This window comes from Physella acuta, unplaced genomic scaffold (assembly GCF_028476545.2).
Source record: "Physella acuta isolate Inbredline_101_S28 unplaced genomic scaffold, ASM2847654v3 ptg001063l, whole genome shotgun sequence".
Classification (NCBI taxonomy): Eukaryota; Metazoa; Mollusca; class Gastropoda; family Physidae; genus Physella; species Physella acuta.
In genome coordinates, this window is record NW_026732580.1 from 267,612 (window position 1) to 550,453 (window position 282,842).

At 39.7% G+C, this 282,842-nt stretch overlaps 11 protein-coding genes across 18 annotated transcripts in view; 5 read left to right on the top strand and 6 right to left on the bottom strand.

Annotated features, from left to right (window-relative positions):
* Nucleotides 1-17,575, top strand: part of LOC131955320 (U5 small nuclear ribonucleoprotein 200 kDa helicase) — a 22,072-nt gene extending 4,497 nt beyond the window's left edge. Inside the window, exons 2-47 of the mRNA XM_059319410.1 lie at nucleotides 1,938-2,101; nucleotides 2,232-2,403; nucleotides 2,484-2,673; nucleotides 2,832-2,896; nucleotides 3,061-3,159; nucleotides 3,337-3,486; nucleotides 3,608-3,707; nucleotides 3,962-4,179; nucleotides 4,269-4,386; nucleotides 4,618-4,673; nucleotides 5,936-6,073; nucleotides 6,181-6,336; nucleotides 6,529-6,699; nucleotides 6,838-6,896; nucleotides 6,983-7,241; nucleotides 7,476-7,625; nucleotides 7,754-7,815; nucleotides 8,024-8,204; nucleotides 8,401-8,505; nucleotides 8,590-8,692; nucleotides 8,810-8,988; nucleotides 9,098-9,250; nucleotides 9,380-9,460; nucleotides 9,742-9,932; nucleotides 10,037-10,187; nucleotides 10,311-10,451; nucleotides 10,779-10,849; nucleotides 10,966-11,066; nucleotides 11,215-11,388; nucleotides 11,507-11,667; nucleotides 11,781-11,879; nucleotides 12,059-12,187; nucleotides 12,321-12,512; nucleotides 12,603-12,860; nucleotides 12,973-13,175; nucleotides 13,272-13,345; nucleotides 13,428-13,504; nucleotides 13,616-13,763; nucleotides 13,937-14,013; nucleotides 14,138-14,225; nucleotides 14,934-15,055; nucleotides 15,189-15,332; nucleotides 15,575-15,751; nucleotides 15,925-16,085; nucleotides 16,287-16,368; nucleotides 16,640-17,575. Of these exons, the coding sequence (XP_059175393.1) occupies nucleotides 1,938-2,101; nucleotides 2,232-2,403; nucleotides 2,484-2,673; nucleotides 2,832-2,896; nucleotides 3,061-3,159; nucleotides 3,337-3,486; nucleotides 3,608-3,707; nucleotides 3,962-4,179; nucleotides 4,269-4,386; nucleotides 4,618-4,673; nucleotides 5,936-6,073; nucleotides 6,181-6,336; nucleotides 6,529-6,699; nucleotides 6,838-6,896; nucleotides 6,983-7,241; nucleotides 7,476-7,625; nucleotides 7,754-7,815; nucleotides 8,024-8,204; nucleotides 8,401-8,505; nucleotides 8,590-8,692; nucleotides 8,810-8,988; nucleotides 9,098-9,250; nucleotides 9,380-9,460; nucleotides 9,742-9,932; nucleotides 10,037-10,187; nucleotides 10,311-10,451; nucleotides 10,779-10,849; nucleotides 10,966-11,066; nucleotides 11,215-11,388; nucleotides 11,507-11,667; nucleotides 11,781-11,879; nucleotides 12,059-12,187; nucleotides 12,321-12,512; nucleotides 12,603-12,860; nucleotides 12,973-13,175; nucleotides 13,272-13,345; nucleotides 13,428-13,504; nucleotides 13,616-13,763; nucleotides 13,937-14,013; nucleotides 14,138-14,225; nucleotides 14,934-15,055; nucleotides 15,189-15,332; nucleotides 15,575-15,751; nucleotides 15,925-16,085; nucleotides 16,287-16,368; nucleotides 16,640-16,876 (6,387 nt within the window). The 3' untranslated portion in view covers nucleotides 16,877-17,575. The remainder of the gene's footprint in view (nucleotides 1-1,937; nucleotides 2,102-2,231; nucleotides 2,404-2,483; nucleotides 2,674-2,831; nucleotides 2,897-3,060; nucleotides 3,160-3,336; nucleotides 3,487-3,607; nucleotides 3,708-3,961; nucleotides 4,180-4,268; nucleotides 4,387-4,617; nucleotides 4,674-5,935; nucleotides 6,074-6,180; nucleotides 6,337-6,528; nucleotides 6,700-6,837; nucleotides 6,897-6,982; nucleotides 7,242-7,475; nucleotides 7,626-7,753; nucleotides 7,816-8,023; nucleotides 8,205-8,400; nucleotides 8,506-8,589; nucleotides 8,693-8,809; nucleotides 8,989-9,097; nucleotides 9,251-9,379; nucleotides 9,461-9,741; nucleotides 9,933-10,036; nucleotides 10,188-10,310; nucleotides 10,452-10,778; nucleotides 10,850-10,965; nucleotides 11,067-11,214; nucleotides 11,389-11,506; nucleotides 11,668-11,780; nucleotides 11,880-12,058; nucleotides 12,188-12,320; nucleotides 12,513-12,602; nucleotides 12,861-12,972; nucleotides 13,176-13,271; nucleotides 13,346-13,427; nucleotides 13,505-13,615; nucleotides 13,764-13,936; nucleotides 14,014-14,137; nucleotides 14,226-14,933; nucleotides 15,056-15,188; nucleotides 15,333-15,574; nucleotides 15,752-15,924; nucleotides 16,086-16,286; nucleotides 16,369-16,639) is intronic.
* A 1,574-nt stretch (nucleotides 17,576-19,149) lies between these two features.
* On the top strand, nucleotides 19,150-26,235 carry LOC131955338 (replication protein A 14 kDa subunit-like). Its single transcript, XM_059319442.1, has 4 exons — nucleotides 19,150-19,268; nucleotides 25,546-25,620; nucleotides 25,821-25,929; nucleotides 26,034-26,235. Exons 1-4 carry the CDS (start codon nucleotides 19,173-19,175, stop codon nucleotides 26,114-26,116), a joined length of 363 nt encoding a protein of 120 aa, XP_059175425.1. The 5' UTR covers nucleotides 19,150-19,172; the 3' UTR covers nucleotides 26,117-26,235.
* Nucleotides 26,236-27,630: 1,395 nt separating this feature from the next.
* LOC131955337 (GATOR complex protein MIOS-A) lies at nucleotides 27,631-38,943 on the bottom strand. Of its 6 annotated transcripts, none has more exons than XM_059319440.1 (27): nucleotides 38,908-38,943; nucleotides 35,520-35,660; nucleotides 35,230-35,300; nucleotides 34,917-34,996; nucleotides 34,555-34,598; nucleotides 34,002-34,060; nucleotides 33,594-33,732; nucleotides 33,263-33,364; nucleotides 33,079-33,173; nucleotides 32,880-32,921; nucleotides 32,693-32,748; nucleotides 32,475-32,593; nucleotides 32,051-32,169; nucleotides 31,737-31,868; nucleotides 31,362-31,437; nucleotides 30,890-31,079; nucleotides 30,707-30,778; nucleotides 30,505-30,614; nucleotides 30,152-30,327; nucleotides 29,987-30,052; nucleotides 29,569-29,641; nucleotides 29,309-29,435; nucleotides 29,106-29,147; nucleotides 28,835-29,000; nucleotides 28,649-28,742; nucleotides 28,384-28,480; nucleotides 27,631-27,925 (listed from the first exon to the last, which is right to left on the bottom strand). In XM_059319440.1, the coding sequence occupies exons 2-27, from the start codon at nucleotides 35,644-35,646 to the stop codon at nucleotides 27,811-27,813; spliced, it is 2,589 nt and encodes an 862-aa protein (XP_059175423.1). In that variant the 5' UTR covers nucleotides 35,647-35,660; nucleotides 38,908-38,943; the 3' UTR covers nucleotides 27,631-27,810. The 6 variants fall into 6 exon arrangements, with proteins under 6 accessions (XP_059175423.1, XP_059175421.1, XP_059175420.1 ...); XM_059319438.1 differs by lacking the exon at nucleotides 38,908-38,943 and adding an exon at nucleotides 36,652-36,731; XM_059319437.1 differs by lacking the exon at nucleotides 38,908-38,943 and adding an exon at nucleotides 36,655-36,708.
* Nucleotides 38,944-40,899: 1,956 nt separating this feature from the next.
* On the top strand, nucleotides 40,900-45,628 carry LOC131955309 (baculoviral IAP repeat-containing protein 3). Its single transcript, XM_059319390.1, has 7 exons — nucleotides 40,900-41,943; nucleotides 42,892-43,052; nucleotides 43,227-43,269; nucleotides 43,461-43,658; nucleotides 44,386-44,675; nucleotides 45,095-45,251; nucleotides 45,390-45,628. Exons 1-7 carry the CDS (start codon nucleotides 41,019-41,021, stop codon nucleotides 45,626-45,628), a joined length of 2,013 nt encoding a protein of 670 aa, XP_059175373.1. The 5' UTR covers nucleotides 40,900-41,018.
* A 13,208-nt stretch (nucleotides 45,629-58,836) lies between these two features.
* LOC131955353 (SAP domain-containing ribonucleoprotein) lies at nucleotides 58,837-68,863 on the bottom strand. 2 transcript variants are annotated; one of them, XM_059319469.1, is made up of 10 exons: nucleotides 67,347-67,398; nucleotides 62,392-62,491; nucleotides 62,245-62,297; nucleotides 61,672-61,784; nucleotides 61,499-61,580; nucleotides 61,320-61,390; nucleotides 60,183-60,240; nucleotides 59,931-60,002; nucleotides 59,648-59,776; nucleotides 58,837-59,186 (listed from the first exon to the last, which is right to left on the bottom strand). In XM_059319469.1, the coding sequence occupies exons 1-10, from the start codon at nucleotides 67,380-67,382 to the stop codon at nucleotides 59,142-59,144; spliced, it is 759 nt and encodes a 252-aa protein (XP_059175452.1). In that variant the 5' UTR covers nucleotides 67,383-67,398; the 3' UTR covers nucleotides 58,837-59,141. The 2 variants fall into 2 exon arrangements, with proteins under 2 accessions (XP_059175452.1, XP_059175451.1); XM_059319468.1 differs by lacking the exon at nucleotides 67,347-67,398 and adding an exon at nucleotides 68,643-68,863 and having other exon boundaries at nucleotides 58,838-59,186.
* A 112-nt stretch (nucleotides 68,864-68,975) lies between these two features.
* On the top strand, nucleotides 68,976-184,764 carry LOC131955354 (phosphatidylinositide phosphatase SAC2). Its single transcript, XM_059319471.1, has 19 exons — nucleotides 68,976-69,216; nucleotides 72,233-72,313; nucleotides 72,837-72,979; nucleotides 73,072-73,197; nucleotides 73,340-73,384; nucleotides 73,839-74,018; nucleotides 74,396-74,588; nucleotides 74,946-75,013; nucleotides 75,448-75,559; nucleotides 149,041-149,233; nucleotides 151,196-151,273; nucleotides 152,612-152,732; nucleotides 165,194-165,322; nucleotides 171,921-171,991; nucleotides 172,290-172,523; nucleotides 173,730-173,875; nucleotides 181,903-182,058; nucleotides 183,028-183,118; nucleotides 183,232-184,764. Exons 1-19 carry the CDS (start codon nucleotides 69,120-69,122, stop codon nucleotides 184,313-184,315), a joined length of 3,348 nt encoding a protein of 1,115 aa, XP_059175454.1. The 5' UTR covers nucleotides 68,976-69,119; the 3' UTR covers nucleotides 184,316-184,764.
* Nucleotides 127,548-136,464, bottom strand: LOC131955355 (carbonic anhydrase 14-like). The gene is made up of 11 exons (XM_059319472.1): nucleotides 136,216-136,464; nucleotides 131,968-132,015; nucleotides 130,239-130,412; nucleotides 129,973-130,118; nucleotides 129,667-129,762; nucleotides 129,499-129,565; nucleotides 129,213-129,376; nucleotides 128,870-128,995; nucleotides 128,641-128,747; nucleotides 128,441-128,510; nucleotides 127,548-128,306 (listed from the first exon to the last, which is right to left on the bottom strand). Exons 1-11 carry the CDS (start codon nucleotides 136,268-136,270, stop codon nucleotides 128,076-128,078), a joined length of 1,284 nt encoding a protein of 427 aa, XP_059175455.1. The 5' UTR covers nucleotides 136,271-136,464; the 3' UTR covers nucleotides 127,548-128,075.
* A 5,626-nt stretch (nucleotides 184,765-190,390) lies between the features above and the next one.
* Nucleotides 190,391-218,022, bottom strand: LOC131955359 (ADAMTS-like protein 1). Of its 2 annotated transcripts, XM_059319478.1 has the most exons (10): nucleotides 217,875-218,022; nucleotides 205,082-205,350; nucleotides 204,305-204,380; nucleotides 201,470-201,524; nucleotides 198,893-199,074; nucleotides 195,653-195,901; nucleotides 195,177-195,412; nucleotides 194,391-194,769; nucleotides 193,757-193,901; nucleotides 190,391-190,911 (listed from the first exon to the last, which is right to left on the bottom strand). In XM_059319478.1, the coding sequence occupies exons 3-10, from the start codon at nucleotides 204,344-204,346 to the stop codon at nucleotides 190,796-190,798; spliced, it is 1,404 nt and encodes a 467-aa protein (XP_059175461.1). In that variant the 5' UTR covers nucleotides 204,347-204,380; nucleotides 205,082-205,350; nucleotides 217,875-218,022; the 3' UTR covers nucleotides 190,391-190,795. The 2 variants fall into 2 exon arrangements, with proteins under 2 accessions (XP_059175461.1, XP_059175462.1); XM_059319479.1 differs by lacking the exon at nucleotides 205,082-205,350.
* A 16,765-nt stretch (nucleotides 218,023-234,787) lies between these two features.
* LOC131955310 (uncharacterized) lies at nucleotides 234,788-235,505 on the bottom strand. The gene is made up of 3 exons (XM_059319391.1): nucleotides 235,500-235,505; nucleotides 235,262-235,350; nucleotides 234,788-235,220 (listed from the first exon to the last, which is right to left on the bottom strand). The coding sequence occupies exons 1-3, from the start codon at nucleotides 235,503-235,505 to the stop codon at nucleotides 234,788-234,790; spliced, it is 528 nt and encodes a 175-aa protein (XP_059175374.1).
* A 10,676-nt stretch (nucleotides 235,506-246,181) lies between these two features.
* Nucleotides 246,182-246,831, bottom strand: LOC131955311 (cornifin-A-like). The gene is made up of 2 exons (XM_059319392.1): nucleotides 246,729-246,831; nucleotides 246,182-246,519 (listed from the first exon to the last, which is right to left on the bottom strand). Exons 1-2 carry the CDS (start codon nucleotides 246,829-246,831, stop codon nucleotides 246,182-246,184), a joined length of 441 nt encoding a protein of 146 aa, XP_059175375.1.
* A 20,131-nt stretch (nucleotides 246,832-266,962) lies between these two features.
* Nucleotides 266,963-269,907, top strand: LOC131955303 (tRNA-uridine aminocarboxypropyltransferase 2-like). Its single transcript, XM_059319374.1, has 6 exons — nucleotides 266,963-267,163; nucleotides 268,305-268,395; nucleotides 268,504-268,598; nucleotides 268,731-268,914; nucleotides 269,075-269,203; nucleotides 269,329-269,907. The coding sequence occupies exons 1-6, from the start codon at nucleotides 267,054-267,056 to the stop codon at nucleotides 269,503-269,505; spliced, it is 786 nt and encodes a 261-aa protein (XP_059175357.1). The 5' UTR covers nucleotides 266,963-267,053; the 3' UTR covers nucleotides 269,506-269,907.
* Nucleotides 269,908-282,842: the final 12,935 nt, after the last annotated feature.

The following is a 282,842-nucleotide window of genomic DNA, read 5'->3' on the forward strand; positions in this document are numbered from 1 at the left end:
ACACCTATAGTAAACCATATTACTATAATAATTAAAGCATTTTCTCGGGAAGAGTTATCTCATTTTTTTCATAGCTATAAATTTTATTATTTTTGGCATCTTAAAAAAATTACGTACTGAAGCACAAAATTACTCACACAAAATGTTATAGGCTAATACAAGATTATTTATTTAACTGGGCTAAAAAAAAAAACAGCAAAAATATACGATCGTAAGGAGGAAAGACTGATAGCGAGGAAGCAAAACTGACAAAAATTCTTTTTTGGACAGGAGAGTATTTCTATGCTTTGTTTTCATTCTGTCTCAAATAGAAACTAAATTAAGTGTCTCGAACCAGAAAAAAGTCTCCTAAGGGTGTTCTGACTGGTAAAGTTACTTGAGACATTTACAATAGTAAATACATTTTACTAGATTTTTAGATCTACCTTTTACTTTTGTAATAAGCTACTTGTGACCTCCATAACAATTGGAGGTTTGGTTTTAATTTACTTTAATATAACAATAAAGGCCTAAAGTAAAAAATTTTAATTGACCACAAATCTTTATAGGCTGAAAAAACTAAACAGGTTTGGTCTTTTTTGTGGACATCACAGTCTAGAAAAAGTCTGGAAAATTGCTAGTTTTTTTTGGCTGGATTTTTTTTTACAAGTCTGGAATCTATTTTTAGAAACAAGACTTCTATTAAGTCCATATTTTTTTACTAACAAAAAGTTTATTCTTTAGTGAATTTACTCCAGTTTTTTCCCCTGCATGAACATCTCCCAGGTCTATGCTGTGTTATGACATTTTATTCTGGATCACAGATTACTACTGGAGATTTGGGGAGGAGATTGTTAGACCTCAGTCTTTTTTTTTTATTGTTCATGAATGACTGCGTGCATATATTACGAGTATTTAAAATTGATATTCAATGAAAGAATGATCGCCCATAGAAATGTTGACCTTGTGATTTTACCAGCTATTTTTCATTAAGTTTCTCTGAGGTTGTAGGCTGGCAGTCGTTATAAAAAAATATGAGGGAACAATGTGAGTGATAGTCTAGGAATAATGTATCCCTCTTTATTTTTAATTCGCCTTCCATCAAACTGTTTTTGAAATCTTTACAAATCCTGAGGATTAAGGCTAGACTAACCCACCTCTCCTTTTAACTAAGGTCACTGATGTCTAAACTTGTGTGAGCTCACCGTGACCCAAGTATATATTTGGTACTGCTTGGCTAGTAGGAAGTCACAGTTCGTGCTATGACCTATTAGACAGGCTTACTGATGTCTAGACTACTGTGACCTCACAGTGACTCCTCCACCATGTCTTGTGGGGGGGGGGGGGGGGGGGGTACTGGCAATTTTTAATTGCAATCATAGGTTTCTCAGCTATAAGAATAAATAATAAAACAGTTACAGCCTGCAGAAAGTTTTTTTGTTCCAATTTTGTTCTTTTTATTCTTTTTTTTTTATTATATCTAATTGAGGACTATTATTTTAGTAATAGTTAAATTGAAAACACAATAAAATTAGATAATGAACATATTACAAAAGCTCAGTGTTGGAAACAAAATAATTTCATCATGCTAATCAATTATTTTAATAATTTTAATTTGTGGGGAGTGTGAGTATCCAACCTTAGAAAAGTTTTTCTGTCAATTTGGCTAGAGAAAGTTCAATATAAACATTACCTCAATTACCTAAAATAAAGCCATTATCTATAATTATAATGAGAGTACATATGTTGCATAATTTTATAAATGAGTTGCTTAAACATCTGTATAAAGTCAAGAATTTTTTTTTTAAAAGTCTGGAATTTCATTTTTAAAAAGTACGTAGAGCATCACCCGTATTAGCATTATTTTTCTCTATAGTGGCCTCTTTCTCTTGGAAGTATCCACTTGCCTAGTGATGAGTTTGTTTAATTGTTAAGCTTGATTTTTGTCTTTTTTTTAGAACTCCAATCTTGTCTTGAGTGTAGACAGAACTTTAATTGACAGAAGAGCCAGGGATGAAGCAACTGGTGAAGTTATGTCCCTTGTTGGGAAACTCACTGGGACACGCATGGGTGACAAAGCACTAAAAAGCAAACCTCCAATGATGGAAGAGCGTAAAATAAAGTAACATACTTATTGGATAAATATAAACCACCTGTACCCTATGTATAGACGTGTTTCATTTAAGCTTAGAAATGGAAATAAGTGGGCTTATGTTTATTCTACAGTTAAAAATAATTGTTCTTTTTTTTAGACGACGAAAAAGAGATGAAGCTCAACATGACATGGTTAAAATGAAAGGAACCACTTTATTGTCTGAGGGTATTGATGAAATGGTTGGCATTCTGTATAGACCAAAAACAACAGAGACACGACAGACTTATGAAGTATTGCTAAATTTTATCCAGGCTGCCTTGGGAGATCAGGTAAGTATTTTTATAAATCCATAGAGTAAAAACTTCACTTTTTTTACATGTCCACAAGTAACTGTTGAAATTTGGTTTAGCCCAGAGATGTGCTTTGTGGAGCTGCTGATGAGGTTCTTATAGTTCTGAAAAATGAGAGGATGAAAGACAAAGACAAAAAGAAAGAAGTTGAAAGCCTTTTAGGTGACCTGGCTGATGAAAGATTTGCTTTACTTGTTAACCTTGGCAAAAAAATTACAGACTGGAGTCAAGAAGAGAAAACACAAACAAGTAGGGGTTGTTTTTTTTTAAGCAAGTTGGTCATTTTCAGTGTGGAAGCTGAATATTTTTGTCCAAAAATGGGTACTATAACAAGAAGTTTTATTTGTAAAGAAGTTATTTTTAATGTTAACATTTATATTATGTGAATATTATTTAATGAATTGTAGGTGAAACTATAGACTTTGATGAGACCTATGGTGTAAATGTACAGTTTGAAGAGTCAGATGATGATGTAAGTAACTGGTATATTTGACCTTCATTGTTGCTACTTGTATACATAAGTACTTTAATAAAACACACATAAGATAGTCCCAATAATTGCAAAAATGTCCTTTTTGATATACTTTACAGTTTATGCGTGACTTCAGTAAGTAAGATGATTTTTTTAAAATTTAGGACACTGCTGATGTTTATGGAGAAGTACAGGAAGAAGGTGAAGCAGATGATGACAATGAAGGAGAAGAGGCAACTTTTGATGCTACGCTACATGCAAATGTAAATTTATGGCCTAATATGTAGAGCCATTTAATAAATAGGAATAAATGTGTTAGATATCACAAAACTTAAATTTGGTCATGTTGTATCTGTTGTTTTAATAATGTGTTCCAGAGTAGAATTTACCTTTTGTTCACATTTTAATAGTTTTTTTTTTTTTTATTTGAAAATAAATAGCTGTCAGAAGAAGACAAAAACAAGAAGGATAGAGGATTACATCCACGTGAAATTGATGCGTTCTGGATCCAGAGAAAAATCAGCAAATTTTATCCAGATGACCCCAACATGGCTCAAAGTAAAGCTAATGAAGTTCTTGAGATTTTGAAGGTAGGTATTGTTGTAATGTCATATGCTAGTAGAAAATAGGGAGGGTTTCAATTTCTATAGAAATGAAGTCTATCTGCTCCTGCTTTGTAAATTTGTTATAATTTGTTTTTAAATCACACAGGCTGCTGGAGATGACAGAGAAGCTGAAACCAAACTAGTTTTACTTTTGGATGTTTCTCATTTTGAGTTCATTAAAATCTTACGGCAACATCGACAAATGAGTAGGTTTTTATATTTTTTCAAAATTCAGTTACTGATTCTTAGAATTAGGAAATAAATTAGTCTAGGCTGCAAGGTATCTTAAAATTATTACATTAAGGTAGTACAAATTGTGGCTCACTATAAGTATAGGATTAGACAGTTTGCGTATGGACATGTCTGTGAACATAGTTCCATTATTATTATCTTTGATTTTTTTGTTAGATCAAAGTATTTGGTAGGATTTATAAAAACTAAATGTTTGCTTTTGTTACAGTTTTATATTGCACCCTCTTGGCTCAAGCACAGACAGCCTCAGAGAAAAAGAAAATTGAACAAAAAATGTCTTCTGATCAAGAGTTATCACTTATTTTAAAATCTCTGAAAGCCACTGATCAAGATGATATTGTTAGTGAGGAAAGAGCTAGAAGACAGCAAGCAAGACAGTCAAGAGTTGCAGCTGACATTGAAGCTATTGATGTTGATGATGAAGAGGTTTATATCTTTTATTTATTTGCAGCTAACTTTGTTAATTTGCTTAATTAGAAAAACACATTTGACTTTTCATTATGTTTGTTATTTAGGAGGTTGGACCAGTACAAACTCTATACTTGGATGATTTAGTGTTTACTCAAGGCAGTCATTTGATGGCCAACAAAAGGTGTCAGTTGCCAGATGGGTCTTATAGGAAACAAAGAAAAGGTGAAAAATGTTACTATATGTATACTTTTGCCAGTTAGCTGAAAATATAAGTGTCAGACCTATAGTAATGAAAATTATGTTGCCATTTTCAGAGACCTGTTTTTTTTTAAAAAAAAAACATTAAAAATTGTTGAAAGAGCAAGTTTAATAATTTCTCTAAGTAATTAAATATTTATAACTAATTTACCTGCTTTTGCTTTGTCTGAGTGTATTTTAATATTTTATGTGCAGGTTATGAAGAGGTTCATGTACCAGCATTAAAGCCAAAGCCTTTTGATAATGAGGAGGTAAAATTTCATTCATACATTTAAGATTAAGACAAATGTATGGACACAATGTACAGGGCTGCCTACTTGTACGGTTTTGCCCGTAACTTTACGATTTTGACACCCAGGTTACGGAATTACGATTATGCTGCAAAATTACGGTTTTGATTTCAGTAGAGATCAAAATCGACTTTAGTGTAAAAAAAAAATTCTGGTGGTAACTTAACTTTATGTTCCCGGTCTGAGTTTTATATTTTAATTTAGCTAGTTATATTTCAGTGTGTTATCCGGTTCTAAGGTTCTCAGCCTCTTCCGTAACAATCCTCCCTCCCCCTTCCCTTCCCGCTCTTGTCATGGCTGGCGGCAGTCGTGTTTATATTGTGAACTATTGACCCCGCGAGTGTAATGTGTTACCTTATGAGCCGGTGTTGTCCGTAGAGAAAAAAAAAGGGCGTGGCCTAAATCATTGAAAGTCTGGTCGCGCAGTCTGGCGAGACATATTTGCTGAGGCGGTATTACGGCTAAATGCCTAAATAGCGAGATATCGAGGCATTTTGTTTGAGATGTGCGAGAAGACAAGATTTTACTAAACAACGAGATCTAGGCTCACCTAGATCAATTACGGATCATATTTTTAAAATTGTTCTTTTCTTCTAGATATTACATTGATAAAATGTAGATTAAAAAAAAATATTCAAGAAATATGCTAATTCTAAACATCGTCACCCGTCGGCCGCTTACGTTTTCTTGTTCGCGGGAGAAAAAATCCTGACACACACACAGTCGAGGGGTCACTGAGTTCACATTGGTTTAGATATCCGTAGTGTTGGCCTATTTCATACGTCATACTACTCATTGCAAGAACAATTCCTATGTGAAATTTTCCATTGTCGCCTTACATTCTGAATTTAACGGCGTTTTTTTTTTTAAAACTAATTATTAGTCCATAAAATAAAAAGTAGCACGAGTCGCCGACTGTCATCATTACGCTGATGAGCTTTACGATCATATAATATGGGTCTTATTTACATTGTATTTAAAAAATGTGTAAAAATACGGAAAGTTACGGAAAGTTACAGAAAACCTATGCTCTTGTTACGGGGAAAATTTTTTTGGGGTAGGCAGCCCTGAATGTACCAAACTCCACAAGTTATCAGTTAATCTCTTAACAGATTTAACTAATGTTCTATTGACAGTTATTTATACAAATTTCTTTTAGCTGATATTTAAGAATTATCTTTATTGCTATGTTCCTATTGATGAATTTTTCAATGTTCATGTAGAACCTGGTGCCTGTTGACCGATTGCCCAAGTATGCCCAGGCAGCATTTGAAGGGTTTAAAAGCTTAAATAGAATCCAAAGTCGTCTACATCGTGCTGCTCTAGAGAGTGATCAAAACCTTCTACTGTGTGCCCCAACAGTGAGTTATCGTGTTCATATCTTTAGTTTAAATAGTTTGGTAGCACCACGGATTGTTACTGGTAATTTTTTAAAAATCTTACCACTTTATGTTAATGTCCCCCACAGGGAGCAGGTAAAACTAATGTTGCATTGCTCACAATAATGAGAGAGGTTGGAAAACATGTAAATGCTGATGGTACTATTAATGCTGATGATTTTAAAATCATCTACATTGCACCAATGAAATCCTTGGCCCAGGAAATGGTTGGCAACTTTACTGAGGTATTTGAAAACAAAAATTCTCATCTTATTTTAGCTAACTGAAATGTATTAGCAAGTAATAATTCCTTGTTTAATAATATTAATCATAATAAATTATAATAATAATTTTTTTGAGAAAAAAAATTTACTCTCTGCTATGTTTAACAACTCTGGTAAAATGTTTAAAATGATCTAAAACATCTATCATTGTAGAGATTATCCTCATACAACCTGAAAGTTCAGGAGTTAACAGGAGACCACCAGCTTACTAGAGAACAGATAGCTGCCACTCAGGTCATTGTCTGTACCCCAGAAAAGTGGGATATCATCACCAGGAAAGGAGGAGAAAAAACATACACACAATTTGTTAAACTTGTTATCTTTGTAAGTCATGGCTTATAACATTTTAGTTAGCACATTTTCAAATCAACTTTTACCTCTTTTGTTAGTGCTTATGAAGTACTTCAAAAGCAGTCTTTTTTCTTGTTGTTTATATTTTAAATTTGTATTATGGTTTAACAGGATGAAATTCATCTCCTTCATGATGACAGAGGTCCAGTTTTAGAATCCTTAGTTGCAAGGTAAGAGTTTGTTATGGTTAGTGACAGTTTAAAAACTGACTTTTAAAAACTGTTTACATTGATTAATGATGTGTAACCTTTGACAGAACCATCCGTACTATTGAAACAACTCAAGAAGACATAAGATTGATTGGACTCAGTGCCACACTTCCCAACTATGAGGATGTTGCTGCTTTTTTGCGTGTTGATCCACGAGAAGGACTCTTCTTCTTTGATAACAGTTTCCGTCCAGTCCCTCTAGAACAACAGTTTATTGGCATCACTGAAAAGAAAGCAATAAAAAGATTTCAATTAATGAATGATATTGTGTATGAGAAGGTCATAGAGCATGCCGGCAAGAATCAGGTAAATTATTTTGTTCACTTGCAGCATTAGACTGGTTAATACCTTACATATAGCCTTTATTATTCTGTTTATTTAGTTGGTCATGCCCCCTATAACAGTAAACTATTTTTACCAAGCTAAAACTTTATTCTTCAATTCTTTTTTCAAAAATTTGTTTTTATTTTTGTCTTTCCTTCGAAAAAATTTCGAAAGGCAAGATCATCATTGATTAAATTTTATTTATGATATACGTAGGTCTTAATATTTGTGCACTCAAGAAAAGAGACAGGAAAGACAGCCAGAACAATAAGAGATATGTGTCTTGAAAAGGACACGCTAGGACTTTTCATGAAGGAAGGATCTGCCTCTACTGTTGTGCTTAGGCAAGAAGCTGAGCAGGTTAAGGTACATGAAAATCTTTACAGCACTTATTTTCCACTAACCTTTCCAATGTTTAAAATTGTACTTTAAGTAAGAACTCATTTTTTAAATTAGTATTTTTTTTTTATATATGTACTTTTTTTTTCTTTTAGAGCTCAGAGCTAAAAGACTTACTGCCTTATGGCTTTGCTATTCACCATGCAGGAATGAACAAGTATGTAAATTATTTCAGATTACACCGATTGCCACATTGAACTAGGCATAATTATGAATTTTAATATTTAAACAACTAAAAGCTGCATTTCTGTTAGACTTATTAATATTTAGCTCTTGTAAATGTAATCTATATATATTTTAAGAAAATAATAATTAGATATACATGTATTTGTAAAGGTCTGTTTAAACTTTATAAAATGTTACAGAGTTGATCGTAAGCTGGTAGAGGATTTGTTTAGTGATCGACATATTCAGGTTCTTATTTCCACCTCAACCTTAGCCTGGGGTGTGAATTTACCTGCTCATACTGTTATTATCAAAGGAACTCAAATCTACAGTCCTGAAAAGGGCAGATGGGTGGAGCTAAGTGCTTTGGATGTGCTACAGGTAAGGATTTTTACACTTTCAAAGTTGGCATTGTTTTATATGCAGATTTAATAAGGTTTGTGTTGTTTTTTTTTAACTTAAAATAAATTGCTCTAAATTTATGTTCCTGGGACAGTGTTTTCGTTGTTTTCTTTTTCAATTATTCTAATTATAAGTATTGACTGCTGTCATTTTAAAACTTGCTAAAACATTTCAGATGCTTGGTAGAGCAGGACGTCCACAGTATGATACAAAAGGTGAAGGAATTATGATCACAAACCACAGTGAACTTCAGTACTATTTGTCATTGATGAACCAACAGGTAACATGAATTCAAATAAACTAATACTTTATATTTATTCCCCCCTGGTACCACAATTTTTATGGTTATTATAAAATTTTACAGCTACCTATAGAGAGCCAGTTTATTGGGAAAATGGCTGACAACTTAAATGCTGAAGTTGTTCTTGGAACTATCCATAACATCAAAGAAGCTGTGGATTGGTTAGGTGAGAAATAAATCTTAACTTGCTTAATATCTGAATACCTGTTATGAAGTTATTCCTACTTTTTTGTATATAAAATAAATGCTCTTGAAATAAAATAAAAACATTAAAAAATTTCAGGATACACCTATCTTTACATTCGAATGTTGCGCAATCCAACTCTTTATGGAATATCTCATGATGCTCTAAAAGAAGATCCACTGTTGCAGCAAAGAAGAAAGGATCTTGTTCACACAGCTGCTTGTGTGTTAGACAAAAATGGCTTGCTGAAATATGATCGCAAATCAGGAAACCTTCAGGTAATATCTAATATTAGATAAAAATCAAGTATTATTTAGTCTATATTATTTTTATAATTAGCCATTTTTACACATTCTAGTTTGAAGATGTTGTTCTTTAAATCTTAAGGTAACTGAACTAGGGCGGATTGCTAGTCATTACTACATCACTAATGAGAGTATGGCAACTTACAACCAACTGTTGAAACCAACACTTAGTGAAATAGAATTGTTTAGAGTGTTTTCCCTTTCTGCTGAGTTCAAATATCTCACAGTTAGAGAGGTAAGATTAATTATTTACACTAGTTATTCATTAGTAATTTTAATAATTAATTGTTTACTTTATTATAATCTGATCTAAACCTAAAGAGTTTTATCTTCATATTCTTTTCAATTTAATATTTTTGTTCAGGAGGAAAAACTTGAACTTATGAAGCTTTTGGAAAGAGTACCTATTCCAATTAAGGAGAGCATTGAAGAACCAAGTGCTAAGGTTTGTTATCACTATCTTTTTTTAAAAATAGCATTGAATATAAATTAAGAAAAAAAATATTTGAAATTGCTTGAAGACTTATCTGGTGATAAATAATTTTTAAATAGTTACCCAGATTTGATTTGTGGCATTTGATCAAAGTTAACCAGCTTTGTACTAAATGTGTCTTGCAAATTATATGTCCACAAAGAACTTAATCATTTCTTCTAACCATCATCCTGACAGGACCATTTATTTTTTAACCATGAAATAGTTCAACTTGTCTTTTATTTAATTTTCAGGTGAATGTTTTGCTGCAAGCCTATATTTCACAGCTAAAGTTGGAAGGATTTGCTTTGATGGTTGACATGGTGTTCATCACACAGTCAGCTGGGCGTTTGATGAGGGCTCTGTTTGAAATCTGTTTGCACCATGGTTGGGCACAGCTAGTGGACAAAGCTCTTGCTCTTTGTAAAATGGTGGATAAAAGAATGTTAGTGCTTTACATTTTCTTTCTTTAGTTTGTAAATTTGTCTATACTAATTATATTTTCTATGTAATATCTTGAAACATTTATATATTTTTATGAATTTTTAGGTGGCAGTCAATGACTCCATTGAGACAGTTTAGAAAAATTCCTGAACAAGTAATCAAGAAAATTGAGAAGAAGAATTTTCCTTTTGAAAGACTTTATGACTTGAACCATAATGAAATAGGAGAACTGCTAAGGCTGCCTAAAATGGGAAAAGTAAGATATTTTTTGTAACTTTGTGTTCTGACATTTCTTAATTAATAATCTATGCCACAACAGTGAATTTTACAAAATAAAAATGCTATAATTTTTAAAAATATCTGTTATTCTTGTATTTAGCCAATTCACAAGTACATCCGCCAGTTTCCTCGCCTGGAACTCTCAGTACACATTCAGCCAATCACAAGGTCAACACTGAAAGTTGAATTAACCATAACACCAGATTTTCAGTGGGAGGAAAAATTACATGGACATTCTGAGGTTTGGATCTATTTTTACGTATCATTAAATATTTTCATTTAATTATTAAAACTCATGATGCGTACTTATGATGAATAAAGCTAACCAATAACTTTGCTAGGAATATGCAAGTTGTAGCAGGAAAGTTAAATGGTTATATTAGGTATATTCGATTATAAATCTCTCAATTCAGAGAGAAAAGTTGTAATCGATTCGACATAAGTTTCAATTTAAAAATATTCATGTTATGAATTGTTTGGTTACATTTATAACTTAACTTGTCTAATCATTTTAGTTTGAAAAGAAATTTGTTCAATTAAGATTGTATCTTCATATTAATTTTTGCAGGCATTTTGGATTCTTGTTGAAGATGTTGATAGTGAGGCTATATTGCATCATGAGTACTTCCTTTTGAAAAGGTAGGTTTTGATAGTTGCTTGTTGCAATTTTAGAAAATATTCCATTCACCATTTTATTTTTGAAAATGTTACGCGTTGACAAGGTTGTTTAAAATTATTTTTTTTTGTGTTCATAGCAAATTTGCAACTGATGAACATGTTGTCAAGTTTTTTGTGCCAGTATTTGAGCCTTTACCTCCACAGTACTTCATTAGAGTGGTATCTGACAGGTGGATAGGTAATGTTCATTATGCTCATTTTTGTCTCTTCATTAATTATTTTGGTATTAAATGTAAAAAAACTATTAAATTTACAAGGTTTTAAAGATTCTAATATCAAATATTACAAGTTAATTTCACTAAATCTGTAAACACTTGCTGTTTTAGGTGCAGAAACACAGCTTCCAGTATCCTTCCGTCACTTGATTCTCCCTGAGCGATACCCACCACCTACAGAACTGTTGGACTTGCAGCCACTGCCAATTACTGCTTTGAGAAACCCAAAGTTTGAAATGCTGTACAGCAAAAAGTTTCCAATCTTCAATCCTATTCAAACTCAAGGTATATTTTCAGTAAACTAATTTTTGTTTTTAAAACTAAAGCAAAAACTATATTTTAACATCTTATTTAGTTTGTTCATTACATAACAAATACAGTTGTATTTACATTTATTTGGCAGTGTTCAATGCCATCTACAACAGTGACGACAATGTGTTTGTTGGAGCCCCAACTGGTAGTGGTAAAACAATTTGTTGTGAATTTGCTGTCCTGCGAATGTTCTCTCAGAACCCTGAAGGAAGATGTGTTTATGTTGCACCATTGGATGCCTTGGCACAACAGGTTAATTTTTATTATGTTTGGGTTGTGATTTATTTTTCCTCTTCTGGGTACTAATTGTTTTGTTCCACAAGCTTAGAAGCCTTAACTGTTATAGTTGAAATTTTATTTTGTAGATATATGTTGATTGGCATAACAAATTTGCTGGCAGTCTTGGGAAAAAAGTTGTACTTCTTACAGGAGAAACTGGTACTGATTTGAAACTTCTTGCCAAGGTATTTTAAAATTTATTTTAGCTTTGTTAGTATGTTTAAGATTTAATACAAAAGTATTAAATTAATTTTGTAAGCATTTATATTAGTATTTTAACTTGTACATTAGAACTCGTCTTATTATTACCACAGAAAAGTTAACTGTTTATTAGTTCTATAAATGGTGATGTTTTGTCCTTCAGGGCAATATTGTGATCTCTACACCAGACAAATGGGATGTCTTGTCCAGAAGGTGGAAGCAGAGAAAGAATGTACAAAATGTGAATCTCTTTATCGTGGATGAGTTGCACCTCATTGGAGGAACAATGGGAGTAAGGATGGTTTTTTTATTACAAATTAAAGCATTTAATATTGTAATCATTTTTTTTAAATATATGATTTGAAAAATAATTCACATTAAGTTATTTGAGATATCTGAAGCTATGTTTGATTTCTGTTCTGTAGCTGGTTCTGGAAGTGATCTGTTCTCGTATGAGATACATATCCTCACAGCTGGAACGCAACATCAGAATTGTTGCCCTTAGCTCATCACTTTCTAATGCTAAAGACATTGCTCAGTGGCTTGGATGTCCTACGTCAGCCTTCTTCAACTTCCACCCCAATGTGAGACCTGTGCCTCTAGAACTTCACATTCAGGTACTCCTAAAATCTCATGTTATTGTATACTCTAAAGATTGTCTTTTATGTTTTTTAAACCAAATTTACAATAACATCTCTCTATTTCAGGGTTTCAATGTTTCTCACAATGCTTCCCGTATCATTGCCATGGCAAAACCTTCCTATCAAGCCATAGTTAGACATTCAGCCAAGAAACCAGTTATCATCTTTGTGCCCTCACGCAAGCAAACCAAACTGACTGCTATTGATATTTTAACCTGTGCAGCTGCTGAAATGCAAGTTGGCATTGATGAAAAGACTCGCAGCAGATTCCTTCATGTCCAAGAAGAAGATCTTGCTCCATTCCTAGAAAAAATTTCAGACCTGGTATGTGAAAATATAAGTCATTTTTTAAATTTGTAAATATGTTTTAAACTAATTTTTTCTTTAGACAGTTTTTTTCTGATTGTATTAAATTATTATTATTTTTTGTGTGTAGACTTTGAAAGAGACACTTGCAAATGGAGTAGGATATCTTCATGAAGGATTGTCTGAAACTGAGAGAAAAATTGTAGAGCAGTTGTTTAATTCTGGAGCTGTTCAAGTCTTAGTTGTTGCCAGAGGTCTAGCCTGGGGAATAAATGTATCAGCCCACCTTGTTATTGTAATGGACACTCAGTATTATGATGGAAAAATGCACTCGTAAGTAAAAGCTTTATTTCATCCATCTGGATATTTTAACCCAAAATTTAAAGCTTTTATTGACTGACTTACTAAGTATGTTCCTTATTCTTCAAGTTATGAGGATTATCCAGTAACAGATGTACTCCAGATGATGGGAAAGGCTAACAGGCCTCTAATTGATAAAGAAGGTAATTATTATACTTGAGAAAAGTTGACTATAAAGCTACTATGGTCTAGAGGGTTTTTTTAAATGTTAATTTATCCACACAGGCAAGGCTGTCATCATGTGTCAGAGCTCAAAGAAAGAATTTTTCAAGAAATTCTTGTATGAACCACTGCCAGTGGAGGTAAGGACAAATAATTTATGTTTACCATCATAAGGAGCTTGGTTTAACTGCATCTTAGATCTAAAATAGGACAGATAAGCAATTAGTAATGATGATTTACATTTTTTTTAGAGCCACCTTGATCATTGTCTTCATGACCACTTCAATGCTGAAATAGTAACAAAAACTATAGAAAATAAACAAGATGCTGTTGACTACTTGACCTGGACCTTCTTGTACAGACGTATGACACAGAACCCCAACTACTACAATTTACAAGGTTTGGCTTTATCATTTATGATTTATTTTCAGATATCAGTTTAAAAGTAGGAAATAAATCTAGGTTAAAATTATAAAGGGTTGTAAAGGTACTTTAGAGTTTATAAGCTAATTATCCCTGGGCATTCACCCAGTAACTCCTTTGTCATTTATAAATGTAACTTTTACTCCTAGGTGTGTCACATCGTCATTTATCTGACCATTTGTCAGAAATTGTTGAAAACACAATCAACAACTTAGAGCAGTCAAAGGTAAAAAAAAAATTGTCCAGGTTTTTGCAGTTTTAAATTAGTTATGCATATTTTGTTAAAACTTTTTAAAAACATTTTAAATGTTTTTTCAAATTAATTAACACATTTAATTTTGTGTTACAAGTGCATCAATGTGGAAGATGATTTTGATGTGTACCCTCTGAACTTGGGCATGATTGCTGCCTACTATTACATAAACTATACTACTATTGGTAAGCCATTTTATCTTTTAGTGAGCGTCTATTAAATGTTTTGTTATTTCAGATGAGCTTCTATTAAATGTTTTGTTATTCAGATGTTATGTCAAATATTTGAAAAAGAAAATAATTGGAAAGAATAACTTTTCTTAAACCTTGCAGCCTCAGGTGTTAACTTTTTCCATTTCTCTCCCTTTGTGCTGTATTACACACAATATCATTATTTAAATCTATTCCCTGGTAAATTGTTTTTAAACACAAAAACAAAGAATTCGGCAGAATGTTTATTTGAAAGAGAAATGGTAAAATGTACAGATTTTTACATTTTTTTGTGTATTAGTATTTTTGACAACATTAGTCTGTCACACCAGCTGAGACAGGTGAATGTAATAAAATATTTGTCATTGTTAATTAAGGCCGTAGCACATTTACTTTATCAATTTAGTACATCTTTATTCAATTCTACAATTACCTACATGTCATCAGTTGTTCTAAGGAAAAACACTATACAATTTTAACCCTATGAAATTTGTGTACATTTTAAATTAATCTTTGAAACTGTGGGAGTTGAGAGCAAAAAGTAGGTCAACATTGTTAGGGTTATATTGCTTTTGTCTTAAACTAATACATAATTTGGTTTGCTAAAAACTACTAAGATTTGTAGTTGCACCTAGCTAAAGTATTATACTTGTCAGATATGAAATGACATGTTCATTTTAACAGAACTGTTCAGTATGTCTCTTAACAACAAGACAAAGATCAAAGGTTTAATTGAAATTGTTGCCAATGCTGATGAATATGCAAACTTACCAATCAGACATGGAGAAGCTGCTATTTTAAAACAGGTGGGTACTAACATATTCAAAAATTAATTAGTTTTTAAAAAAATATAAAAAGGAGTGATTTTGATAAATGTTTATATTAGCCTTTGTTCTAGATTCTACTTTGTATTTTCACATTTTCCTTTTATTTGAATAGCTTGGGAGTCGTCTGCCAAACAAAGTTACCAATGCCAAGTTTAATGATCCTCATGTCAAGACTAATTTGCTCCTTCAAGCACATCTCTCTCGCATGCAGCTCTCAGCAGAACTCCAAAGTGACACAGAGGATATTCTAAATAAAGTGTGTGACTTGATCATTTTTTTAATTAAATTATTTCACTGATATTGTTTACATCATTTTCCACTGATATTATTTACATCCTTTTAGCTTATTCACTCAGTAAATCATAATATAATTTATTGGAGTTGAAATGTATTTTTTAAATAGGTGGTACTGTAAGCTTTAATATTTTAAAATGTAATAATTTTCGCTTACAACTAGTTTTTCATGTTTCTGGAATCTAATGTATTTCACTGTTTCAGGCTATTCGACTTATCCAAGCATGTGTGGATGTTCTCAGCAGCAATGGATGGTTAAGCCCTGCTTTGGCAGCTATGGAGTTGGCCCAGATGGTGACCCAAGCCATGTGGTCTAAAGATTCATCCCTCAAGCAGCTTCCTCATTTTACAGCAGACATTATCAAAAGATGTCAAGAAAAAGTAAGAAATATTTTCTAAATATTGAGTATACTCATAGATTAAGTACAAATTATATATGCTTCTTTCTCGTAGTAAAAGATAGAATTATAAATCAGAATATGTTTAGTTAACTCATTTCATAGATGTATGTCTAATATGAAGACACTCTTGTTTACTAATATTTTAATCAACAGAATTTGGAGTCTATCTTTGATATTATGGAGATGGAGGACAAAGACAGAAGTGACCTTTTACAGTTGACTGAATCTGAAATGGCTGATGTTGCCCGTTTCTGCAACAGATATCCAAATATTGAGTTAACTTATGAAGTTCTTGAAAAAGAAAATATTAGAAGGTAAGTTAGAAAATGATGCTTTAAAATTTAGCATCAACTATTTTTTATCTATTTGATAAAAGTTTTTTATTTCAATATAATTATTTATTAATTTGTAATATTTGTATTGAATGTAGTTTATTATAAAAATAATTGTGATGCCATTTTGAAAATTCCCTAACAGTTATCTGTAATTTGGTTATGTTATTTATGATATTCCAGTGGTTCAAACATAAATGTGACTGTAACTTTGGAACGAGAAGATGAGATCACAGGACCAGTTATTGCTCCCTTTTTCCCCCAAGTAAGCTCAACAACAATTTTTACTCTGTTTTTAATGAAAATGGCTTTTCTGTGGAAAAATAAAAATCTTTTTTTTTTTATAACGATTAATATGATAATTTACATTGTATTTCATAAAAATATATACCATATTCTATGTCTCTGGAAAATGTGCAATGACTGTAGAGTTTACAAAGGAAATTATTTTAATATACGATGAAATATATGTACAAAAACTCAAAGCATATTTTTTAAAGAAAATTGTAATCTCAAAATCATTTTTTTCCTTATAGAAACGTGAGGAAGGCTGGTGGGTTGTTATTGGTGACCCAAAGAACAACTCTCTTCTCTCTATTAAGAGATTAACTCTCCAGCAGAAGGCCAAAGTCAAGTTAGATTTCATGGCACCAGCTCATGGGCGCTATAATTATGTCATCTTCTTTATGAGTGACGCCTATATGGGCTGTGACCAAGAGTATAAGTTCAGTGTGGATGTGAAGGAGGGAGAGAGTGACAGTGAAAGTGATTAGTCGGCTTGTTAACTTGGAATCCATTCCTCACATCAAGATTATACCTGTAAACAACTTGTTTTTACATATATTTTTTTTGTCAATTTCAAGCTGTATAGTGTTGAGTTACTTAAACAGCCCATGTATTATTAGTTACAGTATGTTGGTAAAATATTTTTTTGTCCATTTCTGATGATACAATTGCATATTTTATTTTTGATCAAAAATATGTTGGTTGTAAGCTAGATTTTAAAAAATGTATTTAATTTTTGTTTGGTAAATTGAATTAGTATAAATAGTTTTTATTTTTACTGTAGAAACTTTGTTTCTAGTTTTTAAAGTGTACATATTTGTACATAATTTGTTAAATGTTAAACTGAATATTATGCTTATAGGCTTATTTGTCATCATATCAGCCCTTAAAAGGAAAACTTAGCTATTAAGATTTTGGTTCTTGTCATTGTTTTATCCTGTCAGAAAAATGTCCAATTCATTTCAGAACTTAAATGTTTGTCATTAATTAAGTATTTACAGTGCAAAATAGCTCAGGTTTTAGTCATATGGTAAGCAGATGAGAATCTTGACAAAGGACACTTCATTCTTCTAGTGTTATATTTTCATACATTTTTCTCATGTTCACCATTTTATATGGATTTTTTAAACAAAAATTATTAAATGATTATTTTGTTTCAAAACTGAATAAAACAATACAACACTTAATCCTTGACTTTGTTCATGTTTTTATGTCTATGTAACAAAGCTGTGAGTAAATCTCAAAACAGTCAATTCTAAATCATGACATTGATTGTGGAATTAATTGGTAAGGTGGTCAGTTATTGTTTATAGAAGTCAGTATTGGGACAAGAAATGTCAAAATGGTTTTCATGTTGGGGTATTTTTTTGGATGGCTGAGTGTGATAGTCATCTTTACAGTTACCAGAAGGAAACAATTTAAAGCATGACTAGGATATGCTTCGTTATATACTTAATCTGCATGCATTACTGAACCATCCAAGTTAAGAAAATTATATTTTAGGTATATATAATATTATATAATACACTATACATACACTAAAAGCACAGGGTATTATTGTTAACTCCCTTAACTTAATTTGGTTTATAGGGCATAGATATATGGGTTTCCAGAAAGATGCGCAACGGAAAAAAGCGCACACCAAAAAAAAAATCAACCAAATAGAAAAATGCGCACACAGATAAATACCGAAGGAGAAAAATGCGCAAAGAGAAATTTGCATAAACAGAGAAATGCTGGAACAGAAATTTGCGCAAATTGAAAGATGCGCACACAGAAAAGTGCGCACGCCGAAAAATGCACAAAGAGAAATTTTAGCACAAAGACCTATATGGACTAAATGACACATTTATACATGATTGTTAGGGTTGCTGTAAGAGGGTCGTGTATGACCTGACGCGATCTACTACCATTTAAAGAATACCACTACCATAAGCATTCACATCACAATGATACAGGCGATAATTGCTTAACACAATACCTATGATTTTCTTGTTCAATATTTATTTAACTACTATTCTCGTTTAAATAAACCAACCTACCTTCCTAAGTAGGTGGATTGTTGGGTGGCTAGGTAGGTGCGTCATGATGAAATAATATTAAATACATCATTGTTATGATACTTGGTGATATTATCAGTGACGGCGCCAGGTTATTTAGGCAAAACTTATTAACCCCCCCCCCCCCGTAATTTTTTTTCAGCCCCCCATATTATATATATTATGTACTTTTTACTAATCCAGATTGCCCCTCTATGGATAGCGCCCTAGGCGACCGCCTAGTTCGCCTTATAGGTAGCGCCAGCCCTGGATACTAAAAAGAGTTAGATAGATAATTGTAGGCCCGTATATCCACGAGATGTTCGTTAAATAGTATTTAGCATTTTATTTTAGTTTGTATGTAAACTACTCCTTATATAACACAGATCTATGTTGAATTAAAGTATGTTTCTTGAACAGTCACGTTTGTCCTTAGGCCTCGGGTAGTCAGTCTCTGGGGTTTGGCGGGGGGCAATTCTCACAGGCCCGACTCAAATGGATTACTATAGTCTATAGACTATCGGATTTAAGAAGGGTTTGCTAAATGCGCTTAGGAAACTGGTGGGATTCGGTACCTCGAAAAAGGTTAAGATTAAGAACCACTATGCTTGAAGGAAATTATGAACATGCTGTTAGAGAATTAACATGTACCATATATTTTTGGATTTAAAAACTTCAATTTCTTACTAATAACTATTTTCGGCACAAAGGGAGATCACTTTCAATATTTTCCCGCGCTAAAAAAATGTCTCTCAACGAGTTTATGAAGCCAAGAATAAATGGATCATTATTACACAATTATATTGGGAAACAAGTTTGCTTGGTTGGTCTTCCAAAAAATGTACGTATGAAAGAATCATATTAACTTGATGGATGGTATCATCGATGAATTCAATGTGGCTCATTAAAAAATAATTCGTTTGAAAATCTCCTCTCATGATTCCCATCTCTGAATCATTGATTCTAGGTTTAATTATGGATTTTTTAAAATAAAATATTCTGTTATTTCAAATACACCATTAAGTTCCTTACCCCTTAAGAGAACATTTGACACCACATTTAAATATCTAGCTTAATCGGTTGACGAGAAAAGAGAATTTAAAATTTTTCCGAGAATGGAAAATGAAAGTCAGAACATCGTTTTTGCTCCTCGACCGGCATAACATGACGTCGTGGACTTGTGTGCACGAGCTTTTAATTCCCGCCATGGTAATTGCGTCAGCTTAGGTTATTTACTCACCGGAAAATAACAAAAAGCAACTGGTTGATAATAAAACTAGATCTAGTTATTTTATTATTTATTAAATTCTACTCTACATGTTATTCATACCATTTTTTGAAGTAATGAACACCTGCATAAATCAAATGACCATAATAAATATTTTTATTTCAAATTCTAATTTTAAATAATAAATATGCATAAAATAATATGATAGTAATAGTTAAGAGTTAAGATAGTTTATAAATACAAATACATTTTACACTCAATCACATTATATTGAGTCAACAGTGTGGCAGCTGAGTTTCATACATGAGTATTAGTGTCTTTTTTTTTTAACATTACTTTTTTTTTTCATCTTGAAAACATGACGTATGTGATTTTTTGTTTTAAATAAAATCTCCAAACATCGTCACTCGCGTGATTGCTTGCTTATGTTTACTATCCTGTGGATGAAAAATCCCACCACGGTCGCGGGGTCACCGTGACCTATAGTACACGTCATAGAATGAACACGCGCACACGAGATGGTCGGTGTCTTCACTTCTCTCTCTTCCCCCCCCCCCCCCCCTTCTTCAAGCTAATTGAATAACAGACCTATTTCCCTTCTGGTCATTTTTTTTTTTAAAGCTCGGTCATTTTTTTTAAAGTTCGCATATAAGCCAGCTGTATAAAAAAATATTTTTAACTAGATCTAGATCTACATCGAGCTTAAAAAAATAAATAAATAAACGCTTAAAATGCCCGTAAACAGATTATTTAGCGCCAAAAAAAAAAGGGCCGCTGAACGAGCATTTTTTAAAATACGCAGCAATGAAAAAGGCTAACGGCCACTTAATTAAGTCTAAAAATCGCCCGTAATTAGGCCTAGCGCTGAAAAAGGCCACTGAACGAGCATCACTGATTATATAAACGAATAGGCCACGCGGCGTTGACGAGGTTAACCACCGGTCACGAATGCAGCAACGGTCGGCCCACAGTGAAGAAAAAATCAATATACTAATAAAATTACTAATACAATAATAATGTCCATAATTTTACTTTTTCCGCACATGCTACAATTGAATAATATTTAATAATAATTAAAATACTAGACTTAACAGTTCATTCCGTAAAAAACAAAAACTAGTTGTTTCAGTCTGGCAACTAGCGTAGCAATGACGTCATGATACTAAAAATAGCGGATAGAAATGTCAGCGTGGGTACCTCATTTTGGAATTAGATTTTGGAAAGTAGAATCGATAATACTGTAAATATACATGGTAATTATCTCAATTATATATTAATTTAGTGTTATCAGAGCCGTTTTCCCCGTTATTGGGTCGTTTTTGGCCGCGGTTCAGTTTTTACGGAGAGTGCTCCACTAGAAATCCTCTCATTATTTACAAACACAATTCTCGCGATTTTTTCTGGCATTCTAAGGCATATTATCCATTTTATTAGCATTTTGTGTTAAAATAATGATGAGAATTGGCGAGATAAACAGTTCTTTAATTTGTCGTGGATAGGACCCCTAAAATAAACGTAGAAACCGTCAGAAAACGACGCGTGACGTTTCAGGGTCAGAGGTCAATCCAGCCATCTAAGTGACGAACCGGCCTAATTGATTCAATTCATTTTTTAAATTTTTGTCATCTCAAGACAAAAAATAAAAAAAAAGATTTAAAAATCGGGTCACAGTTTTAGATCTAGATTTAGTAGTACAGTAACAGTTACAGTACTATTGACACTAGCTAGTTGCTAGTACTAAGTACAATCTAGTGTCTATCTCGAATATAGATCTTGTCTAGAGTAGATTTCCTAACGCGGTCACACATAGCAAAAAAATCCGAACTCCCGATTTTCATCGGGCGCTATTTTGTACCCGTTTCACACAGAAACAAACTGAAAGTACCGTGTTATTCCGCTGCCATTCTACTCTAATATTTATAAGTCATTTTGTATTCCTACGCATAGTATTTGAGATATTCATGTTTTAGTGACGTGCCTGCTTGCGATCTTTTTTTCCCCTTTTTTTTCTTGCCGGCGGTCACATTTTCCTGTTGTGTAACAAGCATAGTTTTTTACGTTTTGATCCAATTTTAATAGCTAAAATAAATAATTTACACCTATAAACGTGTTGTTGATTGTATTATTAATTAATAGACTGCAAAACCAAATAAAAAACACTTTAATTAAATTTATTAACAACACATCACGGATTTTAATAATCATAACAAAGGGACGTAACAATTACTAACAAGACAAAACCTAACATTTGCTTAGATATGCTTGTAGGCCTATATGGAGACACAAACTAGTTCTAGAAGAAGTAGATGATCGAAATAATTTAAAACCACAGAATAATGTATAAACTATACAGATTCTAGACTTAGCTTAAAATATAGAGCATCTAGATCTAGGCTAGTCTAGCTCAAGTCATTGGTTACGCAGCGAGGAAAACGACCCGAATCGTCAGCCCAGCTGCGGTCACCCCCATTTGACCTCTCAGGTTGCTTTAGTAGCCTTAGCTATAGTATTTACAGTGTCCCACACATATGTAGAAGCTATTTATAGTTAACCTAATTATAAACAGCTTTGATTGGTTTGTTTTATTCGTCTCAACACGGACCTAGTGTTTTTAATCCGGGGGAACTGGGGATCACCGGCTGACGTCATACCTCAACTTAAAAATTTAAAAACTTGTCTTCCAGAAGGAGAAAACAAAAGAATTTGACCTGGATATATTTAGAAATGGACATGCTTACAGCAGATACCGGTAGTTTCGTATAAAGCATCCAAACAATTATTATACGAAGCGAAAAACGGGAATGTGATCGCAATATGGCTTTGACCGTGTGAGGAAATCTACTCTAGTTGAGTTGCTATCTATATATATAATTCTCTTCTGGGAGACGCTAGAAAACAAGCTGTAAACGCGCTCCCTACCATCCCCACCCCTACATGGACTTAGTGAGCTGTGGTTCACGCTATGTTTACCTTCGTGGAGTCGGGTTTAGTGACGGTTATTAGGGGAAGATAATTTAGTTTGAAACGATTTTAAACGTTGGGGGGGGGGGGGGGGGGGGTATGGTCCTTAACAAGCTACTTAAAGTGTTTTAAAGAAATATTTTCAGTGTCAGCGTTGGTACTGTCGAATTCACAAATTATGAATTACTGAAAAGTAGAAAAAACAACTAAATAGCGGCGTATGTTATGCCGCGGGCCGTCTAGTTAAAACTAAAACACATTAAATTTGTTCCATAATTTATTAATTGTAATATAATAAACTTGCTTATATGTCAAATTACTTGTATTTCAAAGTTGGTTTCTCCTTTGAAATGCCTTTGATTGAACTATTACTAAATTACTGTACAATTTTTTTGTCACTTTTGCTTAATTTTTGTCACTGTTTTAAGTGTTTTTCTCAGACATGCTTATCTGGTTCTTCTAATCTCAATTGTTTCTCACATTTCTAAGCAAAATATCATTTACTTGACAGCTTGTATTTTTAAAATATTGTATCAGGGTTCGTACTGCTTTATGAAAATGAAATTCCAGACTTTTTCCAGACATTTTTCAGACTTTTTTGGAAAAATTCCAGACTTTAGACAGATAATGTGTTAGCGAATAATTTTTTTAAATGATGCACTATTTGTACTGTCATTATAATTACTTATACTAAATTGACATTTATTTTAGGCAATTGAGCTATATTCATAGTGAACTTTCTCTAGCCGAATTGACAGAAAATCACTTTTCTAAGTTTGCCTACTCCACCCTACCTAAAATTTTAACAATTAAAATAATTGATTAAAATGATGCAACTATTTTGTTTCCAACATTAGACTTATGTAATCTGTTCCTGATCTAATTGCTTATGTTTTCAATTAAACTATCATTAAAATGGTATTGCATAATAGTGAGAGTTAATAACTTTAAAGAATAATAATGTAATGTATTAATTTAGGTCTGCTCTTGTTAAGTAGCCTATAGGCTACTTGTAAAAAAAAAATGTGGAGCAAAAAAACAAAAAAAATACACACATCATTCACTGTTTGTGCTTATAGTAATAGCTGAGAAACGGGTCTACAATAACAAAAATTGCCGGTATCCTCCCCCCCCCCCCCCCCCCACAGTCATGGTGAAGCGGTCACTGTGAGGTCATAGTGGTCTAGACTTCAGTATAACATGAACTGTGCTGTGACTTATACCCCCTCCCCCACCCTACTTACCAAGCAGTACCAACTACCAACTTGGGGTCACGGTGAGTTCACACAAGTGACCGATGTTGCAAGGAGGGGCGGGGTAGTCTAACTTTAATCGTCAGCATTTGCAAAGATATCAAAAATAGTTTAATAGAAGGTGAATTAAAATTAAAGGGGTCATCCATTTATGACGTACACATGGAGGGGGGAAGGGGTCGGAAGATGTTGTGATTACATTCTAAAACAAACATAAAACGTGTATCTTGCGAGTAGAAAGTAAAATTAAGACGACTGTGCTGGTGTTTTAAAAACCATCGCAGCGTGTAAATAAAACACGGTATTTATATCTGCCCCAACATTATTGCAAGAACGTGTCGTCACACTTTATAAAACCCTCCTCCCGACTTTCCGGAGTGTGACGTCATTTATGGACGACTCCTAAATAAAAATAGTACCTCTTTGTTAAGCTGAAGCAAACAGAAATACAGGTATGAACCCAAGGAGGCCTTGCGACTTATTAATCTTATAAATGTTAATATTAATCCAAAGTAAGTGAACGCGTGTGGACAGAGGGGGGGGGGGAGTAGTGGGGAAAGGGGAAAGGGGGTGGGTCTAAAATCGGAAAAATTGTTGGAGGTCATAAACGGATGACGCCTTACAGACTGATACATTATATCTAAACTACCACTCACACATCTCCCCCATAACTTTTGTTAACGATGAAAAAATAGCGGGTAAAATCGAGAGCCTAACAATCATGACGGCGATCATTCTTTCATTAAATGACAATTGTACGTACTTGTAACACATTCACACGGTTAGTCGTGCCACAAAATATTACTTCCCTCCCTTCCCCTCTTCTCCCAATGACGTAGTAACTGAGCATCCGTCTTTTTTCTGCAAACCAGCGGAAAAACGTCACAGCACAGTGTAAACCCGCGCGATAGCGCTGGGAAAAAAATTGGAGTAAATTCACTTTAAAAAAAACATTTTTTTTAAGTTGGAAAATATGGACTACGAAGTTTTGTTGCTAAAACTAGATTCCAGACTTTTTCCAGACTTTTAAAAAATCCTGCCCAAAAACTAGCGATTTTCCAGACTTTTTTAAGTCTTAAATTCACTTTTCTAAATTCAAGACTTTTTCCAGACTTTCCAGACTGCGTACGAACCCTGTTGTATGTTGTTAAGACACTCATCTTGTTTTTTTGTGTAACACTCTTTATTTGACTGGGCTTGGGACTGGTAAGATATTTCTGAAGCTTTATCCAGGTGAAAAAAAATATTTAAGATTTGTGTCTATTTATCTTTTAAAAACAGTCATTGCATTAAAATATTTAACTTGTGTGAGTAAAGTATTAGTAGTATTACTGGTGCGACAACCTGCTTGTTAAATGGAGAAAAATCCTTCTACAGCAGGCATAACATGAGCATAATCACAGTCCCAGTCTTTAGTACCCCTGCACATAGTCAACTAGGAAGTTCATTTACAAATTAGAATACTTTTGTTTAGTCAGTGTACCTATTGATTATAAATTTCTTTATTTCTGTTACAAACACATGGCATATTTCTTTACTTGGTCCAGGCATTAGACAGCTGCCTGGTACTCTTGGTCTCCCTAACCACTTTTTTTCTGTTGTTATCAAATGTTCCAGTATAAAAAATTATATAAATTTACAAAAGTGATAATTATTTAATGTTTTTGTTTGTTAAGGTAGAGAATTCTGGTAACTTCTTCACCCTAACCACTTGTGACAATCAAGATGTTAGAATTCAAATGCAAGCACCAGTGAGTAAGAATATTTGGGTTTCTCGGTTTCCATTAAGTTGACCTAGAGTTAAGAAATGCTTTCAGTGTGGGCATACTTTAGAAGATTTTAAATAGTTTTTTAATTTTAAAAGTGTATCCCTTTTCAGTAATAGTTCAAGCATGTGCTCCTTTTTTTTTTCTTTAAAATCCCTCATCTCAATTGAAAGTTTTTACTTTAGATTAACCAAAGGATTTCCTCTGTAACTGAAGTTCATGGTACAGTCACTGCTCGGAACAGTCTACAGTGTGATAATATTGTTGTTTTTCCTGAAGGATCTGAAAACTTTGGTTGGTGAATTTTAAAAATATATATTTTATAAACTGATTCATTTGATTTTAACATAGTTTCTTAATTTGTCTTCACACATTTTTCCTCCTCTCTAAATTTATAGATATGTCATTATACCAGAGTAGCATAGAATGTATGCTGAGATGCCCCAGCCTGTACAAGCAAGGTGGCAACACTGAAGACTAGTTTCTTCAACAGATCTACATTATATATTGTGTAATATAGTAAAAAAAAAGTGTGTGATTATACATTTATGTGAACTTTCGAAGCATTAAACTTGAGTGTGAAGGCTCTCACAAAATTTATATTTTAGACTTGAAAGTGCAATTGTTTGTTTGTATTTTAAATTTAATATGGCATTGGTAGCATCATAATTATCCAATATTTTAGGAAATGTGACAATAATATTTTAAGTTTTTAATAACAATATTTTCATACAAAAGTTAATGTATTCCTCAATTAAAAACAAACAAAAAACATAGTAATTAAATATATAATTACCCATTTTACACCATTTAATAAACTACCTAATAAGAGAAGCTCATTTTTTCTCCCTCTAAATGTCTTTTCTTAAAAGTGTACATAAACAATGGTTAGAAACAAAAATAAATTTATAAATACTTGTTCATACATGAATTTCATAAACAATAAAATCTGTATCAAAATTGTAATCATGCAAAATAACCATTAACTATGGTATTGACATTTGTATTAAGGTTCTTTAAAATATGATCACATAAATTATATTGAACAAACAAATTTATTTTAAAAACAATCCCTGAATACAGTCACGCTCCGTTTTATTAAGAAGCGTTTACAAATATCTTTACAGTATCAAATTTTTCTAAACACATCTGGTAGAAATTATTAGATTTGTTAAGGTAAACTAATAATGCTATTTGTATCCTAGGTAATGAATATAGTAGTTTCCCTTTCAAATCTGACGGTCTATTGGGCAAGTGAAGTAGAGTTCACTTGTTTCTGTCACCTCAGCATTTGAAGAGATATGTGGTCGGCACTATGCCCAGCTGCCTTTACTTTCCCTAACGTGAGTGAGGTACCCATCAGAGTTGGGTAGAGTCAGGGACGGTCTACTGACTTGAACCCGGATTCGAACTTGAGACTTACGGGCTAGCAGTAATGAATATAAAACTATTAAAACACTAGAAAATGTACCAAACAATAATTTTCTAGAGACTACTAATTAACAGTATAGTGCTGAAAAAGTTTCTGGATTATATTTAATTTATTAAAAAAAAACCCCTGATATTCTAGTCAATTCAATAATTAGGTACTCAATACAAAATGAAAGACAATTTTTAACAGTTAAATTTAAATGCACATAAAACCTGCAAAAATATATTGGTATAGAATGTAAGTCCTCTAAATTTGTGCTATTAATTGCCAAGGATAATGTCTCAAGTAAATAACTGAAGGCAAATATTATCCTTCACAATTATCAAACTCATCTTACAGCATATATATCAACAACCTTTCATCAATTTATAAATTAACTACTCAAAAAAACAGTTATCAAATCCAATTTTAAAAATGTATTAATGATTGCTTTTGTAATGTGATTTATTTTTCATTAACAGTTTAAGTTCTAGTATAATTTACAGCATGAACAGTATCAGGATTCTGATAGCCTTAATAACAATGGCATAAAAAATGTTTGAAGTGTAGTTTTAAAATTAAAAAAAACAAAACAGTCAAACATTTTGAATGTACAGAAGGCAGCTGGATTAAAAAAAATTAATCCATGGTTTGTATTGAGATGACCTACTCAATGAAAAATTGAGACAAAAAGAAAATCTTGTACATTAGCATTTAAATTATAAATGTAAAATGCATGTAGATGAAAAAATTTGGACTAGTCTTTACGATGCTGACACATCGTTACCATTATCATTGACATGAGGCAGTTGGAGTTTGACTTTATCTTGTGCAATGCATTTACATGTACATCCTGTCACAGGGCACTCACTGTGTTCACTGCAGAAAGAAAAGTTTACGCAGGTTTTATTTAGTTTCATAAATAGTTAAGCTGACTGAAATGCATCATGTTACATTGAATTTATTATTTGAAATGTGTTGACAGTCCCATGATAATTGTACAGGCATCCTTTTAGGTTACTTTGTATGGCAGATGAGTAGACTAGATGCATTAAGACTCACAAATAATAAATGCTCTTCTCAGGAATACTAACTGCTATAAATAAAGCATCCAACAAAAAATACACAGAAATTTCTGAACCATTTATAATGATACATTTATTTAGAAATACCTGAATCAATGAACAAAATATTTATTTAGAAATATCTGAATCAATGAACAAAATATTTATTTAGGAATACCTGAATCAATAAATAAAATATTTATTTAGAAATACCTGAATCAATGAATAAAATATTTATTTAGAAATACCTGAATCAATGAATAAAATTAATACCTGAACCACTGGATAAGATGAGCAGCATGACCGCCATGTCTGCAGGTCTGGCACCAGGTAAACCATTCCTGAATTGGTGTTAACTTTGCTCCACTACCTGCATAAAACATTACACAAGGTGAACACAAATATTTTTAAAAATTTTTTTAATTGATTACATAAGTTGAACATCAAACAGCAAATATTTTTTTTACAAAGAAAAAGATGATAACTATAATTTTCACACCACTTGAGCCAGTAGGAAGACAAGTTAGATACCACCAACCTGTAGCTATTCCTGTACCTGATGAAGTTCCCATATGTGTTAAACAAATAGCACAACGTGGCAAAGCTTTTCTGCAACTAGGACAGCATGTTATCTAAAGAAATGAGGTATTTGAAATTATGGTTAAAATACTGCTAACACAAATTTGAACAAAATTTTAACAATATTCATCTAAAAAGTTAATACCTTTGGTCTAATCTGGGCACCCCGATTAAATACAGTTTGAACCATGGATCGGGCACGAGTCATGATTGTATTGGAAATAGATTTGCCGCAGAAATTACAACTGATATTAACTGAAGGTGGAACACGATCTTGGTAGAAGGTCTGACGTACATTATCAAATATACATCTGAAACAAGAGTTACTAATATACAGTTGAATAACTGAGTGCAAGCTATTTGAAAATAAATTGTGCCATACATTTAATACATTCTTTTAAAATAATTTTCCATACCTTTGGTGCCAGAATCTCCATCTGTCTAACAGATCACGGTATCTGAAATTTTTTTAAATAATTATTTTACAGAGAATAAAAAAAAATTAGTGGATTTCATCACAGAAAATTAATAAACTTTAGTTTAAGAAGAAAGCTGTTATAAATGTCTAAGAATACTTTTAAGTACTACATATTTTTAAAAATTTAAAAAGACATCTTACACATCAATCCATTCAGAAATTCTTTGCTCCTTACACATGGAAAATACAGCAGCTATGGCCGCTGTCTGAATATCAGATGTCAGGTCTAGATAATTTCCAAGCAGGTCAACACCCTTGCTGTACATACCTTCAATAAATAAGCTATTAACAGTAACCACATGAATTTAATTCCAGAGAAATCATCAGAATAGAATTTATGTTTTACAAGAATATAGATGAATCTATAAAGTACTAGACATCTCCCAGGTGTGATTACTTACCTGTAAGTAATATGCCATCCAAGTCACCAGCTTTGATGAGTTCCTCACTTAGTTTACACAAATATGTCTTCAACTAAACAAATAAAACCTCTTCTTAGGTTCACAAAAATTTTTAATATCTCTACTCTAACAATACTATTTGGATTATTTTAATTCAGGGTAAAATATGGACTTGATAGAGAGATGCATATTTATGGTAATTCATTTTTAAAGCCTGAAAAGGAAGCAAATCAATTAAAATATCAATTTTCAATTATTATTTTTTGGTCACTATTATTTTATTGTGCAAAAATTACATCATTAAAAATATTTTTATAATCAAATTCCTACATCTTAGGTTAAGTGCATATTTAGAAATTCAGATTCAGTAACAGAATAGAGAAAACAATACAGAAGTTAAGGCCCTACATGACCGTACCTTAGCATCTGGCAAGTATATCAAGGCAAAAGCAACTCTGTCCTCTACTGCCATATCTTCTTCATCCTGTTAGAATAGCAATATAAGAACAAGCTCAAATATTCACTGCATATAGATATGCAATCTCTTGCGTAGTTTGTAAACAAATAGAGTTGAAATTTTTACCAGAACATCATCATAGTTGTCTTCATCACAGGCAAGAAAAGCAAATATAGCTCGTAGGTAAGGATTTTTTAACTGATATCTCAACGTTCCACACGTTCGTCTCCATAAGGCATTTTTGTCTTCAGTAAATCCTGATAAGGCCATAGCCACAGCCTTGAGATTGGGTGATCCCTCACCTATGATTTACAGTTTGGTTAACAGCATTATTTTAAATGTTACAAAAATTGCATAAAAAAGATAAATTTAAAATGTATAATATACAAACTTTAAAAATGTTAATTAAAGTATGTAATCCACTAAAGATGGACTCAATTGTATTACAAGTAAAGGATCTTCTGTAACCAGTATTTTACCTTGCTCTGTGCTTGCTGTGTAAATGCTGAGTATTTCAAGAGCTTTTTTAATATGTAGATAGAACAAAGCTATTGCTGAAGCTCTTTCTGGAGAGCCAGATTTAACAAGCCTGCAGGGAAAAATTGTTTGGAATTATAAACACATTGTGTGAACGTAAACACTCAAATGTTTGGTCTGAAGCAGAAAAAATGTTTTACTTACTTTTCAATAAAAGCATCAAATCCTTCTTTCAAATAATCAGGTGTCCAGCCGCAAAGTTGCAGTGCCATTGTTCTGCAAATTTTAATATATAAACACATAGATGCCTGTCGGTATTCACTACTGAAGATATGTAATATTTTTCAAAAGAGAACTATGTAAGTAAATATAATATAATCTGTTTACCTTTCATTGCTACGGTAATGAGTGCGTTTTGAGTATTTTATGTTCTCTGATGCTTTCCAGTTAGTTGCTACAGGTTCACTATTTAAATTTACATCATCTCCTTCTATGTGAAGAAGGGAGATTACTCCAGTAGCATATGGAATCCGATGTTTACTAGATGCTGTTTGTGATGCTATCAGGACCCTAATATCTAAAGAAAACTGTTAAAGATTTTCTTCAAAGGGTATTTGTACTTTACAATATAAAAAACAATACAATAATATCATTATATTATGATGTAATCTGTAATCATATAAATTAATTTGTGGTAATTTTAAAAGTATACTTAACAAAAAAAAAATAATTTATTAATTACATCTACACCATCAAATGGCTGGGACTAAATTAATCAGCATACACAGCCACCCTAGTTTTTCATCATCATTAACACAGAAAACCTGGCAACAAAAAAAAAATGCACATCTAAGGATACTGAATATCCATCTCCACAAACCATGAAGTTGGGGTTCATCTTCAACAGCCTTCATGTTAACAGCAATATCTTGAGCCTGAAACAAAAATGTGAAAGAATTTTTTTTAAAAAGTGCTCTTAAAAAGAAAATTATAATGATAATTTCCTATACTAATGTTTTCTCACCTATACTTTGACAGTTATAATGCAACCAGCGAATGCTATTAATTTTAAATTAATATTCTAATATTTAGAATATTACAAGGTGAATGACTTTACATGTTTAGTGATTTGTAATGCATAAAAATAAGTAACAACATTATTTGTTGTTTTAATATAATAAAAACTGTTTGAGCATTGATGTAAAAAGAAAACATTAAGAAAATATAATTTCACCTCAAGACCATAGTTCTGGCTTATTCTTTTTCTCATAACAGTGGATATGTCTTTATTTAAGTCAGTCTCTTCCAAACATCTGATGATATCTTTGCTGACTGGCATAGTTAACTGTAAGTTGGATGACCATTCCTATACAGAAAATCATGTTTGAAAATTAGTTGAAAAAATTTGTTTTTGGAAATTTTAATATCTCCTGATGAGCCTGAAGCTATAAAAAATTTTCATTTTTTTTTCATAGAATCATTCAAATAATTAAAAGTAGAAACACTCATATTTTACTAAAGCTAATTTAAAAAAGAAACTTAGTTTACCATAGGAATTCGATCGTAAATTGTCATGTCCCTTACACTACCATTAGGCAAAACAGACAAAAGCCTATTTTCTTGTCGAGGATGCCAACTAAATGACGCCAGGTGAGACTTATTGAATGCTGTTGACAGGAGTTTTTAATCTATATTTTTATATGTAAATAACATGCAGCGAAACAAATAATTACTTGTGTAACCTCACAATACTTGCAATCAACAATTCACACCCAACAATTAAACAGAACATTTTAATAATCATCTGATAGAGCAAGATTTAAAGCAGCTTCACCTTTTACAAGAGTTCAAATATTGAAAGTTGCACAATTTTGTTTATACCACATTTCAAAAAGAAATATAGTTGTACTAAAAATTTCCTAAACTGCCAAGGGTAAATAAAAAGTGTAGCTACATATTCAGATATACTTACGTTGAATATTCCTTTCAATAGATGATTGTTCAATTTCTTCTGAACTAAATAAAGAGTGCCTGATGTCATGAAGTTTAACATGGGAGCTCTCTTTGGTGAGCACAGATAGAATTCCCTGTCTGAATGGCAAACATTTTAAAGTATGATTTAAAAGAATATGAAACTAATGAGAAAAACATATAGAACTACCATTTTTACAGATTGTAAAAAGTACTTACTTAGTAGGACACCAGCTAATCTTAACAACATTTTTATTTTCTGTGATAATGTTTATCTGCATTTTAGTCAAGTTTTGTGAATGTGAATTCGGAACAATAAGTAATCAATTTAACTTCACTATCATACAGTCAAAAATTTTTTTAGAACAACTTTAAATTCATTTCAGCCAATAAGAACAAAGGATACAGGTCTGTCAAAACTGCGAGTATCCCAAATGGCAACTTGATTCTAGATAAAATATTAAATGCTTAAATTTCAAGATTATGCTTATGATGATAATTTAATTTACCCTATCAAACCTAATAAACAAAAATTGCTTTTTTGAATAATACATGATTTTTAAAAAATAGCAGTAAAGTATTGAGTAAATTCTTGACTAACTTACTTCACAATAAGATGCAAGTCGATAGGGTTCCATTGGGTCAATGCAAATACCAGATACACAGATATGTTGTGCATCTTGATGGGGTCTTGTTGTGTCTTTAATAAGATAAGATAGATGAATTAAAAATAAAAAATAACAATGCTTTAATAGTAGATAACTTTTCTCATAAAATAAAACAACTTACCCCTGAGATCATATACTCGCAAATGCTTATTAGCCATTCCAACCACAAAACACTTTGGGTCATTTGTAAACCAAGAAAATGATGAACTTGATTCCCCTGATCCTAATTTTATAAATATTTCAAATCAATATAGTTCTTGTTTTTAATATTAGTAATTCTTAGAACTAGTTAATCAAATTTAGAAAACTTTGGAGTTAGATAAACCACATTTTCTTTGTTAAGTGTTTTTATACACTAGACTTTTGATTATATCATGTAATAGACAATAAATAAATCAATTTAAAAAATCTTTCAGCAATAAACAACAGACAGAAAATTCTATTCAACACACCTAGCTCTAAAGCAGGTTTTGTAACAGGTCCTTCACTAGCACTGTGCCTCGTCCTCTCTCCTAAGTCAATACTTGAACTGTTTACATCCCAGATCAACACACATGGTTCATTTCGGCTTCTCTCTAGCCCTTGAGCTAACTAGAAGACAATTTTAAACTTTGTAACAATTGTTGATTTTTAATCCCAAAATTTGTAGTAGCTTGATGTTAATTTTAATTACAAGAATTGATGATCTAACATGATTATGAATTGTTGTCAACTTGTATTATAATTTCCCAGCTTTTTACCCAAATAGTGAACATACTGCATAGTCAGTCATCAAATGTTTCCCAAGCACTAATATAATTATAACAGGTAATAGGTAAGAAAAAGGTATATAACATAATGTATATTTTAGAAAAACTTACCAGGTGAGTTTCACTTGGGTTCCAGGCTAAATAGTTACACTGGCGATTGTATCTTATATCTGTGAATAGCCGAAGATGTTTAGAAAAATTGGCAAGAGATGATATGTAAAGGAATATTTATTAACATATGGTAAGTTAAATTTAACCAACAGAGGTTATAAAAATAATTTACATTAGATGTCAGAGGAAATATAAAGTAACTTAATAATTTACCACAACATAAAAGCTTAGACCTAGTACAGTTTCAATATGGCTGTTCAAGCAAAAGAATAATGCTGAAACTTTATAAAATACTAAACCGATCTTCAGCAGTCTACATTACAATAAATTACATCAACCAGCCAAATAATAATTTATGTCAAATATTTTTTAGATCTAGTAAAACAAAATTTCGAAGGCAAAATTTTTTAAACAACTAAGGACCTTCTCTGGTTATGCTAACAATGTGTACCAGGTTGGAACACATTTAATTCAAGAATTATAATTTTTATTTTGGACATCATTCAGACCCTAGGGTTTTATATATATTGATGTGTATATTAAAAATACTTACTGAATTCTTTTCCTACAAGGTCATCATTGCTTTGTTGGCCAATACTGAAAATAAAATTTTAACTCAGCATTGAATATAAAATGTCTGCATACAGCTCTTGTTTCTATTTACTATTTTCATGCATTTGAAAAGACTGCAGTATCTTTTAGTACCCCATGTTTTAAAAAATAAGACTACATGCTAAATTTACAGAGGCTAATATTATACCACCAATTTGACTAATGTGGTTATGAACTTTTATTTTAAAAAAAAAAACAACACCACATAAATGCTTTAAATCTTTTACAGTAAAATGAACAAATTAAAAATAGCACTTGCACCTAATAGAATGTCATCACCACACATTAAAAAAAGATCTGTACCTAACCATACTTATACGACCATTTGTTTGAGCAACAGCGAAAACATTTTTGGACTCTACTCGGGGGCACCATGCAACACACTGGGGAGAAAACAAATTGTTAAACTTCAGCACTCAAGAAATAATATTGTATTATCCTAATTGATTAACTCTAAGTTTCAATTTAAAACCAATTTATTATTTACACAAGAATTCAAATTTAGAGTGTTAAGTTTAATTTTTTTTTTAACTATGTTAGCTAAATTTTATAGTTAGCAATATCTATTTAATTTGTATAAAAACAGAAAAGCATTTATAAAAAAAATGACACATACTTTCATAAACTGTAGATCTGAACTTGTAGCTAACAGTACAATTTGTGAAATTTTTGGACTTAATTTGTTATCTGAAAAAAAAAAGAGGAGAATTCTAGATGAGTTTTAATGAATGCAGTTATTGCAATACTATGTATTTATTTTATCGTAACTTACAACTTACATGGCTTAATACTTTAAAAGGCCTTATTACATCCTCTTTTTATATTATTTCTAGTTCTATAAGGGTAGGTTATGCTGAGCATATTATTATTTTAAAGAACACAAAAAAAAACAACTACTTCACAAACCTGGATTAATAGTTTCATATATGCCATCTCTTTCCTTTGCTTGATACAAGTTAATAGCAGTTCCAAATGTAATAAATATGTCATCATCAAATGGTGACCATTGAAGATCAAGCTTTAGGCCACTCATTATTTCTTAATGTGCTGGTGTTAATTAAAAAAACAACTTATTACAATGTATTATATAGATAATGCCCATCATTTATAAGGCAATAACAACAATACAAATAATTTACATTAATTAAAATAGTAAACAAAGCATCATGTTCCCCAGCAGGTAGGGTATTCTATTAATTACCTAAATATAATTTAAAGAACTTTAACCTTTTGTTGAGTACTTTAATAGCATTGCAAGTGATATGTTAAAATAATTTTATATAGGGGCCTAGATCTAGGCCTATTACTTTAATCATGGTTAGCTTCTTCTTCATTCATAATTTTAGTGTTAGAAGGGATCCCCTCCAACACAATTAATGTCAACTGGTTATAACTCTGATTTCAGCCTGTTTTACTTTTTGGATTTGCTTTCATAGCCTTTGTCCTATCAAGAACAAACTAAAAGGCAGCAGTTGTTTGATTTTGGAGTTGTCTCTCATAGAAGTAGAGTGGCTGTCCCCAGCTAACAAACTTCATCTGCCCGAGGGATGAACTTGAGACTTTTCGACCACACCAACCTCTGGTTAGCATGTGTACATTTATTTGTCAAAGTTCATAAAAGTTAGGCCCTAAATCAGTAAATCATCATGTTGGAATTAGGATGCTGTAAAAAAAAAAATTTAGGCCCTGCTTCTATGCTGAACATTACAAGTACAACAGATCATTATTTAACATTTATTAGATCTAGGTCTAAATATTATTATTAAATAATTATTAATTAATTAAATGATTGGGCCCCTAGCCCTAATATTTACTAATATTTATTATTTTAATATTTTTTTAATATTCCAATTCCATGTTGTTGTTTTTTTTTATGAAGTTCACTACTTTAATAATTTGCTTTTTTAACGTCTTGCTAAGTTAAAGCAATAACGTGTATCAATTAACGTACTATGCTCCGACTATAAAAGAGAAGCAGTAATTGTTTTATCGTCTCTTTTAACTCATAACTAACTACTTAACTAATAACTAATGTTACTACTAGACAGAGATCTAGTCTCAGTGTTCCCTTGTACTCTTCATTTAAGGAGGCGCGTAATCCATATTTTACTACAGGAGAGCTCTTCGCCTGACAGTAAAAAATAAAAAAAAAATGTAATGAATAGGCCAAGGCCAGATAATAGAAAATTGGGTGCACCGTCAAAACGGCCCGGGACAAATCGGTCCCGTCACAATGGCCATGTTAATATGACCCCGTCAAATCGACCCCCGACAAAATGACCCAGTCAAAATAGCTCCGTCAAAAAGGCCCCGACTTATTGGCTCCCGTCAAATAGGCTCCCGTCATTTTGAAACACGACATATAGGCTCCCGACAAATGGGTTCCCGACATATAGGCTCCCGACAAATAAACTCCTGCCATATTGGCTCCCGACAAATAGGCTTAGGACATATAGCCTCCGACAAATAGGCTCCCGACATATTGGCTCCCTACATAAGGGCTCACGACAAAATGGGCTCACGACAAATGGGCTCCAGACAAATGAATCGTATGACCACTACTGGCATAAAAGAAACAGTTTTGTCCTACCTCCACTACCACTATAACCTCTTTTAAATGCCTGAATGAAATCGTTTTTCGTGAACAAACATCATTTCACAAACAAATCGAGCTCTTAACAGCTAAATTAAACAAATGTTAAAATTTTGATAATGTTTAATTTACTACAGTAAAGATCCGTTGCTTAAAAGCGAGCACAGAAACGTAATTGTATGATATACATGATGTTTACATAATAACGGCATTTTGTTTTGATAACCTACTTGCATACTTCAGGTAGGAATGTACAGCGTGGATCCCTCTCCTCACACATTGAGTTGGAACAGCCTATAACCGACTCATTTATGGAAGTCCTTGACAGATGACCCTTAAATTCAAACATACTATTTCTTATAATAGATAAACTATTATAAAAATAAGGCCTGCAAGATATGCATACGTTGTATTACTTAAGAGTGTTGGATAAGCTCACTCTAAAGAATGTTGATGAAGGTGTCCCACTGGCAGGTGTCATATTCAATGAGACCGTTTTGCCGGGAGACTTATAGTCCTTTTGTCGGGAGCCAAATTGAGTCGTAATGACTGGAACTGTTTTGTAAAGAAACTTCTAGGGTTGAGTACGATCATCCTCCCGAGGCTTGTGTTCGGCGAACAGCGCGGGGCCGGAGTTAGTATCAGTAGGCCATCTCAATTAGATCTAGCCTAGTATGATGCCATTCAGTGATGTTGCTAGGTCGGGTGTCACCCGGTGCGGTACACAGCGGTGAACGTTGGTGTCACCCCTTCCACTTTTTTTTGGATAGGTCTAAACTTTGCACGGATAATAGTAACGATGTTTATCTATAGTCGGTTATTAATACAGCTGGGTGTTATATTGTTTTCTCTACTCTTAGCAAGTTTACGAAATGGTGTCACACACCCCCCTCCCTCATCACCTTGTCGAGATTCGTCAATTTTGCTCTTAAAAACAATTTAACTGTAATTAATCATTCATTTAAATGGAATAACTTCGCCATCGCTACGCCTCTGATGCCATTAACACTGTTTATTTATTATATACAGTTAGGCTGGATCAATACCGTACCATTGCACAGAAATTTAGTTCGTAACTTTTTGCCGCCTCTTATTTAGTGAAAATCGCATACTTCCTTATTTTTCGGCATTAAAAATGATCTCGCCGATGTTCATGGTTTTTTTCTTATTATTTGGTACATAGATATGATGATATAATCAAAACTTTCTGACAATAATAATATCAGTATTACCTAAAGATATCAACCGTTTGAAAGATTGTATAATAATAAAACAAGTTAATAAAAAGTCTAGTGACAATTTAAGCGCAATTTCCTTAATTAATTTTTTGTGACCGAACGAAAGGATATTTTTGAAAACTTTCTTCGGCAATGTTGTTCTAAATTATGGCAGGAATCGATTGGTAAATGTTTCAAGTCGCTAAGTGGTCTGGTTGCCGAGATATGGGCCAAAACTGCATTTTTTCGAGGTTTTTTGGCTTTTCCGGGAAATCCAGGAAGGAATTCCGGGATTTTTTTGGCCCACAATCATCCTCGGAACTTGCTTAACATATTTGCTTTGAAACTAGTCCTCGATATTGCTTCGTTGAGGAGGAGATACGACTTAAAGCTGCGGACACACATCCATCCATCACCAGAAATGACGAGTTAATAATCGCAATTGTCCAGTATGGAAATTGCGCTAAAAATGTCTCTCACTTACGTATAAAAAGTTCTCTCAAAGCCACACCAAAAAAAAAACACATTTAAATTTTATTAATTCTAAATTGGAAGAAAGGTAGTCAATAACCTACTTAGGTAGGTATACGAGTATAAGTAGATACAGATGTTAACGAGGTAAAGCAAGAGCCGCCTTCACACAGCCAAAGAACACCTAGATTTCCACTGAGTTCTCCTTGTCCACCAAATCCCACCAATAAGGTACGCCCTTAACTCCAACGTAAAATTAGTGTTGTTGAATGGGGCGGAGACTTGGAGGACGACCAAGACGACCTAAATGAAGTCCAGAATTTTATGAACGGCTGCCTCTGACAAATACTCAGGATCCGCTAGCCCGATATCATCACCAACGTTCATTTATGGGAAATGACAAGGCTAGGCCTAATTGCCGCCGAAGAAGAAATTATAATAGGAGAAAAAAAAAGAGTTGGATAGAGTCACACACTGCCAACCACTCAATGTTTTTTTCCTCCAGGGGGGGGGGGGGGTTAAAATTTTCGGGGGAGGGGGGATCAAATTTCCGGGGGAGGGCACTGGTAAAAGTATATATTTTCTATATAAATTCTATTTCGTTTCGGCGGGGGGGGGGGGGGTAGACGTTGCCTAGAAGAAACTCTGCAACCAATATCGTGCCGGGCGACGGGACATTGAGGCTGAAGTCGCAAAGATGGACTTCACCTGGAGTCAGGTTAAGAAAATGGGACAGGATAGAGGACTCTGGAGATCTTTGGTTGGCGGCCCATTCCCTAGCAAGGGTGACGGCCAGTGATGTGATGAATATTTTAATTGAGATGCCTGTATAAGAATTTAAAACTAACATTTAATACTTCGGATTAAAAATGTACTTTCTTACACTTTCTTACTTAATACCCCTTCCTTTGTCACACATCGCCACAAAGGTCGATTCCCAACCTCCTCACAGAGGCGTAACTTGGTGCCCTAGGCGCCGACCCTAGGGAGCGCTAAACGGGAGAGCAAAAAATAATTAAAAGCTCATTTTGAACTGCACTATTGAGTTATACACATTTGAAGTTAAGAAAATAGACTGCAACATTGCTCTACGGACTTATTTAACTTGTTTCTACATTAACCGTGTGACACAAACAAAAACTTTACAAATTGGAGAAGGGGAAGCTTTTTCTTCAACTTGAATAACTATGTAAATGGAGGGGGGGGGGGGGTAAATTGATAGTTAGCCCTAGTCGCGTGAGCACTATATATGTCGCCTTCATTTATTTTAAAGAGCGCTTACATTAAGGAGACGGTGGGTGATCAAATTACACTCAGGGTTTTCATACAAAATACGCTAGGGCGTACATAATTTAGAAAGACGTGCTCAGAATGGTATGCCCGCTGGGGGGGGGGATGCCTATAATAAACACTGCAATCAAGTAGGTGAAATAGAATGCTGTGGTGTTTTTGTGATTTGGAAAGGATTCAACAGTTGTGTTAGGGTTGGGGGAATTTTGTGTTCTTCTATCAACTTCTTTGGGAATATGTTCCACTACCCCCCCCCCCCCCCCCCCGTAACCAGCACCCGCCACCTACGGTTAAATAATTGCACTGCAAAATTACGTGTACGTTTTTCAGAGCAACCTCAGCTCCCAGTAAATGTGTATTTTACATAAAATTATACTCAATTTTATCAAAGCTTTATAGAGACGGAACACCCCCACCGCATTCAACATTTCAGCATTATTTAATAAAATAAATCACCGCATCCAGGCGAGTTAGATTTCTATATTAAGTTTTAAGTACTATAAACGGTTAAAATAACTAAATATGAAAGTACAGGCTTTTAAAATGAAAACGAAGAAAATCATCAGTGCTATAAGACTATAAATCGCCAAAACAAACAAGTAAAACAACAACAAAATAAATAACGTTTGGTCTTTACAGTAGTAACATAGGCTCACAAAAAGGTTCATTCGTCAAGGGACGTCACTGTTTCATCCCCTAGTAAACAAATGGCCGAGGTAGTAGTTTCCGATAGGTACATGATATAAACAAGCGCGATTTTTTAGGCTGCTTCATTATTTTTCAAGTGTTTAATAAAAGTGTAATTTTATTGCAATTTACACAATTCTTACTGCAATGGATCCGTGTGCTAAGCAATTGATGACATCGATTTCTGAACGTTTACAGTCTTTTAAACGATCGCCCCTTCCCGCTACGAATAGAAATAATTTTTCTATTACAAATTCACCATTGAAATTAGCTGAAGCCGGGTTTGTACGCCCAAATAAAAAAAACCTAGATCAGTCGGATGAGGTTGAATGCAGTTTTTGTGGAATAAAATATGATGATTGGGATGGAGAGTCTCCTTTAGCTGTACATCGAACACTGAATCCAAAATGTCCCTTTTTAAACACTCCACCAGCTACTTCAGCTCCATTATTTTTTCAGAGGCAAAATGCTTTTACAGAGAGCAGCAATCACGAAAATGATTTAGAAAAGATCAGGAGAAAATTATTTCCTGATTCCGAAACATCTTCTACAAGCTTATTGAGTATCTGTAATATTCCTGACATTCAGCACCCCTTTCTTCCTAAGCAGGGCGGCTATTTAAAATTATTTGAAAGTCACAGGCTTCTAACTTTTAATAGCCCAATGGCTGCAGAAGCTGCTGCATATGCGGAAGCAGGATTTATTTATGATGCTTCATCTAAGCATGCTATTTGCGTGTTTTGTGATGTTCACATGGATATGCAACTAGAAAATGTTGCTTATTTGGAGTCAATTCACCAGGAAAAATCTCCACTTTGCCCTTTCGTTCGCTTGTTTGATGTTGGAAATATTTCTTCAGATGCTGAAAGAAAAATAAGAGAAAAAGTTCGAGCACGTCATCTAAATGAGTCTAACAACACAAAGTTAAGTGATGTTAAGATGAAATGTGTAATCAAGCACCCTGAATTTGAGGGTGAAGATGCTCGTCTCGGAACCTTTAAGTCATGGCCAAAATTATTGGCTTTAGTATTTCCAGCAATCATCATGGCAAAGGCTGGTTTTTACTATTCAGGTAAATAAATGAATTTAAAAAAATAATACATTATCAGATAGATTTATTTGAAAAAAATAATTTTTAACACCCTGTTTTTTTACTTATTAAATTCTTTTGGCCTATTAAAAAACTTTATAAACTAAAATGTAAACATCACCAATAGTAAAGGAGATTTTTGTGATATAGAATTTTTTTTGGAAATTAGTACAATAAAGCACTTTAATTTTGTGTGCATAATATATAGCAAAATATTGATGGATGATATTTTTAATCACTTAAAGATCTTTTGTAATCTTTTTAAGTGGTCGCCAATAAACAATGTCTCACTTTTAAGGGGGGGGGGGGGATGGCATTTGGACTTAGTGATGATTTATGACGAGTGGGAGGGCGGGTCAGAAAATATAATGATACATTTTTTTCTTTTAAAAATAATGTTTGAAACAAAGAATTTTAGCTGTTATTTTGCACTTTTACAGACTTTTTAAAAATTGTAATAAACACTGCCATACTCAATGTTGACCAAGCCCAATGAATATTTTAGAAAGAAATCTATGTTTCAAAAATAAAAACTGCAATTTTTTAGGGGGGGGGGGTATTGGCTGAGGTATGACATCATTTTAAGTAGGGGATCAGATCATCAATATGAATATGCACATGTAACAAAATCTATTAGTTAAAACAAAAAGTTGTTCTAAATTAGCATCAAGTTCATCCTTTATTTTATTTGTGACTTAAGTTTTGTTTTAAGATATTTTCATTTATACTTATTTTAAAATAAAATAGTTTTAGACCCTTTTATTTATTTAAAATCTTAATATTTAAATCTACGCAGTTCAAATTTTTGTAATATTTGCTACATTTTCATGATAATATTACTTAATGTGTTGGGGGTCTTTTTTATTGTAAATTTATTAAATTATAACATAAATTATTTTTTGCTTTGATTGCATACAAATTTAATTTCAGGTTTTATGGACAAAGTGAAATGCTATGCTTGTGGGGTTGGTTTGTTCAACTGGTCAGAAACTGCATCTCCAGATACACAGCATGCTAAAGTATCTCCACAGTGTGTTTTTTTGTTGCAAACCAAAGGGAAAGAATTCATTAGTCAAGCACAAGATGAAGATGTAAGGGAAAAATACAATATAAATTATCAAAATAAAACTCAACAAACTCAGCTAACTGAATATTTATAAATCTTTTAAGTATATTAACTTATGGATTCAGTATTAACTATATGATTAAATTAACAGAAAAGTTAAATTAATTTTAAAAATTAATTTATCTAAATTACTTTTCAGTTGACTGTAGAAGCAGACTTTGAAGAAGCCATTCAATCTCATGGTAAATTTCTCCACAATTTTCTTAACTATTGTCTTAAGGTTTTTTTTAATTCTTTAGGTTAACACTATTTAAAAAATGCTTTATTATATTAATTTATTTGATTAAAAAATATAAAATCTTACAATTTTAAAAATGATTTTTACTGTTTTAAAATACATGCACATGATTCTTTTTCCCTCGCATATTCTCAGAGCAAGTTGCAGCATTATCATCAAGTTTGTCACCCTCATCTACTTCAACAGCAGCAGTGCCATCAGAAACATCGTCATCATCCTCTTCACCCTCGGGATCTCCTGTCCTTGACCTGGAAGCTATCAATGCTGCCATGGCACGTCAGTACACAATAGAGCAAATATCTCATGCCGTCATCAAATTCTTTTACCTTTCTAGTGAGTTAATTGGCTAGAGAGTCACTACACAATAGAGCAAATATCTCATGTCATCATCAAATTCTTTTACTTTTATAGAAAGTTAATTGGCTAGAGTCACTACACAATAGAGCAAATATCTCATGTCATCATCAAATTCTTTTACCTTTCTAGTGAGTTAATTGGCTAGAGAGTCACTACACAATAGAGCAAATATCTCATGTCATCATCAAATTCTTTTACTTTTATAGGAAGTTAATTGGCTAGATACAAGCAATATCTGATGTCAATTTACTTTTTTTACTTGAGTTAGACTGATGAGAGAGGTCTTTATGGAACTTAATTTTGAGCTCCTTTATGCTCTAAATAGAAATATAATCTGTCTGTTGTAGATAGTCAAATTTGAAGTTTAAAGTTTAACTCAGACCTTTATTAAATAAATCAACTTTTGATGTGAATAACTTAATCCTGGTTGTAAACCCATAATTTAAACATCCAAGAGGTAATAAATCAAATAGATCAGTTTTTTATTCAATGCTATCATAATGATTTAGTCCATTACTATGAAAAAGCTCTAACATACATTTTCAACATTTATATCCAGTTTCTCATGTAATGATTTCTTTATCATAGACAACCTAATTTATAGACTTACTAATTAAAACGTTTAAAATAACATGCAAGTTGATATTTGTAAGATCAATCTTTGGGAAGAAAAACTTACACTCCTGTGTTGCTATGTTTTCAGATGGTAGGTATCCCAACACATCCTTATTAACTGGAATTCTGGAGGCAGCAGATGAGCTTTATCTTCGACTGTGTGAGAAAAGCCAAGAGATTCAAGAAAGCAAGGTTAAAGAGGCAGCATATCAACAGGAAATTCAAGCTACCAAGACGCAGCTTTTTGCAAAAGACCAGGAAATCCAAGCCACAAAATCAGAGCTTCAAAGAACTACATTTGAGTTAGAGTGGCGAGACCTGGAAGTACGAACAGAGCTGGAGCAGCGCTTTGTTGGTCAGATTCAGCAGCAGAGTGAGGTTAGAAAATGAGATCACTATTCTGTTCACACTAGGTTTTGTCACAATAAACAATAAAAATGTTAGGAAAACATAAAAAAAACTTAAACGATTATGAAGCAAAATGACTTCAGTTTTTTGTTAGTAATACTATTACAAAATTGAATAAGCACCACACATTCTTCAGTAGAATGTTTTTTTTTTTTTTGGCTCTTGGAGGTTTTTGTTTTACTCTTTTGTTTTCTGATTACTTGTAATGTCTAGAACTTAATATGGTAACTGTAGTTGAATTACATTATATACAATAAAAAATTACTAGTATACATGGTAAAAGTAACACATCCTATTATAGCCTTCAATGTCTAATGAAGATTAATGAGTTTTTTCATCTTGTTTTTAAAATATACAGCTGTATCTGATTGTGTTTCTCAATGTCTCAGATCATTGAACACAAAGATCAAATGATTGTGCAGAAAAACCAGGAGCTAGAACAGATTAGCATCCAGCTGGAGATGAAGAACAAGGAAGTGGAAGATCTTCAAAGACACAATAAATCCTTAATGGCAGTTTTAGAAAGACGAGGAGTTTCTGGCAGTGGTAAGCAATATTTTCTTGATTTCTGACCTTTGAGACTATTTGACTGATACATTTCTGTTATTTTATTTTGATAATTAATTTTCCACCATATTTTGTGTTGCAAGTGCTTATGTTTTTTCTTTTTAAAAATGTATACAGATGATGATGAAGAATCAACGTCATCATCTGATGTTGAACACACGTCAGAATCAGACTCCTCTCCTGAAGAGTTTCCAGTTGCCAACTGCAAAGTGTGCCTAATAAAGCAATCACAGATTGTGTTCCTTCCATGCAAGCATCTTTGCTGCTGTGACTCCTGCGCTTCAAGACTGCATGGACAGAACTGTCCCATTTGCAGGGAACGCAATTTGGGGTTTGAAAAAGTTTACGTTATTTAATTTTACCAATCTTACAATATTTTATGATGTTATACAAAAAAATGAAAATTTTAATTTAATGCTGATGAGATTTTTTATTATGAACTTAAATATGATCATATCTGTCGTTAAAAACTACACATTTCATAAATCTACATCCCGACTTAGGCAAATTTATTTATCTTGGCAATATGTATATAAATTTGTATCAGTTTTATGTATTTTGGAAGGAGTTAGCAGAATGGGAGCGTTCAAGTTTTAAACTACACATAACTGTCACTCTATCAGTTAGCTGTCTTCTTTATGGCAGCTCCTCTTTATTATTGAAGTATAATATTGTTTTCAAAAGTGTGAATGATATATAGTGGGTTTGGTTGGGGAGGTCAGGATTGAAAATTATTTCTAGTTTTAAGAAGGATACTTAAACACACAATTTTGCAACACCAGGTTTAATTTTAGCACTACAAGAAAGATTCTCAAAAACATTGAAAACAATTTAGACCTTGATTAAGTTTCTTGTTATTTTATGGTTATGTTAAAAAGAATGATGTCTCAACAGATTTTAAAATGTTTATTATACTGCAATTTACATTGTTTTTTTTAAAAACATTTATATTGATTATTCAGATAATTGTTTCATGTTTATGTCTTCTTAAGTCATAGAATTAGGACATTTGGATCAAACTTTCCCCATTCATTTTATGTCTCTCATTTTGTCATGTTACTTCTGATTGATTGGATTCTTTCATTAACTCATTAATTAAGATGTCTTAGCTTTATTCAATTAAAACTCTTAAAACTCTTTTCTTCCACTTAAAAACACTAAAGTACATTCTAAACAGTTTAGCACACTGTTAAAAACACATACAACAATTCTTAATTTATGATAATTTTCATGTGTAGAATAATTAGTCTCTCTTCTTTCATATAAAAGGGTATGAAAAAACCAGTCATTGAAACATTCAGACCAGGACTAAAGGGGGGTAACTAAAACTAGATTGTTGTGGGTGGTTTCCAACCTAAAATTATTCATGTAGATGTAGGTAGATAAAGTAAAGGTCGCAGTGATCCAGTTTTGAGAAAGGCTGAATCAAGAAATGGGTCGTGTGGGTAACTTATATTCTGTAGTTTCAAATAAGCTCGTATAACTAACTAGAAGCTAAAAGAAGGACCTTTAGTCAAACTTTTGAACTTCAAAAAATTCATCATTCTATAGTATTCACTCACCATTTTCAAATAGCTAATACTTAGACTAAGTAAGTGTTTTTATCTTGAAAGATTGTCTGTCTGACCAAATATTCTTTTCTAGAAAATTAGCGTTGAAATAAACAAGTATTTTTGCGGATAGTAGAAGGTAATTATTTCACTTCTGTATAGTAAGTTGAAAGTTTCCCATTGTTGGTTGTTCACTTTCACTCATTTGTTTGCCATATCCTCTGACTGTATGGGCCCGGTGAAGGAAGTTCAGCTAGTTTTCATTCCAGCCAATTTGCCTCAGTTAGGCCTTGTCTACTTGTTTGATGGAGATTTTGGTGGATCTAACTGACTGGTGTTAATTAGCTATTTTGTTCAAGACCTGCTGGTACTGTTGAGTAGATGTTAGCCAGTAAAATTTAGGGCGAAGTTGTTTTTTTAGTTTGAGAAATTTGATTTGCATAAAGAAACTCCATGCAGTGGAATGCTGCCACTGATCTAAACAAACATTTATTTCTACACAGTTCTCAGTTAAGTATGTTGTAATGGTGAGAATATTTTTTATACACAGCTCTCAATAATTTCTAATGGTCATAATCTCCTTTGTCCAACTACACACATTTGATATAAGCAGCTGAATTTACATGCAATGAAAGGAATAATTTGGTGATTCATAAGACTATTTAATGTCATTACATATCAAGATATATTTTATTTCTCTTAAACAGTTTGCGAGGCTAAATCTTAAAAGTTAGCAATTTAATCTTTCTAGTTTATTAAGAGGTTATCAGTTTTATCATTCATTCATTGTGTATAATATAGATAGCATACCTGTATTTCAACATCAGCCCTATTTTCATTGATACAATACCACTGTCTTTCTAATGACATATCTACTGGAGAATCAATTTTGGGTAATGCAAGCCCAATCTGAACACAGCAACAGTATAGAGATGTTTTTTATGCTGGTCCCTACTTGAGCAAGGGCTGGTGGTGCTATGACTAATTCTATTTTTTTTTCAGAGCAGCACTATGTTCACAAGATTGAATTGTACATTTATGACTAATGTTTATAAAGTGTTCATTATGTTAATATACCACTCTATGCGGTTCATTTGTCAGTGTCTTTCATTACCATCTCCCTCCTATTCTGTGTGTAAATTCTCATCAACCTTCTTGTCCAATCGATCTTTCTCTACAGCCCATTGTTTAGATTTTGGGTGAGTAAATTCTCCTCAACCTTCTTGTCAAATAGATCTTTCTCTACAGCCCATTGTTTACATTTTAGGTGAGTAAATTCTCCTCAACCTTCTTGTCAAATAGATCTTTCTCTACAGCCCATTGTTTACATTTTAGGTGAGTAAATTCTCCTCAACCTTCTTGTCAAATAGATCTTTCTCTACAGCCCATTGTTTACATTTTGGGTGAGTAAATTCTCCTCAACCTTCTTGTCAAATAGATCTTTCTCTACAGCCCATTGTTTACATTTTGGGTGAGTAAATTCTCCTCAACCTTCTTGTCAAATAGATCTTTCTCTACAGCCCATTGTTTACATTTTGGGTGAGTAAATTCTCATCAACCTTCTTGTCAAATAGATCTTTCTCTACAGCCCATTGTTTACATTTTGGGTGAGTAAATTCTCCTCTACCTTCTTGTCAAATAGATCTTTCTCTACAGCCCATTGTTTTACATTTTGGGTGAGTAAATTCTCCTCAACCTTCTTGTCAAATAGATCTTTCTCTACAGCCCATTGTTTATATTTTGGGTGAGTAAATTCTCCTCAACCTTCTTGTCAAATAGATCTTTCTCTACAGCCCATTGTTTACATTTTGGGTGAGTACTCTCCTCAACCTTCTTGTCAAACAGATCTTTCTCTACAGCCCATTGTTTACATTTTAGGTGAGTAAATTCTCCTCTACCTTCATGTCAAATAGATCTTTCTCTACAGACCAGTGTCAAACACTTGCAATCTTTTGCTGCCTTCCATTGTCTACATTTGCTGAAATGTCTTCTCTTTCTGGTGGTCCCTTTTGGCATTATTATCTATTTTGGCCAATTGGGGGGGGGGGGGGGGGGGGAGGTCCACGTTGACATAGGTGGGCCTGTTTCACCAGCTATTGTCACGGTTATCAATAATCTATGTTGAGATCACACAAAACAAAAGCAGCTTTAATAAGTGAAGAACTTAAAATCATTCATGCATGTCTTCTGCCATAGAAAACATCTTTTCTACTTTTTTAGCCTGTCTACTCCTGAAAGGCCAGGTGACGCTACAGTCAGCTTGTCAGTTTCAACATTCCTAAGACAGTCTGGAGGAACATTGTCTTCTACCATTTGTAATGTCAAATAGTTTGTCACCTCATAGCTTTGTGTACAAATAAAGTGAATTATTTCCCTTTAAGTATCACAAAGAAGGAAAAGTGTGTGTACAGATGAAAGTGAATAGTTGATCGTTTCCCTTTAAGTGTCAAATCAAATGAAATGTGTGTCTACCATTTCTAGAGCATTCCATTCAGCAACAACTTCAACATTGTCTACTTTCTTGCCTTAAATCTACTTTCTTATAGTAGTCCTGTTTCATTTACTAGTCCAAGTTTTTAAAATAAATTATTCTTCCCTATAACAAAAATTTAAAATATGATTCATAGTATTTAAATTTTATTATTTGAACTTTATTTTATAATTGTTTATTTATTTTACTACATCCCATACTAAATAATTAGACTGATGAAATACATTATACTAGAGCCAATCGTAATTACTTCAGGACATAAATAACAGTTTAACTACCTATTAATTAAATTTAATTGTTTTGCTTTGTTTATATTTAAAGTATGCAATTCATATAATTGATCTGTATCCATAAATATCTATTATAGCAATTATTTTTCATACAAAAAATAGTGAATGCAGCATACATTGAAGACTTGCAACTTTATTCTCACTAAAATATTTTTTTCTCCAGGTAAATGAATGGGAAACGGGGGATTAAGAATTTAATGTAACATAGAAAATAAAAGTTATGAAGAAAAACAGTTTAAGTTAGAATTAAGCTTTAAGTGATGTATAAAGACGGGTGAGGGAGGGAGGGAGGGAGGGAGGGTAGGGCAATCTTGGATGACCCCTGACCCAGTATATTGCCGTAATATTGAAGAGGAATACATTTGTGTAGAGTTTTCAAAATTTGCAAGCATGTACATTTGACAACCTGGCAGCATTTTTACTTTTATAATTTTTTTCACTGATTCCCTTAGCCAGCTTTTGTATTGGTTATGTTAGTTCACATTTCTGTTTAAGACGGAGAGCCAAATGTTGTCTATGGTGACATTTACAGTTTTACGTAATGACCAGCTTTAGCATGATTTAGTATGTGAGAATGAGAGAAGATGTTTTGTAGTTTATAAAATGGGCTGTGTTCATTTTTTAAAATCCTCAACTGGGTTCTTAGAGTGGCGAGACCTGGAAGTACACACTAGGAGTTGGGGCAACAGTTTGTCATTCTTGTTTCATCTCCTTTACTGTAATTTTTTTTAACCAAGATCAGTATAAAAGAAGTGAGTGAAGATTGAGAGGTCCACATTTTTCTAGTCCAGTGTGTTCTAAAAATAACTTAGTTATATCATTGATACAGCCAACTTTATAGGAGGGTGTGGGGTGGATGAATAAGAAGTTGATTTAAATGTCAAGAAATAGTTTTTGCCAAGTTTATAATCCTGCGTTAATTTGTCTGCTGTTTGGTATTCGAGTTTTGAGCATTTAGCAACAGTGTGATGTGTTGGTTTAGCTCAATAAATCCATTGATAGAACTACCTAATGAATTACCCCAGTGAACATTAGTGAATTCCTGTTATAGTTGCCAGTGGCTACAGTAAATCTGCTGTGATATTTCTCAACACTGTCAGCTGACAAACAGTGTTGTCCATTTCTAGATGTCTGTCCGTTTATGGCTAAAACCACACTGTCTTCTTTTTATTTGTGCTTCACCAAGATACTTCAATGTGTCATGATTGAGGGGTGTCCTTTAAAAAAGTTCTTTGATATAAAGCTAGCACTAGGTATGGATGGTCCACATTCCATTTATTCCTAGCTCTTGTTTTTTGCACTAAAAATAAGTGTATTGGTTTACTATAGTCTCATGAATCTTAAAAATTAACATCTTTCCTACAGACTGGCTTTTTGAATATTTAGTTTTAGTGAAAAGAGTAATTCATAAACTCATAAACTTTGATCTATTTTCTAAAATGAGGTATTTCTCCACATCTTATTTCTCCATATTTGAATTGTAGATTACATATTGCTATATTCTATTCCAAGTACCCAAATTAAGCACTTTCTTAATGTTTGTTGAACATCAATGTAACAAGGCATTCTAAATAGTTTATCATTATGAAATAACAAAACAGAAATGTTGTGAAAAATAATTAAATTTCTAATTAAACAGGAGTGAAACAAGGCACATTGAATAGTTTATCACTATAAAATAACAAAACAGAAATGTTGCGCAGAATTAAAATTGTTATGAACAGCAACCAAGTACAGCACAGTGAATAGTTTATAAAAATATTGAAGCAGAAATATTGCATAAATCAATTGTCTGTTTACTCAATATAATTTTAAACTCCAGTCCTTATAGCTTCAGCCAAGATACAATCTAGAAGTATACAGTTTAAAAAGTCTTTATCCCCTTGTATAACCAAAACCATCCTCAGTAGTGTTGTCTCCCTGTCCTACACATTATCCTGCAGCATTTTTCACCAGTTTTAGTGTACATGTGGTATCAGATTAGTCAGTTTTTTCTTCTATGGGACAGTGTTTCAGTCTATCTGCACCTCTCATACTTTAACCCAAGGCCACTCGCCTTTTTTATGCCAGTAGTAGCAAGTCTCACTCCGTAACAATAGGGCTTGTAAGTAGGTCACCAACTTCTTATATACTAGCCAGCTAGCTTTTTTCAAACCAATTGTGAATATGTTTATTAAATCGGTAAAAAAAGAAATAAAAGTTACTTACGCTATTGTTAAGGTATTTAAAATTGTAAAAACTGATGATCTTTGAGAATGCACCTGACCCTGGCTAACGAGATTTAAAATTTTAAGTAAGAGAAGCAAAGAGACTTACAAGCCCTATTCTTTCCATATGGTTGTTGGCACATTGCTGTTGAGGTAAGAACTAGTAAATCTCACTCCGTAACATTTCTCTCCATATGGTTGTTGGCACATTGCTATTGAGGTAAGAACTAGCAAGTCTCACTCTGTAACATTTCTTTCTCTCCGTATGGTTGTTGGCACATTGCTGTTGAGGTAAGAACAAGCAAGTCTAACTATATAATTTTTGTCTATATTGTTGCCTGTATATATTCCAGTTTGATAGGGAAAATATCTGTTAACTATAGAGTACGCCTACTATCATATGAATATTAAATGATAGACATAGATGTCTCTGGTTGGAACCTAGAAGTATAAAATGGCCTGTCTCAAGATTTTATTTGGTTGTGTTTTTGGATTGATTATTGAACTAATCAAGTAACAACAGTTTTACAGTTATCTTTTAAAAAGTGTATTGTTCTACTAATTAATATCCATTTTTTTTTTACTTACTTGAAGTCAATGCTGGAAATAATTAACACAATTTCTTATTTGGCTTAGGCATGACACCTTCTCTGAGTTGCGTTAAAATTTTAATTTTCAAATTTGTGGAAACAATAGTAGTTTTGGTGGGGGGTGGGAGGGGAGAACCCCCCGAAGAAAGTCTACAGCCCCCCGAACGAGATGGATTTCATATAATAAACATACACTTTTACTAGTGTCTGCCCCCCCCCCCCCCCCCCCCAAAAAAAAAATTTCAAATGCCCCCCAGAGAAAAAAGTCTGGAAGAAACACTGGAGGGAGATAACCACTTTATTTTGGGAAGATCTGATCCATTATTTGATGGAAAGGTAAATAGTTGCATTGAATACAAAACTCTAGGTTTATTCATATGTCTAAAAATATATTTGTTGGCTGTTAGGAAGGTGAATTTGAGTAAACTGGGATTACAAGCTGGTATTATTTATCCATTGTGGGTGGGGGTGTGTCAGTATTTCAGTGTACAAGGTTGTGTTTACCTTCTGTGTGGGGGCGTGTCAGTATTTCAGTGTACAAGGTTGTGTTTACCTTCTGTGTGGGGGCGTGTCAGTATTTTAGTGTACAAGGTTGTGTTTACCTTCTGTGTGGGGGGCGTGTCAGTATTTTAGTGTACAAGGTTGTGTTTACCTTCTGTGTGGGGGGCGTGTCACTATTTTAGTGTACAAGGTTGTGTTTACCTTCTGTGTGGGGGGTGTCAGTATTTTAGTGTACAAGGTTGTGTTTTACACTGTGTGTGGGGGTGTGTCAATATGATATTACATACGTGTGTCTATACTGTGATGTATGTGAGGTTGTGTACACTTATGTGTAGTTCTGACTACAACTGTCAATTCTGTCCTGTTGTGAACATGAATTAGTCTTTGTGCTCGTTAAATAAATCATACACATATATTTATCTTAGAATTATACAATGTATGTATAATGCATGTGATGAACAGAATAGTGCAATAATGTACTTTTTATCCCGTGATATATTTTTGTATATACTAGAATGGTGTCTTATACTTATTTTCTAATCAGGTATGAAAGTACTTAAAATGTAACCCTTGTGAGTTAGCATCTAGTCAGTTACATACAGTGACAGTTAATGGTCTTTGTATCTCATGCTTTTTTTTTTTCTATAACAAAACTCCTCTGTCTGCTAGGATTAACTTAATTTCTCTCCTGAGTTTATATTTCAGTTGTTGCTATTTGAAGCAGTATCTTACAAGTAAGTACTTGGGACAAGAAGGTGTTGAGCAAGCCAGCGTTGTTGGTCCAAAGTCAAGCTGGAAACCTGAGTGAATACATGTTGTGTTTACTTTTTATAATAGCTCTTACAGCATAACCTTAGTCCAAGTACTCTAGTATAGGTGGGGCAGGACATGACATTCTGTCAATTACCCCCTCCTCCATGGTGTTAGCCACTGTCAATTACAAATTGACCCTAAACTTATCCTAACAAGAAACCTAACTTTGAAAATATGTTAGAGCGAGGTATTTGGATTTGGGTTTGGCTGTTGGATTCAACCAGTATATTGGATGTTACTACCATTTATTAATACCACTTGACTATGATGCAAAACAGTAGAACTGACAAAGGTTTCTCAGTTAAGGATTCTAAAGGTACAGCGGCCTGTAATCACTTGTATTACCCCAATAAATAAAACATTTTATTTTGCACACTGCCAGCCCAATGGAAGGTTTTTCTTTTTCCAGGTAACATTTATAATAGGCATTTGTAAAAGGGAAAAATGTGAGGAGATTTAGAGGGTGGGGGGGGGGGGGGGAAGAGAGATAACTGCAGGGTGGTAATGATAGGGGTAATGTTCTAGACTCAATTAACAGACTTTAATGTAATGGTAAATACCACATGATTGGTTAATAATTCTTGGACTAAAGCTGATCTCTGCTAAAGTTAAAGATTGATCAGCTGAAAAATGAATCAGATTTTCAAAAAGAATTTTAAAAACATGTAAATAAAAGGTTGATCTCATAAGGTATAATATTAACAAATGTAACCACTTATAAATTTCTTGAAGGATATGAAGATTTCCACTGTTATTTGATGATGGTTGGGTCTGTCCCTTATCTCTCTCTAGCCCATGTATGGTGCCTATAAAGCAGCTATTTTTTTCTGTACAGCACAGGAAGTCAGCTATGCATTTAGCAAACAAGAATGACAACTCTATGCCTTGACATGCCAATCATGAACTTGATTACTATCCCCTGCCATAAGCCACCTCAGTTAGTCTGGCATTTGTTTATCCTGGCATGCCACTTAATCTTTAAATGACAGCTCTGTTACATCTCATCTCAATCACTATATTACATCTCATCTCAATTACTATATTACATCCCATCTCAATTACTCTATTACATCCCATCTCAATTACTCTATTACATCCTATCTCAATTACTCTATTACATCCAATATCAATTATTCTACTACATCCAATATCAATTACTCTATTACATCCTATCTCAATTACTCTATTACATCCCATCTAATTACTCTATTCCATCCATGTTTAAGATTTTCCTTTGATTTACTTTATCAAGGTTGTGTTACCATACAAGGGGGTGGGGAGGTTGGACAATCATCAGTAATTAATAATAAAGCAAATGTATATTGTATTTAGGCTTAGACCATAACGAACATGGAAATATTACCCATACATTAAAAAAAAACATTTTTAATGATAGAAAATTTACAGAATTCAGATTTATTTTACAACAGGAACAAATACATTGTATTAACTCATTATAAAATATATTTTTACCATAACATTGTCTTATTTAGTAAAATTTGAAAGTTAGTCTGTTAAATTCTTAAACTGACTTGGCATTGTTTAAAAACAGCTGCTGATACACCTGCAACCCAACTTGTTCTTAGTTCTGCTCATGAGCTTGGCCATCTTCTTACATCTCATGTTTTTATGTTCTCAAGGTTTCCATTTCCATTTTTTTACACAGCAATTTAGGGGTCACCAATAAAAAGATTTTTTAACAGGACATAAACAATAAGTTCCTGTTCAAGCCCTATTCACTGCTTAGTGTATTAAGAATGTATTCATGATCTTAGTCTTGTATCCTTACAGTAAAATAATGACATAATTTAGAATTGTTCATAGTCTGCGAAATTGCCGCGCTTACATATTTCTAATGGTGAACTTTCCTTTCAGATGTTACGTTGCACTTTTTTTCCAGCTTGGTTTTAAAAGAAGGATAAAGTACACATTGTTGACATTATCTGATGATAGGGGCAGGAACATTTTAAATTTCCGTTTATTATTTTGAAATAAATATTTCTACTAGTTGTATTTATCTGTGAAGTACAAATTTATTTTTGGTTAATTTTTGCTCTCTTGTAAGTAGCCTATATTATCAAAAAAAGTTGATTTCAACTCTTCATCTCTCAAATATGTTTCACTGAAATTTAAAGGAAGTTTTTGACATTTTAAATATTGAAGATCTATTCTTGTTTAATCTTCAAACTATCTCAAATTCTACCCAAAGGTTACAGATATTTTAGTTAGAAATAAAATATCTATGAAATATGATAGTCACATTAATGAAAACAATCATGAAATAAGATTGAGCTACTGTAATGAAAAAAATCATGAAATTTGATAGTAACAAGTAAGGAAAAAAATAATAAAATTTTTATAGTTACACTTAGTTAAAGTAATGAAAATATCATGAAACGTGATAGACTTTTTGCAGCTGCTTATTTTTGCAAAATAAAATATTTTATATAAGGTGCCTTCAATAGGATGCCCTCCTTGCTCATCTCCCTTACATTGAATTCTGTATTGTCTATTAAGTATTAGATAGATTCCGTATGGATTTCTCTGGACATCTTACATATAATCTGTTTTAACTCTCCCGAACTTCAAGTAAAGTGGTTATCTTATGAGCTAAGTATATTTCTATTGGCTGAATCAGTTCAACAGGATTTAAATGTTTCTGTTTTGTTTTTTTTGCTAGGTAAATTTCCATTGGCTTGCATTGACTAGTAGTTTTCTCACTCCACCTCACACATTCAAGAATACCGTCCGAGATTTTATTTTTCTAGGCGATGCAAACATCAAGGAGTTTACAACAATAAAGATCTATACATTGGGCAACTATATTTTTTTGGTTAAGGCCATGACAAGGGTTGCAATAGAAGATGAGAAATTGGTCATGTGGGAAAATAGGTCAGTTGGTAATTAGGTCATGTAGTTTTTCAAGTTTCAGACCTGCATCAGGGTGGATCATTGATATCTTGACTAGCTACATCACTGATAATTGTCAGGGCGGAACCAATTCTGTTATATATATATATATATATATATACATATATATATATATAATTATATTTATATATATATATATATATATATATATATATATAATTATATTTATATATATATATATATATATATATATATATATATTCTTGTCTTACAAACATAGACTTAGAATATGATGCTTTTATTGATATTTACCTAAAGTATACAGTTTTATGTACTTGTGAATTTATACAATTTATTTGTGATAAAATAGCTATGTATATATGTAAGTATGTGTACATTTCCTGTTTACTGTATATAGAATTTTGTCAAATTTAACTTTGGCGTTATAGATGTACAGTTATTTTATTGTGTATAATTACTGTACAAAGACGTTTAAATTCATGTTCAGCAGTTTGTCATTTGAAGACTGTTTCTTAGAACTTATGTAGATACTACAAACATACACAACACAAATCTCAGGTTTTCAACATAAACTCACTTCTGCTCAGCCTCACTAAATTTATACATAATTATTAATCTCATTCTCAACAACTAGTCACATTTTTTTTAAGCAATATGCTTTAAAGAAAAACAAAGTTTTTAAGGAAATGTAAATATATACAGAAATTAATGGTTTCAAGTATTGAAAAAGAAAATGATTTTTTCCAAACTATTTATTAAAATGTTTCCTAAATTTATGAAAAATTATGCATGTACACAATTTATTTATATTTAACTTTTAAGGATACTCTGGTCAACATTTGTTATTGTAGAAGGATGTAGGGCTTAGATTTAATTTTAACTTTTTAGCTTTAGCATTACATTTTCCTTAAATACTATTTATATAGATAGGTAATTCTAATATATTTCAATGTTATTTGTACCAGTCAACGCATTTAAAGTCATACTTTTACTCCACGCATTTTACAAATTTTTAAAAATTTTGCATGTTGATGCTCTTATGGCCTATTTTGCACTAATGATCAAACCACTTCACTTTCTTTGCAGACACCTCATACATTTTCCCACTGCTTTGTAACCGTAGCAACATTTATAAACATCTTTACCATTTCCTGACAGATTATTTAGCTCTTTAGTCTTTTGTATGCTTGTAAAGTGTGCTTCTCACATTGTTAAAGGATGAAATTTCTAGATATAACATAAATAATCAGTTAATAGGTAAATATTAAAGATCTAATTTTTGTGCATGCCTTTTAATTGTAGATTAACTTTTGTTTTTGGAGTGCTAGTGTTGCAGTTAAAACTATTTTTTCCTTCTCAAAATAACAAAATTTGGTGTAGAAAAATGCTAGCTTCTCAGATGTTTGACTTTTTAAGTTGATAATTTCCAATAAAATAAGGCAGCTTAAAAATAGTGTTCAATAAATTTAAAGGCTTTCAGAACACACTTTCAAATCACACATTTAATTAAATTTTGCAGGAGTATTTTGTAATGATCTGTCTTAACTTGTGCATCTTTGAGGTTTCTGGGGCTAATTACTTAGAGAAAACTCTTAGTCAATTAAAAGCTTTCTTGTTAATTATAAGATCTAAATCTACAGATCTAATTTACAAGGAAAGCTTTAAAATATATCTAAAAACTATATTTCACTTTCAATAGAAATTCACAGCATTTCTAAATTTTACTCAACTAAGATACTATATTGTAAGCATTGTAGAAATGTATCATCAGTTTGTCATTTAATGTTATAAATGCAATTTTTTCACTTATATTCCATGTTTATGTATTTTTTTCAAAGACTAGGGAATCATTGTTAGTTAAAAGGATCTGTTGTTTCTGATTGCTATTATTAGAAAAACAATTTTGCAGCATTTTCAAATTGACATCTTGTAAATATTTCCACCTATTGGATTATAACTGTGTTCACTTCCTGGTCATTTCCCCTGGACATTGTTATATAACCATTTAGGCAAATATATGAATTTAAGTTTATTTCATTCAAACAGTGTACAATAAACTATATATATACTGAAATGCTCTTTGAGTTGTTTTTAAATTATTATAAAATCCTGAATTTCCAAAACAGGTTATGAAGAAATGTTATACAAATTAATTTTCTCAGTTAAACTAAAAGAAGAAATAACATTCAATATTTATAAAATTTGATATCATCATATCAATGAATTTCAAAATAAATACATTTTATAATGTCTGTGTTTGGAAACCCATACTACACTTATTTTAAAAATACAACGTAAAAAATGGCTCCATACAAGTATGTTTATTTGTTCTTGTGACATTAAAAATTTTACCTTAACATTTTTCAAATCTTAAAACAGTCATTAATTTTAAAGATGAAGAACCATACATGGCAGTGGAAACTAAAACAATTTACAACAGTTTAAAATAATTGAAGATCCTAAGTGAATATTTAAATTAATGAAGAAAAGGTCAATATGATGAACGCACATAGATTTGTAAGCTGCCCAGTAACATTATGTAGCTAGTCCAAATCGTTCTGCCCTCTTTTTCTTCTTGGCCTGAAAAGATTTATAAAATTATGAATTAAACTTTAAAAAAGTTATTAAAGGTAATTCAAGGCATATGATCTTGACTGTCTAGTGTAAAGTAACAATAACAAAAAGAATGAGAGGATAGTAGTAAAAAAAAAACCAAAAGCATTATTTACATCTAGCTGCTTCTTTTGTTTTTTTTCAGCCTAAAGACTAAGACGATGACGTTTATTTTTAAGATAAAAAGTATTTTTATTATTTGCAAAATGGTATTGTTTAAGTACAGCTGTCATAATTTTATTAAAAGCCAGAAGCTTTTACATAATTAAGAAAAATTAATTTAATGAACTGGTGAAAACTTTACTGAGTAGAATAACAAATATTTTAACTTTGTTATTAACTTGAAAAAAAATTTAACATTCAACATAAAAACAGAACAGGCTGTTTTGTAGATACTGGAAACAAAAAGAAAACAAAACAATAGTCACCTCTATGTCTGAATCTGTTGAAGTGACTGTACTGACTTTCAGGCTAGAAGTAGTAGAAGGTGTAGCAGAAGCAGCAGTGGGAGTTCCAAATCTTTCAGCTCTTTTTCTTTTTCTTTCTTCTTCATCAGCCTGCAAAAGAAAGAAAAATATCACTGTTACAAATGTATTCTGAGAAAACATTTCATAAGACAATTTAAACACAATAAATGAATGACAAAACAGTCTGGAAAAAAGAATATTATGTACAGAATAAAAAATGTGAAGAAAATTGAAAAGACGTTACCTTGGTTAATGATGATGACACCACTGCACCAAACCTATCTGCTCTTTTTTTTAAAACATCAATGTCCTCTCCCTGTTTTTAAACCATTTGGGAATATTAATCTACAAATATGCCTTTTATAACGCAAATATCACAAAGTATAAAAACATTTCTAGTCTGGGTTATGATCATAATACAAAAATATATTTAACAATGGTAACAGAATAGTGCACATATAAGATGACAACTAGAGAGTCTAACTAAAGTGCTTACAGTTGGGCTGGCTAGAGCTGCTGTAGGAGACTTGTTGGCACTTGCAGGTAAACCAAACCTTGAACAAACAAACAATATTTGATTGGGAAAAACAAATTTTGATCGAACAACAATATTTGATTGGACAATAGAAGAAGTAAAAATTGTAATCATCTAGCTGGCTGACAATAGTGAATTCAAATAGCTTTTTGTAAAGATTTTCTGGAGTTGTTCTCAAATATTTATTCTTAAAATGGGATTTCCATCCAGCTGTTTTAGCCTGATTACAGAGTTGCCAGTTACTGCAATAAACATGGTTGACAGTTGCCAGTTACAGCATAAACCTGGTCAACAAGTTGCCAGTTACTGCAATAAACATGGTCAACAAGTTGCCAGTTACTGCAATAAACCTGGTCAACAAGTTGCCAGTTACTGCAATAAACCTGGTTGACAGAGTTGCCAGTTACTGCAATAAACCTGGTTGGCAGAGTTGCCAGTTACTGCAATAAACCTGGTCAACAAGTTGCCAGTTACTGCAATAAACATGGTTGACAGTTGCCAGTTACTGCAATAAACCTGGTCAACACGTTGCCAGTTACTGCAATAAACCTGGTCAACAAGTTGCCAGTTACTGCAATAAACCTGGTTGACAGAATTGCCAGTTACTGCAATAAACATGGTCAACACATTGCCAGTTACTGCAATAAACATGGTTAACAGAGTTGCCAGTTACTGCAATAAACCTGGTTGACAGAATTGCCAGTTACTGTAATAAACCTGATTGACAGTGTTGCCAGTTACTGCAATAAATATAGTCAAAAGTTACTGCAATAAACATGGTCAACAAGTTGCCAGTTACTGCAATAAACATGGTCAACAAGTTGCCAGTTACTGCAATAAATATAGTCAAAAGTTACTGCAATAAACCTGGTCAACAAGTTGCCAGTTACTGCAATAAATCTACTCAAAAGTTACTGCAATAAACCTGGTTGACAGTTGCCAGTTACTTAGAGTACCACTGATCCCTGTAATGGCACATGTGGTCTGACTAACTTATTACTCAGCCGTAACTCATTACATGACCCTAAAACTAACATGGTAAATAAACTTTTAATTAAAGATGTTCATTAAGTTGTTTTGGATTATTAATTAGCTCACCTTTGAGCCCTCAACTCTTTTTTTGCCTCTAAAGATTCTGCACCAAACTTTTTCGCTCTGAGTTTCAGTCTCTGGAAGTACATCATCAAGTTAAGGAATTATACAAACAACCTTTAGAATGAATTAAATAGTTAAATCCATTCAACAATAACATAAAGTTTGTAAACAAAAGTATTTACCTCTTCTTCTGAAAGTTTAGCCATTTCTGCTGGTTTAGCTGTCTGTGTAGTATCTGGTGTATTTTGTTTTGTTGTATCTGCCCTGATGCCAAAAAAAAATAGATATAGTATTTAAAAACTTGAAATAGAGCTTAAATAATATAAAGATTAATGTAGTTTGAAAAGTGTCTTACAAGTTCTTAACACCATTTGATGCAGTTACTTCTACTTTCTGTGGAGTGACTGCTGGTTGGGGATCAGGCTTATCCTCAGGTTTTGTCGCCAGTGTGATGCTGTCATCATTTAACTGAGCAATGAAAAAAGACAGGATGTTTTTCTATCTATAAATACAAGTGACTAGCAAAAGTAATGAAAGTATTTAAATTAAAATGAAATATATAGAGTGGTGAATCTTCAAAGGCAATGTAGAGTAGAATAGGAATAACATAAAGTAATTCATGAGTTTACCCAAAATATGTCAATCTTTATAATAACAATGTCTTGGAAAATAGTTGTTGAGGTGGGAAGCCTTACCACTAACTAGTTAGTACATGATTTACCTATATACTGGAGTGGCCATCTTTATTTTAAAAGTGAATAGTCAAACTAATGGGGACAGTGTGGTTCAGAAGAGAACAAGCACGTAAATGTGAGTCTTGAGTTCAATACCACAACCTAAGAACACCCCCCCCCCTTCCCCGTCCGTGATGCATTCAGAAGTAAGTAAATATACACTGTATCCAATAAAATAATAAAAAACTGCTTACTATGTTATCAATGCTATGAATACTATCATCAAGTCCACCATCTGATCCTTCAACTGAAACATTAAAAAAATTGTAAATATTTTTAAAAAAAAAAAAGCAAAAAACTAAGCTAAATAGAGGGTACCCCAATAAAAAAAATACTTTTACCTGCTGCACCCAATGCTTCTTCAAGACGTTTGAGAAGCTCTGCTTTTGTACCAGTTATGGACAATCCTCTTTCTTTCAACACTTGTTTGAGTTCAGGAACCTAATATTCAATTCAAATAATTTAAAATCAACTGTAAGATTTAAGTTTGTTTTGGTATAGTCAGTTTGGTTATATTAATAATATTTATGACATGTATTTTAAATTATACTTCTTGTATTTGCTAAAATCTTGTGGTAAAATTCTATTTTTAGTTCAAGACATTATTTTTATGTTATTCTGTATCATACTAACATACACATTTTAATAGACATTTGCCTCATTTGCATTATTATTTAAATAATGCATACTAAGCAATAGAATAGATTCGACAATGATTTTATTCATTTTAAATAAATAAATGGAAAAATATTGTATAAAAAAACATAAGAACCACAGAAAACACGAAGCTTCCGTAACATATACTAGTTGTAGCTTTGTTCAGGAACATGTTTTTCAACTTTCTGTGGCCATGAAATTAGTTAAGTCGTGATGTCAGTTTGTACCTTAATTTTTGCATTTTATCTTAAGATGGGTATACTTTGCTATGTTAAATTAAGGAATAAAAACTTAATTTAAAATTTGGTAATAATAGGCATAGCCCAACAGAGCCTACACTGCATTTTTAACAATTACGACAAGGAATAATCCTAATAATAATAAATATGGTTATTCTCAGTTGATTGGGACTAAATATTAGGATATTATCATCGTCATCATAAAATATTAAAAAGAAAGACTGTTAAGAAATCACATAGATTATAGATTAACTATTAGTAGGGATTTAGGTATAAACACAAATTTCATTATATTAAAAAATATATGTTCTTGTAGATCTCAATCAGGAGAAAACAAAACAGAAATTTTTTTCTTTCTATCCCAAATAGTTTTTTAAATGAATTTTTTTGTGTGGGAGGGAGGGGGGGGGGGGGGGGGGGGGGTAAAAGTCCCTCTTTTTAACATTGGCCATTTGTGACAAGTCTTCATAGGGTATCTATAAATTAGTATAGTTTGGTTAATTTCAGTTGGATTTTGTTCATATTTGCAGAGTTGGTCTACAATGTTATAGGGAAGGTATATTCATAGTAAAACTGAAGAAAAAAAAAGGAGATAGTATACTTTTGATGAAATATCTACCCCTACATTAAAAACCGCACTATGTTCTTTTACATTAATTTATATGTATTATTTTTAGAGCAATGTTTGATACACATATAATAGATAAAGGTATTTCATTCTAAATATTTGTATTTTAAATATCCAAACATGAAAAAAGGTTAGTAGAATTAGTAGACTGTTAAACTCAACCGAATTTGAACTGCATGCACAGAATACTTACTTCAACTGCGGAAATGCATTTTACTAAAACTGCATTAGCCTTATCTTATACTTACAGGGTATTTCAAAATATAACTTATTTATTTTTTAACTCCTAGTAGAACATAAACTTCTTAGCAAAAAGATGCATGCACCAAAGATAAATTGATATTTTTATGATCAACAAGCAGGGTTGTATTAATTTTATTTGTATTGTTACCCACAACAGTGAAACTTCTCCGGATGGAGAAAACTAGATCCGCTACTTTTATAATAATACCCTGCCTGTGATCATATAAATAACAATCTGAAATAAACAATAAATCAATTGTTTTGACAAGCAAATCAAGATTTTTTTATAATCATCATCACAATGTTTTCCATTTTAGTAATTGATTGGGTTTCCATTCATGATTGGTTTGATTTTGTTTTCATTCACAGGACATTATTTTGTGGAATGTACTTCTTACCCAGACATTTAAAGAATACTCAGTCGAAGAACTCAATATCTAATAGTTCACATCAAAGTTATATTTACACAATTTACAACTTTATAACTGAAGTCATCAATGTTCCAATTATAAAAATAAAAAAAATTATGAGAATACAAATATTTACAGACAGCTTGTGATATAAATGTTTAAATTAACATTAGATCATGTAAAATGAGATCAGTTAAAAAATCTGTCAAAATGATGTTGTAATCAACAGATTCATCTTCTACTTCATCTGGCTTCCAGTAGGACACTGTCAGATATTTCTCAGGATTCTTCTGCCCTTTGAAATATACATCAACAATTCTTCCATTATACAAGACATCTTTGCCTTCAACATCCCATAAATGATTAATTTGTTGGCCAATTAAAAATGTCGGCAGCTCAGAAGTTTTTGCAGTTATCAAATTGAACTGATTGACAATTTCAGGAGAACTTCTTTTAAAAATTTCTGAGGAAAAATCATTAGTTTTCAAAGCTTTCTTAATTTGTTTATTTATCATTTTTTCTATTTTTCTTATCAAACAGCTTTTCTGTTTCCACTTGTCTCTCCAAAGCTTCTTTCTCATTGGCCTTCATTTTTAGATGATTAAATTTTCTTAATTTGTAAGCTTCTTTCATGGAAAAGTTGATGGTCTTTTTAAGCTCATCCTCTGGTTTTTTTAACATCCATGACATGGTGTCATTAAACCTGCTCTTAACTTTTCCAGAAATAAACATAAATGTGGAATTTGGTGCTTGTCTCCACATGTAATCTGTCAAACCTAGAGCTCTTTCAGAGGCCATGTTATGTGCTGGTGCTGATGAGGCTTGTTCCATCATTTCGCTACTAGGGTTTGACAAAGTTCCTTCAATGTAATTGTACAACTGCCTCTTAAAACCTAAATAAATACTCTGCACTGCAATTGGAATCATGTTTTTAATTAATTCTGTTGTTTCAGGGTCAAAATAGGTTATAAGTGATTTTAATCCAGGATCATTTTCTTGATTAATAGGCTCACCAAAAATATTTGATTTTAGAGTAAGAACTTCTAAAGGGCTTGAAACAAAATGTTCAAATTCAGACTGGCAGCCTTGAATAACAGGAACTAGTCCTAAATTTGATTGATTTGAATAAAATTTGGTAATCCAAGGCCCAGTAATTGATTTTCCAATTAAAGCAAGGGTAGTGAGTTGTGCTACAACAATTGGGTCTTCTAGATAACTTTTGATGTTTCTTTTTAAATTTGAAGCTTGATTTTTTGATACATTTGTGAGAAGATTTGTTATATAAAAAACAATAATCCCAGATAAATGGAACAGAATATGCATTCTGTTTCCTACGTATCTCATGAACATTCCAATAGGAATGTCAAATTTTTTTACAAAATAATTTAAAACCAGGTGGATCTCCTGTCTTCATGGAGTAACGTAATTTGGAGACATCCATTAAACAGTGAACAGCCTTTGGGTGTAAAGTTTGACTAGGCACAGATGAAAGCTTTTGACCGGTCATTGTTTCAATAAAAAATTCTAGCAGGTCACCAGCTGATGCCACAGACACATTACAGAGCAGGGACTTGTACATGCAAAGTCTGGTGTCAGTGTCAAATTCTTTGCCCCTTTTGGTAATTATTTCATCTTTATTTGTAATTTCTTCAAAGCGACAAGTTAAATCATCTATCACTTGATTTAAGGACACAATTTCTTTAGATTGGTTTGAAATCATCAGTTTATTATTTTTCAAAGTAAGTGTATTAGAATCAATTTTAGATTTCAAAATTTTATTTCTTCTCTTTATGTATTTCATTTTTTCCTTTTGTTGAACATAATTGTGTACAGGAAGAGCCTTGATTGTGCGTTTTAGGCTAATGATCTCTTGCTTCTTTTTATGCAGACGTTGTGTCATTCGTTTTAATTTTTGATTTACCTTTCTTACTTCGTAGAGCCTTTTTTTTTGCTACATGTGCTTTCATAAGTGAAAGTTTCTCTTGTTTTAGCTTTTTATTTTCTTTCAAAAGATTCTCATTTGATATTCTTTTGAATACACAATTGGCACAATCTGTACGAAGTTCTTTATCTAATGTTTGAACTTGAACATGTTTAACAGGTGATCAGTGACGGTTTTGAAGGTCCAGGAATAGAAGGATACATTTCAATAGATGTTTATTTTTTATTCAAGTGATAACAAACATCTTCATCTAAAAAACTCGATATTGCACTCCAGTTGCTGCTATAATGTTTTTTCAGGAATTTAAATTTCTTTTCAGCATTGAAAATTGTGGTCTTGAGTGCTTTCAGTTCTATGTCACAATATTGAGAGGTCAATACATCACTGTTCAGGTTCTTTATTTCTTTTAAAAGTGATAGTGCTGCTTGATGATAACTTTTATTAATTTTAGAAAACCATATTAAATTCCCAATTTTAATAAATTCATTATGTAAACATTTATAAGAATCAATTAGGTTATTGAGTTCTTCTAAAGAATGAGTAACTTCAGTAGGTCTATCCATAGCTGAGAGAAACAAAATAACCAAACAGTAGTTATAATTTATCTTATTAATTATCATTGTTCTATTAATTTTAACTACTTTAAAATGTGTATAGCAACAGGTTGTACAGGTAGATCTAGGCCTGATTCTAACTTATGACTATTAAAATAACAACAAAATTAAATTAAAAGTACTAGGGCTAGGCCCTAAAAAAAGTACTAAAAGTAGAGAAAAAAAAACTTGAACAAATATTTGGCAGAAATTAAATCTTCAAGCAAATCTAGAGCTGAAAAGAGGAATATATAGTATGTAATAATATATTAAATTATTTTTAAAACTACAATTAGGAGAGTTGTTTACACATTAATATTAAGAGAATGTTGTTAGTGTGTCAAAACTCAAAAGCCGGCAGTGAGAGAACAGGATGAAAAAATATAACAATGGTGGCAGCGTGACCTACATACAGTGACTACGTTCAGAGGAGTATAAGTTAATATAAGTATAACTAATGTCGGAGTCAAAATATCCAAAAACAAATTTCATTTCCACATACTTAAGATATGTCTGATCAGTAATCTACTCTCATCTAGAATAATCTTTTAAAAAATCGAGATTCCAACGTATTTGAAACTAATCTTGATACAGAGGGAAGACCAAAGCAGAGACAGCATGCAATCAGGTTGCAGAGCCATTAAAACTAAGGGAAAACCACTCTAATTTTAATTAACCTTAGGAAATGACCTTTTAAACTTAATTAATTACCATAAATTAAAAACTTAGTATGCAAAACCAAATCTCGTGGGTCCGGTATCAGAAAGTAATCGGCGATTTCGGGTCATGTTTTTACCGCGAACTCGGCGGATGCCGACAACCCTACTATTAGCTTAAGTAATGAAGTAATTAACATTTTTAGGCTAACTACTAAATTTCTAAAACTAGATTCTGATTTAGAATCTAGAACTAGATCTAGATTATTTCTAGATCTTAGATGTGATGATTCTGTAGTAGTCTATCGTTTAAGGTATGTAAAATCGCCAGCGACTAGTAATGTGAAAAACAGGTGACTCCTTAAATTTTAATAGTTATTTCCCATTTTGAGGAGGATTTATGTTTTGAATCAGAAAAACAATAATGTTTCCTTGTTTCATTTATGTACCTGTTTTTAAATAATTGAATCAAAACTTTTCAGTAATAAATGAAGACTAGCAATGTATCCAACAGATGCAACCATGCTCATTTACTGTAGCACCCATCTTGTTTACGTTTTTTTTGTAAACTTATAGCACGAGATTCAGGGGAAGCGACTCTATTTTTACAAATGGCTACTGTTTATATAGCAAATCTTGCTCGCAAACACTGCTGTTTAAAGTTAATTTCTGGCCTATATCTATATTTAGCCATTGATTTAGGTTATTTATTCATTTATCTATAATATTTGACACAAATATATCACAATATACTTCTATTAAAGCCTTGACAATGAGGTAACTTTTTCGTACATTACTAGCCGCGGCGATTTTATGTAGCCTACATAAAAAAAAACTATAGATTACTGATGTTTCTTCATCTCATGGATGCAAATGTCTTAGTTAGATTGTCTTAGAATCAATGAATTCAGATCTAGTCTAGATCTAGAGATGAGATAGTCTAAAACTCTAAAATCTAAGGGACCAAGTCAATGCTGCAGTGAAACCTGCAGTCTGAATGTCTGATGGCAGTTGAGTTGATGATGGCCTGAGCCTGAGTGGAGTGATCATCCTGGATTCCTGATGATGCCATTGATGGCAATGCAGCTTCTTCTTGAACTAGATTCTAGCATCGTACTTAAAAACGAACGAGTATTTTACAGTAAATAGGCCTAAATCCTGTTTTACGTAAAATTTGATTTAATGCTAACATTAATAGTTCTAGGCCTAGAGTAGAATACTTACTTTCATTTTTTTGTAATCTTCCATGGTTTGATCGGCCATTTTAAACCTTCAACATGACGTAAGGAGTAGTCATTGAAAAATATGTACATCAATAAATTCAGTAGCCTATAGACCTAGTTATATCATAATAATCAAGATAGATATACTTTCTGAAGTCATTTGATTTATCGTTAATGAATGTCCATCATATTAATAATATATGCTAACTCACAGCCGGATATTATTAATACATTTTTTAATAACTTATTTGTTTTAATAACTGCTCATTATTGACATTTTAAACTGCTTTAACTGTCATAGAATACTCCTTTATGTTTACTTATTTCCGTATTTTGTTGCTCGACATTTGTTGACATCTCAGGATTTAGATCTAATTCTACGTAGACTAGATCTAGATCTAGAATATTGTAGACTAGATCTAGATTCTAGTAAGATATAATGGTTTAATTCCTTAATGTCGTTACTATTTTTCTGAAAATGGAGTTTTTTCAAACTAATGAGTTCTACATAATTTTGGATCAAGAATTTAGTCTTTGGTGTGACAGAACAAATGGAAATTTTGAACCAAGAAAAGGTAGATTTTTCTACTACTAGGTCTAGAGTTCAACTAGAATTCTAGATCTAAAATCTAGATCTAAATACTAAGGGGTCATCCATTAATGACGTCACGCTTTTTTTGAACATCGATATTTTTTCCAAAATCTTGTCTGAAATATGTCAAAATAGAGTATTTTAATCAATTTAGGCCGTTCGATTCACAGCTTCCGGGTTTGTTGTTTTGAAGCCATCTCACGGCTCATGCGCTTACCAAAAATGGCGACCAGTTTCGCTTTCACTAATGGGTAGAGGGATAAAACTAATGATTACGAAGCCATCGTTAATTTTAGAAATCGGAACTATCCGTTTCTATTTAAGTCTATTAATTAAGAATTGTCGGATCTACTTTTGGCCTAATTTCTTTGTTTGTCTCGCAAGCGGCGCCTTAGTGAAAGTAGCTCTATATAATTCTCATCTTTCGAATCAAATAACTCTAAAATACCCCGTGTATAATAAACCAAACTATGTGTATATGAAACTTGAAAGTATCAATTTTACACACATTACAATTAACTGGTAATAACTTATGGTCGGAATGAGATGTGGTCCGTGCAAGTAATAATGCCATTTTATTATAATCTTTTTTGGTGAACACGAGGCGCGGGAAAATGTGTGCCGCGCAAGAATCCAATCATTTGGCTAGGTTTATGACTGTTTTTTTATGTCACACCTAAAAATAGAATGTTTACGCTTTCTTCATTGATAATCGTTTTTATTATTTTTTAAACTGAAAGTATGAATTATTAGTTAGATTTTAGGTTTTGTAGCTTGGTATACTTACCCTTTATCAATTTTAAAAGCATAGCATGCTGATTGTGAACAAATAGTCATAAAACACAGAAATAAAAAGTTACATGCGATGTGCCACACCCGGGTCACACCCCCTCAAGAAAACACGTGTTTATTAAGCTGTTTATCTCACTTTACAACAGTAATTAAAATTAATTGTCAAATTTTTATTACGTATTGGGTAATATTAAGCACATGTTTACTAATAGTTAAAAAGAAACATAAGTAAATTCTATTTTAATGAAGGTCACAGGTCAAGTTTTTTTTCCTTCTTTCAAGTTCAGTGGAGGGTGCCACAGGCTGACCTGACTTTGGAATTTTTTTCAGTAATAATGACTTTGCACAGAAAGTTAAAATATGCTAAATTAGCTTAGTTTACTAGTATTCTAGCTATTATTAATACATTTTTAATAAAAAAATCATTCTGTAATTCTCATCAAAAAGCCTAATCAATTCCTATTATAATTTATTAAAACTGTTTTCTAAAACACTAAATAATGTAAATAACGTCTAAAATTCGTTTCATAAAGTGTGAACCCCCCCCTCCCCCTCATCACACATCGTCACAAAATTACGACCCCCTCCCCCCTTAGAGTGTGACGTCATATGGGCGACCCCTAAACTCTATCTTTAAATTAATTTAATCTCAGTAGGCCTAATAGTTACTGTATCTTAAATTAGCTTATTCTATTAAATTAGGCCTAAATGTATTGATATATTACTATATTATTGATTTATTAGGCTAGGCCTAATTACTAGTAATTGTGGTAGTATAGACATCAGGTAATCTCAACCACATAACCTAAGATATTAAAATACTCAAGTACCTCAACTTCATGTTAACTAAAGCATTTAATACAAAGTGGGTCTGTGAAATATTACAATATTAATATAGATACCTGCAAGTCTCTGTGTCTGCATTCTTGTTGTTGTACATCTTTGATGTCTGCAATGTGGCTTAATGTCTTAACAGCTCACAGTTTGTGAATGGACTGGATAGTACTGGTCAGTCAGGGGTATAGTTAATCTATATTATGCATGTTTATCAAGAGGGGAATGCACAATGTTGAGATAGCTACCCAGTGGTGAGGGAAAGGTATCTTGCATTGAGAATGCCCTTTTCCTGGAGTGGATGCAAAGGTATCACCACACTTTAGATCCTATGACTCTGCCTTTATAGGTTTTTTTTGAATGAATAAGTTGCTGTAACTTACTCCTGACGCTCAACAGTGTCACACAAAAAAAAACATTTGAGGCCTTGAAGTACTTGAAGGGATAACATCATCTCATTATCTTTTCCCTATTGTGATCAGGACACATGGGGCTGCCACAAAATGCTCTTTACACTTAAGCTGTTCTCTGGAAATTTTCTTGGCAGTCCCCCAAGATAGTTTTGCGCTGCCTTTGTCTTCCCTGTTTTTTTTCCTTGTGGCATCCAGTAAAATACCAAACTTTATGTGATGTCATCCTCTTATTAAAATAAGGACCATCCAGCACCATCTTCTTTTTTCAATGATTTTTCAAATGGCCTCCATTTCTATTTCTCCTTGAAATCTATCATTGTAGATGGTGTTGGGCCAGTGGATGTCTTTTAACCTTTGCAGGCACTTAGTTTAGAAAGAATCCAGTAATCTGATAGTAACGATTGTTGCTTTCCAGCTTTCACTACCATAATACAGTTGTACGCTAAGGAAATTACTTTTGAAAATTCTGCACTTGGTAGGGGAGATTATTTAAAAAATCATCATGTTTTTATGCATTATCATAGAGACAAAATTGGGGGGGGGGGTGTTTGGTGGCTTGTTTTTTTTGTTACCTATAAGTAGAGATATGAATTAAGTATAATGATTGCAATATTAATATTTAATAAAATGTTTCAAATTTTGTAGTACTTAATCTGTTTGCTTTTGTAGTACATTACTTTCTCTCTGTGTAGACCCTCATTTCTGTTTAGAAGGGGGTGGGGGTGTAGTGGGGGATTTTTGGATTGATAATATATGTGGTGGTGCTGTATGAAATTATTACAAAGGCATTTAGCATCACAGAGGTGGTGGGTCAAGAAAGTCGTATTTTCTGTCAATGTTAAAAAATTCATGGTGTAAAAAAGTGTGGGTTCAATTTTGAGTTTTAATGTAAAGAAAGGAGAATTAGATTTTCATTCTGTGGTTTGGTGTTACATACAATTTTCATTTATTCTTCAACAGGTAGTGACTTTCAAAAGTCTAAAAATCCAATTTGTATTGGAAAAATTTATGGTCTGATTGGTAAAGTTAAATTACACCCAGGTAAGTTATGTTGTTTTTAATGTTATTTTATTATTTTCTGTTCAAGTTATAATTTAGATGTTATATTCATGAATTGGGTGCAAAGCAAATGCCTGGTCTCAAGTTAGGTTCATGGAGTAAAAAAATTAAAGCTAACTGGGCACAGAACTCACCATACTGGAGGCGAGGCATTGGAGGTTTCAGAATTAGATGAACCAGCCAAAAAATTGAAATCAGTAACCTTGAATTCAGGCATTTCTTGTGTTTTATTTTTAGTGTTTATCATACATCAACATGGAAATATGTCACTGAGGCCATCTTTATCCCATTCAAAATGAAATTAGTTTTTTATGCTATTTAATATGACAAGAAAACTAATTTTTATGTATATTTGACTATATTAAATTTTTTATGTTTTATAATAATTGAAATGTAAAAATTGTACATCATTTTAGTAAGCTTTAACCGTTAAAATTTTCCTATAGGCACTAGTTATTAGTAGTACTTTTGTAAAGCTAAGACTTAACTACCCATTTTCTTGCAGATTCAGAATGGCGCCTGCTGGTAATAAAACAACGAAGCTTAGTGTGTAAGTTAGCTGGTCAGTTCAACATTTATAAAATTGACAAGATTGCAGTCCTGCCAATAAACACAGTAGACAGTGCCTTTGACATTCTGGATTTAGAGGTAGCATTTTTAAAAATGTAATATAGATACATTTTCAGTTGCCTATCAAATTCTGTTATGGAGTAATACAACCTTTTTTTCACCTTTGCTAGCCATGTGGAAAAGAGCAACACAGTCACCACAAGACCAGTCAGGCAAATGATGCATCACAACAAATGTCTCTGAGAGGAACATGGAACTCTATCAAAACAGCTGCAGAAAATGTCAAATTAAAAAAGGTTTGGAATTCCATTGTTAGTGACTTATTTTTTTCCAACTTGTTTAGTTTCATGGCCCTGAAAGTAATTGGTCATTTCCTGAAACATTAATTATTTTTTTATTGCCGATCTTGTTTTGCAATCAAACTTCTTATATTTTCAGAAAGAAACAAAAGACAAAGAGAAATTTGAAAAGAGGATTCTTGAGGTACCTGAAAACTTAAGTTTATCTTCATGAATATGTGAAGTTCTCAATTAAAAAAACTAAGTGTTATTACAATGTTTAACTATTGATTTTTGCATTAAAATTATGTTAAATTATCTCAATTGTTATAACTTTTTTATTACAGTATTGCCAGAGATTACATATTCATATATATATATATATATATATATATATATATATATATATATATATATATATATATATATATATATATATATATATATATATATATATATATATATATATATATATATATATATATATATATATATATATATATATATATATATATATAAAACAGCATGGAAATGCTGTTTATACAAATTTAGTTATATAAATGAATGATTGGCTCAGTAACCAAGTACACATATAATATACTATTTTTCTTGCAGTGTTAATTGTGTTTAATGATTCTTGTAATTTTTTTACTTGCCAGGAACTGATGAAAATGTACAATGGATCAGACTTCTTTTACTACAGCGATAACTTTGATGTGACTAACTGCTTACAGCGTCAGTACAAGCCAACATATGACAGGGGTCTGGCACTGTGGAAGAGAGCAGATGAAAGATTCTTCTGGAACAAACACATGCTGCTTGACCTCATGGCAACAAATGTAAATGTTTTCTGCTCACTTCAGCATTGGGACATTAAACTTTAAAGTCGTTATTAACATTAAGAAATGTTTCTAGGAATAAACCTAGGCTATTTATAACCAAGCTTTTGAAATATGATTGTATTCTTTGTTAGATACAAACAAATGGGCTTTAAAAGTAGTGTACAGGGAAATAACTTTTATCTTAAGAGCTTACTTTTTATAAATGTGTTTTTATTGGATTTAAAATAACATCTATCAAGACTCAATATTTAAATTTTTTTTATATGACTGTTGTAAGCTTCAGATTAAAATATATTCATTAAGAATCTCATGTCTTAGAGCTTGAGATAATTAGTAATTGTGCACTAATGAATATGTACAATACCTGAACACAGGATCCCTTGGCTGACCACTGGATGGTGCCTGTTATCCAAGGCTTTGTCCAGATGGAGAAGTGTGTCATGGACTTTGATGAGGACAAGAAACTTGGCTCCGATGTGTCTTCTTCTGTTGACTTCCCCAGCCGCAGACTTGAGCCCCTGGGATACAACATCAGCATCATCTCCAGGAGAAGTCGACACAGGGCTGGTTAGTTGAGAAGACAGTATTTCTTTCCTCTAAAATATCGTTGTGTTAGATAACGAAGAGTTTCTTATATTAGATGTCTACTTTCTCTAAACAGATGCTAACACAACATGTACACATTAGTTAGAATATTTTTCTCTTCTCACATTTGTCTGCCCTCACATTTGTCTGCCCTCACATTTGTCTGCCCTCACATTTGGCTCCCTCACATTTGTCTGCCCTCACATTTGTCTGTCCTCACAGTTGTCTGCCCTCTCATTTGTCTGTCCTCACATTTGTCTGCCTTCACATTTGTCTGCCCTCACATTTGTCTGTCCTCACATTTGTCTGCCCTCAAATGAACTATTTTGTTTGCTATAGGAACCAGGTCCAGAGCAAGAGGCATCAATGCCAGTGGTGCTTGTGCTAATTATGTTGAAACAGAACAGGTAAGTCAAGGAGCTCAGGTATTTTTCTGTCATGCTTTAACAACTCTTATACTTATACTGCCAGATGTGAAATAAAAGCCAACATTTACACCTTAGATGTCTCTGACTAAGTAACTCGATTATACGCATCATGGTGAGGTTATAAAATCTGTCAACAAATAGACAAACATTGACTTATTTTCTGACTACATCTGGTAGATTTGATGTCCAGTATGTAGGTTAGTTTCTAAAATATAATATACCCTTGAGAAAATAATTCAAATTAAATATATATGACAAAGACTAACAGACAAGTATGAAACTAGTTAAATTAAATATGATGAGGAAGACTAACAGACAAGTATAAAATTTTGTTTTAAATAAGTTACAATGTATAAAGTTTACTTCTGACAGTCTCAGCTGTTACGCCACTTATCTTAGATTTTGGTTTTCAGATAATAGAGTTCTCTCCTCACCTGGTATCGTTCGTGCAAGTCCGAGGTTCCATCCCAGTTTTTTGGAGTCAGTCTGGATTCAAATATCGGCCGCCACCAAGACTGGATAAAGGTAGGGCGTGGTTCTAGAAGCTTTCTCCAGCATCTGGCATCTTGCGAGTCTCATGCTTTGCTATTTCATTAATAATGATGCAGTTTCTGTCTCTTTTCTCTAGTAAGTTAAGTTTTCAGACTTTAATCAATACGGGTGAATGCAACAAATTGTAACTTGCCTTAGTTTGATTAAACTTTATATGATATTCTGTCTCAAGAAAATGTTTTTTAAGGGAACAAGATACCCATGTTTTTGATAAAATGTTAATTTTGCTACCCAAAATTTTTATTTCTTAATTCGATACTAATACCTTTTATCTATCTAACCCGAACATTTCGGACTTCTACAGCTTACGGTTATTCGTTTATTGCGATGTGAAACATGGTACCCCCCGGCAAGTTTTCACACTACTACGCGGACAGCGGCTATCTTCGAGCGGGTATTACATCATTTATTGCCCGCGAGGCACCATAAACTTTACAGCAATCTAAGGGCCAAGCACTCGTGTACCCGCTGGTGTAGTGACCTTTTCTTTTGTTCTAAAAATAATTGGGATAGAAGTTGTTTTCTACAAAGTAAAATTTTATACTAAACTCCATATAAGGGCATGCGCGTAAAATTTATGAATGGGAAGAGGTTCATTGATACGCTTGACCAATCATATTATAGTACAGTAAATCAAAATAATTCACGATAGGCTGCAACTAACCACGTGTGCTAGGCAGCCATCTTGTTTCTAGATAAACAAAACAATCGCCTGTCTCGTTTGTTTACCTCATTTGCGTATACTCTTCTATTTGTTGTTTTAAAGTAATACAACAACATTAAGTTTAATAACTGAAACTTTGCCTAGAAATGTACTGTTGATTATCACTGGAACAATATTAAACACTGTTGCGTACGCTTTAAAATTATACTAAGCTGAAACAATGCGTCATGGACATGACTATCAGTTTGAAGAATGTACTGTCCATCCCCTTTACCCCCTTCATTCCCTTTTCTCCATTCAACCAACGGCCGGTTTATAATCTTGTTACGGCTAGCTGTGATAGGCTTGAACGCGTTCATCAGGCTTTACACCGGACTGTATACGACACATGTGTTAATGTGTATGCCCATCTCTCCGTATAGGGTGTGCTAGCAACGAATGTAAATACTAGATAGATCTAGTAGTAGATAGGATAGCTGGGAAGCATTCACTTAAGCCCTGTACTTGACCCTATCTACACAGATGTGTTATTCGCGGTTGAATGAACATTGGTAATCTATGGCTCATCGGTTCCTCACGCACTATCCAGCGGTGGGATGGGGTGGAGGGGCGTGTCTAGCCTCAAGCGTTGTACCCAGTGTTGTGTTGTAGGCTATTATCATAAGGCAATAAACTTGTGTAAGCTACAATTTGAGTAGAGAAAGACATTGTTTTGAAGTGAGAAGACCGGCTAACAAACAAAACTTTATCTGGTTTGATGATAGCTGTTCTGAGAATACCGCTCGATTGATAGGATGTGTAATACTTAATAGTCATACATTCATTACCTGTTGTATACATATTTTCTGCTTACATAGAAAAAATCTATCTAAAGCTTACAACATAAATCAAAGCGTATTCAATTAGACAAATGGTTCTTCCACATATAACAAGACGTTTTTTTCTGTTTTCTATAAGAGAAAACGCACCACGCCTTTTCCCGCTCTTCTTTTCACGTTTTCTCAACTTTGCATTTTTACTCAAAATTCGACATTCAAATCGCTAAGGCTTTGGAACCCTTTGTCATACGAGAATAAAACATTCCACGTGCGTTCAGCATTATACCATCTACAAAACTACGTTTGTACATTAAGTTTACTACAATACTTAAGGAAATATTGATATTTTTGTAACACCACCCCCTAATTTTTGTACATAAATTTACGTAAAAATTTGTATAAAAAATTGAGTACAAGCTATCGCAATGAGTAAACGTAGAAATGTATAGTTTGGTTTGAGAAATCTAAATCTTTCATCCGCTTTTTAAAATCTTTTATGGGAACAAAGCCTTAGCGATTTGAAAAGGTGTTAGTTTTCACACCTTTTCGCTGTTTCCATGGCAACCAGTACTGCTATTGACGGCTATATATTATTTTTGTCTATAGTTTAACAACTATAATTATATGAACTTATTAAACAACCAGAAATGTGTTAAATAAAAAAAAATTTTTTATCCGTGGTGCCTATCCTTAATGTTAGCATTTACTTTAAAAAAGATAATGAACTTAATTCAACTTTACAATTCTAAATATACTAATTTTTCTCAGGCATCTTATAAAAAAATTGCTTTTAGACTGAAATTTAAAAAAAATACTAGAAAGTTATATTTTTAATCTTACATTGTTAATTTACCAAAATGTAACTAGAAATTTAAAAGATTATTTAAAGAAAGATTATTTCAATTTTTTGGTTTGTTTTTAAGTGTATTTTTATTTTTTGTTTTACTTATTTTTGTGAGATTTTAATCTAAATTATTACCATTACTGTCTATTTGTATTTGTCCTTTTATAATCTGTGTTCAACATCTTCTACCTAATACTAAAACATGTGATAATTTAAAAGCATAATTTTATACTATACATATATATATTCCGATACAGCCAATTATAATTTAATTTCAAGAAAATGTGTAGAGAGTGTGGAGGCGTATGTTGTTAGAAAAGTTTTGGCTTCACAAGGGGCATTAACTGCATTTTGGTTTTAGTATTTAAATAGATGGTTACCTCCCCTGAAAATATAATGCGAAAAATTCTAATATTAGGCCTATATCCTCGTATTTAATTAAAAAAAAAACTGAATCAGATTTTTCATTTATGACGTCACGCTTTTATTGACGATTTTTACCTCCCCCTCCCCTCCGTCACACGTCGTCACGAAAAGCCAGACCCCCCCCTAAAATGATGTTACACCACAGCCTACAACCCCCCCCCCCCCCCCCCCCCCAAAAAAAAAAAACAAAAAAATTGCGGTTGAATTTTTTTTAAAACATCGATATTTTTCTAAAATCTTGTCTGAAGTCTGTCAAAATAGAGTATTTTAATCAATTCCTATTACAATTTATTAAAACAGTTTTCTAAAACGCGAAATAACGTCTTAATTCGTTTTCTAACATTGCTTTTTACTTTCTCGTATATACGAAGTATAGAGAAAGTCTTGTAATCGTGCAAAAAAAAAAATCGAGATTTTTACAAATCTCGACGTTTTACACCCCACTGATACGGAAAAACATAATTTTGCAATCTTGTCCGTATGTCTGTGCGTGTGTGTGTGTGTGTAAACACGATAACTTGAGTACCGTTACAGCTAGGTTGATGAAATTTCATATATAAGTATTTTATCAAAATCGTAGATCCGTATCAACTTTTGAGCGATTTCCGATAACCGGAAGTGGTACCTTTTCTACTTTGAATTTTTCAAAAGCCTATAACTTGAGTATTATTTCAGATAGATAAATGAAATTTCACATTTAAGTAAAAGATCTAATTCTCTACCTTCTATCAAATTTTGAGTAATTTCCGTTGACCGGAAGTAGTAATTTACGCCATTTCCGATTTCTCAAAAAAAAGCATGTAAATGTATAAAGTACTAATAATATTCCGCACTATTATGCACATTTTATTTTGGCGTTCGCTTGGTGCGCAATTCTTTTTTCTACGAGATTCTATTCTATTTTTAAAAGTTTAAATAATTAAAAATCATGTCTATATTCCGAGTTATATTAGAATATTCGAGAAAGTTTAGGGGAGATCACTCCCGGTTTATTTATAATGCAAAAGTGTGACGTTGCACCATCTGAACCCCCCCCCCCCCCCCCCCTCATCACACACTGTCACAAAATTACGGACCTACCCTCCCCCTACGAGTGTGATGTCATTTATGGACGACCCCCAAAGCATTTCAACTTAGTTAAAAATAACATAATGTAAAAACGTATAAAAAATGAATATACCACTACTGGATTTTTAATAATACTTCAAGATGAAGTAAACGCTTTGTTGTGTTGCGACAGAGAGGGATGAGGTAGAGAGTTCTAAAAGATTGTTCTACAAATACTAGTAGCTTAGATCTGACATTGTCTGAAGGGAGATTACTGTTCTTTTTTTTACACTAGACAAGTTGTTGTTTGGCGGGGGGGGGGGGGGGGGAAATCCCGGGGAAGCTCGGACTACTGTTGTTTTTGGGGGTGGGGGGGGGGGGTGGGGGTGGGCACAGACATGTACAATCTAAGAACATAAAAACATAGCACTAAATAAGTAAATACTTGTAACATAAAAATTACAAGAAACATTTCTCCAGGGACTTACTTTGTGTGCCGGAAATCGTTTTTCCTACTTTGTTTCTAGATTTTTCTGCTCAAGCATCTCGTTGCTTTGACGTTAGACCCATAAATATAAACAATTGGTTAAAAATATACGTTGTATGGGAGGGGACGGAGGGGCAGTGACAAAACGTTTGAAAGCTGCTACATTAGAATGAGCGAAACAGTTATTAAAATGTCCTGCATTGATTAGAGCAAAGCCCATTACTGAATAGACATTAGCCCATTCGTTGAGTGAACTCAGATCTAAGCTACTATATTTCAAATATCACTTGATAGACTTTAGCTCATTCGTTGAGTGAACTAATATCAAAGGTGCTAAATTTCAAATACCTCCTTCAAATCCAGGGGATAGCGCCGCATTGGAGAGGTCATTTTAAGGAAATTACCAAAAGGACGTGGGATTAAGTCGAGTGAAACGGTCGTTGTGTCGGCTGGGTTTGGGATTTCAAGGGTGTACCCCTAAGATTGTTTGGTGTGGGCTAATTGGGGGGGGGGGGCTGTTGTAAACTTTATTTTTGGCTGGGCTTGGGAGATTAAGGGGTACTCGGTAGATTGTTTGGTGTGTGTGTGGAGGGGGGTGGGGGTGTAAACGTTAGTTGTGTCGGTTGGCGTAGAGAGCTCCAGGGGTGTACCACGTAGATTGTCAGGTGTAGGCTAATGGGGGTGGGGTGGTGGTGTTGTAAACGTTAGTTGTGTTGGCTTGGTTTGTGAGATATAGGCGTGTACCACGTAGATTGGTGGGGGAGGGGGGCTGTTGTTAATATTAGTTGTATTGGCTGGGTTAGTGAGTTTCAGGGGGGTACCTGTAGGTTGTTGGGGGTGGGGGACTGTTGTAAACTTTAGTTGTGTTGGTTGGCGTTGGGAGATATGGGAGATATGTACTTGCTGAAAAGGGTGAAACGTTCCGGAGTGCGGGTTGTATGGCAATGGTAAAATGCGAATAAAAGAACGATGATATTTGTACTTGGTGGCACTGACCTGGTACTTGGTGGCACTGACCATCTAAGTGATGTTTGTACTTGGTGACACTGACCATCTAAGTGATGTTTGTACTTGGTCTAGCTGACCATCTAAGTGATGTTTGTACTTGGTGACACTGACCATCTAAGTGATGTTTGTACTTGGTCTAGCTGACCATCTAAGTGATGTTTGTACTTGGTGGCACTGACCATCTAAGTGATGTTTGTACTTGGTGGCACTGACCATCTAAGTGATGTTTGTACTTGGTGACACTGACCATCTAAGTGATGTTTGTACTTGGTGACACTGACCATCTAAGTGATGTTTGTACTTGGTGACACTGACCATCTAAGTGATGTTAGTACTTGGTGGCACTGACCATCTAAGTGATGTTAGTACTTGGTGGCACTGACCATCTAAGTGATGTTTGTACTTGGTGACACTGACCATCTAAGTGATGTTTGTACTTGGTCTAGCTGACCATCTAAGTGATGTTTGTACTTGGTGGCACTGACCATCTAAGTGATGTTTGTACTTGGTCTAGCTGACCATCTAAGTGATGTTTGTACTTGGTCTAGCTGACCATCTAAGTGATGTTTGTACTTGGTGGCACTGACCATCTAAGTGATGTTTGTACTTGGTCTAGCTGACCATCTAAGTGATGTTTGTACTTGGTCTAGCTGACCATCTAAGTGATGTTTGTACTTGGTGACACTAAATCAAAGCCCTACTTGCCCACATTAATCAAGCGAGCGACTAAAATAGAAAGGTCGAGCACGATTAAAATAGAGACTGTATTTCACCACTCGCCAGCCCGCCTGGCACTATCAAACAAAAAATCTGGCTACAGAACACGCCCACAGTCTGGCCAGATTTCCTATTCTATTCAAGGTCCGACTAAATAACGCGCCGACTGATTGCAGCCCAATAATGGTCACACTAAGTGTCGGGAGCAGCATGTTCGATCGGTTTGAATTTGATTGTAGACGGCCTTTCTTTGATATGGCTGAGACATTTGACGGCGTTCCGTCGTGTCGAGTAACTACGTCTGATCTTCAGACAGTCCACACGTCAATGGAAGCCTGGGCAGCGCGCCGTGTGACCTGGACAAAAATCTATTCCTGCAAGCTTGCAATCTATGAACTGAGTATACAACAAAAAACATGATTGAAAATGCCGTAGTTAACGGTTTAAAAATATTAAAATGTATTTTTCTTTGACATATTTAACAATTTCGTATTCTTAAAATACTAATTTATATAATATTTAGATCTTTTAGACATTATTTTTGTTCGGATATGTATAGCTGTTTTGTCGAAAATAGTAACATATTATTTTTCCTTGTGTGAAAACAGGTTGTGGGAATAAAGTAAAAAAGCTTTAAGAAAGCGTTTACCACTCGCCTGGTCCTCTCCTGGATGAGTCGCCCCTGGGCAGAATCGCTCGATATTAAGACACTATTTGAATTGCTGGAGAGGGGAGATAATCCCGTCTGCTTTAGCGGGCCCGAACTGTTTGTTGGGTAGACGCTGATTCGATTAGCCCGTGATTGCGTCCCTTTCTGATTTAATCGAGGTTATTTTGATTTCTCGCATCTGACACGATTGGCTAGTAATTAATGAAACTCCTCGTTATAGAGTAAGATATGATTGGGGAGGTGCATGCCATATAACACGTTTTATAGAGGAGGATATGATTGGGGAGGTGCATGCCATATAACACGTTGTATATTTGGGGATATGATTGGGGAGGTGCATGCCATATAACACGTTGTATATTTGGGGATATGATTGGGGAGGTGCATGCCATATAACACGTTGTATAGAGGATATGATTGGGGAGGTGCGTGCCATATAACACGTTGTATATTTGGGGATATGATTGGGGAGGTGCATGCCATATAACACGTTGTATATTTGGGGATATGATTGGGGAGGTGCATGCCATATAACACGTTGTATAGAGGATATGATTGGGGAGGTGCATGCCATATAACACGTTGTATATTTGGGGATATGATTGGGGAGGTGCGTGCCATATAACACGTTGTATAGAGGATATGATTGGGGAGGTGCATGCCATATAACACGTTGTATAGAGGAGGATATGATTGGGGAGGTGCAGGCCATATAACACGTTGTATAGAGGAGGATATGATTGGGGAGGTGCATGCCATATAACACTTTTTATATTGTGGTATATTATTGGGGAGGTGCGTGCCATATAACACGTTGTATAGAGGAAGATATGATTGGGGAGGTGCATGCCATATAACACGTTGTATATTTGGGGATATGACTGGGGAGGTGCATGCCATATAACACGTTGTATAGAGGAGGATATGATTGGGGAGGTGCATGCCATATAACACGTTGTATAGAGGAGAATCGACGAGGGGATCCCAGCGAAACTAATTGCTATAGACTATAGAGGGAGGGAGTGTTGGAGGAGTGCACCACACAGTTGTACTGTCTCGGGTTACAACAATGGATGTGTGGTCAGAATGGTACTATGAGCTGCAAGGGTGTTTAGTAAATTGGTCGTTAGATATACAGGCAGATTGGTGAATCGGTCATTATATGAACAGGCAGAATAGTGAATGGCTATTGAATATACAGCCAGAATAGTGAACTGATCATGGAACATCTGAGAAGGAAAGATACCCGGGCACAATAGAACAATCGAACTTTGAAAAGTAAACAGCGAGTGGGCCACTGAATAAATAGGCTAAAATGATAATTGAAATTTAGGTCAATTGATCATTGAATATCTGTCGCTTCACTATTGTAACGTGTCACGTCATTAATGTAGCGTGTCGCGTCATTAATGTGACGTATCGTGTCATTAATGTGACGTGTGGCGTCTTTATTGTCACATGTCGCGTCTTTATTGTTACATGTCGCGTCATTAATGTCACATGTGGACTCCAGCAGTGCATTAACGTAATGCCAACATCAGAGAACAACAAAAAATATACCCCCACTGATTTCCCCGTCCTCCTCTCCTCATAGCAACCATTTTTTGGCCAAAATTTCAATCTGATCATTGGAAGCAGGCGGGGCATCAGGCGCGAGCTCACTGGAGTACACGTGATGGGGGGGGGGGGGGGCGTGTTTAATTAAACACGTGCAAGAAGTCACGTGACATTGACAGCTGCATCAACACGTCACGGACCTCAACAGGTTCGTTCTAGAGGTCGATGTCTCGCTGATGTTTGCAGTTATTGAAGTCGAAACTGGCCAGTAGAAGTCTCCCTCCCCCAGTCTAGCTAAGTCAAGGTTCCTTGGTGTGCTGGTCTAGGTAGGGTATGTAGGGTGGGGGCAGAAGCTCGATGTCCTCAGATAGTTCCATGTGACTGGTGTGTGTACAAGGTGGAATATCATAGACGTAAACAGTTCGGGTCAAAAACAGCGCTTTGCTCCTTTAAAATTGTCAAATATTTCCTAGTTTTTTTAGACCTTTTTCTCCGGGGATTGGAGGTGGCACTTGAAACTTTCGGGGTGATGGGTACAATTGAAATTATATTGGTGGGGGGGGGGGGGCGAACACTAGTAAAAGTATATATTTTCTATATAAATTTATAAATTTTGCTTTTTTTCGTCCGGTGAGGGGGAGGGTCGGGGGGCATACTCCGAGGGAAAGGGGCACTACCCAGATAGATGCCTGAAAGAAACTCTGCTCACCATCCTAGTGAATAAAAATGGTAGCTACAGTGAGGTAGTATCCTAACAAATTAAAGACAAATACAGGTACAATGGACCTTTCGACCCTAAAGTTTTCGTCGACACGGCCATTTTATTTGTTCTTAATTCGTGAGGTTACTACCCGTTATATTAACACTAGCTGCATCCCGTGCTCCGCCACGGTAAATCTTTTTTAAATGCGAACAGAAATGGGAACAGAACAAAACTAAACACAACACAAACGAACGCAAAAAAAAACAAAAAAAAGGAAAAACAAACTCAAAACTCATAACATAAACACAATTTAAATGCAATCATAAAGGCATATTGCTCACAGTCTAGCCCTTAGCGCCAAATCGCGCCCTTTCCGGTGATTTGCACCCCCTCAAACTTTCGATTTGCACCCCTCCCACCCCCCCCCCCCCGCCCTAAAACTTTAAATTTCCACCACCCCCCCCCCTCGCAAATTTTTTCCAACCCACTTTGGCGCCCCCTAAGGTCGGCACCCGGGGACATATGCCCCCCCCCCCCCCCCCCCCGCTACGCCTCTCCTATAAAACCCGAAAGATAGAATAATAATTAGAAAACCGTATAAATAATATGCAGTATCTATAATATAAGCGGGCTGAGCGTGTCCTTCCTTCCTTCCTTCCGTCCGTCATCGCTATAGATTTTGGGACTATAAAAGTAAACTGCGCACCACGCTGTGCTTTTCAGTGCACCGCAGTGTCTTATTATATGTATTAGAGTAGGGTTTGTTTATATAGCGGCAAAGAGCTATTTTATAATTTCCACTGTTTGTACAATTTTGCATAACGTAAAGAGAATATTAAATACACGCACACTGCTAAAACATATTAAAAAGATCAATGTCAAATATCATTTTAGTTTATATTCCTAGAAAAAATGGATACATTTCCACAAAAGTAGGTCGAAAAAACTAATTAATTCAACTTTTTTTTTGTGGTAATTTTTTCAAGGGAGGTAATTTGAAAATATATTTAACTCAATAATTTAAGTTAATCTTTTTTTTTATTACTAGCGCATTGATTAGTCTATGTTAAGTTTCATAATTAAAAGAGAAAAATGTTAAGATTATTTATATTATTTTCTAATTAGTCTATGATTTCTCAAAATCACTATTTTTTGTTTTTGTTTTTTGGTGTTAACAGATGGTGAAATTTTATAATTATAGTATAGAGAATGCTGGAAAGACTCTCTCTAGGCGCGGACGTCTGGGAAAAGCGTGTTTTTCGGTGGTAATTCTAATTACATTGCCAATGTGTTTTCTTAGAACCATAAAAGTAAACACCACTTGCCGTACATTCATTTGCATCGCATTGTTTTATTGTAAGTTATGGAGTAGGATCTATTTATGTGACTTAAATTTTTAATGTTGGAAAGGCTCTCTTTGGGCGCGGACGCCTAAAAAAGCGTGTTGTTTGGTGGTGATTCTAATGTTGTGGTTGTGTTGTTTTTTTTTGTTGGTTGTGTTGTGGTTGTGTTGTGGTTGTTTTTTGGTTGTGGTTGTGTTGTAGTTTTGTTGTAGTTTTGTTGTGGTTGTGTTGTGGTTGTGGTTGTGTTGTGGTTGAGTTGTGGTTGAGTTGTGGTTGTGTTGTGGTTGTGTTGTGGTTGTGTTGTGGTTGTGTTGTGGTTGTGTTGTGGTTGTGTTGTGGTTGTGTTGTGGTTGTGGTTGTGTTGTGTTTGTGGTTGTGTTTTTTGTGTTTGTGTTGTTTTTGTTTGTTTGGTTCTGTTCCAAAGTTGGTACATTTAAAAAAGATTTACCGTGGCGGAGCACGGGATGCAGCTAGTTTAAAATATCCGTGTTTTACCTACAATATTTCACTTTATCCTTTCACGCATTTTTTTCCAGTACTTTAAATTTTAAAAATTTACAAAAGAGTTTCATAACTAAAACCATTGCGCACCTAATGAACGTGATGACGCGTCTATAATAGTGCTGAATAGTTGATTAAAAACTATAAGTAATAAACAGTAGGGCCTACATTCAGTGAATAAAATAAATAAAAGATTGCCTTTTATCAATCCATGCTAATTATAATTTTCTAACAATAATTTCCTCTTACACATCCGAATAATTTGCATTCACATTTTGCTAATTATATTATTGCAACACTAATTCCTTCTATGACGAACGTATATTTGCATTTTTTATTAGCGTGAGTTTAATGTATTTTTAAATTACCTCCTTTGTCAAAATTTGAAAAGAGTTAAATTAATTTGATTTTTCTACCCTACTGTTATTATGTTATTAAAATGTATCCACTTTTTCTGGGAACCTAAACGAAAATGATATTTGACATTAATCTTTTTAATACGTTTTAGCAGTTTGCGTGTATTTAATATTTTCTTGACGTTATGCGAAAGAGTAAAAACCGTGGCAATTATAAAATAGCTCTATGCCGCTATATAAACAAACCCTACTCTTATTTATAATAAGACACTGCGGTGCACTGAAAAGCACAGCATGGTGCGAATGTTTACTTTTATAGTCCCAAAATCTATAGCGATGACGGACGGAAGGAAGGACAGACACAGCCCGCTTATATTATAGATCCTAATCCTAATGAACAAACAATAACTACCCGTTATATTAACATCCTAATGAACAAACAATAACTACCCGTTATATTAACATCCTAATGAACAAACAATAACTACCCTTTATGTTACCATCCTAGTCAATAAACAATAACTACCCGTTTTATTACCATCCTAATGAAGTAATTAATTATTTTTTTGGAGAAAAATAAAATATAATTGTTAGTTCGTGTTATAACAGATATTTATGCCGAGGGTTCGATTTTGTGAAGGAGTAGGGTTAATAGGTTCATGTTGATATCATTAGTGATCCTTCGTCAGACTCGGCTCGCTAAACCAATCTCATCGCTCTCTGGGAGAAAAACGGTTTGTCGTGTATGTGTATAATATCCAGATATTTGCTTGCCTTGAATATTTGTTCTGATATTTTACTCCTTATTACTCCTGTATTACGTAATATCCAAGCCCGTGGCACGTGTCAGCCCCTACACGGGCAGTAAATGGCACGACGTTCTGCCCCGGGGGTAGAAAGAATGTCACGCCCTGAATGTTAACTATATTTCTCTAAGGGAATGAGAGACTTAATGGCATGGCACTCTGGGCAACCTGCGACACGAAAGACTTTTATCGCATTTTAACTTGCAATCATTGTCGCCGTCGGTAGCCTACACTAGTGGCAGGCCATTTCTTCCAAGTTAGCTCGAGAAAACATTTGCTCTTGCAGTCTAATGGCTGAGGGCGGTCCGCGCATGCGTATATGGACTGTGCCTCCATGACACTCAGATTTGTTTAGGCCGGATTTCTGTTCAGTCAATTTGCATCATGGGAATGTTAGAGTGAAGTGTATTTAATATTCAATATAAAGAATGGTTTGAGCAATTTATCTTGATAAAATTATTTACTTAATAATCTTTGCACGCGTCATGTTTTAGTAAATCAAATAAAAATGTCTGCATTAGTTTAAAATGGCGTAACTTCAGCTAAAGTAGTTGACTGTACGAAGCTTGACAGTACTGGCATATGTTGAAGCTGCAACACTTCAGTTATGCTACACATATGACATTCTCCTGACGCCGCGTCAACTTTGTCTCCATTCTACTGACGCCGCATCAACTTTGTCTCTATTCTGCTGACGCCGCGTCAACTTTGTCTCTAATCTACTGACGACGCGCCAACTTTGCTTCCATTCTACTGACGCCGCATCAACTTTGCTTCCATTCTACTGACGCCGCGTCAACTTTGTCTCTATTCTGCTGACGCCGCGTCAACTTTGTCTCTATTCTACTGACGCCGCATCAACTTTGTCTCCATTTTCCTGACGCCGCGTCAACTAAGTCTCCATTTTCCTGACGCCGCGTCAGCTTTGTTTCCATTCTCCCGACATTAGCACATAGACGAACCTGGTCGAAATCAATTGACGAAAATAGAACGTTCGTCAGTTCATACAGGTCGCTTAAAGGCTCTCGTCCAGGGCTGTTCGCTGGTCATCAGATCAATGGCCGGCACAAAACGATGGCCGTGTTTTATGTGGGGGGCTACAGCCATCAATAGCCTTAGTCGGGTGTTTAACCCTAAAGGATGGGAGCCTCGCACTTGGGATATGTACGTACAGGGGTGGTTAGAATATCTACCTACATGGGTGGTTAGAATATCTACAGGGGTGGTTAGAATATCTACGTGCAGGGGTGGTTAGAATATCTACAGGGGTGGTTAGAATATCTACGTGCAGGGGTGGTTAGAATATCTACAGGGGTGGTTAGAATATCTACTTCCAGGGGTGGTTAGAATATCTACCTACAGGGGTGGATAGAATATCTACCTACAGGGGTGGTTAGAATATCTACAGGGGTGGTTAGAATATCTACGTGCAGGGGTGGTTAGAATATCTACAGGGGTGGTTAGAATATCTACGTGCAGGGGTGGTTAGAATATCTACAGGGGTGGTTAGAATATCTACCTACAGGGGTGGTTAGAATATCTACAGGGGTGGTTAGAATATCTACAGGGGTGGTTAGAATATCTACAGGGGTGGTTAGAATATCTACCTACAGGGGTGGTTAGAATATCTACAGGGGTGGTTAGAATATCTACGTACAAGGGTGGTTAGAATATCTACCTACAGGGGTGGTTAGAATATCTACGTACAGGGGTGGTTAGAATATCTACAGGGGTGGTTAGAATATCTACGTACAGGAATGGTTAGAATATCTACGTACAGGGGTGGTTAGAATATCTACAGGGGTGGTTAGAATATCTACAGGGGTGGTTAGAATATCTACCTACAGGGTTGGTTAGAATATCTACCTACAGGGGTGGTTAGAATATCTACCTACAAGGGTGGTTAGAATATCTACGTGCAGGGGTGGTTAAAATATCTACCTACAGGGGTGGTTAGAATATCTACGTACAGGGGTGGTTAGAATATCTACCTACAGGGGTGGTTAGAATATCTACTTACAGGGGTGGTTAGAATATCTACGTGCAGGGGTGGTTAGAATATCTACCTACAGGGGTGGTTAGAATATCTACCTACTGGGGTGGTTAGAATATCTACCTACAGGGGTGGTTAGAATATCTACAGGGGTGGTTAGAATATCTACCTACAGGAATGGTTAGAATATCTACAGGGGTGGTTAGAATATCTACCTACAGGGTTGGTTAGAATATCTACCTACAGGGGTGGTTAGAATATCTACCTACAGGGGTGGTTAGAATATCTACGTGCAGGGGTGGTTAGAATATCTACCTACAGGGGTGGTTAGAATATCTACGTACAGGGGTGGTTAGAATATCTACCTACAGGGGTGGTTAGAATATCTACTTACAGGGGTGGTTAGAATATCTACGTGCAGGGGTGGTTAGAATATCTACCTACAGGGGTGGTTAGAATATCTACCTACAGGGGTGGTTAGAATATCTACCTACAGGGGTGGTTAGAATATCTACCTACAGGGGTGGTTAGAATGTCTACAGGGGTGGTTAGAATATCTACCTACAGGAATGGTTAGAATATCTACCTACAGGGGTGGTTAGAATATCTACGTATAGGAGTGGTTAGATAGCCGTGTTGCACTGTGAGCCACCATTGAACATGCTGGTAATGAAGTAATGAAGCAGTAATAATGATTTGTTTACGTTTTGTTTGACTGGGTGCCCAACCTCCCCTGGTAATCGTATTGATGTGACGTTGTTAAATTCCTCCCCCGGCGTGGCCGGTAAAGGAAAAAATTATCTGCCCTCTTGTTGTAAGCCCTGTCAGCCAAGCCCACTTAGACAATGGCTGGAGCACAAGTACAAAGGGAGACGAGAATAGTCTTTTGCTCTTTTCACGGTTAGCTCCCACTGTTGACAAGAGTTACGTCATCCTGTCCCGATACTTGTCTTCACCGCTTACTTCCCCTGCGCAATTTGTTTTTCTTCCTTTTTTTCAGGTGACTTTTTGTGTTAACTTTTTATCACTTTCCACCTACATCTTGGTGTGTCGTGGTGTGTCTTTTTTAGCTTTCTCATGACATTGGCACTGGACACACGAACACATCTAATACACATCAATACACGCCCCACCCCCTTCTACACACCATACACACTTTTTTTTTATTTCACTAGTTTCCGTTTAGGTCTGTGACTTTGATTAACATATTTACAACAATGGGTTGAGCGACGTTAATCTATTAGGACATTTTAGCTCAAGATCAGTTTAATTGATCTAAAACTCATATTGTTTCAGCATAAGGTCACATTAAGTTGAAGGTCACATTAGTTGAATCTCACCATGATACAGTCATCATTTTCTTTTAATGTAAACAAATAAACCGGTAGTGATCTCCCCTAAACTTTCTCGAATATTCTTATATAAAACAACAGGGGATGGTAACTGGGGATATAGTTATGATTTTTAATCCATTTTAAATACTGAAACTTTTAAAAATAGAATAGAATCTCAGTAAAAAACAATTGCGCACCAAGCGAACGCCTAATAAAGGTGTGTATAATAGTGCGCAATAGTATTAGTACTTAATAAATTTACATTAGTTTTTTGAGAAATCGGAAGTAGCGTAAATTACTACTTCCGGTCAACGGAAATTACTCAAAATTTAACAGAAGGTAGAGAATTAGATCTTTTACTTACATGTGAAATTTCATTTATCTATCTGAAATAGTACTCAAGTTATAGGCTTTTGAAAAATTCAAAGTAGAAAAAGTACCACTTCCGGTTGTCGGAAATCGCTCAAAAGTTGATACGGATCTACGATTTTGATATAATACTTATATATGAAATTTGATCAACCTAGCTGTAACGGTACTCAAGTTATCGTGTTTACACACGGACACACACACAGACACACACACACACAGACATACGGACAAGATTGCAAAATTATGTTTTTCCGTATCAGTGAGGTGTAAAACGTCGAGATTTGTAAAAATCTCGATTTTTTTTTTTTGCACGATTACAATACTTTCTCTATACTACGTATATACGAGAAAGTAAAAATGCTAAAAAATTCCACATTTTATCTTCCACAAAAATGTATTCCCAAAAACAAGTATATACTGTCATAGAAAAATGACGCATTGCTGTGGTCAATGACACATGCATCCATTTAGCAACATCAGCACCATTCTCTCATACGATAATGTCGGCTGCAGAAATCTTACAAGATTGTGCTGGCTGGAAAAAGTAGAATTTTGTTAATACTTCCTGTCACAGTGAGGACTTATAGATACAAATGTGACTGTGGGTTCGTTTGCTAGTAAAACACAGAACTGAGGCGTTACATAAATTGTCATAAATAGTTGCAGTATAATTTCATATCCTTCGTAGCACATAATAATGGCTGCCGTATTAGGTTGAATAAGACACAGGAGTTAAATACTAGAGTTCAACACTGGAGTTTAACGCTGGAGCCTACCGTCTTGCATCACGCAGGTATCCGACATAGTAACGTTTGTCACAGGGTGCCACACTAAACTCCCAAATCTTACACCTTATGCACCCTGCACTTTCTTATTTAATTCAGTGCTGAACGCAGTCATGTTGGGTAGTCGCTCACCATTCACTCCGTTGGCCAGATATTCTTCAAACACACAACATTGTCGCCAAACGTAGACTAACAAAAAAGTGCTGTTACATTTTCTGTCATAAGTTATGAATGAAAGCATGAACATTTGTATTTCATTTTTTTTAAAAGTTATTTTTTTTTGTAGGTTTAAAAAAAAATATTTTGATTAGCAACTAAAGTTATGGCGGACATAACAAATACAAGTTACTTGAAGTAATGGATTGACATAATAAATACAATTTGCTGAAGTAAAGACGATCATACACGAAATATAAGTTACTGAAGTAATGGCGGACATAACAACCACAACAAGCTGAAATAAGGCCTGATATAATGCAGACAACTGACAGACTTAGCACGTGATTTAGACGGCAGAATATCCCTGGCCTATCTGAACAGACAGCTTGGCTGATAGATTGGGATAGATTTCAATAAATAAATACATAAACTACCTTGGCGTGCTCACGAACTGGGTGGGCGGTCTAAAGAGGGTGTGGGTGGCTACAGGGAGGGTGTATTCAGCTGGGCAGTGGGCTACAGGGAGGGTGTATTCAGTTGGGCAGTGGGCTACAGGGAGGGTGTATTCAGCTGGGCAGTGGGCTACAGGGAGGGTGTATTCAGCTGGGCAGTGGGCTACAGGGAGGGTGTATTTAGTTGGGCGGTGGGCTACAGGGAGGGTGTATTCAGTTGGGCTACAGGGAGGGTGTGTTCAGTTGGGCAGTGGGCTACAGGGAGGGTGTATTCAGCTGGGCAGTGGGCTACAGGGAGGGTGTATTCAGCTGGGCAGTGGGCTACAGGGAGGGTGTATTCAGCTGGGCAGTGGGCTACAGGGAGGGTGTATTTAGTTGGGCGGTGGGCTACAGGGAGGGTGTATTCAGTTGGGCTACAGGGAGGGTGTGTTCAGTTGGGCAGTGGGCTACAGGGAGGGTGTATTCAGCTGGGCAGTGGGCTACAGGGAGGGTGTATTCAGCTGGGCAGTGGGCTACAGGGAGGGTGTATTTAGTTGGGCGGTGGGCTACAGGGAGGGTGTATTCAGTTGGGCTACAGGGAGGGTGTGTTCAGTTGGGCAGTGGGCTACAGGGAGGGTGTATTCAGTTGGGCTACAGGGAGGGTGTATTCAGTTGGGCACTGGGCTACAGGGAGGGTGTATTCAGCTGGTCAGTGGGCTACAGGGAGGGTGTATTCAGCTGGGCAGTGGGCTACAGGGAGGGTGTATTCAGCTGGTCAGTGGGCTACAGGGAGGGTGTATTTTGCTGGGCTACAGGGAGGGTGTATTCAGCTGGGCAGTGGGCGACAGGGAGGGTGTATTCAGTTAGGATGTGGGCTACAGGGAGGGTGTATTTTGCTGGGCTACAGGGAGGGTGTATTCAGCTGGGCAGTGGGCGACAGGGAGGGTGTATTCAGCTGGGCAGTGGGCTACAGGGAGGGTGTATTCAGCTGGGCAGTGGGCTACAGGGAGGGTGTATTCAGCTGGGCAGTGGGCTACAGGGAGGGTGTATTCAGTTAGGATGTGGGCTACAGGGAGGCTGTATTCAGTTAGGATGTGGGCTACAGGGAGGGTGTATTCAGCTGGGCAGTGGGCTACAGGGAGGGTGTATTCAGCTGGGCAGTGGGCTACAGGGAGGGTGTATTCAGCTGGGCAGTGGGCTACAGGGAGGGTGTATTCAGCTGGGCAGTGGGCGACAGGGAGGGTGTATTCAGTTAGGATGTGGGCTACAGGGAGGGTGTATTCAGCTGGGCAGTGGGCTACAGGGAGGGTGTATTAAGCTGGGATGTGGGCTACAGGGAGGCTGTATTCAGTTAGGATGTGGGCTACAGGGAGGGTGTATTCAGCTGGGCAGTGGGCGACAGGGAGGGTGTATTCAGCTGGGCAGTGGGCTACAGGGAGGGTGTATTCAGCTGGGCAGTGGGCGACAGGGAGGGTGTATTCAGTTAGGATGTGGGCTACAGGGAGGGTGTATTCAGCTGGGCAGTGGGCTACAGGGAGGGTGTATTAAGCTGGGATGTGGGCTACAGGGAGGGTGTATTAAGCTGGGATGTGGGCTACAGGGAGGGTGTATTCAGCTGGGCAGTGGGCTACAGGGAGTGTGTATTCAGCTGGGATGTGGGCTACAGGGAGGGTGTATTCAGCTGGGCAGTGGGCTACAGGGAGGGTGTATTCAGTTGGGCGGGGGGGGGGGGGCTACAGGGAGGGTGTATTTAGCTGGGCGGGGGGGGGGGGGGGCTACAGGGAGGGTGTATTCAGCTGGGCGGTGGGCTACAGGGAGGAAAGAAAAAACGAGGCAACGATTTCTTCTTTCAGCGTCGTGGCTAATTGAAATGTACGACCGTGGGGCTTGACTGGTGTATGAAGAGAAAACAAGATGTCCTACTGGCCGCTAGGAACTCATTGATTCCACTTGCTGGCTGGATGGACAGATTCTCTAGTCGATACGAATCGATGCCAGAAAATGATTCAACTTTGATTCTGAAACGATTTTGTTTTGGTCAACATGCCAGGAATGTGTTTTATACATCCTGAGTGTACCTTCCTTGATGCATCAGGTGTGGATGTTAGGACAATGTAGGTGTAGGTCACACACTTATACACCCTGAGTGGACCTGCCTTGATGCATTAGGTGTGGATGTCAGGACAATGTAGGTGTAGGTCACACACTTACACACCCTGAGTGGACCTGCCTTGATGCATTAGGTCTGGGTGTTGGGTTAGGACAATGTAGATGTAGGTATGTGGCTGAGAATATCACGTGTTGACCTGTGGGTCACATGTCCTGCTGGTCATTCGTCCAGCTGTTACGATATGGCTTCGTACATGTACGTGGTCTGACATCTGTTAAATAATCCGGCTTTCAACATGCAGGCAATACAGCTTCCAACATCTCAAGGTCCGACTTTCAACTTGTCAAGGTCCGGCTCCCAACATCTAGACCGATGATCCTGATTTCACTATCTAGGCTTTACAGCTTCCAACATCTAGATTAAACGTCCGACTTCCACATCTAGATTAAAGGTCCGGCTTCCACCATCTAGATTAAAGGTCCGGCTTCCACCATCTAGATTAAAGGTCCGGCTTCCACCATCTAGATTAAAGGTCCGGCTTCCACCATCTAGATTAAAGGTCCGGCTTCCACCATCTAGATTAAAGGTCCGGCTTCCACCATCTAGATTAAAGGTCCGGCTTCCACCATCTAGATTAAAGGTCCGGCTTCCACCATCTAGATTAAAGGTCCGGCTTCCACCATCTAGATTAAAGGTCCGGCTTCCACCATCTAGATTAAAGGTCCGGCTTCCACCATCTAGATTAAAGGTCCGGCTTCCACCATCTAGATTAAAGGTCCGGCTTCCACCATCTAGATTAAAGGTCCGGCTTCCACCATCTAGATTAAAGGTCCGGCTTCCACCATCTAGATTAAAGGTCCGGCTTCCACCATCTAGATTAAAGGTCCGGCTTCCACCATCTAGATTAAAGGTCCGGCTTCCACCATCTAGATTAAAGGTCACCTTGTACAGATCGTGTTTACAACTCTACCAATTCCAGACCTCAGGTTGTCATCTAGTAGCAGTAAAAAACCGCTGACTACAACACAACACCCAGCACTAGTCGAGTCAGTAAGATTCTGACATGCACTTTGATCCCTGCCCGTTGATTGGATAGAATTAGCCTGAGCATCAATCACCTTCCATTTCAACCGTGTAACGTTAACCTATCTATCAGCCAAATAGAAGGAGAACGTCCCCGGATTCTTTTTTCGGGGTCATATGCAAATGCCTTACGGCCTAAGTGGATGAACACTTAACACAACGACACACTAGGGCTCGAAATCAATGTCTAGGGAAGCTAGTGATACTATTGTAATTAACACTCATCCAATCTACATATAACCTTTAATCAGCGAACACAGAAGTGGCAAAACACAAGGTTGAAACTAGATAAAATATTTAATGTATAAAATATCAAAAACCCAACTTACACGATGTAGGAAAAAACACTATCACAGATTTCTACACTGTCTAATAATAGCCACAGGCCACACAATCACTGTTGTAGCTTCAGGAATTACTTAGCGACAAGTAATATTAAACTAGAAGACTAAATCACTTAAGAAAGCGTAGCACACACAGGTCTTAAGTACTCTCACGTTCAAATGGTCAGAGTCTATAGCCGGACAATATGGACGGCTGTCTGATCAAGGTAAAACTGCCTCGTAGACTGCCAGGTCAAGATAAACTGCCTCGTGTTGCGAGTGTGCAGTGCAATTAAAGACTTCTGGGACAGGGGAGGTTATCCTCAACTCATGTCGCCATTGGTTGGGATAATCATCTGATCAGAATCATTCAATCAGATTTTAATGGAAAATTTCTATGTCTCAAACACCTTAATAAGTCAGTGGAAAAACCCCAGGTGTTACACCATCATTCCATATAAGGAATTATACAATGTAAAAACAAAAATGACTCGACCTAAGTAGGTCACATCCCCTCCCTTTTTGGAAGTGACAGATAGGTTCCACAAGAACATACATAAGGAACCAATCTGGCAATGAAATAACAAAAATGTTTTACAAATGTAGGCAATCAAAATCATAATACCAGATGAAAATATCCCTGAACATAAAAGGGAAGTAACTCCAACTGTTACAATTGGTGAAAGGGGAGTAACCCTTCAAAAAGTAATTATACATCAAAATCCCTCCAAAAAGGGGTATTACAATATTTCCATGAGGATATTAAAAGTGGTAAACCCGCCAGGGTAAGACCTTTATTTCAATGACTAGCTACAATATCAATTGAGTCATATGAGACATATTATTATAAAAGATTACATATAATCAAAAACCACCTTTAATTAAGGTTCACCTGAAAATAAACAAAATATTCAACAGGATTGGAATTTTGAATAAAAATCAAAACTCACACCACCCATTTCCATATGAGTGACACTCAAACAAAACCTGTCTATGGTCCTAATGAACCACAAAGCATGTCACATGATCAATGTGTACAATAAGATTTTACATCCTTGACAAACAATCAGCCACAACATTATCACTACCCTTAATGTGTGAAATTTCCAGATTAAAATTTTGGAAATATAAGCACCATCTCAATATTCTTTGATTTGTCTGACCTAACTTAGAGGTAAATTTCAGGGGATCATGGTCAGAAAACACTCTGACTGGATTGGTTGAAGAAGAGACATAGACTTCAAAATGTTGTAATGATAAAACCAAAGCTAAAGCTTCTTTTTCAATAGTAGAGTAATTCTTTTGGTTCTCATTTAACTTCCTGGAAAAAAAGGCAATGGGATGGTCAATTCCCATGTTGTCTTCTTGAAATAGGACTGAGCCAATGGCTAAGTTGCTAGCATCAATGGCAAGTTTAAAGGGTTTGCTAAAATTTGGTGCAGCCATGACAGGAGCATTTGATAAAAATGACTTAATGGTTAAAAAGGCTTCCTGACATTTATTTGACCATTCAAACTTAACACCCTTTTTCAATAATGCAGTAAGAGGTTCAGCAATAGCTGAAAAGTTTTGACAGAACCGCCTATAGTAACCAGCCATCCCAAGGAACTTTTTGATCTCTTTACAATTTTTGGGAGGTGGCAACTTTACAATAGCATCTACTTTAGCTTCAATGGGCCGAACTTGGTTCGTTCCCACTTGATAACCCAAATAGGTAATTGAAGCTTTACAGAAATCACTTTTATGTAAGTTTACAGTAAAATTAACTTCAGATAATTTTCTAAAAAGGTTAGTCAACTGAACAATATGTTCTTCAAAAGTATTAGAAAATACAACTATATCATCTATGTAGGCCTCACATTGGTCTATGTCAGCAATGACAGAGTTAATGACCCTCTGGAAAGTTTGACCAGCATTTCGCATACCAAAGGGCATGCGTTTGTATCTATAAAAACCATTAGGGGTTACAAAAGCAGATATTTCTTTTGCACGGTCAGATAAGGGGATTTGCCAGTATCCTGAAAGTAAATCAATCTTGGAAATTATCTTAGCCTGACCAACTTTATCAATAACGTCTTCTATCCGAGGTAATGGATAGGAATCAGCTTTGGTGAGCGCATTCACCTTCCTAAAGTCGGTCACAAACCTGAAAGATCCACCGTCTTTCGGTACTAGGAGACATGGGGAACTCCAGTTGCTGAAACTGGGCTCAATGATATCATTCTTGAGCATATAATCAATTTCATCTTTTATCAAAGCAGCTTTTTCCGGGTTAACTCTATAGGGGTGTTGTTTAATGGGTTTTGCGTCACCAACGTCTACATCATGAGGTGGAACCTTCGCTTCTTTGGGGACATCCCCAAAAATAGAGGGAAATGTCTCAAATAACTGAGACAACCTATGGCTTTCCTCTGTGGACAAATGCATAAGGTGGACATTCAAATTATCTAAAAAGGAAGAATTTACCAATTTTGGGGGTTTCAATTTATCATGTATCACATCATCAGAAACATTTGAACATACAGGTAAAGTAATTTTAGCTGTGGAATGAAAATTGTTACAATTATCATAATACTTTTTCAGTGAGTTAACATGATACACTGTCTGTTTCTTTCTTCTGTCGGGCGTATTGACAACATAGTTCAAATCACTTAATTTTGAATGCACAGTAAAGGGTCCACAATATCTCAAGGATAACGCATTGTCCAGATTAGGCACTAGCACAAGAACTTTGTCGCCTGGATTGAATGTTCGTTTACGAGAACACTTATCATACAGTCCTTTCATTCTCACTTGGGCCCTTCTTAAGTTCTTGTGAGCCATTTCGCACACGGCTTTCAGTCGAACGTGAAAATCGTCGAAGTTTTCCACTGGATGATCACTGGTACCTGTCCAACGTTCGTGTATCAGCTTCAGGGGGCCACGGACAGAATGTCCAAACACAAGTTGAAAAGGCGAGTAGCCTAAAGAGTCCTGGACACAGTCCCTCGCGGCGAAAATAATCCAAGGAACAGACTCATCCCATTGGGTGTTACTATTAGCGAATGTCCTTAGCATGGTTTTGAGGGTTTGGTGGAACCTCTCAAGTACGCCTTGAGACTGAGGGTGGTAGGCTGAGCTGGTGATGTGGGTAACGCCTAGCTTGGCTAGCGCTTCCTGAAAATGGTGACTGGTGAAGTTGCTGCCTTGATCTGTTTGCACGATTCTAGGTAATCCAAGGGTAGTGAAGAACCGGGTCATGGCTCTGACTACAGTCTTTGCCTTAATGTTCCGTAAGGGAATCGCCTCGGGAAAACGGGTACTTGAACACATAAAGGTAAGTAGGTACTCGTTGCCCGCCTTGGTTTTAGGCAAGGGACCTACACAGTCCATGACGATTTTTGAAAAGGGTTCTTCTAATACAGGAATCGGACTCAAAGGGGCCTTAGGAATTGTCTGGTTTGGCTTTCCGGCCAACTGACAGTTCGTGCAACTTCTGCAGTAACGCGACACATCATTTCTCATTTTGGGCCAAAAGAACAGTTCTTTGATCTTCGCCGTCGTTTTAGTGACTCCTGGGTGCGCTGACATTGGATGGTCATGTGCCAGCTTAAGTATTTCATGCCGATAAGGTGGAGGGACCCACAGCTGGTTTTTACCCAACCATGGTTCGGCTGGTGAGGCATTCACTGGTATAGCGCGACGAAAGAAGAGGCCGTTCTCGGAGAAATATTCTCCATCGTCAGATGATAGAGATTTTTCGACAGTTGCTTTGAGTTCCGCGTCGACTTGTTGAGCTTTAACGATGTCTTCCTGAGATATTCTCAGGGGTAAGCCCAGACTTGTGTTTTCTGGAAGCATAGACTCCAGTTTGGGAGTCGAATTTCTTGACGATGATGGCGGGTGTGGTTCAGACGTTATGTCAGCCAATTGTTTGGTTTGGCTTCTTGTCACCGCGCATGCAGGATACAGTTCATTATCATTATCTGGAACTGTTGACAAGGGGTTTGAAACCGTACAGGGGTATACTTTGCTTCCCGCAAGGTCATTCCCTAGAAGTAGGTGTACTCCTGGGACAGGAATACTATCTATCACACCTAAAATGACCTCACCTTCGACGAGATGATGTTTCAAGGCAAACTTGTGTAGAGGGACGACAGTAGATTTTGTCCCCACTCCCTGGATAATGGAAATCCTTCCGGTGTTCGTCTCTGGTGAAATGTCCATTGAACTTTTCAAAAGGAGTGATTGTGACGCTCCTGTGTCTCTTAGAACGGTGATATTCTTCTGAGACAACGGATCACCTGGTTTGCTAATGATGGCTTCGGCAATAAAAGATGAAAAGTCAACTTTTCTCGATCCCTCGAGATCGGTAGACTCGGCAGAAACTGGATGGTGGCGAGAACAGTCAAAATGTGACTGCACATAATGTGTGGAGACTTGACTACCTTCTTGCGGACACTTAGGGTTAGAGTCCTTTAGAATTCTAGAGTTCATAGTTGAACTGGCTGCTTGAGGGGATAGAGCATAGTGCGCGGAAGTACGCACCACCTCCCTGTTATTCTGAAGACGTTTGTAACAGTCCTTGACATGGTGACCAGGCCTTTTGCAGAACTGGCATACCGCTCGACGATTGAGAGTTGATCTTGGTTTCTCTCTGGACTGTGATGCCTTCAAATGTTGGCCAACAGGATGATTGCTGCCAAAAAGGGGAAGCACGGGGTTGAGGCGGTTTCCTGACACTGGTGGTTTCTTATGCACCAACATATATGTGTCAGCCGACTCAGCAGCCTTCTGGATGTCAGTTATCTTGTTATCCAGAATGTGTAGTCGTATCTCTTCAGGCAGGGACGATAGGAATTCTTCCCTTAGGATAAGTGACCTGAGTTTCTCAAACTCAGAAACTTCTTCAGAGTGTAGCCACCTTGAGAATATTTTCTCCTTTTCAAAGAGAAATTCCACATATGATTGTGTGGGTAACTTGCGGAGTGTTCGGAATTTTGTCCGATAGGCCTCGGGCGTCAGTGCGTAGGCCTTTAAAATGGCAGTCTTGACCAAACTATAGTTATTTTGAACGTCGTGAGAGAGTGCCTGGTATGTTTTTGCAGCTTTCCCCGTAAGGACAGAGCTCAATAAAGCAGTAATGGAAGTTTCGGGCCATTCACATGTCTTCGCTAAACTCTCAAACGAGTTAAAGAAAACGACCAAATCTGTTTCATCAAATTTAGGCACTAATTTCCCAAATTTGGCAATCACTTGCCCTACCGACAACTTTTTTGGATCTACCAGAGAAGTGACATCACTAACTTGACCAAATTCTGATTCCAACCTCCTCCTATCTAAAGCAATTTTAACCTCTAACTCCTGTTCTTTTAATGCCTTCTCTAAAGCAACTTTCTCCTCACGAAGTAATACACCAGCCAACAAACTTTCATCAAATACCCCTTCATTAATGAAATGAACAACAATTTTATCTCTCAACACCTCTGACTTCTGCGTAACAGAATAATCCAATTTCAATTCCTTAACAACACTAACCAAAACTTTCCTACTCAACTTTTCGACCTCCTCAAAAGTAGGATTAGCCAAAAAAGACTCCATAACACTAACTTGAAAATCACAACAAGCCTAGATCCTTTAAATTAATACACAGCGTTGGGCCGTGTACTCGACCTCTAAATGTAGGACGACACGTCTGCTTATTTGACCTAGATAACTCTAGCCTGAGCGCGCGTTGTAAGACCACGGCGCTACACTGGATAAAAAAACAACTAGATCAGACTAAACTTAATGTTTAACTGATAACCAACAACTGGAACGACAGATTAAATCTCGGCGAGCTCCCACTTTGTAACGTTAACCTATCTATCAGCCAAATAGAAGGAGAACGTCCCCGGATTCTTTTTTCGGGGTCATATGCAAATGCCTTACGGCCTAAGTGGATGAACACTTAACACAACGACACACTAGGGCTCGAAATCAATGTCTAGGGAAGCTAGTGATACTATTGTAATTAACACTCATCCAATCTACATATAACCTTTAATCAGCGAACACAGAAGTGGCAAAACACAAGGTTGAAACTAGATAAAATATTTAATGTATAAAATATCAAAAACCCAACTTACACGATGTAGGAAAAAACACTATCACAGATTTCTACACTGTCTAATAATAGCCACAGGCCACACAATCACTGTTGTAGCTTCAGGAATTACTTAGCGACAAGTAATATTAAACTAGAAGACTAAATCACTTAAGAAAGCGTAGCACACACAGGTCTTAAGTACTCTCACGTTCAAATGGTCAGAGTCTATAGCCGGACAATACGGACGGCTGTCTGATCAAGGTAAAACTGCCTCGTAGACTGCCAGGTCAAGATAAACTGCCTCGTGTTGCGAGTGTGCAGTGCAATTAAAGACTTCTGGGACAGGGGAGGTTATCCTCAACTCATGTCGCCATTGGTTGGGATAATCATCTGATCAGAATCATTCAATCAGATTTTAATGGAAAATTTCTATGTCTCAAACACCTTAATAAGTCAGTGGAAAAACCCCAGGTGTTACACCATCATTCCATATAAGGAATTATACAATGTAAAAACAAAAATGACTCGACCTAAGTAGGTCACAACCGGATCATGAAAATAATGACAGTATTTTTGGTTTGTTCCGGTAGACTCTAGTCCTCTATCTGGTACCAAACTAGGAGAACCGATGGGTGGACTCGATGCTCCGACAAGTGTCGTCCCACACGCGTTCCATTCTATTTTAGTCAGGAAAACAGCGGAATGGTGTATGTATTGTTTAATGTTTCTCAGAAACACGAGTGTGATCGAGTATAATGCATTATCTTTAAAAATCTTTTTAAAAAACTGGCATTTTGAAACTTATTGGAAAATGTAGAAAAATGTATTGTTTATGTTCCAAGTTTAGATTAGTTGTGTGAGGGTTTGGCAGAACTTCCATGCTAAATTTATATATGTCGAAAGTTCTTAAGGCTTATGAGGGAAAGAAGGGGCGTATTCTGGAGGCACTAAGGCTAGTTTTTAAAAGAGGAAGTGACGTTGTGCATGCGATATTTTGTCATTAAAACGTTTTTGTCTCGACCAATCACATGACTAGATCTGGGCGTAGGTGTCACAACATAATCAGCTGTAGGTTTTCATGCTACAACCATTTTTAGAGCTATTTATTCCACGGAGCAGTTTGTTCCCAGCGATATATTGCAAGAAGTATATCCCTTATAAGGTATCAAAATTATACATATTACACTCCTCATATAGTATCAAAAGTATACATATTTCTATTTTGTCTTGTACTATTTACAAGTGATCCTTTTAACCATTTTTTTCTTTATTTTGAACCCATTTTATTCCTTTCAAATCTTCAGTATGTGAAGTGTTTGTTCTTTTGCCTCAGGCCATCTCTCTCTCTCCCCCCCCCCTCTCCGTGAACTTATTTGTCTCGTCCATTCCACTCTGGGTACAACTTTTTAAAAAAAGTTGTTTAAAAATGGTACCAGCTCTTCTACCCTGGCGTCATTGATAGATCACTTGATCCAACGAGAACGACGGATAGATCAGTTGATCCAGTGGGAACCAATATCCCAGTTGTCCCCCTTGTCTTTCGTGCTAATTCTACACGTGCACAGCACGCCTCATCAGCTTTAACCTCTCATTAATCACGTGCCGCCCACAACCATCATACACCGTCACGTCACTCTCGCCATTCACACTTTTTATTCCACTTGACTGCATGTTTTTGCTAGCAGTTCACCTTGTTGCCGTTATAGTACAATAAAGACTTGTAATTGGTGTACCAATCAACCCAGTATACCATTTTTATACAAAGCTTATGAAATTTTCCAACCTAAAGAACCATAACTCAACAGCACAGAAAGAGCTGCTCTCATTTAGAACGGATTAGTCCCCCTCGTCGAGGCGCGAATGAGTGTTAAATGACGGTAAGGTCTTTAGATGTCAGGTAGCAAATTAGCGGGCACGTCTCGCTTCATTGCTCGCACAGATGGAGCACTCACACCGGTACCGGCATCAAAGACACGAGACGCAATCATCGGGGTGTTGCATGCACCTAGAATCTCGTGCTCCATAAGTCATTCAGGCCGCAATGTATATATATATATATATATATATATATATATATATATATATATATATATATATATATATATATATATACAGATTCCCAGAAAAAAGCGCAAACAGAAAAATGCGCAACCTTTTTTCCGTTGCTCATGTTTCTGGTTACCATATATATATATATATATATATATATATATATATATATATATATATATATATATATATATATATATATATATATATATATATATATATATATATATATATATATATATATATATATATATATATATATGCGCATTTTTTCAGCCTCGTCTATTTTATCTTATACATGTACAAACAAATATATTATTACCCGCCCTATATATAGATTTAAAAAAAAAAAAACTCGGTGCCCCTGTTCTAGTGTCGACCCCCCTCCCACCCCACCATCTCCTCCTTGCCACTACATATAAAGGCCCGGACGTATATTTATTTAGTTCTTCCAAAAAGATTTTAATAAACTGGTTAGCAATAAGAAATGGCCAAGATGGCATCTGCACCGGGAGAATGTCTGGTGGTATTGATCGCGGCTAGAAACTTAATGGGACCACAGAGGGAAATATATTAGTAGCTCGTATGTACTTTGTTCAATTATATCTATGTACACAGTAAATATGAGATTCGAGGGTCGTAAACCATCTAATCATTTAGTGGTCTGGGCCAGGGATATTGTAAATATGAGATCCGAGGGTCGTAAACCATCTAATCATTTAGTGGTCTGGGCCAGGGATATTGTAAATATGAGATCCGAGGGCCGTAAACCATCTAATCATTTAGTGGTCTGGGCCAGGGATATTGTAAATATGAGATCCGAGGGTCGTAAACCATCTAATCATTTAGTGGTCTGGGCCAGGGATATTGTAAATATGAGATCCGAGGGTCGTAAACCATCTAATCATTTAGTGGTCTGGGCCAGGGATATTGTAAATATGAGATCCGAGGGCCGTAAACCATCTAATCATTTAGTGGTCTGGGCTAGGGATATTGTAAATATGAGATCCGAGGGTCGTAAACCATCTAATCATTTAGTGGTCTGGGCCAGGGATATTGTAAATATGAGATCCGAGGGTCGTAAACCATCTAATCATTTAGTGGTCTGGGCCAGGGATATTGTAAATATGAGATCCGAAGGCCGTAAACCATCTAATCATTTAGTGGTCTGGGCCAGGGATATTGTAAATATGAGATCCGAGGGCCGTAAACCATCTAATCATTTAGTGGTCTGGGCTAGGGATATTGTAAATATGAGATCCGAGGGTCGTAAACCATCTAATCATTTAGTGGTCTGGGCCAGGGATATTGTAAATATGAGATCCGAGGGCCGTAAACCATCTAATCATTTAGTGGTCTGGGCCAGGGATATTGTAAATATGAGATCCGAGGGCCGTAAACCATCTAATCATTTAGTGGTCTGGCCAGGGATATTGTAAATATGAGAACCGAGGGTCGTAAACCATCTAATCATTTAGTGGTCTGGGCCAGGGATATTGTAAATATGAGATCCGAGGGTCGTAAACCATCTAATCATTTAGTGGTCTGGGCCAGGGATATTGTAAATATGAGATCCGAGGGCCGTAAACCATCTAATCATTTAGTGGTCTGGGCTAGGGATATTGTAAATATGAGATCCGAGGGTCGTAAACCATCTAATCATTTAGTGGTCTGGGCCAGGGATATTGTAAATATGAGATCCGAGGGTCGTAAACCATCTAATCATTTAGTGGTCTGGGCCAGGGATATTGTAAATATGAGATCCGAAGGCCGTAAACCATCTAATCATTTAGTGGTCTGGGCCAGGGATATTGTAAATATGAGATCCGAGGGCCGTAAACCATCTAATCATTTAGTGGTCTGGGCTAGGGATATTGTAAATATGAGATCCGAGGGTCGTAAACCATCTAATCATTTAGTGGTCTGGGCCAGGGATATTGTAAATATGAGATCCGAGGGCCGTAAACCATCTAATCATTTAGTGGTCTGGGCCAGGGATATTGTAAATATGAGATCCGAGGGCCGTAAACCATCTAATCATTTAGTGGTCTGGCCAGGGATATTGTAAATATGAGAACCGAGGGTCGTAAACCATCTAATCATTTAGTGGTCTGGGCCAGGGATATTGTAAATATGAGATCCGAAGGCCGTAAACCATCTAATCATTTAGTGGTCAGGGCCAGGGATATTGTAAATATGAGATCCGAAGGCCGTAAACCATCTAATCATTTAGTGGTCTGGGCCAGGGATATTGTAAATATGAGATCCGAAGGCCGTAAACCATCTAATCATTTAGTGGTCTGGGCCAGGGATATTGTAAATATGAGATCCGAGGGCCGTAAACCATCTAATCATTTAGTGGTCTGGGCCAGGGATATTGTAAATATGAGATCCGAGGGTCGTAAACCATCTAATCGTTTAGTGGTCTGGGCCAGGGATATTGTAAATATGAGATCCGAGGGTCGTAAACCATCTAATCATTTAGTGGTCTGGGCTAGGGATATTGTAAATATGAGATCCGAGGGTCGTAAACCATCTAATCATTTAGTGGTCTGGGCCAGGGATATTGTAAATATGAGATCCGAGGGTCGTAAACCATCTAATCATTTAGTGGTCTGGGCCAGGGATATTGTAAATATGAGATCCGAGGGCCGTAAACCATCTAATCATTTAGTGGTCTGGGCTAGGGATATTGTAAATATGAGATCCGAGGGTCGTAAACCATCTAATCATTTAGTGGTCTGGGCCAGGGATATTGTAAATATGAGATCCGAGGGTCGTAAACCATCTAATCATTTAGTGGTCTGGGCCAGGGATATTGTAAATATGAGATCCGAGGGTCGTAAACCATCTAATCGTTTAGTGGTCTGGGCCAGGGATATTGGCCAGATAAATCTCTACAGCGGTCCTGGCGCGGGCCTCTCTCCCAGCCCCTGGTGTAGCACACATCTAACATGTGGGGAGGACTGGACATGTGGGGAGGGCTGGGACCACTCTGGGTGTCCTATAGAGATACAACTGTACACTTAGCAGTGAATGTGGGGGGGGGGGGGGGTGCTTAACGTGTTTACAGTTAACATGGAATGTGTGATAGACATGTTACATCTAAACTTGATTGTACTGCTACATTTAAACGTGTTGTTTCTTATTATAAACAATCTAAGCAAGTTATATCTAAGCTTGCTATTCATGCAGAGTCCTGGAAATTACCCCCCCCCCCCCGTCGATTACCATCGCTCAATCACCCTGGATCAATTGCCCCCCCCCCCCCCCCCCGGGTAATTGTCCCCCCCCCTCTAGAATACATATGATACCTATCTCTATACATATCCATCTACATATCCAGATCCCTATCCCTAATCATAGTCCTGTCTCTAACCATATCCTTATACATTTTGCTTAACTTATCCCAAACCATAAACCTAATCATCTTGCTAACCTAACCATAACTCTATTCATATCCTTTACCAGTACATATTCCTATATTTATCTCTGTCCTTATCTCTATCTCTATCTCTATCCCTAACCTATCCCTATCCTCATCTCTAATTGACGGGTGTAATTTGACGTGAGGGGGGTGTCCTTTTGAATTATTTTTTTGGAAAGGGTAATGTACGCAACATGGGGCGATTGGTCTTGAGGGTGGGGGTCACTAATGAAGGGGGAGGGGTGGGGGGTAGTGACTTGTCATCTGTCGTTCTATACCAGAGTGTGTCATCTGATGCGACCAACGGCTTTAGTAGCGTTACGGTTGGTGTTGCGTGAGTCATGTGTTACATTTACGGAATGTTCTGGGTGAGTTGCCCAGCAAGTTACAATATGCTACATTTATTAAACATGCAAAGACTAACCGACAATATTGTCGTCATGTTAACGATACAAAGTAAAAAAAAAAACTTCCAGCCACTAACATAATATCTTTTTATTCGCGAGTATTTGGTTCCTAGAGACATACAATTATATACACATTTCAAATAACAATATAGTACATCAATGTTTTTTAAAATATGGTCTGGAGTATTAATCGTTGATAGGGTATGGCATAAAATTACATGATCACGTGATGCGTGTTTATTCAAATGTTTGGATGGTGTTAAAGTAAACACATCAAATATCCTAAGTCTTCCTGACCAGCGGCCATCAGGATAGCCGCCCAGCGTCCACCTAGACCTAGACAGTCGCCCAGCGTCCACCTAGACCTAGACAGTCGCCCAGCGTCCACCTAGACCTAGACAGTCGCCCAGCGTCCACCTAGACCTAGACAGTCGCCCAGCGTCCACCTAGAACTAGACAGTCGCCCAGCGTCCACCTAGACATAGACAGTCGCCCAGCGTCCACCTAGACCTAGACAGTCGCCCAGCGTCCACCTAGACATAGACAGTCGCCCAGCGTCCACCTAGACCTAGACAGTCGCCCAGCGTCCACCTAGACCTAGACAGTCGCCCAGCGTCCACCTAGACATAGACAGTCGCCCAGCGTCCACCTAGACCTAGACAGTCGCCCAGCGTCCACCTAGACCTAGACAGTCGCCCAGCGTCCACCTAGACATAGACAGTCGCCCAGCGTCCACCTAGACCTAGACAGTCGCCCAGCGTCCACCTAGACCTAGACAGTCGCCCAGCGTCCACCTAGACATAGACAGTCGCCCAGCGTCCACCTAGACCTAGACAGTCGCCCAGCGTCCACCTAGACCTAGACAGTCGCCCAGCGTCCACCTAGACCTAGACAGTCGCCCAGCGTCCACCTAGACATAGACAGTCGCCCAGCGTCCACCTAGACCTAGACAGTCGCCCAGCGTCCACCTAGACCTAGACAGTCGCCCAGCGTCCACCTAGACCTAGACAGTCGCCCAGCGTCCACCTAGACCTAGACAGTCGCCCAGCGTCCACCTAGACCTAGACAGTCGCCCAGCGTCCACCTAGACCTAGACAGTCGCCCAGCGCCCACCTAGACCTAGACAGTCGCCCAGCGTCCACCTAGACCTAGACAGTCGCCCAGCGTCCACCTAGACAGCCACCCAGGGTCCATTGGCCGTTATCTCCTGGGCCTTGGGCTGGTGGCCCCCGACTGTAAGCCAACCAGGCGCTTGAAGGCCGCCTTAAAGTCGTCGTTAAAGAGCGTGTAGAGGACGGGGTTGAGGCTGGAGTTGACGTAGCCCAGCCAGATGATGGCGGCCACAAAGTGCTGGTTCATGTCGCACGTCAGACACACGCTCCGGAGGATGTACATGAAGAGGAAGGGCATCCAGCAGACGCAGAAGCAGGCCATGATGAGCAGCATCCGCTTGGTGGCGCGCTGTTCCCTCAGCTCGAACCGCCGCTTCATGCTCAGCGTCATCCGCTGGTTCCTCGCCAGCCCCGGCATGTTGCACGGCAGGGACCGGCGCGGAATGACGGACCGGCTGCCGGTCTCGTCCATGTCGATGGTCAAGACGTTGGCGCTCTTGCTGCGGTGACAGACGGGCGGTATCAGAAACTCGTCGGATACGTCCGTCGGGCTGGTTGGTGAACTTATATTATGGCTGTTGCGTCGGGCTAACTCTGTGATGGCGTTGGTCGTGCCGTTTTCTTTTCCTGTTTCGTTCGGCAGGGCGAAGCTGTTGCTCCTAACAGAAGTCAGTTTTAGCGGGTATGTGTTGTCGTATACATTCGAATGTTTGTGACACGTCTTATACACAGTCGAATGATTGGGACATGTCCTGTCGTACACAGTCGAATGATTGTGACCGTTAAAAGGCGAAACATGGCATTCAGCAGGGAATAGAGCCAGCAGTTGATCCGTTTCTATCTTAGTTTCACTTTCCCCATCCAGCAGTGTGGAGCTGTCGGCTGCCACCGACACGAGGGTCGTGTTGGTAGCGTCACGAGCCACGCCGCTGAGCTCCTCGGGTGACGGTTCTCTGATGGCCGGGCACCGCTTGTGTCGGGGCCGGTGGGCGTTGATCCGCTTCTTGGCGCCCCGCGACTGGTTGTGTAGGACCACGAATATGCGGACGTACATGAAAGCCATGAGGATGGCGGGAATGATGAAAGATCCCATGGACGAGTACAGGACGTAGCTGCTGGAGGTAAACAGGATGCACTCGTAGCGGCGGATTCTGGGATTGAAGGAGAAAAAACTAGGGATCATATGTTGCCAGCCAATGAACGGCGCGAAGGAAATAATAATGGAAAATATCCAGACAAACACAATACATCCCACGGCTTTTTTCACGGATCGTTGGTCGTGGTACCAGACCGGGTAGACGGTTGCCAGGTAACGGTCGAAAGCCACGGTGCACAAGCCCCATATGGAGGCGGTGCAGTAGAGTACATCGACACACAGCCACATGGTACAGGTGGCCTCGCCAAACACCCAGTAGCCCAGCAGGTCGTGGCCAGTCGATATGGGCAGCACGGTGATGGCCAGCAGGAGGTCGCTGATGGCCAAGTTCCCGATCAGACAGTTGGACATGGTCCGGAGGGTCCCGTACCGGCAGAGTGCCAGCAGCACCAGCAGGTTGCCCAGGATGGTCCACAGCGTGATGAGGGAGAGCACCAGCGCCACCGCCACGAAGACAGCCACCGAGTGGTAGCGGGTGGAGCAGACCGGTTGCACCAGCTGCCACCCGCCCGTCCAGTTGGTCCCGCACACCCAGCTGCTCGCGTTCCCAGCTACGTCATCGCTGCTGGGGGTCAGAGGTGAATCCCTGACACTGTGATTAGCGCCAGATGATTGGTTTACCAGCGCGAGTAGGCTGTAGGGCGTCATCAGCAAGGTGCCAGGGTAGCCCAATTACCCATACTTGCACGTGCAAGTTCGCGGTTTAGGCTCAGTCTTAAGTTAGTCATTCAGCTTTGGTCTGGTAGCACATATGTAAACTAGTCATTCAGCTTGAGACCATGTAGCACAGACGCAAGTTAGTCATTCAGCTTGGTCAGGTAGCACATATGTAAACTAGTTATTCAGCTTTGACCATGTAGCACAGACGTAAGTTCGTCATTCACATAGGTAAATTAGTCATTTAGCGTGCCGAGAAACTTGAAGCACTTGACTTGTCCTGGAACATAAAAAATAAAAATAAGAGATTATATCAATAAGTGTATTAATATCCGCCCCCGCCCCTATACGTTTCCTTATATTGCTGCATAGTAAAATATGATCCAGCACAAATCCTGTAGGCTATAAAAAGTTTCTCCACGTTAACAGGCTAATACATTTCTAATTAAGCGAGTTAATTTTTGGTCCATTTTAAAACAATTAGCCTGCAATCAACGGACCTTTACATTAGCCCTGCTCATTATTTCTATAAAAAAAAGGACGAACATTTTAAAATTGAGCCGGTAATTTATAGAGACAAAAAGCAACAGCTGGTTCTGTGGTTTACGCTTGCTCTGTTACCAAGGGCAGTTTTGATATCTTTAGGACATATTCGATATCTTTAGGACAGATTCGATATCTTTAGGACAGATTCGATATCTTTAGGACAGATTCGATATCTTTAGGACAGATTCGATATCTTTAGGACAGATTCGATATCTTTAGGACAGATTCGATATCTTTAGGACATATTTTTTCTTTAGGACAGATTCAATATTTTTAGGACAGATTCGATATCTTTAGGACAGATTCGATATCTTTAGGACAGATTCGATATCTTTAGTACAGATTCGATATCTTTAGAACATATTTTTGTCTTAAGGACAGATTCGATATCTTTAGGACATATTTTTGTCTTAAGGACAGATTCGATATCTTTAGGACATATTTTTGTCTTAAGGACAGATTCGATATCTTTAGGACATATTTTTCTTAAGGACAGTTTTGATATCTTTAGGACAGATTTGATGTCTTCAGGACAGATTCGATATCTTTAGGACATATTTTTGTCTTAAGGACAGATTCGATATCTTTAGGACAGATTCGATATCGTTAGGACAGATTCGATATCTTAAGGACAGTTTTGATATCTTTAGGACAGATTCGATATCTTTAGGACATATTTTATATCTTTAGGACATATTTTTATCTTAAGGACAGATTTGATATCTTTAGGACATATTTTTTTCTTAAGGAAAGATTTGATATCTTTAGGACAGATTTGACATCTTTAGGACACATTCGATATCTTTAGGACAGATTCGATATCTTTAGGACAGATTCGATATCTTTAGGACATATTTTTTTCTTAAGGACAGATTGATATCTTTAGGACATATTCGATATCTTTAGGACAGATTCGATATCTTTAGGACAGATTCGATATCTTTAGGACAGTTTTGATATCTTTAGGACATATTTTATATCTTTAGGACATATTTTTATCTTAAGGACATATTTGATATCTTTAGGACAGTTTTGATATCTTTAGGACATATTTTATATCTTTAGGACATATTTTTATCTTAAGGACATATTTGATATCTTTAGGACAGTTTTGATATCTTTAGGACAGATTCGATATCTTTAGGACATATTTTTATCTTAAGGACATATTTGATATCTTTAGGACAGTTTTGATATCTTTAGGACATATTTTATATCTTTAGGACATATTTTTATCTTAAGGACATATTTGATATCTTTAGGACAGTTTTGATATCTTTAGGACATATTTTATATCTTTAGGACATATTTTTATCTTAAGGACAGTTTTGATATCTTTAGGACATATTTTTGTCTTAAGGACAGATCCGATATCTTTAGGACATATTTTTGTCTTAAGGACAGATCCGATATCTTTAGGACATATTTTTGTCTTAAGGACAGATCCGATATCTTTAGGACATATTTTTGTCTTAAGGACAGATTCGATATCTTTAGGACATATTATTGTCTTAAGAACAGATTCAATATCTTTAGAACATATTTTTGTCTTAAGGACAGATTTGATATCTTAAGGACACATTTTTTTATCATTATGCGACTTTGGAGAGATTTGTTATCTGCTAGTGTCAGTACTAATGTGTGGAATCCAAAGTTTGTTCTCTCTCGAAAAACTATTCACTTTCTGTCTTAAAAGTGTTCTGTTTTCATGACATGGGATGTAAACGGTAGCAAAAACATTTATCATAATTATATTTGCTTGACATAAATTGTATGGCTATGTTGACACACAGGGAATGTCATTGACAGCTGGGGATATTTATGACAATGTCAGCAATCAATTTTTTTGCCTGTAATTAGCAGTTGAGCAGCTCTTGACCTAATCACTCTGTGCATTAAGTTCGGTGTTATCGCGAGCTTTAAATAGCTGTGATGTAGGGCCATTACGAAAACCTTGGACTTGGCATACTCTGTATAACAGCTAACCATGCCTTGCGTAGCCAGTACGTTGACGTCAAGGTCCTAAAAAAATCTCTCAATAACTAAAGACTGGAAACTGTAAAAAAATAAATAAAAAATACTAAATTAAAAAAAAAAACAACGTTGAATCTATGAAAAAAAATGACGTCACTCGGCGTGAAATACAGTGTTTTTTTTTTTTTTGCCCTCAGTTTTCTTTCCTCCCTCTTGAGCTAAAAATAACTCGGGCACACAGATCCTTTCCCCAGCTTGAAAATTGTTTAATCTCAGCCAAGTTCTGTAATTCTCTGTATTTTTCTCCATCCGGGTTATTGTCCTTGACTACAGATTGAGTCCACTAAGCTCTAGAAATGTTTTCTATGTCTGTGATTTTCCTCCAGCATATGGGGTACAGTAGGATTTTTTTATTGACGTTTTAATCATATGCACATGGACATCTGCGCTCAGATATGCTTTCAATAAACACATTTAAATAAATGACATATTTTTTCCCCATGTTATCTAGGTCTTGTTGATAACTATAAAAAATGAACTAAATGAAGGATTTTTCAGATCTAATTGCTAACAATCAGATTTAAAAGCTTTAAAGTTTACTAGCGGTTCCACTTAGTGTTAGGTATTTTTTTGTGAGGTTAAAGACATACGTCACGTGATGTCATTGATGTCAATAAACGCTACCGTCAAAATAGAACCAAAACTAGTTATGTGGTGTGAGATTTTACCGAGCGGAAACATGCAACTGAAGGGTTGGACGTGTTTAGATGTGCATTAGATCTAACAGTTGGTCTTCGGCACTTGATATAAGAGCTAAGCCTAGCGAAACCGTGCACGTGATATAAGAGCTAAACTAAGCATGACCATGCACTTGATGTAAGAACTAAACTTAGCCTTACCATGAACTTGATATAAGAGCTAAGCCTAGCCGAACAATGAACTAGATATAATAGCTAAGCCAAGAGCTTAACTTGGCAAACCTTGCACTTGATATCAGAGCTAAACCTGGCCTGACCATGCATTTGCTATAAGAGCTAAACATAGCCAAACCGTGGATTGGATGTAACTGAAGATGGCGCCCCATCAAACAACGTGGATGTAACTGAAGATGGCGCCCCATCAAACAACGTGGATGTAACTGAAGATGGCGCCCCATCAAACAACGTTAAAAACTGAACCAGCGATTCATTATCTCCACGCCTCTGTGTCCCATCCTTGACGTCATCTCCATTATCCGCTCCTGGGGCCCTAATAACCCTTTTGTTCCGTGTACGTGTTTTTAATTCCGTCCTCGGATGTCGGACAGGGCACTCGGCGTCCATCAAAACTTGACGTCCGGCATGGCGAAGCTTGACGAGCTCTTTTATGGCGCCAACGCTTGCAAATTGACGAAACAATTACAATTAAACTTCCAATCTCGTTTTTGTTTTGTTTCCTAAAAAAGTGCAGGCGACAAAAAAACGTTGATGAGATCTGGTTTTTTCTTGCTGCTTAAGGGCAAGGTTCAGAAACCCTGGGAAAACCCTGACCTAAACCCTTAAGGGTCATTTTATAACTGTTTAATTGTTGGGAATCAGCGTGTTTGATTAATTTCTTTTCTTAGAAAAATCTCTGACAAGACGGTGTCATCAAAACGATCTCCATTGTTTGATATTAGAGTTAGGTATAGGGTTAGGATTATGGTAAGATTAGTGCTAGGATTAAGGCAGTGATACTAGTAGAATATATCCTCGACTAATCGATACTTCAATTACACGTAAATAAAGTGTATGTGTGTAGATATTTAAACCACCGTTAGTCTATTGTGTGTGATGTCACAGGTAAGGCGTTCTATCTCAGGTGCTCTACAGGAGCCCATAGAGGGCTTTGGCCAGCTTCACCATCACCTTCCATTTCGACTTGTCCGCCGTCTTATTTCCCCACCACCTGACACCATCTACCTGACACCATGACACCATCTACCTGACACCATGACACCATCTATCTGACACCATCTACCTGACAGCATCTACTAGACACAATTTACCTGACACCATGACACCATCTACCTGACACCATCTACCTGACACCATGACACCATCTACCTGACACCATGACACCATCTACCTGACACCATGACACCATCTACCTGACACCATGACACCATCTACCTGACACCATGACACCATCTATCTGACACCATCTACCTGACAGCATCTACTAGACACAATTTACCTGACACCATGACACCATCTACCTGACACCATCTACCTGACACCATCTACCTGACACCATCTACCTGACACCATCTACCTGACACCATCTACCTGACACCATCTACCTGGCACCATCTACCTGACACCATCTACCTGACACCATGACATCATCTACCTGACACCATGACACCATCTACCTGACACCACCTACCTGTCACCATCTACCTGACACCATGACACCATCTATCTGACACCATCTACCTGACAGCATCTGCTAGACACAATTTACCTGACACCATGACACCATCTACCTGACACCATCTACCTGACACCATCTACCTGACACCATCTACCTGACACCATCTACCTGAAACCACCTACCTGACACCATCTACCTGACACCATGACACCATCTACCTGACACCATCTACCTGACACCATCTACCTGACACCATCTACCTGTCACCATCTACCTGTCACCATCTACCTGACACCATGACACCATCTACCTGACACCATGACACCATCTACCTGACACTATGACACCATCTACCTGACACCATCTACCTGACACCATCTACCTTGTCTATATCTTCGTTACGAACCCATTAGCTTAGCGTGCCTTTTGGTCTATTTTGGGTGTTTTTTTTATGCATTTCCTTCACCCCTTTGTTAAGATATAGGTACTTATAACGATGACACTGTATTCTACTAAATCTTCAGCTTTAATAAATGAACGAACTTAATAAACTAATCTGGCAACATTGAACTAAAGCATTCCCCGAAAGTACCCCCCCCCCCAAAAAAAAAACAACAACAACAACAATTACAACAAAATACAAAACACCGAGTACGTTGACGGCGTTTTTAGTGTTTTTATTCCCCCCCACCAGAGACAGCTTTATTTAGTTCCATCCGTCTAACTGCCAACTCAAGTCTAGGATATCACTTGAACATTGTACCCGCTTCAAAGCTCAGTAATCCATCGTTAAACGGTGAAGTATCCACGAGATTTGTTTACCCGGGCCTGCCTGAAAGCGAGGAACAAGCCCATTACCAGCACATCCATCACTAGACGACATCTACTTGTAGCCATCTACCATCTCCGTGGGACACACTATCCAGCAGCCTAGCTAATCCATCATAGCGAATTATGGCTGGTACACCCAGCCAAGGCAAACAGCCATTTGAGGGCGATCAGGGCGTCTCAGCTCAATGTTTGTTTGTGTGTCGGTCACTCGCAGATGGTCTTTCAATACATGGCGGACAGGTATAGGTAGAGTTGTCGTGTAGTGGCTAGTCACATCCTAGAGTTGTCGTGTAGTGGCTAGTCACACCCTAGAGTTGTCGTGTAGTGGCTAGTCACATCCTAGAGTTGTCGTGTAGTGGCTAGTCACACCCTGAAGTTGTCGTGTAGTGGCTAGTCACATGCTAGAGTTGTCGTGTAGTGGCTAGTCACATCCTAGAGTTGTCGTGTAGTGGCTAGGTCCTAGAGTTGTCGTGTAGTGGCTAGTCACATCCAAGAGTTGTCGTGTAGTGGCTAGTCACATCCTAGAGTTGTCGTGTAGTGGCTAGTCACATCCTAGAGTTGTCGTGTAGTGGCTAGTCACATCCTAGAGTTGTCGTGTAGTGGCTAGGTCCTAGAGTTGTCGTGTAGTGGCTAGTCACATCCTAGAGTTGTCGTGTAGTGGCTAGCCACATCCTAGAGTTGTCGTGTAGTGGCTAGGTCCTAGAGTTGTCGTGTAGTGGCTAGTCACATCCTAGAGTTGTCGTGTAGTGGCTAGGTCCTAGAGTTGTCGTGTAGTGGCTAGTCACATCCAAGAGTTGTCGTGTAGTGGCTAGTCACATCCTAGAGTTGTTGTGTAGTGGCTAGTCACATTATAGAGTTGTCGTGTAGTGGCTAGTCACATCCTAGAGTTTTCGTGTAGTGGCTAGTCACATCCTAGAGTTGTCGTGTAGTGGCTAGTCACACCCTAGAGTTGTCGTGTAGTGGCTAGTCACATCCTCGAGTTGTCGTGTAGTGGCTAGGTCCTAGAGTTGTCGTGTAGTGGCTAGTCACATCCAAGAGTTGTCGTCTAGTGGCTAGTCACACGCTAGAGTTGTCGTGTAGTGGCTAGTCACATCCTAGAGTTGTCGTGTAGTGTCTAGTCACATCCTAGAGTTGTCGTGTAGTGGCTAGGTCCTAGAGTTGTCGTGTAGTGGCTAGGTCCTAGAGTTGTCGTGTAGTGGCTAGTCACATCCAAGAGTTGTCGTGTAGTGGCTAGTCACATCCTAGAGTTGTCGTGTAGTGGCTAGTCACATCCTAGAGTTGTCGTGTAGTGGCTAGTCACACCCTAGAGTTGTCGTGTAGTGGCTAGTCACATCCTCGAGTTGTCGTGTAGTGGCTAGGTCCTAGAGTTGTCGTGTAGTGGCTAGTCACATCCAAGAGTTGTCGTGTAGTGGCTAGTCACATCCTAGAGTTGTCGTGTAGTGGCTAGTTACATCCTAGAGTTGTCGTGTAGTGGCTAGTCACATCCTAGAGTTGTCGTGTAGTGGCTAGGTCCTAGAGTTGTCGTGTAGTGGCTAGTCACATGCTAGAGTTGTCGTGTAGTGGCTAGTCACATCCTAGAGTTGTCGTGTAGTGGCTAGTCACATCCTAGAGTTGTCGTGTAGTGGCTAGTCACATCCTAGAGTTGTCGTGTAGTGGCTAGGTCCTAGAGTTGTCGTGTAGTGGCTAGTCACATCCTAGAGTTGTCGTGTAGTGGCTAGTCACATCCTAGAGTTGTCGTGTAGTGTCTAGTCACATCCTAGAGTTGTCGTGTAGTGGCTAGTCACAGCCTAGAGTTGTCGTGTAGTGGCTAGTCACATCCTAGAGTTGTCGTGTAGTGGCTAGTCACATCCTAGAGTTGTCGTGTAGTGGCTAGTCACATCCTAGAGTTGTCGTGTAGTGGCTTGGTCCTAGAGTTGTCGTGTAGTGGCTAGTCACATCCTAGAGTTGTCGTGTAGTGGCTAGTCACATCCTAGAGTTGTCGTGTAGTGGCTAGTCACATCCTAGAGTTGTGTAGTGGCTAGGTCCTAGAGTTGTCGTGTAGTGGCTAGTCACATCCAAGAGTTGTCGTGTAATGGCTAGTCACATGCTAGAGTTGTCGTGTAGTGGCTAGTCACATCCTAGAGTTGTCGTGTAGTGGCTAGGTCCTAGAGTTGTCGTGTAGTAGCTAGTCACATCCTAGAGTTGTCGTGTAGTGGCTAGTCACATCCTAGAGTTGTCGTGTATTGGCTAGTCACATCCAAAACAGATCTTATGGTCACTGCCTTAACTAGATTATTGGGTCATTGCCCTAATTAAATATTTTAGTCATTGCCTTAACTAGATCATTAGGTCATTGTCCGTACTAAATAATTGGGTAATTGTCCTAACTAGATCATTAGGTAATTGTCCAAACTAGATCATTAGGTCATTGTCCTAACTAGATCATTAGGTCATTGTCCTAACTAGATCTTTTGGTTATTGCCTTAACTAGATGATATAGTATTCATTGCCCTAATTAAATAATTTGATCATTGCCCTAAGTAGATATTCTGGTCATTGCCCTCTATAGAGCTTTGTGTCATTGCCTTTCATAGATAATGTGGTCAAAGTTCTACATAAATCACTGCCCTAAGTAGATCTTCTGGTCATTGTCCTAACTAGATCAGTTGGTCATTTCCTTAACTAGATATTTGAGTCACTGCCCTATCTAGAGCATTAAGTCATTATCCTCCATAGATCTTGGGTCATTACTCTCCATAGATCATTGGGTCATTACACTCCATAGATCATTGGGTCATTACCCTCCATAGATCATTGGGTCATTGCCCTTCACGATAATTGGGTCATTGCCCTTCATAGATAATTGGGTCATTGCCCTCCATAGATAATTGGGTCATTGCCCTCCATAGATCTTGGGTCATTACCCTCCATAGATCATTAAGTCATTATCCTCCATAGATCATTGGGTCATTGCCCTCCATAGATCATTGTGTAATTGCCCTTCATAGATAATTGGGTCATTGCCCTTCATAGATAATTGGGTCATTGCCCTCCATAGATCTTGGGTCATTACCCTCCATAGATCATTAAGTCATTATCCTCCATAGATCATTGGGTCATTGCCCTCCATAGATCATTGTGTAATTGCCCTTCACGATAATTGGGTCATTGCCCTTCATAGATAATTGGGTCATTGCCCTCCATAGATCTTGGGTCATTACCCTCCATTGATCATTGGGTCATTACCCTCCATAGATCATTGGGTCATTACTCTCCATAGATCATTGGGTCATTACCCTCCATAGATCATTGGGTCATTACCCTCCATAGATCTTGGGTCATTACCCTCCATTGATCATTGGGTCATTACCCTCCATAGATCATTGGGTCATTACCCTCCATAGATAATTGGGTCATTGCTCTCCATAGATCTTGGGTCATTACCCTCCATAGATCATTGGGTCATAACCCTCCATAGATCATTTGGTCATTGCCCTCCATAGATCGTTGGGTCATTGGGTCATTGCCCTCCATAGATCGTTGGGTCATTGGGTCATTACCCTCCATAGATCTTGGGTCATTACCCTCCATAGATCATTGGGTCATTACCCTCCATAGATAATTGGGTCATTGCTCTCCATAGATCTTGGGTCATTACCCTCCATAGATCATTGGGTCATAACCCTCCATAGATCATTTGGTCATTGCCCTCCATAGATCGTTGGGTCATTGGGTCATTGCCCTCCATAGATCGTTGGGTCATTGGGTCATTACCCTCCATAGATCTTGGGTCATTACCCTCCATAGATCATTGGGTCATAACCCTCCATAGATCATTGGGTCATTGCCCTCCATAGATCGTTGGGTTATTGGGTCATTGCCCTCCATAGATCGTTGGGTCATTGGGTCATTACCCTCCATAGATCTTGGGTCATTACCCTCCATAGATCATTGGGTCATTACCCTCCATAGATCATTGGGTCATTGCCCTCCATAGATCATTGGGTCATTGCCCTCCATAGATCATTGGGTCATTTCCCTCCATAGATAATGTGGTTCTTCTCCTACTTATATCATGTTGCCCTTATGTAATCGATTAGTTTCTCTATAACGTCAGGCAACATTTAAATTTAAAAAAAAAGATATTGCCATCTAGCCATTTTTTTTCTTGTGATTTCAATGTTGACACGCCGTCGTCTACATGTGTGAGTTTTGTAATGTATCTATCCAGTTGATTTCTTCTAGTTTAAACACAACATAGGTGAACTTATGCTCATGTGTATACTAGGTCTGGTTTGAAAACAAGAGTATATTCTATGCTCATGTGTATACTTTCTGGTTTGAAAACAAGAGTATATTCTATGCTCGTGTATACTAGGTCTGGTTTGAAAACAAGAGTATATTCTATGCTCGTGTATACTAGGTCTGGTTTGAAAACAAGAGTATATTCTATGCTCGTGTATACTAGGTCTGGTTTGAAAACAAGAGTATATTCTATGCTGATGTGTATACTTTCTGGTTTGAAAACAAGAGTATATTCTATGCTCATGTGTATACTTTCTGGTTTGAAAACAAGAGTATATTCTATGCTCATGTGTATACTTTCTGGTTTGAAAACAAGAGTATATTCTACATAGGCAACACTACAGCTCTGCACTCAATCTTTACACAATGATAATGATAAAGAAAACATTGACATACCTTTTTAATTTCGTCAAGTAGATGTTGGTTTTGTTGATGGCCAGACTAAGGCAATTTACGCCGGTATGGCCAGTTTGGTGATGTTTGTCATGCACTCTAATCCTGACTTTAATGAAGGCCGTTGACTTAAATCCTGTCTTTAATGAAGGACGTAGACTTGAATCCTGTCTAATGAAGGCCGTTGACTTAACAGAAATCCTGTCTAATGAAGGCCGTTGACTTGAATCCTGTCTAATGAAGGCCGTAGACTTAACAAAAATCCTTTCTAATGAAGGCCGTAGACTTGAATCCTTTCTAAAGAAGGCCGTTGACTTAACAGAAATCCTTTCTAATGAAGGCCGTTGACTAGAGTAAAATCCTGTCTAAAGAAGGCCGTTGACTTAAATCCTGTCTAATGAAGGCCGTTGACTTAACAGAAATCCTTTCTAATGAAGGCCGTATTTAACAGAAATCCTGTCTAATGAAGGCCGTAGACTTAACAAAAATCCTTTCTAATGAAGGCCGTAGACTTAAATCCTGTCTAATGAAGGCCGTTGATTAGAATCCTGTCTAATGAAGGCCGTAGACTTGAATCCTGTCTAATGAAGGCCGTTGACTTAACAGAAATCCTGTCTAATGAAGGCCGTTGACTTAAATCCTGTCTAATGAAGGCCGTTGACTTAAATCCTGTCTAATGAAGGCCGTTGACTTAAATCCTGTCTAATGAAGGCCGTTGACTTGAATCCTGTCAAGCACAGGTTGGATACTAGGTGAGCAAGTTATCCCGGGCCAACCCGCCATAAGCACGGGTACATCACAACAGACTTAGTTAATTCACGTCTGCTGAGGAGACTGCACGCTCTGGCGGTAAAGTAGCCGTCGCGACCGGCAGCTCATCGCACGCCGCGATTATCTCAGTATCGATATTCGCCGTGTATCGAACGGCCTGATCGCTTCTAGTGCCGTGTTTCAAGCTGTTATTTACTGAACTGCCGACATCTGGCCGCTCTTTTAGTGGTCAGCTACTGTGCTTGACCTGCCCTTCTCCGGCCAGTCGATGACTTAATGAACTAACTGCCACGTTTGTATTGATAAATTATTAGTTTAAAGTATGATCACCAACATCTGAACTGAAATTAATTTCATATTGATTTTACTGGCTTACGTGTTATTGTATTGTTTTATGTTTGAAATGTAATTTATGTATAAGAAACATAGTCTAGTATGCTCAAACATGATGTCATCATTGTTAATGTATCAGTCTATTCAAATAGGGAAGATGATGATGGTAATAATGATGATGAATACAAGATATAGTGTTGTTAAAATAAGTTAAATTGTAGACACCAGATTCAACAAAAATTCATGCCCATAATACAACATTGTAAGTAAAGATAAGCATGCCCGTGATACAACATAACAGAACTTGTAAGTAAAGATGAACATGCCCATAATGCAACACCAACAGACATACTTGTAAGTAGAGATGAACATGCCCATAATACAATACATCAACAGAGAATATTTGCTCCCCATCACTGCTCATAACGAGAATTATATAAGACTAAAACAATGTAGATTTTACTTACAATGTGGGAACCTGTCATAATTTTACTTACATTGCGGGAACCTGTCTTAATTTTAATTACAATGTGGGAACCTGTCTTAATTTAACTTACAGTGTGGGAACCTGTCTTAATTTTACTTACAGTGTGGGAACCTGTCTTAATTTTACTTACAATGTGGGAACCTGTCTTAATTTTACTTACAATGTGGGAACCTGTCTTAATTTTACTTAAAATGTGGGAACATGTCTTAATTTTACTTACAATGTGAGAACCTGTCTTAATTTTACTTACAATGTGGGAACCTGTCTTAATTTTACCTACAATGTGTGAAACTGTCTTAATTTTACTTACAATGTGTGAAACTGTCTAAATTTTGCAACAAACGGTTATGTCTGTGTGTCTATTTTTTGCTCTAATGCTCTTTACCAGGCGGATATTTTTATTTTATTAGCCGCGCCTAAAAAAAATAAATAAATCCCAGCCATGATGTAGGTTGGGACCGGCTTGTTAAAATATTCCTCTTAATGGGCGCCATTGATTGTTCCGATAATTCCTCCCGTTCATCTTTTGTGAGAACAGTTTCAACTACAAAGTTATTTTTAGAACCCCTGTTTTGGGAATGGGTGTCAGTGGTGGGTCCGTCGTTGAGATCACACAGCCCCACCCACTCCCCCCACCCCGTCCTTCGGGGTTCACGTTAAAGAAGGCCAAAGTTTCGTTTGTGGCAGAGGAGGTTGGGGGGGGGGGGGGGGGGGGGGTGGAGACGACGACAAACACCCAGCGATTGTCTAAAAATGTTGGGAATTTTAGCACCATTTTACAGTATGCTTTCTGTTATATCGTTTAAATGTTTTTGTTTCTTTTCACAAAGGTAAAAAAATAATGTATCGCAAACATTAGCGCCACGTTTAACACACACTCACCTAAATTCTTTTGTTTGTCTAACAATGCTAGCTCACGTACGCACCCCTCCCCCCCGCCCCAGCATGTTGTTCGGCAACAAAGCCAACTAGCTGCCAGCGTGGTTGAGTGAGTAGCCTTCATCTGTACATGACAAGGTAACTATCTGAAGGTCATCTGGAGAAAACTTACCTGACACTACAGCAAACAGAAAGTCGGATGTAGACTAGTCTACCTATGTTGTGGCATGGATGTAGACTAGTCTACCCATGTTGTAGCGTGGATGTAGACTAGTCTACCTATGTTGTGGCATGGATGTAGACTAGTCTACCTATGTTGTGGCATGGATGTAGACTAGTCTACCTATGTTGTAGCGTGGATGTAGACTAGTCTACCTATGTTGTGGCATGGATGTAGACTAGTCTACCTATGTTGTGGCATGGATGTAGACTAGTCTACCTATGTTGTAGCGTGGATGTAGACTAGTCTACCTATGTTGTGGCATGGATGTAGACTAGTCTACCTATGTTGTAGCGTGGATGTAGACTAGTCTACCTATGTTGTAGCGTGGATGTAGACTAGTCTACCTATGTTGTGGCATGGATGTAGGCTAGTCTACCTGTGTTGTGGCATGGATGTAGACTAGTCTACCTATGTTGTGGCGTGGATGTAGACTAGTCTACCTATGTTGTGGCATGGATGTAGGCTAGTCTACCCATGTTGTGGCATGGATGTAGGCTAGTCTACCTATGTTGTGGCATGGATGTAGACTAGTCTACCTATGTTGTGGCATGGATGTAGACTAGTCTACCTATGTTGTGGCATGGATGTAGGCTAGTCTACCTGTGTTGTGGCATGGATGTAGACTAGTCTACCTATGTTGTGGCGTGGATGTAGACTAGTCTACCTATGTTGTGGCATGGATGTAGGCTAGTCTACCTATGTTGTGGCATGGATGTAGGCTAGTCTACCTATGTTGTGGCATGGATGTAGACTAGTCTACCTATGTTGTGGCATGGATGTAGGCTAGTCTACCTATGTTGTGGCATGGATGTAGGCTAGTCTACCTATGTTGTGGCATGGATGTAGGCTAGTCTACCTATGTTGTGGCATGGATGTAGACTAGTCTACCTATGTTGTGGCATGGATGTAGGCTAGTCTACCTATGTTGTGGCATGGATGTAGGCTAGTCTACCTATGTTGTGGCATGGATGTAGGCTAGTCTACCTATGTTGTGGCATGGATGTAGACTAGTCTACCTGTGTTGTGGCATGGAGGCGGATTAAGCTGGATTATCTGTCAGCTTGTTCATCCTTTACGTTGGATTGATTGGTTGTGTTTTTTGTCTGCGCCAGTTTCAGAGAGAAAATGACATCCGGTCAATTATTGATATATATCTGATTGTGGATAAAGGGCAGATTCAGCCGGCTCTAGAGATGGGGCACCATGTCACATTTAGCCGGCTCTAGAGATAGGGCACCATGTTACAGGCAGATTCAACCGGCTATAGATATGGGGCACCATGTTACAGGCAGATTCAACCGGCTCTAGAGATGGGGCACCATGTTACAGGCAGATTCAACCGGCTATAGATATGGGGCACCATGTTACAGGCAGATTCAACCGGCTCTAGAGATGGGGCACCATGTTACAGGCAGATTCAACCGGCTATAGAGATGGGGCACCATGTTACAGGCAGATTCAACTGGCTCTTGAGATGAGGCACCATGTCACATTCAACCGGCTCTAGAGATGGGGCATCATGTTACAGGCAGATTCAACCAGCTATAGAGATGGGGCACCATGTTACAGGCAGATTCAACTGGCTCTTGAGATGGGGCACCATTGCACATTCAACCGGCTCTAGAGATGGGGCATCATGTTACAGGCAGATTCAACCGGCTCTTGAGATGGGGCACCATTGCACATTCAACCGGCTCTAGATATGGGGCATCATGTCACATTCAACCGGCTCTAGAGATGGGGCACTATGTCACAGGCAGATACAGCCGGCTCTAGAGATAGGGCACCATGTCACATTCAACCGGCTCTTGAGATGGGGCACCATGTCACAGGTAGATTCAGCCGGCTCTAGAGATGGGGCACCATGTCACATTTAGCCGGCTCTAGAGATGGGGCATCATGTCACAGGCAGATTCAACCGGCTCTAGAGATGGGGCACCATGTCACATTTAGCCGGCTCTAGAGATGGGGCACTATGTCACAGGCAGATTCAACCGGCTCTAGAGATGGGGCACTATGTCACAGGCAGATTCAACAGGCTCTAGAGATGGGGCACCATGTCAAAAGCAGATTCCATGCTTGTCTCAATTTCCCCCAGAAGCAAAGCCAACACCCCTGATTTTATTCTGGTTATAACATCCCCATGTTAGATTCTGTGGCTATTAAATATGACCTTTCATTTTAAATTATCTATTATTTTCTTTCTTGATTTTGGAAAAGGTTAGGATTAAATCCTCATTCAAATGTCAGACATTAGTAAGACAGATGCATGTTATTATGGCAGAAACGACATGAAAGGCAGAATGTATGACGTCATGTACGCGGTCAGTGATCTCCCCTTGAATTTCTGTGCACATCCACTGCCCTTTTCACAATTCAAAAATGTAATTAACATGGCGATAATTTTAATTAAAGGAAAAGAATAAAAATCCTATCTAATTCGTTCAACTATAAGCTTGATTGGATAGAGAAATCTAAGGAAAACATGCTGCATATAATACAGAATCATCTAAACATGGGACGGGCATAGAGTTGTTATCTTTCGCCTGTAGTTCATTAAGGCATCATATGGTATCTTTAAACAAAGGATGTCAGCAAATCAACAGCTGTAATGACTATATCAACAGCTGTAATGACTATCTGTAGGTAGCTTGCTATACTAACGATGCAATAATTAAGTAACGAATAGCACGTGCCGATGTATATAGCATCCATCAAGCCATGTCTAGATTCTCATCCCTCTCCCCCCCCCCCCCCTCATTGTAGAGATGGATTCGTATTTGAAAATGAATTTGTTTTTTATCTGTTCTCTCCATCTCACGCCTGTATCAGATATGACGTCACGCTGTCAGACAGAGTTAGCTCCGCTTTGTTTGCTGCCAGTAGCGCTAGTCAACACAGCGGCGGTGGATGCTAGTCAATAGCATGTTGTAGTGTACGTATATAGACCTGCTTATGTGGTCACATGACTGGTGTAGTAGGGTGACTGCAGTCTCAGAACATGTGTGCCCCATTGAATGTGTTCACGTTTTTTCCAAGTTCTAAAACACTCGTGTCTAGATCTCATGTATTGTAGACAAGGGTGAGTTAACTCTTGCTGAAAACAAATGTGCTGAATCAGCGAGTTTGATGTATATGGAGGAAGGTTCTGCTTGATTACAGCGGAGCTAACCTAACCATGGCGCTAGCAAAAAACTTGTCTGGCCAACTTGATTGATGGCCTAAAGGTTGGCCATTTAAAATCCTCTTGTCTTAACTACAGGCTGGCTCCAGCCGGTTGTGAAAATCTAAGGCCAGCTAACGGCCGGCAAATCAAATTGATCAACTAGCTAATCAATCATCGATCTGTTAAGTATTGGCCATTAGCCAGTCACTGGCTGACAGGTCAAACAGTGAAAATTCGACAACTCAGCTCATCTTGTTGAACTTTATTACAAAAATCATAAATAATACGAACTTGATGACATTATGCAATTAAAACTAGTCCTGCGGTGTGAAGTCCAACACAGGATCCTATAGACACTATCCCTGCCAAGTGATGCACTAAATAAACACATTGATACAAATCTTTGGTACTAATTGATTGATAACACATGTTTCGTATGGCTATGCGCCGCCTTTCATAATGGCTAGCAGCAATAATTCAGACACTCGGGGTTGGTTACTATGGTAGGGGAAGCAACCATGAAAATCACTAACATTCGATTAAGGAACTTGGCTCCACGTTCACATCGCATTTAGAAACTTGTCAATAAATTATGCCCAAACACAAACTTTCATCACATTTACCAGGCACACATTCTTGTGGAGATTTATACAAACTAACATTTTTACAGTTGAACAAATTGAAAGTATACACTGTTAAGTGTCACTTTTAAAGCTTGCTCGGATGAAATTAAATGCATGATTGAAAGTTTATGCAATGACATGATGGCCAGTAGTGAAGAGGATTTCTGTGGCCATCAAACCAGTAGCCACGACAGACACGCGGCCATGAGGAGAAGGACTGGTACAGTCAGCTGGGTGCCAGCGTTATGACTGCGGTCAGCTGATGGAGTCTCATAGTGGGGCGAGACTTCTGGCCGAGGTGCAGAGCGAATCTTGAAACTTCTGTACACAATGCGGTCGTTGAGGGGCTGTATTGGCCGGTAGTTGTTGACAAGTTCCTCGTGACTGTCCTCTACTGCTGCAGTCTGAAATTAACGGACATTTTATAAGTCGTCATTGCTCGAGTTGTGTAACCACATGTAAATCTTACAACTATTGGACAGAAATTGTCTCATTCACTGAGCACCAAAATGTAAAGTGCATATAGTTTTCTACTTACATCATGTGATGGTGTGGCCATGTATTCTTTGCTGTCTGATTTCATGCTGCCTTTGCCTTTGGAAGATTCACTGAAATTAAGCACAAAATGTTTAATTTTATATTTTTCTGGAGTTCTCTTACCATGGTTGTTGCAAATCCAAAGTTTTAAGTATTTTCAAGAAAGACTTGAGTAAAACCAGGAAAATCTGAACTCTGTACCTGCTGTGGGAGTTGATCTCAGGGTCATGTGACATGTCGGCCAGCATCTCTTCCTGACGCTGTAACAAAAAGGCTGCTTTTAAGGCAGATTCCTCCTGTTTCTTGCCCTGGAAGAAAATTACAAAAGTTCACTCGATGTACACACGTCTTGTGATTGATGTTATACAATTGTTCTAAAGCTCATCTCTGGACTCTCACAAAAGATAGTGGTCAAGTTTGTTAACCCTACCGTGATGCCAATCTCCTCAAAGATCTCATCCACCTCATGTCTCATCATGTCCTGGGCTCTGGGCAGAGAACGTTTGTGTTTGCCTGGCTTGTGCTTGGCTTGAAGCAGGGTTCGAAACTCTTGCAGCTGGGGAGGGATTCGTATGGGGTCATGCGGGGCTTACAGTGGGATGTGGTGAGGGAGTTGTATGGGGTCATGCGGGGCTTACAGTGGGATGTGGTGAGATGTTTTAGTTTATTTTGGTTGAATACAGCATTGGGTGTGCTTTAATATTTTACTGGATTATTTGTTGAGCGTCAAATGTGAGAGATTTGTATTGTTGCCTAAGTTGCAATCTACTAACCTGGTTCTCTGAGATGGTCTGTTTCTGCTCAAAGACTGTCCAAATGACGCTCTCAAAGCAGGAGGGCGTGGTCAGGGATCCGTTGTACCTGTAGTAGCGAGTGATGTCTTGGGGTAGCAGGCTCCTCAGTGAGAGGGCGGGCAGCTTGATGCGGTTGGAGCTGACTGGATTGAGCAGAAATTCATCAGTTTTTATGGTGGTCAGGGGCTAGAAATTTGGTGGGAGATTAACTTTTTGGCAACTGGGAGTTGAGAGAAAAAATCTGGCATTGTAAACAGATGCATACCTGGCAGTTTGATATGTTTCAGTCCTCGGATAATGTATTCCAATGCTGGGTTGTCCTCTTCTGAAATCTTAAGACAGTTTCACAAGTTAGCGAGGAATCATTTTTTTTTTATGATTGTGTAGAAAGTTTTAAGAAAGCTGGGTGGTTTACATTGGATGACCAACCTACCTCGTACATGACTCCCAGTACAGCCAGGCCACCCTTCTCTATCACGGCCTCCTTGATGCTGGGGTACAAATCTTTGTTGTAGTTGACTATGTGGAGCTGCAGAGATACAACAAAAGATCTGACTAGTTCACTCAATATGGAATTTTAATTGATGGCTTTAGTCAAGTATAATATAAAAAAAAAACAAGTTAATATCAGAATAATTTTTCAGTTTTTTTTTGGGGAGGGTGTGGCGCATGCTATGACTGAGCACTGATGACATGATGACAGCACAGGTGAAATGACATGACTGGACAGGTGACTCACCTCAATAGGACTGGCCTTTCCCTCCAACAGGTGTTCAGAGCCGTGATGAGCCTTGTGGCCCCAGTGGAAGTGGAACTGTTCTGTCTTGTAGACGTTGGGCAGTCCGCCATTGGTCACGTACATTTCACCCCTCACGTCCACTTGTGCTAAATAAAATACACCAGAAAAAAATTAGCTTTTTTTAAAAGAAGGATAACTGTGTTGAAAGTAATACAATCGAAAGAATGCATTGTCTCCCCTGAACTGAAAGTGCTTATCAAGCGTACCTGTGTGGCCGTTGTTGTGAATGAGAAATACTGTGTCCTCTTTGGGTGGGTCGTACCATATGGCGAAATCCTTGAGATCTGGGTTGTAGCTGGTTTGTTCGGCCTTGAGGTCTATGGGGGACTGGTATCTGCCTGCGCAGGCGTTCTGATAGTGTTTATGCCAGTTCATGGGTCCTGTAACAAGGACAGGGGGTGGTTACGACAAGTGACATTGTATATAATAACATGTATTGTTTAGTTTTATGGGCTGGAGAATACTTCAGATCTATAAATGGCTGCCATTCACACTGTTTTGCATAACTTATGTAAAAATGACAATGCTGTGAATTCGGAGTCCCTGGTTCAAGGGCGATAGCTCATGTTACATTCTCGCCGGGGTAGTCGGAACTACTAACACAGAAAATGTATTTAGTACACTTTAATTTAAAGAGGCACGGAAGGTCGTTGACCTACATTTAAACTAACTTACAAAAGTGACGGGGGGGGGGGATAAGCTTTTGTCCTGCTGGTGTGTCTGCAGCAGACATTTATTCTGCTCTGGTGTACAAAAAAATTCTTCAACAATAGGTTCCACTTGTTTAAATCATAGCACGGTTAGAAATGTAGGCCAGCATGTACTTTCGGCAAACATTGTGTTGGTAGTAAGTTTTTGAATTTTATATTGGTTAAACAATCCTTAAAATATTTGTCGCCTGACTGTCTTCACCCAGCGGAAGCCTAGAAGGGCCTAACGTTTTCCATATCTATCCCACGGCTTCGGGGATTAATAAAAAATGTACGTTCGTTTCCTGTGGCGAAATTTTATTATACGGAAGGAGGTAACTGTGTTATACATCAATCTAAGTTGTTTCCCTTTAATGCCGCCATGACAACGGTTTGTTTCTGTCCCAAGATGGCCTTAATCTCTACACCTCGCTCGTCCTTGACAGGGGGTCCCAAAATAGTGTCTCATCTACCTCAATCTTGTGAAAATTTATTGTGTGACGGTCATGTGATGACAGCCTACATAACTTTTTAAAAAAATTTAATACGACAACCTGCGTCCGGTTGCGCCATTTCCGGTGTAATTAGCGCTCGTGTTTCCTGTTGTGACCAGGTTTAGCGAGGTCTGTATGGGCAGCCAGGTGAGAGGGTGCCAGTGTAATTGTACGGACGTTCCTTGTCATTATGTCACCTAAACCAGAATGTTCTGTCTTATGAGTGAAACAATATAGACCTAGCTTGAAACAATATAGACCTAGCTTGACACAATATAGACCTAGCTTGACACAATATAGACCTAGCTTGAAACAATATAGACCTAGCTTGAAACAATATAGACCTAGCTTGAAACAATATAGACCTAGCTTGAAACAATATAGACCTAGCTTGAAACAATATAGACCTAGCTTGAAACAATATAGACCTAGCTTGAAACAATATAGACCTAGCTTGAAACAATATAGACCTAGCTTGAAACAATATAGACCTAGCTTGAAACAATATAGACCTAGCTTGAAACAATATAGACCTAGCTTGACACAATATAGACCTAGCTTGACAAAATATAGACCTCTGGTTCTAGACGGAGTTTTGTACAAGACACTTCAAAAAGTCTGATAAAATCACTAGCCTTCGTGTTTAAAAAAAAATTACAATCAGTGTCTTGTTTATGTATTGTATATTGTTGAGTGCAGTGTGTACCGTGTTCTGAATGTTTATTGTGTGTGCTATAAAAATCTCGGCTCACCGTAATCTCCAGCATAGCTCCACTTGGCCGCGTCTACCAGCAGGGCACCTGGGGACAATTGCAAACAAGTCATTCAGTTGGGGGACAATTGCAAACAAGTCATTCAGTTGGGGGAAAAATGCAAACAAGTCATTCAGTTGGGGGACAATTACAAACAAGTCATTCAGTTGGGGGACAATTACAAACAAGTCATTCAGTTGGGGGACAATTGCAAACAAGTCATTCAGTTGGGGGACAATTGCAAACAAGTCATTCAGTTGGGAGACAGTTGCAAACAAGTCATTCAGTTGGGGGAAAAATGCAAACAAGTCATTCAGTTGGGGGACAATTACAAACAAGTCATTCAGTTGGGGGACAATTGCAAACAAGTCATTCAGTTGGGAGACAGTTGCAAACAAGTCATTCAGTTGGGGGACAATTGCAAACAAGTCATTCAGTTGGGGGACAATTGCAAACAAGTCATTCAGTTGGGGGACAATTGCAAACAAGTCATTCAGTTGGGGGACAATTGCAAACTAGTCATTCAGTTGGGGGACAAATGCAAACAAGTCATTCAGTTGGTTTATTACAAGTCATTCAGTGGGGTTCGATATTATAAAACGCATCATTCAATGGGGTACGACGACATATTCAAACAAGTTATTCAAAGGGTTACGACATAAAACAGGACATTTATTGTGACACATTCAACTTTCGGATCAGTAGAGTAGAGGATGTTTGGCGAGAGTGGGGTGTGGGGTGGAGGAGATCTGTGAGAAAAATAAAACTACTTGGGTTATGTAAACAATATAAACAAACAGCACAGCTTGTGTACACTAAGGCAGGTTCCAGCAGTCATAAACAGCCCCCAGCTACAGTACACATCAATGTACTTTCTTACAGCCATACATGTCTCCCACACAAATCTGTACTATACAAGTCTTATGAAAGCACTCGACAAAAACTGTAATTGCTTCCATTCATGGGCTGAAAGTTTGAAAATAACGCGCTAGGTGTAGGGAGTTGAGTGAACTTTGAAGTCACGACTTCAGCAATACGGTGTGACGTAGGCCATACAGAGGTATAGAAACATGCAGACGGCAGACATTACGGGTGGTAGTTTAGGTACGTACAATGTCCGACACGTCTCAAGGTCATTTATTTACGTCTGTTTCATATCCACTTGGGAACGACGAGGTAGTTAATGTTTATTAAGTGGCCAGGTTTGTTCGGTACAGACAATGTATCACACACAACACCTTTAGAGGCCATAGCTTTAGGTGCAGAATTTTAATTTCATTCAAACTTTTGACGTGGTGAACCTAGACTAGGCTACAATAGAAATAGAGGGGAGGGTGGGTGGGGGGGATTGTTGTCTTTTGTCTGAGTGGGAGTGACCGTTGGGAAAACTTTCCCCGACCACGTCCCATGGTTTAATTAACGAATGGGTCAGCACCATGGTTGGCTGGGTCAACTAATTAGTTTCTCACCCAGGTGATTAACGAGTGGGTCAGCACCATGGTTGGCTGGGTCAACTAATTAGTTTCTCACACAGGTGATTAACGTGTGGGTCAGCACCATGGTTGGCTGGGTCAACTAATTAGTTTCTCACACAGGTGATTAACGAGTGGGTCAGCACCATGGTTGGCTGGGTCAACTAATTAGTTTCTCACCCAGGTGATTAACGAGTGGGTCAGCACCATGGTTGGCTGGGTCAACTAATTAGTTTCTCACCCAGGTGATTAACGAGTGGGTCAGCACCATGGTTGGCTGGGTCAACTAATTAGTTTCTCATCCAGGTGATTAACGAATGGGTCAGCACCATGGTTGGCTGGGTCAACTAATTAGTTTCTCACCCAGGTGATTAACGAGTGGGTCAGCACCATGGTTGGCTGGGTCAACTAATTAGTTTCTCACACAGGTGATTAACGAGTGGGTCAGCACCATGGTTGGCTGGGTCAACTAATTAGTTTCTCACCCAGGTGATTAACGAGTGGGTCAGCACCATGGTTGGCTGGGTCAACTAATTAGTTTCTCACCCAGGTGATTAACGAGTGGGTCAGCACCATGGTTGGCTGGGTCAACTAATTAGTTTCTCACACAGGTGATTAACGTGTGGGTCAGCACCATGGTTGGCTGGGTCAACTAATTAGTTTCTCACACAGGTGATTAACGAGTGGGTCAGCACCATGGTTGGCTGGGTCAACTAATTAGTTTCTCACCCAGGTGATTAACGAGTGGGTCAGCACCATGGTTGGCTGGGTCAACTAATTAGTTTCTCACCCAGGTGATTAACGAGTGGGTCAGCACCATGGTTGGCTGGGTCAACTAATTAGTTTCTCACCCAGGTGATTAACGAGTGGGTCAGCACCATGGTTGGCTGGGTCAACTAATTAGTTTCTCACACAGGTGATTAACGAGTGGGTCAGCACCATGGTTGGCTGGGTCAACTAATTAGTTTCTCACACAGGTGATTAACGAGTGGGTCAGCACCATGGTTGGCTGGGTCAACTAATTAGTTTCTCACCCAGGTGATTAACGTGTGGGTCAGCACCATGGTTGGCTGGGTCAACTAATTAGTTTCTCATCCAGGTGATTAACGAATGGGTCAGCACCATGGTTGGCCGGGTCAACTAATTAGTTTCTCATCCAGGTGATTAACGAATGGGTCAGCACCATGGTTGGCCGGGTCAACTAATTAGTTTCTCACACAGGTGATTAACGTGTGGGTCAGCACCATGGTTGGCTGGGTCAACTAATTAGTTTCTCATCCAGGTGATTAACGTGTGGGTCAGCACCATGGTTGGCTGGGTCAACTAATTAGTTTCTCACCGAGGTAATTAACGTGGTGTTAATAGCGTGTCAAGAAAAGTCCCCTTGATATGACTCCTGTAAGATCGACACATACCTGCACACACCTATTACAAATCCCTTATAGGATTACAGATAAGATTAACACGCGGATTAGTTCAGCCCCACTACACAGGTTAATCCGGTTAATGTCTTCATGGTGACTTTAGATTGTCTTTACGGTCATTGCAGATGGACAGATGGACATTATCGTTTGACTTGATGTACGGTGATTACATTCAGATGTGAGAAGACATTGAACTTTGGAAAGGGAAAGCGGGGGTTGGGGAACAATGGATTTAGCATCTCTTGCGGGTTGCCACGGAGTTCGTGATGGACAACTGTAGTGGGGGGGGGGGGTAGTGTCCACGTTATGTTAGCTTGCTGACTAATGCATTCTGTTGTGTTTCTTGTTTGCATCCAAATATCTGCAAATACTTGGGTTGTTGGAAGTTATGGACCGGCGTGGTCGAGTGTTAGAGCGCACAATTATTGTTCGGTTCTCTTGAGAAGTATCTGACTAGTATCTGATGGGTACCTGACGAGTATCTGATAGATATCCAGATCTGGTCACGTAAAGTAGAGACGGCTGGACAATATGATGATCAGACAGCCACTTTATACGCTCATCTAAAGAAAACCTCTCTTTGTTTCCTATGGACAGGTCTAAAAGGGAAGTTACCCACTAGTTAATAACTCCAGTCACACCCATACAAACAACAATATTACACCATTGTCCGCTGATAGGAAAGTACAGTTTTAAATAGCCGACAACTGACGTAAATAAAATGTCTCCCCACGCTGGGACCTTCGATCTGTCAAGATATTTTAGGTGTGTTCGTGACAACATAGGCGGGATTCAACTTTCCAGAAGTTTCTAGCCAACCTTTAACTAGACTATGTACGTTGAATATGACAACTTGTCTAGCAGTTTAGTGAGTCGATGTTAGGGTTAACACAGGAAGCCTCGGGTCAGATATTCGACTCTTTCGTCTTATTGAAAAATATTCTAATAATTATATCGTACTTTAATGTTTGTATACTAGAGAGTTTACGTTAACTTTTTCCAATGAAAATCTATGGGTGTTATGACTCACGTGGGCTCCCACAAACTGCCCACTAAACTTGGGTGGTCATACAAAGATGTGCACTCAACTTGTACTTAATTTTCCTGTCATAATTTCTCCCACCCTAAAAACTTTTTGTATTGGTTAAGTTAAGGTCTCTACAACGCTTTCAACAAGGCTTAAACAGAACCAACCAGCAGTTGTACCACCTATCTTATCAGGGGCCCATACGTTATATATGTTATCAGTAGTAGTATCAACTCCGCCTTTAGTAGAACCACTTCCCACCGCTGTCTTGTATTAAATTATATTTCACCTTACCATTGAATTAAAATTAAACGAAACACCTCACCTGCACACATCATCACCACCACCACCGCCATCGGCAACACGGTCGAGCTGACCATTTCTTGGTGTAATCCTGTTGGCTACCTGTGTCCACCTGAAGGCCTGACGCAGCGAACTTGGGGCTTGTTTGACTGTCACTTGGAGCCGCGACCTGTCGCTTTTAAAACCCCCGAACAATGTTCATCTAAGGCACGTCCTGTGACGTAGCACGCAGTGACGTAGTACACAGCGCGCGGTGGCGTGGCTACCTAGGTGAACGTTGGTTCAGTCTTGTGGTGGCTAGTGGCGAGATGTCAGCATTCACTTGTGCCACTGGGTAATGTTGACATTACGTCATTGGAAAAATGTCTAGGTTTTTTAAGGTGGGAGGGGGGATCTCTGATAAGGATGAATGGGTGGTATTTTTTTTAAACCCCTTCTGGGCGTATTCGATCCTATTTTCCCTGGTATCGCTATCGTTACCATAGCACTTGCCTTAATCCAGAACCGATCCCTCATTCCGACTCTGACAACATCCTTCCCAGACCTTAAAAAAATACGGGCGAAATTAAAAATCATACAGGAACAAACAAAAAAATATAAATAAAAAATTAATTTTGATACGATACCGTTGAGTCAAGCTAAACCTTAAGAAAACAACAAAGTATATTTCCACACTGTGATACAACAAGGTGAACAGTTAACCCAGTGAACTGCTATGACCTCTGACTTGACCTATACTGTCAGTTTCACATATTAAATACACAACACATACAACAGACAATACAACGAACCCACTTACAGTGTAAGTTTAGAATCCTAATTAAAAGTATGCTCTCCTAATTGTATTTATAATACACAGTGCTGTCAATACGTGACCCGGTGAACTCCATTAAAACGGTTATCTCCCCTTTACTTCCGTGACACCGTAAAACATAATAATGCCGCCCTCAACATTGGGAGTAGTTGTGTCCCTTATCTTGGGATTGGTGATACACATATGGGGAGATAGGGAGGGGCGGTGTTTTTTTTTGTATATATATATATATATATATATATATATATATATATATATATATATATATATATATGTAAATCCATGTAGTTGGCCAGTAGTGATCAATCAGTTAAATTAAAATTACTTGCTGACAGGAAAACATTGACAGCCAGTACAGTATAGGGTTAGCAGTGACACATCGTAGGATATTAGAAGGAAAGGACGACTAAGGTTACTGGTGAAACGGGGGGTGGGAAAATGTCAATAAAGTAATGGCGTGACACGCCAGTGGGGGGAGTTGAATGTGTCGTGGGCGGGACGATAGGCCCGTGATAATAATAATATTTGGTGTTGAATTTTTTTTTAAACCAAGAAAAATTGAGTTTAAACGGGGTAGGTTGAGTGGTTGTCATACAGTCAGATTCGTTGTTGTCATTGTATGAACAGTGGCTTTTGTTGTATGAACAGTGGCTTTTGTTGTATTAGGTGTGTTGTCAGAAGTCTCATTGTATTCGTGTTACTAAAAATATCTTTCGCTGAATATATTCATAAATCATCACATGCCTAGTTGATAGATTCGTTTCTAAACATGATGGCGTTCATTATGTCAACATACACGACCTAATGTCTGTCTGATATATCAACATACACGACTGATATATCAACATATAAACCAAGTGTCGTGCAGTATAAAATACCTCTCTGCGTGTACGTGTTAATTTTCTACTCAATCATTAATTAATTGTCACCCTATTAATTACAGTGATTATCATATGATCACTACTCGTTGCTTTCGCCAAAAGTATTCAACAATAATTATAATAAACTTTTTTTTCCCTTGTATAAATCTAATTCTCTGTCTAGCAAATTGAGTTGTCTGTATAAGTTTTGTTCACTTTATAGTGCCGTAATGTAAAATTATCTTAAACACATAGAACTTGTTAGACCCCTATACTTGAAAATAGCAGTGTGTATTTGGGGGATAAAAAGTTTGATAAGCCTTTATCTCCATTTCACGGTCTGTCCATTTCACAGTATCCAACATTTTCGGAATTCACTAGGTTCGTAGAAAAAGATCGGTTTTATACCGAGCCCATACAATATCAGTTTACTGCCGACCCCATCAGTTTACTGCCGACCCCATCAGTTTACTACCGACCCCATCAGTTTACTGCCGACCCCATCAGTTTACTACCGACCCCATCGGTTTACTGCCGACCCCATCAGTTTACTGCCGACCCCATCAGTTTACTGCCGACCCCATCAGTTTACTGCCGACCCCATCAGTTTACTGCCGACCCCATCAGTTTACTGCCGACCCCATCAGTTTACTACCGACCCCATCGGTTTACTGCCGACCCCATCAGTTTACTGCCGACCCCATCAGTTTACTACCGACCCCATCAGTTTACTGCCGACCCCATCAGTTTACTACCGACCCCATCAGTTTACTACCGACCCCATCAGTTTACTGCCGACCCCATACAATATCAGTTTACTACCGACCCCATCAGTTTACTGCCGACCCCATCAGTTTACTGCCGACCCCATCAGTTTACTGTCGATCCCATCAGTTTACTACCGACCCCATCAGTTTACTGCCGACCCCATCAGTTTACTGCCGACCCCATCAGTTTACTGCCGACCCCATCAGTTTACTGCCGACCCCATCAGTTTACTGCCGACCCCATCAGTTTACTGCCGACCCCATCAGTTTACTGCCGACCCCATCAGTTTACTGCCGACCCCATCAGTTTACTGCCGACCCCATCAGTTTACTGCCGACCCCATCAGTTTACTGCCGACCCCATCAGTTTACTGCCGACCCCATCAGTTTACTGCCGACCCCATCAGTTTACTGCCGACCCCATCAGTTTACTGCCGACCCCATCAGTTTACTGTCGACCCCATCAGTTTACTGCCGACCCCATCAGTTTACTGTCGACCCCATCATTTTACTGCCGACCCTATCAGTTTACTGCCGACCCCATCAGTTTACTGCCGACCCCATCAGTTTACTGTCGACCCCATCAGTTTACTGTCGACCCCATCAGTTTACTGCCGACCCTATACAATATCAGATAACTGCCGACCCCATCAGTTTACTGTCGACCCCATCAGTTTACTGCCGACCCTATACAATATCAGATAACTGCCGACCCCATCAGTTTACTGCCGACCCTATACAATATCAGTTTACTGCCGACCCCAACAGTTTACTGCCGACCCCATCAGTTTACTGCCGACCCCATCAGTTTACTGCCGACCCCATCAGTTTACTATCGACCCCATCAGTTTACTGCCGACCCCATCAGTTTACTGCCGACCCCATCAGTTTACTACCGACCCCATCAGTTTACTACCGACCCCATCAGTTTACTGCCGACCCCATCAGTTTACTACCGACCCCATCAGTTTACTGCCGACCCCATCAGTTTACTGCCGACCCTATACAATATCAGTTTACTGCCGACCCCAACAGTTTACTGCCGACCCCATCAGTTTACTGCCGACCCCATCAGTTTACTGCCGACCCCATCAGTATACTATCGACCCCATCAGTTTACTGCCGACCCCATCAGTTTACTGCCGACCCCATCAGTTTACTACCGACCCCATCAGTTTACTGCCGACCCCATCAGTTTACTGCCGACCCTATCAGTTTACTGCCGACCCCATCAGTTTACTACCGACCCCATCAGTTTACTGCCGACCCCATCAGTTTACTGTCGACCCCATCAGTTTACTGCCGACCCTATACAATATCAGATAACTGCCGACCCCATCAGTTTACTGTCGACCCCATCAGTTTACTGCCGACCCTATACAATATCAGATAACTGCCGACCCCATCAGTTTACTGCCGACCCTATACAATATCAGTTTACTGCCGACCCCAACAGTTTACTGCCGACCCCATCAGTTTACTGCCGACCCCATCAGTTTACTATCGACCCCATCAGTTTACTGCCGACCCCATCAGTTTACTGCCGACCCCATCAGTTTACTACCGACCCCATCAGTTTACTATCGACCCCATCAGTTTACTGCCGACCCCATCAGTTTACTGCCGACCCTATCAGTTTACTGCCGACCCCATCAGTTTACTACCGACCCCATCAGTTTACTGCCGACCCCATCAGTTTACTGCCGACCCCATCAGTTTACTGCCAACCCCATCAGTTTACTGCCGACCCCATCAGTTTACTACCGACCCCATCAGTTACTGCCGACCCCATCAGTTACTACCGACCCCATCAGTTTACTACCGACCCCATCAGTTACTGCCGACCCCATCAGTTTACTGCCGACCCCATCAGTTACTACCGACCCCATCAGTTTACTGCCCACCCCAACGATGCCAGTAATTCTCGACCACTCTATATGTCCGGATTAGATTAAAGCTTATGTATGCTGTATGTCTGTATGTTTAACCTCACGTGGTACCTCCATGTCTATAAACGGGTTCTGTTTGACCTCACGTGGTACCTCCATGTCTATAAACGGGTTCACTTCTGGCTGGGTTTCCCTTCCTGCCTGACAGAAACTGTTGAGGCTCTCATCGGATCTTGTCCAATACCTGCTGACTCCCCTCTACCCAATCGCTGTAGTAACTAAACCTGAGCACCAAGCGTACATAATCTACGGGCACAACAAAGGCGATATTTGTATTCTTTACTTCACACAGGTCCCGGCTTTTGGGCAAGCTGCCAAAGTAGTAATGACAGGATTTAAAGATTGTTTTAATTTTAATCCCTGCAATTGTTATGTAGGTCCATGCGAGCAGAGTTTGTGGATCAGTAACCTATTGTTTGAGACGATTGTTTGTCTTATGTGAAGCTGGTGGATATCCATAGGCTTGTTAGATGTCCTTATGATTTTCTTTTAATACACGTTGTTAGCACATGGGGGGGGGGGGGGGGGTCTGCTTGTGTATGCAAGTGATGTAGATTGATGTCTTCTTGTTTTATAGTATGTGTCTCAATGTGTATTTTTGTTAGTGTGTGTGTGTAAATGTCTTTGTGTTTTTGTGTGTGAGTGGGGGGGGGGTGGTATTCAAGAAATATAGGATCACAATAAATGTGCATGTAATTTAATGGCCGAGTGGCTTATCGTTAGTGTACAAGCTCAACACAAATCTGCAGCTCACCCCCCCCCGCCACATGTGCTACATTTATCATTGCAGCAGTGACCTGTGTCACCGTGTATGATATACTGTTCTGTCTATAACGTGGCCCATGAAATTGTGGCTACTCCGTATGTTGTTGTGTGACACTAAAGCCACCCCACCTCTGGTGTTTACCGTGAGTACACACCCCTCACCCTGTGGGTATGAGCACGTCAGTTGCATGTTAGACGGGGTAACGACTCTCTACCCGCTACAAGTTACATGAAGCCCCTAACATCAGACTAGGGCTGGCCACAGCAAATAATGGCCTGTCATACACAGGTTATCTCCCTGTTATACACGTTAAAGCCAGGCCAAAACTAGCAACATAAATATTTTTTTATCTACTTGAGATAGCAACATAATGCATTTTTATTAGCTTGAAATAGCAATGTATTTTTTTTACCTTATTAATAGCTAACAATTGCGGTTATTCCGTGAAAACATTTCTTTTATACGCATCAGTCATTTTTAAAATGCTATAAAACAAATTTTAGAACCAATTTAATCAAACCATGACCGCTGTGTTTAGTTGCAAGAGAAACCAGAGTAACCGGACTTGATCCGATTAGAAGGTGTTTCCGGTATGGCAAAACTTCTCGCATGGACTCATCGCATGGTCTTTGTCAAGTCAATAGCCACGCATGGACTCATCTAGTGGTCTTTGTGAAGTCAATAGCCACGCATGGCTGACCTGCCATTAGCTGCGAATAGTGCATCAGTCTATCACTACGGAGGGTGCATTAGTGCAATAATCGCTGACCTATCTGCACTACCCTCAGAAAAAAAGCTACATCTGTGTAACAGAACTATCGTCGATAACTGTTTTACCTTCTTAGTATAATGAAAAATGTAATGGAGTTAGAATACGATCATGGTATGTACATCGAGGCTAAACAGTGCTATCAAGGGCTAGGCTTGGCTTTACCAAATGTAGTTACACACATTACAATTTCAAATCTGTTCGTTTCTGTAAGCCACATTTTAAAAATGTAAATTTAAAAAATGAGTTAATCCCGTAGCTTTGGGCTTAAGGTCGGAGATTTAGCGTCATCTACGCCTACATTGTTCAAATATTTATGGCTGTTTTATGTCAATATTTGAAGTGTACCTCATCACTTGAATTTTTCTTTCCCATTGAAGATCTGATATTTCAGACATATAGGTCCTTTATATTTCAGGTATAGGGTCGGCTGTCACAAGATGTGTGATGGACCCAATACACCACATGGTGTGTGATGGACCCAATACACCACATGGTGTGTGATTGACCCAATACACCACATGGTGTGTGATGGACCCAATACACCACATGGTGTGTGATGGACCCAATACACCACACGGTGTGTGATGGACCCAATACACCACATGGTGTGTGATGGACCCAATACACCACATGGTGTGTGATGGACCCAATACACCACATGGTGTGTGATGGACCCAATACACCACAAGATGTGTGATGGACCCAATACACCACATGGTGTGTGATGGACCCAATACACCACACGGTGTGTGATGGACCCAATACACCACATGGTGTGTGATGGACCCAATGATCATACACCACATGATGTGTGATGGACCCAATACACCACATGGTGTGTGATGGACCCAATACACCACACGGTGTGTGATGGACTCAATACACCACATGGTGTGTGATGGACCCAATACACCACAAGGTGTGTGATGGACCCAATACACCACATGGTGTGTGATGGACTCAATACACCACATGGTGTGTGATGGACTCAATACACCACACGGTGTGTGATGGACCCAATGATCATACACCACATGGTGTGTGATGGATCCAATACACCACATGGTGTGTGATGGACCCAATGCTCATACACCACATGTGTGTGATGGACCCAATACACCACATGATGTGTGATGGACCCAATACACCACATGGTGTGTGATGGACCCAATACACCACATGATGTGTGATGGACTCAATACACCACATGGTGTGTGATGGACCCAATACACCACATGGTGTGTGATGGACTCAATACACCACACGGTGTGTGATGGACCCAATACACCACATGGTGTGTGATGGACCCAATACACCACATGGTGTGTGATGGACCCAATACACTACATGGTGTGTGATGGACTCAATACACCACACGGTGTGTGATGGACCCATTACACTACATGGTGTGTGATGGACTCAATACACCACACGGTGTGTGATGGACCCAATACACCACATGGTGTGTGATGGACCCAATACACTACATGGTGTGTGATGGACCCAATACACCACAAGGTGTGTGATGGACCCAATACACCACATGGTGTGTGATGGACCCAATACACTACATGGTGTGTGATGGACCCAATACACCACATGGTGTGTGATGGACCCAATACACCACATGGTGTGTGATGGACTCAATACACCACACGGTGTGTGATGGACCCAATACACCACATGGTGTGTGATGGACCCAATACACCACATGGTGTGTGATGGACCCAATACACTACATGGTGTGTGATGGACTCAATACACCACACGGTGTGTGATGGACCCATTACACTACATGGTGTGTGATGGACTCAATACACCACACGGTGTGTGATGGACCCAATACACCACATGGTGTGTGATGGACCCAATACACTACATGGTGTGTGATGGACCCAATACACCACAAGGTGTGTGATGGACCCAATACACCACATGGTGTGTGATGGACCCAATACACTACATGGTGTGTGATGGACCCAATGCTTACACACTACATGTTGTGTGGGTCCTGTATATTTCAGCTCTAGGGGTCGTTACTAGGTGTGTGATAGACCCAATGATCTTTCACCCCACGGTGTGATGTTCTACACAATACGTGAGGGTTTCGAGGTTTTATCTTCACGTAAACAAACATAACATTTAAAAAGCGACGTCTTCACCTTGGAGTTATGTCAAGTTGCACACACACAAAAAGTAATAAAAGATTAAAGCTTCGAGGTGCTTATTTTTTTTTAGTTTCCGCTATTGATGACTCAAGAAGCCTACACTAATGGCTAGTTACATCTTCGTGGCCATGGGCTAGTTACATCTTCGTGGACATTGGCTAGTTACATCTTCGTGGCCATTGGCTAGTTACATTTTCGTGGCCATTGGCTAGTTACATCTTCGTGGCCATTGGCTAGTTACATCTTCGTGGCCATTGGCTAGTTACATCTTCGTGGACATTGGCTAGTTACATCTTCGTGGCCATTGGCTAGTTACATGATAGTGGCCATGGACTAGTTACACCATCGTGGCCATTATGGTACGAGGTTCAGATGCCTATGTTGTGTAGGGGTCTGTGGTCAATATTGTAGGGGTCTGTGGTCAGTATTGTGTAGTTGTATGTTGTCAGTATTGTGTAGGGGTCTGTGGTCAGTATTGTGTAGGGGTCTGTGGTCAGTATTGTGTAGTTGTATGTTGTCAATATTGTGTAGGGGTCTGTGGTCAGTATTGTGTAGGGGTCTGTGGTCAGTATTGTGTAGTTGTATGTTGTCAATATTGTGTAGGGGTCTGTGGTCAGTATTGTGTAGTTGTATGTTGTCAATATTGTGTAGGGGTCTGTAGTCAGTATTGTGTAGTTGTATGTTGTCAATATTGTGTAGGGGTCTGTAGTCAGTATTGTGTAGTTGTATGTTGTCAATATTGTGTAGTTGTATGTTGTCAATATTGTGTAGGGGTCTGTGGTCAGTATTGTGTAGGGGTCTGTGGTCAGTATTGTGTAGTTGTATGTTGTCAATATTGTGTAGGGGTCTGTGGTCAGTATTGTGTAGTTGTATGTTGTCAATATTGTGTAGGGGTCTGTGGTCAGTATTGTATGTTGTCAATATTGTGTAGGGGTCTGTGGTCAGTATTGTGTAGGGGTCTGTGGTCAGTATTATGTAGTTGTATGTTGTCAATATTGTGTAGGGGTCTGTGGTCAGTATTGTATGTTGTCAATATTGTGTAGGGGTCTGTGGTCAGTATTGTGTAGTTGTATGTTGTCAATATTGTGTAGGGGTCTGTGGTCAGTATTGTGTAGGGGTCTGTGGTCAGTATTGTGTAGTTGTATGTTGTCAATATTGTGTAGGGGTCTGTGGTCAGTATTGTGTAGGGGTCTGTGGTCAGTATTGTGTAGGGGTCTGTGGTCAGTATTGTGTAGTTGTATGTTGTCAATATTGTGTAGGGGTCTGTGGTCAGTATTGTATGTTGTCAATATTGTGTAGGGGTCTGTGGTCAGTATTGTGTAGTTGTATGTTGTCAATATTGTGTAGGGGTCTGTGGTCAGTATTGTATGTTGTCAATATTGTGTAGGGGTCTGTGGTCAGTATTGTGTAGGGGTCTGTGGTCAGTATTATGTAGTTGTATGTTGTCAATATTGTGTAGGGGTCTGTGGTCAGTATTGTATGTTGTCAATATTGTGTAGGGGTCTGTGGTCAGTATTGTGTAGTTGTATGTTGTCAATATTGTGTAGGGGTCTGTGGTCAGTATTGTGTAGGGGTCTGTGGTCAGTATTCTGTAGTTGTATGTTGTCAATATTGTGTAGGGGTCTGTGGCCAAGGTAGCGTAGGCTTCATGGCTAAGGCACTTTTAAGGCACCGTCTTGGCTACAGTCATCCCCAAAATGCCCATTCTTGCTACTTGACCTCTGGTGGTTGTTGCAGGAGTTGACTTGATGTGCTTGAAGATCTTGGGGAATAAAGAAGTTAAATTAGACTGATATCTCGCTAGCCAGAGACTGACCTGACCACTTCCATAACCACCTTGTTGACCCACATCTATAAATAACCCAAATGTTAAAACAGCAACAGTGTGACCCCAATCCTTCATGTCATGACAACTGATGTACTTCCGCTGTGGCTGTCAGACATTCTTCTCTTGTTTTAATTACTGGCGTCACTTCAAACCTTTTTCTTTTAAATTTTTTTTAGGCATCTCCCTAGCAGTGGGTATATCGCCAACCCCACCCTTCGACGAAATAGAAAGAAAATTATTTAGAAAATATATACTTAAACCAGTGCCCCCCCCCCCCCCTCCCCTCCCTGGCGTCGAGTCATTTAAATCCAACAGCATACTTGCTAATGCAAGAGCACAAATTACCAGCGCAGTGTAAAGGGCCTTAAAAGGCCTTTGGGTTTTAAATGTACGTTATGCTTAAAATAATGCCCTCCTGTTGAAAGCCTGACATTTATGGTCACAAAAATATCAACTTTGCATGTCGCATTTCCCAGCACTGCTCCTGTTGTTAATTCGGTTGACATTTTTCTTGCATGTGTAACTTGGCTTAAACCACAGGCTAAACATCCTGTACTATTGGGGTATCTTTAACGTTCGCAATACAAGTCTAAACCACAGGCTAAACATCCTGTACTCTTGGGGTATCTTTAACGTTAGCAATACAAGTCTAAACCACAGGCTAAACATCCTGTACTATTGGGGTATCTTTAACGTTAGCAATACAAGTCTAAACCACAGGCTAAACATTCTGTACTCTTGGGGTATCTTTAACGTTAGCAATACAAGTCTAAACCACAGGCTAAACACCCTGTACTCTTGGGGTATCTTTAACGTTAGCAATACAAGTCTAAACCACAGGCTAAACACCATGTACTCTTGGGGTATCTTTAACGTTAGCAATACAAGTCTAAACCACAGGCTAAACATCCTGTACTCTTGGGGTATCTTTAACGTTAGCAATACAAGTCTAAACCACAGGCTAAACACCCTGTACTCTTGGGGTATCTTTAACGTTAGCAATACAAGTCTAAACCACAGGCTAAACGTCCTGTACTCTTGGGGTATCTTTAACGTTAGCAATACCAGGCTTCAGACAGTGGACACTACATCGAATACTAACTACTGCAAATGTTAAGAACTTGATCAGATTCTTCGGAGATTGGTCATACGTGACGTGGACTAGACATGCCGTTATTGGAACCTAGACACAAAAAACGTGGGTTGTTGAAACATTCAGCTGGTTGTCAGAGGGTTGGCACTACAGCAGATGTCTGGACTAGACATGCCGTTATTGGAACCTAGACACAAAAAACGTGGGTTGTTGAAACATTCAGCTGGTTGTCAGAGGGTTGGCACTACAGCAGATGTCTGGACTAGACATGCCGGCACTGGAACCTAGACACAAAAAACGTGGGTTGTTGGAACATTCAGGGGGTTGTCAAAGGGTTGGCACTACAGCAGATGTTAGACACACCACATTTATACGTTGGGTTGTCAGACCTATGGAATGTTTGATAACAGCGCACACAATTTAATGCCGTTTTAATAGAACAACTTTAATGTTGGCTTTAATGTTGGCTTTAATGTTGGCTTTAATGTTGGTGCCATAAATCTTACACAGTGGTTTCATGATCGACCTCTGGCACATTGAAATGTGATATATGGACCAAGATTGATATTTTCTCTCACCCTGTGCCCTGTGTGTCATATATCATACCGATTTAATAACCGAATCAAGGGACACAATGTAAACATAGACAAGTAGGGCTGTACTCTGGCCCTAATGTTGATTTAAAAAACTTACATTTCACATTTTACACGATAGCGCCATCTCTGCTACGTCATCAGGTCAAGACCTGAAGGTCATTCGCAATCTGGTCGCCAGTAGTCAGACCCAGGGTCAAATAGGGCGTTAAGTTTGGTGGCTGACTTTTTAGTGGCTGACTTTTTGGTGGCTGACTTTTTATGACTGCGGTATGACACAGCGTGCTTTCGTTTTCTTTGGTCACACTTTATTTTTTTTACTTCTGATGTCACTGTCTGTACACCGTGGTGTATATGATGTGCATGTTAAACAGGCAATTAGACAAAGGTCTATTCGACTGTACACAGTATACACACAGGAGTACACTGGTGTACAGATGATATACAAGGCTAAACCCAGCGTGCACAACGATGAACACACCATATATAGGATGACGTAAGAAGACTATAGATGTACGTCTGTGGGCGTGGCTGACAAACAGATAATTAACGCCATAAATATCAGTGTCTGTCTTCTTCAATGATTTTTTTTACTTCACGTTTCCTCCTCTCTCTTCTGCCTCACGTATCTCATCGCTCTCTCTCCCTCTGTCTCTGAGGCTCTCTCTCTTCCTCTCTCCCCCCCCTCTCTCTCTCTCTCTCTCTCTCCATGTTGGTTGAAAGTGTTGTGAAAGTCTGTGTGGAGGTTTCTTGTCCTAGTCACGTGATGGGTGTACTAGAACACTGTTGTAAAGCTTCCAGTCTGGAACTTATCCCTGTCTTAAGCTAACAGGTTTCTTAAAGTCTTTCTCCCCGCCCCTCCATTATAGAGAGACTCTCAAGTAGGTCTGTAGTTTGGAATTTTTAAACACAAGGTGAACATTTAAATTTCATGGTTTCCTAATACTCTTGATATGGTGTAAACTGATGTATTGATTATGTTAGTGGGTGGCTAAACAGGTGTAACCCACCAATGGCCCACCTGACCAATGACCCACTTTGCCACCATTGACCCACCTGACCACCAATTGACCCACCTGACCACCAATTGACCCACCTGACCACCAATTGACCCACCTGACCACCAATTGACCCACCTGACCACCAATTGACCCACCTGACCACCAATTGACCCACCTGACCACCAATTGACCCACCTGACCACCATTAACCCACCTGACCCCCTGCTATTCCCCAGACGAGGCAGAGAGCCACAAGGCATTTGTGGCCCACGTGAGCGAGCAGCTGGACATCTACCAGAAGCTTGCCGTCGTGTCCCTGGCCGAGCTAGCCGGCAAGGAGCAGATCCTGGGTGACGCCTACATGTCCCACGTCATCGAGCTCAACTCGCCTGACGTCACATACATCACCTTCGATTTCCACGAGTACTGGTACGTAAACATCCTTGACCTTAACCCAAGGTAAACATCCTTTACCTTTACTAACGCGTAAACATAACTCTAGCTCTAATTATGTACTGGTTTATGTCAAGTTCCTCACACAAAACAGTCCTCATCTAACAACATCTATAAACCATTACAAGTTGTCTTCACAAACCCTAAACTAGTACATACAAACATCCCAAGCACTAACATAGTCAACACTCTGATGTGTCTTGTACCACTCTGATGTGTCTTGTAACACTCTGATGTGTCTTGTAACACTCTGATGTGTCTTGTACCACTCTGATGTGTCTTGTAACACTCTGATGTGTCTTGTACCACTCTGATGTGTCTTGTACCACTCTGATGTGTCTTGTAATACTCTGATGTGTCTTGTAACACTCTGATGTGTCTTGTACCACTCTGATGTGTCTTGTAACACTCTGATCACTGTGTCTTGTGCCACATTGACCACCATCTCCACCCGACGTGTTGTGTACGGCCATGTTTCTATCCCCCTACAAAGGCCAGCTGCCAGCCCATGTTGACCCTCCACCTTCCACCCTGCTCTAGTTCCCTGTTTGCTGACCACTCGAGACTTTGATTGGTCAGTTTGCTGGTCGTGCCGACTTGACCAGCGAGACTTCCACACACTTTGTCCCTGATCTGGTCACGTGATAAGACCACGTGATCTGCTGTAGGTTTGTTAGCCACGTGACTAGGTTATCATGTATACCCGATGTATCATGCCCCACCCTCCCCCAAGTACTCTCGCTCTTGTATCAGTCTCAGCAGTTGTGTTGGGGTTGTGGGGAGGGTGTGAGCTGGCCACACTATCGAACATTCACACACCAGGACACGTCCTGTGTACATAGCTGCCTTGTCTAAACCTTAGCCGCCACACTGATGCCATGGCTAAACCCTAACCACCACATTGATGCCATGTCTAAACCCTAACCACCACATTGATGCCATGTCTAAACCCTTACCACCACATTGATGTCATGTCTAAACCCTAACCACCACATTGATGTCATGTCTAAACCCTAACCACAACATTGATGCCATGTCTAAACCCTAACCATCACATTGCAACTATGTCTAAACCCTAACCACCACATTGATGCCTTGTCTAAACCCTAACCACCACATTGATGCCATGACTAAACCCTAACCACCACATAGCTGCCATGTCTAAACCCTAACCACCACATTGATGCCATGTCTAAACCCTAACCACCACATTGATGCCATAGCTAAACCCTAACCACCACATTGCTGCCATGGCTAAACCCTAACCACCACATTGCTGCCATGGCTAAACCCTAACCACCACATTGATGCCTTGTCTAAACCCTAACAACCACATTGATGCCATGTCTAAACCCTAACAACCACATTGATGCCATGTCTAAACCCTAACAACCACATTGATGCCATGTCTAAACCCTAACAACCACATTGATGCCATGTCTAAACCCTAACAACCACATTGATGCCATGTCTAAACCCTAACAACCACATTGATGCCATGTCTAAACCCTAACAACCACATTGATGCCATAGCTAAACCCTAACAACCACATTGATGCCATGTCTAAACCCTAACAACCACATTGATGCCATGTCTAAACCCTAACAACCACATTGATGCCATGTCTAAACCCTAACAACCACATTGATGCCATGTCTAAACCCTAACAACCACATTGATGCCATGTCTAAACCCTAACAACCACATTGATGCCATGTCTAAACCCTAACCACCACGCTGATGCCATGTCTAAACCCTAACCACCACAGTGCAACCATGTCTAAACCCTAACCACCACATTGATGCCATGTCTAAACCCTAACAACCACATTGATGCCATGTCTAAACCCTAACCACCACATTGATGCCATGTCTAAACCCTAACAACCACATTGATGCCATGTCTAAACCCTAACACTTACGATTTGTCTCTTCAGTCGAGGAATGCGCTTTGAGAACGTCTCCATCCTGACCAATGGGATCAAAGATATTATCAAAGACATGCGCTACTGCTGGTAAGTTTTTTCTCTTTGTTTAATGCTGTGTTGCCATGGTAAACAAAACACTACGGAAATGTTTTATTTCGTTTTTTATGGCGCATATTTATTTTCTTTTTTTTCTTTGTGGTTATGTTTACATATGATTTAGTTGTAGACAGTCAGTCCTCTACTAGAAAAATACACATGCACTAAAAGTAGCGCTTCATACTTTTAGTAACTGGAGTGACCCAAATTTTAACAAAGTCGTCACATTTATTTAGAAGTGCCATAGACGACAGTTAAGGTTACTAGTTTTTTGTGTGTTCTACTTCCTCACGATAATCCACCATCTTTGTCTCCATTGTGCTCTACGTCACCACAAAACCCCATTAGCTCTGTGTTGTATTTACTCTGTCAACTCATTTGTTTTACCCCTTGCCACGGGAAGGTAGGAAAAATAATTAAAACTCGGTCGTCACGTGATGCGTGTCACCACAGGTCAAGCTGACTTTTTGAAACGTTCTAGAATTTACTGTAGTAGGTAGCCCACTTGAAACATGAATAACCGTGCACACACGAGAAGACGAGCCCTAGACTTGGTGTACATTTCAGCGAGTGTACGGTCTGATACGGCACTTGGGGTTTCGCGTGGGAATGTTTGTGTGTAAACCATACTCTCCCATCCAGGAGTTTTATGTTGTTAGGGATAACGTTATAGTGTTGAGTTACTGGCTGCATGTAATTCAATCGTTAGCTTGATAGAATTCTGTGCGATTTGGTGTCAGTGGATCTCACATTGACGCGTCCTACCCTCGAAGATGTGACAGTGGTTTATGTGGTCATCAGCTTTGTCTTGACCAAATGTGTTTGGTCACTTGGTGCCGCCCAGGATCTAGAGTTGGGCTGTGGGTTGATGACAGTTGTCATGCTCAGATGACATGATCAATGACATTTGTTCTATTTTTCAAGGTGTTTTAAGACAAGTGTCTGTATTTCAAGTTGGTTCTAAGACAATGCCTGTATTTCAGGGTGTTCTAAAAAACAGATGTCTGTATTTCAAGTTGGTTCTAAGACAATGCCTGTATTTCAAGATGTTTTAAGACAAGTGTCTGTATTTCAGGGTGGTTCTAAGACAATGCCTGTATTTCAGGGTGTTCTAAAAAACAGATGTCTGTATTTCAGGGTGTTCTAAAAAACAGATGCCTGTATTTCAGGGTGTTCTAAAAAACAGATGTCTGTATTTCAGGGTGTTCTAAAAAACAGATGTCTGTATTTCAGGGTGTTCTAAAAAACAGATGTCTGTATTTCAGGGTGTTCTATAAAACAGATGTCTGTATTTCAGGGTGTTCTATAAAACAGATGTCTGTATTTCAGGGTGGACGACAAGGGTCTGATCTACGAACAACAGGGCGTGTTCCGTGTCAACTGTGTCGACTGTCTGGACCGTACCAACGTGGTGCAGACGGCCATCGCTAGAATCGTCATGGAGACACAGGTGATTTAACCCCCCCTCCACTGGAGACAGAGGTGATTTAACCCCCCTCCACTGGAGACAGAGGTGATTTACCCCCCCCCCCCTCCACTGGACACAGGTTATTTAACCCCCCCCCTCTACTGGAGACACAGGGTGATTTAACACCCCCCCCTTCACTGGAGACACAGGTGATTTAACACCCCCTCCACTGGAGACACAGGTGATTTAACACCCCCCTTCCACTGGAGACACAGGTGATTTAACACCCCCCCCTCCACTGGAGACACAGGTGATTTAACAACCCCCCCCCCTCCACTGGAGACACAGGTGATTTAACACCCCCCCTCCACTGGAGACACAGGTGATTTAACAACCCCCCCTCCACTGGAAACACAGGTGATTTAACACCCCCTTCACTGGAGACACAGGTGATTTAACACCCCCCTCCACTGGAGACACAGGTGATTTAACACCCCCACCCCACCCCACTAGGGCGTTTTGTTTGGGGAATCTTGACTAGGGCGTTTTGTTTAGGGTGTTTCGTTTGGGGCGTCTTGTTTAGGGTGTTATGTTTGAGGTGTCTTATCTAGGGCGTTTTGCTGGGGTGTTTTGTTTGGGGCGTTTTTTTCTGGGGCGTCTTCTCTGTGTCTTCTTATATAGAGGGTCTAGTCAGGTTGCTCTAGTATATGACGTTTTCTCTGGCTCCTAATAACACACAGCTAGAGGGCTCGAAAACAAAATAGAGAAATTAACGAAGTATACAATCCATGGTGTCTTGTGACATTTATAACACATAATTAACTATGACACCCTGGTAAAATACAACCCTGACAAACACGTCACATTTATAGCACGGCAGTAAACTAGCAGACGGCAGCTTATATACTAAACAAGCAGACGTCAGCGTCTAAATATGTCCTTCAGTAATAAAACTAGTATTGCCGTCTTCAACATCGTTAAGTAATAAACTGTTATCTTCTCAACGTCTTAGCCTTGATCTGGAATTTTGTTGGTGATTCACTTGATATTATTACTTTTTTGTTTACTTATACGTCAGTTTAAGATTTATATAGTAGCAGTTCCCTCCCCTAAAGGTGATTGGACATTAGTTCCCTTGGGGTTTGTTATCTTTGTTAGAAGAAATCTTTAGAATTGCGGCATTAGGAAAGATGTGTGCATACAAGCCCAATCAAATGTTTCGGTAAGATGAACTCAGATGCTCGCTAGTATTAAGTAAACTAATTAGATCAACTAATTACAATTTTTTTTTATAGGTTTGTATATGGCCAAGATATAAAATCTACATGAATTTAAATATGGCAAAATTAATCACGGGTTTTTTTTTTTGCCTACCCAATTAAAAGAAAACTCCGGTGCTTAGTTGCTGTGTTTTCATCACCCCAAAATAGAAATCACGTGACTCGCACTTGCATCTCAAAATCCAGTAATTAAAATTTTTTAGACTGTAAGGTTTATGTTCCCCCATGTGAGCATGTATACCATTATAATGACCACATTAGATTGATATAGCGGTGCATTCTAATGGCCAGGTCCTCTTGCAGCTTGAGCGGAAATAGTCTTCAGTTGACACCAATCTTCAATTAGTGGGGCGAGGTAATGCGATCCACGAGTACGATAAGGCCGTCCGTCTATAGGCTCTACTAGAACATTTTCACAGCCTCTACTAGAACATTCTCCCAGCCTCTACTAGAACATTCTCCCAGCCTCTACTAGAAGATTCTCCCAGCCTCTACTAGAACATTCTCCCAGCCTCTACTAGAACATTGTCCCAGCCTCTACTAGAACATTCTCCCAGCCTCTACTAGAAGATTCTCCCAGCCTCTACTAGAACATTCTCCCAGCCTCTACTAGAACATTCTCACAGCCTCTACTAGAACATTCTCCCAGCCTCTACTAGAACATTCTCCCAGCCTCTACTAGAACATTCTCCCTTGCACGTCACCTCATCATGACAAATGGCCGCGTATTAAGTCAGCTTGAGTAGGGTGTATGGCTCTTCCATAGCACGGTGTATGGGCCTTATGTATCACATACTCGTCCATAGTACGGTGTATGGGCCTTATGTATCACATACTCGTCCATAGCACGGTGTATGGGCCTTATGTATCACATACTCGTCCATAGCACGGTGTATGGGCCTTTTATATCACATACTCGTCATAGCACGGTGTATGGGCCTTATATATCACATACTCGTCAATAGTACGGTGTATGGCCATATCTATAATATAACGCTGGTTGTGGTGTCAGTCCTTTCTTCCTTCCGTCATCGCTATAGGTTTTCGAACCGTAAAAGTAGACATCGAACCATGCAGTGTTTTTAAATTGCATCATATTGTCTTATAATATGTAATTGAGTAGGGTTTGTTTATATAACGACTTAAATGTATTGTATAGTTGCCACAGTTTTTACTCTTTCGCATAGCTGAAGAAAATATTAAATACACGCACATTGCTAAACATATTAAACGGATCAATGTCAAATAATATTTTCGCTTAGATTCCTAGAAAAATTGGATACACTTTAATAACAGTAGGGTCGAAAAAACTAATTTATCAAAATCTATATATATAATTCTCTTCTGGGAGCCGTTAGAAAACAAGCTGCAAGCGCGCCTTTGCAGTCCCCTCTCTTCCTCTCTATCACTATCACTACCACCCCCACCCCACCCCCACATGATCTGGTGAGCTGTGGTTCACTCTAAATGTTTACAAATCGTAGAGCCGGGTTTGTTGACGGCTATTAGGGGCAGATAATTTAGTTTGAAACGATTTTAAACTTACAGGAGGTAACTAAGAGGAGGCTGCTTTCACGGGGGCGGGGGGGGGGGGGGTGTAGGGTAGGGGTTGGGGGTAAAGGGGGGGGGGGTTAGTGTTTTAAAGCAAATATTTTCAGTGGCAGCATTGGTACTATCGAATTCACAAATTATGAATTACTGAAAAGTAGAAAATAAAACAACTAAATAGCGGCGTATGATATGCCGCGGGTCGGCTCGTATTTAATAATTCTGCCAGGGGAGGTGTAATTTAAAAAGAAATTCAACTCACGCTAATGATAAAAATGTGAATGCAAATTCCACGGACGCCCAAGAGGGCATTATTGTTGGAATATGTTTTCGTTTGTGTTTTTTGCATTTGCATTTGTGTTTGCGTTTTCTTTTGTGTTTGTGTTTGCGTTTGTTTTTTCTTTTCAGTTTGTGTTTGCCTGTTGCGTTTGTGTTTTCGTTTGTTTTTTTGCGTTTTCTTTTGTGTTTGCGCTGTGTTTGTGTTTGCGTTTGTGTTTAGTTTTGTTATGTTCCCAAGTTGGTACATTTAAAAAAGATTTACCGTGGCGTAACACGGGTATGCAGCTAGTGTATCATTTAATCGTCCATATCACGATGTATGGGCCTTAAATATCACCTACGTTATCATCATACTCGCCCATACTACAGTGTATGGACTCAGCAGCACTATAGCACGGGGTATGGGCCAACAGGACTGATCGTTACTATTGACACAAATCGTTAAAAAGAGGGGGGGGGGGGCGTTTTGTGTGGAAACGTTTGAATCGTGGTGGAAATAAGACTTACATTTAGGGTGTAGGCGGTGAACACTTTCCAAGAAACAGTATCTATTTTTAGCACACACTCACACGATAGTCCGTCGCATGGCGCATGGGGCGACACTAGGCTACATCCTCTTTTTGTTTGTTTGCGTGTATGTGTGTGTGTGTGTGGGGGGGGGGTCGTCTGTGTACGTCAAACATATTTAGTCAGCCGATATAACATATCCCAGTAATCAGTTTGGTCTTTACAAAACCTGGGTTTTTTATTTTTAAATATGTCTGCCGATAATGTACAAAACCAAATTTTTACTAACTGTCACTTCATGTCGGGCTACAAACTGTCACTTCATGTCGGGCTACAAACTGTCACTTCATGTCGGGCTACAAACTGTCACTTCATGTCGGGCTACAAACTGTCACTTCATGTCGGGCTACAAACTGTCACTTCATGTCGGGCTACAAACTGTCACTTCATGTCGGGCTACAAACTGTCACTTCATGTCGGGCTACAAACTGTCACTTCATGTCGGGCTACAAACTTTCACTTCATCTACTGCGGTGGATGATCTTCATAAGCTAGTGAACTTTGACCTTTGTTCTAACGAATGTCTTTCATGCATGAGCGCCTGACCCTTGCAAAAGTGTCCCGACCCCCCTATATATATGTCCCGACCCCCTGTGTAAGTGGCCTGACATCTCAGACACCAGGAGATCGTCGGGGCAGCTCTGAAATCCAAGAACCGTCAGGTAGAACTTTCCGTGGCACCGTTCCGTAGCACCGCTCCTTGCCCTTCTGGGGTGTCAGTCAACTTGGCAAGAGAACCTGATACACCTCTTATATAACCGAACTAATAAGGTGTCCAGTTACACCTTGTCTGTAGCTTCGTGGTGTAAACATAGAATCGAATCCAGTGTTCTTCAGCAACACGTGGAGAAGCGTTCGTTCACGTGTGGAGCCTCGTTTTGTTACACGAGTGTCCATGAGTGTAGCGGCGGGCATCGCCAACAAAGTAAATAGACGGGTAGACAAGGTGTACAGCCAAACCTGTTTTATGGGACAGTTTCTGGCTCCACAGGCTTCAACGGTCTAGCTGGGATAAGTCGTGTTGTCTAGATGGCATTGGTCGTTTGGTCTAGATGGCATTGGTCGTTTGGTCTAGCTGACCTTTCATTTGGTCTAGCTGACCTTTCATTTAATCTAGCTGACCTTTCATTTGGTCTAGCTGACCTTTGCCACACGACCTTTGTCCACCACACAGACCTGGCTAACCACACGTTCACTGCCCCAACCCTTCTGACCAAAGTTGTCGCACGTATGTCGGACCTCAGACCTGGTAGCGTTGTTGTTTGTTTCTATAGACTGGTCAGTTCGCGTCCAACCCTATTTTATCTTGTTGATAATGCAAGTAGCACCCCTGCCCCAAATCATGTATTAAAAGACTTCATGGACGTTTGTGTTGTCGTTTGTCAGTGATTCCTACATGTTTACTTGCGATAAAGAGGAAGGAACTGAGAAGACAAAAGTTAGTGACCCTCCTAGGTAGGCCGTTGTCACCCCTGTTCTTTGTGGGCCACAAGATATCCTATAACCTTGAGTTATGTTCAGTATGGCCTCGCATCGACTCCTACTGGGTGAATCAGCCAGCCTACAGTGCTGAAAATCTCTCTGGGCCGAGGCTTAGTGCCGTACATTCCCCTTCTGCCCAGGATCTAGATTTATCTAGTTCTGGTAATCCTCTGTGTAGGGAAGTGGCAGCTCGCTACGAAATGCCAGGAGTGCTTTCTCTGGGGTTAAGTGAACGCTCCACTTGGTTAGGTTCCATCAAAGGCTGGCCAGATTAGTAGTGTAGATTTCTGGCCAAATTTTTATTACAACAGAACTGGAATAAATTAGATATTCATAAATCGTAAATTTTGTCCTCCCACAGATTTAATCTATCATATACTGTAAAATAGGGGAAAAAATATCGGTATTCAAAAAACGCATTTACTAGAACGAGAAGTTTTCCGTCAAATTAGAAAACAATCTATACAAATGCCATTTTTTAGAAGCTACAAAAAAATTTGTAATCTTGTATTTGATCGTCTGGACGATTCAAGTGTGATTGAATGCATCGACATAAAAATGTTCTAGTCTACATTTGTATACGCTGATTGAATACATCGACATAAAAAATGTTCTAGTCTACATTTGTATACGCTGATTGAATACATCGACATAAAAAATGTTCTAGTCTACATTTGTATACGCTGATTGAATACATCGACATAAAAATTGTTCTAGTCTACATTTGTATACGCCCTCTTTGGTCTTTGGTTCTCTGGGACCAATCAAATAGTTGGTCTTTGGTCTCTCGTGTATCTTACAAGACGTGTCTGGTGTATCTTACAAGACGTGTCTGGTGTATCTTACAAGAGGTGTCTGATGTCTCTAGACGTGTCTGGTGTATCTTACAAGAGGTGTCTGATGTCTCTAGACGTGTCTGGTGTATCTTACAAGAGGTGTCTGATGTCTCTAGACGTGTCTGGTGTATCTTACAAGAGGTGTCTGATGTCTCTAGACGTGTCTGGTGTATCTTACAAGAGGTGTCTGGAGTATCTTACAAGAGGTGTCTAGTGTCTCGAGACGTGTCTGGTGTATCTTACAAGACGTGTCTGATGTCTCTAGACGTGTCTGTTGTATCTTACAAGACGTGTCTGTTGTATCTTACAAGAGGTGTCTGATGTCTCTAGACGTGTCTGTTGTATCTTACAAGAGGTGTCTGATGTCTCTAGACGTGTCTGTTGTATCTTACAAGAGGTGTCTGATGTCTCTAGACGTGTCTGTTGTATCTTACAAGACGTGTCTGGTGTCTTGAGACGTGTCTGGTGTTTGTGTCACCTCTATAATTTAAGTCATCTGTGCACTTTAAAGTGTTTGTGTTTCACTTGGTACTTTCAGTCATCTAAATTCTTTTAGTCATGTCTGGTCAAAGTTAAAATATACTTAACACGGCTGGTGTATTTGACCAAGGTGACCTCTGGGGTCAATAGGCCCCTTTCATGTCTAAAGTACATACCACAATTTATTGACGAATAACTTTATGTTTTGTTGCGGCTCTATACTAAGATAAACAGTGTTAAAGGCTTTTTCTACGGCCTCATATAACACAGATAAGATTGTTGTCAAGTTTTTTGTTGACAAATCTTTGAAACAAACATGTACCTTGAGGCACCATTCTATATGAGCGTCCAATTCTCGTAACTCACCCAAAGACCTTCTAGATTTAACTCACTGAAATAGTTCAGTCCTATGTCCTTAGCGACATGTAAAGGACACATGAGACATATTCTAAAGATAGTTTTGTTATGCAACTTCCTGGGCAAAAACACGTTTGATCTGGGTTTGTCACACAGATATCTAGTTTCATCTGCAGAATGTATCTGGCGACCTTGGTGACCTTCCCTAACGACCTTGTAGAGGTAAATATTTTATTACGTCAGCATTCCCTGACGTCATCACTTGGCTACATGGACGATATGTTGTAACCATCACAAGCTAGCACGTGTTAGGCCCGGTGTGTGTTTTTTAACATCTTTTTATGTTTATAAGTCACTAGTCAACCCAGTTTACCATTGGAAAATGATCTGTCGGATGCAGTGCACAACACAAACCAATAACTCATGACGCCTACCCCACCCTTTATACATTATTTAAACCCCTAATGACACCCTCTTCCTAGACCCAAACCTCGGCCCAGGCTAGATGAGTGAGTGGGATTATAGGAAGTCCTGTTTTGTGGATGATGCAGGGGGGTGGGGGTGGGTTTGGCTTAGTGATAACTTCCATACAAATATAACATTCTGATGCTATTAAAAAAATAAAAACCAAAATATATTCATTTTGACCAACAAAATCCCATATTTAATTATTAAATAACTAATTTAATCCCTTAAATAATTGAGTTCAAAACCCTGTTTTTTAAAAGTATTTTTGTTCTTTAACCCCCCCCCCCCCTCTCTCTCTCTTCCTCTCTTTGCGACAAAAATAATATTTTTGGGTGGTCCATGCCCTCATCAGTAAATATTATAACGTACACAGACAGCGTTAGAGCCATAGCCGACAGAAAGTAAAGCTTTATAATGCATTAAACTTTTCAATCGGCATCATTGTAGATCTATATGGGCGCATTTTGTTTGAAAATTAAAGCTTTTATAATCGAATAACTTGCTTTATACATTCATTTCAGAGTAATTTTTTTTTCTATTTCAGTACGCAATTTAAAAGTACACATACTGCAGATTTTCTTATCTCTTGATTCTGACAAATAAATAAATATACATACTTGTAAACATTGCTGAGTTTTAGTCCTAAGCCTATATAGACCGATATTTATAGACTTAACTTGAACCCCCCCCCCCCCCCTTGCCCCCGTCAGTATTTCTGACCCTACCCAAATTATTGATGTCTTCTGTCAAACTCTCTTAGGCTTCTAGAAGTGCAGATTTGTATCTAAGGTGACTGACTTGGTATTCCGGCACTGACGGTTCCATTAAATCAGCTTCTGAACCTTTGTCAAACTGACAGCCACAAAACACATGGCACAGTCTTCACAATCTTACGTCGCATTTGTCCACAGTCACACGATCACAACCCACATCAATAAAACTTTTGATGTACCATTGTCCTCCCTCCCCCCCCCCCACTCTATAGACATGACGAAGTAGTTTGTCCTGCTTGTCTACTACTTAAGCTTGAAGTCCTCACTTGACGTCTTGTATTGCTTGTCACACTTGTCAACATACACTCTTTGGTCTCGTGCCGTCCTCGTCTTCCCGCTAGTCTGGCATCAAGACGCCATCTTATGTGTACACGAGTAGGTTTAGTAGTTGGCACCATGAGATAGGTCTGGCCTGTAAACCAAGACTTACCTGAGCACCTGTTGAAGGACAAGTCCGATAACCCGTTAGTCCTGTTTAATGATCCAGGAACACTAACCCACTTATTGACACTACCCACCTTTTGTGTCAGTGACCTACAGTAGTGACTTCGTCCACCACCCTCCCTACCATGACTATACAGTACATTCAGTCCACACCTCCTCCACACCCTAGATGATACCCAGTCCCCACCCTCCCTACCTACCCTGACTACATAATACCCCTCACATAACGGGCTGGATGTGTGGAATATTAAACTTTGTTTCGCTGTTGTTGGCCCAGCTTCTCTGTCATATTTAACTTATCTGCTACAATACTACACATTTTCACCGGTACAATATGCAGTAATCAGGGCCAAGAGGTCATACATGCAAACGTAAATCTACATGTATATCTATGTATCTATATATATATATATATATATATATATATATATATATATATATATATATATATATATATATATATATATATATATATATACAAATCACGTCTGCGTTGTAGAGTTGAATCCTTTTCCGCCCCCCCCCCCCCCCCAGGTTCCGTATAGTGACAAAAGTGATCCCGTTAACAGACACATGCCAGTCGAAGGTGACAGGTGTTTTCTAATGGTAGATGGCGGTTCACGTCACTACCCACTAGACTTGACTATACCATGTGTCCCTCTGTTAGCCCTTATTCTCTACCCACTAGACCAACTGCCCCCTCTATGTTAGCCCTATTTCTCTACCCACTAGACCAACTGCCCCCTCTGTTAGCCCTATTTCTCTACCCACTAGACCAACTGCCCCCTCTATGTTAGCCCTATTTCTCTACCCACTAGACCAGTGGCCGTCTCTATGTTAGCCCTATTTCTCTATCCACTAGACCAACTGACCCCTCTATGTTAGCCCTATTTCTCTATCCACAAGACGAGCTGTTGGTTATTTAGGTTACAAATGAAATATTTGGTTTTCTGATGAACACTGAATTACATTTAAGAAATACAATGTGTTTCAAGCGTCCAACTGCCGTCAAACAAAATTGTTGGCTGTTGTGATAGTGTGGTGTTACAAAATTTGTTGGCCGTTGTGATAGTGTGGTGTTACAAAATTGTTGGCTGTTGTGATAGTGTGGTGTTACAAAATTGTTGGCTGTTGTGATAGTGTGGTAGTGTTACAAAATTGTTGGCTGTTGTGATAGTGTGGTAGTGTTACAAAATTGTTGGCTGTTGTGATAGGTGTTACAAAATTGTTGGCTGTTGTTATAGTGTGGTAGTGTTACAAAATTGTTGGCTGTTGTGATAGTGTTGTGTTACAAAATTGTTGGCTGTTGTGATAGTGTTGTGTTACACAAACGTGTTGGCTGTTGTGATAGTGTGGTGTTACAAAATAGTTGGCTGTTGTGATAGTGTTGTGTTACACAAACGTGTTGGCTGTTGTGATAGTGTGGTGTAAAACTTGTTGGCTGTTGTGATAGTGTGGTGTTACAAAACTTGTTGGCTGTTGTGATAGTGTGGTGTTACAAAATTGTTGGCTGTTGTGATAGTGTGGTGTTACAAAATTGTTGGCTGTTGTGATAGTGTGGTGTTACAAAATTGTTGGCTGTTGTGATAGTGTGGTGTTACAAAATTGTTGGCTGTTGTGATAGTGTGGTGTTACAAAATTGTTGGCTGTTGTGATAGTGTGGTGTTACAAAATTGTTGGCTGTTGTGATAGTGTGGTGTTACAAAACTTGTTGGCTGTTGTGATAGTGTGGTGTTACAAAATTGTTGGCTGTTGTGATAGTGTGGTGTTACAAAATTGTTGGCTGTTGTGATAGTGTGGTGTTACAAAATTGTTGGCTGTTGTGATAGTGTGGTGTTACAAAATTGTTGGCTGTTGTGATAGTGTGGTGTTACAAAATTGTTGGCTGTTGTGATAGTGTGGTGTTACAAAATTGTTGGCTGTTGTGATAGTGTGGTGTTACAAAATTGTTGGCTGTTGTGATAGTGTGGTGTTACAAAATTGTTGGCTGTTGTGATAGTGTGGTGTTACAAAATTGTTGGCTGTTGTGATAGTGTGGTGTTACAAAATTTGTCGGCTGTTGTGATAGTGTGGTGTTACAAAATTTGTCGGCTGTTGTGATAGTGTGGTGTTACACAAACGTGTCGGCTCTTGTGGTAGTGTGGTCGTGTTACAGAGTCCAAGAGCGGTAGGAACCAGGTGGTTGTCGCGTAGTGTTAAAACTTGTGACCTGCTGCACATCAGGCGAGACATTCGGTGCCATGTGGAGTGGTGGGTTCGGATCCCGCCTGGATAAAACGACTCTTCTCTAGGACTATCACGTATTTGGGTCTACCTTTCTCTAGGACTATCACGTATTTGGGTCTACCTTTCTATAGGACTATCACGTATTTGGGTCTACCTTTCTCTAGGACTATCACGTATTTGGGTCTACCTTTCTCTAGGACTATCACGTATTTGGGTCTACCTTTCTCTAGGACTATCACGTATTTGGGTCTACCTTTGGCATTGAAAGAATACGTTATATGTACACTGCCGTTTTAAGTCGGACTAACGGTTAGGGAAACGTGAATTCCAAGCACAATTTCAGCTCTTAAGCCTACTGTGCTTGTGATATCATATTAAATTTTATGATTTAAAAGTTGGACAAGTTTTAAAATTGATGTGTTCGAAAAGTTTTTTTATCCTTTAAAATCATATGCCGGAATAGCTTTGATATCAGTAACGTCACAAGTCGAGAGGGGGGGGGGGTACGGCCCCAAGCTAGTTCCCTCACTGTTTGATTTCGCCTTTAGGCCAAGTAATATAAGCAGCGTTTAATGTTTAAAATGACATCATGCACGCCTGTCGACCTAATTTTCTTCAACCTATTTCTACACTTTCGGTAGTAATTATCGTGACAGACGGCTTGGTTGTCTGCCCCTGTCCTTTAACGTTCTTGGCACATCGACAGACGTCTGCTAAACAAAGCTGTCTTTGATGAAATGTCCCATCAATGATGATATTGTTGGCCCAACAAACAAAGCAACAAAGATGTTTTGATGGACCGTGTGACCAAACACAGAGGGTTGCAAACTTCTCGGCTGGTTGTCAACATTAGGTGGATGGTTGACAGCAGGGGTTGGCATGGTTGTTGTGTGGAGTAGTAAGCTGCAGACACGGTTGTCAGCAATTTACATCACTCTCCCCCATTGCGTACGTACTGAACCTTTTTACTCCATGTGGCACATAGGACCTTGGCCATAACCTTCCATTTTGTTCTGTCCCCGACTTTGATTTTGCAGCCTCCCAAGACATCTCTTCTGTCTTCAATTCTTTAAGAATAATCGGCCTCCAGGTCTGCCTTGGCCGCCCCTCCCCTCATTGTTTGCTCGTGTATATTTTAGATAAATAAATATTTAGCTAGCAAAGGAAAGCCTTTCGAATGCCAGGCATAAAACAACACGTTTAAATTATCAAATTTTCCCCGTCTCTAACTCTACGGGGAACAACCTTAGAAATACCGAAAGCAGAACAGGCCAAGAATGGCGACAGACTGGGGGAGAAGGGAATCAAATAAAAGGATTTTTCAAATTATGAAGATAAAGTTGTTTATAAGCCAGATTTTCTTAGCCGCTGTTCGTTTAGTGTGTGCTGCATGTAAATTTATAGCGTTATGTCAAAAATTGGTGAAGAGTTTTTCGCGAAGTCTTCACCACTACATCATCATCAATACCACTTCATCAATATCACCACAACCCCAGCAACATCACAGTCACAACAGTAACATCCCCATCGCTGGGTTACCGTCAGTACATGACGCCAGCAACATCACCATCGTCAGATCACCATCACTACTTGACCATCACTACAGCAACATCACAACCACCACATCACCAACACTACATGACCACAGCAACATCACCATCGCCACAGCAACATCGCCATCGTTAGATCACCAACACTACATGACCATCACCACATCAGTATGGCGACAGCAGCACTAACCTGTACACCTTGTAACCTGACAGTTCAGAAAACTGGGTCTACTTCCACCTGAGGAAAACCTGCCGGTCAGCTGCCGGATGACGTATCAACAGATCTGGGCAAACAATGGTGACGTCATCAGCCAACAGTATGCCGGGACAGCTGCCCTCAAGGTCAGTCCCAAATTGATTGGGTTTTGTTCATTAATTTTTTTCATTGGTGTATAATTCAACTGCTAGCTCTATTACTAAACAAAATAGTAATGGAGCGCTTAATCTTGTCATAACAGTCAAACCACAGCAGCACACCACAGTACAACCATACCACAACTACTCTACACAACTACACACAACAGAATAACCACAACTACAACCACAACAACACCAGGACTTTTCAAGTGAATAAACCCTAGCAGGTAGTATGTAATCAAATAAATAAACCCCACCTGGTGTAATCAAGTGAATAAACCCCACCTGGTAGTATGTAATCAAATGAATAAACCCCACCTGGTGTAATCAAGTGAATAAACCCCACCTGGTGTAATCAAATGAATAAACCCCACCTGGTAGTATGTAATCAAATGAATAAACCCCACCTGGTGTAATCAAGTGAATAAACCCCACCTGGTGAAATCAAGTGAATAAACCCCACCTGGTAGTATGTAATCAAATGAATAAACCCCACCTGGTGTAATCAAGTGAATAAACCCCACCTGGTGTAATCAAGTGAATAAACCCCACCTGGTGTAATCAAATGAATAAACCCCACCTGGTGTAATCAAGTGAATAAACCCCACCTGGTGTAATCAAGTGAATAAACCCCACCTGGTGTAATCAAGTGAATAAACCCCACCTGGTGTAATCAAGTGAATAAATCCCACCTGGTGTAATCACGTGAATAAACCCCACCTGGTGTAATCAAGTGAATAAACCCCACCTGGTAGTATGTAATCAAATGAATAAACCCCACCTGGTGTAATCAAGTGAATAAACCCCACCTGGTGTAATCAAGTGAATAAATCCCACCTGGTGTAATCACGTGAATAAACCCCACTTGGTAGTATGTAATAAAGTGAATAAACCCCACCTGGTGTAATCAAGTGAATAAACCCCACTTGGTAGTATGTAATCAAATGAATAAACCCCACCTGGTGTAATCAAGTGAATAAACCCCACCTGGTGTAATCAAGTGAATAAACCCCACCTGGTGTAATCAAATGAATAAACCCCACCTGGTGTAATCAAGTGAATAAACCCCACCTGGTAGTATGTAATCAAGTGAATAAACCCCACTTGGTAGTATGTAATCAAGTGAATAAACCCCACTTGGTAGTATGTAATCAAGTGAATAAACCCCACCAGGTGGTATGTAATCAAATGAATAAACCCCACCTGGTGTAATCAAGTGAATAAACCCCACCTGGTGTAATCAAGTGAATAAACCCCACCAGGTGGTATGTAATCAAATGAATAAACCCCACCTGGTGTAATCAAGTGAATAAACCCCACCAGGTGGTATGTAATCAAATGAATAAACCCCACCTGGTGTAATCAAATGAATAAACCCCACCTGGTGTAATCAAGTGAATAAACCCCACCTGGTGTAATCAAGTGAATAAACCCCACCAGGTAGTATGTAATCAAAAGATTACATAACCATCTAGGGTTGGTTTTATGAAGAAAGACAAGACGTCGTGACGTCACAGACTAAGCCGTTATAAAATTTTGCGTACGATCACATAACAAAGAAAAACATCTTGGTGTCAAATGACAATCTTTCTTTGTTTTTTGTTTGGTTGACATTTGCACGGCGATCATAATTTTAAAAAGGACGGAATAGGTTCTTGCTAGAAATAGTTGGAATAAATGTAGAGATTCAAGTTACAAGACATACGTCGTAACATAGAGTTTAATGATGTTAAGTATCTAATTTCTGAAAACACAAAATCTTATGTTTATAAGCATTACTTTTAAAATTTGGTTTCTGGTACAATTTTTCTTCAATTTATTGAGTTTTTTCTTACAAAACAGTTTGAAAGATTATGATAGTGACCACTAAAACGGTACAACTTTCTCCTACAGCCATACATCATGAATTGTGTACAACTTTCTCCCACAGCCATACATCGTGAATTGTGTACAACTTTCTCCCACAGCCATACATCGTGAATTGTGTACAACTTTCTCTCACAGCCATACATCGTGAATTGTGTACAACTTTCTCTCACAGCCTTACATCGTGAATTGTGTACAACTTTCTCCCACAGCCATACATCGTGAATTGTGTACAACTTTCTACCACAGCCATACATCGTGAATTGTGTACAACTTTCTACCACAGCCATACATCGTGAATTGTGTACAACTTTCTACCACAGCCATACATCGTGAATTGTGTACAACTTTCTCTCACAGCCATACATCGTGAATTGTGTACAACTTTCTACCACAGCCATACATCGTGAATTGTGTAAAACTTTCACAACCATACATCGTGAATTGTGTACAACTTTCTCCCACAGCCATACATCGTGAATTGTGTACAACTTTCTCTCACAGCCATACATCGTGAATTGTGTACAACTTTCTCTCACAGCCTTACATCGTGAATTGTGTACAACTTTCTCCCACAGCCATACATCGTGAATTGTGTACAACTTTCTACCACAGCCATACATCGTGAATTGTGTACAACTTTCTACCACAGCCATACATCGTGAATTGTGTACAACTTTCTCCCACAGCCATACATCGTGAATTGTGTACAACTTTCTACCACAGCCATACATCGTGAATTGTGTACAACTTTCTACCACAGCCATACATCGTGAATTGTGTACAACTTTCTCTCACAGCCATACATCGTGAATTGTGTACAACTTTCTACCACAGCCATACATCGTGAATTGTGTAAAACTTTCACAACCATACATCGTGAATTGTGTACAACTTTCTCTCACAGCCATACATCGTGAATTGTGTACAACTTTCTACCACAGCCATACATCGTGAATTGTGTAAAACTTTCACAACCATACATCGTGAATTGTGTAAAACTTTCACAACCATACATCGTGAATTGTGTACAACTTTCTCCCATAGCCATACATCGTGAATTGTGTACAACTTTCTCACACAGCCATACATCGTGAATTGTGTACAGCTTTCTCACACAGCCATACATCGTGAATTGTGTACACAATTAAACAACACACCACGACACACTAAGGAATCAAGCACATCTGATAAAACACAAACATACGCCATCTTGGCCCAGTACATTTATTAATATAACCTTATATACAATTGAAATCTCCATAGACCTCTCGAATTGTACATTTCTTGGACAACACCCCCCCCCCCCCCCCGAAACACACAGACACACACACACCTCTACCTCACAATTCGGTACTAAATAACAAATGTTACGAATTTTATAATGAACTTGTGTTTAATTTATGTCTGTTTGTGGGTTTGTGGCCAACTTTGACCTACTTCTAATGCAGCGATTTTGTTCAATCTTTGACGACAATCCAGGAATGTCTAATTCAAAGATAACTGTAATAAATAAATAAAAGGGAGATAACACAATTGATTTCAAGCACTTACTCAATCAGCCCATTTACAACCGCGAACTGTTTGTCACGGACGACTGGTTTCCGCGGGCGTTAAAAAGGGGCAAGTAATTGTCTTCCAGAGATCGCTAGCTACTGATCGGATTTTAAAGCAAATATTTTTAGTCGTATGTGGTGTCGATTTCAAAAATAGCGAATTATTATAAAAGCAAAAAATAAAAGGATTTTTCAAATTATGAAGATGAGGTTGTTTATAAGCCAGATTTTCTTAGCCGCTGTTCGTTTAGTGTGCGCTGCATGTAAATTTATAGCGTTATGTCAAAAATTGGTGAAGAGTTTTTCGCGAAGTCTTCACCACTACATCATCATCAATACTGTCTTGTGTCTCACACCCCAGGACCTCTAACACCCCAGGACCTGTCTTGTGTCTCACACCCCAGGACCTGTCTTGTGTCTCACACCCCAGGACCTCTAACACCCCAGGACCTGTCTTGTGTCTCACACCCCAGGACCTCTAACACCCCAGGACCTGTCTTGTGTCTCACACCCCAGGACCTGTCTTGTGTCTCACACCCCAGGACCTCTAACACCCCAGGACCTGTCTTGTGTCTCACACCCCAGGACCTGTCTTGTGTCTCACACTCCAGGACCTCTAACACCCCAGGACCTCTAACACCCCAGGACCTCTAACACCCCAGGACCTGTCTTGTGTCTCACACCCCAGGACCTCTAACACCCCAGGACCTGTCTTGTGTCTCACACCCCAGGACCTCTAACACCCAGGACCTGTCTTGTGTCTCACACCCCAGGACCTGTCTTGTGTCTCACACCCCAGGACCTGTCTCACACCCCAGGACCTGTCTTGAGTCTCACACCCCAGGACCTCTAACACCCCAGGACCTGTCTTGTGTCTCACACTCCAGGACCTCTAACACCCCAGGACCTCTAACACCCCAGGACCTCTAACACCCCAGGACCTGTCTTGTGTCTCACACCCCAGGACCTCTAACACCCCAGGACCTGTCTTGTGTCTCACACCCCAGGACCTCTAACACCCAGGACCTGTCTTGTGTCTCACACCCCAGGACCTGTCTTGTGTCTCACACCCCAGGACCTGTCTCACACCCCAGGACCTGTCTTGAGTCTCACACCCCAGGACCTCTAACACCCCAGGACCTGTCTTGTGTCTCACACCCCAGGACCTGTCTTGTGTCTCACACCCCAGGACCTCTAACACCCAGGACCTGTCTTGTGTCTCACACCTCAGGACCTGTCTTGTGTCTCACACCCCAGGACCTCTAACACCCCAGGACCTGTCTTGAGTCTCACACCCCAGGACCTCTAACACCCCAGGACCTGTCTTGTGTCTCACACTCCAGGACCTCTAACACTCCAGGACCTTCTTTTGTCTCACACCCCAGGACCTCTAACACTCCAGGACCTGTCTTGTGTCTCACACCCCAGGACCTGTCTTGTGTCTCACACCCCAGGACCTGTCTTGTGTCTCACACCCCAGGACCTGTCTTGTGTCTCACACTCCAGGACCTCTAACACCCCTGGACCTCTAACACCCCAGGACCTCTAACACCCAGGACCTGTCTTGTGTCTCACACCCCAGGACCTGTCTTGTGTCTCACACCCCAGGACCTGTCTTGTGTCTCACACCCCAGGACCTCTAACACCCCAGGACCTGTCTTGTGTCTCACACCCCAGGACCTGTCTTGTGTCTCACACTCCAGGACCTCTAACACCCCAGGACCTCTAACACCCCAGGACCTGTCTTGTGTCTCACACCCCAGGACCTGTCTTGTGTCTCACACCCCAGGACCTGTCTTGTGTCTCACACCCCAGGACCTCTAACACCCCAGGACCTGTCTTGTGTCTCACACCTCAGGACCTGTCTTGTGTCTCACACCCCAGGACCTGTCTTGTGTCTCACACCCCAGGACCTCTAACACCCCAGGACCTGTCTTGTGTCTCACACCCCAGGACCTGTCTTGTGTCTCACACCCCAGGACCTGTCTCACACCCCAGGACCTGTCTTGAGTCTCACACCCCAGGACCTCTAACACCCCAGGACCTGTCTTGTGTCTCACACCCCAGGACCTGTCTTGTGTCTCACACCCCAGGACCTCTAACACCCCAGGACCTGTCTTGAGTCTCACACCCCAGGACCTCTAACACCCCAGGACCTGTCTTGTGTCTCACACCCCAGTACCTGTCTTGTGTCTCACACTCCAGGACCTCTAACACTCCAGGACCTGTCTTTTGTCTCACACCCCAGGACCTCTAACACCCCAGGACCTGTCTTGTGTCTCACACCCCAGTACCTGTCTTGTGTCTCACACTCCAGGACCTCTAACACTCCAGGACCTGTCTTTTGTCTCACACTCCAGGACCTCTAACACTCCAGGACCTGTCTTGTGTCTCACACCCAATACCTCTAACACTCCAGGACCTGTCTTGTGTCTCACACCCCAGGACCTGTCTTGTGTCTCACACCCCAGGATCTGTCTTGTGTCTCACACCCCAGGACCTCTAACACCCCAGGACCTGTCTTGTGTCTCACACCCCAGGACCTCTAACACTCCAGGACCTGTCTTGTGTTTCACACCCCAGGACCTCTAACACTCCAGGACCTGTCTTGTGTCTCACACCCCAGGACCTGTCTTGTGTCTCACACCCCAGGACCTGTCTTGTGTCTCACACCCCAGGACCTGTCTTGTGTCTCACACCCCAGGACCTCTAACACCCCAGGACCTGTCTTGTGTCTCACACCCCAGGACCTGTCTTGTGTCTCACACCCCAGGACCTCTAACACCCCAGGACCTGTCTTGTGTCTCACACCCCAGGACCTCTAACACTCCAGGACCTGTCTTGTGTCTCACACCCCAGGACCTGTCTTGTGTCTCACACCCCAGGACCTCTAACACCCCAGGACCTGTCTTGTGTCTCACACCCCAGGACCTGTCTTGTGTCTCACACCCCAGGACCTGTCTTGTGTCTCACACCCCAGGACCTGTCTTGTGTCTCACACCCCAGGACCTGTCTTGTGTCTCACACCCCAGGACCTGTCTTGTGTCTCACACCCCAGGACCTGTCTTGTGTCTCACACCCCAGGACCTCTAACACCCCAGGACCTGTCTTGTGTCTAATACCTAGGACCTCGCTAACCCCGTGCCTGTTTGTTGTTGTAGGGTGACTTCACCAGGACAGGGGAGAGAAAACTGACTGGCCTTATGAAAGATGGCGTCAACTCTGCTAACAGGTAACGTTACGTCCTTGCTTTAATTTTATTTTACAGCATTTTATACAAAGAAAGAATCATGAACGTTTAATTTTTAAAAATAATAATCAAAGGGACATAACTTCATAATTACTTGATGTTTTTAAGAAATTACAGGTTTACTTCCCCTTAACTTTTTATTCATTTTGTTGAGATTTTGAGAAGGGAATTATTTTCTTTTAAAATTGCTATATCATTTTCACTACTAAACAAATTTATGTTTTTGTTTGACATAAGCAACTTTTTACAATATAATTTCTGGTTGAACTGATTTTTGCAGATATTACCTGAGGTTCCGTGATGCTTATAGACAAGCTGCCATAGACCTGACCCTTGGTCAGCCTGTCTCAGAGTCTCTGATGGTGCCATCAGTGGAGGGAGACGACACAGACGGCAGCGAGGCCTCAGAGAAGGAGGAGAATGTCAAGATGATACTGGAGGACTGCAAGAGGATGCTGATAGTGGAGCCGGAGCAGTGCATTGGTGGATGGGCACTGGTCAATGCTGACCCCATGTAAGTTCTAGCCAAGTCTGACCCCATGTAAGTTCTAGCCAAGTCTGACCCCATGTAAGTTCTTGCCAAGTCTGACCCCATGTAAGTTCTAGCCAAGTCTTACCCCATGTATGTTCTAGCCAAGGCTGACCCCATGTAAGTTCAAGCAAAGTCTAACCCCATGTAAGTTCAAACCAAGGCTGACCCCATGTAAGTTCTAGTCCAGTCTGACCCCATGTAAGTTCTAGTCCAGTCTGACCCCATGTAAGTTCTAGTCCAGTCTGACCCCATGTAAGTTCTAGTCCAGTCTGACCCCATGTAAGTTCTAGCCAAGGCTGACCCCATGTAAGTTCAAGCAAAGTCTAACCCCATGTAAGTTCTAGCCAAGGCTGACCCCATGTAAGTTCTAGTCAAGGCTGACCCCATGTAAGTTCTAGTCCAGTCTGACCCCATGTAAGCTCTAGTCCAGTCTGACCCCATGTAAGTTCTAGTCAAGGCTGACCCCATGTAAGTTCTAGTCCAGTCTAACCCCATGTAAGTTCTATTCCAGTCTGACCCCATGTAAGTTCTAGTCAAGGCTGACCCCATGTAAGTTCTAGTCCAGTCTGACCCCATGTAAGTTCTAGTCCAGTCTGACCCCATGTAAGTTCTAGTCAAGGCTGACCCCATGTAAGTTCTAGTCCAGGCTGACCCCATGTAAGTTCTAGTCCATTATCCTAGTCTATTTTCCTATTTGACCACTGGGCATTGCTGACCAAATACAAGTAATTGTCCTGTATCTTAGTGTATAAAGGCACTGGTCAACACTACCACTGTATTGGTCCAGTATCCTGTGATAAATACATGTGTGCTACAGTGTTTAACCCATGTGTGTGTGCTACTGTGTTTAACCCATGTGTTTGTGTGCTACAGTGTTTAACTCATGTGTTTGTGTGCTACAGTGTTTATCCCATGTGTTTGTGTGCTACTGTGTTTAACCCATGTGTTTGTGTGCTACTGTGTTTAACCCATGTGTTTGCTACCGTGTTTATCCCATGTGTTTGTGTGGTACTGTGTTAAACCCATGTGTTTGTGTGCTACAGTGTTTAACCCATGTGTTTGTATGCTACTTTGTTAAACCCATGTGTTTGTGTGCTACTGTGTTAAACCCATGTGTTTGTATGCTACTGTGTTAAACCCATGTGTTTGTGTGCTACTGTGTTTAACCCATGTGTTTGTGTCCTACAGTGAAGGGGACAGTGACCAGCAGGACATGGACATTGTCCTACTCCTCAGCCAGAGGTCCGTCTATGTCGCCTGGTACGATGATGAAGCTGAGCAGGTCACCAAGTACCAGAGGATTTTTCTAGAGGATGTGGAGAAAATTGAGATAGGTATGTGCTACATTTTTCTAGAAGATGTGAAGAAAATTGAGATAGGTATGTGCTACATTTTTCTAGAAGATGTGAAGAAAATTGAGATAGGTATGTGCTACATTTTTCTAGAGGATGTGGAGAAAATTGAGATAGGTATGTGCCACACTTTTCTAGAAGATGTGGAGAAAATTGAGATGGGTATGTGCCAACCATAGGGGAGCGCCATAAAGGGTAAGAAAAAATTTAAAAGCTCATATTAAGCTGCAGTTTTGAATTATAAACATTCAAAGTTAACAAATTTAACGTCTACGAGCCTTTGCATACTGATTTATCTGTTTAATCCCCCCCACCTGTCTGTATGTACTGTAACCCCTGCTTGTCTGGTCCAGGCATGGAACCAGCTGTCTTCAAGTCCAAGTTCCCCTGTCTGAGACTCATCTATCCCCCCCCCACCTGTCTGTACTGTAACCCCTACTTGTATGACCCAGGCATGGAACCAGCTGTCTTCAAGTCCAAGTTCCCCTGTCTGAGACTCATCTACCCCCCCCCCACCTGTATGTACTGTAACCCCTACTTGTATGACCCAGGCATGGAACCAGCTGTCTTCAAGTCCAAGTTCCCCTGTCTGAGACTCATCTACCCCCCCCCCCACCTGTATGTACTGTAACCCCTACTTGTATGACCCAGGCATGGAACCAGCTGTCTTCAAGTCCAAGTTCCCCTGTCTGAGACTCATCTACCCCCCCCCCCCCCACCTGTATGTACTGTAAGCCCTACTTGTATGACCCAGGCATGGAACCAGCTGTCTTCAAGTCCAAGTTCCCCTGTCTGAGACTCATCTACCCCCCCCCCCACCTGTCTGTATGTACTGTAACCCCTACTTGTATGACCCAGGCATGGAACCAGCTGTCTTCAAGTCCAAGTTCCCCTGTCTGAGACTCAGCTACCCCCCCCCCCCATCTGTATGTACTGTAAACCCTACTTGTATGACCCAGGCATGGAACCAGCTGTCTTCAAGTCCAAGTTCCCTTGTCTGAGACTCATCTACCCCCCCCCCACCTGTATGTACTGTAACCCCTGCTTGTATGACCCAGGCATGGAACCAGCTGTCTTCAAGTCCAAGTTCCCCTGTCTGAGACTCATCTACCCCCCCCCCCCACCTGTATGTACTGTAACCCCTACTTGTATGACCCAGGCATGGAACCAGCTGTCTTCAAGTCCAAGTTCCCCTGTCTGAGACTCATCTACCCCCCCCCCCCCCATCTGTATGTACTATAACCCCTGCTTGTATGACCCAGGCATGGAATCAGCTGTCTTCAAGTCCAAGTTCCCCTGTCTGAGACTCATCTACCCCCCCCCCAACCTGTCTGTACTGTAACCCCTACTTGTATGACCCAGGCATGGAACCAGCTGTCTTCAAGTCCAAGTTCCCCTGTCTGAGACTCATCTACCCCCCCCCCCCATCTGTATGTACTGTAACCCCTGCTTGTATGACCCAGGCATGGAACCAGCTGTCTTCAAGTCCAAGTTCCCCTGTCTGAGACTCATCTACCCCCCCCCACCTGTATGTACTGTAACCCCTACTTGTATGACCCAGGCATGGAACCAGCTGTCTTCAAGTCCAAGTTCCCCTGTCTGAGACTCATCTATCCCCCCCCCCCACCTGTATGTACTGTAACCCCTACTTGTATGACCCAGGCATGGAACCAGCTGTCTTCAAGTCCAAGTTCCCCTGTCTGAGACTCATCTATCCCCCCCCCCACCTATATGTACTGTAACCCCTGCTTGTATGACCCAGGCATGGAACCAGCTGTCTTCAAGTCCAAGTTCCCCTGTCTGAGACTCATCTACCCCCCCCCACCTGTCTGTATGTACTGTAACCCCTACTTGTATGACCCAGGCATGGAACCAGCTGTCTTCAAGTCCAAGTTCCCCTGTCTGAGACTCAGCTACCCCCCCCCCATCTGTATGTACTGTAAACCCTACTTGTATGACCCAGGCATGGAACCAGCTGTCTTCAAGTCCAAGTTCCCCTGTCTGAGACTCATCTACCCCCCCCCCCACCTGTATGTACTGTAACCCCTGCTTGTATGACCCAGGCATGGGACCAGCTGTCTTCAAGTCCAAGTTCCCCTGTCTGAGACTCATCTACCCCCCCCCCCCCCCCACCTGTATGTACTGTAACCCCTACTTGTATGACCCAGGCATGGAACCAGCTGTCTTCAAGTCCAAGTTCCCCTGTCTGAGACTCATCTACCCCCCCCCCATCTGTATGTACTATAACCCCTGCTTGTATGACCCAGGCATGGAACCAGCTGTCTTCAAGTCCAAGTTCCCCTGTCTGAGACTCATCTACCCCCCCCCCCCACCTGTCTGTACTGTAACCCCTACTTGTATGACCCAGGCATGGAACCAGCTGTCTTCAAGTCCAAGTTCCCCTGTCTGAGGCTCATCTACCCCCCCCCCCCCCATCTGTATGTACTGTAACCCCTGCTTGTATGACCCAGGCATGGAACCAGCTGTCTTCAAGTCCAAGTTCCCCTGTCTGAGACTCATCTATCCCCCCCCCACCTGTATGTACTGTAACCCCTACTTGTATGACCCAGGCATGGAACCAGCTGTCTTCAAGTCCAAGTTCCCCTGTCTGAGACTCATCTATCCCCCCCCCCCACCTGTATGTACTGTAACCCCTACTTGTATGACCCAGGCATGGAACCAGCTGTCTTCAAGTCCAAGTTCCCCTGTCTGAGACTCATCTATCCCCCCCCCACCTATATGTACTGTAACCCCTGCTTGTATGACCCAGGCATGGAACCAGCTGTCTTCAAGTCCAAGTTCCCCTGTCTGAGACTCATCTACCCCCCCCCCACCTGTATGTACTGTAACCCCTACTTGTATGACCCAGGCATGGAACCAGCTGTCTTCAAGTCCAAGTTCCCCTGTCTGAGACTCATCTACCCCCCCCCCCCCCCACCTATATGTACTGTAACCCCTACTTGTATGACCCAGGCATGGAACCAGCTGTCTTCAAGTCCAAGTTCCCCTGTCTGAGACTCATCTACCCCCCCCCCCCACCTGTATGTACTGTAACCCCTGCTTGTATGACCCAGGCATGGAACCAGCTGTCTTCAAGTCCAAGTTCCCCTGTCTGAGACTCATCTACCCCCCCCCCCCCACCTGTATGTACTGTAACCCCTACTTGTATGACCCAGGCATGGAACCAGCTGTCTTCAAGTCCAAGTTCCCCTGTCTGAGACTCATCTACCCCCCCCCCCCCACCTGTATGTACTGTAACCCCTACTTGTATGACCCAGGCATGGAACCAGCTGTCTTCAAGTCCAAGTTCCCCTGTCTGAGACTCATCTACCCCCCCCCCCCCCACCTGTATGTACTGTAACCCCTACTTGTATGACCCAGGCATGGAACCAGCTGTCTTCAAGTCCAAGTTCCCCTGTCTGAGACTCATCTACCCCCCCCCCCCCACCTGTCTGTATGTACTGTAACCCCTACTTGTATGACCCAGGCATGGAACCAGCTGTCTTCAAGTCCAAGTTCCCCTGTCTGAGACTCATCTACCCCCCCCCATCTGTATGTACTGTAACCCCTACTTGTATGACCCAGGCATGGAACCAGCTGTCTTCAAGTCCAAGTTCCCCTGTCTGAGACTCATCTACCCCCCCCCCCCACCTGTATGTACTGTAACCCCTACTTGTATGACCCAGGCATGGAACCAGCTGTCTTCAAGTCCAAGTTCCCCTGTCTGAGACTCATCTACCCCCCCCCACCTGTATGTACTGTAAGCCCTACTTGTATGACCCAGGCATGGAACCAGCTGTCTTCAAGTCCAAGTTCCCCTGTCTGAGACTCATCTACCCCCCCCCCCCACCTGTATGTACTGTAACCCCTGCTTGTATGACCCATGCATGGAACCAGCTGTCTTCAAGTCCAAGTTCCCCTGTCTGAGACTCATCTACCCCCCCCCCCACCTGTATGTACTGTAACCCCTACTTGTATGACCCAGGCATGGAACCAGCTGTCTTCAAGTCCAAGTTCCCCTGTCTGAGACTCATCTACCCCCCCCCCCATCTGTATGTACTATAACCCCTGCTTGTATGACCCAGGCATGGAACCAGCTGTCTTCAAGTCCAAGTTCCCCTGTCTGAGACTCATCTACCCCCCCCCCCCACCTGTCTGTACTGTAACCCCTACTTGTATGACCCAGGCATGGAACCAGCTGTCTTCAAGTCCAAGTTCCCCTGTCTGAGACTCATCTACCCCCCCCCCATCTGTATGTACTGTAACCCCTGCTTGTATGACCCAGGCATGGAACCAGCTGTCTTCAAGTCCAAGTTCCCCTGTCTGAGACTCATCTACCCCCCCCCCACCTGTATGTACTGTAACCCCTACTTGTATGACCCAGGCATGGAACCAGCTGTCTTCAAGTCCAAGTTCCCCTGTCTGAGACTCATCTATCCCCCCCCCCACCTGTATGTACTGTAACCCCTACTTGTATGACCCAGGCATGGAACCAGCTGTCTTCAAGTCCAAGTTCCCCTGTCTGAGACTCATCTATCCCCCCCCCCCTGTATGTACTGTAACCCCTACTTGTATGACCCAGGCATGGAACCAGCTGTCTTCAAGTCCAAGTTCCCCTGTCTGAGACTCATCTACCCCCCCCCACCTGTCTGTATGTACTGTAACCCCTACTTGTATGACCCAGGCATGGAACCAGCTGTCTTCAAGTCCAAGTTCCCCTGTCTGAGACTCATCTACCCCCCCCCCCCCACCTGTATGTACTGTAACCCCTACTTGTATGACCCAGGCATGGAACCAGCTGTCTTCAAGTCCAAGTTCCCCTGTCTGAGACTCATCTACCCCCCCCCCCATCTGTATGTACTGTAACCCCTACTTGTATGACCCAGGCATGGAACCAGCTGTCTTCTAGTCCAAGTTCCCCTGTCTGAGACTCATCTACCCCCCCCCCCCCACCTGTATGTACTGTAACCCCTGCTTGTATGACCCAGGCATGGAACCAGCTGTCTTCAAGTCCAAGTTCCCCTGTCTGAGACTCATCTACCCCCCCCCCCACCTGTATGTACTGTAACCCCTACTTGTATGACCCAGGCATGGAACCAGCTGTCTTCAAGTCCAAGTTCCCCTGTCTGAGACTCATCTACCCCCCCCCACCTGTATGTACTGTAACCCCTACTTGTATGACCCAGGCATGGAACCAGCTGTCTTCAAGTCCAAGTTCCCCTGTCTGAGACTCATCTACCCCCCCCCCATCTGTATGTACTGTAAACCCTACTTGTATGACCCAGGCATGGAACCAGCTGTCTTCAAGTCCAAGTTCCCCTGTCTGAGACTCAGCTCCCCCCCCCCCACCTGTATGTACTGTAACCCCTGCTTGTATGACCCAGGCATGGAACCAGCTGTCTTCAAGTCCAAGTTCCCCTGTCTGAGACTCATCTACCCCCCCCCCCCACCTGTATGTACTGTAACCCCTGCTTGTATGACCCAGGCATGGAACCAGCTGTCTTCAAGTCCAAGTTCCCCTGTCTGAGACTCATCTACCCCCCCCCCCACCTGTATGTACTGTAACCCCTACTTGTATGACCCAGGCATGGAACCAGCTGTCTTCAAGTCCAAGTTCCCCTGTCTGAGACTCATCTACCCCCCCCCCCCACCTGTCTGTATGTACTGTAACCCCTACTTGTATGACCCAGGCATGGAACCAGCTGTCTTCAAGTCCAAGTTCCCCTGTCTGAGACTCATCTACCCCCCCCCCACCTGTATGTACTGTAACCCCTACTTGTATGACCCAGGCATGGAACCAGCTGTCTTCAAGTCCAAGTTCCCCTGTCTGAGACTCAGCTACCCCCCCCCCACCTGTATGTACTGTAACCCCTACTTGTATGACCCAGGCATGGAACCAGCTGTCTTCAAGTCCAAGTTCCCCTGTCTGAGACTCATCTACCCCCCCCCCCCACCTGTATGTACTGTAACCCCTACTTGTATGACCCAGGCATGGAACCAGCTGTATTCAAGTCCAAGTTCCCCTGTCTGAGACTCATGTACCCCCCCCACCTGTATGTACTGTAACCCCTGCTTGTATGACCCAGGCATGGAACCAGCTGTCTTCAAGTCCAAGTTCCCCTGTCTGAGACTCATCTACCCCCCCCCACCTGTCTGTATGTACTGTAACCCCTACTTGTATGACCCAGGCATGGAACCAGCTGTCTTCAAGTCCAAGTTCCCCTGTCTGAGACTCATCTACCCCCCCCCCCACCTGTATGTACTGTAACCCCTACTTGTATGACCCAGGCATGGAACCAGCTGTCTTCAAGTCCAAGTTCCCCTGTCTGAGACTCATCTATCCCCCCCCCCTGTATGTACTGTAACCCCTACTTGTATGACCCAGGCATGGAACCAGCTGTCTTCAAGTCCAAGTTCCCCTGTCTGAGACTCATCTACCCCCCCCCCCACCTGTATGTACTGTAACCCCTACTTGTATGACCCAGGCATGGAACCAGCTGTCTTCAAGTCCAAGTTCCCCTGTCTGAGACTCATCTACCCCCCCCCCCACCTATATGTACTGTAACCCCTACTTGTATGACCCAGGCATGGAACCAGCTGTCTTCAAGTCCAAGTTCCCCTGTCTGAGACTCATCTACCCCCCCCCCCACCTGTCTGTATGTACTGTAACCCCTACTTGTATGACCCAGGCATGGAACCAGCTGTCTTCAAGTCCAAGTTCCCCTGTCTGAGACTCATCTACCCCCCCCCCACCTATATGTACTGTAACCCCTGCTTGTATGACCCAGGCATGGAACCAGCTGTCTTCAAGTCCAAGTTCCCCTGTCTGAGACTCATCTACCCCCCCCCCCCACCTGTATGTACTGTAACCCCTGCTTGTATGACCCAGGCATGGAACCAGCTGTCTTCAAGTCCAAGTTCCCCTGTCTGAGACTCATCTACCCCCCCCCACCTGTATGTACTGTAACCCCTACTTGTATGACCCAGGCATGGAACCAGCTGTCTTCAAGTCCAAGTTCCCCTGTCTGAGACTCATCTACCCCCCCCCCCCCCACCTGTCTGTATGTACTGTAACCCCTACTTGTATGACCCAGGCATGGAACCAGCTGTCTTCAAGTCCAAGTTCCCCTGTCTGAGACTCATCTACCCCCCCCCCCCCCACCTGTATGTACTGTAACCCCTACTTGTATGACCCAGGCATGGAACCAGCTGTCTTCAAGTCCAAGTTCCCCTGTCTGAGACTCATCTACCCCCTCCCCACCTGTCTGTATGTACTGTAACCCCTACTTGTATGACCCAGGCATGGAACCAGCTGTCTTCAAGTCCAAGTTCCCCTGTCTGAGACTCATCTACCCCCCCCCCACCTGTATGTACTGTAACCCCTACTTGTATGACCCAGGCATGGAACCAGCTGTCTTCAAGTCCAAGTTCCCCTGTCTGAGACTCATCTACCCCCCCCCCCCCACCTGTATGTACTGTAACCCCTACTTGTATGACCCAGGCATGGAACCAGCTGTCTTCAAGTCCAAGTTCCCCTGTCTGAGACTCATCTACCCCCCCCCATCTGTATGTACTGTAACCCCTGCTTGTATGACCCAGGCATGGAACCAGCTGTCTTCAAGTCCAAGTTCCCCTGTCTGAGACTCATCTACCCCCCCCACCTGTATGTACTGTAACCCCTGCTTTTAAGACCCAGGCATGGAACCAGCTGTCTTCAAGTCCAAGTTCCCCTGTCTGAGACTCATCTACCCCCCCCCCCCACCTGTATGTACTGTAACCCCTACTTGTATGACCCAGGCATGGAACCAGCTGTCTTCAAGTCCAAGTTCCCCTGTCTGAGACTCATCTACCCCCCCCCCCCCACCTGTATGTACTGTAACCCCTGCTTGTATGACCCAGGCATGGAACCAGCTGTCTTCAAGTCCAAGTTCCCCTGTCTGAGACTCATCTACCCCCCCCCCCCCTTAGCCCCACCTGTATGTACTGTAACCCCTACTTGTATGACCCAGGCATGGAACCAGCTGTCTTCAAGTCCAAGTTCCCCTGTCTGAGACTCATCTACCACTACCAGGCTGATGAAGGCCTCTACCACATGTTTAGACTGCCACACACACGCCTCTTCAACAACAAGGCCACGGTTGTCATGTCACAGGAGGAAGCTAAAGGTTGGTAGTTATCTTCTCCTGTTGCAGGTTGGTAGTTATCTTCTCCTGTTGCAGGTTGGTAGTTATCTTCTCCTGTTGCAGGTTGGTAGTTATCTTCTCTTGACACAGGTTGGTAGTTATCTTCTCCTGACAGGTTGGTAGTTATCTTCTCCTGCCACAGGTTGGTAGTTATCTTCTCTTGACAGGTTGGTAGTTATCTTCTCCTGACAGTTTGGTAGTTATCTTCTCTTGACAGGTTGGTGGTTATCTTCTCTTGACACAGGTTGGTAGCTATCCTCTCCTGACAGGTTGGTAGTTATCTTCTCTTGACAGGTTGGTAGTTATCTTCTCCTGACAGGTTGGTAGTTATCTTCTCTTGACAGGTTGGTGGTTATCTTCTCTTGACAGGTTGGTGGTTATCTTCTCTTGACACAGGTTGGTAGTTATCTTCTCTTGACAGGTTGGTAGTTATCTTCTCCTGACACAGGTTGGTAGTTATCTTCTCTTGACACTGGTTGGTAGTTATCTTCTCCTGACACAGGTTGGTAGTTATCTTCTCTTGACAGGTTGGTAGTTATCTTCTCTTGACACAGGTTGTTAGTTATCTTCTCTTGACAGGTTGGTAGTTATCTTCTCTTGACACAGGTTGGTAGTTATCTTCTCCTGACACAGGTTGATAGTTATCTTCTCCTGGCACAGGTTGGTAGTTATCTTCCCTTGACATAGGTTGGTAGTTATCTTCTCTTGACATAGGTTGGTCGTTATCTTCTTTTGACACAGGTTGGTAGTTATCTTCTCCTGCCACAGGTTGGTAGTTATCTTCTCTTGACATAGGTTGGTAGTTATCTTCTCCTGCCACAGGTTGGTAGTTATCTTCTCCTGCCACAGGTTGGTAGTTATCTTCTCCTGACACAGGTAGGTAGTTATCGTCTCCTGCCACAGGTTTTGAAAATGTCCTGAAACATTAATATGACATTTTATTTTGTCTAGATTCTCTTCGAATGATAGCGGACACTTTTAAATCAGCCCAGGACATAATGAAAATTGAATTAGAAATTGTTGAAAAACCAAAGCTAGAAAAGTAAGTATCAGCAGATTTATCTGTAAGACCAGCTATCTGATAATGAAACAATCTTACCATTACAGTCCTGTAATAAGTTTAGTATTAAGTTGCTGTGTTGTCTCTCTACTCAGGAGGAAAGCAACAGCCCACCCCGATGTGGTGGACGTCTTCAGACAGCAACAAGAAAACTCCCTGGCTGGCATCTCACTGCCCAGAGACATCTCAGCAGACATCAGCTCCGCCCTGCAAGCAGCAGACAACCACTCTGTCAGCAGACTTGAGCCAGGTCCCTCCACAGTTTCCCCAGTCCCTCGCTCCGTCTCCCCCCTAGAGTTTCTAAACAATTTTTCCAAACAGAACATGTCAAAGAACATGACAGCCAAGTTCACCCTACCTAAACCTAACCTGAAAATAAACCTTCAAAACCTCAACCTGATGAGAAGAATTAAATTAAATAAAGATAATGAAAATAGCGATGACTGTGACAGTAATTGTGACAGTGAAGACGAGAGGAACAGACAGGAAGCGACGCAGGACGTGGTGCTAGACAGCTGTGGCATCCTGGCATCCAGTCCGAACCAGATTTTACTCTCCTCAATTCATCTGAAGGCTGAGAGCAGACGCAGCATGCCCCAAGTTGACTCACTGACACACACCCCTCCTAAAGTCTTCAGCTTTGAGAAACTTGAAGCTGACCTCAACTCTACTGCCACGCAAACTGGGGTCAGTAAACAAAATATTCCAGACACTGATCACGTGGATGCCAACTCTTGTGGAGGTTTTGCCAGTCAAAGCACAACAAAGACAGAGACCAGTACTGAGAAGCCAGAAGATGATGACTCCAGTGAAGGGGAGTATTGCGTGATAGAAAACGATGAGGTCCGAGCTATTTTAGGCAAGTGTCATCAGCTACACCACCCCCACATGAAGACGTCGCTGAGTGACACGACACTAAGTGCCAGTTTGAACTCGGCACCTCAGGACACCATGGTCCTGGCCCAGTCTAACCTTGACCCTAGAGATGCGGGCCTGGTGTCCAGGTTCAAACAGAAGATGGTCACTCTGTCCAAGACGTCAGCCGTCAAGTTCATTGAACCCGCATTCCCTCGTGTGGCTATCCGCAAATCTCAGAGAGTTCTGGGGGTATTTGAGAAGTTGAAAAAGGAGAAGATCCCTCCCAATGTAGAATGTCAAACACATTTCATTTTTATTTGACCAATCTGGTGCTTTCCTTATCTTACCAAGCCTGTCATTGGTGGTTATTTTTAGCTCAGGGTTGTGATTTTTTACTGCAGCAGTACATTTTTTTGGTGCAGGAATCAACAGTACAAACTTCTCACAGTGAACTTTTTTAGAGTTAAAATTTTTTTGTTGTAGCTGGTATTTGGTTTTATAGCTTCTGCTTCTGTTATGCATGACAAAACTTTTTTGAAAATTTAGATTTTGGTAATTATTTTTATATCTAGTTTGCCAACATAATGCCTCATCTTATTTAAGTTTGAGCCTTAATTATTTTTTTTTCTGGTAAAATTATATTTATAATAATTTAATTTAATGAATGGAGAAATTGTAAATATTTGAAACAGTTGGATGTGTGAATCATCTCAGAGCCAGTTACTTGTTTATATTAGGCATGAATGAAAAGGTCGGCAGCATCTGGTTCAAGGACACTAGATACCTTGTGTTGCTAGCACATGGGCAGTGCACTTTACGGTACTTAGCACAAACTTTGTATTTTTGTATTTTGTACTGACCTACAAAAACAAAGAAATTTTTTTTTTATCTGCCAAAAATTTATACCAGTTGTTTGAAGTTTTTGATATTAAAAGTAAATAAATGTATACCGTTATTTAATGAGATTAGTTATAAAGCCAAGGAACAATCAGCTTAAAATTAACATGTTTTCTATTGAACAATTTAAGAACAATTTTTTTCATTTAATAATAATATTAAAAATATATGCAATGAACAATTTACTTGTAAGAATAATGTAAGCATTGAATAATTTACAAACAGTATTCATATTGAACAATTTATTAGACCAATATTTTTATTGGTCAGAAAAAACCCCAATGATTTCATAGATCAAAAGACAAACAGTACATCATGTATAAAAACAGGTTCGTTTTTATCAAGAAGATGTTAGTTAAATCCTTTTTTAATTTATAAATTCAAAGCTTTTTCTGGCTTAGGGAAGCTACATTATTTTCAAAATTGAATTTAAAAAACTGCATTCTGTTAAGCAATTTATTGTTTACTATGTACTGCATTTTGTTGGCTCATGAGAAGATGATCAAACTGCTAAAACTGAAGTGTCTGTAAAATACACTGTTAGATGAGTTGAATCTCTGGCTGTTTATACTCAAACCTCCATTTAATTCTCATGTCTCAAGGTCAGAGTTCACACATAATGCAGGTTTTTTTTATACTGCTTGTGTTTACACATGGAAGAGCTAGCTAAATCAGATGTAAGGACTATGTTAATTGGGTCAGGTGTAAGGACTATGATAATTGTATCAGATGTAAGGACTAATATAACTGTATAAGATGTAAGGACTAAGATAACTGTATACGATGTAAGGAATGTGATAACTGTATCAGATGTAAGGACTAATATATCTATTGTGTTAATACATTCCACAATGTGATAATCATTTTTTAGCTTTATGTAATTTTTTGTTTTCACATTGCCAAATTATTTTTTACAGCATAAAAATTACATTTGAAGTGGACTGTTTCTCATTAATTTATCATTAATTGATGTTAATTTGTTTATAATTGAATGTAAAAATTCTGCTGAACATGGAATATAATTTTTGTTGTACTTAAGTAGTTTCCCCAAAGCCAATCTTTTTTTAATTTTCTAAGGTTATGAGCTACCTAACAAAGTTATTTAATTTTTTGAACAATTCTTTTCAGTTAACTAAAGGTGACTGAATTTCCAGTGCATAGGCCTACACAGTTTCTGAAGTCAGAAATATTTTCTGTTGATTTCCTGTGAATACATAATTTTAGAAGTCAATGAGCAGCATCACATTTCAAGTTTTTTTAAAGAGTGTTCACATTTTCTTCAATATGAATGTCTTTTTTGTTCAGCTGCAGTCCACTTCTCATTCAAATAGTTGTCTGTCTTGATATACAGGGTGTAGAATTGTCTGTCTTGATATACAGGGTGTAGTTGTCTGTCTTGATATACAGGGTGTAGAGTTGTCTGTCTTGATATACAGGGTGTAGAGTTGTCTATCTTAATATACAGGGTGTAGAGTTGTCTATCTTGATATACAGGGTGTAGAGTTGTCTATCTTAATATACAGGGTGGAGTTGTCTATCTTGATATACAGGGTGTAGAGTTGTCTGTCTTGATATACAAGGTGTGGAGTTGTTGGTCTTGATGTACAAGGTGCTGAGTTATCTATCTTGATATACAGGGTGTAGAGTTGTCTATCTAGACACACAGGGCCTATAGTTGTCTGTCTTGATAGATAGGGTATGCTGATTAAGTGCTGAATTACAGGGAGCAGTTGCTCACTATTTAAACTCTTGTACTTAACTTTTCAATGTTTTCTTATTTGTTATGGATCATAACATTGTAGCTTGAACCTAATGCTCTTATCTTATGGTTTTCTAATGTTCTTCTTTGTTATTGTTTCTTTTCTCATCTTTTTTACTTGCTTATGTTTAGCTTTATGAGCGACATATAGTTGTTTTTTTCTTCTGATGTTCACAAAACTGTTATTTATATTTTTGTTAGCATGCCATGTCATTTTGTTTGCATAATTTTCTACAATTATCTTTTTTTCTTAAGGCTTTCTTACCCACTGTTTTACTCTCCGCATTTTTTTATTTTTAGTAACGTTTTTGTTAACAGGATTCTCAATTGATTTTTTAAAAAAAAATTAGTATAATTTCTCCGTAGTTTGCAGGAAAATAAAACTCAAAAAAAAGTTTTATGTAATTGTTTGGAGGCACTAGATTTGTTTGTATTTTTTAAATAACACACTATGTGCAATAATTAATGTTGATTAAATATAATTCTTTTTAGATAATCAATTCATGTATCAAATTCTATGAAAAAAATATAGATGACGTGTATTATTTGTTAAGGGCATAGTTGTAGTTGATTACAAATAGTTATCTATTAACTATGTCAAGATAAAATATATGTTTGTCAGATCTGTTGTCTGTGTTAGATTATCTACTCTATGTGTATGGCTAAAGTAGGAGGGCATATAAGTATCACATGTGTTAACATATGTATATGTGCATTAACTTGGTGTCTAATATGTTACTATGTGCCAGGAAATATTTGTATACTGAATTAATACAAGTAAACAAGATTTAATGAAATATGTTTATGTCCGTTTTTTATGGTAATTGGATGAAAAAACCTATTTAGCAAATGTTGTAACTCTATTTTTTATTTGGCCTAGTATTTGTTGATACACCATATTATAATATGTGTTAAACGTATGTGTGTCTGTATGATTTATGAAGTGATATTGATGTGATATTTTTTTTCTTATGAATTCCAAACACTGTGCCATTTTGTCTCACTCCCTTATGTTAATTAATCTAATTACTCCCTTGTGTTAATTAATCTAATTACTCCCTAATGTTAATTAATCTAATTAAAATTAACCTCTTAGTAACCTAAGGAAAAACAAATTGGGTGTGTGCCCACACAATATATCAAGCTGATTTTTCTTCATGTCTGACTAGTAACACAATCACCTGATACAACAGAAGAAAATATATCCAGCTTTTTACCTCATAGTAAGGTTATAAAGTAAACAGGCAAATGCAAGTAACAAAAGAAAACAGACAAATGCAAGTAACAAAAGAAAACAGACAAATGCAAGTAACAAAAGAAAACAGACAAATGCAAGTAACAAAAGAAAATAGACAAATGCAAGTAACAAAAGAAAACAGACAAATGGAAGTAACAAAAGAAAACAGACAAATGCAAGTAACAAAAGAAAACAGACAAATGGAAGTAACAAAAGAAAATAGACAAATGCAAGTAACAAAAGAAAACAGACAAATGCAAGTAACAAAAGAAAACAGACAAATGCAAGTAACAAAAGAAAACAGACAAATGCAAGTAACAAAAGAAAACAGACAAATGCAAGTAACAAAAGAAAACAGACAAATGCAAGTAACAAAAGAAAACAGACAAATGCAAGTAACAAAAGAAAACAGACAAATGCAAGTAACAAAAGAAAACAGACAAATGCAAGTAACAAAAGAAAACAGACAAATGCAAGGCACAAGATTTGATGTATTGTTAATTTCAAATTGAAATGATGTGTTCTTGTTATATGCATTCAAATGAGATGTTCATCTCTTCTATTTTTCTTGTAATTTATAGAATAATAAAAGTGCAAAACTTTTTATAAATACTAGAACAAAAGGTATATATTTTTTTCTTTAATGTAGGAAGTTATGATGGCAGTTAAAATATTTTGGCAATGGATTTATCAAATGATGTTATAATATTGTATATCAGGTGTCAGCTGAATTAGAAGTAATGTGGATTTATCAAGTGTTGCAAAAATTGATCTTTGATTGTTTAATTATCTGATGTTAGATCATTGTATACCAGGTATTAGATATCTGGGTTAGACCTGACCTGGATCCTGTTGTTTTATTGGCAGACGCTCACCTAACAGGACAATTTCACTGTTTGATAGACAGCTCTAGATGGACGTTTGTCATTTTCATGATTGCAGTTCATGATAACCTCATTAGAAAACTGTTTCCTTGTGTTATTTATACAATCAATTAAATACTGCTAATTAAAACCCAGCAAAGATACATTGGTTTAGCTCGTTACATTTTTTCTCCCTTAAGATTGAGCTGTATTTTAAAATTCATGTGAAATGTTTAAAAAGTGAAACTATTTTTTGTGCCACCTTTGTAAGTCATCCAGAGAGAGGTCAACATTGCCAGGGGGTGCTTTCATCACTTAGAGTGTGAGTCATTAGAGAGTCCTGTCATTGTTGAATGTGAGAATCTCTAGATGAGGTGTACAATGTAGTATGTGAGTAGTGAGGTAGTTTGTACACAGTGGGTTAAACAAAATCCCATGAATGTATCAGGTGAGAACAAAACCACATTTACCTATCAGGTGTCAACAAAATCACATGTATATGCTTGTAAAATTATCACTGTGATATACGAGTGTTGTTAAATGGTAGTTACCCTAACTCACAAATGTTGAAGTGTAAATGTAATACAAAGCATAATTTCTACTTATTTAAATTTTCTCATCTTTGATTAAAGGCAGGGCACCTATACATGACCAGGTTTAACCTGAGGTGTCATACATGACAAGGTTTAACTAAGGTGTCATACATGACCAGGTTTAACCTGAGGTGTCATATATATGACCAGGTTAAACTAAGGTGTCATACAACATGACCAGGTTTAACCTAAGGTGTCCTTTTTATTCAAATATTTGTTTTTATCTTAAAACTAAAACACTTTATTAACTCACTGCATTATAACCCTTTAAAAATAGTTGAATGAAACTTTCAGTTCTTGTATCAATTGATAAACAATATAGGCTGATTGATGCTTAGACAACTCAATTATATTGTTTGTATTTATTCAAGAATTATATTTGTATGAATTCTTTTTTACACAAAATTTAGAAAACCCTTCAGGAATTATACTATTAAGTGATAGTTTTTAAAATATCAATAGTTAAAATTAACACAATTTATAATTAATTTTTTTTTAAAATTATGTTATAGTTTAATCAATTATTTGTTTAAAAAAACCAGTTAACCCTGTTTCCCATACCATACAGCTAAATATTATTTCCCTTTTTTCTGCTAAAATGTAGTCAAATATTTTTTACTGTCACTTTCACATGTTAGTGTTTGTATAACGTGTCAGTTCAGAATAAACGGCAGTCATGTTTTATGGTCTTCATTTTCTCTTGACTAAAACAGGCGTTTCTTGACGCGTTCGTTCTTGTGTTTGTAGCTGAAACACTAATCACCAGGTGGACACTTTAGGACTGCGTGTGGCTCACAAAGTGGGTGTGGCTGACCAAGTGGGTATGGCTCATCAAGTAGGTGTGGCTGACCAAGTGGGTATGGCTCATCAAGTGGGTGTGGTTCACCAAGTGGGTATAGCTCACCTAGTGGGTGTGGCTGACCAAGTGGGTGTGGCTGACCAAGTGGGTGTGGCTGACCAAGTGGGTGTGGCTGTCTACATTTAAAACCATTTTTATTTCATCTCCATGAAGCTAAAACAACATATTATCAAAGAAGTAAAAATTAATAAGGCAGGCAATATTTTAATCATGTATATCACACAAAGACAACAGAATGTTACATAAATATTAATATTGTGACATTACCAATATCAGTGATTTAATGACATAAACAATCCATTCAATTATTTACAGTACATGAGTTTTTAATGAAAACTGTACCAGGTGAAGCAAATAATCCATAAATAATCTTGTGCTGCTGTTGATGAGTTGCCACCATATTGCTGGCAGTCCTACAGCCAATCAGCAATGGTTAGACCAGTCATGTGACTGAGTGGACTGATGAGTCATCCCTGTGTACACGTCACTCTGGACACACGGACAAGCTTGCTCGCTCTAATTAATTGAATTAATTAGCTACTGAAGTTGTTTTTTTTTGCTTGCACCTGTATCAACCATTGGAGAACCTGTGACTAACCGAAATATTTGCCCGACTGGCAAGTCTGACAGCAGAGCGAGGAAAACACAGTGTAGCGACACATCTTGAGACGATGTATCAGGCTGCAGGAACGTGAGGAGTCTGAGCACTCTGAAACACAAGACTCTTCATGTGTCATGGTGATATTGACATGTTAGGCTAATCTCTACTTCACACAAAACTTTTATGGTGATATTCACATGTTAGACTAAACTTAACTTCACACAAAACTTTTATGGTGATATTGACATGTTAGACTAAACTTTACTTCACACAAAACTTTTATGGTGATATTGACATGTTAGGCTAATCTCTACTTCACACAAAACTTTTATGGTGATATTGACATGTTAGACTAAACTTTACTTCACACAAAACTTTTATGGTGATATTGACATGTTAGGCTAATCTCTACTTCACACAAAACTTTTATGGTGATATTGACATGTTAGACTAAACTTTACTTCACACAAAACTTTTATGGTGATATTGACATGTTAGGCTAATCTCTACTTCACACAAAACTTTTATGGTGATATTCACATGTTAGACTAAACTTTACTTCACACAAAACTTTTATGGTGATATTGACATGTTAGGCTAATCTCTACTTCACACAAAACTTTTATGGTGATATTGACATGTTAGGCTAATCTCTACTTCACACAAAACTTTTATGGTGATATTGACATGTTAGACTAAACTTTACTTCACACAAAACTTTTATGGTGATATTGACATGTTAGGCTAATCTCTACTTCACACAAAACTTTTATGGTGATATTGACATGTTAGACTAAACTTTACTTCACACAAAACTTTTATGGTGATATTGACATGTTAGGCTAATCTCTACTTCACACAAAACTTTTATGGTGATATTCACATGTTAGACTAAACTTTACTTCACACAAAACTTTTATGGTGATATTGACATGTTAGGCTAATCTCTACTTCACACAAAACTTTTATGGTGATATTGACATGTTAGGCTAATCTCTACTACACACAAAACTTTTATGGTGATATTGACATGTTAGACTAAACTTTACTTCACACAAAACTTTTATGGTGATATTGACATGTTAGGCTAATCTCTACTTCACACAAAACTTTTATAGTGATATTGACATGTTAGACTAAACTTTACTTCACACAAAACTTTTATGGTGATATTGACATGTTAGGCTAATCTCTACTTCACACAAAACTTTTATGGTGATATTGACATGTTAGACTAAACTTTACTTCACACAAAACTTTTATGGTGATATTGACATGTTAGGCTAATCTCTACTTCACACAAAACTTTTATGGTGATATTGACATGTTAGACTAAACTTTACTTCACACAAAACTTTTATGGTGATATTGACATGTTAGGCTAATCTCTACTTCACACAAAACTTTTATGGTGATATTCACATGTTAGACTAAACTTTACTTCACACAAAACTTTTATGGTGATATTGACATGTTAGGCTAATCTCTACTTCACACAAAACTTTTATGGTGATATTGACATGTTAGGCTAATCTCTACTTCACACAAAACTTTTATGGTGATATTGACATGTTAGACTAAACTTTACTTCACACAAAACTTTTATGGTGATATTGACATGTTAGGCTAATCTCTACTTCACACAAAACTTTTATGGTGATATTGACATGTTAGACTAAACTTTACTTCACACAAAACTTTTATGGTGATATTGACATGTTAGGCTAATCTCTACTTCACACAAAACTTTTATGGTGATATTCACATGTTAGACTAAACTTTACTTCACACAAAACTTTTATGGTGATATTGACATGTTAGGCTAATCTCTACTTCACACAAAACTTTTATGGTGATATTGACATGTTAGGCTAATCTCTACTTCACACAAAACTTTTATGGTGATATTGACATGTTAGGCTAATCTCTACTTCACACAAAACTTTTATGGTGATATTCACATGTTAGACTAAACTTTACTTCACACAAAACTTTTATGGTGATATTGACATGTTAGGCTAATCTCTACTTCACACAAAACTTTTATGGTGATATTGACATGTTAGGCTAATCTCTACTTCACACAAAACTTTTATGGTGATATTGACATGTTAGGCTAATCTCTACTTCACACAAAACTTTTATGGTGATATTCACATGTTAGACTAAACTTTACTTCACACAAAACTTTTATGGTGATATTGACATGTTAGGCTAATCTCTACTTCACACAAAACTTTTATGGTGATATTGACATGTTAGGCTAATCTCTACTTCACACAAAACTTTTATGGTGATATTGACATGTTAGGCTAATCTCTACTTCACACAAAACTTTTATGGTGATATTGACATGTTAGGCTAATCTCTACTTCACACAAAACTTTTATGGTGATATTCACATGTTAGACTAATCATTACTCAACACAAAACTTTTATGATGTTATTGACATGTTAGACTGATCTTTACTTAGAACTGTTCTATCTTCATCTAATGCTACCACAAAGGGGGGAGAAGTGGGTTTTATAATATCTATCTACCCCTTATAACACCAGGAGATTTGTCTGTGATTTTCATAAGTTTTTTTTTAGAAATATAAACCTACCTAATTTATTTATAAATATTTTATATTTGTATTCTCCTTATCAGCCCATAAAATGTAGTTACAAAGCTTTTGGTCCTATAAATTTCACATGTTATGCCCTGTGTTACAAGCCTAGTACTAAACACCACAGGACAATTCCTTAGTAAAGGCAAGTTGAAAGCCAGGCATTAACATCCATGGTTAAATTTCTAACAGTTTAAAAGCCGGACTATTCAAAGGATAAAAACTGTGTGGAAGAAAAAGGAGTTGTCCATAAACAAAATCACACTCCTGCGGGAAGGGGAGGGGTATAAATAGTTTTTAAAATCATGATGTCATTAATGGTTGACCCCCAAAGTTGAACTTACTAGAACAAGATGGCAGATAGCAATATTTTCTGGTCTGGGGTTTACTTTCTGGCAAACATTTGCCGTCTGCTGGGCTCATGTCCCCGTCCCACACACAAGTCACGTGAGTGGTCGTGTAGCCGATCTGCCCACACTTTCCCTGGCACTGAGAGACAAGTTATCAACTTGACGCATACATCACATGATATAATTATAATATGGGCTAAATATAGAACGATAAAAATACAAAAAACAATTAAACATAAATAAAACAATCATAAACTTTTTATATTAAAAAATAGGAAGATAAATACTAATAGGTCCTATCATTCAATTTCTTCCATTACAAAAATATTTCAAGTCTTCTTATACTATAGCTATCACTGAGTATAGACTATAGAGTATAGTAGGTCTACTGGCCTACATTTGGATTAAAAGGAGCAGGTTTTAACTTTAAAGTATAGGCCCTAAAGTTAATCCAATGCATTTTTTCCCTTTCAAGCAGTTCATATGGAGGGAAACCTCTAAGTATTGACATATTTAAGGTGTGACCTGCCTTACACAAACAAATGTGTCGTGTCTGTGAATAAAAATAGAAATATTAATTCAAAGCAGGAACTTGAAGCAACACCAGAACATTTTGAGAGTTATCTACCTTAGTCCACGTCCCGTTCCGCCATACTGCTTTGCACGGCTCCCAGCATGCCTCAACAGAGGCTGGTTTGTACAGTCCGGCCTTTTTGCACTCCAGGTCGTCAACGATCTTTAAATACGCTGACGCCACATTTGCGCAGACGACAGATCTTGTCCTGTTACCTTTGGCCGAACAGGTTGACGAACAGTTTGACCAGTCCAGCGTCTGGTAGGCGAGTGACGTCACTTTCTTGCTCTGGTCTCGTTGGTCACGTTGTTGGAGGAAGTCGTGTGTTATGTTGGTGTGTTTCAGGTCATACCACTCGCTTTTCTCTAGCCGCTGTTGAATCTTCAGTTTTTTGAGCCAGTCAGAGTATTCTGCCAGTTGATTGTCTCCCTGTCTGTCAATAGGTTAGGGAAGGGGAGAGAATTGGTAATTATTCATCTAACAATAAAATTTGCGGGAGAGCGGACAGTGGTAAAAGTATATATTTTTCGCCCCCGCCTTCGAAGAGATGCCTGGAAGAAACTCTGCTGATAACCTTACTGATATTTCAAGTGTTAAAACATTGAACTTAAACACGAATATACACAATGTAAACACTAAACATAAGTAGACCTAGTAGGTTTGTGAAATTATATGGACTTCTGCACAGATTAATTTTTTCCCCTATGGTAGCAGGCCTAGTTATCTTTTAATTTTTATTTTTAAAAAAATCTTTTAATTAGTATATTGTCTAATTTAAATTCAGTCCAATCCAGTAATTTTAAAAAATGGCTGCCATAATCCAATAAAACAAGACATTACTTGATGAAGCGGACAGTGACGGTGGAGGAGACGGTCCCTGCAGTGCATGTGTAGACCCCATAGTCTCGTTTTGGGTTGGCCCTGTCGATGCGAAGTTTAGTGCCTACAACGTGGGGTCCCTGGGACTGTTTCATCAACGTGACCAGCTTGTGGCCTTTACTCCAGGTGACCAGGTCCTTTGAGAAGTGCTGGACGGGACATTTGATGACCAGCGTTTGACCAGACAGAATATTCACCTTGAATAGTGGTGTTTTAATCAAGTTAATTCATTGAATAAAGTAGTCGAATTTATTGGAGCATCAAGACTATTGTCAGTAACACATCATGTAGATATATAGTGTGTAGGCTCTTAAAATTTAATATATACAACAAATACTTTTTATTGTTCAGAGAATGGTTATAATTATTATATTCCTCTTCTAGCTTAGATTGTGCCTGTAAATTTAATTATCTCCCTTAGAAAATAAATGCCTTACTTCCCCTCCAACGGTCACTCGTATTGTTTTGCCCCTACGGAACTGTATCAGTGTGTAGTTCTCGGCCAAGATGGAGGCGCTCACATCCTCGTCTGCCTGGGGGCAATCAGTCTCATGACACGGGCGTGTAGCCTGGGGCGCGGGGCTGGGACACTCCACCACCGGCGCCCTGTACAGCTGGCCTGACCGGTCCGCGATCTGACACGACACGTCTCTCGTCTGCTGGCCGTCTCCACACGACACTGAACACTGGAACAGACACAGGTGTCAGTAGATTTACTGATCTGGTGTACTAGATTGTACACAGAACAGCTGTAGAATACTATAGAGATTAAATCAATTATACCACTAGTTTTGCAGTATGGGCGGAAACACGGAGAATCAATGTAACAGAGAACTCACATTCTTCCATCAAGTTTCAGATTGGCGGACCTGGTATCGTCAGTTTCTCTCTTCCGGCAGGCACTCTTTCCCCCCCCCCCCCCCACCCCCTCCCAGACAAAAATATAAAAAGATATATAATCCGGAAATGTAAGTGCGCCCCTCTTTCGAAAGTTTCAATCAAGTGCAGCCCCCCCCCCCCCCTCCCCCGGAAAACAATGTCTTACACTGAGTCTGCCGCGAAGAAGGATGGGTGCATTACCCAAGGAAACGAAACGAGCGGTAACACACACACACACACACCCCGTCTCTGACATCACAAGACTCACACAAGACCTGGTCACATGGAATGTCCAAGTGCCAGAAAACTCTGAGAATGACGGTGTAGATGACAGCAGACGGTTGGGGCACCGCATGGAGCGGCAGGGTGGGGATCAAGGCGTCTAAAAAACTAGTCTGACATGCACCTAACAGCACTAGGATATAAAAACCTATCTACGTGGACGCAGTGGCGTAGCGAGGTCGGGTGTCACCCGGTGCGGCACTTAATGGTGTCACCCCCCCCCCCCTCAGAGGCGTAGCGACTCTTCCCGGGGACAAACTTTCAATTCTCGATTTGCACCCACCCCCATCAAACTTTCTATTTGCATCCCCCCCCCTCTCAAATTTTTCTCAATATATTTTACTATTTTTTGCCTTGGTGTCACCCCCCTAAATGGTGTCACCCGGTGCGGTCCGCACCCCCCCCCCTCGCTACGCCACTGCATGGACGTGTTCGTAGAACTCAGCTTAACACCAGTTCAAACAGTACAGAAATAAAAAATTAAATAAATAACTGAATTTAAAAAAAAAATTAACAAATGTTTTTGTAGCAATTAACCGAGTTGTAAAGAGTAAATTGATGCCTAATGCGTACAAGATAACATTAGCAATGATGCGTCGTTTTTCTTTGGTTGTTTTCTTTTAATCACGTGTAAACTTGTCGGCTAGAAAAACATTTAAAAACAAGACAAAATATGTGCTGTTTTATGTTGGCCAACAATAACAACAACAAAATCATCAAAATTAAGATTTGATTAAAAAAAATGAAAAGTAAGCCCGCACATTTCTGCGGCTAAAAATAGACGAGTACCAGCCGAGTGGGGTGGGGTGGGCCAGTGTGACCTGACGGTGGGCCAGTTTGACCCAACTTCACATGAAACGTGTTTTTGTTTCATAGAGAGTCGGTTGTTTACTTTCGTATTCGGTTACAAAATATACAATGTCTTTATTTAACATTCTTATCATAGGTAAACAAGTAATAAAAAAATTTAAGATAATTATTTATGTAGCTGTAGCTGCATTAATTTTAATGTTACATTTATTTAATAAATAACTTATTTAGCGACTGTTAGTCTGGTCAATATTGGAAGTTCCTTTGGCAGTTAGTCATTTCATCATCTGATGTACTCACCACTGACCAACTGATGTACTCACCACTGACCAACTGATGTACTCACCACTGACCAGCTGATGTACTCACCACTGACCAACTGATGTACACACCACTGACCAACTGATGTACTCACCACTGACCAACTGATGTACTCACCACTGACCAACTGATGTACTCACCACTGACCAACTGATGTACTCACCACTGACCAACTGATGTACTCACCACTGATGTACTCACCACTGACCAACTGATGTACTCACCACTGACCAACTGATGTACTCACCACTGACCAACTGATGTACTCACCACTGAACCACTGATGTACTCACCACTGATGTACTAACCACTGACTAGCTGATGTACTCACCACTGACCAACTGATGTACTCACCACTGACCAACTGATGTACTCACCACTGACCAACTGATGTACTCACCACTGACCAACTGATGTACTCACCACTGACCAACTGATGTACTCACCACTGACTAACTGATGTACTCACCACTGATGTACTCACCACTGACCAACTGATGTACTCACCACTGACCAACTGATGTACTCACCACAGACCAACTGATGTACTCACCACTGACCAGCTGAAGTACTGTACTCACCACTGACCAACTGATGTACTCACCACTGATGTACTCACCACTGACCAACTGATGTACTCACCACTGACCTACTGATGTACTCACCACTGACTAACTGATGTACTCACCACTGACCTACTGATGTACTCACCACTGACCAACTGATGAACTCACCACTGACCAACTGATGTACTCACCACTGACCAACTGATGTACTCACCACTGACCAACTGATGTACTCACCACTGACCAACTGATGTACTCACTACTGACCAACTGATGTACTCACCACTGACCAACTGATGTACTCACCACTGACCAACTGATGTACTCACCACTGACCAACTGATGTACTCACCACTGATGTACTCACCACTGACCAACTGATGTACTCACCACTGACCAACTGATGTACTCACCACTGACCAACTGATGTACTCACCACTGATGTACTCACCACTGACCAACTGATGTACTCACCACTGACCAACTGATGTACTCACCACTGACCAGCTGATGTACTCACCACTGACCAACTGATGTACTCACCACTGACCTACTGATGTACTCACCACTGACTAACTGATGTACTCACCACTGACCTACTGATGTACTCACCACTGACCAACTGATGTACTCACCACTGACCAACTGATGTACTCACCACTGACCAACTGATGTACTCACCACTGACCAACTGATGTACTCACTACTGACCAACTGATATACTCACCACTGACCATCGGATGTACTCACCACTGACCTACTGATGTACTCACCACTGACTAACTGATGAACTCACCACTGACCAACTGATGTACTCACCACTGACCAACTGCCTATCGACCATGCAGCCACACATGTCCGACACGCGGGTCCAGCATGGGCAGACGACTGGCAGAAAACATCCGGCACCACCTCAAAGCCCCGGACACACCGTCTGGCACCGTGCACCTCGGCACCCTGGCGGCACGGTCTAGAACAGGACTCAAAGAGCTCCCACCTGGCTCAAAGATTCAAAAGGCGGGTCTTACAGTTGTGAAGCGGTGTCAAGCGGCCCGTTCCCCAGCCCTCCCCTCGAGTGAGGTCTAAACGCTTTTATTTGCATCAAATACATAATAGGTGGTCCTGGGGTGTTTAAATATAATCTCGCTAAAAGGTGGTCCAGGGTTAACCAGTGGGGATGTTCGTTACACGTTGATCAAGTAAGGGAACTCAACGTGTAGAGGTCAAAGGTTAATTAAAAAGATGGATGAAAAGGGATTTGTTGCTACTGTCTATAAACTTCGTCCGCGCGACGCGTTGTTTACATGAGAGGTAGGCTCGGATACGTGCCGTGTGCAAAACTTGACGAAAAACGTGTGCTTGTTACTGACAAGTTTGTCGAGGGTGTAGAGATTATCACGTGATCCAGGGATCAAGTTAACTCGGACCGTGATTTGGGACCAGACGATATCGCAAATCTCTCGTCTGCTACTGAGTTAGCGCCGCATCACGTGTTCAGGTCAGACCTGCTTGTTGGTGTAGTGAGTAAACAGGTGGGCGGACTGGGAGTAGGTCATGACGTCATGTCGACAGGTCACAGGCGGAGATTTTTTAAATTTGATTTATTGCAGGACAATATCAATTTTACAGAGAGAAATGGCATCTGGTGTTTTGTTTGAAACCAATGCCATGCCACGTGACGTTTTGTTTGAGACCGATATGGTTTTCTTTTTTCGGTCAGAGAACAGTTTTTTTTTTCTGTTTAAAATGCCAGCTTGATAAAATGGCGAAAGAATTGTTTTTCTTTCTTCTACCAGCTTGACAAAATGAGACAAATGACAAGAATGACACAAATGACAAGAATGATCGCTTTCTTTTAGTGTTGTGCTGAGATCCTGGGGGCAGTTGTCGGAACTTCTCGTTACAAATCATATCAAACTTTAACAACATTATTGTGAGGTTTTTTTCCACTGACAATTTCAGGCTAAATGGACTTTGGTTTAAGTCAGGTTAGGTCTTCTATAGTTAATGTCAGGTTAGGTGGTCTTTGTTTAATGACCAGGCTCAGGTTAAATGGTGTTTGATTAATGAAAAAATTAAATGGCCTTTGGGTAATGTGAAGTTAAGGGTTCTTGGCTGGAGGTATCTCAAATTTGTTTACTAACAGCCGCCATATTGTTTAGCATCTGAGTGGCACCAGAAGTCAGGTAGATAGACAGGGTTTACAGGTGAACTCTCCTTACACCTGGAGGAGTGGACGGTGTTTACAGGTGATCTCTCCTTACACCTGGAGGAGTGGACTGAGCTTACAGGTGAGCTACCATTACAGAGGAGTGCACGGTATTTACAGGTGAGCTACCCTTACACCTGGAGGAGTGGACTGAGCTTACAGGTGAACTCCTCTTACACCTGGAGAAGTGGACGGTGCTTACAGCTTAGCTACCCTTACACCTGGAGAAGTGGACGGTGCTTACAGCTTAGCTACCCTTACACCTGGAGAAGTGCACTGAACTTACAGATGAGCTCCCCTTACACCTGGTGAATTAGCAGCTGCACATGTTCCGCCCTCTACCTGTATTTTTATGTTCAGCTTGTCTGAATGTCGTTACATGACGTGTAAAGACCGTACAAGATTTGTTTTACATGTGATAAACCTGCGGCCATTGGGCCAACGTCACGTGTGATTTACTGTCAACCTGCAGCCATCAGGTTGTTACGGCCAACCCTCAGGTTGACAGAACGGACCAGAACACCTGCTGACTCAAGTAACGGCAGGTAACAGCGGCTTGTCAAGGGTGATAACTCACACGAAGATAAGCCGGATCAAACTGTCTAAAGCTGACCTAGTACTGACCACAGTGACCAAGACATTAACGCCGTGATGTAATGTGTGTTTGAATCAGGTCCTTGTTTGTCCGTGTCTTGTCACGGATTAACCCAACAGCTTTAGGATGCCGTGTTACATTTGTTAACACAAGCTGTGTCAGTCGGCTTAAAATGCATGTGTTATGCGCATGTGCAAAGTATCCACTACCGGTACGCCATAAATTGAATGGTAGAGATTTCTTTGGGAATACAGTTCACTGAAAGTCTTATCAATCTATTTGCTTATTTTAAAACGGCCTATGTGTCAAAAGGCCTTCGTGCCTACCATTGTTACCATAATTGAAATAAATTGAATAAATCCCAAATAATCAAAGAAAAGTGAATAAATTAAAAAGTGAATAAATTAAATTGAATAAATTGAAATCTCTCAAAAAGCGTAGGGTGCAAGCTTATCATACACATACCTAATTTATTTATTTTTATATATTTTTTTTACTTTTTAAAAATTATTTTTTTTTACATTTATCCACAAGTGAGTAAATAAAACATGAAACAAAGGGGAGTAAGCAAAAGGTTGAAGGACATAATTACCCGTATCTTGTGACTTGACCTCAGTGGTTGTCGTCCTTTGTAGCAGGGCTAGTACCTAAACAAAGAAAGGGAAGTAACTAGAGAGAGTGATTACACAGCACAAATCTTTTATCGTCTCATTTATTTTCATTGCTGGGCGAGTGTGTTAAACCGGCATGTTAACCTGATATGTTAAACCTTGATTGTCGGACTGTTTAACCAAATACCAGTGAACGTTGATAACAAAGTTTAATAGTTCTGCTAGAAAAATCTGCACGCATTACTTTGATAGAATGAATGGAAATCAACGCCTTATCTTTTGTTTCGGTTTCATGGTTAAGGCTAACAGTGTAACCCGGTGCAACTTTTTTAATGATCTACGGTTAAGTAGATATAAAGTGGATAATTTTAAAGAAAGAGATTACCAATATAAATAGATTCTAACTGCTGATGTTTGGATAATACAATCTCAGTATCAGTTTTGTAGACATAATTTTATTATGGGGTTCACATATTTTTAATATATATATATATATATATATATATATATATATATATATATATATATATATATATATATATATATATATATATATATATATATATATATATATATCCTAAGGTAGGCGTATAATCGAGATAAATAATGGAACAGCACGCTACTTTTAATCCTGGTAATTTTTAAAACTAACATCGCTCTTATCCAGTACCTAATTCTACTTGTAACATACTTGTTACGTGACTCTCTGGTTTTAGACTGTGTTGCCTACCATGATGTTGTTAGGGGAGGTAACTGTATTTGTGTTACTTTAATACAGGTTAGGGGAGGTAACTGTATTTGTGTTACTTTAATACAGGTTAGGGGAGGTAACTGTATTTGTGTTACTTTAAATACAGGTTAGGGGAGGTAACTGTATTTGTGTTACTCTAATACAGGTTAGGGGAGGTAACTGTATTTGTGTTACTTTAATACAGGTTAGGGGAGGTAACAGTATTTGTGTTACTTTAATACAGGTTAGGGGAGGTAACTGTATTTGTGTTACTTTAATACAGGTTAGGGGAGGTAACTGTATTTGTGTTACTTTAATTCAGGTTAGGGGAGGTAACTGTATTTGTGTTACTTTAATACTGGTTAGGGGAGGTAACTGTATTTGTGTTGCTTTAATACGGGTTAGGGGAGGTAACTGTATTTGTGTTGCTTTAATACAGGTTAGGGGAGGTAACTGTATTTGTGTTACTTTAATACTGGTTAGGGGAGGTAACTGTATTTGTGTTGCTTTAATACGGGTTAGGGGAGGTAACTGTATTTGTGTTGCTTTAATACGGGTTAGGGGAGGTAACTGTATTTGTGTTGCTTTAATACGGGTTAGGGGAGGTAACTGTATTTGTGTTGCTTTAATACAGGTTAGGGGAGGTTACTAAACTCATGCTGCCCTGGCAATAACTATCATGGAGGTAACTCTACTTGTGCGAACTTACAAATTTAATATTTGTACAAAACTTAACTTAAACCTTACAAGCTGCTCTATGGTTTTGATCTTTAGACTCCTATGTAACGTCTTACAACTGTTGGGTTGTCTCCCCTGAAGGTTGGTAGCCCATGAAAGACAACCCCTGCAACAGGGGGTTGCTGCATCCAGGTCTGATCGGTCAACGGTAACAGGGTGGGTGTAGGGCCAGATGGCTTGACTTTATCTCGTGGAATCTCGCCTGTTTAGGTTGTCACAAGATCTTTAGTACTAACAAAATTTCGGAAGCAGTAGGAATGGTAGCACTGTAGGTCAAGGGGGTTCGAATGACCCCCTCCCCCTCTTACACTAGGAAGAATTAAACGGCCAATGATTATAATTGAGGATAATACATACACTCAGATCAATCACAATGCTAGATGCACCATCTTCTAACTTGGACTAGTGCTTGATGCAACCAGTTTTTATGACCAACCTAGTTAGCTTGGGGCGCCATCTTTGATGTTTCGCTTAAAGACCTAACACCATCTTGAGACTCAACTATCAAACCTGATCACGTGACTGACAGGTAAACATTCAACAGATAAGAGAGTTTTTATTTGAACACCATTTTAACGTTTAACCCTTAGCCTCCCCCAGAGGCGTAGCGACCCTTCCCGGCGCCCGGGGACAAACTTTTCGATTTGCACACCCCTCCCCCCCCCCCCCCAAGATTTCCATTTGCACCCCCCCCCCCTCAAACTTTCGATTTGCACCCCCCTCAACCTTTCAATTTATTTTTCCAACCCATTTTGGCGCCCCCTAAGGTCGGCGCCCGGGGACATATGTCCCCCCCCCAGCCCCCTCCCCTCGCTACGCTACTGGCCTCCCCGCCCCCCCCCCCCCCCACCTCATTAAAACCTGGAATTTGTTACAGTCTATTCATGATATGGTGCAGATTTCCTTTACATTGTACCGTACTTAATCAAATAAATGTAACAAGCGACTGGTATTGATAGGTGTTGCGCTAATTAAATCTGAATGTCTATACCTTATTACCATGTTGCTCATTACCAAGTGATACCACTTGTATTTGACTGGTGCCGGTTGACTGTACCGGCTAGTTGCCGGTTGATTGTACCGGCTAAATGCCGGTTGACTGTATCAGCTAGTTGCCGGTTGATTGTACCGGCTAACTGCCGGTTGATTGTACCGGCTAACTGGCGGTTGACTGTACCGGCTAACTGCCGGTAGACTGTACCGGCTAACTTGGCTGTTGTCGGTAGCGGCTAACTATAACGAACACTAGTTGAGCAAGCTTGTCAGGTTGACCTAGACCTGTATCACGTGACATTAAAGGCGGATGTTGTGAAAATTAAAATTATCAGAAGGATCATCGTGCACTCACCATCAGCGCTAGGGATGGAACACTCGCTCCCCGCCCCGCCATCTGCTTGTACTCATGGGCTCGTCTCCTGCAGCTACTGGATAGAGGAGGGTGTGGATATAATAGGGTGTGGATAGAGGTGGATATGTGGATGTAATAGGGTATGGATATGGGTGGGTGTGGATGTAATAGGGTATGGATATAGGGTGTGGATATAATAGGGTATGGATATAGGTGGGTGTGGATGTAATAGGGTATGGATATAGGTGGGTGTGGATGTAATAGGGTATGGATATAGGTGGGTGTGGATGTAATAGGATATGGATACAGGCGGGTGTGAACATCAAATACACACAAGTAGACCTATAACAGCAAAGACATTGTGGTTTGAGTACGGATACTCGGTGTATTTGGATACTTCAAGGTTTAGAGTCCTGTTTAAACTGTGAGGTTTAGTTAAGACGTTAACTGAGGGTCGTTTGGGTAAACTTAACTCGAGAACTGTCTAAATCCAACTTTTCTAAAATGACTAGCTAAACTTAAGTCTATCTAAAATGACACAAACTTTCATAGAACAAAGAGCAAACGGATGATACTTTCATATTTTAATGACGCAGATGGATGCTATACTTGAAGATGGCTTCCATAGTTTACGATAAAAGAGTTCTAACAGGGGATGCAAGACGTAGCATTAACCAAGGGAGATAAGTCAGTACATAAATCAAGGGATGTAACACGGTTCATACAAGCAAGGGACTTAAGTCAAAAGAAACAAAAAAAGACCAACTCAATACTTACTGAAACCAAGAACCAACAGCACGCAATTTGCTTGTGAGTTTGTAACAAGGCAGCCAATGGAGACAAAATAATGGCTGTAGAGGTTCTGTGTGTGTTCATAAGACGTGTAGTCTGTGTGTTGGTTGTTGTATGTAGTTTGTGTAGGTTGGTGTGTTATCTATGTGGTTTGGTGTGTAAGTGTGAAATTTGTTTAGGTTGTGCGAAATGTGTGTGTGTCGGTGTGTTGGTGTGTCGTTGTGTGACTGAGACCTTATGCCTCACGGACGGGTCTGGAAGAGAGAGAAACATTTCAAGTTAGCCGACCATCAGATCTTGATACTTCAATAAGACACGATTGTAGGATACAAATTCACAGAAAAAGTCACCTGTATAGAGAGGATCGCAGTCATATACATAGAGCTGTCAGTCTATGTATATAGTAGAGTTGTCAGTCTATGTATATAGTAGAGCTGTCAGTCTATGTATATAGTAGAGCTGTCAGTCTATGTATATAGTAGAGCTGTCCGTCTATGTATATAGTAGAGCTGTCAGTCTATACATAAAGTAGAGCTGTCCGTCTATACATAAAGTAGAGCTGTCCGTCTATGTATATAGTAGAGCTGTCCGTCTATGTATATAGTAGAGCTGTCCGTCTATACATAAAGTAGAGCTGTCCGTCTATACATATAGTAGAGCTGTCCGTCTATACATAAAGTAGAGCTGTCCGTCTATGTATATAGTAGAGCTGTCCGTCTATGTATATAGTAGAGCTGTCCGTCTATGTATATAGTAGAGTTGTCCGTCTATGTATATAGTAGAGTTGTCAGTCTATGTATATAGTAAAGCTGTCAGTCTATGCATATAGTAGAGCTGTCCGTCTATGTATATAGTAGAGTTGTCAGTCTATGTATATAGTAAAGCTGTCAGTCTATGCATATAGTAGAGCTGTCCGTCTATGTATATAGTAGAGCTGTCCGTCTATGTATATAGTAGAGCTGTCCGTCTATACATATAGTAGAGCTGTCCGTCTATACATATAGTAGAGCTGTCAGTCTATGTATATAGTAGAGCTGTCCGTCTATGTATATAGTAGAGCTGTCCGTCTATACATATAGTAGAGCTGTCCGTCTATACATATAGTAGAGCTGTCAGTCTATGTATATAGTAGAGCTGTCCGTCTATACATAAAGTAGAGCTGTCCGTCTATGTATATAGTAGAGCTGTCCGTCTATGTATATAGTAGAGCTGTCCGTCTATACATAAAGTAGAGCTGTCCGTCTATACATATAGTAGAGCTGTCCGTCTATACATAAAGTAGAGCTGTCCGTCTATGTATATAGTAGAGCTGTCCGTCTATGTATATAGTAGAGCTGTCCGTCTATGTATATAGTAGAGTTGTCCGTCTATGTATATAGTAGAGTTGTCAGTCTATGTATATAGTAAAGCTGTCAGTCTATGCATATAGTAGAGCTGTCCGTCTATGTATATAGTAGAGTTGTCAGTCTATGTATATAGTAAAGCTGTCAGTCTATGCATATAGTAGAGCTGTCCGTCTATGTATATAGTAGAGCTGTCCGTCTATGTATATAGTAGAGCTGTCCGTCTATACATATAGTAGAGCTGTCCGTCTATACATATAGTAGAGCTGTCAGTCTATGTATATAGTAGAGCTGTCCGTCTATGTATATAGTAGAGCTGTCCGTCTATACATATAGTAGAGCTGTCCGTCTATACATATAGTAGAGCTGTCAGTCTATGTATATAGTAGAGCTGTCCGTCTATACATATAGTAGAGCTGTCAGTATATTCACATAGTAGAGCTGTCAGTCTGATATAATAAAGCTGTTTATCAGGTATCCCAACGATTCAGCCTTATTTTTTTCGTTTTGTTTCAAGCCCTCATTAAATTACCTGCAGCGCTTACCTGTGTTTACACCCCTTTCATTAAATAATTATATTATTCTTTTTTTTTTAATTTAGTTGAAATCACAATAAAATATTTTTACATTATGAAAACATGTTTTACAGTAAAAAAAAAAATTAAAATATTTTAAATTTGAAAGATCTCCCACGACTACTACCTGTCGTGATAATGTTGGTAGTTAAACGTGAGGTCGGGAAATGTTGGTAGTTAAACGTGACGGCGGGAAATGTTGGTAGTTAAACGTGAGGGCGGGAAATGTTGGTAGTTAAACGTGAGGGCGGGAAATGTTGGTAGTTAAACGTGAGGGCGGGAAATGTTGGTAGTTACACGTGAGGGCGGGAAATGTTGGTAGTTCAACGTGAGGGCGGGAAATGTTGGTAGTTACACGTGAGGGCGGGAAATGTTGGTAGTTACACGTGAGGGCGGGAAATGTTGGTAGTTACACGTGAGGGCGGGAAATGTTGGTAGTTACACGTGAGGGCGGGAAATGTTGGTAGTTACACGTGAGGGCGGGAAATGTTGGTAGTTACACGTGAGGGCGGGAAATGTTGGTAGTTACACGTGAGGGCGGGAAATGTTGGTAGTTACACGTGAGGGCGGGAAATGTTGGTAGTTACACGTGAGGGCGGGAAATGTTGGTAGTTCAACGTGAGGGCGGGAAATGTTGGTAGTTAAACGTGAGGGCGGGAAATGTTGGTAGTTACACGTGAGGGCGGGAAATGTTGGTAGTTCAACGTGAGGGCGGGAAATGTTGGTAGTTAAACGTGAGGGCGGGAAATGTTGGTAGTTACACGTGAGGGCGGGAAATGTTGGTAGTTACACGTGAGGGCGGGAAATGTTGGTAGTTCAACGTGAGGGCGGGAAATGTTGGTAGTTCAACGTGAGGGCGGGAAATGTTGGTAGTTCAACGTGAGGGCGGGAAATGTTGGTAGTTCAACGTGAGGGCGGGAAATGTTGGTAGTTCAACGTGAGGGCGGGAAATGTTGGTAGTTCAACGTGAGGGCGGGAAATGTTGGTAGTTCAACGTGAGGGCGGGAAATGTTGGTAGTTCAACGTGAGGGCGGGAAATGTTGGTAGTTCAACGTGAGGGCGGGAAATGTTGGTAGTTCAACGTGAGGGCGGGAAATGTTGGTAGTTCAACGTGAGGGCGGGAAATGTTGGTAGTTCAACGTGAGGGCGGGAAATGTTGGTAGTTCAACGTGAGGGCGGGAAATGTTGGTAGTTCAACGTGAGGGCGGGAAATGTTGGTAGTTCAACGTGAGGGCGGGAAATGTTGGTAGTTCAACGTGAGGGCGGGAAATGTTGGTAGTTCAACGTGAGGGCGGGAAATGTTGGTAGTTCAACGTGAGGGCGGGAAATGTTGGTAGTTCAACGTGAGGGCGGGAAATGTTGGTAGTTCAACGTGAGGGCGGGAAATGTTGGTAGTTCAACGTGAGGGCGGGAAATGTTGGTAGTTAAACGTGAGGGCGGGAAATGTTGGTAGTTCAACGTGAGGGCGGGAAATGTTGGTAGTTCAACGTGAGGGCGGGAAATGTTGGTAGTTCAACGTGAGGGCGGGAAATGTTGGTAGTTAAACGTGAGGGCGGGAAATGTTGGTAGTTCAACGTGAGGGCGGGAAATGTTGGTAGTTAAACGTGAGGGCGGGAAATGTTGGTAGTTCAACGTGAGGGCGGGAAATGTTGGTAGTTACACGTGAGGGCGGGAAATGTTGGTAGTTACACGTGAGGGCGGGAAATGTTGGTAGTTCAACGTGAGGGCGGGAAATGTTGGTAGTTCAACGTGAGGGCGGGAAATGTTGGTAGTTAAACGTGAGGGCGGGAAATGTTGGTAGTTCAACGTGAGGGCGGGAAATGTTGGTAGTTCAACGTGAGGGCGGGAAATGTTGGTAGTTCAACGTGAGGGCGGGAAATGTTGGTAGTTAAACGTGAGGGCGGGAAATGTTGGTAGTTCAACGTGAGGGCGGGAAATGTTGGTAGTTCAACGTGAGGGCGGGAAATGTTGGTAGTTCAACGTGAGGGCGGGAAATGTTGGTAGTTACACGTGAGGGCGGGAAATGTTGGTAGTTACACGTGAGGGCGGGAAATGTTGGTAGTTAAACGTGAGGGCGGGAAATGTTGGTAGTTCAACGTGAGGGCGGGAAATGTTGGTAGTTACACGTGAGGGCGGGAAATGTTGGTAGTTAAACGTGAGGGCGGGAAATGTTGGTAGTTCAACGTGAGGGCGGGAAATGTTGGTAGTTAAACGTGAGGGCGGGAAATGTTGGTAGTTCAACGTGAGGGCGGGAAATGTTGGTAGTTAAACGTGAGGGCGGGAAATGTTGGTAGTTCAACGTGAGGGCGGGAAATGTTGGTAGTTAAACGTGAGGGCGGGAAATGTTGGTAGTTAAACGTGAGGGCGGGAAATGTTGGTAGTTAAACGTGAGGGCGGGAAATGTTGGTAGTTCAACGTGAGGGCGGGAAATGTTGGTAGTTCAACGTGAGGGCGGGAAATGTTGGTAGTTAAACGTGAGGGCGGGAAATGTTGGTAGTTCAACGTGAGGGCGGGAAATGTTGGTAGTTCAACGTGAGGGCGGGAAATGTTGGTAGTTCAACGTGAGGGCGGGAAATGTTGGTAGTTCAACGTGAGGGCGGGAAATGTTGGTAGTTCAACGTGAGGGCGGGAAATGTTGGTAGTTCAACGTGAGGGCGGGAAATGTTGGTAGTTCAACGTGAGGGCGGGAAATGTTGGTAGTTCAACGTGAGGGCGGGAAATGTTGGTAGTTCAACGTGAGGGCGGGAAATGTTGGTAGTTAAACGTGAGGGCGGGAAATGTTGGTAGTTCAACGTGAGGGCGGGAAATGTTGGTAGTTAAACGTGAGGGCGGGAAATGTTGGTAGTTAAACGTGAGGGCGGGAAATGTTGGTAGTTCAACGTGAGGGCGGGAAATGTTGGTAGTTAAACGTGAGGGCGGGAAATGTTGGTAGTTCAACGTGAGGGCGGGAAATGTTGGTAGTTAAACGTGAGGGCGGGAAATGTTGGTAGTTCAACGTGAGGGCGGGAAATGTTGGTAGTTAAACGTGAGGGCGGGAAATGTTGGTAGTTAAACGTGAGGGCGGGAAATGTTGGTAGTTAAACGTGAGGGCGGGAAATGTTGGTAGTTCAACGTGAGGGCGGGAAATGTTGGTAGTTCAACGTGAGGGCGGGAAATGTTGGTAGTTAAACGTGAGGGCGGGAAATGTTGGTAGTTCAACGTGAGGGCGGGAAATGTTGGTAGTTCAACGTGAGGGCGGGAAATGTTGGTAGTTCAACGTGAGGGCGGGAAATGTTGGTAGTTCAACGTGAGGGCGGGAAATGTTGGTAGTTCAACGTGAGGGCGGGAAATGTTGGTAGTTCAACGTGAGGGCGGGAAATGTTGGTAGTTCAACGTGAGGGCGGGAAATGTTGGTAGTTCAACGTGAGGGCGGGAAATGTTGGTAGTTAAACGTGAGGGCGGGAAATGTTGGTAGTTCAACGTGAGGGCGGGAAATGTTGGTAGTTAAACGTGAGGGCGGGAAATGTTGGTAGTTCAACGTGAGGGCGGGAAATGTTGGTAGTTCAACGTGAGGGCGGGAAATGTTGGTAGTTAAACGTGAGGGCGGGAAATGTTGGTAGTTCAACGTGAGGGCGGGAAATGTTGGTAGTTAAACGTGAGGGCGGGAAATGTTGGTAGTTCAACGTGAGGGCGGGAAATGTTGGTAGTTCAACGTGAGGGCGGGAAATGTTGGTAGTTCAACGTGAGGGCGGGAAATGTTGGTAGTTCAACGTGAGGGCGGGAAATGTTGGTAGTTCAACGTGAGGGCGGGAAATGTTGGTAGTTAAACGTGAGGGCGGGAAATGTTGGTAGTTCAACGTGAGGGCGGGAAATGTTGGTAGTTAAACGTGAGGGCGGGAAATGTTGGTAGTTCAACGTGAGGGCGGGAAATGTTGGTAGTTCAACGTGAGGGCGGGAAATGTTGGTAGTTCAACGTGAGGGCGGGAAATGTTGGTAGTTAAACGTGAGGGCGGGAAATGTTGGTAGTTCAACGTGAGGGCGGGAAATGTTGGTAGTTAAACGTGAGGGCGGGAAATGTTGGTAGTTCAACGTGAGGGCGGGAAATGTTGGTAGTTAAACGTGAGGGCGGGAAATGTTGGTAGTTAAACGTGAGGGCGGGAAATGTTGGTAGTTAAACGTGAGGGCGGGAAATGTTGGTAGTTAAACGTGAGGGCGGGAAATGTTGGTAGTTAAACGTTAGGGCGGGAAATGTTGGTAGTTCAACGTGAGGGCGGGAAATGTTGGTAGTTAAACGTGAGGGCGGGAAATGTTGGTAGTTAAACGTGAGGGCGGGAAATGTTGGTAGTTAAACGTGAGGGCGGGAAATGTTGGTAGTTAAACGTGAGGGCGGGAAATGTTGGTAGTTCAACGTGACGGCGGGAAATGTTGGTAGTTAAACGTGAGGGCGGGAAATGTTGGTAGTTCAACGTGACGGCGGGAAATGTTGGTAGTTCAACGTGAGGGCGGGAAATGTTGGTAGTTAAACGTGAGGGCGGGAAATGTTGGTAGTTCAACGTGACGGCGGGAAATGTTGGTAGTTAAACGTTAGGGCGGGAAATGTTGGTAGTTAAACGTGAGGGCGGGAAATGTTGGTAGTTAAAGGTGAGGGCGGGAAATGTTGGTAATTAAAGGTGAGGGCGGGAAATGTTGGTAGTTAAACGTGAGGGCGGGAAATGTTGGTAGTTAAAGGTGAGGGCGGGAAATGTTGGTAATTAAAGGTGAGGGCGGGAAATGTTGGTAGTTAAACTTGAGGGCGGGAAATGTTAGTAGTTAAACGTGAGGGCGGGAAATGTTGGTAGTTAAACGTGAGGGCGGGAAATGGATGTACGGATGAGTTGATGATGGTCATTTCATCAACGCCCTGTCTTTGTGTTTACTTTGTTGGTGCCTGTGATGGATGGTCTGTGTTGGACGGTCGGAGGTATATAAACTTATAGAGAGGTGGTTCTCAAATTTTTAGATGAGTTGTTCTCAAATTTTTAAAGAAGTGCTTCTCTAACATTTGTAGACATTGCTCTCTGTCGTTGTACAAGCATGAACTCGGATCACACCAACGTGTTGATTGATACCGTGTTCTCTTATCGAGAAAAGAAACTGCTCTCCACTGCATCAAGGTTCTAAAATGTTATGATTTTATTATTTGAGGATCTCTGCTTTCCTGCTAACCCCACACGGTGCGGTAACCTCACACGGTGCGGTAACTCACAAAGTATGCTAACCCCACACGGTGCGGTAACCTCACACGGTGCGGTAACCTCACACGGTGCGGTAACCTCACACGGTGCGGTAACTCACATAGTATGCTAACCCCAAACGGTGCGGTAACCTCACACGGTGCGGTAACCCCACACGGTGCGGTAACCTCACACGGTGCGGTAACTCACATAGTATGCTAACCACAAACGGTGCGTTAAACTCACGGATGGGTGCTTGTTTCACCTTTCAGAGAGAATATGTGCACATACCAATCATCATAAAACTTACAACTAACATGAATTATACCACCACCATGCATTAAACATACCACTAACAACAAATATACAATATACTTCAAATATAGAACAAACATACATTAATTATACAACTAGCATATAAGTAAAAACAAATATACAACATAAAAATAATCTACAATAAACATCGATCAAACATGTGATTAAACAAATAAACCGGTAGTGATCTCCCCTAAACTTTCTCGTATATTCTAAAACAACAGTAAAGTGTGGCACTTCCAGAGCTACAGCAATATTTTATTAACTTAATTTTTTTTAAAGAGAATGGAATCGCGGCGATAAAGGGATTGCGCAATTAATGAACGCAAACAGTGTGAGTATGATAGAGCGGAAAATTAGTACTTTCAAAAGGAAATATTGATTCATTTTTTGAAGAAATCGGAAATAGCGCAAAGTACTACTTCCAGTCACCGGAAATCACTCAAAATTTGAAAGAAAACAGCGATCATATACCAATGCATAAAATTTTGTCGAGCTAATTGAAACAATACTCAATTTATTTGATATCTTAGTATTTTTAAAAACCAGAAATTGAGTTAAGTACCACATGCGGGTATAGGAAGTCAATAAAAAAATTGAAAGTTACATAATGAAAAGGTTTTATAATCTAAAATGTCCATAAAACCTGAGCATACAATGTGATACTATAAGTAAAATTTCGGCCACCTAACCTAAATTGTACTAAAGTTATTATAAGTAGAGTAGCTACCACTCAATTACTCAAAAGTTGATGTAGAACTACAAATTCGATATAATAATTATATGAAATTTCAACAACATAACTGAAACAGACAAAACTGCAACTTTTTCCAGATCCGGAATAATGTACTGTGTACAACATTAAAACTTGTCAAAATCTCTTTTAGATTTTCTTACGATCACAGTTCATCCTTTATATTACGAATACGTTACATTGGGGAGGTGTAGAACGGCGAAAACTATTAAAATTTTATTTAACTGCTCTGTACAATTACATTATTTTCTCAGTATTCTGTAAACAAGAAAGTAATAACACATGAAAGGGGGTGATGACGTGACGTAATTCATGGGCGTGGCACATTTCTTTCTTCTCTCCAATCATTAACGACATAACGTCTGCTTCCGTTTCCTCCTTAAACCACGTGGTATCGCCAGAGGAAGTGTAACAGGCTAAACCTTATGACGGATGGGGTAGACGTTTCAAACGTTTTAGCTTCTTCCGTAATTTTTGCTGACGGGAGGTGGGGGGAGGGGAGCAGTCTGTCAGTCATGAGGGTGGGGTAGGGGGTGCCTGCTTGGAAATTATCTTTTTAAAAATGTATTTAAAGATGTTAAAAAAACAAAGAAACCAGATTGTCTAATTAAATACATTGTTTTTTTTAACTTAACAAATTTTCTTAAAGTTATTGTATATCATATTCTCATTAAGTCTCTTCATTTAAAAAAAAACTTTAACCTGAACTGGGTTTACGAAACAAATTATAACTCGATTGTCCTGCTTCAACATAGCCATCTTTGTCTGGCGTCCATTCAAAACCAAAACCACAGTGATATTAAACAATGGTGTATAGGGCCTATGCTTCAAAACACTAGTGGAAGTTTGTCAAAACCCAGGGGTTTGGAGGGCGGGGGTGAAGGTTATGGTGTTTTAGGGGGTTTATGTGGGGGGGGGGGGGGGGAGGTCGCTGAAACAGTGATAAGCGACCGATGAAGCTCCAATTATCAAATTTACTCCATATTAGCGGAACATTTTACCAACAGCCTTCAGCACACACTCCAATTTGTCGTGTCCAATTACCAGACAGTTATCAGCAGTAAAAAAAATGTTCAAGTAAAATTTGCCTTATCAGATTTGGGTAATGTGTAAAAAAAAAAAAAAGTTTAAAACTAAGCAAAAAACGGTTCAAGCAAAATGTCAAGGGATAACATAATGTAAATTACCTTGGGCAAATGCTCAATTGTTTAAAGCTGATTTTTTTAAAAATAAATATAGCGACTGGTCCTTAATTTGTCCCCCGCTAACCCCTCATCCCCTCACCACTTAAAAATACGTATTTATAGAATTTAAAAAGTGCCGACTAAGCACCCGCCCCCACCAAAACCTAAGTACCATCCGAAAAGCTTTAAACTGTTGAAGTAGTCGCAGACTTAGAGTGTTGTCTATGGTATGTCGTGTAAACAAGGGATTGACCCTCTTTAGTCATAACCTGGGCCTCATTCTGTTTAAACCAGGGGGGGGACAGTTGCAGCAGTGAACTAGATTTGAACCAGGTAAGTCTTGGTCGACCTACTAGTCTATGTAAGCAACGTCACGCCCCCCCCCCCTCCCCATGACCAGGTCTTTAATGCCCCCCCCCTACATAGCCAAGTCTGCAGGACCCCCCCCCCCTCCCCCCATGAAAAAAATGTTAATGCTCACAGTAGGGCCATGAGAAACATCCGGACAGACCAGACAAAGACCAGACAATTTATATTCAAATCACGTGACAGGAAGTCTACTGTTCGACTTTTTCTGTTACATAACTTCTGTTTACAGGTCTGTTATTAGCCAGTCTGTTAGAAAGTCTATTCGCCAGTCTGTTAGAAAGTCTATTCGACAGTCTGTTAGAAAGTCTATTCGCCAGTCTGTTAGAAAGTCTATTAGCCAGTCTATTAGAAAGTCTATTAGTCAGTGTGTTAGAAAGTCTATTAGCCAGCCTGTTAGAAAGTCTATTAGCCAGTCTGTTAGAAAGTCTATTAGCCAGTCTGTTAGAAAGTCGATTAGCCAGTCTGTTAGAAAGTCTATTAGCCAGTCTGTTAGAAAGTCTATTCGCAAGTCTGTTAGAAAGTCTATTAACCAGTCTGTTAGAAAGTCTATTAGCCAGTCTGTTAGAAAGTCTATTAGCCAGTCTGTTAGAAAGTCGATTAGCCAGTCTGTTAGAAAGTCTATTAGCCAGTCTGTTAGAAAGTCTATTCGCAAGTCTGTTAGAAAGTCTATTAACCAGTCTGTTAGAAAGTCTATTAGCCAGTCTGTTAGAAAGTCGATTAGCCAGTCTGTTAGAAAGTCTATTAGCCAGTCTGTTAGAAAGTCTATTAGCCAGTCTGTTAGAAAGTCGATTAGCCAGTCTGTTAGAAAGTCTATTAGCCAGTCTGTTAGAAAGTCGATTAGCCAGTCTGTTAGAAAGTCTATTAGCCAGTCTGTTAGAAAGTCGATTAGCCAGTCTGTTAGAAAGTCTATTAGCCAGTCTGCAAACAACGGACCGTTAACCTTATTCAGTCCTACTGACAGACAACATGCTAGAGGACAACAGGACAGCTAACTTTAAGCTACCAATATGACCCGGACAGCTAGCTTTAGGCTACCAATATGACCCGGACAGCTAACTTTAGGCTACAAATTGTGGTTCTAGTAAAACCACAATAGATCACTAACCCGATCGTGGCTATCTAACTTTGTCAACAATATACCATAAACCTTAAGAATGTCCTATAGAGTCAAAAGTGTACCATAAACCCTAATTTTGTCTTAAATAGTCAACAATATACTATAAACCCTAAGATAGCCCTATATAGTCAACAGTTAACCATAAACCCTAAGATAGCCCTATATAGTCAACAGTTAACCATAAACCCTAAGATAGCCCTATATAGTCAACAGTTAACCATAAACCCTAAGATAGCCCTGTATAGTCAACAGTTAACCATAAACCCTAAGATAGCCCTATATAGTCAACAGCATACCATAAACCCTAAGATAGCCCTATATAGTCAACAGCATACCATAAACCCTAAGATAGCCCTATATTATATAGTCAACAGTGTACCATAAACCCTAAGATAGCCCTATATTATATAGTCAACAGTGTACCATAAACCCTAAGATAGCCCTATATAGTCAACAGTGTACCATAAACCCTAAGATAGCCCTATACAGTCAACAATAGACCATAAACCCTAAGATAGCCCTATATAGTCAACAATATACCATAAACCCCAAGATAGCCCTACAAAATTCAACTGTGTACCATAAACCTTAAGACTGCCCTATATAGTCAACAGTGTACCATAAACCCTAAGACTGCCCTATATATCCACCCTAAACCTGGATACCATAAGTGGACTCTCTAGCCCTAGCCCAGCTACCTGTAAGTGGGCCTATGATCAATTGGGCTCTTGTCTCTTCAAGAATTTTTTAAACAAGTGTTTACAACCAAACAAACCTGAATGTAGGGGAAACAAATCGTGCATGTTACGACAAAGGTCAAATGACACAAGAGTTACTTATCTTAACTGCGATATTTGGGGGGGGGTGGGGGATGGCCAACCTTTGTTTACATATTTAATAAGGACGTATTTACCGAGACAAAGTATAAAAGTTAATTTCTAATACAACACTGATCGCTTAAGTAAAATAATATTTTGGCTTATAGATGAAGAGGATTCAAAATGTCGTGGAATAATTTAGAAACAACTGATTAAACAGAACCGGACGGGCTGCAACACTTGATTGAAGCTGTCTGACGGTACACAACTAGACTATGTCAACATTTAGAGTACACAACTAGACTGTGTCAACATTTAGAGTACACAACTAGACTGTGTCGACATTTAGAGTACACAACTAGACTGTGTCAACATTTAGAGTACACAACTAGACTGTGTCGACATTTAGAGTACACAACTAGACTGTGTCGACATTTAGAGTACACAACACTTTAATCATTCTCAAGGTATACAACCACTGTAACATTTTTAAGGAGACATAACTGTTTAATCTCTCTCAGGGTACGAAACTCTTGTTGAAGGCACACAACTTTTTAAGAAAAGGGTGCATTACTTTAATAACAGAAATTTGCAGCGTTATAGTAAATAAAATATAACGGTGCGGGCTGTAATATTAAGCAAGATGAAAGGGCTCTTGGAAACTCCGGCGCCAAAATGGTTGAAAAAAGTGTTTCCAACGGGCAATATGGAAGCAATAAATCAAACGCCATTTCAGTCTTTAGTCTACAGGCAAGACGTTTAATCAGCCGTGCTGTAGGTTTTCAATCAGGAAGAACGGATTGCATGGAATTCTGTTTTTAAAAAATCTATTTTAATTTTGTAAGGAAAACAAATCGCTTTGATTTTTTTTTAAAAACAATGTTTTTTTTTTCAAAAATTCAAGAAAGAAATTAAATTTTTGAAACAAGGTGAACAGTTTTGTGGTCACTCATGTTTTAACACATGCAACACCGTGGATTGTTTCTTGTAATTATTTGTTAAGGTTTTTATTTAGAATTAAAGAAAATTTTAAACTGCTGAAACTATTATTTAAATGATAAAAGCTGCGCGTTTAAAAAAAAAACATTAAAGCAAAAAAAAAATGTTTTACCTGAGAATCTGCAGAAATCCGACAAGAAAAAACGGGTAAGTCTACTGGCGCTATCTTACCACGCGACTAGAGAAGCAGACGACTATTGTTCAGGTATTGTTCGTCGGCGCAAGTCGGGACAGGCGGAAGGGGACGAGACGCCGTGAGGAAGGCGGGGGCCGGGGAAGTGGGGCAACTCGGAAATAAAGGGGGACTACTCAAACAGCCAGCGCCAATGTTGTCAGGAGAGGGGGGAAAATTGGGGCTAAATGTATGGTACACCGTTGGATCATCTGTCATTATTTTATAAGCTTTTTCAAATCTAAAGAAATATACTTAAGTTACTGGTTTATCTTTGATTATTTTAACAAACTGGGTATATTGGAGGGTTCGGGGACAAGCCTACTTGAAGAATAATCAGAGTTTCTTCCAGGCATCTCTTCGGGGGGGCCAAGTCCCCCCGAAAATTTTTTACCGCCCCCCGTACGAAATGAAATTTATATAATTTATATAGAAAATATATACTTTTAACAGTGTCCGCCCCCCCGAAGAAAGTTTACCGCCCCCCCCCCCCCGAAGATTTCAAGTGCCCCCCCCCCCCCCCCCCGGAGAAAAAAGTCTGGAAGAAACACTGAGAATAATATAATCTTCTTGCGGACTTTCTCACACATAGGTAGATTTACACGCGCCGTAATGTTGAGGTGATTTATGACCTTGGGAAAATTAATCTTTCATATGCCCCCAGGATAAAGTTATAGTATATCTCAAGGATTTTATTTGTATATATATATATATATATATATATATATATATATATATATATATATATATATATATATATATATATATATATATATATATATATATATATATATATATATATATATATCAGCCCCTGACTGTCAGCCCGCCCAGCCTCCCCTTAAATCCGCCCCTAGCCCATCTGTCAGCCATGATGAAGAGCTACACAAACACACTTGGTGTCTGGCCCACACGCTACAACTTGTTGCATAAATTCATCAGCACGTGGATGCCGGGATACAGTCACGTGACACATCTATCCAGCAGTAGACCGGAAATTCACGGCGAGTTATCCAATCAGGGAAGGGGAACCAACAATAGGGTGCAGTTTCAGGGAACACAACTCACAGACAGGGGAGGTAAAACAATAAACAACCCGTCCAGCAAACAAGGGAGACAATGGGACAATAACTGTTTTGTCTGTACCCCCCTCCTTCTCCCCCCTCCCCAGCTGTCAATTCGTATAGTCAACCATTTCAAACATACAAAATCTTACAGAGATTTTTTTTTAAATGATGATGCTTAGTTCACGAGTTCACAAGGCAACGTGTCACTAGTGTCATAAGTCACTATTGTTATATGTCACTAGATCTAAAAGTCAATAAATCTATGTCACTCGTTTTATATGACATAAGATTTATTTGATTATATTTATATGTCATTAAATCTGTAACTAGTACTTCAACAAAAAGGCCAACAAAATAAACCTAAAAACTACCTCCCTTTTTTGTTCCTTAGTTGTCATCTATTTATGCTTTAGTTACGCCCCTTTAGTATAATATCTTAGGCTGTAGTTACGTCCCTTTGTTGCTAACTTGTCTCTGCAATACATCTAAATAGACAACTGTAATCAATTTCATGATCAGACAATCTTTTTCGCCTGACACCTAATTTACTTCATGGGAACTGACTGGGTGTAGTTCAGGTGATGAGGTTATAAAGAGTGAGCTTTTGGTACTGGGGAAGTTATATATATATATATATATATATATATATATATATATATATATATATATATATATATATATATATATATATATATATGTAAATATATTAAATCCCAAGGTTGTTCAGTCTGACATCAAAAGTCTATGAAACTAACATCTCAGAGAGTTACGCATCGGTTTGCCGTTTCTAATTATCTAGTAAAAGCCTTACTCCATTTTCTTACTCTGCTTTATCTCTATTTTATTACCTTATTGGTTATCCCGTGTTATATTTAAGTAGCATTATGTTCTTATGGGCATGCAGTATCTGATAAATAAACAATACATTTGTAAGGGTGTATTCCCTTAAAAAAAAGATGCCGAAAACGTTTTGGGAAAAGCTGTTTGGATTCATGTCGTGATTATCACCTCATACATGAGTGTTTGCACAGTGGGGTTCTGCTTTCAACTCTGTGGTAGGGGGCGGGGCGATATGTCTTGTTGGGAGTGGTGTCTTGTAAGGGGGGGGGGGGTAGTCATGTGGAAGGGCTGATGGATTTAACGACCGTGACAGCTCCAGATTCCTGGAACGGTTCCTGTCCAAATCTTTTACTGCCAGACAGAATTATAGTACAGTTGGTAGTGTGGTACAACAATGTTGGTGGGGTACAACAATGTAGGTGTGGTACAACAATGTTGGTGTGGTACAACAATGTTGGTGTGGTACAACAATGTTGGTGGGTGTTGGTGTGGTACAACAATGTTGGTGTGGTACAACAAGGTGGGTGTGGTACAACAATGTTGGTGTGGTACAACAATGTGGGTGTGGTACAACAAGGTTGGTGGGGTACAACAATGTTGGTGTGGTACAACAATGTTGGTGTGGTACAACAATGTTGGTGGGTGTTGGTGTGGTACAACAATGTTGGTGTGGTACAACAAGGTGGGTGTGGTACAACAAGGTTGGTGGGGTACAACAATGTTGGTGTGGTACAACAATGTTGGTGTGGTACAACAATGTGGGTGTGGTACAACAAGGTTGGTGTGGTGTGCCGTTGTTGGTATGGTACACCAACAGTTTTTATTTTGCTGTTTGTGTGGAGCAGCAGGACGACGTTTAGTGTGTGGAAGCGGTTTTTCTATAACAGTTAGTAGCAACAACTCAATGTTGCGCAGAGATGATTCATGAATGTAAAGTGATACCTGTTAACGTAATATTACACTATGTATATATATATATATATATATATATATATATATATATATATATATATATATATATATATATATATATATATATATGACACAAACATAAGACAACTATATAACCAGAAACATGACCATCCACCCCACATGACCCCCCATTTGACTAATCAAATGACCACCATACACACAACCATCCATACATTACCCAACACCACATGAACCACCACAAACCCGCCACATAACCCTCCCCTTTGCCAGTATGACAAGAACGACTCTGGAATTCCGACGATCCTGAAAATGTCTAAGAAAAACAAAATTGGAAAAATATCTTTATACACAATTTATTTGATATTTTGCTCGCCCTTGTGTTAAAACCGGCGCGGTTGTCCGTGCATTTGTAGCGTTCATGGTTTATTTGGTTGTAGATGTATAAAACCAACAAAAATGTGTTCAGCTATTTACGTGCTTATAATCGATGGAAATATAAAAAAAGAAAACAAAAATCAGTCTATTGTTATAGTAACACTTTCACTTTATAACCTTGTCGATATTTTTTTTAAATCATTATTAAAAAAAAAGAATTGACTTTTTTTCTATCTCGTACCAGCGCTATCAACTCGACCAGGTGTTGGTGGTGAGTGCTAGATTTACTCACTCACCCCATACAGACATGATTTATTGAGTGAGGACGTCCTTGTTCTCTGTTGTTTTTTTTTCTCTGTGTTGCGTTTATCTTGATGTATGACTTTTTAAACACACCGAGTGGGCCTACAGCGTGTAAAGAATGAAATATGACTGCCTGCGGTCTTTAAAAAAAGTTTTTTTTTTGTTTACTACTCAAGTTTCTTTATTAAATACAGTTGTATCTAAAAGCTCTAACTCTAGCCCTAACTCTTAAGGATTATCGTTATCTGATACAGCAGTTGTGGGTACGGCTAAACGATAAGAACTATTCTGTGCCCCGTTGAATCAGACCTGTGGTTGTTCTTGTTGTTCATAAAGGGTCAGGGGAAGGAACCCCGAGTGTTTTGTTCCAATCAAATCTGAAATATTGACAACATTTGCGAGTTACTTCCCCGCATACAGAACAACGAATGGTTGCAATAGTTGTTTAATTTAATCACAACTCGGTAGAAAGTTTTTGAATGGGATGTTAGTCTTACATGCAGGTGGGATGGTTAAAATATCGGTGAGTATTTTAAGACACGCAGCTCACGTGCAGTAAATGTCAAGACACCAGATGCACGTGCAGTCACGTGATGACACCTGGGTCTGATCTTGTGGAATGTGTGTCCCAACGACTCGATGACCCCCATAATTTATCTAGGGGTCGATGTGTGTCGGGGTAGATTTCTGGGGGTGGATGTGTGTTGGGGTAGGTTTCTGGGGGTGGATGTGTTGAGGTAGATTTCTGGGGGTGGATGTGTTGAGGTAGATTTCTGGGGGTGGATGTGTTGAGGTAGATTTCGGGGGTGGATGTGTGTTGAGGTAGATTTTAGGGGGTGGATGTGTGTAGGTCATATGTAGTGATGATGTGGCAGGTAGGTCATGTGATTGTAAAGTGATGAAAGTTTCTACAGAACAGATGGAAATACGATGTGCTTAGCGAGGTGAAAGGTCAGAGAGGATGGTAAGATAGGTCTATGGGATGGTACAACAGGACAATGGGATGATGAGGAAACTCTATGGTATGGTACGAAAGGTCTATGGTATGGTACGAAAGATCTATGGTATGGTACGAAAGGTCTATGGTATGGTACGAAAGGTCTATGGTATGGTACGAAAGGTCTATAGGATGGTTATGCACGCCAGAGTTCAAAGAGAATGTAACATCAAATAATCGAAAGAGTGAGCCTCCCTAAAGCCAGTATAGTTTGACAGATGAACTTTATCCGCCGACAAAAGTAGGGCGTCGTTTACGTGGATGTGATGTACAATAACTAGCGAGCGTACAGATGGGATATTGATTTGGATTAGCAAGTGTACAGATGGGATACTGATTGGGATTAGCGAGGTTATGATGTAATATCGATTGGAATTAGCAAGGATAAAGATATTATACTGATAGGTATTGACAATGAGGCATTATAATATAAGGTATGACAGTACCGTAAATAAAACAATCGCTGTTTAGTTAAGAATGTTGAGCTTAGGGTGGTAAATCTGTAAGGTGGTGTTGTGTAATCGACTGCTAGGGTGAGTTAACATAGGCGATCAGGCGGTATTTTGTCGTTATATTGGAATGAGATCAATACCGTATGATTACCACTAGTGCTATATATAGACATACAATAGACGTGGGCTCAGTAGAGTAGCGCGTGTACTTTCAGAGGCGTAGCGAGGGGGGGGGGGGGGGCGGGGGGGGGGACATATGTCCCCGGGCGCCGACCTTAGGGGGGCGCCAAATGAAAAGTTCGAGGGGGGGGGTGCAAATCGAAATTTTGAGGGGGGGGGGTGTGCAAATGAAAAGTTCGAGGGGGGGTGCAAATCGAAAATTTGCTCCCGAGGGGGGCGCCAAATTGAAAGTATGTCCCCGGGCGCCGGGAAGGGTTGCTACGCCTCTGTGTACTTTACAGATAAATTACCACATACACTAGAGAACCACATACACTAGAGAACCACATATACTAGAGAACCACATACACTAGAGAATCACCACACCTATATTATACCACATAGTGGCCTCTCACACGTACCTACCACACAGCTACATCAATATAGTACCACACTACAACAACTATTCCACGTACCACATGTAGTACACATCTCTACATGTACTCAGTACCATATGTACCACACAAAGTACCATAGCCCCCAGTGAACCACTCAAACAGCCCCAGTGTTTGCGCTCCTCTGTGTGCCAACCAGCAAGCCAACCCGTCCTCAAACACTTGCCAGCTAGTCAACCCAGTCAACCCACCCGTGTGTCGGACAAACTGGGACGTGTGTCGTACAAACTGGGACGATCAGATTCATCTGCCTATCTGGCAACAATGGCTAGTCCAGTTTGTCAACGTTGTAGGTGTATTGTTTTACTTGTTGGACACACTATTCAAAAATCTGGCAGAAGTTAACTGAATGGAAATAGAAAATCTGGCAGAAGTTAACTGAATGGAAATAGAAAATCTGGCAGAAGTTAATTGAGTGGGAATATAAAATCTGGCAGAAGTTAACTGAATGGAAATAGAAAATCTGGCAGAAGTTAACTGAATGGGAATAGAAAATCTGGCAGAAGTTAACTGAATGGAAATAGAAAATCTGGCAGAAGTTAACTGAATGGAAATAGAAAATCTGGCAGAAGTTAACTGAATGGAAATAGAAAATCTGGCAGAAGTTAACTGAATGGGAATAGAAAATCTGGCAGAGGTTAACTGAATGGGAATAGAAAATCTGGCAGAAGTTAACTGAATGGAAATAGAAAATCTGGCAGAAGTTAACTGAATGGGAATAGAAAATCTGGCAGAAGTTAACTGAATGGAAATAGAAAATCTGGCAGAAGTTAATTGAGTGGGAATATAAAATCTGGCAGAAGTTAACTGAATGGAAATAGAAAATCTGGCAGAAGTTAACTGAATGGAAATAGAAAATCTGGCAGAAGTTAACTGAATGGGAATAGAAAATCTGGCAGAGGTTAACTGAATGGGAATAGAAAATCTGGCAGAAGTTAACTGAATGGAAATAGAAAATCTGGCAGAAGTTAACTGAATGGAAATAGAAAATCTGGCAGAAGTTAATTGAGTGGGAATATAAAATCTGGCAGAAGTTAACTGAATGGAAATAGAAAATCTGGCAGAAGTTAACTGAATGGAAATAGAAAATCTGGCAGAAGTTAACTGAATGGGAATAGAAAATCTGGCAGAAGTTAACTGAATGGAAATAGAAAATCTGGCAGAAGTTAATTGAGTGGGAATATAAAATCTGGCAGAAGTTAACTGAATGGAAATAGAAAATCTGGCAGAAGTTAACTGAATGGAAATAGAAAATCTGGCAGAAGTTAACTGAATGGGAATAGAAAATCTGGCAGAGGTTAACTGAATGGGAATAGAAAATCTGGCAGAAGTTAACTGAATGGAAATAGAAAATCTGGCAGAAGTTAACTGAATGGAAATAGAAAATCTGGCAGAAGTTAACTGAATGGGAATAGAAAATCTGGCAGAAGTTAACTGAATGGAAATAGAAAATCTGGCAGAAGTTAACTGAATGGAAATAGAAAATCTGGCAGAAGTTAACTGAATGGAAATAGAAAATCTGGCAGAAGTTAACTGAATGGGAATAGAAAATCTGGCAGAGGTTAACTGAATGGGAATAGAAAATCTGGCAGAAGTTAACTGAATGGAAATAGAAAATCTGGCAGAAGTTAACTGAATGGAAATAGAAAATCTGGCAGAAGTTAATTGAGTGGGAATATAAAATCTGGCAGAAGTTAACTGAATGGAAATAGAAAATCTGGCAGAAGTTAACTGAATGGAAATAGAAAATCTGGCAGAAGTTAACTGAATGGGAATAGAAAATCTGGCAGAAGTTAACTGAATGGAAATAGAAAATCTGGCAGAAGTTAACTGAATGGAAATAGAAAATCTGGCAGAAGTTAACTGAATGGAAATAGAAAATCTGGCAGAAGTTAACTGAATGGGAATAGAAAATCTGGCAGAGGTTAACTGAATGGGAATAGAAAATCTGGCAGAAGTTAACTGAATGGAAATAGAAAATCTGGCAGAAGTTAACTGAATGGAAATAGAAAATCTGGCAGAAGTTAACTGAATGGAAATAGAAAATCTGGCAGAAGTTAACTGAATGGAAATAGAAAATCTGGCAGAAGTTAACTGAATGGAAATAGAAAATCTGGCAGAAGTTAACTGAATGGGAATAGAAAATCTGGCAGAAGTTAACTGAATGGGAATAGAAAATCTGGCAGAAGTTAACTGAATGGGAATAGAAAATCTGGCAGAAGTTAACTGAATGGGAATAGAAAATCTGCCCTACATATACTTCTTATCACGAGATTGACCCGCAAAAAATAATTGAAGTATTGTTGCCAATTACTTTATTATTGTATTTTTAAATGACGCTAATCAGCATTTTGTAATAAATGGTTGAACCTGACCCAAATGGAGCACCATACTTTAAATGCATAAGTAAATGTAGATCGGGTGTCTCGCATTGTGTGAATAATGCCGCTATTATTCCTGCCTAAGTTATAAAGACAATAGGTCTTGATGTCTGGAGATGGTGTTCATACCGTGGAAACATTGTTTACATACAGATAGGAAGACAAACATCAAGCTCAACTTTTGTTTATTTTTATAACGGCCTCAGCGCTTCGCACCATTTTCATTTTGTTATCAAACAAACATGATAAGTAGGGGACGAAACCTCGCGGTCTTTGAAGGGGAGACTAAAAATACATTCTAAACAATAAACTGAATAATGTTTAATTTTTTATTAAAAAGTTGGAGTTTTCGGTGGGAAAATGGGGGGGGGGTGTTGTCTAACTTAATTAATTCCGCGTTTAAATGTAAAAAAATATATTTAAATCTTAGAATGTAATAAAAATTAATTTATTTTCGCAACTGGTCATTGCCATTGTAAACCTATAGAGTACAGAGTACTATAGGCCTAGTATGAACCGTAACTGTTCATTTTCCAATAAATATTTCGCTGTGAGATATTTAGTAACTCCACATACCTGCCACTACATACACCTACCACTACACACATCTACAACTACACATACCTACCACTACACATACCTGCCACTACACACACCTACCACTACACACATCTACAACTACACATACCAGTCACTACACATACCAGCCACTACACATACCAGCCACTACACATACCTGCCACTACACATACCTACCACTACACATACCTGCCACTACACATACCTGCCACTACACATACCTACCACTACACATACCTACCACTACACATACCTGCCACTACACATACCTACCACTACACATACCTGCCACTACACATACCTACCACTACACATACCTGCCACTACACATACCTACCACTACACATACCTGCCACTACACATACCTGCCACTACACATACCTACCACTACACATACCTGCCACTACACATACCTGCCACTACACATACCTACCACTACACATACCTGCCACTACACATACCTGCCACTACACATACCTACCACTACACATACCTACCACTACACATACCTGCCACTACACATACCTGCCACTACACATACCTGCCACTACACATACCTGCCCCTACCACTACACATACCTACCACTACACATACCTGCCACTACACATACCTGCCACTACACATACCTGCCACTACTACAACGCTACCACACCCTACATCAACTACAGATAAAGTCTACACTAGTAATACAACGCTACCACACCCTACATCAACTACAGATAAAGTCTACACTAGTACTACAACACTACTTCACCCACCTTCAACTACAGATAAAGACTACCGTAGTACTACAACACTACTTCACCCACCTTCAACTACAGATAAAGCCTACACTAGTACTACAACGCTACGACACCCACCTAGTGCTACAACACTACTACACCCACCTAGTACTACAACGCTACTACTCCCACCTAGTACTACAACGCTACTACACCCACCTAGTACTACAACGCTACGACACCCACCTAGTGCTACAACGCTACTACACCCACCTAGTACTACAACGCTACTACACCCACCTAGTGCTACAACGCTACTACACCCACCTAGTACTACAACGCTACTACACCCACCTAGTGCTACAACACTACTACACCCACCTAGTGCTACAACGCTACTACACCCACCTAGTACTACAACGCTACTACACCCACCTAGTACTACAACACTACTACACCCACCTAGTACTACAACGCTACTACACCCACCTAGTACTACAACGCTACTACACCCACCTAGTACTACAACGCTACTACACCCACCTAGTACTACAACACTACTACACCCACCTAGTGCTACAACGCTACTACACCCACCTAGTACTACAACGCTACTACTCCCACCTAGTACTACAACACTACTACACCCACCTAGTACTACAACGCTACAACACCCACCTAGTACTACAACACTACAACACCCACCTAGTGCTACAACGCTACAACACCCACCTACAACAGAAGTTGCCAGACACTCCCACCGAATCGTCTGCCGAGATAAGACAATCCCTGCCAGACGTTGGGCTGGAATCAAGGCCAGCAGATACCTGGCACCTGCTTTCTTAGATTACAACCTTTAATTACCCAACTGCTGTTGTTAAGTTCAATTGCTGCATTGAGGATAAATATATTAAGGTAGGCAACTCAGTTTATTACATGAAACTTTAAAAATCATCGATTACCTCCCTTACATTGTGTACACACACTTTGACGCTGTACAATGCGAAATAATTTTGCTCCATATTTACTTTGTTATCTCCCTTAGACCGCTCGATATCAAATAAGACCAATGGCTAATGCGGACTCGAGTATGACGGAGCATCGTGATTTTAATAAAATATTTATCAGTTGAAAAAAATATTTGTGACATTACATTATAGCCGCCCCCCACCCTCTGGTTGCATCACTTTGGGGAGTCACCGCCCCCAAGGAGCACAACCACCGCCCCTTCTCACCCTCGAAATTGAAAACATACAAAATTTATTTGGATAATACATTCATCCCTCACCCTCGCCCACACATCCACACCATCCCTCACCCTCCCGCATACATTCACGCCATCCCTTCCCCTCCTCCTCACATCAACGCCATCCCTCACCCTCCCTAACACATCCACACCATCTCTCACCCTCCCCCACACGTCCACACCATCCCTTCCCCTCCCCCACACATCCACGCCAACCCTCACCCACCCTCACACATCCTCACCCTCCCTAACACATTAAGGCCATCCCTCACCCTCCCTCACACGACACGCTATCCCTCACCCAACCTCCATCACATATCCCACAATCACTTCATCATTACCTTTTTGTCAACAGTCCCACTATCAGACCCCCCCCCCCTCCTCACCCAGTCCCTTATCAAAAACCACCCTGGCTCACTAGTGATTCTTTTACACATCAATCATTCCCTTATTAGCTACACACATTATCTTCCTCTCTTACAACTAATCCTACCTTACTCCCAAATTCTCCCTAACTCTCCCTATCCTCCCGTACTCCTATAAACTGCCGTACTCCCCATTCCTCCCTTACTCCCCAATACTCCCGTACTCCCCCATTCTCCATTACTCCCCAATTCTCCCTTACTCCTCTATCCTCCCTTACTCCCCAATTCTCCCTTGCTCCCCAATTCTCCCTTACTCCTCTATCCTCCCTTACTCCCCAATTCTCCCTTATTCCCCAATACTCCCTTACTCCCCCATTCTCCCTTACTCCTCTATCCTCCCTTACTCCCCAATTCTCCCTTACTCCCCAATTCTCCCTTACTCCCCAATTCTCCCTTACTCCTATATCCTCCCTTACTCCCCAATTCTCCCTTACTCCCCAATTCTCCCTTACTCCCCAATTCTCCCTTACTCCCCAATTCTCCCTTACTCCCCGATTCTCCCTTACTCCCCAATTCTCCCTTACGCTTCTATCCTCCCTTACTCTCCTTATCCTACCTTACTCTCCTTATCCTACCTTACTCTCCTTATCCTACCTTACTCCTATATTTCCTGTCCACAACACAACCCCTCCTCCCTTACCCATCATCTGTTATCCGCCCATCCTAACACCTTTCCCTCCACACACACACACACACACATTCCCCCACCTGCATCTCCCCATTCCCTGCCACCTCTACAGCCATCATCTCCTCCTTCATCCCCCCCCCCCCCCTCCAATAAAATTCGCTGATAATGCCATCCGAAATATTCAGCCAATTTCTTGATCGCCTCGCTCTTTCAGCGCAGCCACTTCATCTTTTCCTCCCCCTCCCCTCCTGCCCCTCCCCGCCCCACACACCCCTCCCCACCCCCGCCTTCAATTGACCAGCGAACAATCGTATGGAAATTCTCCGGACTGGTGTTATCACTTATTTAGCATCGCTAACCCCTCATTACAGCGCTGGGTGGGGGGAGGGGATGGATGGGTATTGGATCCTAATGGCGGACACGGCGACTCACATTACACACAACAAAACCCCCACCCCCACCCCCACCCCACCACATTACAACAGATCCCAACCCACGTGGCATGCTCTTTTCTCTCCAGTTGATTTAAAATTTTGGGAACTTGCTATGGATGAAAAGTTTATCAGGGGACATCATCGGATAGGCCGCGACCCAACCAGCCTGCAGGGTTGACAAAAGCCATTCTTTTCCTCTCCGGTCACAGGCTGAACGATAACTCAGTAATTAACAGAGTTTGTCTCCCTTTGCCCGCATACAAAGAAACATCTAACTATGTGTCGAAAAATCTATACATTACAAAATAAATTCACGCACTACTTACAAAATATATAAAATTCAAAGCTGCGTTCTAAATTTCTCAAAATTAAAAAATGCACTTTGAAAATGTTTTATTATTGTAAAACATGTTTTGTTTCTTGAATAATTAAATCAGGTTTTTTAATTAATAAACTTTAACTTTCCGGATCTTCGCTGACTTCACTTCTAAAGTAACAGTGTAACAAAGGCCAATCATACTGCTGAATAACCAGACAGTTCTAGTGCAGTCAGTCACCATGTGATGGGCATTCACGCAACTGTACCCTAGTACAGTCGGCCTGAGTCGGCCACTCTACCCTAGTCAGCTACTGTACCCCAGTCCAGTCATCTGCCCCATACAAATATCCACTACCACTGCCCACTAGATCGTACAACACAACCACATACAAGCACCACCCGCCACATACAAGCACCACCCGCCACATATAAGCACCACCCACCACATACAAGCACCACCCACCACATACAAGCACCACCCGCCACATATAAGCACCACCCACCACATACAAGCACCACCCACCACATACAAGCACCACCCACCACATACAAGCACCACTCACCACCAGCTGATCTGCCGCACGCTGTTACTAGTCCAATTATTTGTTTAACCCTAACCCGCACACACATTAGCTTATGAGCCTATGACGTAGTTGATTAAAACTCCAACCATTGTGAATAACGACCACCCCCCCCCCCCCCCCCACACACACATGTCAACCATGACCCCCCCCCCCCCCCACACTTGACTACATTAAGCCAATGACCGACAGAACGAATTGTGTGGTGTGTTTAAGTCAATCAATACAAATGTTGCTCTATGACAACATTTTTCTCTATGGGCAGAACTTCAGAAAATTGTGACGTCAGTTTGTATGGCAGTTAATGTATGACGTCAAATCGTCTGTGCGGTAAATGTCCTTTATATGGCGTCAAAGTGTCTGACAAACATGAACAGCTGAAGCCCCCCTCCCCCCCCCCCCCCCCCCCGCAAACACACACACACACATAACCCCCACATTCGATCTCTCAGTGTTGGGGTACAAACATAAGATCTATCACGATGTAGGTAATACAATTCTGTTGACTGAAGTAGGGAGGGGGAGGGGGGGGGGGGGGGGTACTTGAGACGTTTGTACGTTGTGTTTATTTCATGAGTTGCTCTCGCACCTGCTGTTTCACATGGTTCGTGTGCTCTCTACCACAGGGTTCGTGTGCTCTCTACCACAGGGTTCGTGTGCTCTCTACCACAGGGTTCGTGTGCTCTCTACCACAGGGTTCGTGTGCTCTCTACCACAGGGTTCATGTGCTCTCTACCACAGGGTTCGTGTGCTCTCTACCATAGGGTTCGTGTGCTCTATACCACAGGGTTCGTGTGCTCTCTACCACAGGGTTCATGTGCTCTCTACCACAGGGTTCGTGTGCTCACTACCACAGGGTTCGTGTGCTCTCTACCACAGGGTTCGTGTGCTCTCTACCACAGGGTTCGTGTGCTCTCTACCACAGGGTTCGTGTGCTCTCTACCACAGGGTTCGTGTGCTCTCTACCACAGGGTTCGTGTGCTCTCTACCACAGGGTTCGTGTGCTCTCTACCACAGGGTTCGTGTGCTCTCTACCACAGGGTTCGTGTGCTCTCTACCACAGGGTTCGTGTGCTCACTACCACAGGGTTCGTGTGCTCTCTACCACAGGGTTCGTGTGCTCACTACCACAGGGTTCGTGTGCTCACTACCACAGGGTTCATGTGCTCTCTACCACAGGGTTCGTGTGCTCTCTACCACAGGGTTCGTGTGCTCTCTACCACAGGGTTCGTGTGCTCGCCATTGCTATGACACTACCATACACACCAAACATTATAAAGACATTACCACACACACACACCAGACTTTATAATGACACTACCACATTCACACACACACCAGACATTATAATGCCATTACCACACACACACACACCAGACATTATAATGACATTACCACACACACACACCAGACATTATAATGACATTACCACACACACACACCAGACAATATAATGACATTACCACACACACACACCAGACATTATAATGACATTACCACACACACACACACACACACCAGACAATATAATGACATTACCACACACACACACCAGACAATATAATGACATTACCACACACACACACACACACACCAGACAATATAATGACATTACCACACACACACACCAGACAATATAATGACATTACCACACACACACACACACACACCAGACAATATAATGACATTACCACACACACACACCAGACATTATGACATCACCACACACACACACCAGACAATATAATGACACCAACACACACACACCAGACAATATAATGACATTACCACACACACACACACCAGACATTATAATGACATTACCACACACACACACCAGACATTATAAAGACATTACCACACACACACACCAGACTTTATAATGACACTACCACATTCACACACACACCAGACATTATAATGCCATTACCACACACACACACACCAGACATTATAATGACATTACCACACACACACACACCAGACATTATAATGACATTACCACACACACACACACCAGACATTATAATGACATTACCACACACACACACCAGACATTATAAAGACATTACCACACACACACACCAGACTTTATAATGACACTACCACATTCACACACACACCAGACATTATAATGACATTACCACACACACACACCAGACATTATAATGACATTACCACACACACACACACACACACCAGACAATATAATGACATTACCACACACACACACCAGACAATATAATGACATAACCACACACACACACACACACCAGACAATATAATGACATTACCACACACACACACCAGACAATATAATGACATTACCACACACACACACACACACACCAGACAATATAATGACATTACCACACACACACACCAGACATTATGACATCACCACACACACACACCAGACAATATAATGACACCAACACACACACACCAGACAATATAATGACATTACCACACACACACACCAGACATTATAATGCCATTACCACACACACACACACCAGACATTATAATGACATTACCACACACACACACCAGACATTATAAAGACATTACCACACACACACACCAGACTTTATAATGACACTACCACATTCACACAAACACCAGACATTATAATGCCATTACCACACACACACACACCAGACATTATAATGACATTACCACACACACACACCAGACATTATAATGACATTACCACACACACACACCAGACAATATAATGACATTACCACACACACACACCAGACATTATAATGACATTACCACACACACACACACACACACCAGACATTATAATGACATTACCACACACACACACCAGACAATATAATGACATTACCACACACACACACCAGACATTATAATGACATTACCACACACACACACACACACCAGACAATATAATGACATTACCACACACACACACCAGACAATATAATGACATTACCACACACACACACACACACACCAGACAATATAATGACATTACCACACACACACACCAGACAATATAATGACATTACCACACACACACACACACACACACCAGACAATATAATGACATTACCACACACACACACCAGACATTATGACATCACCACACACACACACCAGACAATATAATGACACCAACACACACACACCAGACAATATAATGACATTACCACACACACACACACACACACCAGACATTATAATGACACTACTACACACACACACCAGACATTATAATGACATTACCACACACAAATCAGACAATATAATGACACTACCACACACACACCAGACATTATAATTACATTATCATACACGCCAGACAATATAATGACACTACCACACACACACCAGACAATATAATGACATTACCACACACACACACACACACCAGACATTATAATGACATTACCACACACACACCAGACAATATAATGACACCACACACACACACATACACCAGACATTATAATGACACTACCACACACACACACCAGACATTATAATGACACTACCACACACACACACACCAGACATTATAATGACACTAAATTCCCGCCCACGAAAAATAATTGAAAGCACGCGTTGAAATATCTGTAATATTTATAATGATAACAGTCATCAGTTAAAACAATTTTAAAATCCCTAATTGCACGGGAAAACTATCAAGCTAGTAATATAGCACGTGACTTCAGTGGGAGAGAACAGGCGGGGGGGGGGGCCTTCTTTGTCGGCGGTCTTTTTCTTTGCAACTACTTCTTTTCTTATCTTTTCGTTCTCACTCAATCTTTCTTTTTATCATTTCCTTATCTCATTTCTTCCTTTCTCTTTCATTCCTTTCATTTTTTTTCTCTTTTCGTCCTTGCTGGTTATCATTTCTTTCCTTCTCTCTTTCTTCCTACGTTTATTCATTTCTTCCTTTTTCCCTCTGCTTCATTCTTTCCTTTATCTCTTTCCTTCCTTTCTTCCTTTCTTCCTCTCGTTCCTTTCTTCCTCTCGTTCCTTTCTTCCTCTCGTTCCTTTCTTCCTCTCGTTCCTTTCTTCCTCTCGTTCCTTCCTTTCTTCCTCTCGTTCCTTCCTTTCTTCCTCTCGTTCCTTCCTTCCTTCCTCTCGTTCCTTTCTTCCTCTCGTTCCTTTCTTCCTCTCGTTCCTTCCTTCCTCTCGTTCCTTCCTTTCTTCCTCTCGTTCCTTTCTTCCTCTCGTTCCTTTCTTCCTCTCGTTCCTTTCTTCCTCTCGTTCCTTCCTTCCTCTCGTTCCTTCCTTTCTTCCTCTCGTTCCTTCCTTTCTTCCTCTCGTTCCTTCCTTCCTCTCGTTCCTTCCTTCCTTCCTCTCGTTCCTTCCTTCCTTCCTCTCGTCCCTTCCTTTCTTCCTCTCGTTCCTTCCTCTGGTTCCTTCCTTTCTTCCTCTATTTCCTTCCTTTCTTCCTCTATTTCCTTCCTTTCTTCCTCTATTTCCTTCCTTTCTTCCTCTATTTCCTTCCTTTCTTCCTCTATTTCCTTCCTTTCCTTCTAAAACGTTATTGATTGAGCGCTGCTGTTTCTGTGCGGGCAATTTGAAGCCGCGCGGTAATTAAACTACGCGAGATAACTCGCTGTCGACCTGTCATTGAGATAGCTTAAGGCTGAGAACAATCGATAGTCTCCCCTTCCCCCATTACCACCATTTACATTTTATTGCCACCCTGATCATTTTTTTCGCTAATACATGCAAGCATCGTGCCTTGTGTCGTCACGCACCAGGCTCTACTCCACTGATTTCACGCATTACACGGCTGATACTACACACCTAGATATACACACTACACACCCAGACATACACACTACACACCCAGATATACACACTACACACACTACACACCCAGACATACACTCTACACACGCAGACACACTACACACCCAGACATACACACCCAGACATACACCAGACATATCCAGACAAACACACTACACACCCAGACATACACAACACACTACACACCCAGACATACACACTACACACCCAGACATACACAACACACTACACACCTAGACATACACACTACACATCCAGACAAACACACTATAAACTCTACACACCCAGAGATACACACTACACACCCAAAGTACACACCCAGATACCCAAAATACACACCCAGACATACACTCTACACACCCAGACATACACTCTACACACCCAGACATACACTCAACACACCCAGACATACACTCTACACACCCAGACATACACTCTACACACCCAGACATACACTCTACACACCCAGACATACACTCTACACACCCAGACATACACTCTACACATCCATTCATACACACTATACACTCTACACACCCAGAGATACACACTACACACCCAAAGTACACACCCAGATACCCAAAATACACACCCAGGCATACACACTACACACTCAGGAACCCAAACTACACACACCAGACACAATTTAAAAAATGACAACTAGATCTATTCAACGGTTTAAGAATGTTTTGAACACAAAACATGGTAACAAAGAGAAGCTACGATAAAACTGTATTGTGTTGGTAGTCGCCACACTAAGACCCTCACAGCAAGAGTCAGGTTGGGGTGGGGTGGGGGTAGTGAGGGTGGGGTGAGTTATTTAGATTTATATGATTCATTATGTACGGCTGGCTGGGCAGATGGAATGAATACTCCTTATATTTTCTAGGGTTTCTTGCGCTAAGCTAGAATATTATCACATTTTGAACGCACGTGATATCGTGGATTTCAAGTCCCATGTAACACAAAGCACGTGTCAGTGAAGATGATGGAGTGAGCGCGATCATGCACATATAAATAGGAAATTTTAACAACATAAGTTTGTGACACGTCCATCTCCAGAGATTCTAGTGTTTTGCCTCGAGGTCTCTGATAAAAATGTTCACCGAATGTGCTGCACAAAGAATAAAAAATAAAACTGAATTTTTGTATGTCTAAATTTTAACCCCACCCCTTAATTAAAAACCCCATAATTAAAGTAACAATTAAGCTACTTTAATTTTCTTTAAACTGACTTTTGTTTTAATCTGTTTAAATATACATCATCGCCAGCGGGGATTGGGTTTATTTTTAGCAAAGGAGCAGTTGCTTCCCTCTAGACATGTATTTTAATTAGTTATGTCCCTTTGATCGTGTTTTTCTTCCTATCCTTTATGAATGATGGCTGAAAGACCAAGCTTGTTCCTTGTTTGTTAGCTTCAGCAGATGTATGCCCAGCATTTTAATCGCACAAGGAAGTCCACCAGTAAAAATGTATTTTTATGGCATAAAATTTCTAAAAGCCATTTCTTCATCTTTCAGCGTCAGATTGGCATGTTTAACTTCAGTAACGTGTTAAAATTATTCTACTAAAGATTTTTTTTTTGTTAACTCTCTGAGCAAACGGAAACATGCAGCCCACGTTTGATGGATTCCTAAAGCATGTTCACACTGCACTGTCTACAGTCAATACATGAGTTGTCTGACGTTGATTGTGGCGACAAATTGCGTACAGAAAAACGTGGATAATATGTTGAGATTTGCCTTTGAATGCTAGTTTACTTCCTATAGTTGTCGCTTTCTCGCTGTGAGGTGGGTGAATGTTTGAAGGTTTGTACAACACTGATTCATAAAGATTTTTTATGACATGACAACAGTATTTTATATGACAACATGTGACATGGTCATGGTATGCCCTATATGACAGCATGACACGTGATACATGACAGCATGCTTTAATACAACATGACAGCATGCTTTAATACAACATGACAGCATGCTTTAATACAACATGACAGCATGCTTTAATACAACATGACAGCATGCTTTAATACAACATGACAGCATGCTACACGACATGGTACAGCTTATCCTTATTAAACATTAGATTAATTTTGTCACGAGAATGCAGTACACAGTAGAATTTTGGGCAGGTGGAGTAGAGTTCACCTGTTTGTACCAGACAGAATTTTGTGATGTTTTGACGACGGGCCTAGTGATGCGTGTTACGGCACATACTGGAGTCAATGACGCGTATAACGATGTATGATCGAGCTTCGTGACTCTTGGTGTACAGTGACGCTAATGACGCGTGTGTGTATGTGGAGCTGGTGGTGCATGCTGGGATGTATCGGGGATCACGTGATGGCTACGTCACTCTCGTCAATCAGTGTCAAACAAGAGATGGTTTCAGCTGGCGAGTGCTTAGCCTCTGCTCGTCTTGTGAGTGCTTAGCCTCTGCTCACCTTGTGAGTGCTTAGCCTCTGCTCACCTTGTGAGTGCTTAGCCTCTGCTCACCTTGTGAGTGCTTAGCCTCTGCTCAACTTGTGACTTAGCCTCTGCTCACCTTGTGAGTGCTTAGCCTCTGCTCACCTTGTGAGTGCTTAGCCTCTACTCGTCTTGTGAGTGCTTAGCCTCTGCTCGCCTTGTGAGTGCTAAGCCTCTGCTCGTCTTGTGAGTGCTTAGCCTCTGCTCAACTTGTGACTTAGCCTCTGCTCACCTTGTGAGTGCTTAGCCTCTGCTCACCTTGTGAGTGCTTAGCCTCTGCTCACCTTGTGAGTGCTTAGCCTCTACTCGTCTTGTGAGTGCTTAGCCTCTGCTCACCTTGTGAGTGCTTAGCCTCTGCTCACCTTGTGAGTCCTTAGCCTCTACTCGTCTTGTGAGTGCTTAGCCTCTGCTCGTCTTGTGAGTTCAAGGTATGTTGTACCAAGACATGTCCATGTACACACTGGGTTTATGTCACCTGTCATCATACATCCCGCAGTCTTACGTCCTCTGTTCCCTTCCTTTGACAGAGACACCTCTTTCTTCCACACACAGACTTTGGTCCCGGTTACCATTACATTGACAGACTTACGTAACCTATTACCATTACATTTACAGATTTACGTAACCTATTACCATACACCGACAGACTTACGTAACCTGTATTAAAGCTGTTACTAGTGTTAGTCCCTAGTACACACTACACCGACCGACCTATGTCCCCTATTACCCACTAAGACCACTGCACCCTCAAGTCCCATGTAAACATTACAATTACGTCCCTTATGAGCACTGCACCAAAAGACTTGCGCCCCCAGTTCACTGTTACACAATATCCACGACGTGCTATGCCTGCAGCGAAAAAAAAAACCCACGACAAATGCTCAAACAGCGAGTGTCGAGGGAAGACAGTCGCGTGCAGCTCTACTAAAATGGCAATGGCCGTGTCGCCTGACCTCCCCACCCCGCGCGCCGTGCACACGATCACCCGGCGTCTAGACACGTGCACGCATGCGCAGGCGTGATGGTATAATGGAGGCCCGCGTACTTGCAGTGGCGTGTCTGTGTTTACACTGGTCCTACAAATTGCAGACCTTTGCTTGATGCGCATGCGCCTGATGGAAGGACCTCTTGCGGTGGCGTCGACTTGTACAATGAATTAGCCAACTTGTAAAATAGATGGCCTATAAACTATTTGAATTGATTGAAATATAGAATTGTTTGCGTCGGTCGTAACTGTGTACTCATTACAATTATTGTTGTAGATCCACCAAACCTCTGTTATTATAATGTGGTTGTGAAAATAACTCGCATATAAAAAAAATTAACGTTTTCAGCGGTATACTGATAATTGAATTTTTAATTTTAAACGAGTTAAAACGTGTCGCATCTAAGTCGTGTTGAGCTCTTTCGTACATGGTGCGGGAATACCACTTTTTTTTACAGGGAATACCACCATAGTATCGCGAATCGGGAATACTACCTAAGTACAAGTAACACTACCTTATCAGGGAATACCTTTATGGTGTACGGAATACCACTTTAATACCCGAAACACCACCAAGAGTACGAAATACCACCTTAGTAGAGCAAGTACCACCACAGAACAAGGAATACCACCTTACAATCCGTGGTGTAGCAAATGTCACTGTACCAATAGGTCAATAAGGAATTGACCATACATTAATTTGACTCCGGTTATTTTATCCCTCTCCCACCACATAACGACAAAGTATTCACAAGATGCAGGACTCTACCAAACGATGACATACGACATTGTGCGGTGACACCGGATTTTGTGAGGTGGCACATGACATTGAATGGTGACACATGACATTGAATGGTGACACATGACATTGTGTAGAAACACGGAACTTGCTGTGGGGAAATCACCACCTGGAATGTCATTTTATATTTATGGATGTCACCAAACACCTGTATGTCATCTGAGTGGATGTCGCCGGCGGCTGTATGTGACATTATATGAGTGGTCGCCGCCGATTGCTGTATGTCATGTTTCTAAGTGTGCCGACCAACAGAGCACTTGAGATGTATGTGTAGCTGTGCAGGGGACAGAACTCACTTAGTCCAGCCCGTAATGGATTACTTCTCTCGCCAGCCGGCCCGGCGTATCGGCCAAATGTGTCGGTCACGTGACGTGTCACCGGACACACGACGCTGACGTCTGCGCAATGGAAGGCGTGCGTGCGCAGCCGTAAGTGTGAGCGACAGCCTGGACACAAAGTGCGCATGCGCGGGCCGCTGGTACGTACGTCACTACCGGCCCACTTGGCCAGACTTTTAGCCGTCTGCTGCAGCAAGACCAAATCACGTGCCGCGTTGAGGCCACACTCCGCGCCCCCAGCCAGTCCGGCAATACGAAATGTTTTTCCTTGCGGTGTGTCAGCCAGCACGCGACCCTCCACAAGTGAACTACACACTCCTTTAATTATAATGCTTTTGTACTACAAGGGAAACGGGGTCGCGAGGGCGTAAATGTTCTAAAAATAACCTGATTACCGTCCATCGGTTTTAATAATCGAATACACGTGCAGCCAGCGTGAGTGTGTGGCGGGAGGGTGGGGAGTCTAGGGGAGGCGCTGGGCAAGTTGTAGTGGGATGTCGGGGCGACAGTGCCGTAGTCAGAGGACAATTCAGTTCACCTGTTTTCATTCATGCGTGCTCTATTTCAGCCAAATGGTGCCGCGTCACACTGATGATAAATCGATGAGAGCCAACATTCAACAGATCTGATAAATGATGGGGTTAATGAGACAGTCGATGGTGACATCTTGTGACATGGGGACTGACAGCATATGGTGACATGGGGACTGACAGCATCTAGTGACGTGTGGATTGACAGTATCTAGTGACATGGGGACTGACAGTATCTAGTGACATGGAGACTGACAGCATCTAGTGACATGGGGACTGACAGCATCTAGTGACATGGGGACTGACAGTATCTAGTGACATGGGGACTGACAGTATCTAGTGACATGGGGACTGACAGTATCTAGTGACATGGGAACTGACAACATCTAGTGACATGGGGACTGACAGTATCTAGTGACATGGGGACTGACAGCATCTAGTGACATGGGGACTGACAGCATCTAGTGACATGGGGACTGACAGCATCTAGTGACATGGGACTGACAGTATCTAATGACATGGGGACTGACAGCATCTAATGACATGGGGACTGACAGCATCTAGTGACATGGGGACTGACAACATCTAGTGACATGGGGACTGACAGCATCTAGTGACATGGGAGACAGTTGTTGGTGACATCTAGTGACATGGGGACTGAGAGCTGTACATCAGAGCTGTCATCTCTTGGCCACTCAACCACTTGCTAATCGTCTACTTGTCATACGTACAGCCACCCAGCCGTCCACTTGTCATCTATCCATCCAGCCGTCCACTTGTCATCTATCCACCTAGCCGTCCACTTGTCATCTATCCACCCAGCCGTCCACTTGTCATCCATCCACCCAGCCGTCCACTTGTCATCTATCCATCCAGCCGTCCACTTGTCATCTATCCACTCAACCGTCCACTTGTCATCCGTACAGCCACCCAGCCGTCCACTTGGAATCTACCCACCCAGCCGTCCACTTGTCATCTATCCACTCAACCGTCCACTTGTCATCCGTACAGCCACCCAGCCGTCCACTTGTCATCTACCCACCCAACCGTCCACTTGTCATCTATCCACCCAACCGTCCACTAGTCATCTATCCACCAAACCGTCCACTTGTCATCTACCCACCCAACCGTCCACTTGTCATAAACCCACCCAACCGTCCACTTGTCATCTACCCACCCAACCGTCCACTTGTCATCTATCTACCCAACCGTCCACTTGTCATCTACCCACCCAACCGTCCACTTGTCATCTATCTACCCAACCGTCCACTTGTCATCTACCCACCCAACCGTCCACTTGTCATCTACCCACCCACTTGTCATCCCTAACCCCTTTCATCCCACCGCCCAAAGTGTTGATTGAAATATTTACCTATTTGAAGCAAATATTCAATCGTGACCAAGTTTGCCGTGTACTAGCTAGGTAATTACCTCCCCTCAAGGCCCTGCCATGTTTCACATAATCAGCTCATTACGCGTGCTTTCGTTTTGTTCAAATAGACGCCCCGAGGACGTCCGCGCCCTTAGGACGTCCGCGCCCCCAGAGGCTGCCCCCCCCCCCCCCCCCCCCGAAATAAATGTATCCATAAAATTCAACTGATTGTTCGGCTAAAAAGTCAATTACAAGAGCGGGGCGGGGAAGGTGGGGGAGACGCGAACAAAATACATTATTGGAAAATTGAGTATTTGAGCAGCAGCGGCTGGGGAGGGGGGATAACTAGGGTGGATAGTGGGAAGGGGGGATAACTAGGGTGGAGAGGGGGGAGGGGGGATAACTTGGCTTAATAGCGGGGTGGGGTGATAACCTGGCATGATAGAGGGGAGGGTAAATAACTGACGTGGTTAGTGATATGAATGTGGAGGGGAATGTATATCGGCCTACGTTATATGTTTACGTGGGGGGTGGGGGTAGGTCTGTGCTTGTGGGGATGAGAAAAATAAATTGTTCTAATAGCTTAATTATTTATAATTACATTCTCAAATGTAGTCAAACGTTTTTCGTAGATCTTGATATATAATTTATAAAGTCACGTTTTTTTAAAATTACTTGCAAACATTTGCGGTCTCACTCATCGCCATTTTTTCACTGGAGAGTTGAAGAGCGTCCAGTCGAGATTTCCGGTTATTCCAGAGTCTGCTGCCCCAGGGTCCTCCCCCACCCCGCGCCCTATCGCCTTCGAGGGTGCTTGTCAGCCAACTGAGAAAATACGTCACAAGCTCCAGTGCCGGGCGATCTCTGGCCGTCAGTGGGAGAACAGGGGTCAGAGGGTCAAGGATACAATCTCAAGGCCGTTGGGGGCACTTTTTAACAGGGAGGGGGGAGATCACTTGTGTAAATGTAAGGGTCATCCTAACCCATCTAGCCAGAATTTAGTTTTATACTGGCAGTGGATACGTATGTGTGTGGGGGTGAATAACGAATGTTTTTTTTAAAGGGGGGGGGGGGGGCACCTTATATAAAAGGTAGACAGGGGGGGGGGGTCATCTAGCCCCAACTAACAAGTATATTATTTTAATGTCTGATGACGTATGACCCACGTGAAATTCACAAAAAGTTGGAGAATCCAATCAATTTTTTTACACACGAAAACAAAAACAAAATTAAATTAATTGATGTCACAGCCTGTCACGTGGTCATGTAGCTCCTCCCACCAGGGAAAGACAACTTCTTGTTTCCCGCGCTGAGAGGCCTGGCAGACGCCGTCCTTACCGAAAGACGAGGTCATGTGATTTCCCCCAACCCTCGACAACCCTTGTTGCGATCTCGAAAAGATAAGGGGAGCTAAAACCCAGCGTACCTTTCAGCCGACTGACCTCCCCTTCTCAGACTGTAATAAGATTTCTATGCTATTTTTGTTGGAGTTTTCATCAGCGCTTAAGAAGATATATTTGGTCAGAGAGTTTAAGGTCAAATTATTTTAATTCCATATCCCTGTAAGATTGTAATATGGTTTAAATTTACATTTTTGGAAGTCAATCATTAAAATACATTTTTAAATAGCATTCACATTTTTGATCAAACATAAAAATTAAAGACTAATCTTGCTGTATGACAAACTAGACCACACAGACGTACTAACGACGTCATGTGTACGTTGACATACTTATGACGTCATGAGTAGGCTACGCTGATGTACAAATGTCAGATGAACTCAAATGTACTTATGACATGTGTACCCATGTAGGCCTTTTAATGTCAGGTGTGCTCAGATGTACAAATGATGTTAGGTTACTCGTGTGCTAATGACGTCAATGTTGTCTGTATTCCGATATCCTTACGACGTTGTTTGTAGTCCGATTACTTATGACGTACAATGTACCCAGATACCTTACAGATTACATATGCTGTTTGTCCACATCGTTATCAGACGCAGGCATCTAAGTGACATCTTGTAAACATGTCATTTTGTGGCATCTATATCATGTACTAGAATACCCGTCATCCGTTGGATAACTGTGGGTTTCGGGGGTCATCCATAAAAAAACATCACGTCTGTCACTCAGAGGCATAGCGACCCTTCCCGGCGCCCGGGGACAAACTTTTCGATTTTAACCCCCCCCCCCCCCCCCCCCCCAAGATTTCGATTTTCAACCCCCCCCCCTCAAACTTTCGATTTGCACCCCCCTCAACCTTTCAATTTATTTTTCCAAACCATTTTGGCGCCCCAACATATGTCCCCCCGCCCCCCCTCCACCTCCCCCCGCCTCCCCTTCCCCCCCCCCCCGCCTCCCCCCTCCCCCCCGCCTCCCCTCCCGCCCCCCCCCCCTCCTCGCTACGCTACTGCAGTGTCACTTATGGTCACAAAAAACAGACCCCACATTCAAAAATATGTTTTTTATCTTTTAAAAACACCGAAAACACCGATTTCGGACTATCCCTTCATATACTGACGTCACATGTGACCTACTCAACTCTACTTCACCTGCCCAGTGTCCCGCCAAGTCTCAGACAACTTGTTTTTATCGTTTAAAAAACGATTCCAGCCGAGCATGTCTCTGACCACACTATCCTTTCATATGCTTAGGACAAAGAAACAGATGAACTCTACTTCACCTGCCCTGTATCCTGCCAAGTTCAGATAGGCAACTTTATCATTCACATCTAAAAAAAAAATATTGAAAAAAAAATATCATTGACATATTGGTCTAGAACCTGTGCCACCCACATGAGAGCGGGCTACGCTACCAACTTAGCTATTTACTCGTGACGTCACAAATGAATTTTTATACTATACTTTTGAGTCTCCGCGCATAGATCTAGTAGTAGTAACTTTCAAATTAAATTTAATCTTAAATTAGCCAAACAAAGATTTATATAAAATAATTAAGGCCTGAAATAGATTCTAGATGTATTAAGGCCTGAAATAGATTCTAGATGTAGAATTTACATTAAGTCTAGATCTAGAATTTACACTGAGTCTAGTAGTGACCTAGAATCTAGATCTAGGCTAGATCTAGGCTAGATTCATAACTTCCATTCGACAGCTGATCTTTAGATCTAGAGAAATTTATCGTAAAACTAAATGAAAAAGACAGTTGAAAATTGATATAAGTGTTGGAACGTAATAAATACAGCAAACGGACGTATTGTTTAAGTTATAGCCGGCAGAAAATTAGCTTTGTAACGCGTTAAACTTTTGAATGGGCCACAAAGTCTATGATGAGTCCGCCATTTTTATTGAACCAAAAAGTAAACACATCAAGGGACGTCACTATCCCCACAAAGTTTATTCAAAGTATTAACATTTTTAAAAAAATACGGTTAATTTAACTATGAATAAATCAATAAATTAATTAACGTCTTTAAATAAATTTGTGATCAACAGTCTGTCTGCATTAAAAAATTATTCTCTACCAGCATACTATTTTACAGCTTTCCAGATAGAGTCGAACATATCACAATAGTCGATCAGGCAAACAAATAAATATTCAAACATGTAAACAAAGTTGAGTTTTAGTAGTATATAGATATAGATAGACACCTTGGTGGCAAATAAATTCAGTCACACCCCAATGGCATCCGGTGACATCTTGCCATAAGGAAGTCACCCATAGAAATACTTGTCTGAGAGTTGTCACCATAAACACATATGTGTGAGTGGTGTTACCAATAGATACCTTTGTATGAGAGGTGTCACCCTTGGAAGCTTTCGTTTGAAAGATGTCACCCATAAACACCTTTGTAGGTGTCACCTTTTGAAACCAACATAACAAAACCAACATAACAATTAAAAGGTTTGGCGAAACATTCCCCCCCCCCCTCCATACCCCCTTCTACAAACACCATCACTAGCCGTACCCCCCCCCCCCTCCCCACCCATCAAACAAAGGAAATGACCATTTGATTGTGACAAAGGAAATGACCATTTGATTGTGACCTGATCCGCGGGCTATGAATGTGGACCGAGTTCAAATATTGACAGTCTCTGGCTAGCTGTGCTGGTCACAGCGTGATTCCTGCAGGGTCCTTGTGCTGCAGGGGTCGGTGCTGCAGGGGTCGGGGTCCATGTACTTCAGGGGTCGGGGTCCATGTGCTGCAGGGGTCGGGGTCCATGTGTTACAGGGGTCGGGGGTTCTTGTGCTGTAGGGGTCGGGGGTCCTTGTGCTGCAGGGGTCGGGGTTCTTGTGCTGCAGGGGTCGGGGGTTCTTGTGCTGCAGGGGTCGGGGTTCTTGTGCTGTAGGGGTCGGGGGTCCTAGTGCTGCAGGGTCGGGGGTTCTTGTGCTGCAGGGGTCGGGGTTCTTGTGCTGCAGGGGTCGGGGTTCTTGTGCTGTAGGGGTCGGGGTTCTTGTGCTTCATGGGTCGGGGGTCCTTGTGCTGCAGGGGTCGGGGGTCCTTGAGTTGCTGTCCAAGGCCCACTCTATTTGTCTTCGGGGTGGGGTGTGTACCTCAGGGTGGGGACTACCTCAGGGTGGGGACTGTACCTCAGGGTGGGGACTGTACCTCAGGGTGGGGACTACCTCAGGGTGGGGACTGTACCTCGGGGTGGGGACTGTACCTCAGGGTGGGGAGCGTCTATGAATTCCTCAGCTGACCAGGGCCAGGCAGACCCCACGAAACGTCCGCTGGCTAATTGTCCCATCAGTCTTACGTCCACGCTCAAACGACCTGCGCGGCCATTGATCCGAGACGCGGCAGGCGACCGCCCATTGGCCGAGTTAATTTATGACGATTATCGCCTTCCCCTCCCCCATCCCCCCTGGCGTCTGTACCTGCATACCCCTCGTTTTAATCCAACCTCAAGATTACTAGACTAGGTAAAATTTTTAAAAAGCCGTCTTGTTTGTTAACTGGCTTTATTTTATGCTAGCCACTCAGAGGGGATTTTTTTTATTTATTTAATTGCCCTTTACAATAACACAAACTCTTCGAGGCAGAGTGAAGGTTTTTGTTTTATTTCAGTGTAATTGTGTTTTTATTTAATGAACTTCCAACTAATTAAAAATGTGTAAATAATCAAGAATCAAATAAAATTTAACACCCATCAAATACCAAACCAAGCAGACGCAGCAGCAAGAATATTTTAACACGACGCTTAGAGCACAGACTCAAATTTTATGAATTATTTGGGCAATTTTTGAAGGACAAAACATAGCAAATCTCTGCGGGCATATTGAGACACTCTCCTCCCCACCCCTTCCCTTCTTTAATTACTTCTCTTTCTCTACAATAAAAACATTCACAAAAACCCTACCCCCCACCCCTATTCCCCGACACCATATAAATCCCCCTCCCACCCGAGAATACCCCCCCCCCCCCCTTTTCAAGTCGTTGGCAGCCATATTTGCTGAGCTCCTCCAACGATAGGACAATCAATTTTTATCAAGCTCGGCCAGACCGTCTGAGGTGACGTGTTTGCAAGGGTAAAATATTGAAAAACACACCGGGACGTTTTTGTTATGCATTCGAGTTTGTTTGTGTTTGTTTTCGCTGCGCTTTGTTGTATTTATTGCTTGTTGATTCAATGATCCCGCTCTGTTGATTCTACAACTATTTATGGCACTCTTGTTATCAACGTTGCTTTCAAGTTTAATTGTAAAGTATGGCCGTGTTCAACAAAAAAAAAATTGATGAAAAAAATCAGGTAAACATTTCACCGAAAGAAAATGTTGACGGCCCTAATTTAATAACTGCGATTCTCTTAAAAATCAGTTTCTCTTCCAGAATCGTATTAAAAAAAATTGTATGCTAGAAACTTTGGTAAATTTTTTTTGTAGTGCTTTTGGGCATTTCTCCATAATCGAATCGTTAACGCTGGTAATATTTCTTGAACATTGAATGTTAAAAATAACATTAAAGCTGGCCTTTAACATAGCCATAACCAGTGGGGTATGCTGGCTGTGTTGAAAGGGGGTGGGGAGGTCGAGCTCTCTATGGATCCTTAAAATGGAAGTTGTCTCTCGCTGAACTAATCATTGCCTATGGTACTGCGTGTCGCTTTATGTTTGCAATCTTACAATGTCATAAAAAAAACAAAATATTTATATGTGTGTGTCTGTGTGTGTGTGCAAGCTGCCTACGCCACTAGTCATAAGCCTAATACCAGGTCTGACTAAAAATGTACTACTTCATGTAGTACTGGTAAAATGTATACCTTTTTTGTAAGTATTAAATGTAAAGGCCCACAACCAGATAATTCTTATCTAGAATATTTACTGTATAAGTATACAATCTAGTTATTTTAAAACATTTACTGTAGGTCTACAGCCTACCATAAATTTCTAATAAAATCTGTAGTGTGCATGCCTGCAGTAAGTAAAACACTACTCTGAAAGTGATACTAGTACGTTACCTAACCCTCTTCTACAGACTGATCCAATTCTTTAAGAAAATGTTGTTTGTCTGTTCACAATATGGATTCTTACATTCAAGCAGACCCAATTAAGACGATATTAACATACATTTTTATATTACATTTTGGTCAGCAGTGACAAGATGAAGTCGGTCTACTATCTAAAAATAGCCGCAATGATTTCTGTGTCAGAATGACCAAACACCTTGCTGTAAGACGATCACGTGACCATGCGCTGCACGTGAGTTCTCCCTTTCAATGGAGCTTTAAACCAACACCAAAGTGTATCTCGTTAATTTCATTAAGATGTCTTCCCCTACCCCAATACCCCCACCCATCACCCCCCCCCATCACCCCCCCCCCCCCCCACCAAAGTGTATCTCGTTAATTTCATTAAGATGTCTCCCCCTACCCCAATACCCCCACCCATCACCCCCTCCCCCCCCCCCCCCCACAGACACACTCCCTAACTACAATACAAAGAGCCTGACTGCAGGCTATGACCAGAGGGCCCCCTACCGTGCAGGCCCCTACCGTGCAGGCCCCTACCGTGCAGGCCCCTACCGTGCAGGCCCCTACCGTACAGGCCCCTACCGTGCAGGCCCCTACCGTGCCCATCTTAGCATTTCAGCCAGAAGCCTCTCAGGGTGACAAGACGGAATTGGCCGTCTCCCCCCCCCCCCCCCCCCCTCTTTCTGCCCCAAGGAATTAGAATATTTGTAAGACCCAGACAACTTCCGGGACTAATTGCGCCTTCCCCCCCCCCCCATCCTTTCTGTGTTATTTTCTTCTGACACAACGTATTCCATTATTTTAATCAAATATCAACAATAAAAATATTCCTAATTTTCAAAATTAAAACCAGCCACGAAGACCTCCATAATTTGAACTTGAAGTTTATTTTCAAATCTGCTAAATTCATATTCCACCATCTTAACACGCAACCAATTAGCTGAAGATTAATTTATCTCAACATAAAACAAAATTAATTGACCGGGGAGGTTGAGTTGACGGGAAGGGTGGTGAAGGTATTTGTTTTATACCCCCCCCCCCCCCCCAAACTAGGCCCACTAAGCTGATCAATAACAGGGGAGGGAACTAACACCGCACACTGAAGAACATTAACTTATTAATAAATTACCCCTCTTGATATCGTGTGTTTGTTTACACAAAAATATATTAGCTTCTTTTTTGTGTTGTAAAAGCAGTGACATTCATTGAAGGTTTGAAGAAAGAAAAAAAATTTGACCAGGGGAAGGGGTGGGGTGGCATGATTACATTCGATACGTACAAGATAAGCTTCCCTGTATACCCCTACACTAAAATTGTGTAAACACGGTTGAGAGGAACTCCATCCCACGGATTGTTTGCCAATGTTTTGATAGCGCCACCACGTTGGCTGATTATGTATGCGCACATTATGTGCGGCCTCGCCCACTTTTTATAAGCTTCATTTCCATTGGCTGGCCTAGGCGTGAAAGCGTACATTTTGAATCAGCCCACGTGGTCCTACTTCTTCTCCTCCACTAGGGCGTTTGTAGATAAGGGCCAATCACCCACTCCCTTATATGGCAAGGATATTTACACAGCACCATTGTCCGGACAGAGTTCCGGGTTACTGGCCGATGTGTGTGGTACTCGCTTGCCCCATTCATCTGCCTCTGGTCCGCATCGACCTTTTGTGCTGGACTGTTTTAGTATTCTGCTTTGTCTTTTTAAAAAAAATTACTATAGCTGTTTGAAGAGAAGGGAGGGTGGAGGGATACATTGCTTCCATGTTGAGCTGATCTTTTTTTTTTTTTTTTTTTTTGTTTAACCTACCCAAATGAAGTACACATCTAAAAATAAAACACACCCCAATTGTTTATCAAGTGATCTACGTAATTTTTTTTTCGCCAGACGAGGTGTGGAGAGAGGAATCACAAGGTTACACACAGTTTTCAATGAGTGTGTACAACGCCATGGCCTAGTTCACATGGCCTGCACTTGAACCAGACGAGGCCTCCACCTTTGTCGGTACTCTAACGCTCTCCCCCATCCCTCCCCCTTCCCCGAGTACAAGTGTGACCTAATTTTGAAAAGGTGAATATCAACAAGAGCAGATTTCATGCTTAGAAAATGTGGAATTCTTCAAGGTCAGGCCCATCGTTTATTTGTTGACTAGGCCCGCTACAGATAAAACACATACACATTTCTTAGCGAAGGATAGGCGATATCGCCGTGTTTTCTAAAGTTGTTTCCCTTTTCATCCTATTTGTTCAGCCGAAATAAAAGGGACTCGGAACTTTGTATCTACGTTTTTATTGAGGAGCTGCATGGGGGGCTAGTGGATGGCTTCTACGCTGGAATGTGGCTTCTGCGGTCAGTTGTCGGCTTGCAGTTCACATTCCATTTCTGCAGTAATCCTTGATGGAATGAATATTAATATAGTAGTCAATGTTTGCTCATATTTGCATATTTCAATTTTGACAAGTACAGAGATGCAAGCTCTTGATACAGCTGTAGGTTAGGGTTTAGCGTGAGGCTACGGGTTCAGCGTTAGGCTATGGGTTTAGCGAGATGATAGGGGTTCAGCGTGATGCTAGAGGTTTAACGTTTAAGGTTAGTGTGAGGTTAGGGGTTAAGCGTGAAGCTAGGGGTGCTCCGTGTTGATGGTTTACTGCCATCTTTGAAGTGTCCACCAGTACGATTTTAAAGTATCTATCGAGTTTATTATAGTCGGTATCGCTGTTTGGGCCAGAGTTAGTTTAGTGTTAAAGTCTAGTTTAGCGTAACCAGCGTTATATAGCTCTAGCTGTTTCTTATACAAGTGATCTTTTCTTTAAACACACTGGCTGCTTCTTATAACTGCTAACTGGCTGTTTCTTAAACACTTGATCTGACTGTTTCTTAAACACGTGATCTGGCTGTTTCTTAAACACGTGATCTGGCTGTTTCTTAAACACATGATCTGGCTGTTTCTTAAACACATGATCTGGCTGTTTCTTAAACACATGATCTGGCTGTTTCTTAAACACATGATCTGGCTGTTTCTTAAACACATGACCTGGTTGTTTCTTAAACACATGATCTGGCTGTTTCTTAAACACACGATCAGGCTGTTTCTTATAATCCGTGTTGTTGTTGTTCGCCCGCCTCTTTATCTCCTTCGTTTCGGACATAAAGTAGCTTTTTATTTTGAATAAAGCTGAGAGAATAATCCGCGAGAGAGGATTATCCCCCTGGCCCTGTCCTGAGATGAGCTCCCCTATTTCCGGCCGGTATCGATTGGTAAAAAGGATGCCTCGGTCGCCTCTCAAGTCTGCCGTCATTACTTTCCCGATTACTTTCCCGATTACTTTTACGATTACTTTATGAAGCGTGCATCGTTCGTGAGCAATTACAATAAACCGTTCATAACTCTCTCACTTGTCAAACATTCCGTTTTCATTTATTTGCATTTTTTTAAAATCGGTAATCAAAGATGGAGTAGTAAACAAAGGTCAAAATATTAAAGGCTGGAGGAATTGTTTTCATAAAGAAGAGCATTGTATAGGAGTGTATGATGAAACTATAATCTCTCATGTATGAAACTATGAGCTATCGTGTATGAATCTATTAACTCTCATGCATGAAACTATAAGCTCTCGTGTATAATGATACTATGAGCTCTCATGTATGAAACTACAAGTCCTCTTGTACGAACATTATTGAACGTTCTAATTAATGTGCACTAACTACAAATCCTCTCTACAAATCCACAACTGCCTAATACATGCCGACATCTCTCAAATTTCTCACTCAGAAATACACCCCCAACATTCCCCAATGCCAACATAACATCCAACATGACACCCAGTATGTCACCCAACATGACATACAACATCTCACATCTTATCCAACATTCCACCATCTCAACCAACATCCCCATGACAGATGATGCTCGTCAGCCGAGAACATCTAAGAGAGACAACTCCGAAATCAAACAACTGCTGTCTTGCTGATCATTCTTGGCTGGACAAAGACTATGGCAGCAAATCCAAAAAGAAAAGAAGACTCAACTGGCCATATGGCGCATAACAAGTTGACACGTAATACTTAATTATACTGGAGGAAACCTCTCCAATATTACAATAAAGAACGAAGAGAACAAACATTTCCCGTGCTGCTAACTTGTATACACTCACTCGACTTGATTTTTCATCGGATATTTTGGAATTAGTACCCAAATCCCGTAGCCTAATGTTGTTACGCTAAATACTAAAATACATTAAGGTCTTGGTCGATAGGATAATTTAGATCAAATCGTTTCTAGTTTTTGAGTTGTTACAGGTATATAAATCTAATCTTTATGTACTTTGGCCCAGTAACGGTCAACTGAACAGCCCAAGGTAATGTGGTAGACTAATGGTCAGCTTACGTGGAAGATGGATTATATTATGCAACTCTGTCCAAAACGAGGCTGGTCAATGACACTGATTAGTGGCAGGTTATCTGGATCTGTCAATAGATGGGTCACGTGGGCTGGAAGATAAGGTCGGAGAACGGAGAGATAATAGCGAAGGGTGGGGGTGGGGGAGGGAGTGTCCCCCCCCCCCCCCCCGACATGCGCAGGGTGAAGGACTAATCACGTGACCACTGACACGACCACCGACGTAAAGCTCGAGACATGGGGGCCTCAATTATTTTCATCGACCAAACCTAGGATCTCATTGCCCTCATTAGCATGTCATTAACCGTACGTAGAGATGTCATCTACCAAACCTAAATGTCATAAACCAGACTTACATGTCATCGGCCATACCTAAGATGTCATCTAACAAACCTAAATGGCATAAACCACACCTACATGGCATCGACCAGACCTAGGATGTCATCTACCACACAGGCATGTCATCAGCCAGACCTAGGATGTCATCTACCACACAGACATGTCAAAGGGCCACACCTAAGATGTCATCTACCAAACCTAAATGTCATAACCCGGACCTACATGTCATCAGCCAAACCTTGATTGTCATCGACTTAACATCCATGTCATCGACTCGATCTAAGATGTCATCGACCAGATATAGGATGCCATAGACCAGCCCTAGTATGTCATCGACCAAGTCGGTCGCTAAAGACGGAGGCTGTAATCAAACCCGAGACTGTAACTTGTAATTTTATAAAGCGTGACCTTTGACCGCGGCAAGTCAATTAATTCACCATCGCCAGGCCTCCGCTCCGTATCGACCGTACGATTTTGTTTTCCATCCGGTTCACGTTTCCATTTGGAGCGGAGAAAAATCGGCTGGAGCCTCGTGCGTCCCGTTCGATTCCTGGCGTTTCATTAGTTCTAAGAATTCTCGCTGTGCCTGCCCTACGGTTGCAACCAATTAGCGAAAATTTTAACGAACATTTCTCCTATAGAATTTTTTTTATAGATGATTTGGGTTTTGATACACTGGGGAAGACTGCAGATAAAAAAAAAAGGGGGGGGGGGGGGCGGAAGGGGGAATTGACTTGTCGTGTTTACTCGAACTTTGTCTTTGAACTTCTCGATCTTTTCTCTCTGTGTACACGACAGTCTTTATTTTAGTTAGTTGTGCTACCAGTTCCTTTATAAATAAAAGTGCGTGGGCTACCAGACCCTCCATAATCGTATGTGGGCTAATAGTTCCTCTATAATCGTATGTGGGCCACTAGTTCCTCTATAATAGTATGTGGGCCACTAGTCCCTCTATAATAGTATGTGGGCCACTAGTCCCTCTATAATAGTATGTGGGCCACTAGTTCCTCTATAATAGTATGTGGGCCACTAGTTCCTCTATAACAGTATGTGGGCCACTAGTTCCTCTATAATCGTATGTGGGCCAATAGTTCCTCTATAATAACAGTATATGGGCCACTAGTTCCTCTTTAACAGTATGTGGGACACTAGTTCCTCTATAATAGTATGTGGGCCACTAGTTCCTCTATAATAGTATGTGGGCCACTAGTCCCTCTATAATAGTATGTGGGACACTAGTCCCTCTATAATAGTATGTGGGCCACTAGTTCCTCTATAATAGTATGTGGGCCACTAGTTCCTCTATAACAGTATGTGGGCCACTAGTTCCTCTATAATCGTATGTGGGCCAATAGTTCCTCTATAATAACAGTATATGGGCCACTAGTTCCTCTTTAACAGTATGTGGGACACTAGTTCCTCTATAATAGTATGTGGGCCACTAGTTCCTCTATAATAGTATGTGGGCCACTAGTTCCTCTATAATAGTATGTGGGCCACTAGTTCCTCTATAATAACAGTATGTGGGCCACTAGTTTCTCTATAATAACAGTATGTGGGCCACTAGTTCCTCTATAATAACAGTATGTGGGCCACTAGTTCCTCTATAATAGTATGTGGGCCACTAGCTCCTCTATAATAACAGTATGTGGGCCACTAGTTCCTCTATTATAGTATGTGGCCCACTAGTTTCTCTATAATAACAGTATGTGGGCCACTAGTTCCTCTATAACAGTATGTGGGCCACTAGTTCCTCTATTATAGTATGTGGCCCACTAGTTTCTCTATAATAACAGTATGTGGGCCACTAGTTCCTCTATAATATCAGTATGTGGGCCACTAGTTCCTCTATTATAGTATGTGGCCCACTAGTTCCTTTATAATAACTGTATGTGGGCCACTAGTTCCTCTATAATAGTATGTGGGCCACTAGTTCCTCTATAATAACTGTATCTGGGCTACCCTCTGTCATAACTTAGTATGTTATATGTGTGCTATCATGAGTCCCTTTATCATATCGCATTATGTGTGTTGTTACAGGACATGTCCTTGTAACACGCAACACGGTACGGCGATCGAACCTTTTAGGCCTATATCTCTGGCCCTGGTGTAGATTGTGCGTGGGAGTATGGTTGTTATATTGTGTATGTTGTACACAGTTTCACCCCACCGTTGCCATGGAGACCATTTCATGTGACCATCAGCTCCTGAAAGTCGTATCTCCAAACTTAAAACTAGATCTGGAACCTTTAGGTGTTTATGTAATGACAATAAAACTTGGTAAGATCACAGATGTTAATAGCTCCACAATGGCCCATACAGAGAAACTAACCTTCTGGCCAGGTGGCCAGTAAGGCACAAGAATGTGTACACGAACAATGTATTTGCATGTGTACTTATTTATTGTAAAGACGACTTACTGTGGCCAGACTTACTTGTACAGCACACACACACACTCACACACAAACACACACACACACACACACACGACAAGTTTTGACCAAATAGAACATACTAAAGAAAATGGCCATGTACAACAAACAGAATGGCCCAATCCTCGCCAACATGCCCGCCTCACCTCCCACAAACACAACCCAAGTAATTGCTCGGTGATGGGTTTACTTTAAAAATCCATTACCAATTGAAATCGCCTGCGGTGAGGAAAAGGAATGAGGCAAAAAACTATGTGACGTGTCACACTGACTCGTCCTTCACATTGACAGCTCGAAGTTTTTGTTTACAAAAACGTGTAGCTGTCTCTGTCATCGTAACAGGCAAGACAGTAAGAGTTATAACAAGCTTGGACAACAGACAAGACAGTAAGAGTTATAACAAGCTTGGACATCAGACAAGACAGTAAGAATTATAGCAAGCTTGTACAACAGGCAAGACAGTAAGAGTTATAACAAGCTTGTACAACAGACAAGACAGCAGGGATTACAACAAGTTATATTAACAGGCAAGACGGTAGGAATTGTAACGAGTATAAATAACAGACCCTTTAAAACACCGTTCTAAATACGTTTGTGACACCCTTAAAAACAATTGTGAACCCTTCTTAAGACGACAGTGAACACCTCTCTAAAACTATCGTGAACACACCTCTATAAACTATTGTGAACTTCCCTCTAATAACTATCGTGAACACCCCTCTAAATGATTGTGAACACCCCTCTAAAACTAGTGTGAACTTCCCTCTAAAAACTATTGTGAACACCCCTCTAAAAACGACTGTGAACACCCCTTTAAAAAACTGTGAACCCCCTCTAAAAAAACTATTATGAATACCCCTCCAAAAACCATTGTGAACACCCCTCTAAAAACTACTGTGAACACCCCTCTAAAAACGGTTGTGAACACCCCTCTAAAAACGATTGTGAAACAAGCTCTAGATTTGTTGTCCGCTCCCTTTGATTTTCTCATCAATCACTGTTCCCTCCCCTTACAACGCCCCCTGTCTCCCCCTTCATCCCCCACCCCTCAATCGATAAAAAAAAACCTCCCATCAAACACTTTAATCAATCTCCCCCTCCCTCCCTGCCCACTAACAATCTCCCCCTCCCTCCCTGCCCACTAACGTCCGCGGATATTCTCCTGTCAATCTATGTAAAATATATCATTTTTTTGTTTTCTTAAATTCTACACACTCACACGAGGGGAAGCATACACACACTCACATGAGGGGGAGCATACACACACACACACACACAACGAGGAGCATACACACACAAGGAGGAGCATACACGCACACAAGGAGGAGCATACACACAAGGAGGAACATACACACACACAAGGGGAGCATACACACACCCAATGGGGAGCATACACACTCACACAAGGAGGGGCATACACACTCACAATGGGGAGCATACACACACACAAGGGGAAGTATACACACTCGCACAGACAAGCTGACACGGACACACTGACAATAACAACTAACCCGACACACACACGCATATGCATACCCCTGCAAGTACACACTCAAACAATATTCCCATTTCTCTCTGTCTCTCTCTCACACACATACACGTACACAAACGCCACCAAACTCACTGCACCATTTATTAACTATTTAACTTTGATCCCCTTGCAATGTTTATGTTAAAAAAACGAACTCTTTTTTTCAAAGATGCAGAAGCGAAAGTGGAGACAAGTGACTGTCTCTGACGTCGGGCGGAGGCTGTGGGGGTGTCTTCAAGCGCCAGACGAGTGCACACCGGGTTGTGTTACTCACAAACACGGGGCACAACCCAGCACCAGCTAGGTTCGATTACGGCCCCTGAACCCTTTGTTTGAACATTGAGTAGTGCGTGCCTCTAGCGCCAAGTGCAAATAAAGCTGGGTGCTGCTTGTTGTTACAAGATATTAACTGTTTACTTGCTGTTCCATGGGTCAATATTTGACGGCTGTGACGCGCCATTCCCCCCGGCGCTTAATCCAGCAGCCTAATGGGAAGTTTTCTGGGATCTTGGATTTGTTTTCTACGGGGATATGCCTCTACACAGTTAAATACCCCTCTAGTTAGGGCAGTCTTCTACACATTCTAGCCCATCTAGATAGGAAATTTTTGTCCCATCTAGATAGGAAATTTTTATCCAATCTAGAAAGAACATTTTTGTCCCATCTAGATAGGACATTTTGTCCCATCTAGATAGGACATTTTGTCCCATCTAGTTAGGACATTTTTGTCCCATCTAGATAGGACATTTTTGTCCCATCTAATTAGTGCATTTTTATTTCATCTAGAAAGGACATTTTTGTCCAATCTAATTAGGACATTTTTGCTATCTATATAGGACATTATTCTACACATTTTATTCCATTTAGTTAGGACATTTTGTCCCATCTAGAGAGGACATTCTTCCATTGACACGAAGCACCAAGACAGAGCCCTCCAACGGCCGTGGAAATTGCACTGAATATAAATTTTGGATGTAGCATCAGTGTCAGGGGAGAGAATTCCCTTGACAAAGACCTCGGCTTAACGTCACACCGCGGACGCTCATAATCAAAAAATGAAATAAAGACATCTTCAAATCCTAGGCGATCATTCTGGGCAGAATAAAATATTTCAAAATAATGTACACACACAAAAATGGTGTAGCGCCACTGCCATTATGTAAGTGAACTTTCCCACACATGCCCACACACATTTCCATTATATAAGTGTCCACCTCTCCACCACCTCTCCCTCACCTACTCCAACTCCCCACCACCTCTCCACCACCTCTAGTACACCACTCCACCACCTCCAGTACACCTCTCCACCACCTCCAGTACACCACCTCCAGTACACCACTCCACCACCTCCAGTACACCTCTCCACCACCTCCAGTACACCACCTCCAGTACACCACTCCACCACCTCCAGTACACCTCTCCCCCACCTCCAGTACACCTCTCCCCCACATCCAGTCCACCTCTACAGCAACTCTCCACCACCTCTCCACCACCTCTCCCCCACCTCCAGTTCACCTCTCCACCACCTCTCCACCACCTCTCCACCACCTCTCCACCACCTCCAGTTCACCTCTCCCCCACCTCCAGTCCACCTCTCCACCACCTCTCCACCACCTCTCCACCACCTCTCCACCACCTCTCCACCACCTCTCCACCACCTCTCCACCACCTCCAGTCCACCTCTCCACCACCTCTCCACCACCTCTCCCCCACCTCCAGTTCACCTCTCCACCACCTCCAGTTCACCTCTCCCCCACCTCCAGTCCACCTCTCCACCACCTCTCCATTACCTCTCCACCACCTCTCTCCCATCTCAAGTCTATCCAAACTTTCCTGGTTGTTTAAAGGTTCAAAGGTAACAACTTGTTTAAAAGTGATGGTCGTCAAATAGTTGGTCATTACTGACACAGTGACATCCCCCCCCCCCCCTCCTAGAGGTCAAAGATCAACCTAGCCTGCAATGGTCGGCAAACAAAAGTAGAGCAAATATTTGTCTCCTGCAGTTGTCCCCCTTGTATGTTGGTTGCTTCCCCTTGCACGGCCAGCAACCCACCAGCATCTGACACTCGTTTTTTAAATCATCATACAAGCAACCTTCGACTCAACCCAGCACCCATCATAGCACCATGTAACATCACACCCTACCCTCCCTCAAACACAGTATATGCCCCCCACACATTTTTTTCCCCCACACATGAACTCGCAAGACCACAAATCTTTATATAAAAATTAAACCACCCCTGGCTAAATCTAAAGGCTGTAAAACTTCACTTTATTATTTTTTAACTCATTGTTAAACTGTCGACAGGTAGCTAAGGCATAATTTAAACCCCCACCCCCACATTATTTGTTATACACCACAGTTGTGCTACACTATATTTCCGTTCTCTACATCAGGTTATGACCCCTGTGTTATACAGTTGTGCTACACTATATTTCCCTTCTCTACATCAGGCTATGACCCCTGTGTTATACAGTTGTGCTACGCTATATTTCCCTTCCCACATCAGGTTATGACCCCTGTGTTATACAGTTGTGCTACACTATATTTCCCTTCCCACATCGGGTTATGACCCCTGTGTTATACAGTTGTGCTTCACTATATTTCCCTTCTCTATATCAGGTTATGACCCCTGTGTTATACAGTTGTGCTACACTATATTTCCCTTCTCTATATCAGGTTATGACCCCTGTGTTATACAGTTGTGCTACACTATATTTCCCTTCTCTATATCAGGTTATGACCCCTGTGTTATACAGTTGTGCTACACTATATTTCCCTTCTCTACATCAGGTTATAACCCCTGTGTTATACAGTTGTGCTACACTATATTTCCCTTCTCTATATCAGGTTATGACCCCTGTGTTATACAGTTGTGCTACACTATATTTTCCTTCTCTACATCAGGTTATGACCCCTGTGTTATACAGTTGTGCTACACTATATTTTCCTTCTCTACATCAGGTTATGACCCCTGTGTTATACAGTTGTGCTACACTATATTTCCCTTCTCTACATCAGGCTATGACCCCTGTGTTATACAGTTGTGCTACGCTATATTTCCCTTCCCACATCAGGTTATGACCCCTGTGTTATACAGTTGTGCTACACTATATTTCCCTTCCCACATCGGGTTATGACCCCTGTGTTATACAGTTGTGCTTCACTATATTTCCCTTCTCTATATCAGGTTATGACCCCTGTGTTATACAGTTGTGCTACACTATATTTCCCTTCTCTATATCAGGTTATGACCCCTGTGTTATACAGTTGTGCTACACTATATTTCCCTTCTCTATATCAGGTTATGACCCCTGTGTTATACAGTTGTGCTACACTATATTTCCCTTCTCTACATCAGGTTATAACCCCTGTGTTATACAGTTGTGCTACACTATATTTCCCTTCTCTATATCAGGTTATGACCCCTGTGTTATACAGTTGTGCTACACTATATTTCCCTTCCCTCATCGGGTTATGACCCCTGGGTTTCCTGTTTTATTTATTACAACCCCATAACAAGATTTTAGCACGTGACAGCTCCACTCCACGTGCCCTCCACCCCTTCCCCTCGCCCCAGTAACAACCCCCCCCCCCCACGCCACCATCACCACCACCACCACCCCGGTGAAATAATGAATAAATAAGTTTGACCGTCGCGTTCAGCAGCCCACAAGCCGAGAGAAGGCAACAAACCGTGTCAAATTAATCTGGCCCGCCCAGTCGGAACAAACGTAAATCGATTCTTGGGAGATTTAAATTAAAATCACTATCGATTCCTCTAGCATGATGGGACGGAACATTTCGATAACTCCATTGTGTGGTAACGGTTTTTTGATACAGCCCCACCAGTCACTTGCTTTAAGTCGCGCGCATTTGTGCGATCTGGCTACACCGGTCAATTTCTTCTATAAAAGCTATAGCCATTTGGCTGACAGCTATAGCCATTTGGCTGACAGCTATACTGATTTCTAATATAGTAACTATAACTATTTGGCTGACAGCTATACCAATCAATTACATCTGAAGCAATAGGCGTTTGTCTGACAGCCATACTGATTTCTAATATAGTAGCTATAGCCATTTGGCTGACAGCTATACCTATCAATTACATCTGAAGCAATAGGCATTTGTCAGACAGCCTTACTGATTTCTAATACAGCCATTTTCCAGATAGCCATATCAGTTTCATCGGTAAAACGACAGTTGTCTTTAAAACAAAACAAAACTAGAAGCTGTTCATTCAATAAAGCCCACAAATGTCTCGTGAACTTACTACAACACTGTGACAATCTAGTCGTCTTTCGATGACTTCTTTGGAACTGAACACGAGAATCAGAGAACCGTGTCACTTTTGTTGATAAGTTCTTCAGGCTATTGAGGACTATTGAGGACTATTGAGGACTATTGAGGACTATTGAGGACTATTCTTCTTATGTGTGGGAATGGCGTAGTTGGGAAGGAGAGCGTATGATTGCTAACGCATGAACTCCAGGTTTCGTCAGGCCAAACAATATTTGTTAGCTGGGAACAACGATTTATCTTGAGAGAAAACTCCAAAATCAAACAGCTGCTGCCTTACAGATTATTATTGGTTGGACAAAGGCTGTGGAAGCAAATCCAGAACGAAAAGCAGGCTAAGTCGAGGTTAACGGAACATATGGCGCATAACAACACGTAATACTTAATTATACTACCATTAAGAACGAATACTGACTGTAAAAGTTTCCCTTTCAAACCTGACGGTCTATGGGGCAAGTGAAGTAGAGTTCACTTGAGTCTGTGACCTCGGCATATGAAGAGATAGTGTGGTCAGCACTATGCCGAATACTGACTGTCGTTGACCATTTTTTTTTCTGTTCTTCTGACTCTAATTTACTACTGTTCTTCTGACTATTGTTGACTACTATTCTTCTAACAATTGCTGACTACCGTTCTTCTAACTATTGCTGACTACTGTTCTAACTATTGCTGACTACTGTTCTAACTATTGTTGACTACTGTTCTTCTAACTATTGTTGACTACTGTTCTTCTGACTATTGCTGACTACTGTTCTTCTAAATATTGTTGACCACTTTTCTTCTAAATATTGTTGACCACTGTTCAGTAGCCACTATAATCCCTCATACAAACTAGGATATTGAAGCCCTATAAGATTTTCGATATTACTGGACAATCTAAAGAGCAAATAATCTCCCCTGAATGGTGGGGTCCTCTGGCGAGGGGGGAGAAGCCGGAAATTACAATATTTGCACCATCCCTGCTTGTGTGTCTTGGCGCTGCTAGCTGTGTTTGTGGAGCGGCAAAAGTACTTTCTGGCCCGGTCCAAACGGTGTTGACAAGAACTACAAAGGCAGACGTGGAGCTGGTGGTAATGTAATAGCAGACGGCCTAAAAGACACCGAGCATCCCCGTGTTTGTCGTGCACGTCTTCACACTGTACACATTGGCAATACACTGGACACGTCATTTTGACCAAGTCATATGGCAGTACACTGGACACGTCATTTTGACCAAGTCATATGGCAATACACTGGACACGTCATTTTGACCAAGTCATTTGGCAATACACTGGACACGTCATTTTGACCAAGTCATTTGGCAATACACTGGACACGTCATTTTGACCAAGTCATATGGCAGTACACTGGACACGTCATTTTAACCAAGTCATATGGCAGTACACTGGACACGTCATTTTAACCAAGTCATGTGGCAATACACTGGACACGTCATTTTAACCAAGTCATGTGGATATATGAAAATACACTCTAACCTTCACCTTGACCAATTCAGACTGAACATCCGGGTAAGCGTCAGTTGACCAAGTCACGGTTGGATGACTGCTATCCACACTGATCTCCCTTCAGTCGCGACCTGTATCTTGAGGGTTGACTTAATGCTTGCGGCGGCTGATGGAAATAAAAGATTTTCACTTGTTGTTTTTTTCAACTTTTATAAACTTTGAACATCGACTAAAATTAAATTGCTATTTCTTTCAGCAAGAAGGTTTTCAAAAGCATACATTTAAAAGAAGTCTGGTATTTTTTTTTTAAAGAAGATTTTGAACTTAAAGTTAGCAAAGACTTCAAGGAAACAAATGACACTTCCAAAACTTCAATTCAACACATACACACACACACACTGACACACACACTGACACCCACATTGACACACACACTGAAACACACATACACATACTTGAGCCAAATGCACGTAATGCATGTTAGTAAAACGCTTACTGCCATTTGACACACCGACACACACACACACCGAAACACACATACACATACTTGAGCCAAATGCACGTAAGACATGTTAGTAAAACGCTTACTGCCATTTGACACACCGACACACACACACACCGAAACACACACACACATACTTGAGCCAAATGCACGTAAGACATGTTAGTAAAACGCTTACTGCCATTTGACACACCGACACACACACACACCGAAACACACATGCACACACACACATACTTGAGCCAAATGCACGTAAGACATGTTAGTAAAACGCTTACTGCCATTTGCTCAGTGAACAATCAAGGTGGTATTTTTGTGTTGACCAGGCTTCTCCTCAGGGGGATCAACTCCAGCCGCCTTTTGCCACGGCAACAACCGAGCACCTCAGTGTTTGATCGGGCCTTCAATGTTGTTAGTCTCCCCTCGCAGGACAACAAAGACCTGAATGTGAACTTTACTCGTGACCCCCCCCCCCTCCTCCTCCCTCACTCCCTCCCCTCCAGCTATTTAGACCAGTCCCTGCTTAACGGTATCACAATTTCACCCCCCCCCCCCTCTTTGCTTGCTAACCACACAGACTTTTTAAAAACTTCAATCATTTTTTTTTGTTTGCCGTGGTCCGCTGGTGCTAAGAAAGAAAAGTCTATATGTAATTCAACAAAATGATGTTGACACAACTTAATAGCGACCAGTGCGTGAGGGTGGGGGTACTGTTGCTGGGTCTCGTCCAACACAACTTGAGGGTGGGGGTACCGTTGGTGTGTCTCGTCCAACACAAAGTTTGCTGGAGCTAAATCTATTTGGTTTGAACAAAGAACATTCGATCATCTGTGATTAGTCTGACGTTTGAACGCTCCGTGATTTTAAAAAAATAGAATGCGAAAAAAAAAAGACTTTCACTTTGATTTAGATCTTATGGAATTGCTGGCAATCACTTTTTAAAATCGATACTGGGCTTGTTTGGGTGTTTACTTAATAGGAAAATAAACACATTTACCGTGGGCTGGCGGTTTCTTTACATAGACTAGAGTTATTGTTCTTAGAGGGGCATCAAGTAGGCTCGAAGTCGGGATTCGGTTATTTTATTAGCATAGTGTCGGCACATCTTGGCCTGTACTGTTATACCACACAATGTCGGCACATCGTGGCCTGTTATAACATACTACACAATGTCGGCACATCTTGGCCTGTTATAAGATACTACACAATGTCGGCACATCTTGGCCTGTTATAAGATACTACACAATGTCGGCACATCTTGGCCTGTTATAAGATACTACACAATGTAGACCACATTTTACGTGTGTAAGAATGCACTTACCTCTGTTCATTGAAATAGGTGGTCTTCTTTCTGGTAGAGATATGTGGTCTATTCCTTAGTTATGGTTTGTGATTGTTACTCTAATAAGTAATAACAGTTTTGATTACTCTGTAACTCTGTACCTTTTATTATTAACTGTTTCTTCTTCTTTGTTTTTTTTTAATTTTAATATTGGGAGTATTATGTGTCAACTTGTTATGCGCCATATAATAAGCTGTTGACTTTGATATTAGTTTTAGGCTGCTTTACTATCTGGATTTGCTTCCATAGTCTGTGCCCAACCAAAAACAAGTTAAAAGGCGGCAGTTGTTGATTTTGGAGTTGTTTTTTTTCTTCTCCCAAGTGGGTTGCTATCCCTAGCTACGGAGCCTCGTCTGCCCGGACTTCGAAGTTCGGGACTTTTCGGTTTAGCATCCATGAGCTTTACCGACCCGACCACGCCGCCTAATTATCGTTTTAAAATAATAAAAAAAATTCTTAAGTTATATTTCTATTTGTACACGTTGTGCCAGATACAAAATATAGCAAACAGCATTGGCTGTTGTAGGCTACTTCAGAATGTCTCTTCTCCTTTCTGCGCATGTCGACTTGATCTTCCGGTAGTCAACTGTTGTTTTAAATATACCCAACTTAAACCATGTATCATGGAGTCTACCACAGTGTGGGACATAACTTCGAGGGTAAAAAAAAACTTGGATTTTTATAAAATTATAATATCTGAGGTCCAGATAGGCAAACACACGCACGTGCAGTCTAAAGATTTCCTTCGTTTCACTCGTCATTGTCAGGGTAAAAACCAGACGAGGACAGCAATTTTGCGAATAATTAATTGTATCGGAGCCCCGTATGATCAGATTAGCAGCTTCCAGCAGAGAGGGAGGGGGCGGTGTGGAGGGGACATTTTCCGGTGACCAAGTTAGCCATTGTACCGAAATGGTGTGGCGGCTGGCGAATGATTTGAAACAAGAGATAACAAAAGAACGTTTTGGACTGTTTTAAACCACAGGGATATCAGCCCTAAGTCCTACAGTAATGTAGGCGGTACTCGCATTAACGTGTTTAAACCGCTCCCCCTTCCCCCCCCCCCCCCCCCCACGAACGAAAACAAATTTACATAGAAAATGTACTTTTAATAGTGTCCGCCCCCATCCCACCCCCGGAAATGTAGTCTGCCCCCCCCCCCCCTTGGAACATTTTAGGTGCCCCCCCCTTACCCGGAGAAAAAAGTCTGGAAGAAACACTGCATGAGTTCAGATTTGAGGAGGGGGTGGGGGGCTGTTGATTTTGTAGACTCAATGCACTGTACTGTCTTGCGTGAGGCCGATTAGCAACAGAAAAATCTTCAAATCAATTATTTGTTTTCGAGCCATGACTAATTATTTTTAAAGTATTAAATTTAAGTTTTAAATATATAGGCCTAGAGCTAGACATCTAGATCTATATATAATTTATTTTGTAAGCATTTTAAGTTATCGACAAATTTTAACTTATAGGACTTGAGAGTCGTACTCCGAAGTGACTTCGAGCAGAGTTTCTTCCCGGCATTTCTTCGGGGGGATGGGGCTCCGCCCCTTCGAAGAAAGTCTACCCCGTCCCCCCCCCCCCTCCTCCTAGGCGTAGCGACCCTTCCCGGCGCCCGGGGACAAACTTTCAATTTGGCGGACCCTTCCCCAATTTTTTTAATACTTATAATGCAAAACTGCAGCTGAGCAGTTTACGTACTTTAGCTTTTTTTTTCAGAACAAAAAAAGATGTTTAAAAGCTTAAAAAGTTTAATTTTTATTACATTTTGGGGCCTATATTTATTAGCCGTGCGGGGGGGGGGGGGGGGGGGGGCAAAGGGGGACGGACCTTGTAAGGTAATTTTGCTTTGTTTTCAACCCCCCCCCCCCCCCCCCCCCCCATGGTGTTACATTTTAAGTATTAAAAAATAATTTTAACCCAACAATGTTACATTTGAGTATTTAAAAAGTAAGTCTAATGTTATTTTTAAATAAGTAGAAGCACTGCGCGTGTGAAGTAGGCCATAATAATTTTTAAACGCAGTTTAGGTCAGCTCTCTAGAACTCATCATCCTAGTTAGCACAACAAAAAGAGATCTATTTTTAGAAATGAGATCTGCGTTACGTCACTTTTACCGTTCAATATGGCGTCCTCCACAGACTGTTGACAAGAAGAATAAAATTAAAAATTAATACATTACTTTTAGGCATTGACTCTTACATATTATGGAGACTGAAAATTTACATAATCAGAATAATTTAGATGATTTTGTGTGTTTAGATATTTTTGATGACGACAATTTCTTAACAAAGAGACCCACATGTGATCGCTGCAAGTAAGACGAGAGAGACGAATGAATGAATGTGTGTCGTCAGTCATAGTGTGTACTCAGTACTGTATGTGTGTAGTGTGTAGTTAGTCGTGTGTACTGACTGTGTAGTCAGTCGTGTGTACTGAGTGTATCCTCGTGCAGACTGTGATGATTTTAGAATCTAGATCTAGATTTCTAGATGTAGTTTCTAGATCAGATCTAGATCTAATTCTGGGCCTAACTCAATTCATAAAAAAATTACTTAGACCTGGGCTTCCTATTATTTTAAACTATTTTATTTAAATTTATTTTATTAAAATAATTATTGGATCATTTTAGAGATGTCTAATAATAATAGACTCTTCCATAAAATAGGTGTGTTGGGTTGTTAGATTCTAGTAGTTTTACTATTGTAATCTCGACTAATTTTATGGTTAGAAATTAGATTAGATCATTAGGGTTAGGCATATGGTAGGACTACGGTTAGGGTTAGGGACAGGGTTATGCATTGACATTAGCCAGCAATGTGTGTATTAACTGCCAGTAATCTAACACCCCTTTTTAAAGAAAATTCTATTATCAGATACTGGTATACAAATTTTTTACCTGCCCCATGATCACAAAAGCCAGACAACAACCTTTAAAAATTAAACATTCATTTCTTTCTAAAATATTCTCTGGGCCCAGTCAACATGGGCATAGTGCTGACCACACTATCTCTTCACATGCCGAGGTCACAGAAACAAGTGAACTCTACTTCACTTGCCCTATAGACCGTCAGGTTTGAAAAGGAACTTTACTTACTTAACAGTCAACATTGAGTACATTGAGCAATTTTTACTACAATTTACGAAAAAAAAACCCATTTATAACTGAAAAAATGATGCCAAAATTTAGTTTTTAATATTATTTTCTTTTTTAAATGCAAAAGTGTTTTTAAACCCCCACCCTCCTGCTTGTCAAAAATCACAAAATACTTAATGTGACAACAACTTTAACTTTAAAGACCCTTAACATCCGACGCCTTTCGTCACCATATTTTTGCAAAAGTCCATTGTCTGACATAGGAATGAAAATCACTCTGTATAATGTTATGAATATCAATACAAATATTAAGGAAATTTATCATGAACTGGTAACACTAAATGTTTTTATTTTTGAAAAGACGTCCGACAACTGTATGCTGGTGTCCATTTCTACCATGTGAACCTGTGAAAGTGGAAACTAATTTATTCATTCTTCAGCATCCTTTTGAGGTAGGCTAGTAGTAATGAAAATGTAATTCAAATTTAACTAATTAACTTAGGTGTTATGTGCCATTATTATTCTGCTTGCTTTGTAATTATTGTTTTACTGTGTTCTAGGAATCAAGATGTCTTCGTACAGTGCCAATTTTACAGAACTGTATTTCTCCAGAGAAATGTCAAGTAATCATAGGAAAGCGTTTCAACTATTTAAGGTAATAGCTGGCTGAGAATAATGCTACATAAATTCATTTAAACTGATTGATGATAATATTATGTAGGTTTGTCACAAATTTAGATATGGTTCACTTATTCATTACTAATTAATGTCCTTCATTGGTTGATAGGAATCCAGAACTAAAACCTGTGTTTGATTTGCCGACTACCCTTTTACTGTACCCTGGAGAAGATGCCATAGACATTACAGCACTGCCTACAGATACATCATACACACTAGTCCTTCTTGACGGTACATGGGCTCAAGCTAAAGGAATCTACTCACAGAATGCCATTTTAAAAACTCTCAAAAAAGTAATTTCAACATAATACAAAAGACCTAAGTTTCTTTGTTAGCTTCATTTATTTTAACCACAATTTTGGCTGGCATTTTAAAATATTTTCTTTAACAACCTTTAATTTCAAGTAATTTGTTTATATATCTAACTTAGCTTAGTCAACTTAAATTTTCAAGGTACAAATAAAAATTGAGGAAAAAAGCAAGTATGTGATTAGGACACAGCCCAGTGATACATCATTGTCAACATTAGAAACAGCTGCCCTTGCTATTTCTACCTTAGAAAAGAAACCACATATATATGAGGTAAGCTTGATAAAAAAAACAGTGATGCTTTTAAATATGCAGTTTATTAAACAAAATGTTGAAATCCATTAAAAATACCTGGTTTAGTTGTTCCTAATTATAAAGAGAGCTATTGTGTTTTACAGGTATTGACTGGTCCATTGGTTGCGCTGTGTAACTTTCAAATTCAACATGGCGCCTCAGAACACCAGAGCAAAGAATTTCGGGTAGAAAATGGTCTGTGGCCTAAACCTCTGCGTAGATCTGTACAGAAAAGACTGGCAGAGAAGTGGGAGAAGGAAAAGAGCAAGTCAAACAGCTAACATTAGCACCAACTAGTCCTGTATTCAAATTTCTTATGTCTCAAGGCAATTTCAATCCTTCTAGTTTTTAATATAGATATTTAACTGATTGCAGAACTAATGAGAGTAAAATGTTTATTTATTTATATGAACTAAATGAATATTTATATTGTGTTTGTGGTAGATGGTTACTACTTTGTAGTAATGGTTACTTGTTTGTATGTGGTGAATGGCTACTATTGTGGTATAGTTACTACTGCTATAAATGATAACTATTGTTTTTTTGTCTGTACTCTTCTTTATGAAGGCTGATGTTATTGTTTCGGTGAAGTTGGTGTAATGATGATAAACTATAACGGTTTTAAAATTTTGTATTTTCATGATTAAGAGCAAAGGGGAAAAGTGAAGCATATTTAAAATGAAGCAATAATACCAGACTCTTTATATTTATTTCCTGTAATCATTACTAATGTGGTGTGACACGCAATTTGTTATTATTAATAAAAAGATTTAATTTAAAAATCGGATTGAAATAATTTATTATATACATATTTGTATGTCGTTCTTTTCTTACAGTGATTCTATATAAACGACCATAGCCTAAGGAATAATAAAATTGGGTTTGATTATAACAATATAGAGACAAATCTAGGGTAGCATATTCACAAATACACATTGATAACTATTGTCAAACTTAGAATTCTTAATGTTATGTAAGGTAAGTTCCCTTTTTTAACCTGATGGCCAATAGGCAAATGAAGTAGAGTTCACCTGTTTCTGAGACCTTCGCAGATGAAAGGATAGTGCGGTCTGCACTATGCCCAGCCGTCTTTATTTTCCCTAATGTGCATTAGATACCCATCAGAGCTGGGTGAAATCAGGGACGTTCTACTGATTTAAACCTGGATTCAAACACAAGACTTTTGGATTAGCAGTCTATTCCTTACCGCTAGGCCACACTGTCCCATAATATGTTATGTAGGCTTTATTAATTATCCAATAAATGTAAGGAGGGCAGCAAGCTGAAATAAGCATAGTCTTTTACTGTTTGTGCCTGACATGTAGGGCCAATGAAGTAGAGTTCATCTGTTTCAAGGATCTCGGCATTCAAAAGATATGTGGTCAGCTGTTTCCCTAACAAGGGTCGGCACCCATCAAAGTTGTTTGGACTCAATGACATCGTACAGACTGAAGCCCTGGATCTGAACTCGAGGCTTTCGGTTTAGCAGCTGTTGACAAAAATAAGCAAAACACTTGGCAGACTGAGATAACTTTTTTTATGATTACTTCTCAAACCCCTACATTAGATGATAGCTTATGAACTATTCTACTAGTCTAAACCCTGTATAAAAGTATCTAACACATTGAGCTCTCCCATGTTAAAAGTGTACACATTTTTCTATGTTGTACACACTTGAATTAAAAATGAATAGACAACAGCTTGAAGTGTTTCCTATAAAAAGGAAGGAAATCATTGAATCGAGCAATGGACACGCCTATCCATTGAAATATGTTAATCACCGTGAGCCATCAAACAAAGACTTGATCTAATCGACGCTTAGGTCCACTTCCTACACGATAGTCTCTCATCATCAGCCCAAGGGCGAGTTCTTAAAATACTTTAATGAAAACGAATCTTCGTCGAACTCTACAGAAACAAACTTAAAACCTCGGGGTATCATCTATACTAGCGTCCAATTATGCCATTTATTGTGCGACAAGGAACCACAAAACCTGCGTAGCTAATATTTCCAGTCAACTAGAAACCACCCCCCCCCCCCCACTCCCCTTCCAAAAAAAAGGACAGCTGTCTCACATTTAGTTTTTGACGATGGTGTGTTTGTGGAAGTTCTTAAAGTCAAATAGTTTTGGGATATAGGCCCTATGTGTGTGTAAGTACATGATAGGCCTACTTATGTATAATACATATAGGCATACACATATATGCGTTGGGGATTTGAAACCTCCCCAGAACAAAATCGTGCCTCCGCCTCTGACGCTACCCCTGTTTCAAAGGTTAGTCAGTGAATCAAACCTAGGCTTATAATCTATGATGATTGCAGTAGAAGACTAGCGAACGTCTCAGTCAGAGGTCGTCCATAAAAGAGGTAACACACCTAAAAATTGTAAGGGGGGGGGGGGGGGGGTCAGACAGAGTTTCTTCCAGGCATCTCTTCGGGGGGGGGGGGGGGCGAAGCCTCCCCGAAAATTTTTTACCGCCCCCCCGAACGAAATGAAATTTATATAATTTATATAGAAAATATATACTTTTAACAGTGTCCGCCCCCCCCCCCCGAAGAAAGTTTACCGCCCCCCCGAAGATTTCAAGTGCCCCCCCCCCCCCCCCCGGAGAAAAAAGTCTGGAAGAAACACTGGTGTCAGATGGTTGAGACATAATAAAAGGGAGGGTGTGTGGCGGATAACGAGATGTGTGATGAAGTTAGTATTTAAATGGGGGGAAAAGTTGATTTTCGGATGCCTATTATGATTTTTTTTAAGAGGAAGGGCGCTGCTAGCAATTTGTGACGTCATTTTAGGGATATTTGCCTATGGCTTTTTGTGACAATATGGGATAAGATTGACTAAAATGGCCGTCATTGTCGTTTATAGACACGGTGTAACACACCCCATCTTGATTGCATGATTTCAGAATGAATATGTGGACAATGAGTCCTGGTACCAGCTGGGTAGCCAGGCTAAAGTACCATAATGGCCAAACTGGTCCAGTCCTAACACCATGGTCACAAGACTATAACCAACCAATGACGTTACGCATTTATTTCCGACGTCATCTTGTCCCGTTCGTGCCAAACAGTGTTTCTTCCGACTTTTTTCTCCGGGAGGGTTCGGGGGGGGGGGGGGGGGGGGGACGGACGGACGGACGGACTTGATATATTCGGGGGGGGGGGGACAACATTTTCCGGGGGGGATACTGGTAAAAGTATATGTTTTCTATGTAAATTCTATTTCGTTTGGGGGGGGGGGGGGCGGGAGTGGTAGACTTTTTTCAAGCCTGGAAGAAACTCTGGTGCCAAATAGACATGGGGCAAATGAAGAAGAGATCACAAGACATATAGGGAGATAGTGTGGTCGGCATAGTTTCCCTAACGTCAGGTAACCACTTGAGTCAGGTATCCGACCTCAAGACTTTACAGTCGTAAGTCGTAAGCTCTACCTTCCGACCACGACCTCCCATCACGCGCTTCATTTAGATGGCTAATTGTTAAAATGCACAAGTTTATTTATTTTAAACTAAAATATTTAAAAAATAAAACATATTGTTTGAGGGTTTTTTTTTAAACAAAGGTCAGTTAAACGTTATTTATTGACCCGCCCCTGTTCATCAACTCCGTATAGTTTTTTTTTTCTTATTGACGACTGAAGCATATTAAAATAGGCAGCGTTATTCTACATATATTGAGGTATCGTGCATATATGTGTAAGAATTAAGATCTAGACAAGAATACATATGTAGCATCTACACATGAATACGTAGGACGGTGTTTGCAGTACTGCAAAAAAAAAATGTGTAAAGCTATATTTACAGTTATCTGATGAATATGTAAAGCTATATTTGACGTCCTGCACTAAATGTATGAGGCCATATTGACAGTCAAGCAAGTTTCACCGGGCAAATAGCGTTGTCGCTATTTGCACGGCTGTTGACATTGTTGGACGGCATTAAATTGTACCGGCTTCTGTTTTCTATTTGCTCGCTTCATCGCTCAGACGAACTAGCTTGGGGTTGTTTTTTTTTTAAACCTATTCAGATTCGATTGAGTTTTTTTCCCCTATATTTCTACAACAGCATAAATTTTAAGCAGAACAAGTGTGATAGAAATAAAGAAAACGGACTAAATAATCGAAATGCTAATGTCGACATCGATACTTCAAATCGTTTGTTAGGTTTGGAGTTAAAGTAGGAATATAGTTATGGACAATATGGGGTCGTCCATAAATGACGTCACATTCGTAGGGGGGAGGGGGGGTCCGTAAATTTGTGACGGTGTGTAATGAGGGGGAGGGGGGGGGGGGTTGTTCAGATGGTGTGACGTCACTTTTTTGCATTATAAAAAAGCAATGTTAGAAAACGAGTTATAGCCGTTATTTCGCGTTTTAGAAAACTGTTTTAATAAATTGTAATAGGGATTGATCGAAATACTCTATGTTGACTGAATTCTGACAAGATTTTGGAAAAATATCGATGTTTTAAGAAAAATTCAACAGCAATTTTGAGGGGGGGGGTGTTGTAGGCTGAGGTGTGACGTTATTTTAGGAGGGGGGTCTGGCTTTTTGTGACGACGTGTGACGGAGGTGAGGGGGAGTGGGTAAAAATCGTCCAAAAAAGCGTGACGTCATTTATGGATGACCCCTATGTTACTAGCTATTTCATGATGATGGTACGGCTAATGGAAAAGTATCGATTAGATTAGATACGATAAGAAAGATAGATCTAAGCGACCAAAAACAGCAGGTGTGTCGACTGTAAATTGTTTGCTCTGAAAACACTTAGCTGACGTAAACGTCCGCAGACGAACCTCCAGCCAAACAAGAGTTCCATAAATCAAATCTCGATGTGTTTGCTTTATTCTCGCTTACAAAACGAGTATCGTAATATCGATACCAGGAATCGCATATTAAGTATAAGATGTATAGGTCTCTTAGTATAGTAATATCGATACTGACTTTTAATTAATAAAAATGTCATTTTTAGCGATATTCAAGTTTATAATTATAATAGGATTTTTAAATGATGCTAATAATTAATTTTTGAAACGATGCAAAGAAGTTTGTAGTATGCTGTGGATTCTGGGATGTAACATCTTTGTATGGCGAGACCCATGTGTCCAGGGACAACCCTGCATTAATGGATATCAGCTTTTCTCATAACAATACAAAAAATTATCTTTTAAGAAGTTGGAATTGAAAAACAAAATAAATTAATTTTGCTTAGAAACACGATATCGAGAAATCTAGAGGGGGGGGGGGGGGGGGTAAGGAGCGAAAGATAAGCAGGAAATGACGTCACTGATTAATTTATTTTTTTTAAATGTATTTCGTAGAGTTCTCAGCCACAATAATTCTGAGCAAAATGAACATCAGGCTAGCAGCCTAACCTATATATGGTGACCAGTGAAAGGCTCTGGATAGCCCTAACCCCATAAGATATATATATATATATATATATATATATATATATATATATATATATATATATATATATATATATATATATATATATATATATATTTATATATTTATATATATATATTTATATATATATATATATATGTATGTATGTATCGTAATGCATCTAAACTATTAAATGGCTAGATGTACGGGCACATAATACTTCACGTGATATTAAAACGGTTATTATTTTAAAACGTGAGTCTATAACTCTAAAGTCTAAAGGTAACAGGTATTTTTAGTAAATCATTTTTTTTAATGACTCAAATTAACATATAGACGTGTCTAATGTGGACTCAGCCCAAGACGCCTGACGCAGACTCCTTCGTTCTTCATTAAGGTTGTACTTCACTAAAACCGACTTTTTCTGGAGTTAAGATCCACGTTTTGTCTGTCTATCCCCCAGCCCTTCCTATCGAGGAATGCCTCTCTCGTCCCTGCATGTTGACCCCTTGTCAATATTGCCTCATCTCACCATTCAGGGAAGGTGGCCTTTTGTTGACCGGCCCGGTGTATTAAATGATCAATGGTCAGGGCATTTAGTGGGCCATGAGCTAGAGAATAATGAGCCGCCGTTATTGGCCATGTAGTGCAATGTCCTGGGATTTGCTGGGCCATGGATGTGTGTAGTGGATTGCGGCCATAATGTTTTTTAAGGCCACATCTCTCGGTCCTAAATTTGACGCTTAACCTCAAACATGTAGATGTAATATAAGACAAACTGTAGCATATATATATATATATATATATATATATATATATATATATATATATATATATATATATATATATATATATATATCAGATAAAGAACATATGTTATAGACAGGTAAGTTCATATCGGCTTCACACTAGACTTATCCGCTTATTCTTCTATTGTTGTTTTTTTTACACGAACATGTTTTATATTTTAATCCATACAACACGCGTCGCTATCGTCTGCTAGAGTGGTGTGTTCGAGCCTACCATTTGGCGTCTGCTTTTAGCCGACAATCTGGAGGAGTAATCTTTCCCTGCCGCCCTGTGTTTGAGCATGTGACATGGCTGTTTCGTGGGAATTCAATACTGGCTAACACAAAACCCACAGCTAACGCAGGCACACAAACTGTTAAAGGTTGGACCATAAAACTGGGGGGCAGAATAGTGCTGCTGGGGAGAGAAAAGAAAGAACATGAAGGGACTTTGTCCAAATATACTCAGAGCACCGAGTACACATGCGCAGCAAACATCCAAGTTGTGAAATGTTGCTTTGTTTCGCGCTTATCGCCCTTTGTTTTCAGCCTGAACACGGGTAGATAATTGTGGTCGCGTCTTAATCGACGTAAACAGAGTTATCGAACGTTGGTGTGTATGTGGTTGGAGCAATATGCCATGTATATTGAGCAGAAACTGTGTGCGCGACAAGCTAAATAGAGAGGGGGGAAAGTAAATTTATTAACTGCCACAGAAAGCCAGGAAAATAAATATTTACTTTAGTGTGAAATGAAGGAAGGACAAAGAGACCAATATTGGTAGAAGGACAACTAGGGGAGGGTGTTTGGGTGGTTTTAATGAGAACACCATCCACTTCTTCTCTACAGATGGTGTAGAATCTTCATAGATGTAGAGAACCATAGCTAGGTCTGTTAATAGAACACGGATGTGTTATATTCATTTATTTTTGCTTAATATATTTTAAGAACAAAGTCCAAATAATTTATAGAGCATTTAGGCCTATGCTGTTATTATAGAACAAGTGTTCAGTACTTTGAAAAACAATGGTTCAGTGCATCGTAGAACATGGTTCAGTACTTTATAGAACAATGATTCAGTAATTTATAGAACAATGGTTAGTACTTTATAGAACAATGGTTAGTACTTTATAGAAACATGGCTCAGCACCTCGTAGAACAATGAAGTACTTGATAGAACTATGACGTTGTATGTTTGCAGTTTGGGCGATGTGAACGAAACAATCAGTTAAGCTGCTACGTTCTACTGCGTTTCTCCGTGAAAAGCTCTAAAAACAAGGAGTAACAACGACATTTCGGGTGGATAAGTGGTTTGCTGCTGCGAGAAAGTCAACAAAAAAGGAATGTTGGTTGGTTTCATGCTCTAAAAACATTCTTTACGAAGTGAATGTTGGTTGGTGATGGTGTTACAACTTGGGGGGGGGGGGGACATCTATGGTAAACAGACAGTAAAAACATCTATGGTAAACATAAAGTAAAACATCTATGGTAAACAGACGGTAAAAACAGCTATGGTAAACAGACGGTAAAAACAGCTATGGTAAACAGACAGTTAAAACAGCTATGGTAAACAGACAGTAAAAAGCTATGGTAAACAGAAAGTAAAACATATATGGTAAACAGACAGTAAAAAGTTATTGTAAACAGAAAGTAAAACATATATGGTAAACAGACAGTAAAAAGTTATTGTAAACAGAAAGTAAAACATATATGGTAAACAGACAGTAAAAAGTTATTGTAAACAGAAAGTAAAATATCTATGGTAAACATACAGTAAAAACAGCTATGATAAACAGACAGTAAAAACAGCTATGGTAAACAGACAGTAAAAACAGCTATGGTGAACATACAGTAAAAACATATCTGATAAACAGACAGTAAAAACAGCTATGATAAACAGACAGTAAAAACAGCTATGGTAAACAGACAGTAAAAACAGCTATGGTGAACATACAGTAAAAACATATCTGATAAACAGACAGTAAAAACAGCTATGGTAAACAGACAGTAAAAAGATGTCAGGTAAACAGACAGTAAAAAAACACATATAGAAAACAGACAGTAAAAAACACATATAGAAAACAGACAGTAGGCATATCGTATCGTGTAACATCATTAGTAGGAAATGCATGCATTCACGGATGAGTTGCATTGTTTTTTTTCGGACATTTTTTTTCATGGGTGGAAAGGGGGGGGGGGGGGATACACACTGGTTAAGGTATTTTTTTCTTTATATTTAAAAAAAAAAGTCTTTCCCGGGAGGGCGGTGGACGTGCCTGAAAGAAACTCTGGATGTGGTGGAGACAGGACACGAATGTTCGTTGAAAGAGTTTTTAAGAAGACAGATCTATTTGGAAGTTTTAAACAGGTCTATTAGAAAGATTTAAACAGGTCTATTAGAAAGATTTGAACAGTCCTATTAGAAAGCTTAAAGAGGTCTATTAGAAAGATGTAAACAGATATATTTAAAAAGATATAAACAAGTTAATTGAAAAGCTTTAAACAGGTCTATTAGGTAGCATTATATAGGTCTATTTGGTGATTTTAAAAAGGTCTATTTGAACCCAACCTATAAAAATAAGTATCCTACAGTTAAAAAAGATCAGTCTGACTGTACCCAATCTAAAAAATTTGCTACACCCCCCCCCCCCTTCCCCCACTACTTTTGTGTTGATCGACTGTCCACGGCCCCAGGTAAAAAAGAATGGCATACCGACACCTTATTTAATTATGTATCGTTTTAATTAAGCTGATTGAAACGGTTCATACTGGCTCAGGGCAACTGTGTCCCCCCCCCCCCTCCCCATCCCCAATTAATGCGTTTCGCGTTGTTTTCGTTAGCCTATGGCAAAAGAAATAAATTCTCCATTAACGTTAAATAAATTGTGTGTGTACCCATCTTTAAACATTTGTAACGATGACATTGATTGGTCTAGCTGTATGCACAACAACTGTGATAAAATCAAATCAGGTGACTTTTTTTTTACATGGCTGGTTTCTTAAAATACACTCAGCGTATTCCGGATTTTTCCGATGACCTTGAACTTTATAATTATTTTATTTTGCTGTTACTAAATACTGCACATAAACACATTCTTTGTCCTTCGACTTACCCAATACTTCCACACGACACAATATGACGTCATACCGCAACGATTATTTCCCCTTGGTTGCGTCCCTTTACTATTTATCAACACGTACTTAGTGCAAATGTCACGCCCGACGTGATCTATGATTATAAGCGCAACAATAGCAGCGTGATACGTTATTGTTCTGGTAGTTTAAGTCGAGTGACGTCATTAGACTCACTTGAAACGAGTTGAAGTGCAGGTCCAGGGAAACTAGCATCAAGTAGCGACTAAAAGCGAGAGGTTTAAAAATAGCAATGGGGGTGGGCTGGGTTAACATATGTCTGAGTTTGGTGGAGGGGTGGGGTAGCTGCATGGAAAATAAACTGGGTTAACGTGTGTTTGGGCATGTATATGGTGGAGCAAGCTACGCTCAGGCGTCTCTCCGAGAAGAGGGGGGGGGGTGCACTGCCTCCCGCGCATGCTCACCCCCCCCCCCCCCTAACCCCACCCCCGGGACAAAAATAAATAAATATATAATGTATATATAAAGTAGTAAAATAATGTCTGGAAGAAAACCTGGATAGTAGACCAAATTAACATACTACTTAAAACACATCCAATAAAAAATGTAGGCCATTATGACGCACAGGTTACTATAACCATACGTGCCTTGAAATAGCGGGGGCCCCTGAATAATAGGACCCATGTCGTCTCAGTCTCCCACACTAAATCAAACAATGCCGGAGGATTCTTTACTTGGAGTAAGCCTAATCAGAATGTCTGAATAGCGCAGTAACCTATCACAAATAAAACATTAAGGGAATTAACACGCGAACCAGCCTACGATCGTTAGCATAGTACCACGAGAGTATTTGATCGCGTGACAATACATGGGACACGAATAATCACGTGACATCATTCTAAAGACAAAATAGCCTCGATCTGAGAAGGAATGTAATAACGTTTGATATACTCCAACACTTTGTACACATATTTATTTTGGCGCCGCGAGTTAAGCATATATTGACTTACCCCGCTGTTTAACTGGCAACCTCCCTAACCGCTCCCTGCACCAACACTCTCATTTCCGGATTTTAACATTATTCAAAGAAAAGCTGACAAATTATTTACTTTTGGTTCACCCTTTTTTTGGCTATTTATTTTTTTATTGCAAGTAAAAATAATTCCCTTCCTAGCACACTAGTCCACGAAGTTAATCCCATTAAAGCCTGAGAAAGCTTCTTTTTTTCTGGCCACTTCTTGACAAGTATATTTCCCGCTGATGAATCGATAAATTGTTACTTGTTAAGGGCACAAAGTGCACCAGACGACGAGCGAACTCTTTGAATTACTTCGTTATCACGCTGTATTTTGCTATCACGCAGCAGGCACAGTTCCTTTTGATTTTTATACTTCTAATACGAGTCTACGAAATATATAATAAATATTATATAGCATGCTGTTCATACAATCAGATGAACAATGGTATCCAGTACACAATACGAGCCTAGACTATGGTAGTTTGAATTGTTATATTGTACTCTATTTATAAATCAATGACACAAATATACCACATTATACCTTAATGTACCAGTAGAATATCAAGACACTTTTATTTACCCAACTAGTGCTAAGTACTTGGGTGGACTCGGTGACTTTTACAGACACACAATAACAAAACGTGTTTATTTGAACACACTACTATTCACATTTACCCGGAGAAAGTCCACCCCCCCTCCTTTCACTGCAGTATGACTAGCTACAGTTCGTTGTCGCGGTAATTGGAAAACGTTTATTTGCGTAATGGACATTCGGATATACATCTTATAGTTCAATGCTTCACTTCCATAAAATAGGCTAGCATCGTGTGCTTCGTCTTGATTTTTAAAAACCCTCAACATTTTGTAAGATATCTCAACATTTTGTAAGATATTCAAGCCAAAATATTTCAGTGGCAAGACGCACAGCTCTGATTAAAATCCCATAACCGTTGGCTACACGAGAAACTCATTACTATAGTTTTTATATATATATATATATATATATATATATATATATATATATATATATATATATATATATATATATATATCCTAGTTTGAACGTATAAACAATTGATATCGCCTCCATGATCAAGTGTACACTCTAGCAATAAAATGACAAAAGGCAGACGCGTAAACGCCAGATTTCACTGAGATATCTTCTGGGTTTGACCCTGAGACGTGTCATAGCCACGACAAGTTAAACCGGAAATGCCTTTAAGAAGTAAATGGAAGGCCGTTAGCTGAAATAAGGATTTTTGTTTGAGATTTTCTCTTTTAATTTATAATTGCCCAATTATATTTTATACAGATTCATCTGTAAGAAACAGGAGGTCCTAAATGGATTTTTTAAAAATATTTTTTTTTGGGAGTTCGAATTACTGAATTCTAGATTTTACAACTTTAAAAAAATAATAGCGTTTAAAAATATGAAAGCGTATTTTTTTTTAGCACTAATTGAGATTTGGAAAAAAAGAACATGCGAATTGATCTGTTATTGTCACACAAGCTTTTAACTCGCCTTCTTATGAAAATTGTCAATGTTTACCCTACTTTTTTTTACCCATAGATTTATTGGCAGCATGCAGCGAGGCATTACATAAAGGAAACATTTTTACTGTACTCGCAACTGGCAGTTTGGAAAGAGATGTAGCATCTTCAAAACTGGCGCACTATTTCAACATGACCATCGCAGTTGTGACGTAATCATAAAATAGGACCTACTGTGCTAAAGTTGGATGAATAACTAGGACTCTCTTTCGCAAAACACATTGCATTATAACTATGTTAAAGAACGTTACTTTAATTTTTAAATCAATATTTTGAAAGTTTAAAATCAAAGTTGTGTCCCCTTAACCAAAGCTACATTGGCGTCCTGATTAATCCAGGACATGACATAGCATTGAGGAGCCTTGAATACACAAATTATGGCCAGACTTCCTACACATTGACAGTTTTCTACACATTAACGACTTTCTACACAATGGCTACTCCCTACACATTAACAACTTTCTACACATTGTCAACTTTCTACACATAAACAATTTTCCACACATTAACAACTTTTTACACATTAACGCCTATACCAGGTTTTATCCAGCATGCAACAGATCAATATATCCCACATCTGTATCCCGCCAAGCACAATTAATTAGAGTAAAAAAACAACAGGTAAGCCTTTAACAAGGAGAGTTGGGGGGGGGGGGGGGGGAGGGTGTGGACTGAACTGACTGCCTTGAACGAAATAAGATTTATAATGTTCTAGTCTGGTTTGCCATTTTTACATTGAACTGTTTGTCTATTGATCGACTCTATACATTTAAATTCAATTACAAAATACTGTAAGACTTCTACTGCAAAATGGTATGACCGAAATAAATTACGCAGTGTACAATAACCAAATGCTACTTATGCTAGTACCAATTTAGATGAGAATACAATATCTAATTTTATTTGTTAAATAGTTTGGATTGCTAATTACATTTTCAATTAATAAACGTTAAGCATTCCCTAACCCTACACAATAACAGACATTACAATGTAAGACCGTGTTGTATTAACCTCTTTGTTTTCTGGGGTGGGGGGGGGGGGGGGTCTGTTGCTAGTCTTTTTTTTTTTTAGTAAAAATTGCAACCAGTATTTTTTATTATATTTGTATTACGCGGTTTACTACAGTAATGATGCTACTGGAAGGATTACATGCAGAGTTAGGTTTACAGTTTTTAAGCCAGTATGAGTTAGGTTTAGCTTTTTATTAGTAGGTTGTGGTATAATGGGCCTACAGAGCCCATTAATCTTTCTCGTGTCGAAGAAAGGAATGTGTACAGAATAACATTTATTTCAGCGAGTGGATAAGCTAGTACGAACGCAACACAACCACACCCCAACCCCTCAACTAATTCCTTTCTATTGAAATTCAATCTGTATGTGGAAATGCTGCCTAGTTCACGGTTTGGTTTGGGTAAATTAGAAATGTAAACCAAAAAAAAAAAAAAAACCAGTTAGAAAAGGTAACTCTTTATTATATTTATTTAGCAGCACACTGTTTAAGTTTGTGTACAAAAACCTGGCCATGTGAAGCAATGACAGACGTCAGGTACGCAGCATTACTGGGGCAGGGAGGGGGGTGGGAGATTTGTATCGAACAAGACCAAATTGTCATCTAGCCGTCACACACTGCTTATCAACTATACAGTTTGTCGCCGCGGGTTTCAACAGTTGAGGTTTTGGCTTTGTGTTTGAACTCATGGCTGTACTGAGTCAACCGTCTCTATCTTCTTAGTTATATCAGTTTGGATTTGGATGTCACATTCTTTGGTTGTTAT

What these genes read in the sequence shown, in the direction of transcription:
- LOC131955338 (XM_059319442.1), top strand. Translation starts at nt 19,173, where the DNA reads ATGTCTCTCAACGAGTTTATGAAGCCAAGAATAAATGGATCATTATTA. An exon ending in TGGTTGGTCTTCCAAAAAAT is followed by an intron (nt 19,269 to 25,545) that starts GTACGTATGAAA and finishes TTGTTTGTTAAG; the next exon opens with GTAGAGAATTCTGGTAACTT. An exon ending in GAATTCAAATGCAAGCACCA is followed by an intron (nt 25,621 to 25,820) that starts GTGAGTAAGAAT and finishes TTTTTACTTTAG; the next exon opens with ATTAACCAAAGGATTTCCTC.
- LOC131955337 (XM_059319440.1), bottom strand. Translation starts at nt 35,646, where the DNA reads ATGAGTGGCCTAAAGCTTGATCTTCAATGGTCACCATTTGATGATGAC. An exon ending in CCTTGTAGGAAAAGAATTCA is followed by an intron (nt 34,061 to 34,554) that starts GTAAGTATTTTT and finishes GGCTATTCACAG; the next exon opens with ATATAAGATACAATCGCCAG. An exon ending in GCCAGAACTATGGTCTTGAG is followed by an intron (nt 31,438 to 31,736) that starts GTGAAATTATAT and finishes TTTTTGTTTCAG; the next exon opens with GCTCAAGATATTGCTGTTAA.
- LOC131955309 (XM_059319390.1), top strand. Translation starts at nt 41,019, where the DNA reads ATGGATCCGTGTGCTAAGCAATTGATGACATCGATTTCTGAACGTTTA. An exon ending in GTCAAGCACAAGATGAAGAT is followed by an intron (nt 43,053 to 43,226) that starts GTAAGGGAAAAA and finishes ATTACTTTTCAG; the next exon opens with TTGACTGTAGAAGCAGACTT. An exon ending in AGAAGCCATTCAATCTCATG is followed by an intron (nt 43,270 to 43,460) that starts GTAAATTTCTCC and finishes GCATATTCTCAG; the next exon opens with AGCAAGTTGCAGCATTATCA.
- LOC131955353 (XM_059319468.1), bottom strand. Translation starts at nt 68,681, where the DNA reads ATGGCCGATCAAACCATGGAAGATTACAAAAAAATGAAA. An exon ending in AGAAGCATTGGGTGCAGCAG is followed by an intron (nt 62,298 to 62,391) that starts GTAAAAGTATTT and finishes TTAATGTTTCAG; the next exon opens with TTGAAGGATCAGATGGTGGA. An exon ending in TGTCATCATCATTAACCAAG is followed by an intron (nt 59,777 to 59,930) that starts GTAACGTCTTTT and finishes TTTCTTTTGCAG; the next exon opens with GCTGATGAAGAAGAAAGAAA.
- LOC131955354 (XM_059319471.1), top strand. Translation starts at nt 69,120, where the DNA reads ATGGAGTTTTTTCAAACTAATGAGTTCTACATAATTTTGGATCAAGAA. An exon ending in AAATTTTGAACCAAGAAAAG is followed by an intron (nt 69,217 to 72,232) that starts GTAGATTTTTCT and finishes ATTCTTCAACAG; the next exon opens with GTAGTGACTTTCAAAAGTCT. An exon ending in CTGGTCAATGCTGACCCCAT is followed by an intron (nt 172,524 to 173,729) that starts GTAAGTTCTAGC and finishes TGTGTCCTACAG; the next exon opens with TGAAGGGGACAGTGACCAGC.
- LOC131955355 (XM_059319472.1), bottom strand. Translation starts at nt 136,270, where the DNA reads ATGGTCAGCTCGACCGTGTTGCCGATGGCGGTGGTGGTGGTGATGATG. An exon ending in TTGAGGAGATTGGCATCACG is followed by an intron (nt 128,748 to 128,869) that starts GTAGGGTTAACA and finishes ATTTTCTTCCAG; the next exon opens with GGCAAGAAACAGGAGGAATC. An exon ending in TGGCCACACCATCACATGAT is followed by an intron (nt 128,307 to 128,440) that starts GTAAGTAGAAAA and finishes CGTTAATTTCAG; the next exon opens with ACTGCAGCAGTAGAGGACAG.
- LOC131955359 (XM_059319479.1), bottom strand. Translation starts at nt 204,346, where the DNA reads ATGGCGGGGCGGGGAGCGAGTGTTCCATCCCTAGCGCTGATG. An exon ending in CGATAGGCAGTTGGTCAGTG is followed by an intron (nt 195,902 to 198,892) that starts GTGAGTACATCA and finishes TGTCTGTTCCAG; the next exon opens with TGTTCAGTGTCGTGTGGAGA. An exon ending in GGAACGGGACGTGGACTAAG is followed by an intron (nt 193,902 to 194,390) that starts GTAGATAACTCT and finishes CTTGTCTCTCAG; the next exon opens with TGCCAGGGAAAGTGTGGGCA.
- LOC131955310 (XM_059319391.1), bottom strand. An exon ending in AGGAAGGAAATAGAGGAAGA is followed by an intron (nt 235,221 to 235,261) that starts AAGGAAGGAAAT and finishes AACCAGAGGAAG; the next exon opens with GAACGAGAGGAAGAAAGGAA.
- LOC131955311 (XM_059319392.1), bottom strand. Translation starts at nt 246,831, where the DNA reads ATGGGACAATTAGCCAGCGGACGTTTCGTGGGGTCTGCCTGGCCCTGG. An exon ending in GGTACAGTCCCCACCCCGAG is followed by an intron (nt 246,520 to 246,728) that starts GTACAGTCCCCA and finishes CGACCCCTACAG; the next exon opens with CACAAGAACCCCGACCCCTG.
- LOC131955303 (XM_059319374.1), top strand. Translation starts at nt 267,054, where the DNA reads ATGGAGACTGAAAATTTACATAATCAGAATAATTTAGATGATTTTGTG. An exon ending in CCCACATGTGATCGCTGCAA is followed by an intron (nt 267,164 to 268,304) that starts GTAAGACGAGAG and finishes ATTTTTGAAAAG; the next exon opens with ACGTCCGACAACTGTATGCT. An exon ending in AAGCGTTTCAACTATTTAAG is followed by an intron (nt 268,599 to 268,730) that starts GTAATAGCTGGC and finishes ATTGGTTGATAG; the next exon opens with GAATCCAGAACTAAAACCTG.